The sequence below is a fragment of the Periophthalmus magnuspinnatus genome, chromosome 22 (assembly GCF_009829125.3).
Source record: "Periophthalmus magnuspinnatus isolate fPerMag1 chromosome 22, fPerMag1.2.pri, whole genome shotgun sequence".
In the NCBI taxonomy this organism is placed as follows: domain Eukaryota; kingdom Metazoa; phylum Chordata; class Actinopteri; order Gobiiformes; family Gobiidae; genus Periophthalmus; species Periophthalmus magnuspinnatus.
Genome location: NC_047147.1, coordinates 1667570 through 1955927, shown reverse-complemented (window position 1 = coordinate 1955927; position 288358 = coordinate 1667570). Strand labels below are relative to the sequence as shown.

At 43.2% G+C, this 288358-nt stretch overlaps 3 protein-coding genes across 9 annotated transcripts in view; 1 reads left to right on the top strand and 2 right to left on the bottom strand.

Moving 5' to 3' along the window:
- vgll2b (vestigial-like family member 2b) overlaps window positions 1-10660 on the top strand; it is a 12751-nt gene extending 2091 nt beyond the window's left edge. Inside the window, exons 2-5 of one of the 3 annotated variants that reach the window (XM_055231220.1) lie at window positions 1-174; window positions 273-630; window positions 8382-8804; window positions 10563-10660. The exon at window positions 1-174 is cut by the window's left edge and continues 9 nt beyond it. In XM_055231220.1, coding sequence (XP_055087195.1) covers window positions 312-630; window positions 8382-8804; window positions 10563-10606 — 786 coding nt within the window. In that variant the 5' untranslated portion in view covers window positions 1-174; window positions 273-311 and the 3' untranslated portion in view covers window positions 10607-10660. The remainder of the gene's footprint in view (window positions 175-272; window positions 631-8381; window positions 8805-10562) is intronic. The other 2 variants (XM_055231219.1, XM_033988552.2) reach the window with 2 other exon arrangements.
- Window positions 10661-47843: 37183 nt separating this feature from the next.
- LOC117390830 (SAM and SH3 domain-containing protein 1-like) lies at window positions 47844-208378 on the bottom strand. Its single transcript, XM_055231221.1, has 17 exons — window positions 207866-208378; window positions 93317-93439; window positions 84645-84695; window positions 72917-72966; window positions 71929-71969; window positions 71265-71348; window positions 67252-67364; window positions 67102-67188; window positions 62913-63096; window positions 61916-62262; window positions 60384-60458; window positions 57435-57578; window positions 55181-55313; window positions 54757-54926; window positions 53378-53584; window positions 51217-51367; window positions 47844-48188 (listed from the first exon to the last, which is right to left on the bottom strand). Exons 1-17 carry the CDS (start codon window positions 208376-208378, stop codon window positions 48034-48036), a joined length of 2628 nt encoding a protein of 875 aa, XP_055087196.1. The 3' UTR covers window positions 47844-48033.
- Window positions 208379-210428: 2050 nt separating this feature from the next.
- On the bottom strand, window positions 210429-263885 carry LOC117390650 (syntaxin-binding protein 5). Of its 5 annotated transcripts, XM_055231215.1 has the most exons (29): window positions 263467-263885; window positions 256080-256177; window positions 250158-250239; window positions 249004-249104; window positions 248101-248235; window positions 247966-248029; window positions 247683-247766; window positions 245856-245979; window positions 244782-244860; window positions 243434-243591; window positions 236420-236492; window positions 234901-235048; window positions 230652-230719; window positions 230303-230343; window positions 229975-230195; window positions 229300-229490; window positions 228767-228892; window positions 228028-228173; window positions 225085-225147; window positions 224412-224468; window positions 224280-224327; window positions 222628-222666; window positions 222426-222512; window positions 219748-219984; window positions 219255-219612; window positions 218439-218604; window positions 217939-218050; window positions 217517-217737; window positions 210429-216272 (listed from the first exon to the last, which is right to left on the bottom strand). In XM_055231215.1, exons 1-29 carry the CDS (start codon window positions 263611-263613, stop codon window positions 216231-216233), a joined length of 3516 nt encoding a protein of 1171 aa, XP_055087190.1. In that variant the 5' UTR covers window positions 263614-263885; the 3' UTR covers window positions 210429-216230. The 5 variants fall into 5 exon arrangements, with proteins under 5 accessions (XP_055087190.1, XP_055087188.1, XP_055087189.1 ...); XM_055231213.1 differs by having other exon boundaries at window positions 224280-224468; XM_055231214.1 differs by having other exon boundaries at window positions 222426-222509; window positions 224280-224468.
- Between the last annotated feature and the right edge of the window lie 24473 nt (window positions 263886-288358).

The window sequence follows — 288358 nt, the reverse complement described above, 5'->3', positions numbered from 1 at the left end:
AAGACACCTGGGTTACCGTCCTGAAGAAGTCAGACTGCAGATGGCACTGTTGTCCTGCCTCCATTGGTAGGAAGAAAGCACCAAAACCCGTTTAAATCAGTTCACCGGACACGTCATAGCAACATCACGTGAGCACTCTGAGGAAGACTGCAAGTGAGCAGTCCAAACTGTCAGGTATGAAAACAAACTAAACTTTGGTCTGAAAAAATAATCTATTAACACAGACTAAAGGTCAAACTAAAACATGTTCCCCTTCCACCCATGTCCCATAGGCCCCTACTGCTGTGACACCCTCTCACTGCAGGGACCGCATGGACACTTCTAGGGGCCCCGATGGACTGCCAGGGGGCCCAGGCAATTCCTCTTCCTCCTCCACCTCCTCCTCTTCCACTGCCTCCTCACTGTCCTCTCCGGCCTCCTCCTACATCACCGCGGGGACCAGGTCAGAGGAGGGCCCCAAAGACAAGTCCGCGGGCGCCCCTGAAGCCGAGTACCTGAGCTCCAGATGTGTGCTGTTCACTTACTACCAAGGAGACATCAGCAGTGTGGTGGACCAGCACTTCTCCAGGGCTCTCAGCTCCTACATGGACGGAGAGGGTAAGAGGCGGGCCCCCGAGACCCACGGAACAGGTATGGCAGTCACCACTCTGAAGTAGGGCTGATTGACACAGACCTCGCCCAAATGCTCTGAAATGAAAGTTAAGCAGTTCAAATTTTAGTGTTCTCTCAGATGTTAGTGCTCTTGGCAGAGCTCTCACGATAATATATTTTGAAACACTAGTGTTACAGAGAAATATTGTGATGAACTATAATATTGAAGTTATTTTACTCACTGACACAAAGCAGTGAACCTATTTTTAAATAGTATCATTAAAAGGCCGGAGCTGCAACAAATAAATAGCAAAATTCCATGTTACAAGACATAAGATTGGGTCCATAACAGAATTTATAATGATACAATTCCCAATTCTTGTATTCTGAGAACCACTTCAGTAATGGTGCATGCCCGGAGAGACACGGAACTGCACTGGGTGACAAACAGCCAAGGGAATATGTGTATTTGTGTGTGCTCATTCATTTCATATCAGCGATGAACCAAATAATGGTCCTGCCACCACAGACTCACTTGTGTTGATTCATTGTTTTGGTCTTCTAGATTACAAGAGAAAAAATACACTACCAATGCTTTGACTGATGTGTTTATTTTGGCAGCAGAGAGCAAAATGTCTTTTGACAACGTTTTTAATATCATGTCTAAAAATTAGATGCTCAGACAATGACAATAATTAATGTCTTTGAATAGTAATAATAATAATAATAATACATTTTATTTGTTAGGCGCCTTTCAAGGCTCTCAAGGTTGCCGGTTGAGTGTCTCATTCATGTCTATTGGGTTATTTGAACTAAGACCAGCCTTGCCAGGTCTGCTTCTTTATAGGAAATTTGAACTTCTTTTTTGTAAAGTTATTTGTAAATTTTGAGAATTGCAGTTTCTTTTTTTTTTTTAGATTTGCTTCTGAGATTAACTTTCATGATAATAGACCCAGCAAAGACTGAAATAATAAGCTAATTCAGGTTTTAAAGCTGTTTTTGATGTTAAAGCCCCAATATATAACTTTTTATCCAAAAAATTGACAAAACTAAAACCCTACTTTTTCATTTTGGTTGTTTATTACACTGAAAAACTTTTGCATCCTTATTGTGAGCAAGCTTCTCCATTGACAATTGTTTGGCCTGCATGTTCGTTTGGCTTTAAAGTATTCTATAGAACCAGTGGACAATGTTCAAGTATGGTTTTAACATGCACATGCACATCTCATCAGCTGCAAGTTGCTATTTTGAGTTTTTTTTTTACAGAAGTTTGGTCACTTGTTGCATTCTGAAAACCTAGCAACCCCCAAGCAAGACAAAAACCCAATCAAGAACATCCTCAGATTTACCTGTGAATGTAAACATCAAGGACAGTTGGACTTGTGGACATTTGGACAGTTGATATGTCTTATTTTAAGGCCACACAAGATGACCTGACACTTTAGACAGAGACAGGTGATGGTCAGGTGACAACTGCTGTCCAATCAAAGGTCAGGGCAGAGGTCAGCTGGTAAACAGGTCAGGGCTGTGGGTGCTGGGGGGTGGGGGGGTGATGTCCTGACAGAGGATCAGCCAGCTTTGGACATAAGGCGGGTTATGGGACAACTGTTTGGAATTCAAAGAGAAGAAAGAAGCACTCAAAAATATAAATATATAAATAAATAAATTACACATCTCTGGTAATGGCTAAGTTCACACTTAACTGGGACTAAGCCAGGACTAAACCAGGGCTAGACTAGGACTGAACCAGGACTACACCAGGACTAGACCAGGATTAGACCAGGACTAGACCAGGACTGAACCAGGACTAGACCAGGACTAGACCAGGATTAGACCAGGACTAGACCAGGACTGAACCAGGACTAGACCAGGACTGAACCAGGACTGAACCAGGACTAGACTAGGACTAGACCAGGACTGAACTAAGACTAGACCAGGATTGAACCAGGACTGAACCAGAACTAGACCAGGACCAAGTGTTAACAATAATAGTCTGGATTTCTCTGCATATTTAAGATGAATAGGAAGCTGAAATAAAATTTTCTATAATTTACTTATAAACATGGTGCTGCCAAATTCTATGTGTGTCATTGAAAGAAAATAGTACATAGTAGTACATAGTAGTACATAGTAGTACATAGTAGTACATAGTAGTACATAGTAGTACATAGTAGTACATAGTAGTACATAGTAGTACATAGTAGTACATAGTAGTACATAGTAGTACATAGTAGTACATAGTAGTACATAGTAGTACATAGTAGTACATAGTAGTACATAGTAGTACATAGTAGTACATAGTAGTACATAGTAGTACATAGTAGTAGCGGTGGTGAATACATGTGGCGGCAAAAACGGGGATAGATTGAAGCAATGATGTCTTTAATACTGGTAAATAAACATTACTCAAACATGCATGAATCACTCTAAATACAACTGCGAGAGTTTGACATCTTAAATTGCAATATTCATCTATAATGACTTAATTAAAGAAAGAAGTCCTCTGACTTGCTAGAAAACCACGGTGTCCAATGGGAGCTGGCATTGCTGTAAATGTCATCACAACAAAGCGCTGTGTAGCTGTCGGTGCCCTCTAAGGATAGTTGCAGTTCACGCTAGTGAGTCACGGATTTTTTTTTTTCATTTGTATCAAAATGACTATGTAATGCTGCTGAATCCTACGTGTATCATTCATTTAGAAAATAAAATTGAGGAATGAAGTACAGAGCAGCGGACATATATAGGTGGTGGTGAAAACGAGGATCGATCAGCAATATGGCGTCTTGAAAGTAAACAATTAAAGATTGCTCAAACATGCACACATCACTCCAAATACAAAGGGTAAATGACAGGGGAAACTATAACATGGTTAAAATCTCTGAAAAGTTCATTTTGCAGGATAGGTCTGCTTTAAATAACAAATGAGATTTCACCATTTCATTGCAAACAAAGATAGAGATTGTTTTTTGTTGATTTTGGAGGTATTTACGGCCCAATGACTTTCCTATGACAGTGTCGGCACACGCTAACAATACAGCTGGCTTCCATGCACAGTGCAGTGGTTGTGTGAGCACTGACCCTGCTCTCCTTGTAGGGCCAGGGCAGGGGCCCCCCAAGCATCCTACACCCCCATGCGTCCTGCCCCACAACAGGCTAAGTTTGAACACCAGCGTAAGCACCCAGCCCCGTGCTAGTGTCGCCTTCAACACCCTGTGGGCACTCGAGTCTCGCACCCACAATGGTTCCTCCTCTCTCTCCCTCCCTCAATCCTCCCCTCTCCTCCCTCCTCGTCCTCACACTTACAACATTGTGTGGTATAGGCACATGAGGAATCACTAGCCCGGTTTTCAGAGCTCTATCTAAATATAAAAGTATACGGCCAAAAGAACACAGAATGGCTCAGTGGCATTCTGTCAAGGGTGAGAGGGAGGAGGAGGAGAGGGAGGGGGCAGAGACAATAACAGGTGGGGACAGTAGAGAAGAGGCACATAGAGATTTGGAGTGGGGGGTGCACAGATAGAGGTAGAGATGTACAGAGAGAAAGAGAGATAGACATATATGTTACGGGGTCATTATTATAGGCAAAAGAGAACCCCCAGACCTTTAACACATTTGGATCACATTTTAATGTGAAGAGCAGCAGTGATGGACCTAAAGTTTTCAAACAACAAGAGTCAGATACTAATTGATACTAAGACTAGTATTGAAACTAGATACTAATTTCAGCAGATATCAATACTAAAAAAGTCCAATTCACGGGACAGAAATTAAACTTTCATGAATATGTTTATGATGTTGAGCTGAATCTTTCACAAGTATAAGACACATAGTACACACACACACACACAAGGAACCTACCTGTTCTACTGAGGGATTACACAGAAGACACATGGGGATATAAAACAAAGTACTACCATTTAATGTGAAAAATCACATTTTTATTATCACTGTGATGTCAGAATCGTATTGACTATCGAGTCTATTCCTTAGTGTTAAAATAAAGTTTTAAAGAAATGTTATGCTAACATCACTAGATGGAAGGCTGTGTTGTAATGGCTTCCCAACCAGTAGATTTTAGAACCTCACTCACTCCCTGCGTCCTCAATCCCCGACCTGAGGTTTACTCCATAGAATCAGTTGTGCAGATTGTTGAAAGAGCCATCACTGGGTTACGTAACACCTCACTGCCATTATGCACTGATGGACCATGGCATCAGGTTTAAATGTTTCACTCTTGTTGTGTGGCGTTCTGATGCATTAGATTTAGCTTTAGGTTGGACTTTTGTCAGAATTTAGCCCCCATCCTTTTTTCAGACAATAACCAACAAGATATTGTGCCATAGCTGAGGGACATTTCTTTACGATGTATTTGAAACATCTCGGTGAATCCCAGCTAAAGATCTGCACACATCTAGGGACAGCAGGTCTGTTGGTTGAGCAGTCAGAGCCACTGATCCCAGGTCTCACAGATGAATACTTATCGTTGCATCCTTGGGCAAGATACTTCCCCCCTCAACCACAGTGTCACTGTACACAGGTTTATGAGCTGATATAAAGCACTTTGAGTGCCTTGAAAGTTGAAAAGAGCTCTCTAAAAGTGACCAGGTGAGGTTAGAAATGTGTCCTCTGCATCCTTCACTGCTGCTGGGTTCAACCTGTGTCGTAATGGCTGGTGTAGGGCGGACCAAAGAGTGCAGATCTCGGGGCAGATTTACAGTGTTTATTTACAGTTTGTGCAATAAATAACAAAAGTTCATTAAACCAGCAAGGGACGGGGAGCGGGGTGCGAGTCAGAGTCCGAGGATGCGTTGTGAAGAGCAGAGACGGGAACAGGGAACAACCAGGACCGGAGCGAGGACAGGATCGGGGACGGAGCCAGAGGAGGGAGCCAGAGGAGGGTGATGACAAGGAGTAGACAGTACCGGAGCCGGAGCGGGAGATGTGGAGCAAGCCGGGGTCCAGGACGAGACAAGGAGGTGAAGACAAGTAGTAGACTGTACCGGAGCCGGAGCGCGGGGTCAGGAGCTGAACCAGAGGCCAGGAGCTGGCACGAGCGAGGGAGCAGGGATCTGGGGGGCAGCAAAAATCCAGTCAGCATCCAAAAGTAGGCAACAGAAACAGAGCTGGAACATTCACATTAGACACGCAGACGATCTGGCACCAAATGTCTTGAGCTGGTCCATCTTATACCCAGCAGCAGGTGGAGGTAATTGCGCTGATGGGCTGCAGGTGCGCACGGGAGGAGCCAGGGGCTCAGGTGGGGGAGGGGAAGGCACACAGGGAGACAACACAGGAGGCAGATAATGCGTGCATCATGACAACCTGTGAGGAGTAGAGGGCACCTCAGTGCAGTGTTCAGAGACCCATCTCCAGATCTTGAGCTAGTCCTGGTCAGGAATACCCTAAATTGAAGAGTGGATTGTGCATGTTTTAGGGTGAAACCCAAGTGCCTATTGTAAACCCACCGTGACATGGGCAGAAACAAACTGCACAGAAAGGCCCAGGCCACAGTGTCTTGTGAAGACACTTAAGGGCTTCATTTCTCAGTGCTTCCTTGAGCTCTGTTGGACTGGTGTCATGTGTGAGGATCCTCCAACATTTCTCCTGGATCTTTGACCTCATTTGACCCTCAATGTGTTCTCTGTATGAGGGATCAACTAAAGCCCATATATGTATAAATGAAAGGTCACAAGCTTTGTGGTTGTATAACCACATGGTAAAATGTATCAAATTTAGTGTTGTGTGTTATTCTGCGTCACAATAGTTTTACCTAAAATTATTTGAATAATTTGAAGTTGGTGAAGGAAATCGGAATCCATGGTATAACACTTGCATAAAGCCCCTGTTCTTTTTAAAAAGGTTCTACAATCACCTCTGAACCTGAGCGGACAGTACTGTAACCTGCAGATACAGGATGCATACAAGTTTTTCTCATTCTCAGTATATGCACAGGCTGAGCCTCATGTGAACCTGCACAAATTACTCACTGAGCTGCAGAGGCTGCTCTAGCACTGATTGTCTGCTGGTGTTGAGCTTTAGGTAGTGACCATTTAGATCAGAGAGAGTCCTTCTAGGTTTTAATAGACTGGATTTCAGCACTGGAACAGGCAACCCATGTCCAGTGTTTTTGTATTTGTGAAAGATAAACATGTTCATATCAAATGTTGTATTTGATATGAACATGTTTATCTTGCACAGTGCTGTCTAAAACAGTGTGGTTATTTAAATGGAGCTGAAGTATGAGCCTGGTGATTCCACTGGTGTATTGTGTCCGTGTCTTGGATGTGTCTGGCTGTGTGATGTGATGGAGCAGATATGTGGAACATTCATGTGACTCCGGGACGCCCCTCTCACATGTGTCTCCATAAATCAGGGTGCCCTCCCTCCTTCATCCCACTCTCCCTGCCCTGTCTTCCCCTCCTTCTCTGTGCCCCGGTCCCATCTCTCTTTACTCCTTCTCTTCCTGTCTCTCTGCTCTTTCTTCTTTTCCTTCTTTCTACCCTCTATTCTATCGGCTTCTCCCTCCCTCTTTCCATCTCTCGCCCCTCTCTCTGCCCACTTCTCCTCTCCTTCTCTCTATCTCTCCCTGCCCTCACCTCCTCTCTACCCTCTTCCCCACTCTCTCTTCACCTCCCTCTCATGATGTGGCCTAAAGAGGTTGTTGTATTCCATCACTGTGCATTAGACACACTCTGCATGTGTACCAATGGTTATGTCCAGGATGCTGTTGAAATTCCTCTTAAACTCACCAGCAGCACACAGAGGAAAGTCTGCGCAGACCCAGGCCTGTCACCATAATCATTATATCAAATATATGACTATAGGCCTATATGAAAGCTGTAACAATAGATTTTGGTCTTCAAATAGGGCGCCCACATTTTCAAAATTAAAAACTGGCACACACCTTGTTGGGGTGGTTGGTAATAATTAAACTGAAGAGGCACTTGGTCCATCCTCAGCTCACGCGTGAATGAGTCCCGTATAACACTAGAGACTTCGGTCATTGCATCTTAGTGCATTTTTTGACCTAGCTATTTTCATGCATAGTTTTCTGTATTTGCACAAAAACATCTGTACCCTTTTTACAGTTGGTGGGGATCAAATGTGTTAAAAATAGAGACAAATCAATGGTTTAAGATAAAGGGGACAAAAGGCTCAAAACTGGGACTGTCTGGGACTGTCTTGGGTAAATAGGGACGTCTGGTCACATTATGCTCAATACTTATAGTGTGTAGGCTCTTTGCACGACGGCGCCCAGCCTGTCAGCATCACTACTTCTTGTCCAGTTGTCTCGCTAAAATTAATTTAATTAAAGATCAGACAGTGGACAGTAACTTGAGGGTGCATGTTAAAGACTAAACAAATGAGGTGAGAACATCACTGTTTTCTTTTTTTTCTTTTTTTTTTATTATTTTATATTTTATGCTTTTAATAAAAGTTAGCATAAGCTTTTAAACACAGTGAGATAGCTAGCATGCTACAGCTTTCCAATAGTTCCAATAGATTTTTGCCATTTTTATGTAAAATATGTCAGATTTGAGCTCTGGAGAGTAGATTAAATAACTAGTACATTCTGCTCTTTATGTGTTGCGGCTCCTTTCACGAAATCGCTTTACTGCGATTACCCTGCTTTGTGTCAGTGGCATAAAGTAATTTCAATATTATCTTTTTTTGTCATATTTCTCTGCAGGGATATATCATGCTTCACAATGTATTATTGTCCTACGCAGACGTCCAAACTTGTATTGACCTGTCCTTGAATAAAGTGACATAAGTCTTTGTGTCCTCAGACGCCGCGTCCCCCAGTGGTAGGCGGAGCTTCCCTCCCTCCTTCTGGGACAGTAACTACCCCTCCCCCCAGAGTCGGCCGCACTGCGACCCTACCTCCTCGTACTCTGTGGACCCGTATGCCTCAGGACTGCACCCGGGCCTGTCCCACCCGCACGCCCACCCGCATGCCCACCCGCATCCCCCAGAGAGCTGGGCCTACACTCAGCCTCAGTACGGACCCCCGAGATCCCTGCACGAACTCTACTCTCCATCGGCCCTGGAGCCACATTACGGGCCCCTGCTGATGCCTGCCGTGAGGCCGCCACACCTGCCCGCCATGCCCGGCCACTACGAGGTCAGCAAACTGGAGCCGCCGAGCACCTGGCCCAGCCTCCTGCCCACGGGGGAGGTGGGACAGAGCCTGACCCTCAACATGGACACAGGTCAGAGCACTTGCAGTACAGCTTCCATACTACATACACATACATACATTCTTACATACTTATATATACATACTGATACATATGTATACATAATTATATGTATGTACTTATACATACATACATATATCCATCCATCCATTTTCTTCCGCTTATCCGGGGCCGGGTCACGGGGGCAGCAGTCTAAGCAGGGACTCCCAGACTTCCCTCACCCCAGACACGTCCTCCAGTGGGACCCCAAGGCGTTCCCAGGCCAGCCGAGAGACATAGTCCCTCCAGCGTGTCCTGGGTCTTCCCCGGGGCCTCCTCCTGGTGGGACATGCCCAGAACACCTCCCTAGGGAGGCGTCCAGGAGGCATCCTGAGCAGATGCCCGAGCCACCTCAACTGGTTCCTCTTGACGTGTAGGAGCAGCGGCTCTACTCCAAGCTCCTCCCGTGTGACCGAGCTCCTCACCCTATCCCTAAGGGTGCGCCCGGCCACCCTATGGAGGAAGCCCATTTCAGCGACCATTGTATCTGCGACCTTGTACTTTCGAAGCTCATGACCATAGGTGAGGGTAGGAACGTAGATTGACCGGTAAATCGAGAGCTTTGCCTTTGGACTCAGCTCCTTCTTTACCACAACGGACCGATACAGCGACCGCATCAGTGCAGATGCTGCACCGATCCGCCTGTCAATCTCACGCTCCATCCTTCCCTCACTTGTGAACAAGACCCGAGATACTTGAACTCCTCCACTTGAGGCAGAGACTCACCACCCACCCAGAGAGGGCAAACCACCTTTTTCCGGTCGAGAACCATGGCCTCGGATTTGGAGGAGCTGATTCTCATCCCAGCCGCTTCACACTCGGCTGCAAACTGCCCCAGTGCCTGCTGCAGGTCCTGGCTCAAAGAAGCCATCAGGACAACATCATCTGCAAACAGCAGAGATGAAATCCTGTGGGACATACACATACATATATATGAATTACAAAAAAGAGAGAGAGAGATTTCTTGATGTGAAGCAGGGGCGTCAAACGCATTTTCACAAAGGGCCACATCAACAAAATGGCCGCTCTCAAAGGGCCAGATGTAACTAACTGTAAGATAAATGTCACTAAATACAACTAAATTTAATGTCAAATAAATGCAGCTACTCTTGAATCTTGTTAATTAACCGTTTCTATATTTATTACGTATTCACGTTACAAATACTGCAGATGGATTTGCATAGATATGAGAGAGAGAGAGAGAGAGAGAGAGAGAGAGAGAGAGAGAAAGAATACCAAAAATCTCCTCATGACTGAAAAGAAACTGTACACACCATAATTACTGAGCCCCAAAATATATGGCTCTAGCTTTCATATAGTGAACGATAAGTTGATGTAGTGATTACTGTGGACTAAACATACATGTCTAAATACAAGGTTACCCTCGCTGTGGTGAAGGTGCAGTTCAGGTGTCTGACCCAGGGTAGATATGGCTACATCCAAACTGTTAACTGTTGTATAAATGCAAAGATTTACTAGTACTTTTCATAATACAAATATATGAAGGTATATATATATATATATATATATATATATGCCCTCAAATGCTGTCACACCGCTCATGGACATCAGAAAACTGCTAATTGCCTGGGTTCTTCTTTTCTTCTTCTTCCTCTCCTCTCCTTTCCTCCTCTCCTCCTCTCCTCTTCTTTCTTGTTTTTCAGTGCTAGACCAGGATCTTTGCCCATAGGCTCCATGACAACCTGCCTGACCATTGTTCTCTCTCCTCAGGCCTGCCACAGCACAAGAAAGCTAAGGAGCTCTACTGGTTCTAACGAGCCCCGGACCACCAGCCAATTAGCCCCCGCCCCCCACCACCCTGCCACCACCCTGCCACTACCCCCGCTCCCCCTCCTCCCCATCCAGATGTGTGCGTCATGGAGATAAAGAGCCTGCATTATGCCTGTGTCACCGGAACAGACTTGGCACTGCGCGGTGACCTGGTTGGAATGGACTCATATTGGACAAACGGAAGGGTGGTTCATCTCCTGGTGTCATTTCAAAGAAGATTTTTTTGTTTTGTTTCCCATGTTAATTGTATTGTGTTACATGTTTTTGTTGTTCAAATTATTTATTGCATTTTTATGAAAATTGGTGCCATTTTGCAGTAAGGCTTGGCCGTTTAGTGTCCCCACATGATCCCATATTTATTTATTATCTGTCGAAGATTATTGCTGTTTTACTGTGATTATATTCTTGGAGTAAAGAAGGGCGGCAGATGTCGGAGTGTTCGGCCTCCTAAAGGACTCTGGTTCAACTCTCATCTAAAGCTAAGGTTACAGTACACTTTAATATCCTGAGAAATTGGCCCCCTTCAATCCACTGGGGCAAACAGTCGTGAGCAGTGCAGCGCCTCAGTGCACCATTTTCAGACCTTGAGTCTTGGTCAGGATTACCTTAGCTGGAGGATTTGACCTATTGCAATGATTTGGGTTGACACAGGGAAAACATGAAAACTCCACACAAAAAGACCTGTTGTGTGGCGGGAGTGCTAGCTATCCAGCCAGTGTGCAGTCCTGTCTATATATACTGGGGTCACGCAAGTTGTTCTTCATTGCTCAGTCCATGATATCACGGCTGGTGGTTGGCTCAGCCTTATTTGATTATACTTTTTGAGCCTTCTACCATGTAGTAATCATCAAAACCATGCCCTGGAGAGGTTTTAGATGTCATCCATGCTTGTCTGAGTATTTTAAGGATCTCTCCTGGGCCCTATTCAAAGCCTCCTTACGTTTAGCAGTACAAGGCTTCACTCACAAGCCTACGTTGTTCATGCTCTCGCGCAGAAATTCTCCATAAATATACAAAAGTATGATACAAAACTGTACACAGCAACTTGACAACCCTAATGCAATGTGCAGTAGTTTTAAATAGCAGGATGCACAGTGATATAGAGATAGTGCTCTGAAGGGGAGTTACTTAACACTGGGAGCAAGAGAGGGGAGTTTTAGAGCATCAAAAACAAAAGTGAAACTTATAAAACATGTCTATTCATTGTTTTTGGCAAACCCACACCCCATACAAGTCAAATACTCCCTCTTTAATACCCCATATAAGTCAAATACTTCCTCTTTAAAACCCCATAGAAGTTAAATACCCCCTCTTTAATACCCCATAGAAACCAAATACCCCCTCTTTAATACCCCATAGAAGTAAATACCGCCCTCTTTAAGATACACTTAGCTTAATTATTCATCCAATTGTGAATCAGCATCAGTGAAGCAAAAAATGCACTGAATACATTTGACCAAATATATTTCAGCCAGTGAATGGCTGGATGGATGAATGGATGAGCGGCTGAATGGATAGTTCAGCATCTTGTCAATCCTTCACAAGTAAAATGGATATATATGTATGTATATATATATATATATATATATAAGTCCGATATTGCCAAATATTATCCGGCAATATCGGATTTGCCCATAGTTTGGTAGTGAGTGTGATGTCACATTTGGCTCACGTAACACCCCTAAGTGTCCGTTTCCTGGTTTAGTAGGAAATGGGCACTTAGGAACACTGTCAGTCAAAACCTGTTGCTAATGCTAGTGGGAGCAACCTCGGGGAAAGAAGGTTCCTAATTTGTCTATTATTAATGTTCATATCTTGATTTAGGGACAAAATAGCAAAATAAAAAAATCCAGGATCATATACAGCGGGTTTAATATGAAACATTTTAAGACCAAAATGATGAGTCTGACAGTAGCAGTTACAGAAAGAGGGGACACATAGAAATATTGGAGCCAGAGTCGACGGCAGTCGCAACGTGCGCATCTTATTTACTTCCTATTTGGAACATAAGCCAATGGGTTAGCCATGTCCACTTATATATAAGAAGAACTAGAAGTCTAGAAAATCTAAGACTTTTATGCCAGATGCCCTTCCTTTCACACTATATAGGGACAGGAATTAGGTGTTGTGTCTTAAACCAGAGACAAAAAGACAAAATGTCATAAACCAACAACCTTCTGGTTAATAGGCGGCCACTTAACCACTACACCACCTTTTACTCCAGGTCTAAACTGCCCCAAAGGCTTATTGCAAAATTACAGTAAAATTGTGTCATAAATATTTTTGTTTTGTTTTCATAATGCAACTACTGTGGCTGCAGCCTTTCTGTGAGGTGGCACCAGGGCTAGAGGGCTGCAGCATTTTGGACAAAAAAAAACAAAAAACAAATTGTGATTTTGTGATTGTAATTTGTGATTTATATTTAAATAGAGAGTACTGAAATTTGAAATGATAAACTAATACAAGAATCCCACTGATTTGATAACATGCCTGTAGAGGTCTGCCCTACAGCTATAACAATGTTATTCTATAAAAAATACATGCTATTTTGTTTTTTTGCATTATGGTTGTCATTAGTATTGAAACTCACTAACACTAATTGATACTAAAACTTGATTGAAACTAGATACTCATTTGAACAGGTATCGATTCTAAAGAGAGTGGGTTAAGTGTGTTGCCCAACACAACAACAGCATTCATCTATGGGAGCTGGAATCACACACCCAACTTGTGGATCAGCGGATCTGACCGCTCTACCTATGATGTTTATGTCGAGAGACTTGAACTGCCAATCTTTGGATCAGAGGACAAAGACATTACCAACTATATCATGACTGAGCCACTGTCACCCCATCGTGGTATCGGAATCAGCATTGAGTATACAGTGGTGACAACACTACTTAGCATTTATCTAATTATGATTTCAATTGTATTTGGACAGATTGTGCAGCCCTAACCAGAGTGGCGTTTTTGGCCAGTGTCCTGATTCTTTAGGCACAGTCCTCCTGATGTACCATGAGTCCAGCAGTTCTTCTTTATGTATGTGAGGGACTTAAACACATATCAGGTCTAAGAATGTGTTGGCTCCAAACAGGGCTGTCCTGGTTCTCCCTACCTATCATGGTGGCATCAGATGTCCAGGATTTGGAAAAGGTGTTTGTGTGATATTTTTGATGAGGATTGTCTCGTCAATAAATATTTTTATGGTACATTTTGTAGTATGCTTTAATCATTGCAAATGTTAAAGAGGGAGCTGAAGTAATTTTAAATATCATCCATGCATGTCTAAGTATTTTAGCAATCTCTTACCATTTGAACCATCTTTACAGTAAGTACAATCCTGTCCAATGCTCAGCTCACAAGCCACATCCATGCCCCGGCAGAGAAACTTTCCATAAATATACAAAAAAGTGATACAAAACTGTGCACTACAAATGTGTAGTAGTTTAATTAGAGGGATGCATGCTGATTGCAATAAGGAATAGGGAATAGGAAACGGAGAAGACACTAAAATTTTGCATACTGTGTGTTCTTTAAGGTTAATGATTAACCCAATGCTGGGACATTTAGAAGCAGTGGGCACCCATATGCAGAACTGCAGCTGATATTACTCAGGACTAACCTTCCACAGAAGATGGATTCTCACGATATTTGTTAATATACAAACTCACGACACCTTGAGAACTTCACCCAGTAGGGGGCGGACCAATCATAGATCAGCATTGAGATTTGTGTGGAAGCCCCAAGCGAACCAAAACAGACATACTTCAGCCTATTTTATTGGAAATATTCTATATAATCCTGGTATATTTCATTTGTGAAAATGTACAGAAGGTAGAGTCATTCCAGATAATGATAAATGTGATACATATATGAGTGTGGCATGAGCCAGGTTAAGAAACATGGTCACATGGCTGAATGGTGAGGTTTGCATTATATTATATTTTATAATAATATTATACATTATTTACTATTTAAATTAAGATTATTTAAGATGACTGTATTATTAAGTAAAAAATAATCAATAAAAACTGGTGAAAATACAATTCAAGTGCTATAAGACACACATTTATTTTAAAGCTAACTTTTTCACCAAAAAAAAAGCTTTAACACTTGACCTACTTGGTCTGGAGCATGGCCTCTTTTGGACTGTTTCCATGGAAATGTTGTTCTATAGAGTTTATGCCATACTGTAAACATGGGTTCCATTGTATTGTTTTGACTTTATAAGTCCATGGACTCATGCAGGTGACGTGCCACCTCCAGAAAGATCCACACTGTGTCTTTCGCATTGTCCATACTCATATGATCCCATATGATTGCCATCACATATTCACATATTACTGAAGTATGTACGAGTTAACATACCGGTGCCCAACCCAGCCCCAGATGTGCACATTTGTTACTTTGTCATGAAGCGTCCTCACCGGTTTTGTTGCATTCACTCTTTGGCATCTATAAAGTGGAGGAGCTCTTAATGTGGAGCATGTGTAAGGGGGTTGTCAGCTATGCCCTGCTATGCCCTGAATGTGCCTGCTATTGATCTGATAAGCAGGTTTTTGCCAGTGCAGGCAGGTCAGCGTTCAGCCCCGGGTTTAATATACGGAGTTACTGTTGTCATTATTACTTTGCAGCCTGAAGCCTCTCTGAAGTCTCACTCTCCACCCACCAGACCCATGTGGAGTGTACCTTTACGTAGTGTTGGAAGAAGTACTCAATAATGTTACTTAAGTAAAAGTACAGATACCAAAGCAAAAGTAAAAAAAGAAAAAAAAAAGAAAAACATACTCAGTTAAGATCACATGAAAAAATCTACTTGAGTAAAAGTACCCTTTTAAATAAAGATTTGTGCTGATTTTTGTTCAGTAGAAACAGTTGATTCAATTTTTCCCCATATCTGATTTTATGTCAATCAATGAAACTGAAGTTGGCCCTGTCAGCAGATCTCATACAATAATAAAAATACTTTAAGTTGGAATGGCATTCCAAAAATGGAATGTAGAAAGTACAGATACCTGCTCTCTGTAAAAATGTACTCAAGTAATCTATCTTTACTATTTTTATTTTGGTACATTTCACCACAGTTATTATTGAATGAAAAATGCATGCAAAAATGCATATATATATATATATATATATATATATATATATATATATATATATATATATAGTTTTTTTGTGTTTTTTTTTTTTTTTTTTTTTGGTTGTTTGTTTTTTTTTTCTTCACAAAAACACTGTGTTTTTGTGAAAAAAATGTCCTGTCATATTAAGTTTAAATGCTCCCAAACGTCACATGAAGTGCACCATAAAAAATGCGACAGCCACAGTACATGGACATCAGCGCTGATTAAGCCTATCATAACAGTTCATATTGAGATGAGTGAGGATATTTTCAGTTAAAAATGACTTGTAAATAGAAGACTGTGTTTTGTTCTATTTTATATGTTTACTTCAAATAAAGGAATAAAATCTAATTTATCAGATCGAGATGTTCTTTTATACATTCTCAGAGAAAGTTTGGATATTATTTTTGAACTGTTTACAAATCCGATCAAACCACCAGGATTAGATTATTTTGTCATTAGACAGTGATTTGTTCATTATCCCTGAAAACAGGCCACACATATTGAAATAAATGCTGTCATCTTGTGGTGAAGTTAAAACACTGCACAATAGAGTTACCTTGTACCTGTACTGTAAACAGTTAAACTTAGTAATACATTTTAGGCATTGACGACTCATCAAAATTGTTGATTGAACTCTAAATATTTGGGGCATTTTTGATGTGACAGTGGTCAATCATTTAGGGTTCAATATGTCTTTGTACTCAGACCGAACTTGGTGTGACATCACGTATGTGTCCCAGTCTTTCCACAAGGTTGAAGCTGCCATCTTGATCCACTCAATCAAGGCCTAATCACGGAGATCTACCTTTTCAGCTGTGAAAATTCTTCACATTGATTCTACATATTTGGTAAGTAGTTAGGGGAGTTCAGGCAAAATGGCGGCCTGGGCAGGCAGTATTCTTTAAGCTGTTGTATTTAAATCTCCGCTAAACAGGTCTTTGTTGTCATCTCTACTCTTTTACCAACAAAACTCAATATCAGTATGTTCTAGTTGACATTTTAAGGTTACAAACCTGTTTGGTACTGTGCAAGAACATCTTCAGGTCTACCACACCCTCATTGTACTTGAGGTTCAACGTTCAATAGAACTTTCACACTACTTACTACCCTTTACCTTTACCATACCCGAAAAAATATCATTCTCTCAAACAAATCCTCTGGTGTCGCTTTGCTTTTTTAAAGTTGTTAATTTAAAATGATCACCCACAGAAGTGATGTTATGGCAACTGGCTTATTAGTGTTTTTAAAATGAATGATGGTTTTCTGATTTTGTGTAATGTTTATGGTTACAACATTCCCAGCCAAAACAAATAACTATAAGCTGAAATTTTGAATCATATCAAAAACTTTGACTGAAAATACTGCACAGACAATATAATTTTAGGAGGAGACTTTAACATAGTTCAAGATGAATGGCTGATAGACTGCCATCTAAATTCCATTCCCACCATATAAACACAGCTTTTCAACATTTTTGTTTAGACATTAACATAAACAATCCCTGGAGACTTGCTTATCCACTAACAGTGATTTTCTTGGTTCAAACCAAATGGGTCAGCTAAATCTCCCATTGATTCCTTTTGAACACCTTTGTCCAAAATGAAGAAGATGTTAATATCTCTGCTGCTCCCCTGTCTCATTCAAATCTGACTACTCGTTTTTTGTTTGTTTTTTACTTGAGGAATCAACCTTTAGCAGACACTACTGGAAATTTAACTCCTCACTAATGAATTATTGAACTTTTAGAAACAATAACTTCTGATGAAAATCTTAAGGGTTATATTGATAAGTGAGAATTCAAAGTACACCAAATTTCTATTAAGCATAGCAAATTAATAGCTAAACAATGTAAACAGAAAGAAACTGAAATTACAAAGGAACTAAACTTTGCTCTAAACCTCGTTTTGATGATCATGATGGTGACACACAATGAGAAAGTATTTTTTCATTGTAAAGATGATGATCTTTACACTAAAAAAGCCACTATAGTCATTATTCATTCATTTCCACACTTGGTGATGGTAAGCTACTATTGTAGCCACAGCTGCCCTGGGGCAAACTGACGGAAGCGAGGCTGTCAATCTGCACCATCGGCCCCTCCGACCATCACCTATCATTCAAGCACACACCAATACAATGCAGAATACAAAATACAGCTTATTTCTGTAACTTGGAAAAGAAAAGGCAAGAAAAAACTGCAATTCTGGCAATCAAGGACCGACGGCGTGCATTACTAGCAGGCCTCACAGCTGCCAAAAAATTTTAATATGCCGTTGGAAGCTAATTCAACTGACTGTAAAAGGGTGGCTTCTATCTTAACGAGGGATAATTCAGCTGCTCGAATGCATGGAGAAAAAGCCAAAAACATTTTTTGCTGGTCTAACTTACCAGCCAAAATCGAGATCAGGGTGAAAAAGGAAAAAAAAAATTAAAGCCGCAAGCAGCATCGAACGACCCTCGGGGGCCGTGCTTTGCACTCGGCTGACCCGGCACTTTCTGTGGGTGGCGCTGACGCACCACTTGCCTCTGTTTTATTGCGGCTTTGGGCTGCACTTGTCACCAAACAAAGTAAATAGACATTGAAAGCGCTGATGCACAAAATGGAAAAATATGGGTTTTTCCAGGCGTTGCCATGGCAACACTGCGTAAAATACAAGCTTGGCCCCAGGACTTTTTTGATGGCAACGACCTGAAGAATGACTGTGCCAAATTTCACATTCCTCAATGAAGCGAATAAGTTGTCACACTTTGAAATGTATCAAAATTTGGAAATTTTCCCATTAGGATAACATTGGCACTTTTGCACATCTCCATGGCAACCCAGTGAAAAATATGACATGGGATTGACTTTTTTTGAGTCATTGTGCCAAATTTCACATTATTCCATGAAACTAATATTATTCTAATATTAACTAATATTACTAATATGGGAGGTTTCCCTTTAAGATAACATTGGCAGTTTGGCACATCGCCATGGCAACACGGTGCAAAAAAACACATGGGTCTGATTGACTTTATGGATTGGGATGACCCAATGAGATTTTGTGTAAAATTTCTTAAAATTTGGGAAAACTAAATTTTCAGCCTTCCAAACTAATTTATTTGTTATTCTGTAGGGGGGCTGTCGTGCTAAATTTATTTCAGTAGAAGTAGGCAGGAAATTCTACAACTGATTCGAATTTGAGCCAAATCGGACTTTGTATGTGCAAACGGGATCAAATTTCGAAATTTGAAAATTGCAAAAAATCCAATGGAAATTTTAGGCTTCGCCGCACAGAAACCATGATAGGCATCATCATAAATTGGATAACTTTTGATGCAGAGGAGTTGATTAAAACTCTAAACCTCACACCAATTTCTTTTATCAAACTATTTAAGATATAATGCCCAACATTAAGAATAGTTTCAAACATATCTGTGAAGCAGAAATAACTATAAAAGAATTGGAGAAAGCGTTTGGTTGTTTGTCCAAAGATAAAGCTCCAGGTTGTGACGGCTTGACTAGTCATTTCAATACATTTTTCTGGGATCACATCAAAGACCTTATTTTCAGACTGCTTAAAGATGTTCTAGAAAATGGGTCTCTCACTCATACTATGAAACAGGGAGACTCAAACTAGGTATATTCTGAAACTAAATCTGGTTTTATAGAAGGTCGCTCTATTAATAATAGCATAAAAAAAAAACTTAAAAAAATAATAACATAAAAAGATATTAACATAATAAAATAAAACATAAAAACAATGGCTTTCCTCAACGAACCTTGTAGCTGTGGTGAGAACCTTGAAGGCAAGGCAAGTTTATTTGTATGGCACAATTCGTACACAAGATAATTCAAAGTGCTTTACGGAATAAGAAAGATATTAAAATCACACAAATCAAAACATAAATAATCACAAATAATCATCATAAAATTACCATTAAAACAAACCCATGTGCACAAGCTGTGGTGAAAGCCAGAGTCCTGGGTTCATTGCTTTGTGACACACTGGTAGATTATTGCAAACAAATATGCTGAAACCCAATATATGTTTTGTGGTGATTTATTTGGCGAACGCACACACAGCGCTATCAGCAGAGTAGCAGAGAGAATGGACATGGATGGATACAGCAGACTATGGTAAGATAGATGGAACTGGCAATCAACAAAAATTATGGCTACCCTGCCCTTACTCTAAACACCTGTGCCAGAGGTGAGTGCGCCTTACACACATAGGCCGTGTCCCAATTCGCCAAATGCACCCTTTGAAGGGTCCCTTCGAAGTACTCTTCAAAGTGTAGTTTTAAGGTTCCGGCCGAGAATCTGCCCTCCTCAATGTAGCCGCCATCTTGCTGAAGTGGGACAGGTCTACACCACGGACCGCACTTCCACCGCTGTCTTTGAGTGTACGATACGTACATTACGTACGTTATTTTTAATGATTTATTATTTAATTGAAGAAAAGTCAAGATGTCGTCATCACAGCCGTTTCTTTCTGTTTAGATTGAATATCAATAGGCAAATATAACGTTCGAGGTGATTTTTTTACTCAATTGTAGCTACTTCATAACTTAAACAAAATATACCTTGTGAAAACGTAATAACAGAGACAGAGGTAACAATATCATTTTGACATTCCATCCATCCATTTTCTTCCGCTTATCCGGAGCCGGGTCGCGGGGGCAGCAGTCTAAGCAGGGACTCCCAGACTTCCCTCACCCCGGACACGTCCTCCAGCTCCTCCGGTGGGACCCCAAGGCGTTCCCAGGCCAGCCGAGAGACATAGTCCCTCCAGCGTGTCCTGGGTCTTCCCCGGGCCTCCTCCCGGTGGGACATGCCCAGAACACCTCCCTAGGGAGGCGTCCAGGAGGCATCCTGAGCACAAACCCGAGCCACCTCAACTGGTTCCTCTCAACGTGTAGGAGCAGCGGCTCTACTCCGAGCTCCTCCCGTGTGACCGAGCTCCTCACCCTATCCCTAAGGGTGCGCCCGGCCACTCTGCGGAGGAAACCCATTTCAGCCGCTTGTATCCGCGATCTTGTCCTTTCGGTCATTACCCAAAGCTCATGACCATAGGTGAGGGTAGGAACGTAGATTGACCGGTAAATAGAGAGCTTCGCCTTCCGGCTCAGCTCCTTCTTTACCACAACGGACCGATACAGCGACCGCATCACTGCAGACGCTGCACCGATCCGCCTGTCAATCTCCCGCTCCATCCTTCCCTCACTCGTGAACAAGACCCCGAGAGCAAACCACCTTTTTCCGGTCGAGAACCATGGCCTCGGATTTGGAGGAGCTGATTCTCATCCCAGCCGCTTCACACTCGGCTGCAAACCAGTTTGCATTTTGACATTCATAGTCTATAAACCAGAGAACACTGATTAGTGGTACATTGCAGTTTAATGGTTCAGTATTTTGGCCAGTGGCTACACCACAATACAGTAGAGGGCACTGTTTCCCTTCTATGCCGTGCCAGTTCTTTTCATCTGATTATTATAAGGTATTTTCTAGCAGTGTGGCGTTACATCAAGCTAGTGTCTTGATTTACTAACACGAAAGTGTTATCGCCTGGACGATTTTTCTTGTTTTGTCTGATTTTTCCTGTTGTTTTGTTTTTGTGTGTAGGCAGCACAGTGGCTGAGTGGCAACACTCATGCCTCACAGCAAGAGGGTTTGGTTCGATCCCCGGGTCGCCAGGCCTTTCTGTGTGGAGTTTTTCATGTTTATCCCCGTGTCTGGATGGGTTTCCTCCGGGTACTCCGGTTTCCCCCATCAACCAAAACATGAACGCCCTTCGAGACAACTGTTGTTGTGATTTTGGGCGTTACAAAAATAAATGAATTGAATTGAATTGAAGTAAATGACACGTTCCACCAGATGGGCGCAGACCTATGGAATGTACGGAACTCATGAAGATTTTGTGCACGTCTCAGGACTCTCTTCTGTCCTTTCTGGAGAGTCCGTTGCTTCATTGTTCCCATTACCTGTGTGGAACTCATTAAACCTTCTGACTTTACGTTTCAGTCTCTTGGTCTTTGACGCTTACAATAGAAATGAACATTCTTACATTATTCTTATTGCAATAATAATTTATCATGATAATAATGTCTTCTTATTGTCTAGCAATAACTCCACATTCCTTTATTCCATGTAACTCCCCTCCTTTTTAATCATCAAACACATGGCCTGTACTTATCTTTATTTCATGTTTCATGTCACACTGTTGTAGATGAGGTGAACCAGTACGAACATTTGAATGTGTATTGAGCAGCGGACTCCATTTTCTTCTATTTTTTGCGTAGTTGCGGTGCATGATGGGATATAGAAGTGTGTGAAGTGTACATGGATGCACGCTTCGGTTACGTCCGATCTCCATGGAAACGGTGGAAAGGGAAGGTCAGGTTTGTCGGGCGCATTCAGCAGGGTGCGTTGAAATGGGACAGCCCATGTCACGCCGGAAATTACGTAACTGCCCTTCGATGCACACTTCAAATGGTGATTCTAAGGCCAGTTTGGCGAATTGGGACACGGCCATAGGTGCACCTGCCTATGTAAGCCCCGCCCCCTCGGCTCTTGACCAACCAAATGCACACATGCAGCAAACACACAGTGGACCCTTTTCCTGTCTTCTATGAACATAACATAAAAACATAATAAAAAAAAATTTAAATATAAAAACAAATTAACATAAAACATAATAACATAAAAATATTAACATAAGGACATAAAAAAAATAAAATGTAATAACATAAAAACATAACATAAAAGCATATTAACATAAAAATTAGAAACACATAATAACTTAAAAAAAAACATAATAAGATAAAAACATGTCTGTGTAATCACAAATAATCATCATAAAATTACCATTAAAACAGAAGAGTGTCATCATTCAGTCATATGCACAGCTAAACAGAACTGTTTTGAGCCTGGATTTAAACATTGTCAAAGTAGAGGCCTGTCTCACATCTTCAGGAAGACTGTTCCAGGATTTAGCTGCATAAAACTTAAACGGTGATTCCCCAGCACTCAGATCTAACAGGATCAAAAATCATCAATAAAACTCAGACAGTGCTGGGGAGGTTTGTATATAACTAAGTAGACTATGGAGGGTGATTGTTTTAGCTCAATTTTAAAGGAAACATACTCAAAATATGAAAATGCCCCAAATGAAAAAGTGTGAGTAACTAAATTATCTCTAAAAAATAGACACACACCTCCACCTTTTTTGTTTAGTCATGTTTCAGATTCAAATTTGAAGTTGGGTGGAGTTGATTCCACTAGAATTGCACTACCTGTGTTTTTGTCAAGCCATGTTTCGGTTAAAAACATGAAGTCAAGATTAAAAAAATTAATAAAATTATTAATTAAAAATGACTTGTTACATAATTATCTGACATTGAGCACAGCAAGTTTCAGATTACATGTTTCAGTAGGGCTGGATGTCATCTTCTTACAGGGAATGTGAACCACATTTCTCTGATTGGACAGTCTAACTGTCCTTCTGTTAATCAGTCTATGTGGTGTAACTGTAGATATAGCTCCATCACAGGACCTTAGCATGATATTATCTTTATCATGACTGTATGTCCTGAGACAGCAGAGGCCCTGTGTGTCCTAGCTCTTGTTGATAACAGCTCTGGGGGAGGGCAGGGAAGGGCGAGCATGGGGGAGTTTGGGTGAGGGACCAGGTGAGGGCCGAGGAGATGGAGCAGGGGGGAGTTTGGGTGAGGGACCAGGTGAGAGCCGAAGAGGTGGAGCAGGGGGGAGTTTGGGTGAAAGATGAGGGGGGATAGGTGGGTACGGGAAGTTCAGTATAGTTGATGCCAAAGCTCTTGATCGCACTATATTGGGTGTGAGGGGGGCCATCTTAATTCCTGAACTGATGAGGATTTCTAAATGGTCGGGGAGGGCCATAGGTGAAGGTGGGAAGGAAAAGGAGAGTGAGGAGTCCCTGGAGGGAGTAGATGTAGCAAAGGGGACCCAGGGCTGGTCTATGGCCAGGGGAGGTGATGGGGGGTGCTGCTGAGACTGAAACCTCTGCTGGGGCTGTCACAGACAGGTGCAAGGCCTGTGACGGGGTCCCTGGGGGAAGTAACGTTGGAGATGTATCCTTCACTTTTAAAGGTGGTGGTGCTGCTGATTTGTTCTCTGGGGGAGGTGGTGGTGCTGCTGAATCCTTCGCTGGGGGAGATGGTTGTGCTGCTGGTGACTTTGGGGGAGGTGGTTGTGGTAGTTGTGGTGCTGCTGGTGGTGCTGACACATTGGCTTGGTCTTTGGCTGGCGCAGCAGGATCCATTCTCATTCCTCTTTTCTCTCACTGGCCCAGGACCCTGTCCAGGCCGGTGCCTCAGAGCATGGAGGAGGTTATCCTTCAACACTCTTACTCCATTTCTGCTCAGGTAGGGGCTATTTCCCTTGAACAGGTCCTCTCATTTCCAGAATAGATCAAAATTCTCAATTTAGTGCAGTCCTCTGACCGCACATGTGTTGAACAGCCATGTGTTTAGCTGAAGCAGTCAGGTAAATTTGTTCATCTTCCTTCTGTCTATGCTAGGAAGAGGTCCACTGATGAAAGTCTTAACCTCCACTTTATCAAGCTCATCAAATAATTCAATGAAATCCTTTTTCAAGATTTCAGTCAGTTCCAATCCGGTGTCAACTGCACCCGTGTGCACAAGCTGTGGTGAAAGCCAGAGTCCTGGATTCGTTGCTTTGTGACACGCTGGTAGATTATTGCTGAAACCCAATATATGTTTTGTGGTGATTTATTTGGCGAACGCACACACAGCGCTATCAGCAGCGTAGCAGAGAGAGTGGACATGGATGGATACAGTAGACTATGGTAAGATAGGTGGAACTGGCAATCAACAAAAATTATGGCTACCCTGCCCTGACTCTAAACACCTGTGCCAGAGGTGAGTGCGCCTTACACACATAGGTGCACTTGCCTATGTAAGCCTCGCCCCCTCGGCTCTTGACTAACCAAATGCACACATGCAGCAAACACACAGTGGACCCTTTTCCTGTCTTCTACAAACATAATAACATAAAAACATAAACATAAGGACATAAAAAATAAAAATGTAATAACATAAAAACATAAGATAAAACATATTAACATAAAAACATAAACACATAATAACTTAAAAAAAACATAATAAGATAAAAACATGTCTGTGTAATCCCTCAGTTGTCTAGGTTTTCGCTGACATCACATTTTCGTCAACTCCTCTGAAGGCGCTTCACCTGCAGGGCTGAAATTCACTGCACATCATCTAGACAAGTGGGGCATCAAAAGTTATCCAATTTATGATGATGCCTGTTATGGTTTGCGTGCAGAGAAGCCGCAAATTTCCATCGGAATTTTTGCAATTTTCAAATTTCTAAATTTGCTCCCGTTTGCGCATACAAAGTCCGATTTCGCTCAAATTTGAATCAGTTGTAAAACTTTCATACCTAATTCTACTGTTTGTGAAAGAAATACATTTGGTGCGACAGCGCCCCCTACAGAACAACAAATACATTTTTATGGAAGGCTGAAAATTTTGTTTTTCCAAATGTTACCAAATTTGACACACAATTCCATTCCGTCATCCCAATCAATAAAGTCAATCAGACCCATGTGTTTTTTTGCTCCGTGCTGCCATGGCGATGTGCCAAACTGCCAATGTTATCCTAATGGGAAAACTCCCAATTTTTTCCATTCATGGGAAAAATATTAGTTTCATTGAATGATGTGAAATTTGGCACCATGACTCTTCATGTCATCCTGATCAAAAAAGTCAATGGGACCCATGTCATAGTTTTCACTGGGTTGCCATGGCGATGCGCAAAAGAGCCCTTGTTATCCTAATGGGAAAATTTCCAAATTTTTGTAGATTTCAAAGTCTTATAACGACTTATTACCGTCAACGACGGACATAAAATTTGGCTCAGTGATTCTTCAGGTTGTCCCCGTCAAAAAAGTCTGGGGGGGCCAAGTTTGTATTTTGCACAGTGTTGCCATGGCAATGCCTGGAAAAACCCAAATTTTTCCATTTTGTGCATCAGCGCTTCCGATGTCTTTTCACTTGTTTGGTGCCAAATGGAGTCCAAAGCCCCAATAAAAAAGGGACAAGTGGCGCGTCAGCACCACCCACGGGGGGTGCCGGGTCAGCCGAGTGCGAAGCACGGCCCGTGAGGGCCGTTCGATGCCGCTTGCGGCTTTAATTCTCTTTGTTCTCTTTGTTTTGGGTCAGAGGACGATTTGTCCAGTTGACAGATTTAAATTTCGTCTTTTGTTAAAAATAAAAAAAATAAAAAATAAAAACATGACATAAAAACATAGTAACATAAAAACATACAGTGGGGCAAAAACGCATTTAATCAGCCACCAGTGCAAGTTCTCCCACTTAAAAAGATGAGAGAGGCCTGTAATTTTTATCATAGGAACACTTTAACTATGAGAGACAGAATGAGGAGAAAGAATCCAGGAAATCACATTGTAGAAGTTTTAAAGAATTTATTTGCAAATTATGGTGGAAAATAAGTATTTGGTCAAAAGTTCATCTCAATACTTTGTTATATTTGTTGGCAATGACAGGGGTCAAATGGTTTATGTAAGCCTTCACAAGGTTTTCACACACTGGTAGTGTTGCTGGTAGTTTGGCCCATTCCTCCATGCAGCTCTCCTCTAAAGCAATGATGTTTTGGGGTTGTTGCTGGGCAGCACGGCCTTTCAACTCCCTCCAAAGATTTTCTATGGGGTTGAGATTTGGAGGCTGGTTAGGCCACCCCAGGACCTTGAAATGGTTCTTACGGAGCCACTCCTTGTGCTTGGGATCATTGGCATGCTGAAAGACCCAGCCACGTTTCATCTTCAGTGCCCTTGCTGATGGAAGGCTTTCACTCAAAATCCCAGTAATTCTTTCTTTTATACAGATCCGTCGTCCTGGTCCTTTTGCAGAAAAACAGCCCCAAAGCATGATGTTTCCTTAGTGTGTTACTAATGGTAGCCTTTGTTACTTTGCAGGTCATTCACTAGTTTCCCCCGTGTGGTTTTGGGATTTTTGCTCACTGTTCTTGACAATCTTGTGTGGAGCCCCAGATTGAGGGAGATTATCAGTGCTCTTGTATTTCTTCCATTTTCTAATAATTGCTCTCACAGTTGATTTCTTAACACCAAACTGCTTACCTATTCCAGATTGAGTCTTCCCAGCCTGGTGCAGGTCTACAGTTTTGTCTCTGGTGTCCTTTGACAGCTCTTTCTTGGCCATAGTGGAGTTCAGTGTCTGACTGTTTGAGATTGTGGACAGGTGTCTTTTATACTCTTAACGAGTTCAAACAGGTGCCATTAATACAGCACGTGTGAGGAGTGGAAGACAGAGGAAGAAGTTACAAGTCTGTGGGAGCCAGAAATCTTGCTTGTTTGTAGGTTACCAAATACTTATTTTACAGAAGAATTTACCAATTAATTAATTAAAAATCCTACAATGTGATTTCCCCACTGCATACACATACATACCATACACGCACACACACACCCACGCATGCGCGCGAGTGCACACACACACACACACACACACACACACACAAAGGCAAATAAGTATTTGAACACCCTGTGATTTTTCAAGTTCTCCCACTTAGAAATCCTGGAGGGGTCTGAAATTTTCATCTTAGGTGCATGTCCACTGTGAGAGACATAATCTACAAAAAAAATCTGGAAATCACATTGTATGACTTTTTTAAATAATTTAAATAACATACCAACAATGGTAAGAATAAGAATAAGAATCCAGCAATGGTATTAGATAAAGTAGAACCAATACTGATACAGAGAAAGTGTATCTGGTCTCTCTCTGTATTCAGACCAGACCATGCCTTTATATAAAAACTTAAATTTATGAATGCTTTGGCATTGCTTTTGTTTTAAATCCAGAGCATTCCACAGTTTCACCTCACATACATTCACACAAAAACATTTATGAGTGGTTCAAACATTAGGTAGTATAAAATTTCCATAGCCTCTCAAATTATAAAGTCTCTCTTTTGCATATTACATGGTAATAACTTTCAATGATATAATTATGAAATATAATATTTTAGAAGGTCTAAAAGTATAATATTTTAGAAGATCAGCAAAGTTTAATAATTTGGACTGTATGAAAAGATTGTGAGTATGAGTAGAAAACCAGCCTTGTGAATGATCCACACTGCTAGTTTTTCCCAATAAGAATAATGGATTAGTTGAGCATTGGTAATTGTTTCCCCATATTTCAACACAATACATGAAATAAGGAAGAACTAGTGAGCAGTATAATGTAAGGAGTGCATCATCAATATGAATATTTTTTCTAGAATTTTTGAGAACTGAGGCAAGTGAAATTGGTCTATAATTTGTGAAACTGTGTTAATTTCCATTTTGAATAATGGTATCCCTTTCACAATTTTCATTTTGCTTAGGAAACAGCTGGACTGAAGAGATAAATTACAAACATGGGTTAGAGGTTTTACAATGCTATCCATGACTTTTTTAACCAATGACATGTTGATATAATGACAGTCTGTGGAACATTTATTTTTAGATTTTTGAACAACATATTTGGCTTCTCGTTCATTGGTTGAGAGAAAAAATGAATAAGGGTTCCTCATTATTGTGTCTCTACATTGAATTTTAGCTTGATCTGGGATTTCAGCAGACAGCTCTGGGGCCAATATTTATTTAAAAAAAAAAAAAAGGTAGCACTTTAAAATTCGGTCCGGGACTTACCGGGTAATTACGGTGGTAGTTAGTAGATACTTGACTGGTAATTATGGTGGTACTTACAGTGGTAGTTACTGTGGTAGTTACTATGGTACTTCTGGTGGTACTTTGTCTGGTAATTATACTGATACATAGCGGTACCTTGGCTGGTACTTATACTGATACATAGCGGTACCTTGGCTGGTACTTATACTGATACTTACTGATACATACTGTATAACTAATAGTGGTACTTCGTGGTACTTACAGTGGTACTTATAGTGGTACCAGAAGTGATACTTAGACTAATAACTACTGGTACTAGTACTGGTACTTAGTGCAAAATGTCATATGAAGTGAATGGTATTAAAAAATATGGTGTTATTAGGCATATGAATCTTTGATTTCATTATAAATTCATAGAAAATACACAAGCCCAAACATTGTGAAAACACAAACACTTTATTATGACAAATTTCATATTAATACAACAATCAGATTAAAAAGACTTTTCCAATAATGACAATAACAAATAAATTATACATTTTAAATGAACATGACAGTGATACATACTGGTAACTATCAATGTTTTAACTGGTATTTTAAAGCGAGACATTATGGTACTGGTACTAGTAATTACTGGTACTTACTGTACTTTATACTGGTAATTACTGGTACTTTCTGTGGTACTTACTGCTGTATGTACAGGTAAGTATCGTAGTAGTTAACAGTGACACCGGACTGTATTTTAAAGCGAGACATTATGGTAGTTACATTATTAATTACTAGTACTTTCCGTAGTACTTACTGCTGTATGTACTGATAATTACCATAGTAGTTACCAGTGACACTGGACTGTATTTTAAAGCGAGACATTATGGTAGTTACACTATTAATTACTGGTACTTTCCATAGTACTTACTACTATTTGTACTGGTAAGTACCGTAGTAGTTACCAATGAGACCAGACTGTATTTTAAAGCGAGACATTATGGTAGTTACACTATTAATTACTGGTACTTTCTGTAGTACTTACTACTATTTGTACTGGTAAGTACCGTAGTAGTTACCAGTGACACCGGACTGTATTTTAAAGCGAGACATTATGGTAGTTACACTATTAATCACTGGTACTTTCCATAGTACTTACTACTATTTGTACTGGTAAGTACCGTAGTAGTTACCAGTGAGACCAGACTGTATTTTAAAGCGAGACATTATGGTAGTTACACTATTAATTACTGGTACTTTCTGTAGTACTTACTACTATTTGTACTGGTAAGTACCGTAGTAGTTACCAGTGACACCGGACTGTATTTTAAAGCGAGACATTATGGTAGTTACACTATTAATTACTGGTACTTTCCGTAGTACTTACTACTATTTGTACTGATAAGTACCGTAGTAGTTACCAGTGACACTGGACTATATTTTAAAGCGAGATATTATGGTAGTTACACTGTTAATTTCTGGTATTTTCCATAGTACTTAATGCTGTATGTACTGGTATTTATCATAGTAGTTACCAGTGATACCGGACTGTATTTTAAAGCGACACATTATGGTAGTTACACTATTAATTACTGGTGCTTTCCGTAGTACTTACCACTATTTGTACTGGTAATTACCGTAGTAGTTAGCAGTGAGACCGGACTGTATTTTAAAGTGAGACATTATGGTAGTTGCACTGGTAATTACTGGTAACATCTACAGTACTTACTACTATTTGTACTGGTAATTACTATAGAAGAATAAGCACAGACAAATACTGGTACCACTCCATAGTACTTACTATCACTTGTACTGCTAATTACTTAGGTAGTCAAGAACAATACGAGGCTGTATCGCTGATATTTACAATGGTTTGTAGTACTACTTAAGAGAGGGGTAACTAATAAAAATAGTAGTCCATGTTTTAAAAGACATACATTGTGGCTAGTGACAAGGAGAGTACTCACATAGAAGCTTTAGCCTTACATAGAAGTTTGCGCTACTTAATGCAAGAGTTACACTCAATATTCCCCTCTGAGCTTTAAATACTGGGCCAAAACTTGTGAGGGTCATAGTTAGATATGGCTGTACACAGTCACACTGAATTCATTTTTCTCTGGAGATAGTCTGTTTCTTCATAGCTCCAACTTCTTCCATCTTCAGTCTCTCACCATGGTGTTTACTGACATAATTAAGCGAAGGTCAAATCTGTAAGAAAGGAAGTTAGTATTATGGTCCAATCTGACTCTACACTTAAGAATCAGCATGTGGATAGTGATGCTACTTCCGCATTACTTGCATTTATTCTGTTGTTGATTTTCGTCATGTCAGTGTAAAACTAACGGGACCTGAGGATTAAAGCAAAAAGTAAAATATTGGCATTCATTTCACATAATGGGGGTATTTCCTGGATTTACCATAACAATTGTAACTAATGAGCATTTTGGTAGTTGACTTGTCTAATGACTATTTATATTGTACTTTGACACTTTTTCAATGCATTATATACAAAATAAAAGTAGAAACATGTTCAATGACGGCAAATATTTCCAAATTAAATGTATTATTGGTGAAAATAGTTTTGTTTTGTGTTGGGGTTTTTTTTTGGTACATTGTGATTCAACAATTCCACTGTCTTTGTAAAAACATAAAACAAAAGAAATGGGTTTTAGGTTCCACATAATGACTATTAAAACATACTATTGTTATTATTGTTATCATATTTTTTATTGTCAACTAGTCATGATTAGTTGATTGTTGCAGCCCACATTCATATAGTATGTGACCAGCTCAAAATTTGCTTAAGCTAAATTTAATGAAATATGTGCATTTCTTCACTTTCTTGCAGTATAGATGTTATTGAATGATTTTGATTTGTTTATTATCCTTCTTGCTATTCCCCTGCGATCTTAATCTTTATCAGTTACATCGATGATCACTTCTACAATGTCAGTTTATTTACAGTACACATCCCTACTGCTGTAATTAAAAAGTGACCCTAAATTTTAGGGTGGCAGGATTAGAATATTGCATAGATTATGTTCTCGTATGATTTCACAAAGGCTGCAGACGCAGCTCCAGACTCCCCAAAGTCAACCTTTAGGACCATAACAGGGCCATAACCCCTCTGCACTATGCCAACGTACCTGATTATCTACGTTCCAAACCAATCTTGTCTGTGGTATGTTCTCGGGTAACACCGCACATCCAGACCTCTACTAGTGACTGCAGAGCATCCCAGCTCATCTTCACTGAAGCATACTGGTATCTTTCCTGCGCCAAGAAAAGAAGAAAATCCTGAGATAACAACAACAACAGATAAGTTAATTTAGTATTTTTCTCCCTGTCATTTAAAACAACAGGAACTGCAGCTCTCAAAGTGAATATGTGCGGGGCAGCACGCCTACTGTAACTGCTAGACGGGCGTTTCAATGGCACCTGTAGTACCCACACACATATACCCACATTGGAGGACACTCTAAAAGCTGTCACAGTCACAGCTCAGGACTCTCTTATGTCCTTTCCGGAGAGTCTTTTGCTTCATTGTTCACTTTACCTGTGCGGAACTCATTCGGTCACGGCCGATCTCCGTGGAAACGCACGGACCGCAGGGCACATTTGTCGGGTGCCTTGTCACGCCGGAAGTTACGTGCCTGTCAAAGGGCAGTTACGTAACTTCCGGCGCGACAAGACGCATCTTCCAATGGTGCATCTAAGAGCATTTTTGCAAATTGGGACACGGCCATGGACAGTCGCAGTTTCCTCCTCTACTTCTGTGCGCGTTGTTAAATGTCCGATCTGTAGGACATAAGACTAGTAAAAAAAGCGCCTTTCCTTTTCTATGCAACGCATCCTATGCTGTACAGAAAACGTATTCTCAAACACTACCAAACACTAACGCCCTAGTACTGAAGGGTATGTCAAGTAATAAAGCTTTTAAGTTGCATTACAAACACATATATCAAAAATATGGAATGCATATTGATTGAATAAAGTTTCTTAGGGCCATCACATATACATATATATCTTTTGTTAATATTATTATGTAATCACCATTTTTATACTGAATTTATATAATCTTTGAATGTTGTATCTTTTTGGAGGTTGTCTAACAAGCACCATACTAAAAGTTGAATACCATCTACTAACACTGAAATTAGGTTAAAGGTAAAACGTGAATTATGGGAGACAGTTGGTCCCTTGCAGAAACTCCTTTAACCGAGTTAAGGCAACATAGTAGGAGGTGAATCATGTTGTTTGACAGCTACTAATGTTTATACTAGAGTGGAGCATCTTGTGATAATACTGAAACTATGCTAAAAGCAATATTGTGTGATATGAATTGGGGAAGGCTGTTGGGGTGTGTAGACGCTCCTTTACAGGGTGGTCGGATGAGACTCAAGGCCGGAAAAATAGACTGGTGCAGCCTGGAGAGATGAGTGAGGCCGAAGGGAGGAACCTGGGCGACAACCTACTCAACATAATATTTGCATATTCATGTTTCATGTTATATTTTTATGTTACGGGGCCAGGGAAAAGCAGACAGACCGCCTGCTGCACACACGAGGGATAGATCATATGACCCCGGGTCCTGTATTAGATTGTAACTGTCAGGGGAATAAACTTTTAAGATTTGAACTGATCGAATCCAGTCGTCATTTTGATAGAACACGCCTAACAATTGGTGACCCCGATGTGATCAAAACTGACGCCGTAAACAACTGCGCGAGGGGGAGTAGGACTCCATGCGCCTCCGCTCGGACAGGACTTCTCTCCAAGTGCGGCCGCCAACTCTGAAAGGTGAGCAGAAAGCCTGTTGTGATAAGGAACCGAATTTCTGCTATTGGACATATCAAAATTAAGGAGAGAGGTGCTGCCCAGTGGAGGTGAACATGTATTAAAGGCGCTATTATCGTATAAGAGCGGTCCAGACAAGGTGAGCATATATGTATATATTTTTCTCTCTTTTAAAAGTGTTAATATCATAACAAGAGCAGACCCGGGGTCATATGATGTGGTGAACTTGTGTGATGTGGTGTTGTGTTGTGTTGTGTTGAAGGTTTTTATCTGATAGAGGACATGTTGAGATTTAGATCTTATGTGTTGCTCAACTTGGTGAACTTGGTGTGTTTTAGATTGTTATGCAATTGAGTGTTTTGCCCTGCCTGGTGTAATCTTTGAGACCTAAGTATTTTTGTGCAGCGACCTGAAAGTGTTTGTGTGCTTATGTGCTAATATTGTATATGTTTAAATTAGATACAGTACTGAGCTGAACTCTATAGGTAGGCGGCCACCTCGTGTGGTACGCTGAAAGGAAGGCGACCCGGCGTGTTGAGCTGGATTTTAAAGGTAGGCTACCCGGCGTGGTGAGCTGAATAGATTAGATAGGCGACCCGGCGTGGTGCGCTGAATAGATTAGGTAGGCGACCCGGCGTGGTGCGCTGAAATTAGATAGGCTACCCGGCGTGGTGAGCAAAATAGATTAGGTAGGCGACCCGGCGTGGTGCGCTGAAATTAGATAGGCTACCCGGCGTGGTGAGCTGAATAGATTAGGTAGGCGACCCGGCGTGGTGCGCTGAAATTAGATAGGCTACCCGGCGTGGTGAGCAAAATAGATTAGGTAGGCGACCCGGCGTGGTGCGCTGAAATTAGATAGGCTACCCGGCGTGGTGAGCAAAATAGATTAGGTAGGCGACCCGGCGTGGTGCGCTGAAATTAGATAGGCTACCCGGCGTGGTGAGCTGAATAGATTAGGTAGGCGACCCGGCGTGGTGCGCTGAAATTAGATAGGCTACCCGGCGTGGTGAGCTGAATAGATTAGGTAGGCGACCCGGCGTGGTGCGCTGAACGTGTGTGTGTGTGTGTGTGTGTGTTTATGTGATAAGATAAATTGTGCCCGGAGACGTATAGTCTTTTGAGAAACCAGTAAATTGTGCCGCTCCCCGACAAGGTGAGCTGATTGTGTTTAACATTTTTTGGGTGATAAAGTGAGTTATACCAGGCAGGTGCAATAGTCTAAAGTGGAGTTTTCTTATAATTGTGTAGGTTTAGGGTCACCGAGTTGAAATAATACAGTACAACATGGACGGATAGTGTGCATTCTGACTAGACATTTGGACTGTGGGGGCTTGGGGCCCTGGGCCTGGGACCCACTCAGCTGTGCAATATTTGGATAAACTGGCAGGGACAGAACTTCTTCTTCACTGTGGGTGGCTTGGGTCTCTGACTTCTCCTTTTTAGCCTTTACCGCATGGAGTATTGGCTGGAGCAGAAACCACATGCTGCATTTGGGGGAGGAGAAAATAAAGGTGAAAGCCTGGGGTCTAGAAGTGTCGAGTCTTTAAAACTGAAATCACACATGTCCCGCTGGAACCCCCACCCCGCACAGACGTCTTGGCCTCTGCGTTGGGTGGACAAGGTCAAATCTGGTGGGACCTCTGTGTGGTGAAAGGTTTGGATCCATACATTACATTTATACTAACATTTCCATTCCCAATAGTCCAAATTACAGGTGTGTAAATCAGACTTAGAGACGGACAGAATTGACAATGTACAAACATAATTGTACCGCTACTATGACAAAAGAAACATGGACTGACAAACTTGTATTAGACATAGTAAAGTGACAGGAAGGTCTTATAAAGTAATGGGAAAGTTCTTAAACTGAGCAAGACAGTGTTTAAAGAGTGGGAGAGTTTTTAAAGGGTGCAAACGAGTTGCAGATTGGAGGCATCCTAGGATAAGATATTATTATACTAAAATATTGTTGTACTATTAGATTATATCATAATATAATTCAGTCTAAAATATGAGAGATTTGTGTAATAACTATCAGGGCTGCTTGTGACACCATTAAAGTTGCAGTTCAGCACATTTGTAACTATCTCTATCGAGCTAAAGAACGAAATGTGGACGCATAACAAATAAACAGACATAGTTATAAAATACAATCTGAACCCATGTTCAAAAATGTCAAACAAAATTGTACCGATGATAAATGATGAATAAATACACTTTATCCCATATTGGTGCCTCTGTGAGTGGTTTAAAATGAAAGCAATTTACCAAATAATGATCCCAGCAATATAATTAAACTTGAGTTTAACCGCACCTACATGATACAAGACCAATGGTTAAAGGGCCACACTTGATGATGTTTGTACAATGCAAAGAGAGAGCAGTATGTTTTAAACTCATCTGACAGTGATGATTTATTTTAGCATTCGAGTAAACATTAGAAGAATTTTGTTTAATTAGATCATGCTGAAATTTAAGTAAATAATTCAAACCATGTCTTTATAATTATTGAAAATTCCTCACTTTAACTTTAGGATATTGTAATATAGATACAGATTTCTTATGCAAACTGTTTACACATTTTTTTTGGAGGTGAAAATGAACAACTTGTCCATGCAAGTTGGAATAGACTTTGAATAGATTTTAGTTTTGGCTGAAGTGGATTTGGGATGGGTCTTTGGCCTGTTGTGTCTGGGTGGGCGTGGTCTAAGTGCAGTGGCTCTGGGTGCATCGCTCCAGCTCTGAACTGAAAGGTCACATGACCTGGACTGGCTCTGCTCTGCTGTTGTCTAAAGACTGTCTAAACATGGCTGCTGCGTCACTGAGAAACATGAACTGAACTAAAACCAAAGAAAGTCCTGCTGGCTCTAAAACTCATCTGTGGACTGGGCTCCTGCACTACTGGTCACATGACAAATGAATGAACTGAATCAAAAGCTTCAAGTGCTCTGCTGCTCCTCTAAAGGCACCATAGAACTGTCTCTGCTGCTGCGTTTGGGCTGTGTTTACCTGGGCACTCATGACTGGAGCCTGTTCTCGGATCCACACAGTCAAAGATTTTGTTTTTTAACTTAATTTCAAAATTTAGAAGTGTATTCATTTATTTGAAATAGTTTTCCTCCATTCCTGAAAATAATCATATATCAATATAACATTATTTAGGCTGTTTCTTTTCATTGTACATCAGCGCTGTCAAACTGGGGCTGCTACATAATGCATATGCAACGCATTTGAAATGGCATTTAGAATGGCCACAATTAACAAAATTAGAAACCAAAGTTTTTAGACAGTAGAATTTCCAATGTGGAGAGAAATATGTAGCTTTATTATGTGTGAAATCTGAGACCGCTGGGGTCTGAAAGGCTTTAAATAGTTTGGTGTAAATGTTTAGTTCATATACTATGATACTTTATATTAGATCAAAATGTTAATGCTCCTGAATGTGTTTGAACTTTGTATTTTAAACTGAATTATATTATCAGAACATAAAACAGTGGCTTTTTAATGCTCGTAAAACAATTGAGCTAACAACAACAACTAAATAGGGTAGTCACAATAAAGCCATTTCAATACATCTGACATATGAAAAACAAAATGTTCAGCAGTATGAATGTGTCTAAATTTAAAGATAATTAAACACTAGGAAAAATCTGAAAGAAATAAGTCCCATTTAAATCTTAATCAAAACCTGGTTTTAAATAATGTTAAGTATTTACAAATAGAATAAATTATTGCTGTGAATGAATGTTTGAATTATATGAATGTTGATCAAATAAAATAAAGTTGTTAAAAAGGGGGAGGTTGCAGGTTATATAACTTAAGGCTAAACTGGACGAGGAGGTTGCAGTTGATATAATATACAGCTAAACTGGACAACATTAAACTGGACAACATTAACAAAGGACAGTTATGGTTTAGGCAGTAATTATGGCATCTTATACACACTGATGCCTCTCAATAGGCACAGAAGGGATTTACCACCAGCACTGTACAAACAACTGAACATTCAATATAACTGATAGACACTGGCAGGTTATTGACTCGAGCTCAGTATTTGGACTGGCACAGATATGACAAATATGTACCAAATATGTAACCAACAGGACAAATAAGTGTCACAATAGACCACCTGACAATTGACAGACTGTTACATATGGCTATATTTTATAGAGGGGGGCCTCATCACTTGAGCAAATGGGGAAATAAAACATGAACTTTACCAGAATGACATGGTTGGATGCTTTGCCATTAGCGCTGATGGCAACGTGATCCACAGCCAGCATTCTTGATTTCTCTTTACATGAGATATTAATTAGGAAAAGGATGGACACTCCTCTCCAACCTGAAACAAGTGTCCTTAAAAATCTTCAAATTCATAAGGTCTTGATTACAAAGCACTGACTAACTTAAGTCTATAGTTCTCTCCCAATAGGTCCAGAGTCTCTGAGAACCCCCTGGTGACTGGTAAGGGTAAACTAACCTAAACTGAATAAAAACAGCTTAGAATGTATCTGACCTGAAGCCTATTCTGTGAACTGCGAGGATACTCTTCTGTGATCAAGGTCATGATTAATCATTATATTCCTACTCATGGCTTTCCAGCTCTGATTAGGTCTGATAATGGTACACATTTCCACGACCATGCTCTTCAAAAGGTTGAAAAAATGCTTGGTCTGTGTCATAAATTTGATTCTGTGTATCATCCTGAAAGTCAAGGACGGGCTGAACACTTTAACAGACAAATTGGCTAAGATCTGTTCTACTTCAGGGCTTAATTGGCTCCACGCCCTACCCCTGGCTCTTCTGGCAGTGAGATAGTCTATTAACAAAGTTACTGGTTTCTCTCCTTATGACTTGCTCACTGGACGTTTGATGCCAGGGCCAGGGGCTACATTGGTACCACAGGAAGAGGAGCCCCTTCCAAATCTCCAGTACAAGCCATACTGGAATCAATTGCGGCATCTGTTATCTAGTTTTTTCTTCTCAGGTGTCGGAAGAACGGCTGGAGGTGTCCACCAAGGAGGCTGCTCTGCCTCCACCCTCTGAGGTCTATCTGAAAGTTCTGTCTCATAAGTGGTCTGAATCATGCTGGACTGGCCCATACAGAGTGACTGCTCACACCGACAGGGCTGTCCGGTTGGAAGGCAAAGGCCATAAGTGATTTCATCTAACACAGACCAGACCGGTGGACCCTTGAATTTTTGGTGTTTGTTTGTTTGTTCTCTTTTTACATATTTCCATAGGTGTATTTTGTATGCTCCGGTGACGTTCGACGGTTTTAGTGTGTGGTGTTAGGTGTTAGGCTTTGGTCTCTCCTCCCTGTACATGGTTTGGTCATACGTCCTGGCGGAAGGTTAAGTACACTCACACACACGCACAGCTATTTTAGATTGCATGGAGCTCCCCCTGAGAAAAAGGGGGAAATGGGGAATTGTAGTGATATTGATTGTGGGTGTGCTGGTTGCCTTCGCCATCCTTCTCTGGGAAGCAAATCAAAAACATGTACAAACCAATGTGGAAAAGATTCTCCTAAAACTTGACCCACGGTCAATCTCAGAATGTGATAAGTATGTCAAAATGACCATACAGGACACCAAGGGGCCATCCCTTGCATTCCAATTTGATTTATGTTCCGTTGTTTATTGCAAGACTCCAAATGCCCTGTTAAAAAAGGGGGTGGTTCCCCCAGTGTTAACTATACAAAGTGACCAACTTTACAGATTGTATTGTGTGCTCATCGGCCAGACCGACTCTGAAGACCCACCCTGTGCCAATTCACCTAGACGATCATCATGGGTATGATTGTATGTTGAACCTATTTGACAGTAATAACACTAAAGAGAATGAAATATGTATTGACTTGTCCAAATTATACCCTCTCTAGAAAAAGCCTGTGCAGCCCCCGATGTTCACTCCAGTATGAGCTAATCATATCTGTTTCAATTCTACTAAAGGCGATCATGAATCTTTGCAGTGGGGAGAGCTTCCAGAAGACTGGTGTGAACACGTGGTGCAGCTGCCAAATCCAGTGCCCTACACCAGGATACGGGGAGATCTATATTGGCTGTGCGGAGACATGCAATTGAGGTACAAGTTGAAGGCAAAATTTACGGGCATTGGTGCTATGGTGCGGCTAATTATGCCCATCACCCTCTGGGGACACCTTAATAAGACTCTACCCCACCCTCAGAGGGCTAAACGTTCAGTGATGCCAGAACTTCTGGACCACAACAACCCCACTTATATTGATGCTATTGGCATTCCTAGAGGGGTCCTGGATGAATATAAATTAGCGGACCAAATAGCGGCCGGCTTTGAAAATATACCTCTAATTGCTGCAATTTTCCCAGTCACCCCAAACAAAAATGTGGACGCCATCAATTATATTTACTATAATTTGCTTAGGCTTAGTTTAGTAACGTAACGAGGGACGCAGTAGAAGGTTTGGCCGATCAGCTCCACCCAACATCATTGGTAGCCTTTCAAAACAGAATGGCCCTAGACATGCTCCTCGCAGAGAAAAGCGGGGTTTGTCATATTTTTAATGATCAATGTTGTACCTTTATTCCTAATAACACAGCTCCTGATGGGTCAGTGTCTAAGGCTCTGGAAGGACTGCGCATGTTGTCTAGAGAGATGCACGATGCAGCTGGAGTGGAAAATCCGATGAATACGTGGCTAAATAATGTATTGGGTAAATGGAAAGGTCTGGTTGTCTCATTGGTTACTTCATTGGTCGCCGTGCTTGTTATATTTGCACTGGTGAGATGCTGTTGTGTGCCTTGCATTCGTGCTCTATGTCTTAAGGTCATTAGCACTGCAGTTCGTCCGGACCAGAGGGGACAGTATCCTTTGTTGAGTATGGAGGATGATGGAGGGGACCAGCTGCCACGTGATGTTACCTTGCTCTGGGATGTGACCTCTTAGAAGAGGTCAAAAGGGGGAAATGAAGGGTATGTCAAGTAATAAAGCTTTTAAGTTGCATTACAAACACATATATCAAAAATATGGAATGCATATTGATTGAATAAAGTTTCTTAGGGCCATCACATATACATATATATATTTTGATACTGAAATCATATAAGTTTTGAATATTATTATGTAATCACCATTTTTATACTGAATTTATATAATCTTTGAATGTTGTATCTTTTTGGAGGTTGTCTAACAAGCACCATACTAAAAGTTGAATACCATCTACTAACACTGAAATTAGGTTAAAGGTAAAACGTGAATTATGGGAGACAGTTGGTCCCTTGCAGAAACTCCTTTAACCGAGTTAAGGCAACATAGTAGGAGGTGAATCATGTTGTTTGACAGCTACTAATGTTTATACTAGAGTGGAGCATCTTGTGATAATACTGAAACTATGCTAAAAGCAATATTGTGTGATATGAATTGGGGAAGGCTGTTGGGGTGTGTAGACGCTCCTTTACAGGGTGGTCGGATGAGACTCAAGGCCGGAAAAATAGACTGGTGCAGCCTGGAGAGATGAGTGAGGCCGAAGGGAGGAACCTGGGCGACAACCTACTCAACATAATATTTGCATATTCATGTTTCATGTTATATTTTTATGTTACGGGGCCAGGGAAAAGCAGACAGACCGCCTGCTGCACACACGAGGGATAGATCATATGACCCCGGGTCCTGTATTAGATTGTAACTGTCAGGGGAATAAACTTTTAAGATTTGAACTGATCGAATCCAGTCGTCATTTTGATAGAACACGCCTAACAGTACGCATTGGCACTCATGCTTTTCGGCGACATTAAATTCCAATTTCCCCTGCGCATTACCTCCTTTGCTATGTTAACGCCATCTTATGCCTAGCCTACACACTTAGATGGATTTTCCTTACCTTTACATTCACACGTTAGCATCTTGCGTTTAGTATATCAACCCCGCATTGGCGGTATTAACCAGTATTAGCCGCCAGATGACCACGCCCAACATCCGCTTGCGCCACACTCTGCTACCGGGCTGGCTACAAATAAATACATTATTTAAGTAAATAATTGCTACATAATAGTGTGCACAGGAGTGTTCTGCAGCGATAGGTCATTAAAATATTCTATACGTTGAATGATTGCAAAAACAAAACCTTTTGCTCCACGAACAGATTTGGTAGCTACGACGCCATCTAGTGTGCCTAGAGGAAAACTCTACTACTACTTTCATAATATAGGTTACGGATCCAAATTGTCTATGACATACATTCAACAGATGAAACAATTGATAAATTAAAATAATCAACTGGTGGGATTCGTTGGTGAAATTCCCATTAATTAGAACATTATAATATAGCCTACTTGGGCATTATTAATTTCAATAAATAAATAAATAAATAAATGGATACATATATAAAGATAAACTAGTCAAACTTCTATCCATTTACTGATAGTCTTTGTCAGGAAAGAAGCAATCTACTCTGCATCTGACACTGAACTATTAAAATAAATTATGCTCTACACCAGGGGTCGGGAACCTTTTTAGCCAAGAGAGCCAAAAAAGTCACATATTTTAAAATGTATTTCCATGAGAGCCATACAATATTTTTTAACTCTGAAAACAACTAAATGTGTGAATTTTTAAACAAGACCAACAATTTTAGAGTATAAGTCTCTGAATGTATTGTTAATATTTTTTTAATAACATCTGTGGGAGCCAAGATTTGGTTTATGTTTGGTAATGCATGCAAATTCAGAGTGTTAATATTTTAATGTTAATAAGTGATGTTTTATGTTAATATTTGATTTATATGTATAAGCTACACTTGTTTTATTGCATTAATGTTGATTTTGGAAAATATCTTAGGATTGTCATTATTGAAGTTTTACGTAAATATGTTACCGTCACTTTAAGAGCGATAGCGCGCACGAGGGAACACAGCGCGCGCTGTGAAAACGTGTTAGTTGAGGCAGTGCATAAGGACGGAGCCAAATGGTTTTCTTACCGTAGTATTGTTTATTTTTGAGAATTACTTGATTTGATTACTTCTGTATTTATGTATAATTTATGCATTACTTATTGTGTTAACAAATGTCACCTAAGATTTATCTGAGAGCCAGATGCAGTCATCAAAAGAGCCATATCTGTCTCGCGAGCCATAGGTTCCCGGCCCCGATCTACACCATGGCCCACACTCCAGCACAGTATTTGGCGAGAATGCACCTAAATGTTGGTTGACACCCGCCACAAAAGGAAACGAAGAAGACGTGAATCATAGACAAACCATGTGGAAGACCATTCTGTGCTGAAAAAATCTGCGTGATTGGAGCTAACTTAGCCACATAGAAAGAAAAAAATATACAAAAAAAAAAATACAAACTTGGCCCCCCCCCAGACTTTTTTGACGGGGACAACCTGAAGAATCACTGTGCCAAATTTCGAAATTTTGGAAATTTTCCCATTAGGATAGCAATGGCTGTTTTGCGCATCGCCCTGGCAACCCAGTGAAAACTATGACATGGGTCCCATTGACTTTTTTGATCAGGATGACATGAAGAGTCATGGTGCCAAATTTGACATTGTTCCATGAAACTAATATTTTTCCCATGAATGGGAGGTTTCCCATTAGGATAACATTGGCAGTTTGGTGCATCGCCATGGCAACACGGTGCAACAAAAAGCATGGGTGTCATTGTTCCAAGAAGCACAATTGTTTCTCATTTAGTTTTTACACTCAGGAAAAATAATGTTTCAGACACTTAAACATAGAACAAATGTCCTCATATGTGGACTTCATTTTTCATAAAGGCGTATACTAACCAATGCCCTGCCTGAAGTCATTTAGGCACGTGGATCGTTTCTATGTGCTTTGACTTTGACAGACTCCGGAAAGGACAGAAGAGAGTCCTGAGATGTGACTGTGACAGCTTTTAGAGGGCCCTCCAATGTGGGTATATGTGTGTGGGTACTACAGGTGCCATTGAAACGCCCGTCTAGCAGTTACAGTAGGCATGCTGCCCCGCACATATTCACTTTGAGAGCTGCAGTTCCTGTTGTTTTAAATGACAGGGAGAAAAATACTAAATTAAAGCCGCAAGCGGCATTGAACGGCCCTCACAGGCCGTGCTTCACACTCGGCTGACCCAGCACTCCCTGTGGGTGGTGCTGACGCGCCACTTGTCCCTTTTATATTGCGGCTTTGGGCTGCACTTGTCACCAAACAAGTCAAAACACATTGGAAGTGCTGATGCACAAAATGCAAAAACATGGGTTTTCCAGGCATCGCCATGGCAACACCGTGCAAAATACAAACTTGGCCCCCCCCAGACTTTTTTGACGGGGACAACCTGAAGAATCACTGTGCCAAATTTTATGTTCGTCGTTGGCGGTAATAAGTCGTTATAATACTTTGAAATCTACGAAAATTTGGAAATTTTCCCATTAGGATAGCAATGGCTGTTTTGCGCATCGCCCTGGCAACCCAGTGAAAACTATGACATGGGTCCCATTGACTTTTTTGATCAGGATGACATGAAGAGTCATGGTGCCAAATTTGACATTGTTCCATGAAACTAATATTTTTCCCATGAATGGGAGGTTTCCCATTAGGTAAAAACATTGGCAGTTTGGCGCATCGCCAAACTGCCAATGGTGCAACAAAAAGCATGGGTGTCAACAAAAAGCATGGGTGTCATTAACTTTATTGATTGGGATGACCCAATGGAATTTTGTGTCAAACTTGATAACATTTGGGAAAACTAAATTTTCAGCCTTCCATACAAATTTATTTTTTATTCTATAGGGGGCGCTGTCGCGCCAAATTTATTTGTTTCAGAATCAGGAGAATTAGGCATTAAAGTTTTACAACTGATTCGAATTTGAGCCAAATCGGACTTTGTATGCGCAAACAGGAGCAAATTTAGAAATTTGAAAATTGCAAAAATTCCGATGGAATTTTGCGGCGAAGCCGCACGGAAACCGTAAAAGGGATCATAATGAATTGGATTACTTTTGATGCCCCACAAGTCTAGATGATGTACAGTGAATTTCAGCCCTGCAGGTGAAGCGCCTTCAGAGGAGTTGACGAAAATGCATGTCAGACAATGTATGTCTTTTAAAATATGGACTACTATTTTTATTAGTTACCCCTCTCTTAAGTAGTACTACAAACCATTGTAAATATCAGCGGTACAGCCTTGTATTGTTCTTGACTACTTAAGTAATTAGCAGTACAAGTGATAGTAAGTACTACGGAGTGTTACCAGTATTTGTCTGTGCTGATTCTTCTATAGTAATTACCAGTACAAATAGTAGTAAGTACTATAGATGGTACCAGTAATTACCAGTGCAACTACCATAATGTCTCGCTTTAAAATACAGTCCGGTCTCACTGCTAACTACTACGGTAATTACCAGTACAAATAGTAGTAAGTACTACAGAAAGTACCAGTAATTAATAGTGTAACTACCATAATGTCTCGCTTTAAAATACAGTCCGGTGTCACTGGTAACTACTACGGTACTTACCAGTACAAATAGTAGTAAGTACTACAGAAAGTACCAGTAATTAATAGTGTAACTACCATAATGTCTCGCTTTAAAATACAGTCCGGTGTCACTGGTAACTACTACTTGTACTTACCAGTACAAGTAGTAGTAAGTACTACGGAAAGTACCAGTAATTAATAGTGTAACTACCATAATGTCTCACTTTAAAATACAGTCCGGTGTCACTGGTAACTACTATGGTAATTACCAGTACATACAGCATTAAGTACTATGGAAAGTACCAGTAATTAACAGTGTAACTACCATGATGTCTCACTTTAAAATACAGTCCGGTGTCACTGGTAACTACTACGGTAATTATCAGTACATACAGCAGTAAGTACTATGGAAAGTACCAGTAATTAATAGTGTAACTACCATAATGTCTCGCTTTAAAATACAGTGCGGTGTCACTGGTAACTACTACGATAATTACCAGTACAAATAGTAGTAAGTACTACGGAAAGTACCAGTAATTAATAGTGTAACTACCATAATGTCTCACTTTAAAATACAGTCCGGTGTCACTGGTAACTACTACGGTACTTACCAGTACAAATAGTAGTAATTACTACAGAAGGTACCAGTAATTACTAGGGTAACTACTATAAAGTCTTACTTTAAAATTCAGTCCGATCTCACTTGTAACTACTATGGTAATTACCAGTACATACAGCAGTAAGTACCACGGAAAGTACCAGTAATTGCCAGCATAAATTACAGTAAGTACCAGTAATTACTAGTGCCAGTACCATAATGTCTCGCTTTAAAATAGCAGTTAAAATATTGATAGTTTACAGTATGTATAACTGTCATGTTCATTTAAAACGTATAATTTATTTGTTATTGTAATTATTGGAAATTTCTTTTCAATCTGATTGTTGTATTAATGGGAAAATTGTCATAATAAAGTGTTTTTGTTTTCACAATGTTTTGGCTTGGCTTGGCTTGTTTTGCCCCTCGTAAGGACCCTCGCAGCTCCGCTGGACACCATCTTCCGTCCAGGGACCTCGTTGTATCTCCTCCTCCTTGCCTGGACCCTTATTGCCCCACTGTAACAACCACCTATGACTGACATCGTCATCACTGTGGATCAGCACATGGACAACACGTGGCAGGTGGCTGTTGAAGTTGACCAGACAAGATTTAACCATTAGACCCCCAGGCAGTGGAAACAAGGTTGGCTCAACCATCACAGACTTCTCTCCTTACAAACAGCAGGTAATAGTTGTACCTTTCAAAACAACACTCTGACCTGTGGAGATTATTTGAGGCTCAGCCGTATTCTGATTGACCACACCATGGAACACATCTTGGGCCAGTTTATGTTGTCGCACTAGCACCCTTAAGGCTGTTTCATAACCATGTTGAACAGGTCTGAAACCAGCACCAAGCTCGATGAACTGATGATAGGCTTGAACGAGGGAATAAGTCCCAATGAGAATGGATGGTGTAGAAGTCTTGAAATCTGGTACCACCAGGGCAAGAAGGGAAGGGGACATTGAGTTCTATATAGCCCACACAGTGACTTGCGACCCTATCCAGCAGGCAGTTTACAGCGATTCCATCAATAATAATCTGACCCATACCAACGGTCCTTCTGGCAGGAGATGGCCATGTGACTGTGATTGGATTTTGGGACACTTGATGGCAGCAGTGTCTGGCTGTCCCTCCTCAGAGACTGCCTCTAGTTTGCCTGTGTTCTTATTTTTGCCCCATGTGAACCTTTTCATTCCCACTAACATCTTTTTCTTTTGTTGAACCAGAACCAGAGTTGGGTTGGCTGAGCTGGCACAGTTTGGGGCAATATGCCCATCCTCTCCACATTTAAAGCAGACTCCTGGGCTGTGAGGGTTGACTTTCACTTTACAAAATTGTGGAGCCCAATAAGGTATTAGGAGCCTTAGTGATTTTTATATCATTTATTATCATGGCATGGTTATGTATTATATTCTAAAATCCTGCATAAAATTGTCTGAAATTTGGTGAGAACATGGGGTCATGTGTGTGGAGGAAGAATGTGATGTTTTTACTTTACAATAATGTTTAGTATTTTTATATTAGAATGATTTGCAGCCCAGACGAACCCTGAGCTGTGCTTATTTGGAATGATTCCACGTATAAGGAGGTATAGTATCTGAACACGACCCTTAACCCTAACTCTAACCTCTTAATCCTAACTCTAACCCTAACCTCTAACTCCAGCTCTATAACCCCTTGTCATACTGTTACACTAACCAACTAAACCATTCAAGATTAATGAGGGTGATATTATTGCTTTATCCCTTTAAAAACATGTGTGACAAAAACACTGTGAGCTGGCTCACCTCAGATCTGACCTGTAACCTGAGCCTGGTAGCACTAAAAACTTTTGTCCATTTGACAAAATTTAATTGTTCTTCTTCTATGGATCATATAAGGAATATCAAAGATAAGATATCAAAGTTTAAAGTAAAACGTGAAATATTCCAGGCAAACATTGAGCAGACCCTCCACCAGGAAATTACAGAGTAGAACATTAAAACTGAAAAAATACAGATTGAAAACAGCAAAATATCTAAAAACTAGTAAAAATGTAGATCTGCTAAATAAATGCTCAGGCCCATATGACTATTCTCTGATCTCTGTTCTAATCTTTGCTTATCACAAACAAACCTGTAGTTGTGTTTTGTTTCATTTAAACATTTTTAACACACAAAGCCTGCGTATTTAGGCTGAGTTCTTCTCTCAAACAGAAAACACTTTGTTCCACCTTGTGATGTCATGTGGTAATACAGAAAGTGCTCCACTGTGTTTTTAAACTCCATACACCTTCACTTGAATCATTTGGATCATTTCAGCACTGGAACTGCCAATCGCTACTGAACTAAAGGTAAAAGGAGCTGTTGACTGAGACCTACCACTTGATGACATCACAAGGTAGAACAGAGCATTTTGAGCTTTGGAGATGTAGAGAGACTAATAATAAAGTTTGTTTCATTCACACATTCAAACATGTGTCAATGAAACAAAACACAACTCCATATATGTTTTTGAGGAGGTAACAGCATTAGAACATGGATTAAACCTAACAAGAGTCCATTTTGTGTGATATAGGAGCTTTTTAAACTTAACAAGTCAATCCTACTCAAATTAAGTATTTTCATGTTCTTATTTCTTGTGAATAGGTTGTTTCTTGTCTTCTTTCCAGTCAGTTCTCAAGCAGTGAATCCATAAAAGCAACTGCAAAACTCCACAGTAAAACTAAGCAAAACCAACTCCCAAATCATCTTGGTTCGGGCGTGTATTGTTGGGTTACTGTGCGCTCCCATCTTGGCTCTGGTTCAGGTTCTCGTTGCTTTCATAGCATCCCGAGTCTCTGGGTGAGTCTCCCAAAAGTCCTTGTCTCTGCAGCAGAAGTTTGTCCTGAGATTGGCATGAGGGGCTGCCGCGCTCCAGGTCACTGCTGCCTGCAGAGCACAAGAGCAACAGCAGGGGAAGTCGTTATCACATATAAGCAACAGGCAAGTCCAGAGGTGGTAGAGTAACCAAAATTGTACTTGAGTAATATTATGTTGAAGTAAAATTACTCTTACTTAAGTAGCTGTACAAAGTACTGGTCCAAGAAATTACTCAACTGAAAATTTAAAAGTATATGGAAAAAGTACTACTGTGGTAATTTCAAACAGAGACAAAAAGAGCCAAACTAAATCACATCTGAAGAAGCCAGAAACACAAATGTTCAGATCATTTCCTATTGTTACATAAAGCTACAGTCACTTTAGACTTACTCAAAGAGGAAAGAAAATTAATTCCTTTAAAAAGTTACTCATATAACCCCCCTGGTCAAATCAAAAGAGCTCAACACTGGCTATTTTTACATACACGTCATAGTGCTTAGGACTAAACCAGGACTGAACCAGGACCAAACCAGGACTAAATCAGGACTACACCAGGACTAAACTAGGACTAAAACAGGACTACACCAAAACTGAATCAGGATTACACCAGGACTAAACCAGGACTGAACCAGTACTAAATCAAAACTAAACCAGGACTAAACCAAGACTGTACTAGGATTAAACCAGGATTGGACCAGGACTGAACCAATACTGAACCAGGACCAAACCAGGACTAAATAGGGACTAGACCAGGACGAAACTAGGACTAAACCAGGACTACACCAGGACTAAATCAGGACTACACCAGGACTAAACTAGGACTAAACCAGGGCTACACCGGGACTAAATCAGGACTACACCAGGACTAAACTAGGACTAAACCGGGACTACACCGGGACTACACCGGGACTACACCAGGACTAAACCAGGACTAAAACAGGACTGAACCAGGACTGAACCAGGACTAAACCAGGACTAAACCAGGACTGAAACAGTACTAAATCAAGACTAAATGAGGACTAAACCAGGACTAAACAGGACTAAACCAGGACTAAACAAGGACTAAACCACGACTAAACGAGGACTAAACCACAACTGAAGCAGGGCCAAACCAGGACTACACCAGGACTAAACCAGGTCTTATCCAGGACTAAATCAGGACTACACCAGGACTAAACTAGGACTAAACCAGGACTACACCAAAACTGAATCAGGATTACACCAGGACTAAACCAGGACTGAACCCGTACTAAATCAAAACTAAACCAGGACTAAACCAAGACTGTACTAGGACTAAACCAGGATTAGACCAGGACTGAACCAATACTGAACCAGGACCAAACCAGGATTAAATAGGGACTAGACCAGGACTAAACTAGGACTAAACCAGGACTACACCAGGACTAAACCAGGACTACACTGGGACTACACCAGGACTAAACCAGGACTGAAACAGGACTGAACCAGGACTGAACCAGGACTGAACCAGGACTAAACCAGGACTAAACCAGGACTGAACTAGTACTAAATCAAGACTAAATAAGGACTAAACCAGGACTAAACAGGACTAAACCAAGACTAAACAAGGACTAAACCAGGGCTAAACCACGACTGAAGCAGGGCCAAACCAGGACTACACCAGGACTAAACCAGGTCTTATCCAGGACTAAATCTGGACTACACCAGAACTAAACTAGGACTTAACCAGGACTGAGCCAGGACTACAGCAGGACTAAACTAGGAATAAACCAGGACCAAACCAGGACTAAACAAGGACTAAACCAGGACTAAACCAGGACTAAACCACAACTGAAGCAGGGCCAAACCAGGACTAAACCAGGTCTTATCCAGGACTAAATCAGGACTACACCAGGACTAAACTAGGACTAAACCAGGACTACACCAAAACTGAATCAGGATTACACCAGGACTAAACCAGGACTGAACCCGTACTAAATCAAAACTAAACCAGGACTAAACCAAGAATGTACTAGGACTAAACCAGGATTAGACCAGGACTGAACCAATACTGAACCAGGACCAAACCAGGACTAAATAGGGACTAGACCAGGACTAAATAGGACTAAACCAGGACTAAATCAGGACTACACCAGGACTAAACCAGGACTACACCGGGACTACACCAGGACTACACCAGGACTAAACCAGGACTGAAACAGGACTGAACCAGGACTGAACCAGGACTAAACCAGGACTAAACCAGTACTAAATCAAGACTAAATGAGGACTAAACCAGGACTAAACAGGGCTAAACCAGGACTAAACAAGGACTAAACCAGGACTAAACCACGACTGAAGCAGGGCCAAACCAGGACTACACCAGGACTAAACCAGGTCTTATCCAGGACTAAATCTGGATTACACCAGGACTAAACCAGGACTTAACCAGGACTGAGCCAGGACTACAGCAGGACTAAACTAGGACTAAATCAGGACTACACCAGGACTAAACTAGGACTAAACCAGGACTACACCAAAACTGAATCAGGATTACACCAGGACTAAACCAGGACTGAACCCGTACTAAATCAAAACTAAACCAGGGCTAAACCAAGACTGAACAAGGACTAAACCTGGATTAGACCAGGACTGAACCAATACTGAACCAGGACCAAACCAGGACTAAATAGGGACTAGACCAGGACTAAACTAGGACTAAATCAGGACTACACCAGGACTAAACCAGGACTAAACCAGGACTACACCGGGACTACACCAGGACTACACCAGGACTAAACAGGACTGAAACAGGACTGAACCAGGACTGAACCAGGACTAAACCAGGACTAAACCAGGACTGAACCAGTACTAAATCAAGACTAAATGAGGACTAAACCAGGACTAAACAGGGCTAAACCAGGACTAAACAAGGACTAAACCAGGACTAAACCACGACTGAAGCAGGGCCAAACCAGGACTACACCAGGACTAAACCAGGTCTTATCCAGGACTAAATCTGGACTACACCAGGACTAAACCAGGATTTAACCAGGACTGAGCCAGGACTACAGCAGGACTAAACTAGGAATAAACCAGGACTTAACCAGGACTAAACCAGGACTAAACTAGGACTTACCGTCATACTCCTGCAGCAGCTCCACGGCGGTCAGGAGCACTGCTCTGTGTTGACTGTCCTTGATGTTCAGTTCATCCAAATCTTCTTCCTCCAGAAGTTTAAATGTGTCCAGATCCTCGTACCCATTAAACAGGAAAGTGGGCAAGTGCTCCTAAGAGACACACATACACACATACACACACACAGACACACAAACACATAAACAAACACACAACACATAACACACACATACAAACACAAACATAAACACACACACACACAAAAAGACATATTACGGACAGCAAAAGAAAAATTATATTGTCACTGGTTTGAAGTTGACAGAATTTAGACAAAGACTGAAAGAGGCTCAAGTGTGAACTGTGCCTGAGTTCAAACATGTAGACCTCGCTAACAAACACGACTAAAACAAACAAGAGTGACACAAACACAACTTAAACATTTTATAGTTGTACTACACCAGATTTTTCCTGTCTTTAAAATGAACTAGTTCTGTTTTTTCACATTTTAAACAGTTTGGCCCAAAGTCATTCCTTACTTACCTTATGCATTCAGAACATCCTAATTACTCACCATGATGAGTTTGATATTTTTGTATCATGACAATTTATAGAGAATAGGGATGGGACAATATAAGATAAAGTCGCTAATCGCAATCAAAAAGGTCCAAAAATAATCATTTTGAATAATAGTGATCATCAATTATAATCGCCTTTATGGCACCAAACTGCATGATGTTTCCGGTTACAATACAATGTTTAGATGTTAGTTCTGGTGTTTGCCCACAAGGGGGCAATGAAAATTGTTAGCTTCTGTGCCTATTCTGAAGGGAAAACATTGGGGATGGTTCTTCATTGCTGTCAGTCACCGTCATGGCTCATAGGCGGGCAGAGGATCTGGATCTGGATAACGCCACACATTTATATCCTCCACTCAAGAAGGTGAAGTCTGAGGTGTGGGATTATTATGGCTTTGAAACACCAGACCAACAAGGCGATGAGCCACCAATCTGCAAAGCCTGCCGAAAAACTTGAGACAAATATATCCATCGTAACATACCATGCAAAATAAAGTGTTTAATGTAGTTTGCGTTTGTTTGGATTTGTATGAATAATGGAATGTATTTGTGGCGACTTCGCTATTTCTAGGTTAGCACTAGCTAAATAGCGTTTTGCACAGTTGATGGCTGCAATGCAAGCATATCCTTTATCATATCTTTTTTTCTGGGGCTTTCTCAAGTTGGTTCATGTGGGTTTTTTTTTTTTATAGTCAAGAGTTATATAATGGACATATTTAGTATTCATTCATTGTTAATTTCACTTGCAGCAATAAAAAAACAATAAAGGTGATTGCTCAGACACCTGCAAATTGTATAGTAATTGATGTTTTGATTGACTTAAAAAAAAAAAAAACTGTATACCTTTGTTTAATAATTATTGTGATAATATTGTTAATCGCAATTATTTTGGTCAAAATAATCGTGACTCTAAATGTTAATATCGTGCCATCCCTAACAGAGACAAGAGTGAAGTTGGTAAAGGTAACAACAACCAACATGCTAATGCACACTTCCTGATTTTTGGTGAGTAAAATGCTTAACTGAAAGCACACAACCGGACAGAGTTTTACCTCAAGACAAACTTTGGTCTAATATATTGGAAAGTAAAAAAAAAAAAAAAAAACAGTTTACAGCGTATAATAAACTAAAAACAAAAGTATTATTTTACAATTTGTTCAATGTAAATGACTAAATTTGATCTAAAAGAAATGGGATGTATTCAACAAACCTTTATATATATCTATATAAGGATAACATCAACATATTCTTAATATATACACAGAGATTACATAAACCTGGGCTATTACATATACAGGGCTAATTACATAAAAGGAGCAGTATGTAACTTGTACAGATATATTTAAAGGAGCAGCATGTAACTGCTAATCAGTGTACATTAGCATGCTAGTAGTTTTTTACATGTGACCGCAAAACTCTGGTCTCTGAGTGTTGTGAAAACTATTTATAAAGTCATTATGGTGAGTAATTAGGACGCTCTGAATACACAAGGTCAGTGAGGAATAACTTTGGACCAGTGTTTAAAATGAATTTGTTCTGTTTTTCATGTTTTTAAGACGTAAAAATGGTTGAGAACAGTGGCTATACTTTGAGGTTGATGCGTTCCAGCAGCTCCTCCACAGATGTGGGTTTGGGCTGTGGCGCTCGCCTCCTCCTTCGAATCTTCTTGGGTTTGGGCGGCTCTTCATTGATCACGTCCACATAAATGAATTTAAATGTGCCCACTTTCCCATTCAGCATCCCCATCCACGTGCCCATAGGAGGCTTGCTGATGATGTCTACAACATCTCCACTCTGCAGAACAAAGATGGCATTTAGAATGAGGTCCAAACCAGGTCCAAAACCAGGTCCAAACCAGGCCCAAACCATGACTAAACCAGGACTAGGTCAGGACTAAACCAGAAGTCATTCATGCAGCCACAGGAGACTTACTGATGATGTCCACCACATCTCCATTCTGCAGAACAAAGACAGCAAACCAGGACTAAAATACGACTGAACCAGGGACAAACCAGAGACAAACCAGGGACAAACCACGTCCAAACCAGAAATAAAGCAGGAGTAAACCAGGACTAAACCAGGCCCAAACCAAGTCCAAACCATGCCCAAACCAGGGCCAAACCAGGACTAATCCAGAACTAAACCAGGACTAAACCAAGACTAAACCAGGATTAAATCAGGCCCGAACCAGGTCTAAAACCCGGACTAAATCAGGACTAAACCAGGACTAAACCAGAACTAAACCAGGACTAAATCAGGTCCACAGCGGGAATAAACCAGGACTAAACCAGTTCCACAGTAGGACAAAAACAGACTAAACTAGAACTAAACCAGGTCCAAACCAGGGAGAAACCATGTCAAACCCAGACTAAAGCATGACAAAAGCAGGACTAAACCAGGGTCAAACCAGGTCCAAACCAGGACTGAAGAAGGACTAAACCAGAACTAAATCAGGACTAAACCAGGTCCACAGCAGGACTAAAGCACGGCCAAACCAGGTCCACAGCAAGACTAAAACAGACTAAACCAAGACTAAACCAAGACAGCATTTAGAATAAGGTCCAAACCAGGACTAAACCAGGACTAAACCAGGTCCACAGCACGACTAAAGTAGGATTAAACCAGGTCCATAGCAGAACTAAAGCAGGACTAAAGCAGACCCAAACCAGATCCAAACCAGGACTAAACCAGGACTAAACCAAGACTAAACCAGGACTAAACCAGGCCCAAACCAGGTCTAAAACCAGGACTAAACCAGGCCCAAACCAGGCCTAAAACCAGTACTAAACCAGGCCCAAACCAGGTCTAAACCAGGACTAAACCAGAACTAAATAAGGACTAAACCAGGCCCAAACCAGGACTAAAGCAGGACTAAAGCAGGACTAAAGCAGGACTAAAGCAGGACTTAAGCAGGACTAAAGCAGGACTAAACCAGCATTAAACCAGTATTAAACCAGTCCCTGTACCTTCAGTTTGAGAGAGTCGGAGTCGTAGGGGCTGGGGGTAAAATCAGTATGAACTAGGGCTCGTCCACAGAAGGGCCCTCTATATGGAGGTTCCTCTTCCTCTCCGTCCTCACTCTTCACACTTTCTCTATTACTGTGGGATGAGTCTGTGGTACCCACCGTCTGCCCGCCTAAAAAAACAAGAGAGTAAGGACCCAACAGTACAGTTAGATTTTATCAGGGCCTGGAGAGTCAGGATTTTTTTCATATTAATCAGTCAGTATTGATTTCATGAACGCAAACAGTGCAATTATTTAAACATTTTAGGAACAAAAATCTAATTGAAATGAGATACTGTGGACTGCTCCAAACTGATTCAAATGAGTTGGTTCTGTTTGTCACATTTATAAAACAGTAAAAAGCAGGTACAGGGTCTGATACTCACTCATGGAGCTGTGACCGCTGAGCGAGCTCCGCAGACTCTCCACTGACCCTCCAGGCTTCAGCCGAGGTCTGTTCAAAGGATCAGTATCTGTGTGGGGGGAGTGAGGGGGGGGTGTCGCCCACTTTGGACTACACTGCAGACACAAATGTCTTTAGATCAGTGGTTCTTAACCTTGTTGGAGGTACTGAACCCCACCGGTTCCATATGCACATTCACCGAACCCTTCTTTATTGAAAAATAAAATATAATTTTTTTCAAATTCAAGACATATGTGTGTTTTACTGGTGCACAAAATAAATCGTGCATTAACATCACTGTGTTCAAAGAATAAAACCAATACAATGTATAAACTCACAACAAATTACATACATACCTTTTCACAAAGACATGACCTTTTTTAATACTAACACACTAAAATCATTTTAATTTTGTATTGTATTATGTATTCCAATAATGAACTTATTGTATTTATGCTATTTATTATTTTTAACATTTTAATACACACCCATCACCTAATTTCCATCAGGCTAGAATAATAATGAATATTTACTGCAAATCAGTGTGACTTCTGCTGTTGCCTTTGAGAGACCAGTTCAGAAATGCATGGCTTCACCTTGGCCACTCTCATGTCATTTTCACAGCAAAGTCTGTTCCTTTTCTTTGTTTTTATGTCGTTTTATGTTTTTATGCCGTTCAAAGTGACAGTATTCAATGACCAATACACAGAGAGAAATCTGTATCTGCACACCCAGCTGCTCTATTACTGTACATTTACATATCATATCAAAACACAATATATATAATGTGTATTTGTAAATAAAATATATTCAAAACAACTGGTATGGGTCAAAATAAATATATATTTACAAACCACACACTGCAAACAGTGAACAAACACACACTGGAAACTAATAATACACTGTACATGTGACAGTGTGACAGTCATTCTGTGACAGAGGTTGGAGGATCGAGTCCCGCTCGGACCAACTTCTGTCATTGTGTCCTTAGGTAAGACACTTCCCAATCATTCACGCACACTTTGGTGTGTGCGTGAATGATTGGTGGTGGTCGGGGGCGCAGATTGGCATTAGCCAAATCTAATGATTACACACAATACACATTTGACCCACAATTAAGTCAATAGCAGAATAAACCACGCATCCAGGAACAGCATCCAGTCCATCAGCACATCAGGTCCTCTACTCCTCAGTCCACCATGAGATCTTCACTCGGTTCCACGAACCGCTCCGGGTTCGAGATGCCTCTTGTTTAACTTGTACAAACATCCACAGTGTCCTCTACAAACATCCACAGTGTCCTCTACAAACATCCACAGTGTCCTCGGTCGCGTACTTCCTTTGTTTTGTCCGTTTCGTCATGTTTAAAAGGCAAAACTGCTGCAAAACAGTGCGTAAAGTTACGCAATTACGCGCGCGTAATTTTACGCGCGGATCTTTGCCCGAGGGCGGGCCGTCGGAACGTTAAGGGGTTAAACAGCACTTAGAATCATTAGCGAGTCTTCACTCCACATCGGCTAAAACTCTGGGAGTGGGACATGAGGACGTCTGTCAATGACGTTGATAAGCTGCACAATACGTGTGTGAATCACATAATTGGCTGGAGCAGCTCGTCCCCGGTCACACTCACTGACTCACATTGAAAAAGAGACCGTGTCAGCAGTGCGCAATTGCGCGCGCGCTCAGCTTGGAGTGAGCAGTGTTCGATAGGCACAGCAAAGGTGCATTTGTCGAATTAGGACACGGCCAGCATCTGGAGACGCTCGCAGTCCGCGAATCATATGAGTCTGGTGCGTGTCTTGACCTCCGCCGAACCCCTGGGACTGACTCACCGAACCCCTAGGGTTCGATCGAACCCAGGTTAAGAACCATTGCTTATGGGATTATGTTTGTGATGGACTTTTTAATGTTTTCTGGTTTAATGGAGTCTTTTCTGTGTATAGGACTCTTAGTTTAGTCCTGGTTTAGTTCTGCCTGGATCTCTTGGCCCGGTCATGTGCACAAATGAGAAATAAATAAATAAAATCAAGAAAAAAAACAGGTCCAAACCAGGACTAAACCAGAACTAAACCAGAACTAAACCAGAACTAAACCAGGACTAAACCGGGACTAAACCAGGACTGAGCAAGGACTAAACTAGGATTAAACCAGGATTTAACCAGGGCTGGTTTAAGCAGGACTAAATCAAGACATTATGGCATATCCAGTATAAACTTATTTTAATACTGAAGCCGTACATGTGGAGACAGGGAGGAATTGTATCGTTTGGAGATGTGCTTCCTCATTGTGTCTCGCAATGATTTCACTTTTTTGCCCAAAGAAATTCGAGATGTCTGAGACGACTTCAGACCTTCTCTCAGCAAGTCCTCATCCAGTTTGGGCTGACACAAAACAAAGTTTAAATCCTGTTTAAAGTGCATGTTCTGTAGCCCAGAAAATGGCAAAAATCGACATGCCAGTGACAGGTATCAAGAATTAGAGGGGGCAATGGGAGCCAGACTTGGAAAAAAGTCAAAGTAAAAATCTGAAACTCACATCAAAAAATAATATCATTTTTGTCATGTTCTGACATTTTCTATGGCCCCACCCTAAAACATACAGGAAGTCGTATTGGATCAAGGAATGATAAAAGCACACACCCTCGCATTTAGGACATCTCATCGCACAGTTTTCATCACAAACACTTCAAATTTGACCAAAACCTATGCGCAAATAAAGATTACACTGGTCAACACTAAATTTATTGTCTAAGATTTTTTAGCTGATTTAGGATCATTTTGATGTGCTGAATCCAAAAATCACATTGGTTTTGCTCAATCAGGTCAACGTTCTGAACTAAGCTACAGATTTGTTTTTGGACGATTTTGTTTACATGTATGAGTATTTTCACGTCATATGATGCAAAATTCTGTTATATTTCTCGCTATAAACAAATTCTGAAGATTTTGTATGTGCCAACTTATGACTAATTGTTTTGTTGTTTTTTTTTTTATATATATTACAAGTGAATGAAATGGCTTCGACAAGAAGATCTTGCAAAAATAAGCCTGACATATTCTGCTACATCTGCGGTGAATACACCAATGTTCCTAACAGGAATCAAGTCACAAGTTTCATAAAGCATGCTTACCATGCTTATTTTGGTATTAAACTTGGTGACCAAGATGAAGCTTGGGCGCCACACATGGCATGCAAGTCATGCACCGAGTATCTGCGTCAGTGGACTAAAGGCAAGAAGAGTTGTCTGAAGTTTGGAATTCCCATGGTTTGGAGGGAGCCGACATCAATAGCTACTTCTGGGCTATTGATGTGACTGGGATCAACAGAAAGAACCGAAGCAGCCTCAAGTATCCTGACCATGAATCAGCACGTCATCCTGTAGCTCACTGTGATGAAATTCCAGTACCTGTCTTTGTAGAAGTTCCTGACATCAGTGACAAAGATTCCTCCAGTGTGGTTTTAATGATGATGCTCCACATCCTTTTTCCCAAAAGGAGCTAAATGTTCAGGTTTCCTGAGAATCTGGGATCACTGAGTGATGAGTAGGTGGAGAGGACATTTTTATACTGTATCAGGACATAAAAGAGATGGAGACCAGGTATCAGGGACGCTGGGATGCAGTCATGATGGCTGATTACTGTTGGACTCTGAAGAGAGACATCCCTGCTGCTGAGCATTCAAGGAGTTCATAGAAACAGAAGTTCATGTCCTGAATTTTGCACAATGATAACGTAACCTTCCAATTTACATGTACTTACCTTTATCAATTAACATAACGTAACATTTAATTAATACATTCTGTTAGAAAACTATTTTTTATCTCCTAAAACATTTTTTTGGATGAGAAATATTAAAGAAAATCAACTGATAATGTCACAAAATTGTAATCAATTTAGTCAGAAGATCGGATTTTTCAAAATCAAATTAGCATAAAAACCTGACCTGACTGAGAAAAATTGATATAATTTTTAGATTCAGCGGTGAAAAATAGTCCTAATTCAGTTGAAAACACACAGACAACTTTCAAAAATGTTTTTTTTGTAACCCAGTGTTATCAATTATATTTTGAATATGACTTTGGCTGTGGGGTTTGAATTTTCAAGAAAATCGCAATTTTTGGAATGGCAACTGGACAAATCGTTGTAAAACAGAAGACGTTCCGCTGCTCATCCAAGCCGCTTCTTCAGTTCTGGTCAGATTGTTGGTGGCCACTGCCTTATATCTATCTGAAGGGAGGGGCTAACTACACTGAAACTGTAAGAAGAAGAAACTGTATGAAGAAGAAACTGTCTCACTGGTGTGAGAGTTCCTCTGGACCCCAGTCCGCCGTACATTTCCACCTCAAAGCCACTAACCACTCCTTTGAAGACAGTGAAGTTCAGATCTTAGCCAGAGAAAAGAAATGGTTTGAGAGGGGAGTTAAAGAAACTATTTTTGTTAGGAAAGAGAATCCTTCCTTAAAAAGGAATGGGGGCCTGAGACAACCTCTCCCCCATCTATAACACCATCCTCAGACCCAGAACAATGAGAACAATAGCAGGGTTGTTAAGGGGTAGTTCCAGCTGAAACTGGAGACAATAGATGTTTACAGTTTCAGTGTAGTTAGCCCCTCCCTTCAGATAGATATGAGGCAGTCGCCACCAGCAATCTGACCAGAAGAAGTGGCTTGGATGTGCAGTTAAACGTCTTCACTCTTACAATGATTTGTACAGTTGACAGATTTCAACCTCTTCTTTTGCTATGGATCAGACCTGGATGACAGAAGTTTTTTGGAATATTTCCAAAAAATATTTCACTTTCACACATTTTTTGTTGGGAAAAAGCAAATACAGCGTTTATGTACATTTGCGGGCTGAAAGCAATGATAGGCAAATCAAGGCGCTATCCAACAAATTGACTCTCTAGAACCCTCTTCAAATTTCATTTTCAAAAATTCACAGGGGCCTTATTTGTGATGGGCCACAATGATCGCTTCTTATTTGGAATGCTATCAGGTTAGCTATGTGGATTTATATATACAGTCTGTGGTTAATCATAATGTGCATAAGGCCAAATCTTGTCTCAGCTACTTGCTGTATTTTTGCACTTTTCTTCGCAAACTGCCACTGAACTGATTTTTATTCAGCACAGGGACGATCGGCAAGTCAGAATCAGACAAACATAATACTAAAAATATGATTTCTTACAGTGTTTTCTCCATCAGAGCTGTTCGTGTGCAGTGAGCGGTTCGTCAGATCAAATCCTCCAAAGCTGCAGGCCCTCTGGAATTTGAAAACACGTAAAACATGTAAAAAGTTTAACAAAAAAAGTAAAAAAAAAAAACATTGGATAATCACTAGTAGTCACATGCATGCATTTTCTGATCACTAGCACAACTTTAGGACTGCTTATTTCAGACACAAAAGCCAATCAGCTCTCATCCCAAAGCTTCAGATATTGACTCAGACAGTGTGCAATGTGTAGGTGCAGCAAAATTGTATTTACTCATTTATACAAAAAAAACTTTGGGTAATTTACGTTGTATTTATCATTTAAAAAATGTTTTAAAAAAACTGTACCCACCTGGAGGCCATTTTGGTTCTGTTAATTTGATCTTTAAAATTTGGTGTGAGTGAAAATGACCCCAGAACAAGTCTGATCATTTCTTTGTCAAACCTGAAGTATGAGATCAAAGTTTGAAAGTTTGGTGACAGACTCTGAGGTGAAGTGCTTCTGTTTTGGTTTAAATTTCACAGATTATAGATATTGTTTTTCCCTTTTTGTTTTTAGTCTGCACATTTTGTTTGTAGCTGCTCTGTCGTCTCGATGGCAGTCACCCACAGGCTTGATTCTGATGTTTACAGCCAAGTGTCTCATGTTGTTTAAAGCAGAGGCTCTTAAAAAATGGCTCTTAAAAAATGATGAATAGACATAATCACAGGCTTTGACAAAATTTTACACAGATGAGTGCATCTGGAAGCATGTCCTGTCTCCCTGATTCCACAGGACGTGATTGACAGGGGGATTAACCAATCAGAGAATCAAATGGTTGTCTCTCAGTCCTCAGTGTTATTTTCTTCCCTTTTTTCATGGCTGCCATGTTTGTTTGTTTGTTTGTTTACGGCCGCCATGTTTGCTTGTTTGTTTGTTTTTACGACCACCATCTTTGTTTTTGTTTTGTTTTGGGGTTTTTTTTAACAGCTGTTATGTTTGTTTGTTTGTTGTTTGACACTGATTTCTGCAGAATCAACAACTGAAGCAGCAAACTCATATTTATCTCAGGTAAAAGAAGTGATATATTTTCTTCTAAATGACACCGGAATATTCAAGAGGAAACATTTTCTGAAACATGTGACACAAACGAGCAGCTGTGATTGGCCTGTCCCACACCAGGATGAGGTTTGTCACTCTATGGTCTGATTCCAGACCCTCTGGACTCACACAGATTGTAGAAGGGACTGGCAGATCAGGCAATAGCTAATCGGCTATTTGACTAACCAGCAATTTTTTTCGTGGTTGTCATGACAGGGTGATGTTGGGTCCTGGTTTTACTCATAGTTTTCACTGCACTGTTGGACAGTCGGACAGTCGGATTATACAGTATAAAAATATGGAATTATAAAACATGATGATGTTTTATAATTCCATATTTTTATACTGTATAGAACAAGTAAAAAAAAAAAAAAAAAGGAATTGGACCACTGACCTCCTTGTACTTATGGGACCATATTTCACTCACCCCATGTAAATTCACTGTACTGAGCACTCTCTGTGTCAGTTCTCCATCTGTAAGTGACCGCGCTATCCTTGACTCCTCCCTTTTCTCTGCAGGACATGTCTCCCTCTCTGCCCCGTCCCGCTCCTGCCTCTGGTCTACAATGTCCCCTGGCTGGTGCACAGCGCTGCAGCTTGGCTCTGGATGGTGGCAGGTGTCAAGGCTGCCAGAAGAGGGCGATGTTGTGAAAGAGTCTGTGTCCCTGTCTGAAGAGATCAGATGTTCCACAGGGCACAGGGAGGAGGGGAGCTTCCTCTGGACCCCTGAATATACAAAACTGCCACGGGGGGCGCTGTCCGGCGCCTGGGGGTCTAAACAGAGGGAACATGAAGGAAAGATGTAATTTTAAAGGTTGAGTTAATCTTAAAAGGGACATTCTGTAGAAAATAGACTTTTATGAGGTTTTAACATGTTGTAATAGTATATTTTGACCTTGGAGCTTCCATGCAAGGTTAAAAAATGTCATGAAAATGATAACAATAAAAACATATGAATGAAAATGTGCTGCTTCCTCCAAGAGGAAGAGGAAGGTTTACAATGAATCTGTTGTTTAATACCATAGTAAACAGCTCAGAGCAGTAAAAGCTGCAGTGTGTAACTTTCTGGAGGTGGCACATCGCCTGCATGTTTCCAGGAAAACAGAAAGTTAAAACCATATTTTGAAACATTCTCCATGGAGATAGATGTGCTTTATGCCATACTGTGGAAAATTATAGCCAAAGAAACATGATTTCCATGGAAATAGGCAGAAGGAGGCCCGCCTCCAGGCCAAATCAGGTTTGTGGAGATGCAAGTAACTCAGAGTAAAGACACACGTTTTTCAGAGTAATCCTGTATTGAGTCCCGAACTGAGCACCCTAAAAATTCCTGTTTTCACTTACCCCCTATCCCCACCACATTCTATGTACTTGCGACTTATTAAAATAATTAGACTGTGGGTTTGACTGAAGAGCTGTGAGACCTTCTCCTCGGTGGGTCCTCCTCTCCTCCGTGGGTCCTCTGTGGGTCCCCCTCTCCTCCGTAATTTCTCCGTGGGCCCTGTTCTCTTCGTATCTGATCAGCTTCTTCACTTTCCGAGTGGAGTGTACGAGTTTGTGGAGCCGTCTGAAGGACACTGAGTCCTCCTCCTCAGACAGGTCACAAGGCTGCACCAACAAAGAAGATTAAAACTTACATACATATATACAGGAAGTGTAAACAGAGCGAAAACCACAACCAAATACTGTAAATAAAATACAAAAACACAAAATACCGACACCCAACACTGCAAAAATAAAACCCAATAGAAGTAACTAAATTACTTCAAAGGTTTCCTGGTTGGGAGTCTGCTACCTGCTGTCACCATGGAGATGTTATTACTTTGCCTTGGGAGTTTCACAGTAAGGCATTAAAGCACATATCTAACTAAAATGTCTTGTACATTCTTATGCTAGGAAAAACAATATCTCCATGGAGACAAGCAGGTGGCATAACCCACACCTGAAAGTTACATAGTGCATCTATAACTACTTAAATGTACTGACTTATTGCAAAATGTATCCTTTATTTATTTATATTTTTTAGATGTTTAATTGTTCATTTGACCAGACTGTGATCATGCTGTAACAAAGGAAAGAAAGGATGTATTCTAATTTTTAGTAAACAAAATGGCAATAGGACGGGACAGATACAAAAAGGTCCCAGTGTGAGCAGTGTTATCTCCATCATTAAAATAATATAATTCATATTAACAGTGACCATGGTGATTACATCATATCTGAGCATGGTTAAACTTCCCTGTTTTCTGGTCTCCATGGCAAAGCATTCAAAGCTAACACTTCTGTTCTCTTTATGAGTTCTCTTTTTAAAACCAACTTCCACGTTTGCTGTAACCTCCATCAGTATAATAAAAAAAATAATTGGGATTAAGGTTAAGGTGTTGTGGTGTGCAATGTGTCCTCTGCATTTGACCCATCCTTCAGTATCTCTGGGTTAAACTTGTGAGAAGCAGTGGATCCATCTGCAGATCTTGAGCTAGTCGTGGTCAGGACCTTACCTGGAGGATGTGATCCGTTGTGTTTTGGCTTGAAGGAGGAAACCAGAGAAAACCCACACAGACACAGAGAGAACATGCAAACTCCACACAGGCACAGATACAACATGCAAACTCTACACAGACATAAGTAGAACATGCAAACTCTGCACAGACACAGAGAGAACATGCAAACTCCACACAGACACATTATTATTATTATTATTATTATTATTATTATTATTATTATTACAAATGTATGTATTTATTTTATTTATTTTATTTTTTTGTTATTTTATTTATTTTTGGAGATAAATGAAATAAACTTGACCTTTCCGTGTAACGCCTGTGTACTACTTTAAGAGCAGTTTTCATAACGGTGGAGACCAAAGTCTTCATTCTTTTTATAAACTCCATTGAAAACCACAGTGATGACTTTTAGGCATCTGCTTCTCATTTACTGCACGGCAACAGACCAAAAAGCTCTTCCTTTTTTGCACATGGACAAATAAAAGCTTGTGGTTTGGACCTCATAGTTTTTCAAATGTTTAGGTTAGAATTGCACAATTGACACAAATATGAGCGGTATGTCAGGGTGTGCACAAAAACACAGGAAAGAGAAAGTTTAAAAGTTTAAAGACAAGACAAAAGAAGAGTGTTCCCGACTCCTGACCCTATATATATATATATATATATATATATATATATATATATATATATATATATATATATATATATATATATATATATATATATATATATATATATAAAACCGGCTGTCCGACTGTCCAACAGTGCAGTGAAAACTATGAGTATGTATATATATTTATATATATATATGAGATATATATATATATATATATATATATATATATATATATATATATATAGAGAGAGAGAGAGAGAGAGAGAGAGAGAGAGAGAGAGAGAGAGAGAGAGAGAGAGAGAGAGAGCAGATAAGAGCAGATAGGTGTATTAAGTATGATTCCATCTTAGTATATACTTAAAGGGCCTATACCTGATTTTTTTTTTTTTTTTTTTCCAATGTATTTGAGCAAAATCTATCTCATCCATAGACTGAATATATAAATGGACATAGCTAACCTGCTAGACACCGTGTTCCAAATAGGAAGTGATCATGGGTGCGCTTCTGGCTCCATTGACTTTCTATTGAAAGTGGAGTCCCCTCTCTCTGCAACTGCAGCAGTCAGTTAAAATGTCCATATTAACCTGCTCTACATGATCTTGGGTTTTTTATTTCAGTATTCTGTCTGTAAATCAAGATATGAACATTTATAACAGACAAATGATGCACCTTCTTCACTCCTGCTAGCACAGGTTTGATTGACAGTGTTGCTCAGAGCCCGCTCTCTGCTAAACCAATGGTAATGGGCAGGAAGGGACATTACCTTCATCAGCCTCACTCTGGATTGGCTCTTTGGTTGCTATGACACTCATGATCTGAATTCCAAATATGGAACTCAGCTCTAAATTGGCCCCTATAACTGCTAGCCTCAATGAGCTTCATCTGGAACCAAATGCCGTGAGTGACGTCACAGTCATTTAATACACTTCTACAATCTGTGATATATTGTATACACAGCTCTTGATGTCAAAATAAGTACTGTCTGTACTAAAGCATTTTATTATCCAAGTATCAGGAAATGCATGGTTAGCATGCTAGTTGTTAGCTTCATAGTGACTGCAAAAATCTTCTCTGTTCTCTGAAAGTTGTGAAAAGTGCTTATAAACTCATCATGGTGAATAATTAGGGTGCTCAGACAGTAAAAATCAGATCCAGTGCCTTAAATAACATCACAGTGACACACAGAACAGTGGTGGGTTTTTACATACTGGAGAACACCACCGTCATCATCAAAACTTTAAATAAGAGCTCAATATAAGTTACACAGAGACAAAGAGGATTCAGGATCAAAACTTGAACTGCAATTTGAAACAGAAAGTCAGAATCTATCCAAACAAAAGTTATAAATGCAGCTGTGTTCAGTGAGCTGTTGATCACTGCCTCATGGGGACAATAGCCCACATGTGACCACAGATCAGACCATAGACTGGACCATAGACTGGACCAAGACCGGACCACACAGTGGACTAGGCTTAGAGCAAAGAATAGGCCCTCGCTCACAGGGATTTAGAGAGGCCCTAGGTCTAACACAGGCTGAACACTGTCAACATCACCACAGACTGGAGAGAGCAGTCAGACCTGTTTCACTTTACCATCAAACTCTTTATAAATAACATCTGGATAAATCTGGATTTATATATTTTCTACAAACCAACACAAGATATTAAGCTATATATAAGGTATTTGCCCAAAAAGGAGCTGTACACAACTGTTCCATGTAAGTCTAGAAAAGTAAAATGTGTCCGGCCCCAGTACAGATACAGTTGTCCCTCACTATATTCACCTTTTGCAGTCTCGCTGTTTTGTGGAGTTTTTTTTTTTGTTTTTTGCATGCTTTTTTTTTGCATGCTTTTTATTACAGTGTATGAACTCCCATTGTGTTCTGCATCCTGATTGCACTGTGACTCTGAAGTGCTGTATGTTTGCAAGTTTTCTCCATGACAAAATGCACAATGTAGATGCAACATTGAGAAAAGTTGGACTTCTGGACATGCTGAGGGAAGGCAGAAGTTACGCAGCTGTAGGGCGCCATTACGGAATAAATTAATCTTCGGTTTGTCACATAAAGAAGGAGGAAAAGAACATAAGGACGACAGCAGCAGTAAGTTTTAAAAGGATGCAAAAAGGGTTGTAACAGCAAGACCATCGTAAGGATGGAGTCTGCTTTAGCTTTGTGGATCAATGACTCCAGGAAAAAGAACATTATAAGACACTACAGCGGAGCGGTGCCAGGACGAAGAGACGGGGTCAGAGGAACTGTGAAATATGTCACTATTAATCATGTCTTATGCGTCCAACCTCATACGTTGATCATTAAAATTTTATTTGTTACAGTATTTCTAAAAGCTGTAATTTGTATTTACAGTACAGTATAGTATTTGGTTTCATTCTATAATACTGTGCTTATTTTTTTTTTATTTATGGAGGTTTGAACTTTGAGATGTGATAAATAAACAAAATCTATTATTATTAATGAGGTTTTATGAGACTTACATTGACGGGCTCGTTAGTGACAGGCTCCACCCACTCGCTGCCCTCTGAGCCACAGGTCAGTCGGCTCTGGCTCTCAAACTCCTTTAGCTACAAACACAAACATTAAACCAATGTAAAGTAAAAGGGACCTTTGTTTCCTGGTTTTCATACCCGAGCCAGAGCTTCTTCTATAGAGATCATGTTCTCCTTCACCATCATCATGAGCTGGATCCTTTCCTCATCGCCCATGGTAACCTCGGACGCCACAAAGCCCACATCATCCCCTGAAAACAAAATATAGACACATTGTTATTTTGCGGGTGGCCCAGTTTCCGTGTTTTGCTAATGCTGTTAGAGAGTTCTGTAATATTGTCATTATGGGGGTTGTGACCATAGCTAACCTGCTAGCCGCCATGTTCCAAACAGAAAGTGAGCATGGGCGTGCTTCCAGCTCCATCGACTCTGGCTCCAATTCACTTTACATTGAAAAACTGCCCCCCCTCTCTGTAACTGCTGCTGTCACACTTGTCATTTTGGTCTTAAAATGTTCGTATTAACAAGCTCTACATGATCCTGGGGGTTTTATTTCACTACTGTGTCTGTAACTCAAGATATGAACATTAATAAGTGTGTTCTTTCCCCAAGATCGTTCCCCTTAGCATTAGCAATAGGTTTGTTTGACAATGTTGCCAAGTGTCCACTGCCTGATGAACCAGTGGTGTGGGCCGGAAGGGACGTAACCTTAAATAGTCTTGCTCTGAATTGGTTCTTTGGTTGCTATGATACTCATGGACGGAATTCCAAATATGGAACTGGGCTCCAAATTGGCCCCTATAACTGTTAGCCTCGATGAGCTTCATTTGACTGGAGCTGAACGCTGTGGGTGACGTCACACTCACTTAGTCCACATTTTACACAGTCTGTGACTGTTTTTATTATGGGGGTTGTAGCTGAAAATGGTTGAGAATGACTGCATTAATGAATAAACATGTATGGTGTAAACACACCGGAGCTAAGGCAAACCTCCATCCACAGAGCGATCCCTACCTCAACCACCACAGAAACCAATGAACTGATATACATTTCAGCAGCAGTGATCCTAGAGATGCTTGGCAATAAGAGCAACCATGGGAGCCATTAGAAGTAATATCCACTATGGAAACGATGGTTAGAGGCTAAAATCAAGGCAGTGCGGAGAGAAGTGAGCCAACTGTCAGAGGCCCAGAGAGGTGTGAAGAAAAAACAAGTACCCAAGAGGTACAGCAAGATACAGCCCATACCTGAAGCACTGGAAACTTCCAAACAAAGACTCCAAGCCTTGGACGCCTAAAGAGGTACACACGAGGTAATAAAGTCAGACGAATAAACTGTCTGTTCACAACACAGCTGGCAAAACTGTACATTTGACGTCAGAGTAATAACACCAGAGCAAACTCACCAGAGCTGGAAACCGAACAGTACTGGAATGGTATATGGGAGAAGGAGGCATCACATAACAGAGATGCACAGTGGCTAGTGGCTCTGAGAGAAGACCACAGTAACCTTCCTGAACAGATTCCAGTTACCATCACAGTGGCAGACATCCAGGAAAGAGTCTCAGGTATGAAAAACTGGACCGCATCAGGCCCTGACATGATCCACGCCTACTGGCTAAAGAAGCTCACTGTTCTCCATGAGCGCCTGGCAGCACAAATGAACCAGCTGCTAATGGATGGGACTCAACCTGAATGGCTAACCAACAGGCATACGATCCTGATCTCGAAGGATGGTACAGTACCATCCAACTATCGGTCAATAACAGCATCAACAGGACTCTAAGGGCCTTCACTGCAAACTTGATGAGGTTGTGGAAAACCAATCTTGAAGCCAATGGCAAGCCACTTGCACAAGTGACCATCAAATGTGGCATATACCAAGGAGACTGCACTGTCCCCACTGCTGTTCTGCATAGGACTGAAACCCACGAGCCAAATAATCAACAAAACTGACTATGGATACTGACTCAGGAATGGGGTCACCATCAGTCACCTCTTCTACATGGATGACATCAAGCTGTACGCTAAGAATGACTGAGACATCAACTCACTGATCCACACCACCAGGATATACAACATAGACATTGGAATGTCATTCGGGCTTAAGAAGTGTAGCCAGATGGTGACAAAGAGAGGGAGTGAGACCAGAAGGGGTCTCACTCCCAAAAGGAACATAGCAGACATTGAGGACAGCTACAAGGAAATCAGCTATGGACAAATACCTCAGACGAGTAAGGCAAGTCCAAAGGAGTCAGCTCTATGCAAGAACAAGACCCAAGCAATAAACAGCTACGCCCGACCTGTAATCCGATACCCAGCAGGAATCATAAGCTGGCCAAAGGAGGAGAGCTTTTGATATTAAGACCCAAAAGCTCCTGACCATGCATGGCGGGTTCTACCCAAAATGCAGCACCCTGAGACTGTACACGAGCCATAAGGAAGAAGGCCAAGGACTAGAGAGTGTGAGAGCCACAGTCCAGGATGAAACATCCAAGATCCGTAAGTACATCAAGGACAAGGCCCCAACAGATAACGTGCTCAGCAAATGTCTCAGACAGTGGAGTGCAGAGGAAGAGGTGCTGGAGGAACCATCAGGGAAGGACAAGCCCCTGCATGGGATGTACCACCGGAACATAACTGAATCATTGCATAACATGAAACATGGCTGACATCAAGAAATCCTACCAGTGGCTTGAGAAAGCTGGACTCAAGGACAGCACAGAGCACAGAGGCCTGGCTGCACTGGAGCAAGCCTTGAGCACTAGAGCGATAAAGGCCCAGATCTACCACACCAGACAAGACCCAAAGTGTAGGCGGTGCAAAGAGGCCCCTGAGACAATCCAGCACATAACTACAGGGTGTAAGATGCTGGCAGGGAAAGCATAGTGTAGTGTAGCATAGTGTACAGAAACATCTGTGCTGCGTACGGACTGGAAACCCTGAGGTCAAGCTGAGAAACACCTCCAAAGGTATTGAAGAATGATCAAGCCAAGATCCCGTAGGACTTCCAGATACAGACTGACAGAATGGTGATGATGAACCAACCACACATTGTGGTGGCGGATAAACAACAGAGAAAAGCCTTTGTGGTGGACATCACAGTACCAAGTGATGGGAACATCAGGAAAAAGGAACGTGAGAAACTAGAGAAATACCAGGGACTCAAAGAGCTGGAGAAGGCCTGGAAGCATCAGTGGTGCCCATGGTCATTGGAGCACTCGGGGCAGTGACCCCCAAACTGTAGGAGTGGTCAGATCCCAGGAAAAAGATCAGACTTTTCAGTCCAGAAAAGTGCAGTACTAGGAACAGCAAAGATACTACGCAGAACCCTCAAGCTCCTAGGCCTCTGGTAGAGGTCCCGAGCATGGCAAAGATATATATATATATATATATATATATATATATATATATATATATATATATATATATATATATATATATATATATATATATATATATATATATGGGGGGGGGGGGGGGGGGGGTCTGTGTGTGTCCGTGTGTGTGTATATGTCTGCAATTAATAACAAAATGCAACAGAATGTTTGAGTCATAGATGTTCATTATTGAAGCCCAGGTCTTTTCATAGAAGCAGAAAAAAAAATAGAAAAAGTCACACGATAGTCACACGATAAACATTGACCACACTTGAGTCTTTCATGTCTGAATATATTACTGTAGTGACAGGGGCGGGGATTTGCACTTCTGCAGTTTTGAACAGGAAGTCAATAGATCATTTCCCATGCGCTATTAACCCATTTCAGATCAATATGAATGTGTTTATGATCAACAAAATTAACCACATGTAAAATGCTTATCTACTGAGGGTTTTTTGAAAACCAATAAACAGCAAAAGTTTCATAATTTTAAGAAACAAATATGAACGAATATAATCAAGCACCAGGTATGTTTCCATGAGAGAATTATATACAGGGCTGTTTCAGAACCAGGTTCATTAAAGTCTCTAGATATAAAGTATTGTTTCAGAACCAGGCTCATCAAAAGCTCTTGCTTTAAGATCCTGTTTTAGTACCAGGCTTGTTAAAGGCTCTGGATTTAAAGTTTTGCTTCAGGACGAGGCTTGTTAAAGGCTCTGGATTTAAATTTGTGTTGCAGTACCAGGCTCGTCAAAGGCATTAAAGTTCTTACCTTTTGAAACATGCCGCTGAGTTCCTTTTTGAGATTTTCGGAAGCTTTGCCAGAATGACCTGCTTCTTCTTTTGCCATCTTTCCCTGAACAGGTCCAAACACAAAAAAAAAAAAAAAAAACATTTCATTTACAGTAAATATGAGTAACTCTGCAGCACAGTACATTCACAATTTTGGTTTCACTATCTTGCTCAAGAGCACGTCACAATAATAAAATGCACCAGAGGGGATTGAACCAACAACTCTTAGCTCCTTAATTCGGTTTAAAGTATTCATATGTATTAAAAACGGGGAAAAAACTTTCCTTTGTACCAGATATTCACTGTCCTTCTCTGCACCACTGTCCTTCTCTGTACCATATATTCACTCTCCTCTGCACCACTGTCCTCCTCTGTACTTATGTCCTTCTAAACACAAATTTACAAGAAAAAAAACCCAAAATAAATGTACGAAAACATGGAAAATGGAACTGGAGCGTCTCCGACCCAGGAGCCGTCACCTGCAGCATTGGGATGTGGGATCTGCATTTTCTTGCTGATTTACATGTTTTAACTCAAAATTATATTATGATATTTTTTCCCCTTTGCCTGTAAATGGCCCTAAGACGCTGCTGGAGTTTTGACCTATTTAAATTTTGTATAAAAAAATAGATTTAGTTTCTTACCTCCTGATCCATTGTCAGAGCTGGACTTATGCATCAGAACTCTACAAAACATTAAACAAAATTTCTTTATTTCTATAAAAAATATTTACAAAATCCAACACCAACCAGTGACTGAATCAATCAAATCAACCAAATCTTATTTCACCATCACCTGTTTTCCAGTGTCATTCGCTTCATTTTGCTGTTATTCAAACATCCTCCTCTCACATATCTGAAACTACAAAAATCTAAACTTCATTATAAAAACTTTAAATTTCTCAAAGGTAAAACTCCAAAAAGTGAAAATAAAAACTGAAAAGTGAGACTGAGGTGGAGCTCGATGGAGAGGCTCAGATTGAGGCTCCAACAAAGAGCTCTTTGGGTTTTAAAACAGCAGCAGAGTCTGCAAGTTCCACCACCTCTCCCTCCCTCTCTCTCCCTCTCTCCCTCCGTCCCTCCCTCTCTTCCTCTGTCCCTCTCCCTCTCTCTCTCTCCCCTACCCCTCTCTCTCCCTTCTCCCTCTCATTCCCCCCTCGCTCTCACTCCCCCGCCTCTTTCTCTCCTCCCTCTCTCTCTCCCCTCTCTCTCGCCCCCGCCACCTCTCTCTCTCCTCTCTCATCTTTTAAATATAAATATGAAGTAATATTATTTTTGAAGAGAGTGATTTAAAAACATAAGTATAAAAAAGCAGCACATAAAAATGTTTCATTGCTTCATTATGAATGTGAAATACACAGGGTCGTTTCAGTAGCTGTGGCTGTATTTGTAGGTGTCTTTAAACTGAACAGGTACAAACAGGAAGCTCAAAGTGAAAGTACTTCCTGTCAAAGTGTGTACAGACAAACAGAAATATCTTCTGTCTGTACAAAGCAAAGTCCTGTTCCTTTTGCAGTGGCTCCTGCTGGACAACTGAGGTATTACATAGAGACTGTCCATACAGTTTGTTTGTTTATGTCAGGACCATGAGAATATAAACCATAAGAAAAACAACACAAACATGAAACAGTACCTTCTGTGGAGCTCTGGAGTGGACGTGTTGCTGCTGAGGCCGAGGGAGTCCTCAAATTTAAAAACAAACGCAACAAATAAGCCATAGGGTTTTGAAAAATTCAACAGAACAAACTGAAATATGCCTCTGTGTGTGTGGCGGTATTTAGAACATTGTGAGGACTCACATTATGGGGACCCCCTCCTTTATGGGACAGAAATCAGGTTCCCATGATATAAACCCTTTATTATTAGATCAAGAACTTGGTTTAAAGTTCAGATCTGTTAAATAGTTTACGGTTGGGGGTTTAGATATAATTTAGGCTAATAGTGACTCTGGTTAAGCTTAGAATCAGTTTCCAGGAAATTAACGAAAATCAAGATAATATCCCCAAAAAGCATGGAAACAGAGTGAGGGTGTGTTTTGGTGTGTGTATATGTGAGGGTTTGTGCATGTGTCTGTGTAGGTGTATGCTTCTGTGTTTGTGTGTTTGTGTGTATGTGCGCGCGTATGTGCGTGCGTATGTGCGAGGGTGTGTGTGTGTTTGTGTGTGTGTGTATATGTGTATGTGTGTGTGTATACACTCACCTGAAGGCTTATTAGGAACACCATACTAATATGGTGTTTGACCCCCTTTCGCCTTCAGAACTGCCTTAATTCTACGCAGCATTGATTCAACAAGGTGCTGAAAGCATTCTTTAGAAATGTTGGCCTATATTGATAGGATAGCATCTTGCAGTTGATGGAGATTTGTGGAATGCACATCCAGGGCACGAAGCTCCCGTTCCACCACATCCCAAAGATGCTCTATCAGGTTGAGATCTGGTGGCTGTGGGGACCATTGTAGTACAGTGAACTCATTGTCATGTTTAAGAAACCAATTTGAAATGATTTGAGCTTTATGACATGGTGCATTATCCTGCTGGAAGTAGCCATCAGAGGATGGGTACATGGTGGTCATGAAGGGATGGCCAGAAACAATGTTCAGGTAGCCCGAGACATTTAAACAATGCCCAATTGGCACTAAGGAACCTAAAGTGTGCCAAGAAAATATCCCCCACACCATTACACCACCACCAGCCTGCACAGTGGTAACAAGGCATGATGGATCCATGTTCTCATTCTGTTTACGCCAAATTCTGACTCTACCATTTGAATGTCTCAACAGAAATCGAGACTCATCAGACCAGGCAACATTTTTCCAGTCTTCAACTGTCCAATTTTGGTGAGCTCGTGCAAATTGTAGCCTCTTTTTCCTATTTGTAGTGGAGATGAGTGGTACCAGGTGGGGTCTTCTGCTGTTGTAGCCCATCCGCCTCAAGGTTGTGCGTGTTGTGGCTTCACAAATGCTTTGCTGCATTCCTCAGTTGTAACGAGTGGTTATTTCAGTCAACGTTGCTCTTCTATCAGCTTGAATCACTCAGCCCATTCTCCTCTGACCTCTAGCATCAACAAGGCATTTTCGCCCATAGGACTGGATGTTTTTCCCTTTTCACACCATTCTTTGTAAACCCTAGAAATGGTTATGCGTGAAAATCCCAGTAACTAAGCAGATTGTGAAATACTCAGACCGGCCCGTCTGGCACCAACAACCATGCCATGCAAAAAATTGCTTAAGGAAGGAGGGGGCGATGCATGCTACAGGATAGACGTACTTTTCTTTTCGCCTGCTCACTGGGCTTGTGTAAACTATTTCTGAGACAGCAATTTGCCGTATTATTTGCCATAGGAGAAGTTAATAACTCCAACATGTCCCTGGAAAACTTTTTTGTAAATCCTCCATCGACTAAAAAGAAAGGAGCGAAAACGGGAGGACGCAAGGCTAATGCTAGCGCTAGCATTGCTTACGCTAGCCAAGATGACACCGACACAGCCGCTGAGAATGATACCGATAGGGAGGCTGGACAGGTGGCTACTGGGTGCGAGGTGGAAAGTGTCGAGACTTTAAGAAAAGATGTGATAGTGGAACGAGTGACCAAGAACATTGAAGAAATGCTTGACAAAAAACTCGCAACTATACTCAAGCCAGTTAACGAACTTTCCGCAAATTTGACGCAATTGCCCAAAGACTGGATGATGTGGAAAAGCGCGTGTCCAACCTGGAGGACGCATCCGCGGCCACTGCACCAAGGCTGGATGTCATGGAGAAATCTCTTAAACGAGCACTGGAACGACTTGACAGCTATGAGAATCAAAGTCGTCGTCAAAATATAAGGATTACCGGATTTAAAGAAGGAACTGAGGGCAGGGACCCAGTGACTTTTTTCGAGCAGTGGATTCCTGAAGTTTTGGAAATGCAAGAGAAACGGATCAAAATCGAGAGAGCGCACCGCACAGGACCGCCGGCTGGATGGGGCAGAGACGGACCAAGAGCTGTTCTGGTGAGACTCCACAACTACACTGATAAAGGAAGGATCCTTTACGCTGAGATGAGGAAGGGAAGAGTGGAAGTGGATGAGAGGCAGATCTCCTTTTATCAGGATTTCTCTGCTGAAGTGGTTAAAAAGAGGCAAGAATCAGCACCGGCACGATTACGGCTGCGGGAGGCAGGTATTAAGTACGTGTTTCTCTACCCAGCGGTGATCAAGATCTTTCATCAGAACGGCAAGACTACCACTCTCTCCAACATGGAAGAGCTCAATAACTTCATAAAGACACTTCCCCAGTGACTTATGATTCACCGTTCATATGAGGTAACAGTGTTGACACTGTTTAAAATGGTGTGGTATTTCCAACTGGTTATATTGTTCTAAACAAGTAAGTGTGATGCTCACTGTTATTTTAAGTCACATGTTTAATTTGGCACTTTTATGGCATACTTAAATGCGGTCCAGGGAGCAGTGCGTGAGCCGTTACTGGTTCTCTTTATTTCAGATTCGTTACCCCCGCTATACTCTAGATATAGGGTATGAAGATATTGTATTTTTACTTTTTTGTATTTTATTTTGCAGGCTGTGTCCTCTTGGACATGAGCCTACGCGGGTTAAATCCAAGCCTTGTGTTCTGTTTTTGCTTGGATTATCTTAAGTTTTGCTTGCTAGCACAGAGAGGTTTCTTGAGACATATTTTAGATTCAGCTTTGTTGTTCCAGATGCAGCACAAATATACTAAACAAAATGTAGATGAATATTAGGATACGTACTTGGAATATTAAAGGTTCAAATAATCCAGTGAAAAGGAAAGCCATCCTAAATAGTTTAAAGAAAGATGGAATACAAATAGCCTTACTGCAAGAGGCTCATCTCACAGATGAGGAACACAAAAAATATTTAAGGGAGTGGGTAGGTCAAGTCTAATTTTCATCCTATTCAACAAATAAAAGGGGGGTGATAATATTAATAAACAAAAAGTTGCCATTTACAGTTACAGACACATTTAAGGATACAGAGGGTAGGATAATTTTAATCAAGGGTATTTTATATGGAGAAGTTATTTTATTGGGCAACATCTATAGCCCTAACGTACATGACGAAGACTTCTACGCCCTGCTTCTCAGCCAACTTGCAGAGATGGACTCTTCAAATATACTGATAGGAGGTGACTTTAACAGCTCTTTATGCCCCATAATGGACAGATGCCCCCCACTAAACACCCAATCAAAACAAGCAAGGGCAGTAAGGAATAGTTTAGACGAATTTGAGTTAGTGGATGTCTGGAGGCATTTCAATCCCTCAGTGAAGAGCTTTACATTTCATTCTCTGCCTCATTCGTCAATGACACGCATTGATTACATATTTGTGTCAAGACACTTGACACACCTGGTTCAAGAATCAGATATAGGTATCATTGGACTTTCCGATCATGCCCCTGTAAGCCTTGTGATGCAATCACCAAGGCAGCTAAAACGTACAATCTCCTGGAGGATGAACAATTTACTTTTTTTAGATGATGGCTTTATTAAACTTATGGAAGAGCAGACTGACCTTTATTTAAGTGTTAATGATAATGATGATGCTGACCCAAGGGTTGTATGGGATGCCTACAAAGCTTATATGCGGGGCATAATAATATCATATTCAAGTCATAAGAAGAAGGAACGATTAATAGAACAAACTAAACTTGAAAATAAAATTAGAAAATTGGAGGAGGAATACTTGGCATATAAGTCAATTGACATTTTGGCAGAACTTAAGACACTTAGAGCAATGTTAAGTGATATGATCACAAAGAAAGCTGAGAGAGATATTTTCTATGCAAAACAAAGATTTTTTTGAATTTGGGAACAAACCAAATAAACTATTGGCCAAACTGGCAAGGGGCTCCCCTCGCAGTGTTTTCATATCCGCAGTGTGTGATGATAGTGGTGTTCGACAAGTGGATAATAAACACATCAATGACTGTTTTAAACAGTTTTACGAAAAACCTATATCGCTCTGAGGTTAACTATGAGGAACTATGAGGTAGCTTCCTAGACAAGTTGAATATGCCTCATATATCTGTAGATCAAGCCAAAGGTCTAGAAGGCCCCATACCACTACCAGAAATTGAAAAAGCGATCGAATCACTTAAATCGGGCAAATGTACTGGAGCTGATGGATATCCTGCTGAATTTTATAAAGTTTTAAAAGGGAAAATTTCTAAGTTATTGCAAAGAGTTTTCAACAAATCCTTTGAATATTTGAAATTACCAGAGACAATGTATCTTGCCACTATAAATGTTATACCAAAAAAAGACAGGGACCCAGAATTGTGCTCCTCATACCGGCCAATAAGTTTACTTGGTGTGGACATGAAGATTCTGTCAAAGATACTGGCTAACAGATTGGAAAAGGTTGTGCCAGATATAATTAATATGGACCAAACTGGCTTTATGAAGGACCGTCTGTCCTCAAATAATACAAGACGTTTAATTAATATTATACAATATCTCAACCAGTGTCAAATACCAGGGGCTATTGTCTCGATGGATGCTGAAAAGGCCTTTGATCGCATTGAGTTGAAATATATGCTTAAAGTGCTTAAAAGATTTGGGTTCCAAAATAAATTTATAAATTGGATAAAAGTTTTATAGAAAGAGCCCAAGGCCTCTGTCTTGACAAATGGTCTTCTGTCTGCACCATTTAGATTGGAGAGGGGGACGGCTCAAGGAAGTCCCCTGTCGCCCCTTCTGTTTTCCTTGTTTTCCATAGAGCCTTTGGCAATAGCAATCAGACAGAATGAAAATATAAAAGGAACAATAATTGGTTCAAAAGAGTATAAAATATTGCTATATGCTGACGACCTTCTTCTGACTCTGACAAAACTTGAAACCTCAATTCCTACTCTTATTGACTGCATAAAAGAATTTGGCCAGATATCTGGATATAAGGTAAATTTTGAGAAATCAGAAATAATGCCTTTAGTCAGGTGTGATCACTCTGAACCAGCTTTTGTTAAACCATTTCGATGGGCCCCTACAAGTTTGAAATATTTGGGTATTCATATTACACCCAAAACTAGTCAACTGTATTCAGAGAATATCAATACTTTAATTATCCACATTAAAGAAAAGTTAGCTGGTTGGAAAAAGCTCCCCATCTCATTCCTTGGTAGGGTCAACCTTGTTAAAATGATAATACTCCCAAAGCTAATATATCCAGTGTCAATGCTTTTTATTTTGCTTAATCCAAAAGATGTTAGTGATATAAATAGGGCGATATCCGATTTTATTTGGGCAGGAAGAAAACCTAAGATTAAATTGGAAATTTTACAACTTCCAAAGGAGTTGGGAGGTTGGGGCGTGCCTAAGATTGAAAACTATGTACTTTCTATACATGCAAGAATCATTTCAATGTGGGCCTGTGGAAATTATGAGATGCCATGGCTTGAGATTGAGAGGACACTCTGTAAACCCTTTTGTCCCGTAAATTTGTTAGATAAAAAGGATAAGGAATTACCACTTACGATTAAGGACAACTATTTGATTAACAATGCTTTTAAAACATGGAGCCTTTTAAAGAAAATGTATGGGAATAATCTGAAATTATCTACTCTGACCACACTGGTGGACAACCCAGATTTGGTAGCAAAGGGTGCTGGTCTCGATCTCAGATCATGGCAAGAAGCTGGCATCAGAAGGATACATGATCTATGGGACAATGGAAAGTTCAAGTCATTTGAAGAAATACAAGCCAAATATAAGATCCCTGCTAAAGAGTTTTATAAATATCTCCACCTTAGGCATTTTGTAAAATCAAAATGGAAATCTCTGGAGTTCACACAGTGTCCTGTGTTAATCTTCTTGAACAAACTATTTTGGATTGTCAAAAACGGGGGCATTTTGTCTCAAGATTTTATTCTGAGTTTCAAGGGATGAAGAAGGACAGACTTAAATGTTTATGATTATCATGGAATGTGCTGCTTAAAACAACAATTGACAATGAAACAAAATTCTGATATTGCCGTCTAAAATATCAATATGTAATCGACATAAAGAAATGCAATACAATATCTTACACAATGTTTACATCTCTCCATATATATATATATATATATATATATATATATATATATAGCAAGTACACTCCAGGAATCTCTCCAAACTGTCCCAAATGTAACTTAGTTCCGGGGACCAGATTCCATTGTTTATGGGAGTGTAAGATTATACAGTCATTTTGGGATGTCGTGTGTAGAGAGGTTGGCTCTGTTGTGGGGCGGACCCTGTCTCCCAGTCCGTTGCTTTGTCTTTTGGGGTTTATACCTGTAGACTTGATGGCTCACAAAGATGTCATACAATTCCTCCTGATGCTGGGTAGAAAAACTATAATGTCAAAATGGGTTGGTAATGATGCCCCCTCTGTCCAAATATGGAAAAATTTAATATCTGAGATGGTGTCTTTAGAACGGTTAAGATATTGCCTCAGTGGTAAGTCCAATCTGTTCAAAAAATGGGAAAATCTTCTGGACTGTTTGAAAATTAAAAGGATAGAGGTGGAATACTAACAATATTTGCTGAATGTTGTTTTCATCTCGTCATAAATGCTGCATCTGATATGACTCAATTAATTATTATCTCTTTGCTGAAGTAATGTGCTAAGCTGTGCTGTTGTTCTTTGTGTGTTTGGGTTTTACTTTAATCTGTATAAAGCGAAATTCAATAAAAATAATATCAAAGAAAAAATAAAAATTGCTTAAATCACCTTTCTTTCCCATTCTGACATTCAGTTTGGAGTTCAGGAGATTGTCTTGACCAGGACCACACCCCTAAATGTATTGAAGCAACTGCCATGTGATTGGTTGATTAGATAATTGCATTAAGGAGAAATTGAACAGGTGTTCCTAATAATCCTTTAGGTGAGTGTATATGTATATGTGTGTGTGTTTCTGAGTGTGTCTGAGTGTGTCCGAGTGTGTCTGAGTGTGTAAGTGAACAGTATTTTTCTATCAGAGCTTGAGCCTAAACTGAAATTGTCCTTCAGATGCCCTGGAGTCAGAGTCACTGGTTTAAACAGGTTTAAAAAGAAGATCAAACTGTGATGTTGATATGACGCTGAGTTTGTGAAATGGAAAAAAAACTCTAAAAACATTATATAATGGCATAATTTTCTATATAATTTGTCCTGTGTTGTACTTTGGCCTTTTTGTGCTATTGTAAATTGAAATGTAATTTCATTTGTTTCAGTAAAGATAAATTGTTTATTTTTTTCTGCTGGGTAGGCTTGTCTCCAGGGAGAACTAATCACATTGCCTGGAATGTTTCACAGTGTGGTGCTTGTTCTAATGCCATACAGTGGAGCATTGCAGGCTTATCTATAACATCTTCACAAAGACAAGCAGCTAGCAGACCATCAAGCCATCGATCCATTTTCTTCCTCTTATCCGCGACCAGGTTGTGAGGGTAGCAGTCTAAGCAGGGACTCCCAGACTTCCCTTACCCCAGACACGTCCTCCAGCTCTTCCGGTGGGACTCCAAGGTATTTTCAGGCCAGCCTAGAGACAAAGTCCCTCCAGCATGTCCTGGATCTTCCCCGGAGCCTCCACCCAGTGCAACATGCCCAGAACACCTACGAAGGGAGGCGTCCAGGCATCCAGGAAAGATGCCTGAGCCACCTCAACTGGCTCCTCAAGACGTGGAAGAGCAGAGACTCTACTCCAAGCTCTTCCGGTGTGACTGAGCTCCTCACCCTATCTCTAAGGGTGTGCCTAGCCACCCTGCGGAGGAAAACGATTTTGGCCCCTTGTATCTGTGATCTTGTCGTTTCAGTCATTACCCAAAGCTCATGGCCATAGGTGAGGGTAGGAATGTAGATTGTTCGGTAAATCGAGATCTTTGCCCTTCCGCTCAGCTCCTTCTTTAATAATAATAATAATAATGTAATGCCTTACACTTGTAATGCACTTTACAGGCTTGTCAAAGCCTCTCAAAGCGCTACACTATAGTCATTATTCATTCATTTCCACACTTGGTGATGGTAAGCTACTATTGCAGCCACAGCTGCCCTGGGGAGACTGACGGAAGCGAGGCTGCCAATCTGCGCCATCGGCCCCTCCGACCAACACCTATCATTCACGCACACACCACTTTCATACTAGGCAATTTGGGTGAAGTGTCTTGCCTAAGGACACAACGACAGATCGAGCGGGACTCGATCCTCCGACCTTCGGGTTGGGGGACCAACACTCTAACCACTGAGCCACTGTCTTTACCACAACGGACCAATGCTGCGACCTCATCACTGCAGATGCTGCACCAATCCACCTGTCAATCTCACGCTCCGTCCTTCCCTCACTAGTGAAGAAGAACCCAAAATACTTGAACTCCTCCACTTAAGGCCAGGACTCTCCACCACCAAGCAAGCTTTTTTCTGGTCGAGAACCATAGCTTTGGATTTGAAGGAGCTGATTCTCATCCCAGCCTGCTGCAGGTCCTGGCTTGATGAAGCCATAGTGGACCTTCAACCAGAAAGTTTCTAAGTGCAGCTTTAAGCAAATATTTTATTCTGTCTTGGAGACAGATTTCCAAATGTTTGGAATAAAAATGATTGTTCCATCCATCCATCCATTTTCTTACGCTTATCCGGAAACAGGGGGCAGCAGTCTAAGCAGGAACTCCCAGACGTCTCTCACCCCAGACACGTCCTTCAGCTCCTCCGGTGGGACTCCAAGGCGTTTCCAGGCCAGCTGAGAGACATAGTCCCTCCAGCATGTCCTGGAACATCCCCGGGGCTTCCTCCCGATGGGACATGCCCAGTGGGACATGCCCTCTCTATGGAGAGGTCCAGGAGGCATCCTGAGCAGATGCCCGAGCCATCTCAGCTGGCTCCTCTCGACATGTAGGAGCAGCAGCTCTACTCCAAGCTCCTCCTCTGTGGCTGAGCTCCTCACCCTACCTCTAAGGGAGTGCCCAGCCACCCTGCAGAGAAAGCTCATTTCAGCCGCTTTTAACCGTGATCTTGTTCTTTTGATCATTACACAAAGCTCATGACCATAGCTGAGGGTAGGAACGTAGATTGACCGGTAAATCGAGAGCTTCACCTTTTGACTCAACTCCTTCTTTACCACAACAGTCTGATACAGTGACCGCATCACTGATGAGAAACATTGATGAGATTCTGTGGTTCCCAAATCAGACCCCCTCTGGCCCCTGACATAGAAATTTTGTCCATAAAAACAATGAACAGAACCGGTGACAATGGGCAGCCCTGCGGAGCCCAACATGCACCGGTAACAGCTCTGACTTACTGCCGGCAATGCAAACACAGCTTCTGCAATAATAAAAGGACTGGACAGCCCTTATCAAAGAGCCCCGGACCCCATACTCTCCGAGCACCCCCCAAAGGACCCCATCGGGGACATGCTCGAATGCCTTCTCCAGATCCACAAAGTACATGTGGACTGGTTGGGCAAACTCCCATGAGCCCTCTAGCACCTGATGGAGAGTATAGAGCTCCTCCTCCTGAATCCATGGTTTGACTTTCAGACAGATTTTCCTCTCCAGTACCCTGGAATCAATCCTCAGCCAGGAAGGCTGAGGATTGACTGTAATTGGAACACACTCTCCGGTTCCCATTCTTATACAGAGGGACTACCCTCCCGACCACCACGCGATGTTGCAGAGTGTCAGCCAAGACAGCCCCACAAAATCCTGAGAGTTAAGGTACTCGGGATGGATCTCATCCAACCCTGGGGCCTTTCCACCGAGGATCTTGCCAACCACCTCGTTGACTTCAACCAGGGTGATGGATGACGTCCCCAGTCTCTGCTTCCCCCTCGGAAGACATGATGGTGGGATTGAAGAGATCCTCAAAGTATTCCTTCCACCATCCAGGTTGTGAGGGTCACAGTCTAAGCAGGGACAACATCCCCAATCAAGGTCAGCAGCCCTTCACCCGCACTGTAAACAGTTTTGTAGAAGCACCGCTTCCCCCTACGGAGGCGTCGGACAGTTTGTCAGAATTTCTTTGAGGCCGATAATCCTCCTCCATGGCCTCTCCGAACTCCTCCCAACCCCGAGTTTTTGCCACCACGACAGCACGAGCCGCGACACGTTTGGACCGACGGTACTCGTCAGCTGCCTCAGGAGTCCCAGACATTCCCAGCAGACCCTCATGATATGCTTGGGCCTGCCAGGGCTGTCCGGCTTCCTCCTTCACCAGCGGATACAACTCATCACCAGGTGATCGGTTGACAGATCTGTGCCTCTCTTCACCTGAGTGTCCAAGACAGGTGGCCGGAGGTCAGATGACACGACAACAAAGTCGATCATCGACCTCTGACCTAGGGTGTCCTGGTGCCACGTGCACTGATGGACACCCTTGGGCTCAAACATGGTGTTCATTATGGACAAACTGTGGCTAGCACAGAAGACCAATAACAGAACACCACTCGGGTTCAGATCAGTGAGGCCGTTCTTCCCGATCACTCCTCTCCAAGTGTCACTGTCATTACCCACATGGGCATTGAAGTCCCCGAGGAGAACAATGGAGTCCTTGGTCGGTGTACTGTGTAGCACCCCTCCCTGGCACTCCAAGAAGGCCAGGTACTCTGCATTGCTGTCCCCGGCCCAAAGGTGCAGGGACGCGACCCTCTTGTTCACCGGGGTGAACTCCAATACAAGGTGCCTGAGCTGTGGGGCAATGAGCAAGCCCACACCAGCTCACCGGTTCTCCTTGTGGGCAATGCCAGAGAAATGGAGAGTCCAGCCCCTCGCGAGGAGTTGGGTTCCAGAGCCCAAGCTGTGCATGGAGGTGAGGCCGACTATATCTAACCAGTAACGCTTAACCTCCCACACAAGCTCAGACTCTTTCCCCCCCATCAAGGCAATAGGCCATGTCCCCAGAGCCAGTCTCCATGTCTGGCGATCCAGTCACCGAGGCCCCCCGCCTTTGACTGCTGCCCAGATCTCCTCACACCAGCCTTCCATGGCTCCTCCCACAGGTGCTGGGCAGACGTAAGGACAGCCCCACGTCGCTCCTTTGGGCTGAGCCCAGCCGACCCCATGGGGAAAGGCCCAGCCACCAACCATCATTGGTGAGCACCCACCCGAGGCCTGGTTCCAGGGTGGGGTCCCGGTAACGCCTGGCCTTGATTGTGTACTCATCATGGAAGGCTTCTGAACTGCTCTTGTCTGACCCGTCCCCCTAGACCTGTTCGCAATGGGTCACCATACCAGGGGTATTAAGCTCCCAGGATCATTCAGGTCTCAAACCCTCTACCACGTTAAGTTGGTGGTTCAGGGAGGGGTGATTGTTCTGATTTACAATCATTTAAATGTTTGACCGCATTTGAAAAATCCACTCAAAGCCTTGGTGACTTGGTAGTTGAGCATTACCTGGATCTGGGAGCGCAGCTGTAGAGACATGGACAGAGACTCCACTTTGCCCTGAAACAAATGACAAATATGACCACTTACATCCAAAGTGAAACTAGATCCTCATTAGAACAGGTATCAAAGTACTACAGAATATCACATAAAGACTTTATCTGTGCCAGAACTCAATAACACTAAAGAAACTATTACTTTGTGTGTTTTAAAGTATCTGCCCTGAAAGACCTCAGAAACTCAAGTGCTTTACTCTGAGAATAGAAGCCATATTTAAGTTTGTGTCATAATGGCTGGTGTAAGGTGGACCAAAGTGTGCAGAACTCGGGGCAGATTTACAGCGTTTATTTACAGTTTGTGCAATAAGACAAGAGTTCATTAAACCAACAGGGAGCGGGGAGCGGGGTGCGAGCCTGGGTCCGGGAATGTGTCGCGGTGAGCCGGAACAGGAACAGAGAGCGGCCAGGACCAGGGCGAGGACGGGAACGGAGCCACAGAGAGCCGAGCAGGGGTAGTCCAAGGAGCGGGAGACGAGGAGCAAGCCGGAGCCAAAGATGAGACGAGGAGGTGAAGACAAGGGGTTGACTGTACCGGAGCTGGAGCGCAGAGTCAGGAGCAGGACCAGAGACCCAGAACAGGGACGAGCGAGAGAGCAGGAATCTGGGGAGCAGCAAAAATCCAGTAAGCATCAAAAATAGGGAACCAGAATTGCAAAAACAAAGCTGGAGCATTCACGTGGACACGAGGATGATCTGGCCCAGAGTGTCTGAAGCTCGTCCATCTTATGCTCCGCAGCAGGTGGAGGTGATTGCGCTGATGCGCTCCAGGTCGCTGGTGTGGACGGGCTTGACCTGAGAGACGTGAAAGGTCGGGTGGATACGGAGAGACGGGGGCAGGGATAACTGGATGGCGGACGGATTAATGATCTTGGTAATTTTGAATGGACCAAGAAAACGGAGGGGCAGCTTGTGGGAATCGGTCTTCAAGGGGATGGTTTGGACGACAGCCACACCATCTGGCCGGGCCGGTACTCAGGAGCCGGGACACGGTGACGATCGGCCGCCTTGGTGCGTGCTCCCGCTCGGAGGAGTGCGGTCCTGGTTTTCCTCCAGACCATGCGACAGCCATGGAGGTGATGGAGGGAACCACCAGGTCCCTCTCTTCTGTAGGAAAGAGCAGGGGCTGATACCCGAGGGACGCCTGGAAGGGAGACATGCCTGTAGCCGAGCTTACTAGGGCGTTATGGGCGTATTCGATCCAGAGCATGTAGGAGCTCCAGGCTGCGGGGTTCGCAGAGACTACACACCGCAGGGCTGACTCCAGGTCCTGGTTGGCCCGCTCGGTCTGACCATTTGACTGCGGGTGGAAACCAGACGTAAGGCTGACCGTAGCACCCAGATCCTCGCAGAAGGCGCGCCACACCTGGGACATGAACTGGGTGCCCCGGTCTGACACGATGTCCGCTGGGATGCCATGGAGCCAGAAGACATGGTTGGTGAGTTGATCGGCGGTTTCTTTGGCAGACGGGAGCTTGGGCAGAGCAATGAAGTGGGCGGCCTTGGAGAAGCGATCCACCATGGTCAGGATAATCGTATTCCCCTGGGAGGGAGGAAGGCCAGCGACGAAATCCACCGCCACATGGGACCAAGGCCGCCTTGGAACTGTGAGGAGATGTAGGAGACCGGAGGGTGGTGAGTGGGAGGCCTTAGCCCGGGCACATACCTGGCAGGCCGACACGTAGGCCCGAGTGTCCTTGTCCATAGTGGGCCACCAGAAGTGTTGCTTGAACAAGGAGAGGGAGCGACTGACACCGGGATGGCAGGCGAACTTGGAGCCGTGGACCCACTCAGAAAGGACAGAGTTAGGTACAAAGAGTTTGCCTGGCGGGCCGTTACCTAGGTCAGGTTCGTTGTTCTGGGCCGCCCAGACAGTGTCCTCTATCTCCCAATGGACCGCGGCCACCACACAGGAGGGAGGAATGATGGTTTCGGCAGAGGTGGCACTGGCCTGGTAGTGTGGGTGATCAAACACTAATTTAAAAGCGGAAACAAAGTTGTTAAAGTTCAAATTGTCCACAGGTGTGTTCGAGAGTCGTGCCTCCACCCACTGGAGAGCCCTTCCCCAGAGTAATCCACAGATGTCACGTATCTTTGCGGCCTCAGAACTAAAACGGGTGGGGCACTGCTGGAATACGAATATACATTTGATTGTAATCCAGCAAGGTCCTAATGGATTGGTCATGCTGCCCAATAATCACACCGTGGTGGGAGAACACCTGGCGCAGCAACTGGTCCGGTCCCAAGTCCGCTTGGTCCATTGTGGCCAGATCGTTCTGTCGTAATGGCTGGTGTAAGGCAGACCAAAGAGTGCAGAACTCGGGGCAGATTTATAGTGTTTATTTACAGTTTGTGCAATAAGACAAGAGTTCATTAAACCAACAGGGAGCGGGGAGCGGGGTGCGAGCCTGGGTGAGCAGGAACAGGAACAGAGAGTGGCCAGGACCAGGGCAAGGATGGGAACGGAGCCACAGACAGCCGAGCAGGGGTAGTCCAAGTAGCAGGAGACGAGGAGCAAGCCGGAGCCAAAGATGAGACGAGGAGGTGAAGACAAGGGGTTGACTGTACCGGAGCTGGAGCGCAGAGTCAGGAGCAGGACCAGAGACCAGGAGCAGGGACGAGCGAGAGAGCAGGAATCTGGGGAGCAGCAAAAATCCAGTAAGCATCAAAAATAGAGAACCAGAGTTGCAAAAACAGAGCTGGAGCATTCACGTGGACACGCGGACGATCTGGCCCTGAGTGTCTGAAGCTCGTCCATCTTATGCTTCGCAGCAGGTGGAGGTGATTATGCTGATGTGCTCCAGGTACGCACGGGAGGAGTCAGGAACTCCGTCCAGCTCCAGGCTCAGACAGGTGAGGGAGGGGGAGAGCACACAGGGAGACAACACAGGAGGCAGATAATGCATGAATCATGACAGTTTGAGGCGGAGGAGGAGCATTATGTCATAGTCTGAAACCAAAGAGACTTTTAGTTTAAGAAAACGCATGAATATGACTCAGCACAGCAATAAAAATCTGCAAACTCTGCAGAGTTAATTTTAATTGATCAAAAATATTTGAACTCAAATTGGAATTTTCAGACTCGTCACATTCTGCAAAGCCCTGACACTATTTAAACACGGCTCAGGGTTTTGAATTATTTTCAGGTTAGAAACAGTAAATTTGTGGTCCTTGATTTTTCCATTTCACCATGATCTCTGTTTAAAGCTACAGTAGGTAACTTTCTCAAGGTGGCACCAGTACATTCCATAGAAACACAAAGTTAAAACCATACATTGCAACATTATGAGGAATGTTACAGCCAACGGAACATTTCGATGGAAACAAGCAGGAAGAGGATCTCCTTCAGGCCCCTTAAGAGCCAGGTTTGCGGAGACGTGAGCCCACTCACCGTAAGAACATATGTTTTTATATATTTTTCACTGCCATAAACACAACCACAATGAACAAAAGACATTTATTTTGGGTAAAATGTTACATACTGTGGCTTTACACTTGGCCTCAAAGAGCCATTATGTCATTATAAACTGTGTTTTGCATTGGTGAAGTAAGACGGAAGAATCGGCTTGAAGAGGGTCACCGTCTGTAGATAAAACACGGAGCCTGAAATATTTTGAGAAATCTACAGTTTTCATTTGTGTTTCAGGGACAGGAGTCCCAACGCAAGTCCAGACGCGAGTCCGTGTACACGTCCTGACGTGAGTTCAGATGCGAGTCCCGGTACGAGTCCATGTACGAGTCCCGACACAAGTCCTGAGATGGGTCCAGATACGGGTCCAGATACGGGTCCCAACACGGTCCAGACACGGGTCCATGCACAAGTCTCGGCACCAGTCTCAACACGAGTCTGTAAACAAGTCCGGACACAAGTTCTGATGCAGATGCAAAGCTCCCAAAATAAATTAATTTCAGGGAGTAGAAATATAACAGAGCTTTAAACTGACTCACTTTTGTCACCAGAGTTATGTTTTATTATTACAGTTATGTGTTTTATTATTAGTTACCGTATTTTCCGAACTATAAGTTGCTTCGGAGTATAAGTTGCACCAGCAAAAAAATGCATAATAATTAAGAAAAAAGCATGTCACACAAGTCACACTGAACTATAAGTCGCATTTTTGGGGAAATTTATTTTACAAAATCTGAGACCAAGAACAGACATTTTATCTTTAAAGTTATAATAATAACAATAAAATAGAGAACAACAGGCTGAATAGCAGTACAGTCGCTTCGTTACAGTCAGTCACGTGGTTAGTGTAACAGTAACGAAGATGATCACTGGAAAGAATGAGTTTCCGCATCCACCCTACGTTCTGGAAAGAACGTAGGGTGGATGCTGAAGGAAGGAGGTGGTTGAAGGCGTACTGCGGATGCATTGATGATTTTGGTGATTTTGAAGGGGCCCAAGAAGCAAGGAGAAAGTTTCTGGGAGTCTGTTTTGAGCAGGATATTTTTGATGAAAGCCAAACTGACTGACCTGGCTGATATTGGGGAGTGCGGTGTCTGTCCGCAGCTGCCATCATCCTGGAACAGATTGGAGAAGGGCTACTCTGGTTTTTCTCCAGAACCTGCGGTATTGTTGGAGGTGGTGTTGGATGGAGGGCACCGCCACGTCCTCCTCCGACGGGACAAGGACATGTTGGAACAGGCAGCGGATGGAGCAGACCGGAAGGCATCAAGTGGGAAGTTTTGCCCCTGGCACACACCTGGCACACCAATACATACACCATCCCTGTCAATTGTGGGCCACAAGATTTCATTTTAACAGGGAAAGTGTTCAATTGATTGGCAGGCGAATCGTGAGCAATGAACCCACTCAGGTACTTTGGAACAAACTGGATCTGGATCAAACCTCTGAGAAAGAACGACTCCGACGCCCATGTCTGAGGCATCCACCTCTACAACTGGTTAGAGGGACCGGGGCAGAGGTGAAAAGAGTCTTCAGCTTCCAGCAGAACTGTTTGAAGGGAGAGATGAGTTTAGTGAGACACAGCTAAAGTCTCTCATAAAGCGTTGGTAAGTTAGCAAACCTAATAAATCTTTGTAACTGTTTTCTGTTGTTGGGTGTAGGCCACTCAGCTACCACCTAAATTTTCTCTGGATCACCTTTCACCTGTCACCTTTTCACTCACATTTCTCCACCGTCACGTAGAGTTTGTTCTCTAGTAGTCTCTGGAGGACCTGGCACACATGGTGTTGTTTTTTCTGTGGGGATTTAGAAAAAAATCTGAATATCGTGCAGATACGCAAACACGAAATCTTTAAGAAAATCCCATATCCCATAATCCCACGTCATTGATAAGAGCTTGGAAGATGTCTGGAGCATTGGTTAATCCAAAAGGCATTACTAAGTACACGAAGTGTCCCAGATGAGTTTTGAATGCAGTCTTCCATTCATCCCGTTTCCTCAAGTGCACCAGGTGATAAGCATTTCTAAGGTCGAGTTTAGTATGGTGGCCCCGTGGAGTGGTGTGAAAGCAGAGTCAATGAGCGACAATGGATATGCCAGGAGGTAGATAGGGCAGTCATATGGTCTGTGGGGAGGAAGAGGCAGTTCCTGACTTTTACTAAAAAGATCATATCCAACTTGTCCAGAGCACGACTGGAGTGCAAGTTTTCACCCCTTGCTGGAGACAGAGCAGACTGTAGACAGTTCACATGGCAAAAGGGACTCCACTCAGACACCTAGCCCAGTCAATTATAGGGTTGTGAGTTACCAGCCAGGGGTGACCCAGAATGAGCAGTGTAGTGGGAGCGAAAATTACATAGAACCACCTGGTTTCATAGTGATTACTGGGCAAGACTAAGGTAACAGATTGGTAATATGTGTTACTCTGACCAGTAGCCTCTCATTAAGAGCTTGGGTTGTGGCTGGTTGCTAGGGTGGCTCCGACCCTACCCCAGACTGTTCGGCCACCTGCTAGCCTAGGAAGTTTTCCTCCGCTCCAGAGTCAAGGTGTCAGGTGTGCTTGACCCAGCTGCATTGGATCCCCTGGTGGGGTGATGCCGATGGCCGGGTAATTTGCAGCAGAAGGGCAGGACGGCTCATGGCTAGGGTTGGTCAATGGCATCTCTCCTTTTGATGACACTGCAGATGATAGTCGATATGGTTCGCTAGGGAAATCAAAGATTTAAGGTCATGTGGATCGTCTCAAGAAACCAGTTCATCCTTTAATTTGTCACTTAGTCCCTTCACAAAAAGCCTTTAAAGCACTGTCAGTCCAATCCACCTCCGCTGCCAGTGTCCAAAACTTGATGGTGTAATCAGCCATGGACCTGGGCCCTTGAACAAGACTTAATAATAATCGGAGGAGGCGTCAGTTTGATAGTGTGGGTGATCAAAGACGAGTTTAAACTCTTCCTCAAACCTATCAAGTCATGCGGTCCAACGTGGTGTTAGAAAATTTAGCCTTAGCCCACTGGAGTGCTCTCCCCCACATCTATATATGTACAGTAACTTCGCAGCATCTGATGTAAAACAGGCTGGACATTGTTGAAACACAGAGGAGCACTGAAACCGAAAGCCATGGCAGAGGCTGGGCTGACCTGAATATGGGTCTGGATTGGTGCCTCTCAATTCAGGAGTGCACGGCACCACGGTTGTCCCAGAGATGACGGCAGTGGCTGCGGGAGCTGAAGGCGGGAGTGTGAGCAGAGTGAAAACCTGGTTGGAGAGCTAGGTGACTTGCTGGGTCAGGGAAAGATTGCATTCAATCAGGGCCCGGATAGTCTGTTCATGTTGTCCGATAATGATTTCGTGATGTGAAAACACCCAGTGTAGTGTGGGGTCCGGACCCAAATCTGATTGGTCCATGTTGGCCAGATCGTTCTGCCGTAACAACAGGAGGACCAAAGATTCAGACTCGGGTGGAACATTTGAACAGAGTTTATTTAGAGTCAGAGTAATATGAATGAATGTAAACTGAGCAGACAATTGAAAGCGGGGATGTATGCAGTTGTCATCGAGTGGAGCCGGGTCGAGGTGAGAGAGTCGGAGGATGAGATGGTTGGGGAATGAGATAGTCGTACTGGTCATGGAGACCTGAGTTGGAGGTGGAGGCACTGTGCAGGTTCAGGGAGCGGGATCTGGCGAAGAACAAAAGATATCCAACTACAAAAATCATAAGTGTAAAGATGAAGCCAAGCTGAGCTATACCACTGAGGATATGCGGATGATCTGGCGCTGAGTGTCAGGTCCTCGGTCCCTGTATCTTCCCCAGGTGTGGCTTGATTACGGACAGTTATATGTTTTATTATTAGTTATATGCTTTATTATAACAGATACATGTTTTATTATTACAGTTATGTTTTATTATTACAGTTGTATGTTTCATTATTAGAGTTATACCTTTTATTATCAGTTATATGTTTTATTATTATAGTTACATGTTTTTTTATCTTTAGAATTGTCTCTGTTAAAATATATGGTTCTGTGTAATTCAGACCAGTCAAGACTCCACAGCTTTTCTCTGCTTCACAAATATGCTCTATTGTCTGGAACTGTCTCCTGTCTCCACATGTTAAGCCTAAGTGATGAGCTGGCTGATCAGTAAGGACGCTTATGTCTCTGTGTCTGTGTGTCACTGTGTGTTAGTCGCTGTGTGTGAGTCACTGTGTGTGAGTCGCTGTGTGTGTCTCTGCATGTCTCCTGTCTCCACACTTTAAGATGAGCCTGAGTGATGACCGAGCTGACCAATGAGGACGCCAATGTCTTTGTGTGTGTCTGTGTGTGCGTTTCTGAGTGTGTGTCTCTCTGTATCTCTATGTGTTTCTGTGTGTCTCTGTGTGTGCCTCCTGTCTGTGTGTGTGTCTGTTTCTTTGTGTCTGTCTATATGTGTGTCTGGGTGTGTGTCTCCTGTCTCCACACTTTAAGATGAGCCTGAGTGGCGAGCGAGCTGACCAATAAGGATGCTAATGCAGGTTATGCGGCATTAATTAGAGAATAATAATAACAACAACAACAACAACAACAACAACAACAACAACAACAACAACAATAATAATAATAATAATAATAATAATAATAATTCCCATGTGCTCAAAGTCCCAATTTTGGTGCTTTGTTCACTCTGATGGACACGAGGCTGCCATTAGGCCTGTCATGAAATCAGATTAAGAGGTATGATAAATCGCTTAAATATAGATGATAATCAATAATACTGAAACTCATTTACGCCACTGACACAAAAACGAGCATATAAAAAAAAAAAAAAAAAAAAACTATTGTTAAAAATCATGAGCTGCAAGAAATAAACAGCAGAATGAGACACTTTAGTCATTAGTTTGAGTCTGTAATGATATCGACAACTTATTTATTCAAACGTTTACAGCTTAAATCTGATCAAATAGACAAAAAAATAAACAAAATGTCCCAGTAGAGCAAGGAAAAAGCAACATGATAAATACTGACCCATACACTTATCGCTCCATCTGTCATGTAATGAACCATAAGTCAATCTGTGCCAACGGCTCCCCCAACAGTCACATACATTCACATACATTCACACACCACATACTACCCGATGTGTGTCTTGTCTAAGAACACAAGGACAACTAACTCAGCGACCTCCCGTCCAAGTCCTGCCCAGGCCCTGAGCTCTGGAGCTGTGTCTGCATCGTCCTCACCGTCTCTGTGTCCTGGAGTCGTCTGCGCAGCTCCTCCATCCTCTCACTCACGTCGCTCATACACGTCCCGTAGTACTGCGAATACTGCTGCGCAAGGCTCTGCAGCGAGCCCAACGAGCCATCCTAAAGACAAAATAACACAGCATTATAGAGCTATTCTGAACAACTCTACAAGACAAACAAGAGAATAGGTTAGACTAGAGTCATCATAGACAAAAAAAACAACACAAACAGAATGCGCCAGGGTCTGCAGTGAACCCAACAAGCCATCCTAAAGACAAAAACAACAAAACATCTGTTAGATTTCTCATTACACAGCCATCCTGCAGATAACAAGAAAAACACAAGGCACAGCTAACCCTTTGAATGTTTTTCACAAACTAAATATTCAGATCATCCAAATGTATAACTCAAAAACACGAGCCATCTTCGGGGCTCCTCAGACTCTATTTAAACTGATGTTATTTGTGTTTGAGTTAGAATGGTGCTGCCCCCATGAGACAAAGGCCTTTGTCTCCTCCTCCTTCTCTCTGCCTCTGTCTCTTAATCTTCTCTCAGCGCTGAGCAGCTCCTCCTCACTGTACAAATATTGCAAGAATTCACCTTGCTCACAAAAATGACGAAGAAATGACCAGCATCTTCCCATTAACTCAAGACTCCTGTTCTCTTTATCTCTCCTCATATCACCACCTTCCTTCAGTCATTCCTCCTCCTCTTCAGCAGATAAACTGTAAACAACGTGCCTTGATAACCTTCCATTTTACCATGACAAAGCACAAGAATCACCAGGATGTGATCGAGACAGTGCCTCTGCATGGCAGATCTCGTCCACCCCTGGAGCCTTGCCACCGAGGAGCTTGCCAACCACCACAGTGACTTCAGCCATGGTGATGGGTGTGTCCGCCCCCGGGTGCCCAGTCTCTGCTTCCTCCTCAGAAGATGGGATGGTAGGCCTGAAGAGATCCTCAAAATATTCTTTCCACTGTCCAACAACGTCTCTAATCGAGATCTGCTGCTCTCCGCCCAAGCTGTAAACAGTATTGGTGAAACACTGCTTCCCCCTCCTGAGGTATCGGACGGTTTGCCAGAATTTCTCTGAGCCCAACCAATGCTTGTCCAGCCGGTACTCCTCAGATGCCTCAGGAGTCCCACAGAGCCAACAGTCCTGATAGGACTCCTGAGGCACCTGACGGCATCCCTTACCTCCGGCGTCCACCATTGGGTTCAGGGATTGCCGCTGCGACAGGCACCAGAGACCTTGTGACCACAGCTACGAGGAGCCGCATTGACAATAGAGGCTGGGAACATAGCCCACTCGGAATCCATGTCCCCAGCCTCCCCCGGGGATCTGGAAAAAGCTCTCCCGGAGGCGTAAGTTGAACACCCTGCTGACAAAGGGCTCCACCAAACGTTCCCAACAGACCCAAGCATACTGTAAGGGTCTGTTGGGAATGATTGTCCGGCTTCCTCCTCCGCTAACAGATCCAACTCAGCACCAGGTGGTGATCGGTTGACAGCTCTGCTCCTCTCTTCACCCAAGTATCCAAGATCATCGACCTTCGACCTTGGGTCTCCTCGTGCCACCTGGACTGATGGCCAACCTAGTGCGCAAACATGGTGTTTGTTATGGACAAACTGTGGCTAGCACAGAAGTTCAATAACAAAACACCAAGCGGATTCAGACCATGGAGGCCATTCTTCCTGATCTCTCCTCTCCAGGTGTCACTGTCATTGCACCATACCAGAAAAGTGGAGTGTCCAACCCCTCTCAAGGAGTTGGTTACCAGAGCCCAGGCTGTGTGTGGAGGTGAGCCCAACTATATCTAGCAGTATCTCTCAACCTTCTGCATGAGCTCAGGCTCCTCCCAGCGAGGTGACGTTCCACGTCACCACAGCCAGTTGCTGTGTCTGTGGACTGGATCGTTGAACCACCCGTCCTCAACTGCTGCCCAGTCCTCTGTGCACCCGACCCCTATGAAACCCACAGGAGGGAGGACCCACATCTTTCCAGGCCCGGCTCCAGGGTGGGGCCCAAGCTGCGCCATACTGGGCGATGTCATTGTCCGTGTTGTATGACTATTCATATGAGTGTCGTGATCTGCTGTCTGATCTGTCACCTAGGACCTGTTTGCCATGGGAGACCCTACCAGGGACATAATGCCCCGGGCAATTTAGCTCCTAGGATCATTTTGGTACACCAACTCCCCCCATCATGATAAGGTAAGGGGGAGCATAAACGGAAAATCAATACATGAACTTTAATAACAGACAAATCAACAAACATTAATAACAGACAAATCTGAGGCACATTAGAGCCCTACATCAGGACAGCATGGTAGGTGGTTCAAGCTCTGGTAAGCTATTTTGAGCGAAATACACAATACACATTATACTGTGTCACTGTCAGAGAAAATTAAGCAATTTGTATATATAAAAATATCTCAATATGTCAATATATAGCTTTGTACTTCACATATGAGATAACAAAGTAATTTGAACTGTTTGTAGTTAAGCTGTAATCTTCAAGTAATTATTTAGTCTTTTTCAGGAGAGAAGGCTGATATCACCAAAGCATTAATTTATTTCTATGGTTGTGGAAGACTCTCCCATTCTCCATTGTAGAGGGGAGTGGGTTCCAAAAATTTGTTAAATCATCTTATGTTCTCCCTACACACCAGGTGTGAATTTAAATCAATTACAAGTAGTTGTTCTATTGCTTGTTAATTGTACTTATTGCTCTCATTTTCTTCATTTTTTAGGCCCTGAAAGCTATGGTGGATAAGAAATATAATGAAAACAAGGAGAAGGCAAAACCCACTGTGAGTGCATCATCTGCTGTAAGCTTAACATCTGACATGTGGACCTCCATAAATACTTAAGCATTCCTCGCCGTCACTGCCCATTTTGTTGATGAAAACACCAACTTGAATTCTGTAGTGCTGGGTGTTACACACTTCCCGGCATCACACACTGCATTGAATTTGGCTGCTGTGAAAAAAGACCTTCTTCTACAGTGGGGCATCAGTAACAAGGTCACCTGCTTAGTCACAGACAGAGCTGCCAATATGGCTGCGTTTACAAAAGAGATGAGAGTTAAGCATGCCATCTGTGCGGCACATACTTCGAATTTGATAGTAAAAAAAGCACTTTCTGTGAATGATACGCTAATGATACGCTATCAGAAATAAGACACAAAGGCAGGAAGATCGTTGGGTACTTTAAGAGCAGCACTATAGCAAAGGTAGTTTCTTTTTCATCTTTGTCTCTCCATCACATTCATGTGTATGCATGCATAATATTAGTAATGATAATACTTTTGTTCCACTTGTAGGAGAGACTTTGGCAGGTTCAAAGCCAAATGGGTGGGCCAATTCTAAAACTTATTCAAGAAGTGGAAACACGATGGAATAGTTTTTGCAACATGTTGCAGAGACTTTTTCAGGAAAGGGAGCCAGTTGCTGCTGCCCTGGCTGGCTTGAGTACAGACATTTCTCCTCTCTCCTCCCATCTGCTTAACATAATTTCTGATTCATTAAAGGTTCTGGCACCATTCACTGATGCAACCATTGAGTTGTCAGAGGAAAAGTGTGTGTCGGGGTCTAAAGTCATACCAATGCTGACCATGCTTCATACTGCACTAGAAGAAGAAATTATGAATACGTCCACTCCAGATCGCATTAGTGGGGTGTCTGAAAAAACAATTAAAAGAAAAGCTGTTCTATTTGCAATCTCAATGTATCCTATCACTGAGCACCATGTTGGATCCCAGATTTAAAAAACTCAGTTTCCTTAGTCCACATAAAGCTGCAGAAGCAGAGAGAAGACTTACTTTAGAATGTGCTTCTGTAATAAGACATACTTCTCCATAAGTAGCAGCTTCAACATCATCCGCTCCAGCATCAACTTCAGCTCCAGCATCATCACCATCTGAAGCTTCACAGCCACAAACAGGAGGTATTGTATGTGGTACATGAATGTTACTTCTTTTATATAGTGACTATTTTACTTTCTCAGGGAGCAAACTGTGCCATCGCTTGGACGAATCGGTTCGAAAAGGCAAAATCCCATCTACATCTGTGACAGTGAATACTACAGTTGAAGTTCAGAAATACTTGGAAGAGCCGAACATAGGCAGACGTGAAGATCCACTGCAGTACTGGAAACAGCAGGAAAAGAATTTCCCTACTTTATACAAACTGGCTGTCACTTATCTTTCAACACCAGCATCATCTGTGCCATGTGTGAGGATTTTCTCTAAAGCAGGGGAAATCCTTACAAAAAAAACGGAACCGCCTCAGTCCAGCCACTTTGGAAAAACGTATTTTTTTGAATAAAAAACAATGAAACATATCGATGTTATATTCTCATTTATTTACAAATGCTACTACAAAGTTACACAAGCATTCCCATTCTAAAACTGTGTTTCCTGGTGGTCCTATCACATGGTCCTATTACATTTTTCTATGTGATGGTGCTGTAATGGAAATTAGATAATTGTACATGTTGACCTCCAGATAGGGTCATGGAGTAAATGAATCAATATGAAGCATCGCACAGTTAGCTGAAAGGCTTGTTGCTTCACGGGGCTTCATCTAAACATCACTAATTCTTTATCAGGGCTTCACAGTGGAAGCGAAAATACATTTTGAGTTGGTGCAATAATGAAATGGCAAAGATTGTGATTTTATTTATTTTTTTCCACCAAGAACAAAATATCCCATGTTCTGTCTTTTTGTCTCTTTGTCCTGGAGCTGGGCAGAGATTTGGGCTCCTCCCTTGCACACCTGCATCTAATCAGTAATCAAACTGCACCTAGGGAGGACAAAGGGAGCCAGGACCTGACACTTTGCGCTTGATCGTCCGTGTATCCGTAGTGGTACAACTCTGTTTGGCTCAGTTTCATGTTTTTGCATTTTGTAACTCGTTCTAAGTTGAATATTTTTGCTCCTCGTCAGATCCCGCTCCCTGGACCCAACCCAGCTCTCCACGGTATGAACCTCACATCTTCCGACCCAGCTCACCCCTACCAGTGCTGCTCTGATCCCCTGCTCACGCTCTACTCCTGGACCACAGTAAACTACCCCGCTCTCAACTCTCTGATCTATCTACCATCACTTGCACATTTAAAACCTGTGAATAAACCTTTCCCCGAGTCCTGTCTCCTTGATCTCACTGTCAGTTGTTACGACACATGTTCTGAAATGTCTTTGTGTGTCAGGTGCCCTCCCTGTGTTGTTCTGGGGAAAAGCTGCTAACCCTGTAGTTTAACCTCTACAAACCTGTTCTGAAGCAAGTGATTGTTCATTTGATTCTTCACTTGATTTCATATATAGGACCATTAGTTGATATAGATATTATAGTGACAGGACTAGTGTCTAAGCAACTTATTTTTCCACATTTGTTTGGCCGTGTTACCGTCAGACACTTCAGATCAAATGTACTGTAATGAGAAAATGTACTGGGCATGGCAACAGTTTGAGTAAATATAAAACATTACTGTACAAATATAGAGAAATTAAAACAAGATCCAGATGCATGAGGCTTGGAAGATAGGAACAAATGGGTCTATTATTTGTACTAAATTATAATTATTAAAAGCCTTGTTTATGTTTAGTAAAATTAGGACTGAAAAATATTTTTAAAATGTTCTCAAAAACTGAGACGAAACATAGTGTCCTCTCCTGCCTTCACCATATTTACACAGGCTACAGGGAGATGAAGTGTCTGGCACAACAACGTCAACTGACAAGAGCAGGAATATATATATATATATATATATATATATATATATATATATATATATATATATATATATATATATATATATATATATATATATATATATATATATATATATATAAATATCTCTCCCCAGCTCAACGAAGAGAAGAGCTGGAGAAGCCCTTGAAGGTGAAGGCATTAGTGGTGACTGTAGTCATCGGGGCACTCGGGCAGTGACCCCCAAAATAAAGGAGTGGCTGCAGCAGATCCCAACAAAAACATCAGACATCTCAGTCCAGAAACGTGCAGGACTAGGAACAACAAAGATACTGTAGAACCCTCAAGCTCCCAGGCCTCTGGCAGAGGACCCAAGCGTGGAACAAGGACCACCTGAGGAAGGGGGAGGATTTACATATAACTTTCCATTCACTCAACTCAGCAAAACTTTACTTCAGCCAAACTCATTATTACTTCAATGTAGCTTTAGTTCTTAACACCAGGGACCACCTGTGGCAGAGGGGAGCCGATAGGCACTGATACTAGCAGAGTTGGAGGGGCAGAGCCAGAGGAGCAGAGTGGAGCATATGGGATCAGACTAGAGCAGACAGGAACAGACTTGGGGTCACATTTCTTACTGTTTCAGCTTCAGCGCCAAAACTCTGGCCTCACATTGACACCACTTTACACAGAGTTTAAAGATGTCTGCGTTAGGACTTTTATTTGAAATATTCCCATGGACACAAGCTAACACTAGCAGACAAAGTTACAGGTCAGATGAATGTAGAGGCAAGCTCACTTATTGTAAGAATGCATTTTTTTTTTTTTTTTTTCAGATCATTTAGAGCAATAAAAAACACACAACTGAAACATTTGTGTGTTTTGTTGCTTAAAGCATAAGAATACTTTTTACTATTTGATTTAAATTTTTAACATGGTAATTTACATACACTGTAGGTTAGTAGTTGAACTAGGCAGAAGGATCCCAGATGCAAAGATAAAAGTACTTTATCACTAAGAGTTTAGACCTAATATGTGTATGTATGTAAAAAATATGTTATATATATATATATATATATATATATATATATATATATATATATATATATATATATATATGTGTGACCGGTGGACTTCTGCGTTGTGTTGTAAGGGTGCTATGGAACCACAAGACACCGCAGGAACTTTTGAATCGCCTTTAATCTGTTCAATAAAAAGCATAAAACTTTATGAACACGTGCCGCTACACATCGGTCCAGCCCACACTCTTCCCAATACGGGTTTGCAAAGGGCTAACAACAACATACCTGTTCAATAAAAAGCATAAAACTTTATGAACACGTGCCGCTACACATCGGTCCAGCCCACACTATACAACAAAAGACAATAGAGAAAATCAACATCTTCCCGCACTTGCTCACATGAACAAACAAAAACAACGAAACGACACAGGAGATCAATATTAACTTAAATACAAATAAAATATAACCACAGATGTATACAAAGATAAAGACAATTAAAAGAGGACACTTGGGATTACAATGAATGACTGACCTCTTCCCAATACGGGTTTGCAAAGGGAAGAGGCGGGAGTCAAACCCCGAATTTATACCAGGAGCAAGGCGAGGGACACACGAAGAAGAAAGAAAAACAAAGAAGAAGCGGCTGGAGGACTAAGGCTGCACATAAAATCAAAACACCAGGTATGGACAAAACTGTGACAAACAAAAGCAGCATTTTGTGTAATTATACATTAATTATACATATATATGAACCGGTTACATTCACCCCCCTAGAATTACACAAAATACTAACAGCACATAACACGGGTTGCCAAAAAAAAAGAAGACCAGTCACAGAAATCATAGGCCCAGTAGGCAAGAAAACCATCTATCCAAAGGTCAAGAGACAAAAATTGGTGCCCTTTACACCACATAGAAACAACCATTCACAATGTGCATAAAATAGGAGGAACATAGACATAGGGTAGTAAGTGACCCAATAATCACAATTCGCCCCAGGTAACAGTTAATAGGAAACGGAACCCCATAAGTCAAATAGATATAACAGGAGAAGGAACTTTCTCTGGGCCAAACAGCGATTCTATCTGAGTCATAGATTCAATCAATCTACACACTGGCTTCACAATCCTACCAAATCGTGAAGTAAGGTTGTTACCCAAATTAGTGACTTGAGATTCATCAGGAGGATTGTCAGACACATCACAAGCAACACCAGCAACTGCGGGAGAGGAACTATAAGACATCACATCAGTTTCCGGTCTTTCATTGGGCGACTGATGCTGGACCCAGGATGTGGTGCGGTCAAAACTGGACTCACACAGACTCAGAGGGGCACTGGGAGGGTAGGATTCGGCTTCTCCATTTACCATGGATGCCTCATGCTCCTCTAGGGGAAAAGCGACACCAGCAGCCTCTGTTACATCCAGTGAAACATCCAGTGGAAGGAAATTGACCTGAAGGAGCAAGTTGCGGTGCAGTCTTTTCATTACCCACTTGATCTCTGATCTTGTAGATGTGAAGGTCTGGCTTAGCAGCGACAACATCATAGACTACCGCCTCCCACTTGTCCGACAGCTTCCTCTTTCCTTTGACACCCTTATTTGCCAACAGCACCCGGTCCCCAACTGACAGAGGTAAGCCCTTGACAAGCCCTTGGTATGGTGTGGTATGAGACTTGATGACGCCACCCATTTCCAGCAACTCTGCCACCAATTCACTCTCGAAGCTCGGACCTTGGTCAGAGTGGATGCGCTGGGGAAAGCCATAGATACAAAAGAACCCCTCCCAAAGCTTCTTAGCCACACTCTTTGCGGACTGATCACGGCAAGGAAAAGCATGGGCCAACTTAGTAAAATGGTCCGTGACCACAAGGACATCCACTGACTTGTTGTTACTGTCCTCGGCAGACCAGAAGTCAATGCACACCAGTTCCATTGGTAAGCTGGTCTTTATGTTCTCGAGTGGAGCTCTAGCAGATGGTTCAGGGGTCTTACTGAGGACACATCGTGGGCACTGTTTTACATAGTTGCGTACATCCTTTTCCATGTCATACCAAAAGAAACGCTGACGAGCCAGTGATAGAGTGCGTGGCTGCCCTTGGTGACCAGCATTGTCATGGATGCCAGAGAGCACAGATGACTTGAGGGACTCTGGGACAACAAACTGGATGCGTTTGTGCTTGGTCAGAGGATCTTTAGTGACGCGGTACAGAATCCCATCCAGGACTGTCAGCCTATCCCACTGCTTCAAAATCCTCAGGGTCTGCTGACTTTCATGGGCACGCTCACGCCTAGAAGGCCTTTGTTTCCTTCTCACATAGAAGGCCACTCTGGACACCATAGCATCATTTTCTTGGTGAGACTGGAGCTCAGGTTTGGACAATGCGGAAAACAGACTAGGTTCCGGACCAACAACTGCATTAAGATGGCCAGCCAGAGAAGTGACACGGTGTCTGGATCCAATCTCCCAATCATCAGATGCTGATAAAACAGCAGAGACCTCATCCTCTGACATAGAGACCTCGACTGCAGTGGAGAGTGGGTGGTTCAATGACTGGGGCTGACAGGTCAGATGGAAAGCGCCCTGCACAGACTCTTCCTTTACTTCACAGGCCTGCTTCAACAGATCAACATAAGGCTCAGAAAGGAGGCGCTCAGCCAAAGGTCTGACAAAAGGTTTTCTGCTCAGGGCATCCGCTATAACATTCAACCTGCCAGGAACATATTTGATGTCAAAGTTATACGGAGCCAGTTTGGAGACCCAGCGTTGTTCACAGGCATCCAGCTTCGGCTTGGTCAAGATGTACGTGAGTGGATTATTATCTGTCCAGACTGTAAATTGATGACCTTTGAGCCAATGACTGAACTTATCACAAACTGCCCACTTAAGGGCCAGAAACTCAAGTCTGTGAGCAGGGTATTTAGCCTGGCTGCGGCTCAGGGACTTACTGGCGAAAGCAACTGGTCTCGCCCTCTTCTCACCCGCAGGTACCTGAGAAAGGACGGCTCCAAGACCATCGGTGGAGGCGTCAGTGGAGAGAATAAAAGGTTTCTCAAAATCTGGGTGGGCCAAAACCACACAGTCCAGAAGCGCTGTCTTCAGTTGTTCAAAGGCTGTCTCACACTCAGGGGTCCAATCCTGTGGAGTCAACTGCCTGTACGTTCCAGGTCTTCCTCTACCTTGGTTGGCCTTAAATCTCCGCTTCTGCCCTGCAGTTAAAGCATACAGCGGCTTGGCAATACGGGAGCATGCTGGGATGAAGTGTTGATAAAACAAAACCATTCCAAGGAAAGATCTGACCTTTTGCTGGGACGGAGTGCAGCTATCAGGTTCCATCAGGTCTTCCTTTTTAAACCTAGAGATGGCGCACACCTTCTCCTGGTCTACAGAAACACCGCTGGAGCTTACAACATGTCCAAGGAATTTCACTGATCTCCGGAGGAAATGACACTTTTTCTGTGAGAGCTTCAAGTTACTAGACCTCAACCGGGAGAAGACAACACTGAGGCGACTCAAAGACTCCTCCTCAGAAGGAGCAAACACCAACAAATCATCCAAGTAGCATAGGAGACTGGAGAAGTTCAGGTCACCAAATATGCTCAGCATCATTCGCATAAAGGAGGCAGGACTATTGCAGAGGCCTTGGGGCAAGCGGTTGTACTCATACAGGCCAAGGGGTGTAGTAAAGGCTGTGTAACGTCTGTCAGATACATGGAGAGGGATGTTGTAAAACCCTGAGGTCAGATCCATAGTGCTGAATAAGGCATTCTCTCCAAGGGCAGCAAGGCAGTCCGACTGGTGGGGCAGTGGGTGGGCGTCCTTAACAGTCCTAGCATTAAGCCAGCGAAAGTCCGTACATATCCGCAGGTCTCCAGACTTCTTCCACACCAACACCAGAGGAGAGGCATATTCGCTGATGGACTTATTGATTATGCCTCTCATCTCCATCTCAGACAGAACTTCTCTCAATTTCTGATAGTGAGCAGGTGGCACTCTTCGGAAAGGGAGCCTGAAGGGACGGTCATCGGTAAGATGAATCCGATGGACAAATTCCTTCGCTTCTCCACAATCCAGCCCATTCCTGGAGAACACGTCCTGGAAGCTCAACAGCAGGTCAGCCAGCTTGTTCTTCCACTCACCAGACACTTGACAGCCCTCTATGTCAATGTCACCGAGGCCACAGTCTTTCAACAACTGCACAGGGTCAGGAGGGGTACCTCGAAGGACAGATGAAGCTGTGAACAGACCCTCCTCAACTTTGCAGAGACCCTGGGTGACAGGAAAGTCTTCTAAGGCCATACAGGGGAACACATCAGCCAGCTTGGCATTTCGTCGCAGGGTGACAGCAGTCTGTGTGGGATTGAGGACCTTCATGGGGACCCAGCGATCTCCCCACATTGGTGTAACGACTCGGCCAACCATGATGTTCTTGGGCGTGGAACGTGCAGATGTGGGCTCTACAATGACAGTGCTGCCAGGTGACACAGGAGCAGAGGGCGGCAACCTGCCCCAGACAATGTATTCCATCTGCGGCAGCAACGTAACAGCCTGTTGTAATCTCAGTGTACCAACCTTGTCCGGAATTTCTGAGCCCAACCACCGGGAGGTGCAACACAACAACTGGAGGAACTGCTCACAGTCAGAATCAAAGGTACGAGAGGATATCATTTCCCAATATTTCTCGTCAGATTTCATCTTCTGGACAATGGGACGGATCACATTTGTGCCAATAATAAACTCATCCTTCTGCCCAGGAACCAGAAATGTTGGCACTCTAAACTTGAAGCCATAGATCTCAATGTCCAACTCATAGATACATTGAGGCTGAGTAACGAGACCACCACAACCGATGAAAACCACCCGCTCAGGGACAGGATGCGGATTTAAGACCAGACCGGCATCTCTCAACTTGGCCTCTGCCAACTCACTGAGTGTACATGACATACTGCCAGAGTCCAGCATCCCTCTCAAAGACATCTTATCGCTGACAGACACAGGAGTATAAAACAGCTCACTGGCTCCTTCAATCTTTTGAGAAACCACCCAGAATTATGGTCTTGTCTTCAGGGTAGCTTTTACAACAGTTGACATACACCGAGTGAGCATCAGGCAGATCGGTGAGGGTATTAGTGACATCGCCCGTGTTGCCCCTCTCATCGCACGGGCTGACTAGTTTAAATCAACATTAGGGGGAGGAGTGGTGGGCAGAGGCCTGGCCTTTTGTGTACATTCATTCTTCATATGTCCAGGTCCAAAACAGTTCAGACACAGCCGGTACAATCTACAATGTGAATGTGTTGTGTGCTCACAGGAACCACAAACTTGACAAGCCCGTCGCTGCGGACGCTGGGGGGCTTGATTGTGACCTGCCCACTTCTGGTTGTTCGCCACAGAGGCAGTGCACAGAGAAAGCACCTTGTCAAACATGGCCACCATTTGCTGGGCGACAGGTTCAGATGTGGCGACACTGGAGGCTGCAGACACAGTAGGCAGAGGCGTGGAAATAGTCAAAGGCTGAGGCTGGGTTACAGCTCCAAACAGTGGCTGTTGGGACCCATAGGCAGTATTGGGTGACAGGGAGCCTAGACAAGAAGGTGCTTGCTCTGCAGAGTCTGGTGCGATAGATGGTTCAGGTAAAGCACCAGCCATTATGTGGGTATTAGCAGATACAACTCCCCCCACTCGTCTCACACGACTGTCCAAGCGGCGCTGGACCTCAACAGCTGTCCACTCCTCAGGGGCCTTCATTTGAAAGGACAGAGAAAGAGCAGGGTCAGGACAGTGACTTATGAACATCATCACAACCTCAGAGCTGGGGTCCTCCACGGATTTACCACGTCTCCTGAGGCACTCATCCACAGCATCAATAGATTTATTCAGACGAATCCAATAGTCCATCGCATCCTCACCTGGCCTTGGCACAGTACTGTAAAAGTCTCTCATTGGCATGTTGGAGCATGTGAGTTCACTAAAGTGGCGTTTTAGAATGTCAAATACAGCAGAAATCAAATCGCTCCCACCCAGGTCAGGGCGACAGCGGAGTGACACCTTCACCACATCACGAGCTTTTCCTGCCAGTCTAGACATTATCAGTTCATATTTTTCTTCAGGCGTTTCACAGTTAGCCCTAGACAGGTAGCACTTCATCATCCCCTCCCATTCCTGCACGGAAAATGTGTCACTCCAGTCACCTCTGAAGAACGGTGGGGCTTTGGCTTCAGACTGCACCACAACTTTCAGCTGGGAAGGGTCCAGGTGAGAGGGGGGCACACCGACAGCAGGCAGCTGGGTCTGGTAGGGCTGATACTGGTGCATGGTGTTCAGATTGTTAGCAATACTATCCCCTATTTGTTTTGCCAGATCAGTTATTATACCACTAAGTGCATCATGTGTCACAACACGAGTGGGGTCTGAGTGTACATTACCCAGAGGAGTAGAAGTGGCAACGGGTGGGCTTAACATAGTCTTATTAATGACAGAGTTCATGGTATTACTATCAGCATTTAAAGCCATGCCCCTCCCAATACAAGGCGGATTTGAGTTAAACATGTTGGTCAAAACACAAACAAGAACCCCCTTTTTTTGTTTTAGTTCTCAAAACAAAAGTCACGTTTAGCAGCGTTATGCCCGAATGAAACAGTCAATACGCTCCAAAACCTGGCAGACAGCGCTCAGGGAAGCACTTGGCGGCAAGGTGACGTCACAGGGTCCAGCACGCAGCGCGCCAAAGCTGCGGGGAGGGAGCGGCAGCAGAGCAGAGGAGCCAAGGGACACCGACAGCGGCACGGAGGCCAGGAGACCACTGAATGGCGATGTCACGGGTCGAACGGCACCAAGTGTGACCAGTGGACTTCTGCGTTGTGTTGTAAGGGTGCTATGGAACCACAAGACACCGCGGGAACTTTTGAATCGCCTTTAATCTGTTCAATAAAAAGCATAAAACTTTATGAACACGTGCCGCTACACATCGGTCCAGCCCACACTCTTCCCAATACGGGTTTGCAAAGGGCTAACAACAACATACCTGTTCAATAAAAAGCATAAAACTTTATGAACACGTGCCGCTACACATCGGTCCAGCCCACACTATACAACAAAAGACAATAGAGAAAATCAACATCTTCCCGCACTTGCTCACATGAACAAACAAAAACAACGAAACGACACAGGAGATCAATATTAACTTAAATACAAATAAAATATAACCACAGATGTATACAAAGATAAAGACAATTAAAAGAGGACACTTGGGATTACAATGAATGACTGACCTCTTCCCAATACGGGTTTGCAAAGGGAAGAGGCGGGAGTCAAACCCCGAATTTATACCAGGAGCAAGGCGAGGGACACACGAAGAAGAAAGAAAAACAAAGAAGAAGCGGCTGGAGGACCAAGGCTGCACATAAAATCAAAACACCAGGTATGGACAAAACTGTGACAAACAAAAGCAGCATTTTGTGTAATTATACATTAATTATACATATATATGAACCGGTTATATATATATATATATATATATATATATATATATATATATATATATATATATATATATATATATATATATATATATATATATATATATATATATATATATATATATATATATATATATATATATATATATCCTTTTTATGTATTTTTATTTTTTTTACATTTAAGACCGTTTTGTTTCAAAACTATTTTATTTATTCCACTATTTCTGGTGTTTTTACACTTGGTTACGCAAACATTTGGTTTGAATGAAAAACAGCTCCAAAAACAGTAACGAACTGCAAAGTGGGGACATTGTTTTGATAATTGAAAAAGCACATCTGTTAGCATCTCAAAGCAGCAAGGTAATTCCACACGAATGTACTTCCAGACGAATGTACTTCCACATGAAAGTACTTCTACACAAATATACTTTCAGACGAATGTACTTCCACAAGAAAGTACTTCCATACAAATATACTTCCACACGAATGTACTTCCACACCAATGACCTGTGTATAAAGGCTCTACGTGTAGGCTCTGTATGTAGTCTCTGTGTGAATTTAGGCTTTGTGAATGTTTAAGCTCTGTGTGTTTTTACACTATGTGTATTTAAGCTCTGTATGTATGTAGGCTTTGTGTGTCTTTAGGATCTCTGAGTATGAAGGCTCTGTGTCTTTAGGATCTGTATATTTAAGCTCTGTGAGTTTTTACACTGTGTGTATTTAGGCTCTGTGTCTATGTAGGCTCTGTATGTATGTAGGCTCTGTGTGTACTTAGGCTATCTTTAGGCTCTGTGTGTATGTAGGCTCTGTGCCTATTTAGGCTGTATGTGTATTTAGGCCCTGTGTGTCTTTAGGCTCTGTGGGTATTTAGGCTCTGTGTTTATGTAGGCTGTGTGCCTATTTAGGCTGTATGTGTATTTAGGCTATGCGTGCATGTAGGTTGTGTGTGTTCGTAAGCTCTGTGTGTATGTAGGCTCTGTGTGTCCTTATGCTCTGTGTGTATCTAGGCTCTGTGTGTCTTTAGGCTATGTGTGTATGTAGGATTTGTGGGTATTTATTTATCTATCTTTGGGCTGTGTGTATGTTCTCTCCCTCCTGATCTCCGTACCTTAGACTCTCTTCCATTCTTCAAATCCAGACTCAAAACTCACCTATTCAGACTGTCCTACCTCTTGTAACCAATCACACATCTTTTATCAATCAGTTTTTTGTCATGTTTTATTGTATTTGTATGTTTTTATCAAATTTTTATCTTCTTCAGTGTCCTTGGGTGTTTTGAAAGGCGCTTATAAATAAAATGCATTATTATTAGTCAGTTTATATATTTAGGCTCTGTGTGTATGTAGTCTCTGTGTTTGTAGGCTCTGTGTGTATGTAGGCTCCATGTGTCTTTAGGCTTTGTGTGTATGTAGGTTAAGTGTTTTTTTGTGTTTTTTTTTTTGGCTGTGTGTGTATTCAGGCTCTGTATGTATGTATGTCCTGTGTGTCTGTAGGCTCTGTGTGTATTTAAGCTCTGTGTATTTAGACTCTCTGTGTGTGTAGGCTCTGTGGGTATTTAGGCTCTGTATGTATGTGCGCTCTGTGTGTTGAGGCTTTATGTGTATGTAGGCTCTCTGTGTATTTTGAGTCTGTGTGTGTATGTTGTGTTTGTGTCTGTTTTTGTATAAATACAGAAACAGTTAATTAACAAGTAAAAAAAAATTGTTGGATTTATTTTATATCTGGCCCTTTGAAACCATTTTGCTGATGTGGCCCTCAGTGAAAATGTGTTTGACATCGCTGATGTAGACCACTTTTAGGCTGTGTGTATGTAGGCTCTGTGTATATTTAGGCCCTATGTGTACGTAGGACTTGTGTGTATGTAGGCCCTGTGTGTCTTTAGGCTCTGTGTAGGCTCTATGTTTATTTAGGCTCTGTGTGTATGTTGGTGCTGTGTGTATGTAGGTTCTTTGTGTATGTAGAATATGTGTGTATTTAGGGTATCTTTAGGCTCTGTGTGTATATACGCTCTGTGTATATTTAGGCTCTGTGTGTATATAGATAATGTGTGTATTCAGGCTTTGTGTGTATGTAGGCTCTTTGTGTAAGTAGGATCAGTGTGTGTTTTTACGGTATCTTTAAGCTGTGTGTGTATGTATGCTCTCTGTATATTTAGGCTCTGTGTGTATATAGGTCATGTGTGTCTTTAGGCTCTGTGTGTATTTCGGCTCTGTGTGTATGTAGTCTCTGTGTATATTTAGGCTCTGTGTGTATGTAGGCCCTTTGTGTATTTAGTCTCTATTTTTATTTAGGCTCTGTGTGTAAGTAGGCTCTGTCTGTATTTAGGATATGTGTGTTTATCGGCTCTGTGTGTTTATAGACTGCATGTATATAGGCAATGTGTGTATTCAGGCTCTGTGTGTATGTAGGCTCTGTGTGTATTTAGGCTGTGGTAAATTTAGGCTCTATGTGTGTATGTAGGCTCTCTGACTGATAGTCTCAAAAACATTGTTTTCTAAGTCAAAACACAGCATAACGCACTAATCCTATTTACAACAAAAGAATTATTAGAAAAGAATAATATGTAGAACTCTGTTATCAAACACCAGACCACGTGCCCAATGCGTAAAAACTCACCACAGACCCGCGCGGCGCCAACAGCACGAAATCATATTTATGAATGAATGTCTCCCAGTTTGGCGAAAATGCAGCAAAAAAGTAAAAAAAAAATCCAGTATAATTTCAAATATTAGAAAAAAACACTGTATTAATCATTGAGTAACAGTAAGAGCGCAGATCTAGTGGGTAAAAATGTAATTACAGTTAAATCCAGTATAATTTCAAATATTAGAAGAAGGCATTGCATTAATCATTGAGTAACAGTAAGAGTGCAGATCTAGTGGGTAAAAATGTCATTACAGTTAAATTACTCAGACAAAAGAAACCCACAAACCCCCATTCTCCTAATGCCCCTAATGCCTCTAATCCCTCCTCGGTCCCTTGCCTCCTCAATCCCTTGTCTCCTCAAAGTAAATTGTAACCACTGGTCATAGAGCAGAGGCAGTTCAAAGGTCAAATTGCCTCTCAGAGAATCACAGATGAGGAATCAAGGAAGCAAGGAGGCAAGGGTCAAGGAGGCAAGGAGACATAATTGGGACGCAGCCCATGTTTACACTGGTTTAAAGTCATTACCTCCTCACTTTTGATTCCCTGATCATTTATGAAAAGTCAATTATATTGGACCCACAATTCAAGATTGGCAAAAAAAATGTGTTTTTTGAAATTCATATTCATAACAAAGTTTCTTATAGACAATTGAAATCTGGCACATACATCCTTCTTGAGATACTGATCAAAAAAGGCAGTAAGGACATACCTCTATCTGCAACTATGTTGCCGTGGTAACATAAGAAATATGCCATTGAAATACATGGGGTTCGGACTTTGTTGTACATAAAATCTCTACAGTAATCTAACTACGGTCTAAAATTCAAGTTTCCCAAAAGACAGAGTAATCTAAAGGCACAGTTGAAAATGATGAAAAATGTCTCCGTGTCACCCCCTAAAAAATCTAAATACCTTATGCCAATGGAAGAACAATTTCAACATACAAAGATGAAACTCGGCTTGAAAATAGCTCATGTCATGGCAAGTAAAAAACTCTATTATGACCCCATCCTAAACCTAACAGGAAGTCGGCCATATTGGGCGGAACCCCATTTTTGCAAAATTGCACTTGTCTTACTTTTTATATCTCCACCTTGGAATTTATTTCAAGATGCTTGGAAATTGGTAAAACAAAGACCCATGTGCAATTAAATATTATTGTTTACATTTTTTATAAATTCTAAAATGTGGGTGTGGCTAATCCGTAAATCAGTGGGAATTTTGAAAAATATAAAAACATGCGTATTTCTCACAGGTGACGTCAAAATGAATTGGTCACAATGAAACATGTGCATTGACAACCTGAACACACTGATGTACAAGTTGTATAGCTATGATATACAACTGCTCTACAGCGCCCCCTTGAATTTTTGAATAGGACCCAAAAAATTACTTTCCAAATTTCGCGAAGCCCATTGACTCGATGTTGACGCTGACATGCGTCAACAGGAGTCAATAGGAGGAGTCATCCCCCATCGCCCCCTGCACAGACTCCTGTGTCCTAGCAACCCATGCCGTAGGCATGGGACATGCATATTTGTTCTTGCTAGCATGTCAGCGTCAACATTGAGTCAATGGGCGAAGCCCATTGACTCAATGTTGACGCTGACGCAGCGCGAAGCGCTCATGTCCCCAAACACACTCCTAGCATCGAGCCCTATCCAAGCCCCCATGCCGCAGGCATGGGCCATACTTATTACTGCTAAAATGAATGGAAGTCAATGGGAGGTCAATGGCGGACCCCGATGTCATGGCGAATGACGAGCGCGTTAGCGCTCGTCATTCGCCATTGACCCCACGGTGACGTGGGGAAAGTTGAGAGCTTTCAAAAAACGTATAATATGTCATTGTAATGTTATCGGATATATTGTTTTTGCTAAAATTATTATTATTTTTATTATTTTTTTTTTTTTAGGCCCGAGCCCCTACAGGGCGTAGGGCCTATTGCTTCCGCAACGATGAGTGCGAAGCACTCATCGTTGCAGACTGTCTTCACGAAGTTGCGCGCGAAGTGGCAGCACCGCGACCTTGCACAGACTCCTGTGTCCTAGCAACCCATGCCGTAGGCATGGGACATGCATATTTGTTCTTGCTAGCATGTCAGCGTCAACATTGAGTCAATGGGCTTCGCCCATTGACTCAATGTTGACGCTGACGCAGCGCGAAGCGCTAATGTCCCCAAACACACTCCTGGCATCGAGCCCTATCCAAGCCCCCATGCCGCAGGCATGGGCCATACTTGTTACTGCTAAAATGAATGGAAGTCAATGGGAGGTCAATGGCGGACCCCGACGCCATGGCGAATGACGAGCGCGTTAGCGCTCGTCATTCGCCATTGACCCCACGGTGATGTGGGGAAAGTCGAGAGCTTTCAAAAAACGTATAATATGTCATTCTAATGTTATCGGATATATTGTTTTTGCTAAAAATATTATTATTATTTTTTAGGCCCGAGCCCCTACAGGGCGTAGGGCCTATTGCTTCCGCAACGATGAGTGCGAAGCACTCATCGTTGCAGACTGTCTTCACGAAGTTGCGCGCGAAGCGCGCAACTTCGTGGCAGCACCGCGACCTTGCACAGACTCCTGTGTCCTAGCAACCCATGCCGTAGGCATGGGTTTGCATATTTGTTATTGCTAGCATGTCAGCGTCAACATTGAGTCAATGGGCGAAGCCCATTGACTCGATGTTGACGCTGACATGCGTTAACAGGAGTCAATAGGAGGAGTCGTCCCCCATCGCCCCCTGCACAGACTCCTGTGTCCTAGCAACCCATGCCGTAGGCATGGGACATGCATATTTGTTCTTGCTAGCATGTCAGCGTCAACATTGAGTCAATGGGCGAAGCCCATTGACTCAATGTTGACGCTGACGCAGCGCGAAGCGCTCATGTCCCCAAACACACTCCTGGCATCGAGCTCTATCCAAGGCCCCATGCCGCAGGCATGGGCCATACTTGTTACTGCTAAAATGAATGGAAGTCAATGGGAGGTCAATGGCGGACCCCGACGTCATGGCGAATGACGAGCGCGTTAGCGCTCGTCATTCGCCATTGACCCCACGGTGACGTGGGGAAGGTCCAGAGCTTTCAAAAAATGTATAATATGTGTTTCTAATGTTATCGGATATATTGTTTTTGCTAAAAATATTATTATTTTTAGGCCCGAGCCCCTACAGGGCGTAGGGCCTATTGCTTCCGCAACGATGAGTGCGAAGCACTCATCGTTGCAGACTGTCTTCACGAAGTTGCGCGCGAAGCGCGCAACTTCGTGGCAGCACCGCGACCTTGCACAGACTCCTGTGTCCTAGCAACCCATGCCGTAGGCATGGGTTTGCATATTTGTTGTTGCTAGCATGTCAGCGTCAACATCGAGTCAATGGGCGAAGCCCATTGACTCGATGTTGACGCTGACATGCGTTAACAGTAGTCAATAGGAGTCGTCGTCCCCCATCGCCCCCTGCACAGACTCCTGTGTCCTAGCAACCCATGCCGTAGGCATGGGACATCCATATTTGTTCTTGCTAGCATGTCAGCGTCAACATTGAGTCAATGGGCGAAGCCCATTGACTCAATGTTGACGCTGACGCAGCGCGAAGCGCTAATGTCCCCAAACACACTCCTGGCATCGAGCCCTATCCAAGCCCCCATGCCGCAGGCATGGGCCATACTTATTACTGCTAAAATGAATGGAAGTCAATGGGAGGTCAATGGCGGACCCCGACGTCATGGCGAATGACGAGCGCGTTAGCGCTCGTCATTCGCCATTGACCCCACGGTGACGTGGGGAAGGTCCAGAGCTTTCAAAAAACGTATAATATGTGTTTCTAATGTTATCGGATATATTGTTTTTGCTAAAAATATTATTATTTTTATTTTTATTTTTTTTTTTATTTTTATTTCTTCCTGTTCTGCTCTTTGAGCAGTAATTTGACCCCCTGAACATATTCAAAAACTCACCAAATTTTGCCCATAATTCAGGTCTGGTGAAAAATTTATTTTTTTATGTGGTGCATCATTGGACATAAAAAAATGGCGCGACAGCGCCCCCTGCAAAAGTCAAATTTTTGACGTCAATGGGAGACGTCGACGTCAACTTTTTCATACAGCCACCAAATTCGGTGCATGCATTCTTCAAGTGATGCCAAACAAAAAAGATTATTATGGCCACGCCCTCTGACACACCGGAAGTCGGCCATCTTGGATTGAAAATTCCAAAATGCCGAGTCAGCGTTTTCGCTGACCTCGCATTTTCGTCAACTCCTCTGAAGGCGCTTCACCTGCAGGGCTGAAAATCACTGTACATCATCTAGACAAGTGGGGCATCTAAAGTTATCCAATTTATGATGATCCCTTTTACGGTTTCCGTGCGGCGAAGCCGCAAAATTCCATCAGAATTTTTGAAATTTTCAAAAGTCTAAATTTGCTCCCGTTTGCGCATGCAAAGCCCGATTTTGCTCAAATTCGAATCAGTTGTAAAACATTTCGGCCTAAATCTAATGTTTGTGAAAGAAATAAATTTGGCGCGACAGCGCCCCCTACAGAATAACAAATAAATTTGTATGGAAGGCTGAAAATTTAGTTTTTCTAAATGTTACCAAATTTGACACAAAATTCCATTGGGTCATCCCAATCAATAAAGTCAATCAGACCCATGTGTTTTTTTGCACCGTGTTGCCATGGCAATGCGCCAAAGTGCCAATGTTATCCTAATGGGAAACCTTCCAATTTTTCCCATTCATGGGAAAAATATTAGTTTCATGGAATAATGTGAAATTTGGCACCATGACTCTTCATGTCATCCTGATCAAAAAAGTCAATCAGACCCAAGTCATATTTTTCACTGGGTTGCCATGGCGATGCGCGAAAGCGCCCATGTTATCCTAATGGGGAAATTTCCAAATTTTCGTACATTTCAAAGTCTTATAACGACATATTACCGTCAACGACGGACATAAAATTTGGCACAGTGATTCTTCAGGTTGTCCCCGTCAAAAAAGTCCTGGGGGCCAAGTTTGTATTTTGCACGGTGTTGCCATGGCGATGCCTACAAAACCCATGTTTTTGCATTTTGTGCATCAGCACTTCCCATGTGTTTTGACTTGTTTGGTGACAAGTGCAGCCCAAAGCCGCAATAAAAAAGGGACAAGTGGCGCGTCAGCGCCACCCACAGGGAGTGCCGGGTCGGCCGAGTGCGAAGCACGGCCCGCGAGGGCCGTTCGATGCCGCTTGCGGCTTTAATTATTATTATTTTTATTTCTTCTTCTGCTCTTTGAGCAGTAATTTGACCCCCTGAACATATTCAAAAACTCACCAAATTTTGCCCAAAATGCACTCATCGTTGCGGAAGCAATAGGCCCTACGCCCTGTAGGGGCTCGGGCCTAAAAAAAAAAAAAATAATAATAATATTTTTAGCAAAAACAATATATCCGATAACATTAGAAACACATATTATACGTTTTTTGAAAGCTCTCGACTTTCCCCACGTCACCGTGGGGTCAATGGCGAATGACGAGCGCTAACGCGCTCGTCATTCGCCATGACGTCGGGGTCCGCCATTGACCTCCCATTGACTTCCATTCATTTTAGCAGTAACAAGTATGGCCCATGCCTGCGGCATGGGGGCTTGGATAGGGCTCGATGCCAGGAGTGTGTTTGGGAACATGAGCGCTTCGCGCTGCGTCAGCGTCAACATTGAGTCAATGGGCTTCGCCCATTGACTCAATGTTGACGCTGACATGCTAGCAAGAACAAATATGCATGTCCCATGCCTACGGCATGGGTTGCTAGGACACAGGAGTCTGTGCAAGGTCGCGGTGCTGCCACGAAGTTGCGCGCTTCGCGCGCAACTTCGTGAAGACAGTCTGCAACGATGAGTGCTTCGCACTCATCGTTGCGGAAGCAATAGGCCCTACGCCCTGTAGGGGCTCGGGCCTAATTAAAGCCGCAAGCGGCATCGAACGGCCCTCGCGGGCCGTGCTTCGCACTCGGCCGACCCGGCACTCCCTGTGGGTGGCGCTGACGCGCCACTTGTCCCTTTTTTATTGCGGCTTTGGGCTGCACTTGTCACCAAACAAGTCAAAACACATGGGAAGTGCTGATGCACAAAATGCAAAAACATGGGTTTTGTAGGCATCGCCATGGCAACACCGTGCAAAATACAAACTTGGCCCCCAGGACTTTTTTGACGGGGACAACCTGAAGAATCACTGTGCCAAATTTTATGTCCGTCGTTGACGGTAATATGTCGTTATAAGACTTTGAAATGTACGAAAATTTGGAAATTTCCCCATTAGGATAACATGGGCGCTTTCGCGCATCGCCATGGCAACCCAGTGAAAAATATGACTTGGGTCTGATTGACTTTTTTGATCAGGATGACATGAAGAGTCATGGTGCCAAATTTCACATTATTCCATGAAACTAATATTTTTCCCATGAATGGGAAAAATTGGAAGGTTTCCCATTAGGATAACATTGGCACTTTGGCGCATTGCCATGGCAACACGGTGCAAAAAAACACATGGGTCTGATTGACTTTATTGATTGGGATGACCCAATGGAATTTTGTGTCAAATTTGGTAACATTTAGAAAAACTAAATTTTCAGCCTTCCATACAAATTTATTTGTTATTCTGTAGGGGGCGCTGTCGCGCCAAATTTATTTCTTTCACAAACATTAGATTTAGGCCGAAATGTTTTACAACTGATTCGAATTTGAGCAAAATCGGGCTTTGCATGCGCAAACGGGAGCAAATTTAGACTTTTAAAAATTTCAAAAATTCTGATGGAATTTTGCGGCTTCGCCGCACGGAAACCGTAAAAGGGATCATCATAAATTGGATAACTTTAGATGCCCCACTTGTCTAGATGATGTACAGTGATTTTCAGCCCTGCAGGTGAAGCGCCTTCAGAGGAGTTGACGAAAATGCGAGGTCAGCGAAAACGCTGACTCGGCATTTTGGAATTTTCAATCCAAGATGGCCGACTTCCGGTGTGTCAGAGGGCGTGGCCATAATAATCTTTTTTGTTTGGCATCACTTGAAGAATGCATGCACCGAATTTGGTGGCTGTATGAAAAAGTTGACGTCGACGTCTCCCATTGACGTCAAAAATTTGACTTTTGCAGGGGGCGCTGTCGCGCCATTTTTTTATGTCCAATGATGCACCACATAAAAAAATAAATTTTTCACCAGACCTGAATTATGGGCAAAATTTGGTGAGTTTTTGAATATGTTCAGGGGGTCAAATTACTGGTCAAAGAGCAGAACAGGAAGAAATAAAAATAAAAAAAAAAAATAAAAATAATTAAAGCCGCAAGCGGCATCGAACGGCCCTCGCGGGCCGTGCTTCGCACTCGGCCGACCCGGCACTCCCTGTGGGTGGCGCTAACGCGCCACTTGTCCCTTTTTTATTGCGGCTCATCGTTGCAGACTGTCATCGTTGCAGACTGTCTTCACGAAGTTGCGCGCGAAGCGCGCAACTTCGTGGCAGCACCGCGACCTTGCACAGACTCCTGTGTCCTAGCAACCCATGCCGTAGGCATGGGACATCCATATTTGTTCTTGCTAGCATGTCAGCGTCAACATGGAGTCAATGGGCGAAGCCCATTGACTCGATGTTGACGCTGACATGCGTCAACAGAAGTGAATAGCAGGAGTCGTCCCCCCCTGCACAGACTCCTGTATCCCAGCAACCCATGCCGTAGGCATGGGACATACATATTTGTTCTTGCTAGCATGTCAGCGTCAACATTGAGTCAATGGGCGAAGCCCATTGACTCAATGTTGACGCTGATGCAGCGCGAAGCGCTCATGTCCCCAAAGACACTCCTGGCATCGAGCCCTATCCAAGCCCCCATGCCGCAGGCATGGGCCATACTTATAACTGCTAAAATGAATGGAAGTCAATGGGAGGTCAATGGCGGACCCCGACGTCATGGCGAATGACGAGCGCGTTAGCGCTCGTCATTCGCCATTGACCCCACGGTGACGTGGGGAAAGTCAAGAGCTTTCAAAAAACGTATAATATGTGTTTCTAATGTTATCGGATATATTGTTTTTGCTAAAAATATTATTATTATTTTTTTTTTTTTTTTTATTTCTTTCTTCTGCTCTTTGAGCAGGAATTTGACCCCCTGAACATATTCAAAAACTCACCAAATTTTGCCCAAAATTCAGGTCTGCCGAAAAATTTATTTTTTTATGTGGTGCATCATTGGGCATAAAAAAATGGCGCGACAGCGCCCCCTGAAAAAGTCAAAATACATTGCGTCAATGGGAGACGTCGCGACGTCAAGTTTGGCGTAGAGCCACGAAATTCGGTACACGCATTCTTCAAGTGATGCCAAACAAAAAAGATTATTATGGCCACGCCCCCTGACGCACCGGAAGTCGGCCATCTTGGATTGAAATTTCCAAAATGCCGAGTCAGCGTTTTCGCTGACCTCTCATTTTCGTCAACTCCTCTGAAGGCGCTTCACCTGCAGGGCTGAAATTCACTGTACATCATCTAGACAAGTGGGGCATCTAAAGTTATCCAATTTATGATGATCTCTTTTACGGTTTCCGTGCGGCGAAGCCGCAAAATTCCATCGGAAATTTTGCAATTTTCAAAAGTCAAAATTTGCTCCCGTTTGCGCATGCAAAGTCCGATTTGGCTCAAATTCAAATCAGTTGTAAAACCTTCGGGCCTAAAGCTACTCATTATCACAGAAAGTAAATTGGCGCGATACCGCCCCCTACAGAACATCTAATAAATTTGTATGGAGGACCGAAAATTTAGTTTTCCCAAATGTTACCAAATTTGACACAAAATTCCATTGGGTCATCCCAATCAATAAAGTCAATCAGACCTATGTCGTCTTTTGCACCGTGTTGCCATGGCGATGCGCCAAACTGCCAATGTTATCCTAAAGGGAAACCTCCCAATTTTTCCCATTCATGGGAAAAATATTAGTTTCATGGAATAATGTGAAATTTGGCACAATGACTCTTCATGTCATCCTGATCAAAAAGGTCAATCAGACCCATGTCGTATTTTTCACTGGGTTGCCATGGCGATGCGCGAGAGCGCCCATGTTATCCTAATGGGAAAATTTCCAAATTTTCGTACATTTCAAACTCTTATAACGAGTTATTCGCTTCATTGAGGAATGTGAAATTTGGCACAGTGATTCTTCAGGTCGTCCCCATCAAAAAAGTCCAAGGTGCCAACTTTGTATTTTGCACGGTGTTGCCATGGCGATGCCTGGAAAACCCATGTTTTTGCATTTTGTGCATCAGCACTTCCAATGTGTTTTGACTTGTTTGGTGAAAAGTGCAGCCCAAAGCCACAATAAAAAAGGGACAAGTGGCGCGTCAGTGCCACCCACAGGGAGTGCCGGGTCGGCCGAGTGCGAAGCACGGCCCGCGAGGGCCGTTCGATGCCGCTTGCGGCTTTAATTAGGCCCGAGCCCCTACAGGGCGTAGGGCCTATTGCTTCCGCAACGATGAGTGCGAAGCACTCATCGTTGCAGACTGTCTTCACGAAGTTGCGCGCGAAGCGCGCAACTTCGTGGCAGCACCGCGACCTTGCACAGACTCCTGTGTCCTAGCAACCCATGCCGTAGGCATGGGTTTTCATATTTGTTGTTGCTAGCATGTCAGCGTCAACATCGAGTCAATGGGCGAAGCCCATTGACTCGATGTTGACGCTGACATGCGTCAACAGGAGTGAATAGCAGGAGTCGTCCCCCCCCTGCACAGACTCCTGTATCCCAGCAACCCATGCCGTAGGCATGGGACATGCATATTTGTTCTTGCTAGCATGTCAGCGTCAACATTGAGTCAATGGGCGAAGCCCATTGACTCAATGTTGACGCTGACGCAGCGCGAAGCGCTCATGTCCCCAAACACACTCCTGGCATCGAGCCCTATCCAAGCCTCCATGCCGCAGGCATGGGCCATACTTATAACTGCTAAAATGAATGGAAGTCAATGGGAGGTCAATGGCGGACCCCGACGTCATGGCGAATGACGAGCGCGTTAGCGCTCGTCATTCGCCATTGACCCCACGGTGACGTGGGGAAGGTCCAGAGCTTTCAAAAAACGTATAATATGTGTTTCTAATGTTATCGGATATATTGTTTTTGCTAAAAATATTATTAGGCCCGAGCCCCTACAGGGCGTAGGGCCTATTGCTTCCGCAACGATGAGTGCGAAGCACTCATCGTTGCAAACTGTCTTCACGAAGTTGCGCGCGAAGCGCGCAACTTCGTGGCAGCACCGCGACCTTGCACAGACTCCTGTGTCCTAGCAACCCATGCCGTAGGCATGGGTTTGCATATTTGTTGTTGCTAGCATGTCAGCGTCAACATCGAGTCAATGGGCGAAGCCCATTGACTCGATGTTGACGCTGACATGCGTTAACAGTAGTCAATAGGAGTCGTCGTCCCCCATCGCCCCCTGCACAGACTCCTGTGTCCTAGCAACCCATGCCGTAGGCATGGGACATGCATATTTGTTCTTGCTAGCATGTCAGCGTCAACATTGAGTCAATGGGCGAAGCCCATTGACTCAATGTTGACGCTGACGCAGCGCGAAGCGCTAATGTCCCCAAACACACTCCTGGCATCGAGCCCTATCCAAGGCCCCATGCCGCAGGCATGGGCCATACTTGTAACTGCTAAAATGAATGGAAGTCAATGGGAGGTCAATGGCGGACCCCGACGCCATGGCGAATGACGAGCGCGTTAGCGCTCGTCATTCGCCATTGACCCCACGGTGACGTGGGGAAGGTCGAGAGCTTTCAAAAAACGTATAATATGTGTTTCTAATGTTATCGGATATATTGTTTTTGCTAAAAATATTATTATTTTTATTATTATTATTATTATTAGGCCCGAGCCCCTACAGGGCGTAGGGCCTATTGCTTCCGCAACGATGAGTGCGAAGCACTCATCGTTGCAAACTGTCTTCACAAAGTTGCGCGCGAAGCGCGCAACTTCGTGGCAGCACCGCGACCTTGCACAGACTCCTGTGTCCTAGCAACCCATGCCGTAGGCATGGGTTTGCATATTTGTTGTTGCTAGCATGTCAGCGTCAACATCGAGTCAATGGGCGAAGCCCATTGACTCGATGTTGACGCTGACATGCGTTAACAGTAGTCAATAGGAGTCGTCGTCCCCCATCGCCCCCTGCACAGACTCCTGTGTCCTAGCAACCCATGCCGTAGGCATGGGACATGCATATTTGTTCTTGCTAGCATGTCAGCGTCAACATTGAGTCAATGGGCGAAGCCCATTGACTCAATGTTGACGCTGACGCAGCGCGAAGCGCTAATGTCCCCAAACACACTCCTGACATCGAGCCCTATCCAAGGCCCCATGCCGCAGGCATGGGCCATACTTGTAACTGCTAAAATGAATGGAAGTCAATGGGAGGTCAATGGCGGACCCCGACGTCATGGCGAATGACGAGCGCGTTAGCGCTCGTCATTCGCCATTGACCCCACGGTGACGTGGGGAAGGTCGAGAGCTTTCAAAAAACGTATAATATGTGTTTCTAATGTTATCGGATATATTGTTTTTGCTAAAAATATTATTATTATTTTTATTATTTTTTTATTTCTTCTTTCATCTGCTCTTTGAGCAGGAATTTCACCCCCTGAACATATTCAAAAACTCACCAAATTTTGCCCACAATTCAGGTCTGCTGAAAAATTTATTTTTTTATGTGGTGCATCATTGGGCATAAAAAAATGGCGCGACAGCGCCCCTTGCAAAAGTCAAATTTTCGAGCGTCAATGGGAGACGTCGACGTCAACTTTTTCATACAGCCACGAAATTCGGTACATGCATTCTTCAAGTGATGCCAAACAAAAAAGATTATTATGGCCACGCCCCCTGACGCACCGGAAGTCGGCCATCTTGGATTGAAATTTCCAAAATGCCGAGTCAGCGTTTTCGCTGACCTCGCATTTTCGTCAACTCCTCTGAAGGCGCTTCACCTGCAGGGCTGAAATTCACTGTGCATCATCTAGACAAGTGGGGCATCTAAAGTTATCCAATTTATGATGTTCCCTTTTACGGTTTCCGTGCGGCGAAGCCGCAAATTTCCATCGGAAATTTTGCAATTTTCAAAAGACAAAATTTGCTCCCGTTTGCGCATGCAAAGTCCGATTTGGCTCAAATTCGAATCAGTTGTAAAACTTTCCAGGCCTAATTCTAATGTTTGTGAAAGAAATCAATTTGGCGCGACAGCGCCCCCTACAGAATAACAAAGAAATTTGTATGGAAGGCTGAAAATTTAGTTTCTCCAAATGTTACCAAATTTGACACAAAATTCCATTGGGTCATCCCAATCAATAAAGTCAATCACACCCATGTCGTCTTTTGCACCGTGTTGCCATAGCGATGCGCCAAACTGCCAATGTTATCCTAATGGGAAACCTCCCAATTTTTCCCATTCATGGGAAAAATATTAGTTTCATGGAATACTGTGAAATTTGGCACCATGACTCTTCATGTCATCCTGATGAAAAAAGTCAATCAGACCCATGTCATATTTTTCACTGGGTTGCCATGGCGATGCGCGAAAGCGCCCATGTAATCCTAATGGGAAAATTTACAAATTTTCGTACATTTCAAAGTCTTATAACGACTTATTACCGTCAACGACGGACATAAAATTTGGCACAGTGATTCTTCAGGTCGTCCCCGACAAAAAAGTCCGGGGGGCCAAGTTTGTATTTTGCACGGTGTTGCCATGGCGATGCCTGGAAAAACCATGTTTTTGCATGTTGTGCATCAGCACTTCACATGTTTTTTGACTTGTTTGGTGAGAAGTGCAGCCCAAAGCCACAATAAAAAAGGGACAAGTGGCGCGTTAGCGCCACCCACAGGGAGTGCGGGGCCGGCCTAGTGCGAAGCACGGCCCGCGAGGGCCGTTCGATGCCGCTTGCGGCTTTAATTATTTTTATTTCTTCTTTCATCTGCTCTTTGAGCAGTACTTTGACCCCCTGAACATATTCAAAAACTCACCAAATTTTGCCCATAATTCAGGTCTGCTGAAAAATTTATTTTTTTATGTGGTGCATTATTGCGCATAAAAAAATGGCGCGACAGCGCCCCCTGCAAAAGTCAAATTTTCGGGCGTCAATGGGAGACGTCGACGTCAACTTTCTCATACAGCCACGAAATTTGGTACACGCATTCTTCACGTGATGCCAAACAAAAAAGATTATTATGGCCACGCCCCTTGACATACCGGAAGTCGGCCATCTTGGATTGAAAATTCCAAAATGCTGACTCAGCGTTTTCGCTGACGTCGCATTTTCGTCAACTCCTCTGAAGGCGCTTCACTTGCAGGGCTGAAAATCACTGTACATCATCTAGACAAGTGGGGCATCAAAAGTTATCCAATTTATGATGATCCCTATTACGGTTTCCGTGCGGCGAAGCCGCAAAATTCCATCGGAATTTTTGCAATTTTCAAAAGTCAAAATTTGCTCCCGTTTGCGCATGCAAAGTCCGATTTGGCTCAAATTCGAATCAGTTGTAAAACTTTCGGGCCTAAAGCTACTCATTATGACAGAAACTAAATTGGCGCGATAGCGCCCCCTACAGAACATCTAATACATTTGTATGGAGGACCGAAAATTTAGTTTTCCCAAATGTTACCAAATTTTACACAAAATTCCATTGGGTCATCCCAATCAATAAAGTCAATCAGACCTATGTCGTCTTTTGCACCGTGTTGCCATGGCGATGCGCCAAACTGCCAATGTTATCCTAATGGGAATCCTCTCAATTTTTCCCATTCATGGGAAAAATATTACTTTCATGGAATAATGTGAAATTTGGCACCATGACTCTTCATGTCATCCTGATCAAAAAAGTCAATCAGACCCATGTCATATTTTTCACTGGGTTGCCATGGCGATGCGCGAGAGCGCCCATGTTATCCTAATGGGAAAATTTCCAAATTTTCGTACATTTCAAAGTCTTATAACGACATATTACCGTCAACGACGAACACAAAATTTGGCACGGTGATTCTTCAGGTCGTCCCCGACAAAAAAGTCCAACGGGCCAAGTTTGTATTTTGCACGGTGTTGCCATGGCGATGCCTGGAAAACCCATGTTTTTGCATTTTGTGCATCAGCACTTCCAATGTGTTTTGACTTGTTTGGTGACAAGTGCAGCCCAAAGCCGCAATAAAAAACGGACAAGTGGCGCGTCAGCGTCACCCACAGGGAGTGCCGGGTCGGCCGAGTGCGAAGCACGGCCCGCGAGGGCCGTTCGATGCCGCTTGCGGCTTTAATTTTTTTTTCTTCTTTCTTCTGCTCTTTGAGCTGGAATTTGACCCCCTGAACATATTCAAAAACTCACCAAATTTTGCCCATAATTCAGGTCTGGTGAAAAATTTATTTTTTTATGTGGTGCATCATTGGACATAAAAAAATGGCGCGACAGCGCCCCCTGCAAAAGTCAAATTTTTGACGTCAATGGGAGACGTCGACGTCAACTTTTTCATACAGCCACCAAATTCGGGACATGCATTCTTCACGTGATGCCAAACAAAAAAGATTATTATGGCCACGCCCTCTGACATACCGGAAGTCGGCCATCTTGGATTGAAAATTCCGAAATGGCGAGTCAGCGTTTTCGCTGACCTCGCATTTTTGTCAACTCCTCTGAAGGCGCTTCACCTGCAGGGCTGAAATTCACTGTACATCATCTAGACAAGTGGGGCATCAAAAGTTATCCAATTTATGATGATCCCTTTTACCGTTTCCGTGCGGCGAAGCCGCAAAATTCCATCGGAATTTTTGCAATTTTCAATAGTCAAAATTTGCTCCCGTTTGCGCATGCAAAGTCCGATTTGGCTCAAATTCAAATCAGATGTAAAACTTTCGGGCCTAAAGCTACTCATTATCACAGAAACTAAATTGGCGCGATAGCGCCCCCTACAGAACATCTAATACATTTGTATGGAGGACCGAAAATTTAGTTTTCCCAAATGTTACCAAATTTGACACAAAATTCCATTGGGTCATCCCAATCAATAAAGTCAATCAGACCTATGTCGTCTTTTGCACCGTGTTGCCATGGCGATGCGCCAAACTGCCAATGTTATCCTAATGGGAAACCTCCCAATTTTTCCCATTCATGGGAAAAATATTAGTTTCATGGAATAATGTGAAATTTGGCACTATGACTCCTCATGTCATCCTGATCAAAAAAGTCAATCAGACCCTTGTCATATTTTTCACTGGGTTGCCATGGCGATGCGCGAAAGCGCCCATGTTATCCTAATGGGAAAATTTCCAAATTTTCGTACATTTCAAAGTCTTATAACGACTTATTACCGTCAACGACGGACATAAAATTTTGCACAGTGATTCTTCAGGTCGTCCCCGACAAAAAAGTCCGAGGGGCCAAGTTTGTATTTTGCACGGTGTTGCCATGGCGATGCCTGCAAAACCCATGTTGTTGCATTTTGTGCATCAGCACAAATTGACTTGTTTAGTGACAAGTGCAGCCCAAAGCCGCAATAAAAAAGGGACAAGTGGCGCGTTAGCGCCACCCACAGGGAGTGCGGGGTCGGCCGAGTGCGAAGCACGGCCCGCGAGGGCCGTTCGATGCCGCTTGCGGCTTTAATTTTTTTTATTTCTTCTTTCTTCTGCTCTTTGAGCAGTAATTTGACCCCCTGAACATATTCCAAAACTCACCAAATTTTGCCCATAATTCAGGTCTGGTGAAAAATTTATTTTTTTATGTGGTGCATCATTGGGCATAAAAAAATGGCACGACAGCGCCCCCTGCAAAAGTCAAATTTTTGACGTCAATGGGAGATGTCAACGTCAACTTTTTCATACTGCCACGAAATTCGGTACATGCATTCTTCAAGAGATGCCAAACAAAAAATATTATTGTGGCCACGCCCCCTGACGCACCGGAAGTCGGCCATCTTGGATTGAAAATTCCAAAATGCCGAGTCAGCATTTTCGCTGATGTCGCATTTTCGTCAACTCCTCTGAAGGTGCTTCACCTGCAGGGCTGAAATTCACTGTACATCATCTAGACAAGTGGGGCATCTAAAGTTATCCAATTTATGATGATCCCTTTTACGGTTTCCATGCGGCGAAGCCGCAAAATTCCATCGGAATTTTTGCAATTTTCAAATTTCAAAATTTGCTCCCGTTTGCGCATGCAAAGTCCGATTTTGGTCAAATTCGAATCAGTTGTAAAACCTTCGGGCCTAAAGCTAATCATTATCACAGAAAGTAAATTGGCGCGATAGCGCCCCCTACAGAACATCTAATATATTTGTATGGAGGACCGAAAATTTAGTTTTCCCAAATGTTACCAAATTTGACACAAAATTCCATTGGGTCATCCCAATCAATAAAGTCAATCAGACCTATGTCATCTTTTGCACCGTGTTGCCATGGCGATGCGCCAAACTGCCAATGTTATCCTAATGGGAAACCTCCCAATTTTTCCCATTCATGGGAAAAATATTAGTTTCATGGAATAATGTGAAATTTGGCACCATGACTCTTCATGTCACCCTGATCAAAAAAGTCAATCAGACCCAAGTCATATTTTTCACTGTGTTGCCATGGCGATGCGTGACAGCGCCCTTGTTATCCTAATGGGAAAATTTCCAAATTTTCGTACATTTCAAAGCCTTATAACGACTTATTACCGTCAACGACGTACATAAAATTTGGCACAGTGATTCTTCAGGTCGTCCCCGACAAAAAAGTCCGGGGGGCCAAGTTTGTATTTTGCACGGTGTTGCCATGGCGATGCCTGGAAAACCCATGTTTTTGCATTTTGTGCATCAGCACTTCAAATGTGTTTTGACTTGTTTGGTGACAAGTGCAGCCCAAAGCCGCAATAAAAAAGGGACAAGTGGCGCGTCAGCGCCACCCACAGGGAGTGCCGGGTCGGCCAAGTGCGAAGCCGCTTGCGGCTTTAATTTGTTTTGTAGTTGAATCCGAACACAGGGCTCAGACCAGACACAAGACACTGGATGAGCTATATATATATATATATATATATATATATATATATATATATATATATATATATATATATATATATATATATATATATATATATATATATATATATATATATATATATATATATTATAATATATGAATATTATATATATATATATATATATATATATATATATATATATATATATATATATATATATGAATATTTTTATATATTTATATATATATATATATATATATATATATATATATATATATTTTTTTTTTTTTTTTTTTTTTTTTATGGAGGTGAGATCTGAGGCACTGACTTACAATCAGAGGGTTGCAGGTTCAAATTTCACACAAAGCCTGCTCCTTGACATAATGCTAAGGAAGGGCTTCCAGCTTAAACAAAGAAATTAATGAATGGATTAATAAATGAGATAGAACACAAAAGCCTGCCTCAATGATTAGCCCACAACAATTCTCTGGGTTTCAAGAAAAGTCTGTTAACAATGAGATATGCATGTGACAACCAGCAGGGGGCAGCAGAAACCAACTCTCACAGCAGAACACAACAACTCAGGGTAGAAGAACAAAACACAAGAGCTGACGATTGAACCCCCATTTAAGTTTTAAGTCAAGAAATACAGAAATACAGCTTAACCTTAAAGGGACAGCTGCCAGTCTCCATGGAGATGTTAAAACTTTACCTGGAATATTCCACAGCAATGCATTAAATGAATATAATGTCATTTTCAACACAAAATACCTGTGTGTTTTAGTTTATGTTGCTCATGGAGATCTTATATTGTTCTGATAAAAGACAAAATGACATTAAAACTATTCAGGAAAATTCAGATCTTGTCCTGTGAATGTGACTTTTTCAGTATCGATACCAGCTCGAATGAGTATTGAGTTTCAATAATAGTTTTAGTATTGATTAGTCTCTGATGTTTGATGTTTGACAACCCTAATCTCCATGGAGAAAAGCAGGTGACCGCACCAGGTCAAGTTACAGATCAGATCTGTGGAGAGTAAGGCCATGCTCACAGTAAGAACACATGTTTTTCAACACCTGTAAGTGAATGAACGTTTTTCACAATAAAACCCCTGTAAGTGAATCGTTTTTCACAATAAAACCCCTGCAAGTGAGTGAATGTTTTTCACAATAAAATACCTGCGAGTGAATGAATGTTTTTCACAATAAAACACCTGTGAGTGAGTGAATATTTTTCACAATAAAACACCTGCAAGTGAGTGAATGCAGGGTACCTGTGTTTTAAAGGTCTGCTACCGTGAATGTACGTGAATGTTTTTCACAATAAAACTCCTGTAAGTGAGTGAATGTTTTTCACAATAAAACATCTGTGGGTGAGTGAATAATTTTCACAATACAACAACATCCTGCAAGTTAGTGAATGCAGAATACATGTGTTTTAAAGGTCCGCTCCCTACTGTCTTCATGGAGATGTTATTGCTTTGCCTGGAATGTTCCATGGTATGATATTAAGCATATCCATCTGGCATTGGTTAATCCCGGCGTTTTTATTTTCTCTGTGAACAGGCATGATACTCCACAGATCTGAACTGTAATTTAGCGTTGTGCTATAACCTTCTGGTTTCATTTATACTGTGAAACATTCTAGACAAAGCTGTGATATTTCCATGGAGACCAACAGGTGGTGGACCCTCCACTAGAAATGTTACAGTGCAGCTTTAATGCTGTACTGTGGAATATTCCAGGCAAAGTAATGACATGGAGATAAACAGGTGGTGTATACACTTCATGTTCAAGTTACACAGTGCTGTGGTCAGACCTGTTGTGGTCAGATGTGCTGGGGTCAGATCTGCTGTAGTCAGATCTTCTGCAGTCGAGCTCCAGAGGTTTCCTGGAGCTGTGCAGAGCTGAGCATTTGTCGGCTCTGCATTAAATGTGCATTAAATGTGGGATTGACCATGCTCTGGTGACCCCCATCTGTCCATAATCTGACAAGTGCAAATAGAAGGAAGTATATGACACGGGATTATAAAGGCCATATGTGGCTCGAGTACAGAGGCCTGGGAGAGTCAAAAAGCTGATCTTAAATGCAAAATACAAATATAAATTAATGATGTATCATGTAACTCTTTTCTGGTTTAGAGTTTGCTACCTGCTTGTCTCCATGGTGATGTGATTGTTTTGCCTTGAATGACCTATGCAAATCTGGGGAGAGGCAAGCCAGCTTCCAGTAAAAATGCCTGTTTATTTTCCATAAATCATATCTTGATTTACAAGTTAGCTATACAGTCTATATACAGTCTATGCTCCATCCTTCTCTTTCTCTCTCTCTTCCCCCCTCTTCTTCTTCTTCTCTCTCTCTCTCTCTCTCTCTCTCTCTCTCTCTCTCTCTGTTTGTCTGTCTGTCTGTCTGTCTGTATGGTCCAGGTCTGATCCATAGTAAAGAAAAATTGTGTTGTGTAACTGAACGTTTCAGAGTGAGGAGGTCTGCCGATTAAGTGAATCTAAAAAAACAGGTTTATGTAATATTCTCGGCCTAAACTTTCTGAACAAAGGGTTTGAGGTGGCGTCTGTTTGTAAATGTTTAAAGACTCAAAGCTCTCAGAAAATGGACCGACCCGAGACTGCTTTTAGAACCACTCTGTGCTTCTATTGTTAATGATGGAGGAGACAGTAGCCAACCCACAACCTCCTGATAAGAGGGAGCAGACAAGCTAACCACAGTCACACAGGGAGAACATGCGCACTCCACTCAGATCAGAAGGAGAGAGACAGAAGAGACAGAGAGAGAGGAGGGGACTAGGAAAAATATAAGGATAGATAGAGAAGGGAGAAAGTAGGACTAAAGGATGACAAATGTGTGAATTAAACGAGGGTTTGATGATGAGGCTCCTCAGAGGAGGAGGAGGACAGAGAGGCACAGGACACTGTTACATCTGTTCTAAGAGCGTCACCATCTTGGATTTGGTTCCATCTTTGATTTGTTTCCACGTTGGTGGTGTTATTGTTGGACAATGGAACTTTCATTATGGGAGATCATGTGGTGTCTCAAACTCTGACTTGTCTAAAAAGTTACCTCAGCTCAAACGTCTCGTTCTTGGCTCAATCTGTATGGACATTCTGGGGTGTGGAACTTCTGAAGTGTGAACTCTTTGAGGTGTGGACCCGCAGAGTTGTGGACCTTCTGAGGTGTGGACCTCCATTTTCTTTTGCTTATCCGGGACTGGGTCACTTGTATCAGAGATACAATTTGACCGATAAATCGATAGCTTTGCCTTTGAACTCAGCTCCTTCTTTACCACAACAGACCGATACAGCGAACACATCACTGCAGACCCTGCACCGATCTACCTGTCAATCTCGCGCTCCATCTTTCCCTCACTCGTGAACAAGACCCCGATATACTTGAACTCCTCCACTTGATGCAGGGACTCACCACCCACCCGAGGAGGTAAAGCCACCTTTTTGCGGTCAAAAACCGCCCCAGTGCCTGCTGCAGGTCCTGGCTCGATGAAGCCATCAGGACAACATCATCTGCAAACAGTAGAGATGAGATCCTGTGGTTCCCAAACCAGACTCCCAGGACCCCTGGCTGTGCCTAGAAATTCTGTCCATAAATATAATGAACAGAACCAGTGACAAAGGGCAGCCCTGGCAGAGTCCAACATGCACTGGGAACAGGTCTGACTTAGCTCCTGCTCCAGTCATATAGGGACCGAACAGCCCTTAGCCCTTAAGGGTCCCGGACCCCATACTCCCGGAGCACTCCCCAAAGGACACCACGAGGGACACTGTCGAATGCCTTCTCCAGATCCACAAAACACATGTGGACTGGTTTGGCAAATTCCCATGGACCCTTGAGGACCCGATGGATCTGGTCGAGTGTTTCACGATCCTCAGAAGATGTGACAGTGAGATTGAGGATATCCTCAAAGTATTCCTTCCACCGCCCGACAACATCCCCAGTTGAGGTCAGCAGCTCTTCACCCGCACTGTAAACAGTGTTGATGAAGCACTGCTTCCCCCTCCTGAGGCGTCAGACGGTTTGTCAGAAATTCTTTGAGGCTGTCTGATAGTCCTCCTCCATGGCCTCCCCGAACTCCTCCCAACCCCGAGTTTTTGCCTCTGCGACCGAACGATCCGCGGTGTGCTTGGTCCGCCAGTAGTCACCAGCTGCCTCAGGAGTTCCACAAGCCAACAAGGCTCGATTTTATTTATGTATTTATTTATTTGATAGGGACAATGCACATTAATGAACATCAGTATAAAACAGATGTAAATATGCCGAATTTTAGCTACAAATCTAGTTTTCATCCATAGTCTCTAGGCAGGCAAATACATAAAAATTACAACATGCAATACAAACAGCACAAACAAAAGTCTAGTGGCCACATGAATGGTTTGTTTTCAGCCATAGTTTCAGTTGTGTTTTAAAGCTGATCAGTGTAGTGCTCTCCTTTATATGCAGAGGAAGACTGTTCCAGATGTTAGTGGCACTCACAGAGAGAGTGTTCTGTCCAAAGGCAGTTCTTCTGTGGGGGACCTCACAGTCTCCTCTGGGTGAGGCCCTGGTTTTCGGACCACTTGAAGTCTTGGGTTTGAAAAAGACAGACATGGGGGGTGGGGCTAGTCCATGTAGCTCTTTGTATATGAAGCATACATACTTAAAATTTATAAAATTTTCAAAATTTTACTTGTTTAAAATATTACATACATGAAATGAATCAGGTTTTTGGTCAAAAACTTTAAGAGATTTTTTAAACAGTGATTCAGTGGTGAGAGACCAACTTGTGATGCAATATTCAATATGGGATAAAATCATTGAATGAAGAAACATTCAAGAAGCACCAAGTGTTAAAAAAGACCTGATTTGTTGAAAATTTTTGAAGATTATATTTAACAGTATTGGCAAAGTTTTTTAATATGATTTTTGAAAGACAAAGTGGAATCAAGTATCACACCAAGATACTTGAATTATGTGACCAATTGCAATTCTTCTCCTCTCAAGAATACTCCGGAGCTTTTTATCTCCTTTGATTGGTTTGAGAACATCAAACGGACCATTTTTTTTGGAATTTAGAAGCAAACATGAATTTAAAAGCGAGTAATTTATTTGTGCCATAGCTGAGGTCAGAATGGAATCTGCCTCTTTAACGCTCCTTGCATGAGTATAAATTACAGTGTCGTCGGCATACATTTGAAAATTCACGTTATTACATGTCTTGGGAAGGTCGTTTATGTACTGTGACGATTCCTTCTTCAGCCTGACGGCATCCCTTACTTCACCACCAGGCGGTGATCGGTTGACACCTCTGCCCCTCTCTTCACCCGAGTGTCCAGAGATCAGATGACATGACAACAAAGTTGTCCTCGTGCCATGTGCACTGATGGACACCCTTGTGCTCACACATGGTGTTTGTTATGGACAAACTGTGGCTAGCACAAAAGTCCAATAACAGAACACCGCTTGGGTTCAGATCAGGTAGGCCGTTCTTCCCAATCATGCCCCTCCAGGTGTCACTGTCGTTACCCACATGGGTATTGAAGTCCCCCAGGAGAACAACGGAGTCCCTGGTCAGTCTAGTACCCCTTCCAGGGACTCCTAGAAGGTTAGGTACTCTGCACTGCTGTTTGCCCCGTAGGCCGACACAACAGTGAGAGACCTGTCCCCGACCCGGAGGAGGAGGGACGCAACCCTCTCATTCACCGAGGTGAACTCCAACATGTGGCGGTTGAGCTGTGGGGCAGTGAGCAAGCCCACATCCCACTCACCGGCAAGACCAGAGAAATGGAGAGTCCAGCCCCTCTCAAGGAGTTGGGTTCCAGGGCCCAAGCTGTGCATGGAGGTGAGGCCGACTATATCTAGTCAATAATGCTCAACCTCCCGCACAAGCTCAGCACAGTGAGGTGACATTCCATGTCCAGAGATCCGGTTGTCGAAGCTCTTGCCTTCGACTGCCACCCAGATCTCCATGCGCCAGCCCCTTACAGATCTTCCCGTGGGTGGTGCGTCCATGTGAGGATGGCCCCACGCCGCTCCTTCTGGCTGAGCCCAGCCAGGGGAAAGGCCCAGATCGATACTGTTGATATTCACTTAAGAGGGAGACATGTCAGTCTTTAGGTTATAAATGTAAACAAAGTCAAAAGAGCCAGATGATGTCCTCCCCCTGCAGCCACCTCCCATGGCTCTGGTGCAGGAGGTGAAGAGCTCACACCTCCCATTTCTCTCGAGCAGGAGACGGAGAGCTCACATCTTCCATGGCTCTGGAGCAGGAGGCGGAGAGCTCACACCTTTCATGGCTCTGGACCAGAAGGTAGAGCTCAGTGCTTTTACAGCTGATGCTCCTCATAGTCCAGCCCCTAAATGTTTAACCTTCAGTGACAAGGACACCAGCGCTAAAGATGCTCCTAAAAGCTCCTAAAAGATTCACAGCTCCTCCTCCCGTCTCTGCAGAGTGGAGTCTGGGGTAATAACAGTTTCAATCTGTTCAGAAGTCTAAGACTGAGGAAGAATTATAGTAAAGGGCAGAGTGGTGTAGTGGCTGGCCCTTGGCTCATAGGTTGTAGGTAACAGGTCAAATCCTCCAGTGAAGGTCCTGGCCAACTCAAGACTCAAGATCTGGAGATGGATCCACTACTTCTGAGATGTTTAACCCAGAGACACTGAAGAATGGGTCAAATGCAGGTTTAACCCAGAGGCACTGGGTTAAACCTGGGGACAATTAACCTTAAACTAAAGTGGGATATTCTTAAATTAGATTTAGGTGTCAAGCTACGTAAAATTTAACATCCTTTTGAAGAGTTACAGCGGCTCATTACAAAATTAGCAAAAATGTCCTCCACCAAGAAATAACTCTCATCTTACTCTGTGGAAAAGCTGTGTGTCAGATGCCCTCCCTGCGTGTCAGATGCCCTCTGTATGTGTCAAATGCCCTCTTTGTGTGTCAGATGCCCTCCCCGTGTGTGTCAGATGCCCTCCCTGTGTCTATCAGATGGCCCTCACTGTGTGTCAGATGTTCTCCCTCTGTGTGTCAGATGTCCTCTCTGCATGTCAGATGACCTCTCTGCGTGTGTCAGATGCCCTCCCTGTGTCTCTGGCATCTTATTCTGCGTAAAAGCTGTAGTTTAGATGTTCAAACCCTGGAGTCCTGTTCGTTTCAGATCTTGTGTTTCCTTGGATTACATCAGATGTTTTAAATATTCTGTCTCGTTTCACCTCGTTTCGCTTGTTTTTGAATAGTGATTAAAAATGAACAGTTTCCATAGCAATTAACAATTCAAAACAAACATTTTTATTATCCAAAAGTCCTGAAAATGGAGTCCATAAACCAGGACAGTGAAGTGATAATGACTCTACCATCACTGCTAAAAACGTAACACAAGCAGTTTCAGCGTGAATTTGTTTAACGTCCTTGAACCAGGAAGTGTGTGTTCGCATGCTAGTTTTTGTTAGCTTTACTGAGTAGAAGTCTTTGGCTAGTGCAATGTTGTGATTTTTAAATTGAGTTGAGCATGTGCTGGTTTGAGCTTTGGTAAAGGTCATGGAAAAAAACACACACACACACACACTGGGGGCGAGGGAGGTTGTGTCCTTGGGTAAGACATGTGCCTTACCCAAGGACACAACAACAGCATTCTTCTGTGGGAGAATGCACACAGTCAGTCAGTGGATCTGATCACTCTACCAATAACACTGGTCAACACTAAATTTTTTGTCTAAGATTTTTTAGCTGATTTAGGATCATTTTGATGTGCTGAATCCAAAAATCACATTGGTTTTGCTCATTCAGGTCACCTTTCTGACCTAAGCTACATATTTGTTTTTTCACGATTTTGTTTAGATGTATGAGTATTTTCATGTCATATGATGCAAAATTCTGTTATATTTCTCACTATAAACAAATTCTTCTTTTTTTATATATATATTACAAGTGAATGAAATGGCTTTGACTAGAAGATCTTGCAAAAATAAGCCTGACATATTCTGCTACTTCTGCGGTGAATACACCATTGTTCCTAACAGGAATCAAGTCACAAGTTTCCTAAACTTACCATGCTTATTTTGGCATCAAACTTGGTGACCAAGATAAAGTTTGAGCGCCACACATGGTATGCAAGTCATGCACTGAGTATCTGCGTCAGTGGACTAAAGGCAAGAAGAGTTGTTTGAAGTTTGGAATTCCCATGGTTTGGAGACAGCCGACAAACCATGTCACTGACTGCTATTTCTGTAATATTGATGTGACTGGGATCAACAAAAAGAACCGAAGCAGCCTCAAGTATCCTGGTCTTGAATCAGCACATCGTCCTGTAGCTCACTGTGATGAAATTCCAGTACCTGTCTTTGGAGAAGTTCCTGACATCAGTGATCAAGATTCCTCCAGTGTTCCAGAAGAAGTGCTTTTTAATGATAATGCTCCATATCCTTTTTCCCAAAAGGAGCTAAATGTTCAGGTTTTCTGAGAATCTGGGATCACTGAGTGATGAGCAAGGGGAGAGATTCCATCACGACATAAAAGACATGGAGACCAGCTATCAGGGGTGCAGTCATGATGGCTGATTACTGTTGGACTCTGAAGAGAGACATCCCTGCTGCTGAGCATTCAAGGGGTTCATAGAAACAGAAGTTCATGCCCTGAATTTTGCACAATGATAACGTAACGTTCCAATGTACTTACCTTTACCAATTAACATAACGTAACATTTAATTAATACATTCTGTTAGAAAACAATTTTTTTATCTCCTAAAACATTTTTTGGATGAGAAATATTAAAGAAAATCAACTGATAATGTCACAAAATTGTAATCAATTGGATTTTTCAAAATCAAATTAGCATAAAACCCTGACCTGATTGAGAAAAATTGATATCATTTTTTGATTCAGCGGTGCAAAATGGTCCTAATTCAGTTGAAAAAACACAGACAACTTTCAAAAATGTTTTTTTTGTAACCCAGTGTAATCTTTATGTCGAGAGTGGGATTCAAACTGCCAACTTTCAGATCAGTGGACAAATGCTCTACCAACTTTGCCACTCTGGTCTCTGAGAGTGGTGAATAATTAGGGTGTTCTGAATACATAAGGTCAGTAAGAAGTAACTTTTCTCATCATAAGAACAGTTTATTCCTCTCTGCCGTTTGTCTCATGAACACTAATATAATAATATCTGCACAAAACTGGACACTTTATAATACCGGTCACTTAAATAAGCCACGTTTGCAGTGTTGTTTTGATGCTGCTGTTGAATATATTTTCTACCTCTAAGTATTTTATTTTATTTTTTAAGTATATCTTTTTAACTTTCTGCATGCCCTTATTTGTATTTATTCAGTGTGTTTTATGTTGCACTTTATCACCGAAGTAAGTTCCTAGTTTGTGAACTGTGTTCACAGACGATGGCAATAAAAGTCTTCTGATTCTGATTCTGATTCTTTGGATCAAACTGGTTGTTTTTTTTACATTTTTAACAAGGTAAAAATCAGGTACAGCGCCTTTAACATGACACCTTTTATCTTTTGGATATTTTTGTTTTTATTTTGATGTGTTTTGCTCAGTCTACATCCCTGAATGACTCCACGGAACAGAAATGATACTCTACATACAGTTTTACAGTGTAAAGTTCGAGTGTGTGTTCCAGTCGTTTGCCTGGTCATATCTGATCTGACCAGCAGCTCCTTCAGACTGGCATGACTGTGGCCGTGATGTCACTGTTTGTGGTACATTTGTTGTTTTTTCTCGTCGGTTTATCAAACCGCTGCAGAACCTGAATGCAGATTCATTCCTTTTTAGGCCAGATTCAGAGAAAATTTACTACTGATCTTACCTGGACAACTATGGAACAGACAGGCACTCATCCTAAAAGAACAGAAGCAACTGAGGTCTCCTCTCCTGATCCTTCCATCTCTCCACCCTCCTCCTCTCCTGATCTCTCCATCTTTCCCCCTCTCCTCCTCCTCTCCTGATTTCTCTCCTGCTCCTCTCCTACCCCTCCCCTCTCCTCTCCTCCTCCTCTTCTGCTCTCTCCTCCTCTCCTCCCCTCTCCTGATCCCTCTATCTCTCCCCCTTTCCTCCTCCTCTCCCCCTCTCCTCTTCTCCCCCTCTCCTCTCTCTCCTCAGCTGCTCCTCTTCTGACCTCTCCTCCTTTCCTCTCCTCCTTCTCTTCAGATCTCTCGTCCTCTCCTCCTTTCCTCGCCCTCTCATCTCCCTCTCCTCTCCTCTCCTCCCCTCCTCCTCTTCTGATCTCTTCCTTCTCTCATCTTTTTCAAACCTGTTTCATTATTGACATGTTAACATTTGTGTTTCCCTCTTGTTTGTGCATATGGCCCATTTCCTGTTTCAGGTGTAATCTCTGAGCCTAATCTGACTTGTCTAGGTTCAAAACCATCTCTTCGTTTAAGTGTCGGAAACTGCACCAAATTTGACCTTTTCTGAAGAATTTTATCTTGAGTTTTATCAGAAACATACCCATAGACTGTACATATAAATGGACAAAGCTAACCTGCTAGCATAGACTGTATATATAAATGGACACTGCCAGCCTCGATGAACTTCATTGGAGCCAAATGCCGTGGGTGACATCACACTCACTTAGTCAACTTCTTTCTGTGATCAGTATGTGTTTGTTGTCATTCTGTGGTCAGTTTGTGGTCAGACACTTGGAATAAGAGTTTTTAAAATTCTGGGATCAAAATCAGTATCAAGCATCGAGTCAATTCTTTAGAGTCAAAATCGAGTTTGAAGTTTTTGTATTGTGACGAACAGTTTCATCAACTCACATAGAACAGTTTCGGCAGCACACACAGAACAGTTTCAGCAGCACACACAGGACAGATTCAGCAACACACACAGAACAGTCTGAGCTCTGAGCCACAGTAAAAACAGGTCACATTAATCTGTCTGAGTCTGAGCTCTTCTGTTTGTGCTAATGACCTAAATAATCCTCTATGAGACTATCCCCCTCTGCTCCTGTCTGCTTCTGTCAGTGTTTGCTCCTGTCTGCTCCTGCCCCTTCCAATTCAATTCAATATAGGCCTAGAAGGTGAAGGCATCAGTGGTACCACGGTCATCGGGAGCACTTGGGGCAGTGACCCCCAAACTGGGGGAGTGACTACAGCAGAAAACATGGAAAAACATCAAACATCTCCATAAAGTGTAGCACTGGGAACAGCAAAGATATTGTAGAACCCTCAAGCTCCCAGCCCTCTGGTAGAGGACCTGGGCGTGGAGGATGATGAAGATATGAAGATATTTTTCTTTTCTTTTTTTTATACATTTAACACAATATGGCTATAATGTACTATATCAGGCACAGTATTTAAAGTGGTACTAAACTGTATCTGCTGTTTTAACTGTTCTTTCCCTTTTAGTCCTCCAGATCCCATCCCTCCTCCTCTCGCACTCTCCCCTTTAGTCCTCCAGGCCTGCCCAGTTTAGTCACTCTATTTGAAAAATGTTTGTGGGGGGTGGAGGTCATGCGTTTAGCCCTACTTGAATGTGACTGAAAAGCACATATATTGTGGGTATATTTCTGTCCTCAGTGTGGCACTGTTCCTCCATCAGCTTGTTTAGATCTGAGACATTTTTTTATATTTTTTTTATTTTTTTGTAGCTTGCATGTTACTGAAATGTTTTTTAGAAGAAAAAAAATCATACACTTTATTTGCATTCAAAGACAGCTTAAGATTTATGAGGGAGTTTTGGATTTCATTAAACTCTTGTTTTACGTAGTTTTAAAAGCGCCTGATCGGCAGAGGGAGCACTTGCATACAAAGAGCATCTTCGTCATATAAATGTATGTAGCTTTCTTTTAAATTGTGGCCAATAGAATTAATAAAAATAATAAAAAGTAGGAGGTCCAAAATTGAGCCTTGGGGCAGTCTTTTACTTAAAGATTTAAAACCATCGGCTACTACCGCCTGGGTTCTGTTTGAAACATAATTTTGGAACCAATTACATGTAGCATTGTCAAATCCAATATGCTTCAGACAGTTTAAGAGGACTCCATGATCCAGGGAATCAAAGGCTTTAGTTAAATCAATAAACAGAGCTACACAATCTTGTTTGTTATCAAGGGCTGAGAAAATGTCATTTAAAACTTGTGGTTGCAGTGACAGTACTATGCCCTTTTCTGAAACCTGACTGATAAGACTTCAAAATGGAGCAATTATTTAAATAACCTGTAACTTGATTTGCAACTAACTTCTCTAAAACTTTGCAAGACAAAGTCATTTAGATATTGGCCGGAAATCATTTACATTTTTAGTTGTTGCACCTTTATGTAAAGGGAAAACATATGCTGTTTTTCATAATTCTGGTATCACTGCCATTTGAATTGATGAATAAAAAATATGTTAAAGAGGTTGAATTAAATATGGGGCAGCTAGTAAAAGAAGTTTTGGATCAAGATCATCAGCTCCCGTGGACGTCTTTGAGTCAATGGAGCGGAGAGCATTTAGGACCACCATGTAAGTGAAAGATCTTAAGAAAGAAATGTGATTATCTGCCCGAGGTTCAGACTCAACATAATCAAGATCAGAACGACCATCATTATTATCCAAAACGTCACATACAGAGATAAAATGCCTATTGAAGCATCACATATTTCCTCTTTAGAGTTTACAATAGCAGAATCTAATAAAATATCAGTTGTTAATGTATAATTAGGTTCAGAGAGGGATCTGACTGTCCTCCAGAACTTTGTCGGATTTCTGTGACTCTCTATCAACGCAGACATGAAGTACGATGTTTGACACGCAGACATGAAGTACGATGTTTGACACCTCTGCTCTAGGTCAAAATTCTGCTCAAACTAAAACACAACACGTAAAATTGAGCTGTCGCCTCAAACACCATTACACAACTACTTTTATCAGAGGGAAATCAGTCTGGTCCAGAGCAGGGAGTACTCAGGTACTTTTATTCTATTACATTTGTGTAACTTTTTCAAAGAAGTAGTACTTTTCTAACAGCATATTTTTACTCCTACTTGAGTAATATACTGTATAGTGTAACATTACTCTAACTCAAGTAATATACTGTACAGTGTAACTAGCACTCTTACTTGAGTAAAGTTGTGTTTCCTCTTCCCAGTGTCCAACTATTCATTTTCTTCTGCTTTATATGGGTCTGGCCAGCCGAGAGACATAGTCCTTCCAGCGTGTCCTGGGTCTTCCCCAGGGCCTCTTCCCAGTGGGGCATGCCCGGAACACCTCTCCAGGAAGTCGTCTAGGAGACATCCTGAACAGATGCCTGACTCACCTCAGCTGGCTCCTTTCAACACATAGGAGCAGCGGCTCTACTACGAGCTCCTCCTGTGTGACCAAGCTCCTCACCCTATCCCTAAAGGAGTGCCCAGCCACCCTGCGGAGGAAACTAATTTTGATCGCTTGTATCTGAGATTTTGTCCTTTTGGTCATTACCCAAACCTCATGACCATAGGTGAACGTAGATTGACCGGTAAACCGAGAGCTTAGCCTTTGGACTCAGCTCCTTTACCAAAACAGTCCAATACAGTGACCACATCACTGCAGAAGCTGCACCAATCCAGCTGTCAATCTCACGCTACATCCTTCTTCACTCATGAACAAGACCCCAAGATATGTGTAAACTCCCAACATGTGGCAGTTGAGCTGAGGAGCTATAAGCAAGCCCACACCAGCTTGCCGCCTCTCCCTGCGGACAACGCCAGAGAAGTGGAGGGTCCAGCCCCTCTCAATGCAACCCTCTGGTATTTTCAAACTTTTGTCCAATTAGATGAATTTCATTACAAATCAGGTGTTACGCTCTGGTAGTTACTTATTAAGTTATTCTTACTTGAATAGTACTAAATACTTTTTACTTGAAGCATACTTATGTCTATGTATTAAATATGGGACAGTGCACATTAATCATTGTGTTCTGATTACAGATCTAAATGTGTCAAAGTTAGCATGCATGCAAACATTCACCAACAGTCCCATTGGCAAGTCGATGACAGACAGAAAACTGGACAAAGACACAAAACATAAAATTTTTGCCACATTTTAAAGAGCCCTGTGTTTTTGATGAGCAGCGACGCTCACAGTACAGGGAGATACAACTACTTTTCCACTTGACCTTTCACCCCCAGAACACATGAGTTAAGCTGCAGCGACCCCAGTAACTCCATCACCCCTGCTTCAGTTTAAGTCAGACTGTGGAACATTCCAAGCACCTGCTTCATCTCAGCAAGCCTCATCACCAGTGTTGGGCAGTAACTAGTTACAAAGTAAGAGATTACTGTAATCAGATAACTTTTTAGTAATGTAACTAGTTACAGCTGAAGTTAACTGAGTTACTTGCTCTAGTAGCTATTAGTTACATTCCCTCCCAGAAATGAGTAAAAGAGATAAACCAACACAAACGTGTTTCCGGACTGATTCTAGAACAGTCTCTAAAGGACTCCATCACTATCTCTTCACCATCTCTGAAGGATTCTGAGCTGTTTCCCTTATTCAAAGTAACTTCAGAAATCAAATTACTTAGGAAATAAAGTAATCAGAGTAGTAATCACATTACTTTTAGAAGGAGTAATCAGTATTCAGTAATGAGATTACTTTTGTAAGTGTGACCAACACTGCTCATCACTATAGGAGCATTATATGACATAACCTGAAACCCAGCTGCAGTTTACGGGGCTTCGCAAAATGCTCTCACGTGATTGGACAGGAGTTTTTTCTCAAAGGAGGTTGCAGCCACAATGTCCCGATGTTTATTATGTAACTCCACATCTGACACAGCTCCATCTGCATATACGGCAATAATACATATATGACAATTAAACACATGTCCTCATTTAAACAAATATGCTTTACATACTTTAAATATTTACGTTCATTTAAACATATACTGTACACCATTTATACACACATGCTCCTTTAAACATACATGTGCATTTAAACACACATCCTCATGTATACACACATGCTCCTTTAAAAAACACATGTTATGCAGGGCTAACAGCTTATCACAGTGTATTCTTTGTCTTGCAGGTGAACTTTGACTCATTCATATTTGAGTAGTCCTGTATTGTCCTGCATTAAAGGCTCCAAAACTTAACTTAACATCTCCACAAAGACAAGCAGGTGGTGCACCCTTCACCTGAAAACATGGTCCCATAAGGTTCTGGAAAAAAACAGGTAACCCTTTTAATCATTCAAAATCTTTTACAGGTGAGCTTTTTTGTGCTTAGTCGCTCTCAAATAACACCTGGTGAAACACGTTTGGAGAAGTGACCCCATTAAAAAGTTCTGTCACATGTCACCATGACACTCTAGCCCACCATAGACCACAGGCTTCAGTCTGCAGAAGAACCACACAACGTGGAATCATTCCAAATAGGTAGAGCTCAGGGCTCGCCTGGGCTGCAAATCATTCTAAAAAATGCTAAACCTTATTGTAAAAAAAAAAAAAAAAAAAAGCATCACATTCTCCTTCCACACACATGGCTCCATGTTCTCACCAAGTTTCAAACAATTTTATGCAGGATTTTAGAATATAATACATAACTCAATGATAATAAATTTATATATATATATATATATATATATATATATATATATATATATATATATATATATATATATATATATATATATATATATATATATATATATATATATATATATATATATATATATATATAAACAAAAAAATACTAAGGCTCCTAATACCTTACTGGACTCTAAAGTAGAAGTCAGAAGACTTGTTTCTTTTATGTTTGTTATGTTTTAAGTAATTTTAGATGAATATTGTCATTAACAATGTCCAAAATATAACACAATGTTCATGATGAAGGCCACAGAGGAGCTGTGGGATGAGTTTGGGAGCCCACGTGCACTGAAGAAACCAACCATGCAAACCCAAAACCTCGCCTTTACTGAAGCCCTGGCCAGAAATCTGTGGAAATGGTACGACTCGGTCTGATTTAAATGAGTCCATTGACCAGGACAGTTCTTTTAGACCTCCCTCACTGCTGCAGAGGCTCAGAATCTGGAACACAAAGAAAACAAGACTCCAGATGGGAGAGAAGAGTAACAAGGTCAAAGACCTAGAATCAAGCATAGGTCTGTCCAGGTTTAGTCCTGGGTTAGCTCTTGTTTAATCCTGGGTTAGACCTGGTTTAATCCCGGTTATTCCTGGGCTGGACCTTAGTTACTTCTTCTTTCAAGATTAATGCATAAAAAAGAAAACACAAAAATAGTATGCTGGTGTGCTAAAAATGTTCAAAATAAATGTAATTAAACAAGTAACAAGCATATCTGTTCACAGTGAAGAGTGAAAATTTTTCTAAAAATAATGTTTGCTTTTGGAGTTGTATGCGTTTGTCTTGAGGAGCAGCAGACGCAGAACTGCAGCTGACCTGAGAGAGGCATTATGAGAGATTTAATCACACACAGTTCTACACTGAGTCTGGGGAGGAAAGAAAACACAGAATTAGACTATAGTAGATTAAAGGTGCACTATGGAACTTTTCTAGTGGAGCATCTGTAACATGCTCGTCTTCATGAAGATATCTCTATGGAACCAACTAGGTGATGTATCATCTCCAGAAAGTTACACACTGTACTATACTTTTCTTTTAGCAAATAACTCCTTTGTATCTGTTTAATCTTATCTTTGTCTTCTTATTTTTTTGGTTGAACAATTTCACCAAAACTGTTGAAACGTGCCCCTTCATTCTGCACAGGTGAAGTGATAACAAGCGAATGCTGCTCCTCAAGGATCTGTCTGAAAAAATCTAAAATAAATATATAAACAAAACAAAAATAACATCTGTCATTATGGCCCAATGAAATTGGGGAAAAAAACTACTGCAATATTTCCTCCTAAACAAATCTCCTTGGATAGTTCCAACCTGCTCCGAGCTTAGGCCCAAAGCTGAAACCACGTTAAAGAGAAAGATGAGAGGAGATGAGAGGAGACAAGAGGAGAGAGGAGAGGAGACAGGAAGCATCTGAGAAGCCAGAGTCTTGTATGTTTTTTTTGTGCCCCGGGGCAAAGATGAGCTTGATTTTTGATAGATAAAAAGAACAAAGGCAGATCAAACATAGAGCTTCATGGAGCAGCAGAACATCTCAGAGGAGAGAGAGATGGAAGATATTGATTGGATTTTTATGAGGTGCTGTATGACCTGATAAAACAGCAAAAGAAGAAGACATCTATATGACCAGATAAAACAGCAGAAGACATCTATATGATCTGATAAAACAGCAGGAGATGTCTATATGACCTTATAAAACAGCTAAAGATGAAGACGTCTATATGACCTGATAAAACAGCAGAAGAAGAAGACATCTTCAGAGATGTCTACAATGTCTTGTTAGGGCAGCACTGTGTAACTTTCTTCAGGTTATATATCAAAAGAACATTCCCCATGGAGATAGAGGTTTTTCTTTGGTCTATTTTTTTGGTTAAAAAGTGTAATCTTAAAGGTGCACTATGTAACATCTCTATGGAGACAAGCAGGTGGCAAACCATCCACTAGAAAAGTTATTGCTTTGTATGGAATGTTCCACAGTATGGGATTAAAGCTCTCCATCTTATTTCGCATGTATTAAATTCCATGTGTTTGTACTGCTCAAAAACACATTGAAAAACATACATTCTTATAGTGAGCAGGATCGCCTCTCCACAGATCTGACCATTAACTTGGCCTGGTCACATTACCTGGAAGATTCCAGGTAAAGCAGCAACATCTCCATGGAAACAAGTGTGGCATGTCAGGTCTGTGGAGAGGCCAGCCCTGCTCACATTGAGAATACATGTCTTACAGATATTATTTCAGGAATAAAAACAATTGTAATATTAAAATTGTTTATTTTTGTTTATTGGCTGAAATGTTACACAGTGAAGCTTTAAATACATGCATTATTTAGCCCAATGCACATGTTCAAAATAAAGGCACTTTCTTTCACATAATGGACCGTACAACAGATCATACACCATTAGTGTTCATATGAATATTTCAGAGCGTAAAGGAAACAACAGGAAACATCTATGAAGAGAATCTGAGTGAAACAAACGGACACACTGTGCAGACACACACATACACACTGTACACACACACTACACACTGTACACATACAGACTGCATACACACACTGTACACACACTACACACACTGTATGCGCACGCACACTCTACTGTACACATACACACTGTACACACACTGTACACACACTACACAAACTGTACACACAGTACACACACTGTACACACATTGTCCATACACACACACCGATGGTACAGACACACACACTACACAAACACTGTATAAACACACTGTGTACACACACACACTGTACACACACTGTGTACACACACACTGTACACACACAAACACACACACACACAAACTGGAGCCTTGTGTTGTTCTTGTGTTATGGTTCAGTTATGCAAAAAGAGAAGCACACGTCATGTGCCTGATATAATGAGACCACATGAACACACAGGCACGCTCCCATGATACAATGACTGAATCAGGCTGAAGTGAAAAATGAATAGGGCTGTATGAGGTTCTGATCAGAGGGAATGTACTTTATATCATGTAAGCAATGCATAACATAGTAAATGTTTAACAAGAGCATGACAGCTACCGCTGCGTTTCAAACATAACTGTATATATAAATGCTAACCGCTGCGTTCCAAACAGGAAGTGAACATGGGTGCAGTTCTGGATCCATTGACTTAGTTTTTACACAGAAAGATAAATTATGTCTCCTCTCTCTGTAACTGCTCCTGTCAAACTTGTCATTTTGGTCTTAAATGTTCGTATTAACATAACAGGCTGAGTTACAGGTCAGATCTGAGGAGAGGTGACCCTGTTCACAGCAAGACCAAATCATTTGCATGGTATTTTCTTTACATTAAAACCTTTGTAATTGTGTAATTTAACCATTAAATTGTGTTTTCATAGAATTGTGAGGCAGCTGTAGAGTCCAGTTTTCATTTCTACCATTGTGGCATTCAAAATGTGCCTCAGAACAGTGAAGATGCCACTGGCTCAAAATAACCATATTTAACCTGAAGTGCAGAGACCTGGACACGTGCAGCTGGTGTGAGATGGAACAGCTGCTTGTGTTTTATTATTATTATTATTATTATTATTATTGTTTTACAGTAAAATGAATCTCTTATTTTTGGTTAATATTTGATTAATATTTGAACAGTTTATATGCATGTGAGCCCTGTGTGGATATCAGAGCTCCATCTGCTGCAGACATTAGCCCACTTCTGACCCACAAAATCAAACCAAATCTGATCCGTCCACTCTGGAGTTTAAACAGTTCAGGGCGGGCATACACTTGAAACCAGAAGTTTACATACACTACATAAAAAGACACATGCTTTTTTTTTCTCACTGTTTGTCATGAAATCAGACTAAACTTTTTCCTGTTTTAGGTCAATTAGGATTAACAACATTATTTCAATTCCAAAATAATGAGAAAAAGATTTTTAGATAATTTTTCATGACTCTTTCATGACTTCTTCGAGCTTAGAAGTTTACATACACTGCCTGGCCAAAAGAAAAAAAAAGTCGCCACCTGGATTTACCTAATTTACCTAAGGAAATAGGTATGAGCCTCCTCCAGTTGGTCAGGTCTAGGTTCAGCAACGATATGTGCTCAAAGAATGAAAACTACCTGAAAATACTGAATGACCAGGTTATTCCATCAATGGATGGGCAGGCAGTGTAGATTTCATTAGTATTTAGTACCATTGCCTTTAAACTGTATGATTTGGGTCAAATGTTTTGGATATCCTTCCACAAGCTTCTCGTCATAGTTAGCATGCATTTTGGCCCATTCCTCCTGACAGAACTGGTGCAACTGAGGCAAGTTTGTAAGCCGTCTTGCTCGCACATGCCTTTTAAGTTCTGCCCATAAACTTTTAATAGGACTGAGATCAGGGCTTTGTGGTGGCCACTCCAGAACATTGACTTTGTTATCCTTAAGCTACTTTGTAACCAGCTTGGCAGTCCTTCAGGTCATTGTCCATTTGGAAGACCCATGTGTGCCCAAGCTTTAACTTCCGAGCTGATGTCTTGAGATGTCGCTTCAGTATTTCCACATCATGTCCTTTCCTCATGATGCCATCTATTTTGTGAAGTGCACCAGTCCCTCCTGCAGCAAAACACAACATGATGCTGCCACCCCAGAATTTCACACTTGGGACTGTGTCCTCAGGCTTGCACCCTTCCCCCTTTTTCATTCCCATGGTGTTTATACTTGTGTATAATTGTTTGAACAAATAAATGTGGCACCTTCAGGGATCTGAAAATTGCACTAAGGATGAACCAGACTTGTGCAAGTCCACAGTTCTCTTCCTGATATCTTTGCTGATTTTCCACCACTGCCCATTTTATAGTTTAAGTCTTTTTACAAAAGCACATCAGATTGTCACAGACTCTTCCTTTCCTTGGAGACGATATTTATGTAACTTTTTCAAATCTTCCCTGACCTTAAAACTCAAATGCTTGCCATAGTTCAAATCTAGTCTGACATCTGAGCTTTTTCACTCTCAGACCAAACCTGTCTGCTCCTGTGAGCATCCAGAGCGGACTCAGATGGTTTTTAAATGTGCTGGTTTCAAATGCATTATAGTGTAAGCTAAAGGCAGAGCACACTAAACCACAACCCAAATAGACCCCACCAGACTCACGGGGTCAAAGGTCATGTGCTGCAGCTATGATGGCCTCCTTTTGCCAACAGGAAACCCATTTAAAAGATATAATAGAGGTAGAAGAAGTAAGTGAACTGAAAACAAAGTTGAAATCTCTGTCAACTAGAAAAATCGTTGTTCAGAACTGAATTTTACTTCCTGGTAGGTCTTTCAAAAGCCAAGCTACCAGGAAGTAAAATTATAAACTAAACTAGAAAAAATGGGAAAGATATTTAGTAAAACTCTTCAATATAATTGTATGAAGTAAGTGAAATGAGTATTCTGGGCTGTCACTTTAAATACCAGTTCTGTTATATAAGCCTATAGTTGACCTGTGTCACTGGGTCAAAGCCGTCACATTTTGGCTCACTCCCAAAACAGCATATTCACATTTAAAAGAAAGATTATTCCCCCACTCACTGAGCTACAGAATCTGTACTAGCACTGAGTCATGATTGGCTGCAGGTGCTGGGCTTTAGGTAGAGACGAATCAGACTAGAGAGAGGCATTTTAGGTTTAAAACAACTGGATTTAAGCATTGAACCTGGCAACTGAAATGAGAGTCATGTGATGCTCATTTTGCTTTCTGATTGGAACATCTTGAACCAAAACATCAAATTATAACAAACAGCTTGTCTATCAGTGTTTTTGTGATTAAATCAGCATTATAGTTGTTCTGGAGGTACTTAGGTGCACATTTTTTAAACACTGTAGGGGCGTGATTGGGAGGAACGGCCTCCCTGATCTGAACCCGAGCGGTGTTTTGTTATTGGACTTCTGTGCTAGTCACAGCTTGTCCATAACAAACACCATGTTCGAGCACAAGGGTGTCCATCGGTGCACATGGCACCAGGACACTCTAGGTCGGAGGTCGATGATCGACTTTGTTGTCGTGTCATCTGACCTCCGACCACGTGTCTTGGACACTCGGGTGAAGAGAGGGGCTGAGCTGTCAACTGATCACCACCTGGTGGTGAGTTGGATCCGCTGGCGGAGGAGGAAGCCGGACAGACCTGGCAGGCCCAAGCGCATTGTGAGGGTCTGCTGGGAACGTCTGGCGGAGCCCTCTGTCAGGGGGGTCTTCAACTCCCACCTCCGGCAGAGCTTCTCCCTGATCCTGGGGGAGGTTGGAGACATGGACTCCGAGTGGGCCATGTTCTCCACCTCCATTGTCGATGCGGCTGCTCGTAGCTGTGGTCGTAAGGTCTGTGGTGCTTGTCGCGGCGGCAATCCCCGAACCCGGTGGTGGACACCGGAAGTAAGGGATGCCGTCAAGCTGAAGAAGGAGTCCTATCGAGCCTTGTTGGCTCGTGGGACTCCTGAGGCAGCTGATGAGTACCGGCGGGCCAAGCGTGCCGCGGCTCTGGCAGTCACAGAGGCAAAAACTCGGGGTTGGGAGGAGTTCGGGGAGGCCATGGAGGAGGACTATCGGACGTCCTCAAAGAGATTCTGGCAAACCGTCCGACGCCTCAGGAGGGGAAAGCAGTGCTTCACCAACACTGTTTACAGTGCGGGTGGAGAGCTGCTGACTTCGACTGGGGATGTTGTCGGGCGGTGGAAGGAATACTTTGAGGATCTCCTCAATCCCACTGTCACGTCTTCCGAGGAGGAAGCAGAAACTGGGGACCCAGAGGCGGACTCGTCCATCACCCTGGCTGAAGTCACTGAGGTGGTTGGCAAGCTCCTCGGTGGCAAGGCTCCGGGGGTGGACGAGATCCGTCCTGAGTACCTCAAGTCTCTGGATGTTGTGGGACTGTCTTGGCTGACACGTCTCTGCAACATCGCGTGGCGGTCGGGGACGGTACCTGTGGAATGGCAGACCGGGGTGGTGGTCCCTCTGTTTAAGAAGGGGGACCGGAGGGTGTGTTCCAATTACAGGGGAATCACACTCCTCAGCCTTCCCGGTAAGGTCTATTCCAGGGTACTGGAGAGGAGAATCCGACCGATAGTCGAACCTCGGATTCAGGAGGAGCAGTGTGGTTTTCGTCCTGGTCGTGGAACACTGGACCAGCTCTATACTCTCCATCGGGTCCTCGGGGGCTCATGGGAGTATGCCCAACCAGTCCACATGTGTTTTGTGGATCTGGAGAAGGCATTCGACCGTGTCCCTTGTGGTGTCCTTTGGGGGGTGCTCTGGGAGTATGGGGTCCGGGGCTCTTTGCTAAGGGCTGTCCGGTCCCTGTATGACCGGAGCAGGAGCTGTGTTCGCATTGCCGGCAGTAAGTCAGACCTGTTCCCAGTGCATGTTGGACTCCGCCAGGGCTGCCCTTTGTCACCGGTTCTGTTCATTATATGTATGGACAGAATTTCTAGGCGCAGCCAGGGGCCGGAGGGGGCCTGGTTTGGGAACCACAGGATTTCATCTCTGCTGTTTGCAGATGATGTTGTCCTGATGGCTTCTTCGAGCCAGGACCTGCAGCAGGCACTGGGGCGGTTTGCAGCCGAGTGTGAAGCAGCTGGGATGAGAATCAGCTCCTCCAAATCTGAGGCCATGGTTCTCGACCGGAAAAAGGTGGTTTGCTCTCTCCGGGTGGGTGGTGAGTCTCTGCCCCAAGTGGAGGAGTTCAAGTATCTCGGGGTCTTGTTCACGAGTGAGGGAAGGATGGAGCGTGAGATTGACAGGCGGATCGGTGCAGCGTCTGCAGTGATGCGGTCGCTGTATCGGTCCGTTGTGGTAAAGAAGGAGCTGAGCCGGAAGGCGAAACTCTCGATTTACCGGTCAGTCTACGTTCCTACCCTCACCTATGGTCATGAGCTTTGGGTAATGACCGAAAGGACAAGATCGCGGATACAAGCGGCTGAAATGGGCTTCCTCCGCAGAGTGGCCGGGCGCACCCTTAGGGATAGGGTGAGGAGCTCGGTCACACGGGAGGAGCTCGGAGTAGAGCCGCTGCTCCTACACGTTGAGAGGAACCAGCTGAGGTGGCTCGGGCATCTGCTCAGGATGCCTCCTGGACGCCTCCCTAGGGAGGTGTTCTGGGCATGTCCCACCGGGAGGAGGCCCCGGGGAAGACCCAGGAAACGCTGGAGGGACTATGTCTCTCGGCTGGCCTGGGAACGCCTTGGGGTCCCACCGGAGGAGCTGGAGGACGTGTCCGGGGTGAGGGAAGTCTGGGAGTCCCTGCTTAGACTGCTGCCCCCGCGACCCGGCCCCGGATAAGCGGAAGAAAATGGATGGATGGATGTATACAGAGCAGTGGTTATCTTGTCTCCCCCTCTCACCAGGAGGTTGTGAGTTCAACTCCTGATCTACCTGAGTGGAGTGTGCATGTGCTCTCTGTGTTACTGTGGCAGAGTGATTATTCTGTCTCCTCTCAGTGAGGAGGTTGTGGGCTGGACTCCACATACCTTTACTTGCATATTAAAACCATTAAAGTGCATTAAATTAAGGTAAACACAGTCATGTCCCACATTTCCATAACATTAACTCAGATAAAATAATCCAAACATCTCCTGGTTTCTCCTGGTCAAGTGAGATAGTTTAGTCCGTTGCTCCGGCGACGTGCACGAGGGCGCCGGGGCTGTACATTTGCGCCAAAGAGACAGAAAATTGGCGAAAATGTTTAGCTAATGCCAATAAAGCCTTATTGTACCATTCAGAAATTCTTTTTTTTTAAAACTCTGCTTCATTACTTTGTGTAAAACATCACGTGTCACAGTAATGTCCAAACATGGAGAAAAGGCGAGTGGCGATTAGGTCATAGTCCATCAAACACAGATTAAATGACTATTCACAGTTTGCCAAATATAATGTTAAAGACTTTGAAGAGCGAATATCCATCCATCCATCCATCCATCCATCCATTTTCTTCTGCTTATCCTGGGCCGGGTCGCGGGGGCAGCAGTCTAAGCAGGGACTCCCAGACTTCCCTCACCCCGGACACGTCCTCCAGCTCCTCTGGTGGGACCCCAAGGCATTCCCAGGCCAGCCGAGAGACATAGTCCCTCCAGCGTGTCCTGGGTCTTCCCCGGGGCCTCCTCCCGGTGGGACATGCCCAGAACACCTCCTAGAGAGGCGTCCAGGAGGCATCCTGAGCAGATGCCCGAGCCACCTCAACTGGTTCCTCTCAACGTGTAGGAGCAGCGGCTCTACTCCGAGCTCCTCCCGTGTGACCGAGCTCCTCACCCTATCCCTAAGGGTGCGCCCGGCCACCCTGCGGAGGAAACCCATTTCAGCTGCTTGTATCCGCGATCTTGTCCTTTCGGTCATTACCCAGAGCTCATGACCATAGGTGAGGGTAGGAACGTAGACTGACCGGTAAATCGAGAGCTTTGCCTTTGGGCTCAGCTCCTTCTTTACCACAACGGACCGATACAGCGACCGCATCACTGCAGACGCTGCACCGATCCGCCTGTCAATCTCACGCTCCATCCTTCCCTCACTCGTGAACAAGACCCCGAGATACTTGAACTCCTCCATTTGGGGCAGAGACTCTCCAAACACCCGGAGAGGGCAAACAACCTTTTTCCGGTCGAGCACCATGGCCTCGGATTTGGAGGAGCTGATTCTCATCCCAGCCGCTTCACACTCGGCTGCAAACCGCCCCAGTGCCTGCTGCAGGTCCTGGCTCAAAGAAGCCATCAGGACAACATCATCTGCAAACAGCAGAGATGAAATCCTGTGGTTCCCAAACCAGACCCCCTCCAGCCCCTGGCTGCGCCTAGAAATTCTGTCCATAAATATAATGAACAGAACCGGTGACAAAGGGCAGCCCTGGCGAAGTCCAACATGCACCGGGAACAGGTCTGACTTACTGCCGGCAATGCGAACACAGCTCCTGCTCCGGTCATACAGGGACCGGACAGCCCTTAGCAAAGGGCCCCGGACCCCATACTCCCAGAGCACCCCCCAAAGGATACCACGAGGGACACGGTCGAATGCCTTCTCCAGATCCACAAAACACATGTGGACTGGTTGAGCAAACTCCCACGAACCCTCAAGGACCCGATGGAGAGTATAGAGCTGGTCCAGTGTTCCGCGACCAGGATGAAAACTACACTGCTCCTCCTGAATCCGAGGTTCGACTATCGGTAGGATTCTCCTCTCCAGTACCCTGGAATAGACCTTACCGGGAAGGCTGAGGAGTGTGATTCCCCTGTAATTGGAACACACCCTCCGGTCCCCCTTCTTATACAGAGGGACCACCACCCCGATTTGCCATTCCACAGGTACTGTCCCCGACCGCCACGCGATGTTGCAGAGATGTGTCAGCCAAGACAGCCCCACAACATCCAGAGATTTGAGGTACTCAGGACGGATCTTGTCCACCCCCGGAGCCTTGCCACCGAGGAGCTTGCCAACCACCTCAGTGACTTCAGCCAGGGTGATGGTCGAGTCCGCCTCCAGGTCCCCATTTTCTGCTTCCTCCTCGGAAGACGTGACAGTGGGATTGAGGAGATCCTCAAAGTATTCCTTCCACCGCCCGACAACATCCCCAGTCGAGGTCAGCAGCTCTCCACCCGCACTGTAAACAGTGCTGGTGAAGCACTGCTTCCCACTCCTGAGGCGTCGGACGGTTTGCCAGAATCTCTTTGAAGCCATCCGATAGTCCTCCTCCATGCCCTCCCCGAACTACTCCCAACCCCGAGTTTTTGCTTCTGTGACTGCCTGAGCCGCGGCACGCTTGGCCCGCCGGTACTCATCAGCTGCCTCAGGAGTTCCACGAGCCAACAAGGCTCAATAGGACTCCTTCTTCAGCCTGATGGCATCCCTTACTTCCGGTGTCCACCACCGGGTTCGGGGATTGCCGCCGCGACAAGCACCGCAGATCTTACCACCACAGCTACGAGCAGCCGCATTGACAATAGAGGTGAAGAATATAGCCCACTCAGAGTCCATGTCCCCAGCCTCCCCCGGGATTAGGAAGAAGCTCTCCCGGAGGTGGGAGTTGAAGACCCCTCTGACAGAGGCGATGCGCTTGGGTTTGCCAGGTCAGTCCGGCTTCCTCCTCCGCCAGCGGATCCAACTCACCACCAGGTGGTGATCAGTTGACAGCTCAGCCCCTCTCTTCACCTGAGTGTCCAAGACACGCGGCCGGAGGTCAGATGACACGACAACAAAGTCGATCATCGACCTCTGACCTAGAGTTTCCTGGTGCCATGTGCACCGATAGACACCCTTGTGCTCGAACATGGTGTTTGTTATGGACAAACTGTGACTAGCACAGAAGTCCAATAACAAAACACCACTCGGGTTAAGATCAGGGAGGCCAGTCCTCCCAATCACGCCCCCCCAAGTGTCACTGTCATTACCAACATGGGCATTGAAGTCCCCCAGGAGAACAATGGAGTCCCCGGTTGGTGCACAGTCTAGTACCCCTCCCAGGGACTCCAAGAAGGCCGGGTACTCCACACTGCTGTTTGGCTCGTAGGCCGACAACAGTGAGAGACCTGTCCCTGACCCGAAGGCGCAGGGACGCGACCCTCTCGTTCACCGGGGTGAACTCCAACACGTGGCGGCTAAGCTGTGGGGCAATGAGCAAGCCCACACCAGCTCGCCGCCGCTCCCCGCGGGCAACGCCAGAGAAATGGAGAGTCCAGCCCCTCTCAAGAAGTTGGGTTCCAGAGCCCAAGCTGTGCGTGGAGGTGAGGCCGACTATATCTAGCCAGTAACGCTCAACCTCCCACACAAGCTCAGGCTCCTTCCCCCCCAGCGAGGTGACATTCCATGTCCCCAGAGCTAGTCTCCATGTCCAGAGATCCGGTCGTCGAGGTCCCCGCCTTCGACTGCCGCCCAGATCCCTCTGCACCGGCCCTTATGGCTCCTCTCACAGGTGGTGAGTCCACGGGAGGACGGCCCCACGTCATTCCTTCGGGCTGGGCCCGGCCGGGCCGCGTGGGGAAAGGCCCGGCCACCAGGCACTCGCTGCTGAGCACCCACCCCAGGCCTGGCTCCAGGGTGGGGCCCCGGTAACGCCAGTCCGGGCGACGTAAACGTATTTTTCTTCATGAAGGGCTTCTGAAGGGCGAATATATATAGCTTAATGTCGTAGGCACGGAATCCTGAAAAGGAAGGAGCAAACTGTTACAAAACTTTAACCACGCTCCATCTCACGTAAGTTTCTAAGTTTTGGTTTAGAAATTTAGGACACAAAACCAGAGGATAACGATAAGTTTACGCTTGATGCGTACAATATCTGAACTGATGCTTCCTATGCAGTCAGTGTGACTGTTCTGAGATAAAACAACTGCTGCCAATTGAATGAACAGCAGCTTAGGTCACAACACAAGACACAACTGTCCCTGCGCCAACAAACGCACCACTCACGTTTTAGCCACTGGATTTTAACATCTGTGCCAAGCGCAGTGTATTTTCTTACCGATAACAGAAGAAACTGCGGCCTCCGCACGTAAAGTTGAAACCAAACACATAATATCAACCAAACTCCGCCAAAAAACCTCCTCCTCGGTCTTGGTAAAAGTGTAATTCACAGTTGAATGTGATGTATATCCATGTGGAGCGCGTGCGCCAAATGAGTGCGCGTAAAGCTCCATAATCATCCTTCTTCACTCAGGAAACCGCACAGTAAAATCTAAATCTAGTAAATTAACAAAACAAAAAGCACGTGCTCCGCAGTGCTGCATTTGTTATTAATCCCCAGAAGGAGAAAACAAAAGTGAAACTTAAGCGCGTTCACCTGAGCTTCAGCTGTGGTGCACTCATTCATTTCCGCATTAGTTGTTATGACTAAAAGACTTCACATAGTCTACGTATTTTTAGTAAAGAAATTATATTCATAAAGTGATTAAAGCTTGAATAATATTTTTGTTTAATATTGTCCCTTCATTTACACTTAAAAAAAAAATTGTTGGGACAAAAATGAGATGTAGCGTTTCTATTTAATTTTTAAATGTTTTGTTTTGTTTTTGGTTTTGTTTTTTTTAGCAATATTTACTTTTTATGTTATTGTGAATGTTAATTTATATATATATATATATATATATATATATATATATATATATATATAAAATAGAAAGTCTTACATGGAGTTGTTGGAGTGTGTTGAATTTGTTTCTATATTTTCACATTGTTCAACAGTATTTTGTACAGTTGCACACATAGCGTATTTGTAAATAAATTTAACTGTTTACTGAATACCTTTTCATTGTTCAAATGGCAAATATTCACTAGTAGGTTAATAATAGCCTCATCATAATAACATAGTTATTGAATTTATGATTAAGTATCGTTACAATGACCTCGAAAGATAGTTTGAATTTCCATCAATTTATTCTCCCCCCTAGACCAAACTGAGAGTTTCGCCCCTGCGCACACTCACACATCATTGCTTTTTCCAGCTCATTTCTTTTCATAACAGTGACTATTTAAACCCTCTGGGGCCTGAATAAGCCAATGACACAAAACACAGCTTCAGGACACGAAGGGTTAAAGCTAGAAGACGGTGCTAGGACCAGATACTGCACATTGAGTATTTACAAGAAAATGTAGAGGAAGCTAGATGACTTCTTTCACTTATTTGAATAAAATAAGAAGATGAAGGGAATTATGAAAAGAGTGATGCATGAGGATTTAATGTTCCAAAAAAAAAGGAAATAAGCATGAGCGCACTTCTGGTTCCATCGACTTAAAATGTTTGTATTAACCTGCTCTACATGATCCTAGGCTTTTTATTTCACTATTTTGTCTGTAAATCAAGATATAAACATTAATAACAAACAAATCAGATGCCTTCTTTCCCTGAGGTCACACCTGCTAACATTAGCAACAGGTTTAATTGACAGTGTTGCTAAGCGTTTGCTCCCTGCTAAATCAGCAGTGTGGGCAGGAAGGTGTATTACGGCCTTGCGCTGGATTGGCTCTGTGGTTGCTATGATACTTGTGGTCAGAATTCCAAATATGGAACTGGGCTCCAAATTGGCCCGTATAACTGCTAGCCTTGATGAGCTTCATTTGAGTGGAGACGAACGCTGTGGGTGACGTCATACTCACTTAGTCCACTTCTTTATACAGTCTGTGGAACCAACAGATTTTACAGTTTAATAACGTTAGTTATTATTATTGTTATTGTTGTTGTTAACAACTTCATGATAAACGATAAGCTCTCTTGCTCCTGTGCTTAATGGCCTTAGTCCACAGTGAATGATGCAACAGAAGCAGCTCCTTTATGCGTTAATCATAGAGAAACATGCCCTCTGCTGCTCTGGAGGAACCATGCTGCAAAAGTGGGTCAAGATCCTGAGAAGAAAGGGAGCTACAGGACAGGACCAAACATGACGCCTGTGGAGCCTTAAAGGTCAGAGAGATGATTTGGAGCCTTTGCTTTGTATATAGGTGCATACTGTTCATTCTGGCGGTTTAAACTCTCTGTCACGATAAACACTCTATCGACTTAAGGGTCGCTATGAGACAATAGAACTGTTTAATGATGGGGTCAATATTTATCATGTTAAAATGTGAGCCATAAGTTTGAATAAATAACTTGTTTGACTCATTACAGCAGGGGTGTCAAACTCATTTTGGTCTGAGGGCCAAATACGACTTAATTTGATCTCAAGGGGGCCGGACATATGAGCGGCGGCTGCAGCAGCGGTGCAGCAGAGCAGTGCGCCTAAGCACTGCGCATGCATTGCGTGGCGTCGGGAAGAAACGCAAATTTTTATTTATTTATTTTTTTTATTCTATAATTAGCAAAAATAAAAATGGGTGCAACTAAATGGTATATTTATCTACATTTTTATGATCCTTAAGAATTACAACTTATTAAAAAAAATTAACAAAAACATTTTTTATTTTTGCTGAGTGTATTTTTATTACAAATCAGTTGAGGGCCGGATCAAGTCTGTAGGCGGGCCGGATCCGGCACCCGGGCCACATGATTGACACCCCTGCCTTAAACACAGCCCTGCGTTAGAACAGTGCTTACAATCACTTCTCACAGATGCAAATCAAAAACACACGTTTCCTGAAGAAAAACAGGAGCTGAAGCGGCGCAGGTACAGCTGGTCTAGATGATTTTATATTTAATTATTCTTTTGACACACAGTGATTTTAGATTTCACTGGACAAGCACTGCTTGCCTGACTGCACACCACTGGAATGTAGATTAGGTTAAAGGTCCTATATTACGCAAAACTGACTCTTGAGAGCTGTAAGACATGTCATAATTTTGTTACCTCCTCAAAAACATACCTGCAATTGTGTTTTGTTTCATTCACATGTCTACATCTCCAAACCTCAAAATGCTCTGTTCCACCTTCTGAAGTTTACAGCTACCTTTTACCTTTTGTTCAGCAGAGATTGGCAATTCCAGTGTATGGAGTTTAAAAACACCATGGAGCACTTCCTGTATTACTACATGACACCACAAGGTGGAGCAGAGTGTTTTCTGTTTGAGATCAACTCAGCCTAAATATGAGGAAAACAACATTATAACATAGATCAGAATATAGTGTAATATGGGCATTTTGATGATGCATTTTTAGTGATTGATGTTAAATTTATATTGGTATCCAGCTCTATTCAATAAAATAACATTATATTCAGTAAAATATTATTAATACTGTATGTAGTTTTGATCAGCTGACTGCACCATGGAGACGGAGTGGTGCCACTATTACATTACTACTTCACCATGGAGACGGAGTGGTGCCTCGATGACATCACTACGTCACCATGGAGAGAATTAGAGTATATATATCACGTGACCCACAGATTTGGTTCACAACTTCTCAACACACCGATCGATACGCACGCAAACACGGATAGCTCTACTACTTTCAGTATGAAGCCCTGGTATCTATACTCACCCGAGGATGACATCCACCTCTACGATGAGGACTTTAAGCTGGAGGCTCTGCTCTGCCCCACACCATCAGGGGACGAGCAAGAGACCAAGGAGACCCAGCTGGTGTCTCCCAACATCCAGGACTCCTCAAACCCTGAGGAAGGAGGTCCAGTCCAGGTCCTAACACCCCTGGAGGAGAGAGACGCTCTGATCAGGGCGCTCCACGAACAGTTGGAGCGAATGAGGGCTGAGCTTGACAATCAGGTCCAAGTCAACTACTCATTGGACCTGAAGCTCAAAACTCAGGAGAGGATCAATCAAGATCAACACTTGGAGATCAAAAACCTGACTGATGCCCTCCAAAAGTCGGAGAAGGAGATGGGTGCCCACATCAGCGCACATAAACAGATCTGAAACCTTCTCATCAGCACAGGTCAGGAGAATGTGCAGCTGAAAGAGGAGCTTCACAACTCCAACGAAGTGACAGCAAAACTGAACGCAACAGAGCTGGAGTTGCTCAAAGTCAGAGACAAGCTCCAAAAGGCGGAGAAGGAGGTGGAGGCTCACATCAGCGCACATAAACAGATCCGAAACCTGTTCATCAGCACAGATCAGGAGAATGTGCAGCTGAAAGAGGAGCATTGCAACTCCAACGAAGTTACAGCAAAGCTGAACGAAACAGAGAAGGAGTTGCTCAAAGTCAAGGAGAAGCTCCAAAGGGCAGAGAAGGAGGTGGATGCTCACGTCAGTGCACAGAAACAGATGACAAACCTATGCATCAACGTAGTACAGGAGAATGTGCACATGAAAAGCGAGCTTCACCTCGCCAAAGAAGCCACAGCGAAAATGAACCAAACAGAGTTGGACTTACAAAAAAAGTTGGATGACTTCACCAGAGTACACAACAACATCAGATACCATTTCCACAAAGCTCTGAGAGAGAAAACAGAGCTTAAACAAGAACTGGCCTTCACAAAAAGAGACTTGGAAATGATGAACAACACACTTAAAAGGCAGTACAGTGTAATCGCTGCACTGAAAGACCAGGGCCACTGAGCAGAGGTGGAACAACAAAACACCACCAATGATCACCGTGAACTTTATCCTTGTATTAAGACAAAATAAACAAAAAAATAAATAAAAAATGTTATCTGTGTTTTATTTTTTTACAAGTAAAATCTCATTTACATGCTAGCCATAAAACTGGTCACTATTACACAGGATATTGGTGAAATCAATCAGGTTTCTTAGTAGTAGAAGTAGTAGTACTGGCAAAGTAGTCAAACATTTACCATGAAGAAAAACAAACCATGTTATATTTCCTGATAACAAAAATATTTTGTATATTGAGACATCACTTGATAGACACATGGTTTCCCTCTGCAACCACACCCTGATACTACACCTCTGTCCTGTAGCTTGGCTCTATCCATAACTTATTTGACATCTTTATTTATCAAAACATAAACCTGAGATATGCAACCCACCAACCAAGATTATGAATGTAGCAGTGCACTAAAGTGGCACTAAACACCTAAACTTCTCCTACAAACGGGAGGCGGGAGGAAGGCGGGGTTTGAGGGTACATGGAACAGTGTGATTGTTCCAACAGGTTTCCACACTTTAAAATATGCCCCTGCAGCCAGGTGTATGTAAACATTAACACCTGGCTCTAATCAGTCTTTCATGATGTCACCAACTACTTGAAATTTCAGAGGCCACTGAAGACAGCATAAATGTATTGATTTAGGTGGGAAGTAAATTTTCCATTCATTTTTCCCACCGACTCACACAGGAAATCAAATATAAAGGGGCACGACAGAGGCGGGTGCAGAGAGATCTGGGCGGCAGTCGAAGGCGGGGACCTCGACGGCCAGATCTCCAGACATGGAGACTAGCTCTGGGGATATGGAATGTCACCTCGCTGAGGGAGAAGGAGCCTGAGCTTGTGCGGGAGGTTGAGCGTTACCGGCTAGATATAGTCGGCCTCACCTCCACGCACAGCTTGGGTTCTGGAACCCAACTCCTTGAGAGGGGTTGGACTCCATTTCTCTGGCGTTGCCCGCGGGGAGAGGCGGCGAGCTGGTGTGGGCTTGCTCATTGCCCCACAGCTCAGCCACCACGTGTTGGAGTTCACCCCGGTGAACGAGAGGGTCGCGTCCCTGCGCCTTCGGGTCGGGGACAGGTCTCCCACTGTTGAGTCTACCTACGGACCAAACAGCAGTGCAGAGTACCCGGCCTTCTTGGAGTCCCTGGGAGAGGTACTATGGTATAATCTGTAAAAATAGTGTGTGCAGTTTATGGGTGTGTTGCAGTTGATTTACTATTGGGAAATACACTTATTATTTCTGCCTCAAAACTGATATAAATGAGAGTATTCAGTGAGTCCAGAAGCTTCTACTCCTAAGGTCTATTGAACTGTGTTGTTGCAAAATAACTTTTCCCCCATTTTGGAACATTTTCGCATTTTATTTGGCTCAGGAAGTGTCTGATAGGGAGTTGTGAAAACTTTGAACAGCAGGTTAACCAGCATTATCCTTTTTGCTTTCGACTTCAACGCGCAATGACGAATCGCGATAATACGTGCACAAAAACACGCGTGATGCAAGGACAAGTCTCTGCTATAGGACATGGGACAGTCTTTAGGACATGGGACAGTCTTTAGGACATGGGACAGACATGTGGGAGTCTGATGGACAGCTGCTGTGGAACGCTCCGGTGCAGTGGAAGACTTGTCAGGGCAAAAGTGCCGTAGGTAAAAAGTTTATATTTTATTACTGCTGCTTTGAAAATAACATATTGTCTTATCTGTTGTTGTTGGTCCTTTTAAAGCATTTAAAAGCACTATCAAATGCCCTACTGGTGCAACACTTGCAGCATCTATCCTGTGTAAAAAGTTTGCATCTGTCTCTCCTGTACTTTACCATCACACAGTTTTAGCTCTCATAATTGTAATAAATCTGGCAGCACTCGCTTAACAACTTAATTTGCATTTCTTCCACCTCTTTAGCACATGCTTTTCATATTCATTCGCTTAAAGGAGTAAAACAGCGCTGCATCTTCTTTAGCGTCTCTGAGAGAAACTGTGTTGGGTTTTTGCTTCACTTTTAGCGTGGTTTTCTGTTTTATACAGGAGCAAACACTTGATAAATGAGGCCGTCAGTTCATAATGAACTATGCTAAGCTAACTTGCTAACTAAACCAGGGTATTACTAATATTATGGTTACTCAATTCATACAAATGCAACTTCAGTGGGCCTTTATTGTTATATCTTGTGCGCTTGTGAAAATATATGTATAGAAATGATTATGTTCCCTCAAGATAATATCTCTTTTTCCTTAAGATAATTATGTTGTGCCCTCAAGATATTTTTTTTTCTTTTTTGTAAATATTATTCTTCTCTTTTCCGTCATCTGCGGGGCTCCATATACAATGAATTTTCCTCATGATTAGTTTTTTCAGTTTATTCATGTATGGTTGAGTAATCCTGTATTGTCTTATACACCAATCCAAAACATGCAGAATAGGTCCAATCCTCCAGTTAACCAGGCCACTCAAGGTCTGGAGATGTGTCTCTGAAGTGCCCGTTTCTACTGACAGGTTGTGGGTTTCATTTGTTTTGCTAAGAGCCAACATTTTGCAGATGACAATATCACACAGACAAGCTGCTGCTGCTGCTGCCGCCGCCGCCAGGTATATGGGGTAAAGACCCGAGTAATAGTGCTTGGGCTAGGATCAGAAGACTAGGGATTCGACTTAATTTGATCTCAAGGGGGCCGGACCTATGAGCAGCGGCTGCAGCAGTGGTGCAGCAGAGCAGTGCGCCTAAGCACTGCGCATGCATTGCGTGGCGTCAGGAAGAAACGCAAATTTTTATTTATTTATTTATTTTTATTCTATAATTAGCAAAAATAAAAATGGGTGCAACTAAATGGTATATTTATCTACATTTGTATGAGCCTTAAGAATTACAACTTATTAAAAAAATTAACAAAAACATTTTTTATTTTTGCTGAGTGTATTTTTATTACAAATCAGCTGAGGGCCAGATCAAATCTGTAGGCGGGCCGGATCCGGCCCCCGGGCCGCATGATTGACACCCCTGCATTACAGACTCAAACTAACTTTCATACTGATGTTTATTTATTGTTTTTGTGGTTTAAATCTGCTCTTGGGTTTTTGTATCAGTGGCAAAATTGAACTTCAAAATGGACTACAAAACAGGACAACAGGGACAATCTGAACCTAGAAGGAAAGGCATAACTATTCCTTACATAGCAGGTGTGTCTGAAAAGCTTGAGAGAATTTTCAAACAGTGTGAAATTCCGGTCTATTTCAAACCTCTAAGTACTTTAAGACAGAAACTGGTTCACCCAAAGGACAAAACTCCAAGCCATAAACAAAGTAAGGTCATCTACTCCATTCAGTGTAGTAAAGAGTGCCTGTGAGTGGTACACTAGAGAAACTAAACAGACACCCCATAGGAGAATGTACCAACACCTTGTTGGTTTGAGAGGGGAATTAAAGAAGTTATTTTTGGTAGGAAAAGCAATCCTTCCTTAGACATCATCTATCCCCCATCTATAACTTCATCTTCAGACCCAAAGCAAATAAAGAATAAAGAATAAAGGAAACAATAAGGCTACTCAGTATGCTAATAGCTGGCTATTAGCATACTGAGTAGCTAATAGGTGTGAGCACCCATTTGGGGTCATCATCTGGACACTGTTTTTGCAAGTTTGGTGATAATGGCTCGAGGCACTAGAACTTGTCCTACTCTAAATTAAGTCCAGCCCTAAAGGGGGAGCTTCAGAGTGAAACTGTCCTGCCCTTGTTTACTACCTTATCAACAACATTATGGGTTAGTCTGTGTTTACATTGCACCATCCCTGGACATATGTGGAATTACACCGGCACATCTATATCACATTTTCTACTTTAAAACAATGTCTGTGTTTGGGAAATACACTTTATAAAGTAAACCTTTGTTTCCAATGAGGCATTTAGGTGCGGGAGCTCCCTTTGCTGTCGGCACCAGGACTGAACAATCAGAAAATAAATTAACCCCTTATCCCCTCATCGATGCTATGCTGACAAAGCTCTGTGTTTGTTTAACTGATCTGGGGATGGTTTATGGACTTAAAACAGCTTTGGAGAAGCACAGATTTTATCTGTGACAACAATACAGACAAAATACAAACAGAGCAGAAGAGAATGTTTTTGAGCGACAAATTATGTTAACTGACAATGGTTTCCTGAAGTGTTCTTGAGCCCATGTAGTTATATCCTTTACACATTCATGTCTGTTTTTAATACAGTACCACCAGAGGGATCGAAGGTGACGGGCATTCAATGCTGGTTTTTGGCCTTGCCGCTTATGTGCAGCGATTTCTCCAGATTCTCTGAATCTTTTGATGATATTATGGACTGTAGATGATGAAATCCTTAAATTCCTTGCAATGTACATTGAGAAACATTGTTCTTAGACTGTTGGACTACTTGCTCATTCAGTTGTTCACAAGGTGGTGAACTTCGCCCCATCCTTGCTTGTGAATGACTGAGCTGCTCCTTTTATACCCAATCATGACACTCATCTGTTTCCAATTAACCTGTTCACCTGTGGAATGTTCAAAACAGGTATATTTTAAGCATTCCTCAACTTTCCCATTCTTTTGTTGCCCCTGTCCCAGCTTCATTGGAACATGTTGCAGGCATCAAATTGAAAATTTATTCAATTCAATTTCAATTCATTTATTTTTGTAACGCCCAAAATCACAACAACAGTTGTCTCGAAGGGCGTTCATGTTTTGGTTGATGGGGGAAACTAGAGTACCCGGAGGAAACCCATCCAGACACAGGGAGAAACATGAAAAACTCCACACAGAAAGGCCTGGACGACCCGGGGATTGAACCAAACCCTCTTGCTGTGAGGCATGAGTGTTGCCACTCAGCCACCGTGCTGCCTACACACAAAAACAAAACAACAGGAAAAATCAGACAAAACAAGAAAAATCGTCCAGGAGGAGGAAGGAGGAAGACCAGACGAGGAGGAGGAGAGCCGGGCGAGGAGGATGAGAGCCATGCGAGGAGGAGGGCCAGGCGGGGAGGAGGAGAGGGTCCAGCTGTCATCGGGCATCTGAAAGAGTTACACTCCACAGGGGGAGTGGGACAGGGGACAACATGTGAATAGCATTGCTGATGAGAAAATAGGACAAAGCAGAGGATAGTGCTCAGGTTGCCATACTTCCCCCAGCTAGTTATCTCCTACTGCAGCCTTATCCCAGGTTTTAATGTCCCTAACTCCCTCACTATGTAACCTGGTCATAAGCTATACCGAAGAGGAAGGTTTTAAGCCTGGTCTTAAATACAGAGACTGTGGGGGCCTGTTTAACATCAGCAGGGAGTTGATTCCATAGCACAGGAGCTTGGTAACTGAATGCTCTCCCTCCCACTGTACTTTTGGACACTCTAGGAACCACTAATAGTCCTGCATTCTGAGAGCGGAGTGCTCTGTTTGGCTGGTATGGGACAATAACATCTTGCAGATAGGATGGGGCCATACCGTTTAGGGTTTTGTATGTCAGGAGGAGGACTTTGAATTTGATTCTAAGCTCGACAGGAAGCCAGTGCAGATATTTTAGTAAAGGACTGATGTGGTCTCTTCTTTTAGTTCCTGTTAGGACTCTGGCCGCTGCATTTTGGACCAACTGGAGGCTCCTTATAGTACTTTTGGGGCAGGCGGCAAGCAGAGAATTACAGTAATCAAGTCTGGAAGTAACAAATGCATGGATGAGTTTTTCAGCATCATTTTTAGGTAAAATATTTCTAATTTTAGTTATATTTCGCAGGTGAAAGTATGCGGTTTTACAAGCTATGTTTATATGGGCTGTGAATGAGAGATTTTGATCAAAATTAGTAAATATTTGCATAAAAACAATAAAGTTTACCAGTTTGATCATGTCTTTGTAGTTCAATATAGGTTGAAAAGGATTTGAAAATCATTGTATTCTGTTTTTGTTTTTTGTTTTGTTTTACACAGCGTCCCAAAAGTTTCATTTGAACCAGACACGCCCTGAAACATGAGGGCTTCAGGTTTGTCTGATTCTGACTCTGCTAAATATTTATCAGAGCTTTACATCAGGTCAGGGGTAGTTTCTGAAGAAAAGTAAGAAAAAAGTAAGAGAAGTATTTGTGAGTTGTAAAACAGAATCCCTCTGTCTCTGTCACCAAAACAAAATCCACACAGTTTAGCCTCAAGGAACAAACTGATTCAGAAACTGACACTTGAAACATAAAACAAAAATGAGTTTATTTGTATGACTCTAGTCGTGACTATTTAGATTATTTTAGGGTTTTGGCCCCTGTTAACATTATGGTTGCTAGGTAAGTGTTAACTCTATTGGTGGTTTTCAGATAGTAGAATGATGATGTCATAGTCCAGATGGGGTCAGGGGTCACACACAGTTCTATTGATTACACTGGACTTTACCATAAAATATTTAAAAGGTAAATTCACAAGTGTTGAACCTGATCATTTCTATTAGAGACTAGATCCAAGAACTCACTGTGTTACAACACAAACATTCACTTTATCTGCTCTACCTGTGTTAAATGTGATTGGCCGATAGAATGTGGTGATGTCAACTGTGTTAAATATGGTTGGTCTGTAGAATGTGGTGATGTCATCTGTATTAAATGTGATTGGCCGATAGAATGCGGTGATGTCATCTGTATTAAATATGATTCACTGATAAAATGTGGTGATGTCATCCGTGTTAAATCTGACTGGCCAATAGAATGTGTTGATGTCATATCTGCTGCCTGTGTCCAACCAGGAAGTAAACTTATGAACATAATTTTTTTTTAAGCAGAAAAAAACTAGGCAAGATTTGTAATAAAATATGAAATAGTATTACCTTTATATCCGGTGAAATGAGTCGTCTAGGTGTCACTTAAGGCAAAGATGATGGAGGCTGGAATGGTTCTCTGCAGGTCGTACTGGGTGGAGGTTATGTGGGTCAAACGAACAAGAGGACGTTAGGAGAACTGTCACAATCCTTCAGAATACAGGGACTTTAGAGCTTTAAAGGGGATAATGGAGTCAGAACAAAAGCACACAGCAGATTGGCCTCTACTATAACACAAGCCTCCCACAGAGGCCTGACCTGCCAAACCTTTAGATTATCAATGTATGAAATCCAAACATCATATACACATATACTGCAGAACAGGCTAGGATTATAACATAATCCAGGACCAAACATGATCCAGGACCAAACATGATCCAAACCAGAACAACAAAACACACATCTACACAGCCCAGCAAATCTGTGACTGAATGTGGACTAAACCATGAGCAAACCAGGATTAAACCAGAATTAAAGCAGGAAGAAACCAGGACTAAAGCAGACTAAACAAGGACTAAAGCAGTATTAAAGCAGGACTAAAGAATGACTAAAGCAGGACTAAAGCAGGATGAAAGTGGGACAAAACCAGGACTAAACCAGGACTATACCTTTCCTCTGCATGTCTTGTAAAGTGCTGGTCTCCATGTGGCCCGGCTCAGTGCAGAGGTCAGAGGTCAGCAGTAAACATATGTAGGTCAAGGATTAGGCTGTTCATCCGTGAGGCTGTGTTCAGTGAATAACACATCTCATTTATGCAACAACAACATGCTCCAGGAAAGAACACATCTGTACAAGGCACTGAACCAGGACTAAGCCAGGTCTAAACAAGGACTGAACCAGGACTAAACCAGGACTAAGCCAAGCCTAAGCCAGGACTAAAACAAGGGGGACCAAACACAAGGTTATCCAGGACAACATCAAAAGGAAACCAGGATCAAGACCAGGACTATATAAAGCCATTACAAACCAGGTCTAAACCAGGTCTAAACCAGGTCTAAACCAGGTTGACCTGGTTTCCACCTAGTTTAAAACCAGGACTAAACCAAGTCTAAACCAGGTCTAAACCATAGCCAATGAGTCATGTTTTGAAAGTCCAGGAAACTCAAACTCCATTTAAACTTGTGATGTCATGTGACCTACATTTGTTATAATTCATGAAAGTGAACAGGCTGGAGGTTTCATGTGGATTCAGCCAGTGCTGTAGTGAGACAGAATGTGTGTGTTTTATATGTGTGTATATGTACATACTTATACACACACACATATACACACCCAGCAGGAATCATAAGCTGGCCAAAGGGAGATACAGACCACATATGGGTTCCATCCCAAATCCAGCACCCTGAGACTGTACGCGAGCCAAAAGGAAGGAGGCTGAGGACTAGTGAGCATGAGAGCCACAGTCCAGGATGAAACATCCAAGATCCATAAGTACATGTCGTAATGGCTGGTGTAAGGCAGACCAAAGAGTGCAGAACTCGGGGCAGATTTACAGTGTTTATTTACAGTTTGTGCAATAAGACAAGAGTTCATTAAACCAAAAGGGAGCGGGGAGCGGGGTGCGAGCCGGGGTCTGGGAATGCATCGCGGCGAGCAGGAGCAGAGAGCGGCCAGGACCAGGGTGAGGACGGGACTGGGAACAAAGCCAGAGAGAGCCGAGCAGGGGTAGTCCAAGGAGCGGGAGACGAGGAGCAAGCCGGAGCCAAAGATGAGACGAGGAGGTGAAGACAAGGGGTTGACTGTACTGGAGCTGGAGCACAGAGTCAGGAGCAGGACCAGAGACCAGGAGCAGGGACGAGCGAGTGAGCAGGAATGTGGACACGCGGATGATCTGGCCCCAAGTGTCTGGTCCTAGACGATCCTGGTAGCAGGGGGAAGACAAACAGGACCAGCTCAAGACAATCTAGCCCCGAATGTCTTGAGCTGGTCCATCTTATACCCAGCAGCAGGTGGGGGTAATTGCGCTAATGGGCTGCAGGTGCGCACGGGAGGAGCCAGGGGCTCCGCCCAGCTCCAGGCTCAGACAGGTGGGGGAGGGGAAAGCACACAGGGAGACAACACAGGAGACAGATAATGCGTGCATCATGACAGTACATCAAATTACTGAAAGGGTGTAGCTGTTTATTGCCTGGGTGTTGTTCTAGCCATTGAGCTGACTCCTTAGGACTTGCCTTATTCATCTGAGGTATTTGGCTGTGGCTGCTCTCCTTGTTTCCTCTTTAAGGTTGCCATTTGCTTGCGGGATACCATGGTACTTGTTGCTGTCCTCAATGTCTGCTATTGCTTTTGGGAGTGAGACTGCTTCTGTGCTGACTACCTTCCCTCTCTTTGTCACCATCCAGCTAAACTTCTCAAGCCCAAATGACATTCCAATGTCTGTACTGTAGATCCTGGTGGTGTGGATCACGGAGTCGATGTCTCGCTCATTCTTAGTGTACAGCTTGATGTCATACATGTCAGGGCCTCTAACTGTTGTTTCCATGGTGGGTATTGTATCTCATGGCTCCCATGGTTGCTCTTATAAGCAATCAACACTGCTCTTATAACCAATCATCACTGTTATTTGCTATTCAGCTCATTGGTTTCTGTGATGGTTGAGGTAGGGATCTCACAATGCTGCATTCACATCGGGTGCCCCCATGTGAAAGTCAGATGACTTACGGGTTGAGCTAAGCATTGAGATTATATATATATATATGGTGTGAAACACCTTTGAAATCAAATAAAAAACTTGAATATACATTTTTGATTCTGAGTACATTTTTGAATAAATGGAAGATATATCAGTTATTTTAGAACATTTCAAAGAGAAACAGCCATTCCTTTAAATGTGTCTGAGGGTCAAGCTTTTTCCTCCACAGAAAAGGCTTGACTTTGACAGTGGACGTCACAACTGTTCACATCAGGACTTTGATCCTGAGCACCAATTTTGAAATGACTCTGGTTGTGGGAGCCTTGGAAGTCATTATAAGTACTTTCATGTATTTGTAAGTACAGTGGTCCCTTGCTATATCACGGTTCACCTTTCGCGGTCTCGCTGTTTCATGGATTTTTTTTTTGTGTGCAATTTTGCATGCTTTTTTTTACAGCATATGAACATGCATTGTGCTCTGCATCCTGATTGGCTAAGAGATGTGCCGTGTCTCCTGTACAGTACAGAACGGTTTCAGCCAAATTTATGTAACCTTTGATATATGCATTATTTACTTTCTTCATAATAATATTGGCTCCTACTTATTGATGCAGTACAGCACATTTGAGGAGCGCACCAACAAAAATGTAACAAGAGTGGCACAAGATGAGATGAGTTAAGTTGTTAAATAAAGACGAGCTGTGCTCTGTCCTGCCGTGATGGTCTATCTAAGCCAGTGGTTCTTAACCTGGGTTCGATCGAACCCTAGGGGTTCGGTGAGTCAGTCTCAGGGGTTCGGTGGAGGTCAAGACACACACCAGACTCATACGATTAGCGGACTGCGAGCGTCTTCAGATGTTGCCCATTTCAACAAATGCACCCTTAGATGTGTCTGTCGAAGTACCTGCCCAACTTAAATGAGCCGTTTGAACGGCATAAAAACAAAATGACATAAAAACAAAGAAAAGAAACAGACTTTGCTGTGAAAATGACATGAGAGTGGCACTTGCCAAGGTGAAGCCATGCATTTCTGAACTGGTCTCTCAAAGGCAACAGCAGAAGTCACACTGATTTGCAGTAAATATTCATGATTATTCTAGTGTGATGGAAATTAGGTGATGGGTGTGTGTTAAAATGTAACAAATAATAAATAGCATAAATACAATAAGTTCATTATTGAAATACATAAGGTTAAAAATTAAAATAATTTCAGTGTGGTAGTATTAAAAAAGGTCATATATTTGTAAAAAGGTATGTATGTAATTTGTTGGGAGTTCACGCATTGTATTGGTTTTATTCTTTGAACACAGTGATGTTTGTGCACCAGTAAAACATACATATGTCTTGAATTTGAAAAAAAAATAATAATAATAAAAAAAAATATATATATATATATATATATATATATATATATATATATATATATATATATATATACACATATATTTCAATAAACAAGGGTTCGGTGAATGTGCATATGAAACTGGTGGGGTTCAGTACCTCCAACAAGGTTAAGAACCACTGATCTAAGCTATTCTATTTAAGACAGCAAGAAAATACATTATATTAAATCTAACTGTAACCCGCCCACCCTGAGAAAAATATATTAGGATCACATTTACATAAATGTTCAATCGCAGTGTGACTCTGAAGTGCTGTATGTTTTCTCCCCAAGAAAACCCACAATGTCGATTCTGCACCGATAAATTTCAGAAATGCTTTGTACTTACGTGTTTCTCTGTAAGGAGAGGCACCTCTGTGGATACTGCTGGAGCAGAGGCATGTGTACAACAAATTTAAATCGATCATCGAGGAAGGGTTGTATAATACATGAAAGTTTGAACTCTGAGACTGTTTAAACAAGAGAGAAATGTAAGAAAATGTCAATGGCTGTCTGAGTAAAGTGTATAAAGTGTGTGTTGAGGCATTTTACAGCCCATATATAACAATTGTAAAAAATAAAGCTGACTACTTCGTAGATTTCGCCTATAGCGGGTTATTTTTAGAATATAACCCTCGCAATAAATGAGGGAACATTGTACTGTATCTATTGTAACATTTAACTTGTATAAATGTTGTTTCGGGTATTGGGTACGGTTATTTGTTCCTTTGTTTGAGGCGATCACAGGAACCTTCAAGAACTGACAATAAATAACTTCAAAAACTTCAAGAACAGACAATGAAGAACTTCAAGAACTGAAAAAGTTTTTGACAACAGGTTTTTCCCATAACAAAAAAATAAATAAAAAAAACACAAGGAAGAATAAGCATGAGATAGTGTGGTATCCTCAGTGACTGTGATTTGTCTAGTCCTAATGGAAACTCAACTAATGATAGTATTTCAAATTAAAAAGATTTGTAAAATATCCATGTGACATATTACTTGTGAGAAAATAAAGAACATCATCCTGATGCTTTTGTTGTGTCTCATCTGTAGGTCATATAAAGTTAATTTCTGCTTTCACTCTTGGCACAGCTGATGGTAAATACAAGCACTCTCCAAGGCCAAGGCAGGAAAATAATTATTGTCATGTTACAAAAATCATACAGGTGCATATCTGTGTAATCCCTCAGTTGTCCAGGTATTATCCATAGTAAAAGAAAAATGTTCTTATTCTATACCAATGTATATATACGTGTCCAAACTATAGTCTAAGGGCCTCAATTTATGTTGGCCCTGTTGAATTGGCCCAAAGGGCAGTACTTTTTACTGCAATTTTAAATAATTCTACCACTAACCTAAATAACATTGCATTGTATTGTGATACAGACCTGAAATGCATGTTCCAAGCTTTATTATACGTATGGTTTCTAAGATAAGATAAGATAAGATAAACTTTATTGTCCCAAAGGGAAATTTGTCTTGGGCTCACTGCCCGCAGCTTAAAATCACAGTTACACTCACACATACACAACAGTCTCAAGATACATGTGCCATTATTAATGTCCATAGTCCATTTGTGCACTGCACAACCATAAAGTGTCCAAGTTATTTCTCAAGCCCCATTTCACAAATAATTATTTCACCAGCCCATAATTGCACAATTTTTGCACAGGCAGTTTTTGTACCACTGAAAATAAAGTGACTAAGTGCACCTTTGTTGTTCAGATTTGTTCAATAGTGTAACAGACATGGGCACAAATGAGAATTTGTATCTGTTACTCTTAAAGTTATGCGCCCAATAGCGCCTGCCCGATGGAAGCATTTCATATTCCCCATGCAACAGGTGAGAGGGGTTCCCCACAATCCGTCTGGCCTGAGCGAGCACAGAGTTTTGAAAAATGTCCTGCAGAGAAGGGAACTCTTTCCTGCCAATCACCTTCATGGCCTTATTTATCAGTTTTCCAAGTTTAGTTTTACATTGGACAGTTAGAGAGCCGAACCAGGCGACCATACTGTAGCGGATCAGACTCTCCAACACAGCATTATAAAAACAGGTCATGATTTTTGTGCTCACACCAAACAGCTTCAGCCTCCTTAAAAAGTGGAGCCTCTGGGACAGCTTGGAACAAAGAAAATCAACATGTGCATTCCATTTGAGCAGGTTGTCAATGTACACACCAAAATACTTAAAAGATGCAACCTGTTCTATTTTCAATAACAACAGGATGATGGATCTGCAGAGCTCGAGGGTCAAACACCATCTCCTTAGTTTTATTCACATTTAATGTTAAGTGATGCTCACTGCACCAAGACAGAAAAGAGCTAATCTCCTGATGGTAGGTGGAAATACAGTCGCCATTTTGAAGAAGACTCACAATAATTGTGTCGTCTGAAAATGTAATGATTTTGTTTCCTGGCTGACTGTTACGACATCCATTTGTATACAGGGTGAACAAAATGGGTGAACTTGCTGCACCTTGTGGCACACCTGTACTACAATTTTTTGCTCTAGATAATGTGCTGTTAACCCTCACTTGTTGTGATCTATTTGTTAAAAGAGAGTAAAACCATTTCACAAGTGCTGGGCTTACATCCAAGTCAAACAGTTTTTGAACAAGAAGATTCGACCGTACAGTGTCAAATGCACAACTAAAATCTGCAAATAAGACCCTTGCATAAGCACCAGGAGATTCCAAATGTTTACAGATCAAGTGCGACAGACTGATGACTGCGTCAGCTGTGCTAAGGCCCTGTCTGTATGCAAACTGCAATGGGTCAAGGTCAGAAGAAACTTCAGATTTTAGTCTGTTGACCATTATCTTTTCAAAACATTTCATGACAATGCTCGTTAGGGCTACAGGTCTGTAGTCCTTATTTGAGCTTGGACAAGATGTTTTTGGAATTGGTACTATTGTTGACTTTTTCCACAGATCAGGAACAGTACCATTTTCAACAGAAGACTGAAAGATTGGACACCAGGCCTCAGACAGTTCCTGTGCACAGCTCCTGATTAAAAAAGCAGACAACCCATCCGGACCGGCAGATTTTTTGGGACACACTTTGCTAAAAGCAGACTGTATGCATTTCAAATCAATGTTAAAACTATCACAGTGCTCAAAACCATCGTGATCAAATTTTAAAACAGTGTCACAATCATTTTGTTCATTAAATCTTAAAAAGAAGTTATTAAGATCATTAGTGCATTCCTCGTCATTGACAGTCTCTAACTGAGTCTTGCTTACTGTCATGTGGGTCATTTTTTTCATTAGGTTCCACACCTTTTTATTGTCGTGGGACTTAAAAGCGCCCTCTAAAGTGACTTTGTGCTTTTCTCGTGCATGTTCATTACATTTACTTCTTTCTGGGCTGTGGCCGTGCGCACCATGTCCCTGTCTCTATATGCAGCCCTCTTCTCCCTGATACAGGTTTTAACCTCCTTTGTAATGTAGGGCTTGTTATTTGGAAAGTGCTGTATAGTCTTCTTAGGGACAACTGTGTCAACACAGAAGTTTATATAGTCTGTCATTGTCTCTGTGGCTTCATTTAAGTCCAGACTGTAAAAAATACTCCGGTCTGTACAAGAGAAGCAGCCCCTCAAAGCTTCCACACTATCCTCAGACCATTGCGGCACTGTCTTCTTCTGTGGCTTTGATGCCTTAAGCATCGTTCTATAAGTGGGCATAAGGTGGACAGTAGCATGGTCAGAATTTCCGAGGGGTGGGAGGGATCGGGCCCTGTAAGCATTTTTTATGTTGCCATAGCATTTATCCAGAACTTTGTCCTTGCGAGTGCTGCACTTAATGTATTGATAAAAACCATTAAGCGCAAGCTCCGGATGGCAATGGTTAAAGTCTCCAAGGATAAATACAGGTGCCTCCGGTGTGCGCTGGAGTTGTTTGTGGATACATTCTGAAAGATTACTAGCAGCTTTTGCGGCATTTCCACTGGGGGGTATATACGCGGCGCAGATGACAACATTACCAAATTCCCTTGGTAGATAGAAGAGGCGCATAGACAAGCACAATAGTTCCAAATCGGGAGTGCACGACATCTCCCAGACAGTCATTTTTAACATAAACGCAAATTCCCCCGCCTTTAGATTTCCCCGAAGATGCAGTCCTGTGTTCTCTGTCTTTCTCTGTCAAAGCTGTGTGAAGTGCAACCACTGTCATGTAGACAGTTTGAACCAAGGGCTTTTCACTTTTTCAGCAGTGTTATGAAAATCATCAAAAGCCTTTTTACCTGCAAAATGCATTAGAAAAATATGGTGCTAGTACAATTAAACTCCAGTTAAAACTGGTTGCAGAGAATAACAAAAATATGTTTTGTAAACTTTTTTTTTTTTTTTTTTTAGAATTTCCCAAGCTTTTAGTGGAAACCACATTTCTATTCATATAATTCTATGACCTCACTTTTGGTCTATCACATCTCAATTTAACTGTAGACACATGGCTTTTGGTAGGCTTATGAGTGAACAAACACTTAATGGTGATTCATGCTTAATAACTACTTAATTACGACCTTAATTAACACTTAATTAGCAATTAATTGGCGTGTGTTGTATATAGTTACTCATACTTATTTCACACTTAGTTACTCCTTAAATATGCATTTACAAATACACACACGGGTTAGTTAAGTATCAACTCAAACACTTGTTAATGATTAGTAAGCTATGAGAGAATGATTTACTAATCATGTAATGCAATGATAATTCAGGCAGCTATTACCTGTTGAGTAAGTCTTTTTTAGAGCTTTTCTAAAGTGAAGACTAATTATGCTTTACTAAGTCTTTGTTAAGGTTGGCCAAACTCTAGAGAAACAATAATTAAATTTTCACATTATTTAGGCATGTAATAATGATTAAGAAATGTCTGGTAAACAAACACATCTAAAGTGAAGACTATTTAGACTTAATTAAGTATTTGTTAAGGTACTATAGTAGCCATTATTTAAGCTTAGAGTGTCATGACCCATTTTCTCCAGAATTGAATTTTAATTTCAACAGAGGTGGGAATCAACTCTACATAAAAAAGAAAGCCAAGAAACATGGATACAAAACATCTGTATGTGTATTAAAGTTTTCAGAACATTTACAAACTCAATCAAAATCTATTTTGTCTACAAAACATCTTATTAACGTCTTATTGTCTTATTACAATTTTGCATCCTTTTTAAATGGAACCTTAAAAGGCACATTTGATCATGGGAAGATGGCAGCAGAGTGAGTGAGTAGGTCACGTCATGCAGGTCACGTGTTTCTCCATTCACCAACTATACCCACTACTCTGATTGCACTGACTGCACTTCAGTACTTGGATTAAAAGCCGAAGATGCCAAAACTAAAACAAGCACGAAGTGATTATGAAGTAATAGAAGGCAGCACGAACTCCATACCAGCTAGCATGGTCATGCTACAAATGCTGACTGTGATGCTAACGCTAGTTCCCCTGCTAAATTAAACACTGTAAATGTTTCAGTGGACACTCTGTTAAAGAGTATTTCTACGGCTATGGTGGAGGAAGGGAAGCGCATTCAAAAGGCCATGAAAGAGTCTTTTGATGAATTTGAGTCTAAGGTGAACAATAAGCTGGACGGCCTCAGAAAGTGCATTGATGAAGTTGTCGCATCAATGAGTCACTCACGGCTCGCCAAATCGAGTTCGAGACATGTATCTCTGGGCTAGAAGATGACATCGCACTGATAAAAATGGATGGAAAAATGGAAAAATCTGGATGAACCAGAGAAATTTAACAAGGAGCTAATGGATAAGGTACTGGACCTGGAGGGGCAATCAAGACGTGACAGCATCAGACTATTAAATCTAACAGAGGGAACAGAAGGAACGGATCCTATCATGTTTTTTGAAGGATTTATATCCAAACTGCTGAACTTACTGGTCACCTCTGTAGCAACTGACTGCGCCCACCGGGTCTTTTGGGAGCATAGAGACGGACGCCCTGTTATCATCAAATTCCAATGCTCCAGAGACGTCACGATGGTACTGACTGCTGCCAAACAACATGGGACTATACAATACCAGGGCTGTAACTTAAGGATTATTCCTGATATTCCACCTACTGTTCGGAAGGCCAGGAGAGCATTTAATTCTGTGTGCACGGACCTTATTAAAAGCATATGCTTCCGAATGGCCTACCCCGCAATTCTGTCCTTCACCATTAACGGCACCAGGAAGACTTTCAGAGACTCGAAAGAGGCTGAAGCATTCCTCAGAATGACCTCCTGAATTGGTATTTGACACTCATTCTCTTAAATATTAGAGATTGGACTGTGGGAACAATGTGCAGCATGTAAATACTGTTTACTAACAGACAAGAACTGAGGATTTATGGGTATGGGATTCTATTGCACCAGGATTTAAATGAGAGACAGTTTTCTTTTCTTTTCTTGACAAAATTCACAAAGTTAATAAGAGTTAGAGTCAAATTATTATTATTATTATTATTATTATTATTATTATTATTATTATTATTATTATTATTATTATTATTATTATTATTAATTTATGTATTTATTTTGTTATTTTATGTTTTTCTTTTCTTTTTTCTTTCGTTATGGGGTTCAGGGAAAGATGGCAATACTGGTAAGGGCCAACGTGCATCTACAATTACAAGAATAATGTCCCATCTTAAATTAATGATAACATATGGGTATGATAAACATAAATTGTAGTAGAGAGTATGAAAAAAATTGAACAGCACCATTCTGGTACTTTAGGGAGCATAAACTGTGAATATTATAACGCAGAAGATTTAATAAATGTTAAGAGTGACTTTACCTTCTCACTGATGCATCTAAACATCAGAAGTATCAAAAAGCATCACGACAACCTGGTTTCACTACTTGCCACTATAGGCCATGACATTGACATAATAGGTTGTAGTGAAACTTGGATAAATGAACATACATATCTCGACTATTTTAATCTGGATGGATATTCACTATATCACAAAAATAGAATTGGTAAAATTGGTGGAGGAGTATGTCTATATATAAGCTCCCAATTCTCAGTAAAGGAATGAACAGATATTAAGTTAGACAATGGTTATTCTGATTTATTATTCGTAGAATTAAAAAACAAAAATTAAAAAACTATTATCATAAGAGTTATATATCGTCCACCTGATTCAGACCGCGATACTTTTAGAGACCAACTTGAGAATGTTTTACTTCACATAAACCAAACTAATACAAACTGTCTTATCATGAGAGACTTTAACATAGACATATCTAAGGATGAAACAGACTTTCTCAATACTCTCTTCTCCTCATCATTTTTCCCAACTATCAGTAAACCTACTTGTGTTACAGAGACAAGTAAGTCAACCTTGGACAACATAATAACTAACATAGAAGATATTGAATGTAAATCAGGGATTGTATACTCAGATATCACAGATCATTATCCCATTATATATTATTTGAATTTGAATAACAAAATACCTGACCTATGCGCAGAGAGAAAAGTGAAGGTTCTAAACAACAAAACCTTTGCAAAACTGATTCTGCATCTTCAAACTAAAAGGTGCGACTCAGTATTTAATACCTTAGACCCCAACTGTGCATATAATTCATTAATTTCTGAAATAACAGATTCTGTTACTAAAACTATTCTGGAAAAGATAATTAAACAGCATAGTACACATGCTAAACCATGGATAACAAACGGAATTCTAAAGTCTATAAAAAAGAAAGTTAAATTATATAAGCAGTATGTCAAAATCCTAACACCTGAAACAAAATGTTATGTACTAAATACAAAAATAAATTGACAAAAATAATAACAAGCAAACAAATGTATTTTACTGTCAAATTCAATAATGTTCTTGGGAATCAAAAGGAATCTTGGAAGGTGTTGAATGAGAAACTCAGCCACACACAAAAACCTTCAGTCCTTCCTGACACTGTGATGCAAAATGAAGTAAATGAAAATACTAACTTGTCTTTAATAATTTGTTCACCTCTGTTGGTAAACAACTTTCTAAAAATATGTGTCTACTAGGGGGCGCCTACTATGAGCATTATCTTCAGGGCTACTATTCAAACTCACTCTTTCTCAAACAAGCTAAAGTCTTCTCATACCACCGGTGCTGATAACATCTGTAGCATAATCATTAAAGCAGTGGTTCTTAACCTTGTTGGAGGTACTGAACCCCACCAGTTTCATATGCACATTCACCGAACCCTTGTTTATTGAAAAATAAAATATGATTTTTTTTAAATTCAAGACATATGTATATTTTACTGGTGCACAAAGTGAACCATGCATTAACATCACTGTGTTCAAAGAATAAATACAATGCATCTTTTGTATTCCAATAATGAACATATTGTATTTATGGTATTTATTATTTGTAACATTTTAACACACACCGTAACTCCGCAACCAATTGTGCTTCATGTAAATTCATGTCAAAGCAGAGGCATGGGGCTCTTTAAATATGTCACTGGTTTTACAGCGATTATTTAAAAGTAATTAATTTTTTTAATTTATTTTTTTATCCTTATTTGAACTATACATATTTTTGGAATAACTGATTGAACCATTTGATACTCAAAAAATAAAATTAAATATCATGAAATTTAATTAAATATCAAATAAAAAAAAAATTAAAAAAAATAAATAAACATCAAATGAATAAATTTAAATTAAATAAATATCAAAATAATACATTAAAATTAAATAAATATAAAATTAAAACAAGTAATTTAGCAATTCGGTACACCACCTTATATGATGCTCAGTGCTCGCTGGTTTAAGTGACATTCACAAAGCGGATGATTGTTGTTAATATTCGGCACGTTTACGCTGAAAAAACTCCAGCGTCTTATCAGCGTGACTGAGGTGTAATGAGGTGGGGTCTTAACTTATTTGGCTTCATACTGTCCGCTGCCACAGCAGACACCGGTCTGTCCTCGTGTCCCACCGGAGTCACGGTGAAGCCAAGTGCTAAATACGCTTCATCAGACTTCCTAGTCTTATTTTTCGTGTGACTTTCGTGCGTCTCATTACCTCCGTCTATCTCCGCCTTTCTTTTTATCCCTGTTAAAATGTTTTCCATAGTGTCTCTTTAGCAAAAGTGTCTCTTGTTCACTGTCCTGTGTCACGATCTGTTCGCTCTCTCCTACTCAATGCTGCGTGTGCACTGCGTACGCGATACCTACAGTACTAGTGTCATACGTGGAGTCATACGCGCGTCCCCGGCATCTCGAACCACTGCCTTAAACGCTTGCTGCGTGCGAACGGCGCATTTAAGTTAGGCGGATACTTCGATAAGCACACCGAAGGGTGCATTTGTCAAATTGGGACACGGCCGGCTTCTGGAGACGCTCGCAGTCCGCAAATCATGAGTCGGGTGCGTGTCTTGACCTCCGCCGAACCCCTGAGACTGACCCACCGAACCCCTAGGGTTCGATCGAACCCAGGTTAAGAACCACTGCATTAAAGCCATAGTAAATGAAATTGCTGAGCCTCTTGCCTACACTATCAATCTTTCATTAGCACAAGGAATTAGCCAAAATTAACCAAGATGGCAAAAATAATACCCATATACAAGTCTGGGGATAAAAATTACAGACCTATATCCATCCTGCCAACGCTCTCTAAAGTAATATAATGAGTAGTATACTCCAGACTTGTAGAAAATTTGGATAAGTATAAAATATTAGTACCCTCACAATATGGCTTTTGGAAAAACAGCACCACATGTATGGGTATTTTAGATCTTGTTGACAAAATGAACAATGCTTTTGAAAAAGGAGAGTATGGTATTGGGGTGTTTCTAGATCTTTCAAAGGCAATTGATACTATAGATCAGTGCTTCTCAGTTATTTTCTATCATGCCCCCCTATAAAGAAGAAAAAATAAATGCTATAATGAAATGAAATGATATAATGAAATTTAATTAAATATCAAATTTAAAAAAATTTAATAAACATCAAATGAATAAATTAAAATTAAATAAATATCAAAATAATACAATAAAATTAAATAAATATCAAATTAAAACAAGTAATTTAGCAATTTGGTATGCCACTGTAAGGTATTTTTTTTAACAATGCAATGCTACCCTCAGATGCCTGTAGCCCTACTCACCAAAGACCCCCACCCTGAGAGGGTCGTAAAGCAATCTACAGCACTGGGGCCAAGAAGATAACACCTAGGACCAGGGCCACTTCTTATCTGTGGCCCTGTTCACCAAGGTCTGGGTGCCCCCATCCTGTGAGGGTCATAAAACAATAAGATTGAGTGACTTAAAAACGCACATTCAGGGATTTTGCCAAAAAGGTTTTTAATGTGTAATCACATGCTGCCGAGAGGAAGACCCGCCTCACACACTGGGAGGCCTATAAAAGCTGGAAACACAAACATCTCAGGACTCTCTTCCTATCCTTTCCTGAGAGTCCGGTGCTCCATTGTTAACTTTACCTGTGATGAACTCATTAAACCCTTCTGACTTATATTTCAGTCTCTTTCTCCTCTTTGACGCTTGCATCAGAAACGAACATTTCTATCACCACCTTATATGATGCTAATATTTGGCACGTTTACGCTGAAAAATGTCCAGTGTCTTATCAGCGTGAGTGAGGTGTAATGAGGTGGCACCTTAACTTATTTGGCTTCATACTGTCCGCTGCCAACATTTTCAGACACAGCAGACACCGGTCTGTCCTCGTGTCCCACCGGAGTCACGGTGAACCCAAATGCTAAATACGCTTCATCAGATTTCCTCGTCTTATTTTTCGGGTGACTTTACCTCCGTCTATATCCGCCTTTCTTTTCATCCCTGTTAAAATGTTTTCCATAGTGTCTCTTTAGCAAAAGTGTTTCTTGTTCACTGCCCTGTGTCACGATCTGTTTGCTCTCTCCTGCTCTTTGCTGTGTGCGCGCTGCGTACGCGCTGTGTACAGTACTACAGTGTCATACGCGGAGTCATACGCGCAGTCATACGCGCGTATGACTCCCCCACACCCCGCGCGCCCCACTATTTGAGAACCACTGCTATAGATCATGAAACTCTTCTTGGTAAATTGATGCACTATGGTGTCAGAGGAGTAGCACTCCAGTGGTTTAGAAGTTATATCTGTGGAAGAGAGTAACATGTGCATGTTGAGGAACAAAATTCTGACACAAAAATCATTGAGAAAGTAGTCCCACAAGGATCCATTATGGGGCTACCCTTATTTATTATTTATATAAATGATTTTGTCTTTTGTTCCAACAACATTCACAAAGTACTATTTGCTGATGACACGAATCTGTTTATATCACATAAAAACCTGGATCAGTTAGGGGAACTTCTAAATTAACATCTCATAAAGGTAAATACCTGGTTCAAATGCAATAAACTGTCTTTAAATATTAAACAAAACCTTCTTTATTGTCTTCCTGCCAATCAGAAATAAATCCTGTGATGTAGACATATGCATAAACATAGACGGCCAAGTTATCCAACAAGTTGATTCTACTAAATTCTTAGGAATGTATATTGATAAATCTTTAAATAAAAAAACACATTGATGAGCTGGTTAAAAAAAATTCCAAAATTGTTAGCCTACTGTTTAAAATAAGACATGTACTTCCATTGGAAGCACTGCTGACACTACATAGATCCTTGTTTGAGACACACCTGAATTATTTCAATGTGATATGACGTAACACCTATCCCACTTACACTGCAAAGATATTAGGGGAAAAAAGCCATAGGGGCGATCACCTGGTCCTTGTCAAACTCTCCAACAAATCCACTCTTCCACAGATATGGCTGTGATGGAAATTTAAGTATATTCATGTTGTGTCTTTAAATGCATTTGATCACATGAGTGAGATCACATCAGTCTGTTAGACCAAGAATAGACATTAACATGTGTTAAGGCTCTGTCTCCATCCCACAGGAAACTCGTTGTAATACCTGTCTAAGTCCATTATCTCATGGGTGTGAAACAAAAGTCACTCTGCTTTGAAATGTATGTAGCATTGTCATTCTGGTATAAAATAGTCAGAACTCGGATGCTTGGGGTTGGGTTGTTGAGAGAGGGGAACTGGGGAAGAGGCCGGGAGGCTGCCAGTCTGTGGCCAGAGCAGGCCTGGGCCCTGTCCTGTCTATATCTGCTGTAATAAACATCCATCCATCCATCCATTTTCTTCCACTTATCCGGAGCCGGGTCGCAGGGGCAGCAGTCTAAGCAGGGACTCCCAGACTTCCCTCACCCCAGACACGTCCTCCAGGTCCTCCGGTGGGATCCCAAGGCATTCCTAGGCCAGCCGAGAGACATAGTCCCTCCAGCGTGTCCTGGGTCTTCCCCGGGGCCTCCTCCCAGTGGGACATGCCCAGAATACCTCCCTAGGTAGGTGTCCAGGAGGCATCCTGAGCAGATGCCCGAGCCACCTCAGCTGGCTCCTCTCAATGTGTAGGAGCAGCGGCTCTACTCCAAGCTCCTCCCGTGTGACTGAGCTCCTCACCCTATCCCTAAGGGTGCCCCAGCCACTCTGCGGAGGAAACCCATTTCGGCCGCTTGTATCCGCGATCTTGTCCTTTCGGTCATTACCCAGAGCTCATGACCATAGGTGAGGGTAGGAACGTAGATTGACCGGTAAATCGAGAGCTTCGCCTTTGGGCTCAGCTCCTTCTTCACCACAACGGACCGATACAGCGACCGCATCACTGCAGACGCTGCACCGATCCGCCTGTCAATCTCACGCTCCATCCTTCCCTCACTCGTGAACAAGACCCCACGATACTTGAACTCCTCTACTTGGGGCAGAGACTCACCACCCACCCGGAGAGGGCAAACCACCTTTTTCCGGTCGAGAACCATGGCCTCGGATTTGGAGGAGCTGATTCTCATCCCAGCCACTTCACACTCGACTGCAAACCGCCCCAGTGCCTGCTGCAGGTCCTGGCTCGATGAAGCCATCAGGACAACATCAACCGCAAACAGCAGAGATGAAATCCTGTGGTTCCCGAAATAGACCCCCTCCAGGAGCGAACACAGCTCCTGCTCCGGTCATACAGGGACCAGACAGCCCTTAGCAAAGGGCCCCGGACCCCATACTAACGGAGCACCCCCCAAAGGACACCACAAGGGACACGGTCGAATGCCTTCTCCAAATCCACAAAACACATGTGGACTGGTTGGGCATACTCCCATGAACCCTCGAGGACCCGATGGAGAGTATAAAGCTGGTCCGGTGTTCCACGACCGGGACGAAAACCACACTGCTCCTCCTGAAACCGAGGTTCGACTATCGGTCGGATTCTCCTCTCCAGTATCCTGGAGTAGACCTTACCGGGAAGGCTGAGGAGTGTGATTCCCCTGTAATTGGAGCACACCCTCTGGTCCCCCTTCTTATACAGAGGGACCACCACCCCGGTCTGCCACTCCAGTGGCACTGTCCCCGACCACCACACGATGTTCCAGAGACATGTCAGCCAAGACAGCCCCACAACATCCAGAGACTTGAGGTACTCGGGACGGATCTTGTCCACCCCCGGAACCTTGCCACCGAGGAGCTTGCTAACCACCTCGGTGACTTCAGCCAGGGTGATGGATGAGTCCGCCTCTGGTCCCCAGTCTCTGCTTCCTCCTCGGAAGACATGACGGGGGGATTGAGGAGATCCTCCAAGTATTCCTTCCACCGCCCGACAACATCCCCAGTCGAGGTCAGCAGCTCTCCACCCTCTCCAACAGTGTTGGTGAAGCACTGCTTCCCCCTCCTGAGGCGTCGGACGGTTTGCCAGAATTTCTTTGAGGCCGTCCGATAGTCCTCCTCCATGGCCTCCCCGAACTCCTCCCAACCCCGAGTTTTTGCCTCTGCAACCGCACGAGCCGTGGCACGCTTGGCCCGCCTGTACTCATCGGCTGCCTCAGGAGTCCCACGAGCCAACAAGGCTCGATAGGACTCCTTCTTCAGCTTGACGGAATCCCTTACTTCCGGTGTCCACCACCGGGTTCGGGGATTGCCGCAGCAACAAGCACCACAAACCTTACGACCACAGCTACGAGCGGCCGCATCGACAATAGAGGTGGAGAACATGGCCCTCTCGGAGTCCATGTCTCCAGCCTCCCCCGGGATCAGGGAGAAGTTCTCCTGGAGGTGTGAGTTGACAGAAGGCTGACAGAAGGCTCTGCCAGGCGTTCCCAACAGACCTTTACAATACGCTTGGGTCTGCCAGGTCTGTCCGGCTTCCTCCTCCGCCAGCGGATCCAACTCACCACGAGGTGGTGATCTGTTGACAGCTCAGCCCCTCTCTTCACCCGAGTGTCCAAGACACGTGGTCGGAGGTCAGATGACAAGACAACAAAGTCGATCATCGACCTCCGACCTAGAGTGTCCTGGTGCCACGTGCACCGATGGACACCCTTATGCTCGAACATGGTGTTTGTTATGGACAAACTTTGACTAGCACAGAAGTCCAATAACAAAACACAGCTCGGGTTCAGATCAAGGAGGCCGTTCTTCCCAATCACGCCCCTCCAGGTGTCACTGTCGTTACCCACATGGTCATTGAAGTCCCCCAGGAGAACAACGGAGTCCCCGGTTGGTGCACTGTCTAGTACCCCTCCCAGGGACTCCAAGAAGGCCGGGTACTCCGCCTGTAATAAACAATAAACCTTTTTTTCTGTATTTCAAAACTCACCGAGCTTCGCAAATGGATTACTTTTCATCTAGAACTGTAATTTTTCCACAACAATGGCCTTCTAAATCTATGTGAAAGTCACATATATCACAATTCTTGTATAATGTACAGTGTGGTTCACAAACTAAACAGTCGATTGTGTGTCACTGCAATCATTCTCACATCAACACAATACAAGGAAAAAGCCTTATTTTATTTAGAAATGTATTAGGATGATAAATGCATAACATTTCAAGGACAGGCAGAGCATCTAGAGTGTCAGTAACCATGCTTGCAGGGGTGAATTTGCCATCACCATCAGAACTTTGTACAGCGGCTCAAGAGACATAGTGACCAGCAGCACTGCCTTGAGTGCAGAATAAAATCCTTTCAATATGCACAGCTAAACAGAACCATTTTGAGCATATTCTCTGAGCCACAGGAGCCAGTGCAGCGACCTGAGCACAGGTCGCATGTATGAAGTACTTCCTGTTTCCAGTCAGAACCCAAGCAGGATGTACAGCAGCTGGCTTAAGGTTCGTTTGGAGAGGGCAGTGAGCAGGCAGTAATCTAACCTACTGGAGACAAATGTATGGGCAAATGCAGTCTCTCCAAGTCTGGTTTGGACAGTATATCTTCAGTATATCTATATATAGCTGCAGGTGTTATTGATTTGATGTGGCTGTTAAAGTTCAAGTGTGAGTCCATTATTACCCCAGGATTTCCAGTCTGATTTGATAGTTTGTTTTTGTTTTGTTTTTTTATTTATTTGTTTATTTGATTGGGACAGTGCATGTTAATGAACATACATGACAAAAGCACAAATGTAAACATGCCGGATTGTAGCCATACGGCTAATTTCCATCCTTAGTCCCACGGGTCAGGGTCACAAGGATCAAAAATACAACAACAATAAAAATTTACATTAAAAAATGATCAGGCCTTTTAGAGAGAGAGACTGGAGGTGACAGCTGATACTTTCTCTATGTTTCTGTGGGACAAAGACTATGACTTCAGTCTTGTGAGTTTAGCTGGAGAAAGCACGAATGTAAACATGCCGGATTGTAGCCATACGGCTAATTTCCATCCTTAGTCCCACGGGTCAGGGTCACAAGGATCAAAAATACAACAACAATAAAAATTTACATAAAAAAATGATCAGGCCTTTTAGAGAGAGAGAGACTGGAGGTGACAGCTGATACTTTCTCTATGTTTCTGTGGGACAAAGACTATGACTTCAGTCTTGTGAGTTTAGCTGGAGAAAGTTGTTTTATATCCACACACTGACATTGTTGGATGCAGTGGCAAAGTGAATCCACTGGTCCATATTCACCTGCTGCCAGTGAGAAATAGATCTGAGTATCATCTGCACCTCATAATTCAGGGACATTTTATCTGAGACATATTTTCCAATTTCAACAAAGTACTCCCTGTTTTCTAGATAGGACTTGCACCAGTTTAGCGCCATACCAGGGATGCCCTCTCAGTCCTCTAGTGTCTATAAGCGGATCCCATGATCGACAGTGTCAAAGGCAGCACTCAGATCTAACAGGATCAAGCCTGAGACTTTGCCTGCATTAGTGTTCAGGTGGAGGTAATTTGTCTCTTTGATAAGAGCAGACTCAGTGCTTTGGTGGGGTCTAAAACATGACTGGAAAACATTCAAGTTAATAAGAAAAAGTAAACGACTTTTTCAAGGACTTTGCCTTAAAACGGCAGATTTGAAATGGGTCAGTAATTGTAGTATTGTATCAGTATTGTGCCATCAAAACTGTTTTTCTTTAGGAGAGGCTTGATAAGCACAGTTTTTAAAGCTCTTTTAAAGCTTTAAAGTTTGAGTACCCGAATGATCCTGGGAGCTATGTTGTCGGGGGCTTCATGCCCCTGGTAGGGTCACCCATGGCAAACAGGTCCTGGGAGACGGGTCAGACTAAGAGCAGTTCAGAAGCCCCACATGTACAAAGAACAAGGCCAGTTACGTCACCCCCAGGACTGGCGTTGCCGGGGCTCCACCCTGGAGCCAGGCCTGGGTGGGTGCTCAGCAGCAAGCAACTGGTGGCACCAGTGCACCAACTGGGGACTCCGTTTGTTCCCCTTGGGGACATCAATGCCCATGTGGGTAATGACAGTGGCACTTGGAGAGGAGTGATCTAGAGGAATGGCCACCCCAATCTGAACCTGAGCAGTGTTTTTTTATTGGACTTCTGTGCTAGTCACAGGTTGTCCATTATAGACACCATGTTCGAGCACAAGGGTGTCCATCAGTGCACGTGGCACCAGGACATCCTAGGTCTAGGTCTCCTCCAGGAGAGCATCTCTCTGATCCCAAGGGATGCTGGGGACATAAACTCTGAGTGGGCTATGTTCTCCACCTCTATTGTCGATGCGGCTGCTCGTAGCTGTGGTCGTAAGGTCTGCAGTGCTTGTCACAGAGGCAATCCCCAAACCTGGTGGTGGACACCAGATGTAAGGGATGGCGTCAGGCTGAAGAAGGAGTCCTATCGAGCCTTGTTGGCTCGTGGGATTCCTGAGGCAGCTGGTGAGTACCAGCAGGCCAAGTGTGCTACAGCTCGTGCGGTCGCAGAGGCAAAAACTTGGGGTTGGGAGGAGTTTGGGGAGACCATGGTGGTGGACTATCGGACGGCCTCAAAAAGATTCTGGCAAACCATCCGACGCCTCAGGAGGGGGAAGCAAAGCTTCACCAACACTGTTTACAGTGCGTGTGGAAAGCTGCTGACCTCGACTGGGGATGTTGTTGGGCGGTGGAAGGAATACTTTGAAGATCTACACAATCCCATCGCCATGTCTTCCGAGGAGGAAGCAAAGACTGGGGACCCAGAGGCGGACTCATCCATCATCCTGGCTGAAGTCAACAAGGTGGTTGGCAAGCTCCTCGGGGCAAGGCTCCAAGGGTGGATGAGATCCATCCTGAGTACCTCAAGTCTCTGAAAGTTGTGGGGTTGTCTTGGTGGACAGGTCACTGCAACATCACATGGCGGTCGGGGACAGTGCCACTGGATTGGCAGACCGGGGTGGTGGTCCCTCTGTACAAGAATGGGGACTGGAGGGTTTTTTCCAATTATAGGCGAATCACGGTCCTCAGCCTTCCCGGTAAGGTCTATTCCAGGGTACTCGAGAGGAGAATCCGACCGATAGTTGAACCTCGGATTCAGGAGGAGAAGTGTGGTTTCCGTCCCGGTTGCGGAACACTGGACCAGCTCTATACTCTCCATCTGGTCCTCAAGGGTTCATGGGACTTTGCCCAACCAGTCCACATGTGTTTTGTGGATCTGGAGAAGGCATTCAACTGTCCCTCGTGGTGTCCTTTGGGGGGTGCTCCAGTAGTATTGTGTCCAGGGCCCTTTGCTAAGGGCTGTTCAGTTCCTGTATGACCGGAGCAGTAGCATTGCCAGATGTAAGTCAGCCCTGTTCCCTGTGCATGTCGGACTCTGCCAGGGCTGCCCTTTGTCACCGGTTCTGTTCATTATATTTATGGACAGAATTTCTAGGCAGAGCCAGGGGTCGGTGGGGTCTGGAATGGGAACCACAGGATTTCATCTCTGCTGTTTGCGGATGATGTTGTCCTGATGGCTTCATCGAGCCAGGACCTGCAGCAGGCACTGGGGCAGTTTGCAGCCGAGTGTGAAGTGGCTGGGATGAGAATCAGCTCCTCCAAATCCGAGGCCATGGTTCTCAAGTGGAAAAAGGTAGCTTGGTCTTGTTTACGAGTGAGGGAAAGATGGAGCGTGAGATTGACAGGTGGAACGTCACAGCGTCTGCAGTGATGCGGTCGCTGTATCGGTCCGTTGTGGTAAAGAAGGAGCTGAGTCGGAAGGTAAAGCTCTCGATTTACCGGTCAATCTACGTTCCTACCCTCACCTATGGTCATGAACACTGGGTAATGACCGAAAGGACAAGATCGTGGATACAAGCGGCCAAAATAGGTTTCCTCTGTAGGGTGGCCGGGTGCACCCTTAGGGATAGGGTGTGGAGCGCGGTCACATGGGAGGAGCTCGGAGTAGAGCCACTGCTCCTACACGGCGAGAGGAACCAGTTGAGGTGGCTCAGGCATCTGCTCAGGATGCCTCCTGGACGCCTCCCTAGGGCACGTCTCAGTGGGAAGAGGCCCGGGGAAGACCCACGACACGCTGGAGGGACTATGTCTCTTGGCTGGTCCCAACGGACGAGCTGGACAACATATCCGAGGTGAGGGAAGCCTGGGAGTCCCTGCTTAGACTGCTGCCCCCGCAACCTGGCCCCAGATAAGCGGAAGAAAATGGATGGATGGTGCAAAGTGAGTCAGCTCTAACTGTCTAGGTGGCTGTACGGTTGTTATTTGAATTGTGGAATTGATGGCATCTTTAATGCCCTGAACCTTGTCATTAAAGAATACTCATTGCACTTAGATGTGAGCTTTGTTCTAATGGCAGTGTTAGGACCTAAACAGATCTAAACCAGGATTAAACCAGGATTAAAGCAGGACCAAGCCAGGACTAAGACAGGACTAAAGAAGGGCTAAACCAGGACTAAACGAGGGCTAAACCAGGACTAAACAAGAGCTAAACCAGAACTAAACTAGGACTAAACCAGGACTAAACCAGAACTAAACAAAGATCAGGGCTAAACCAGCAACTATGCGATAAAACTTTTAGTCTTTATGGCACAAGTGCAGTTCCAAAACTCTGTAGCCATTAGGGGGCCACAACCAAAATCTTGTTTAGGGATACCAAATGCCTAGATCCAGCCCTGATGATTGGAGCATGCAGGCAGAGAGCAGGTTAATGCTAGTGATGCGAGTTACAGCTGCTCAGTTATAATTCATGAAGCTGAACACTGAACAAAGGACTTATTACTGCTGCAGGAGGTTTCATTTTATCTCACGTAATCTTGTCCCATCCCTAAAACCAGTTTTACTTCCTTTCAGCTACGACTTTGCTTATTTTTTATGTACTGAAAATAAAGGCTACCCATTTTATACTATGGCTATTTTAGGCAAAATTTCTCATATTTGGATTCCTTTTTGTTTTTATGCTTATAAAATAATCTTTTAAGTAATGGGAATTCAATACACAGTAATAAAATTTGTTTTAAAATATATATATTATTTAACCACTTGGCGTTCCGACGGTCGCCTTTACATTACAAATTTACAGCAATGTACATATATTTCTGCGTCACCCACACAAACAATCTACACATCAAATGAAAGCTACGGCATTCACATGTAAACCGTTTACACCTGTAATCACCACAGTGCTGACAGGAAAGACGTTTTTACCGAGACGTCAGAAATGTGGATTTGGACTTCACTTATCTTTGAGCGCTCTGGTTCTGTCAAACATCAACATATTCACATAAAGTTGGTCTCATTCGTTCCATAAAGATCCAGAGAATATAATCCAGTCAAGAAATTATGTCCACAAAGGAAGTTAGATCCTCCATGTCCAATCTGCTGCAGGAAAGTGAAATCTGTTCCGTCACTTATTTGCATTTCTTTTGTCGATTTCAAGCATAATAAACTTCTGACAGCGCCAACGTTGTTCTTCAATGCAAAACAAACTTGTTATCTTGTGTTTAACACCAAAGTTAGCCAATAAGGTGGGGGTTGTGGGTTACTGGAGAGCTACAGATGATTGAAAGAGTATGCCCCACTCTCCCCCTTGTAGAATCAAGTTGTTACATTACACACATTTAGTGATGGTTTCCCCTTAAAGCCCATGAACTGCGGAACACGCTGATGCATGACATGCAGTGGTTTACTGTAAACAGACAGAGTTTGCTGTGCGCGTAAAAGGAGGAGACTGGATGCAAAGATCTGCGTGTAAAATTACGCGCACGTAATTGCGTAATTTTACGCAGAAGTTTTGCGTTTTAAACATGACGGAACAGACAAAACAAAGGAAGTATGCGACCAAGGACACTGTGGATGTTTGTACAAGTTAAACTAGAGGCATCTCGGACCCGGAGCGGTTCGTGGAACCGAGTGACGATCTCATGGTGGACTGAGGAGTATAGGACCATATGATTTGATGGACTGGATGCTGTTCCTGATCGGTAAGCGTGGTTTATTCTGCTATTGATTTAATTGTGGGTCAAATGTGTATCATGTGTAATCATTAGCATTAGCTAATGCCAATCTGCGCCCACCGACCACCACCAATCATCACACACACACCACTTTGGCAAAGTGTTTTGCCTAAGGACACAATGACAGAACTAAGGACATGACAGAAGTTGGTCCAAGCGGGACTCGATCTTCTAACCTTCGTGTTGGGAAACCAAAGCTCTAACCACTGAGCCACTGTTGCAGAATGAGTGTCACACTGTACAATCATGTACAGTGTGTTCTTACTTTCCATTGTGTGTTTGTTTACATTTTGAAGTTTGTGTGTGTTTGTTCACTGTTTGCAGTGTGTGCTTTGTAAATATATATTTATTTTGACCCATACCACTTGTTTTGACTATATTTTATATACAAATATACATTTTATATTGTGTTTTGATATGATATATAAATGTACAGTAATAGAGCAGCTGGGTGTGCAAATACAGATTCCTCTCAGTGTGAGCTTTCAGTAGAGCCCTTGTTGATGTCTGTGGGTTGAAACATTTAAAAGTTATTGCAGTTTTTCTTGTCTCCAAATGTCTTCATTTGGATAGGTTTGGAGAGGCCTGGACTTACTCATGATAAAATGATTGTAAAACTCTCATTTTGTAAGTGGTCAACAATCTTGTCAGTTGAGATATAGTGTATTTTTGGCCCCAGCTCCCTATTGCAGCTTTCTACACAAAACACACACTACAAAAAATTTAGGCGAGGATGAGATTTTTTTTTATTTATTTATTTTTTGATGTGTGTTCCAAAGTGTATAAATGCTCAGCAGATATACTTACAGTGATTCTGACACCTGTGGGTAAAACTATAGGGTGTTACCTTTACAAAGACCCCAAACTTGTGTATTTACTACTGAGGGTTCAATAATGGTGATTATTTTAATTTGGATAGGTCAGAACAAAGGCAATTACACCAAAATGACCCGGAATACTAAGGGGTAAATGCAATGGGGTAATGTTACTGATGCACGATAATGGAATTTTCAACTGATACCGATAATCTGAAGCTGTGTGATGACAACCAATAAAGTAAAATCGATAATACATTTTTTATGGCCCTAAATGTGACTAAAGCAGAACATATAACACATATAGAGCCTTAATAATATGACATTTACAAATCAGTTTTGGATTGTAGCTGCTCATAAGTTTTATATAAACGTCCTCTGGCCTGCTGACGTTTCATACATTAATTCTTCTTCCCACATTTTAAATGGTGTTTTATTTTGTTATTTTCATTATTAACCCCTTACTACCTAAGCCTATTTTGAAGACAAATGTTCGAAAAATGTATATCCATATATAAATATATATATGTAAAGGGATCATTGGGCAGAATAATTTGATATGTCATTTATCCATGTATGTGTTACTGATAAAGAGAAAATTAGGATGAAACACAGCAAAAATTTAGATTTTTTTAGCCTCGCCTAAAAAAAAAACATGTTTTATGATGAATAACTCTTTGGAATGTTGCTAACATAGCCTTTTTATTTCATAAAATAGAAACCAAACATGTGAACATTATCTCTGCAAAGGTTGAAACTGATTAGATGAAGCAGATCAAAAAGAGAGAGATTTTAGTACAGGAATGTCAGGCGAGGTGTCCATTTTGGCACCATTTGGCACACATAGTACCATTTGCATTTCTGTCATGTAAAAGTTATATATTTCATTTTTATATCACTAATGGCGTTCAGTAGACCTAAAGAAAACATTTTTTGGCATTTTTAATTTTTTTTGTATTAAATTAATAATTATTAATTAATAATTATAATAAATATATGTGTATATGAATGTTTCCCCTACAAATAAAATGACTGCATAAAGCATTTGAATGATTTTTTAGAGATTAATTTAGTGAAAAAAGCAAATCTAAGTTTGTCCGGTGCGCTCTGTGTCCTGTGCGTCAAGGCGCTGTTACGCACACAAGCGTGCTTACTGTACGCGTGGACTTTACTCCCCAGCGGATTGGTCAATATACATGAGTGACCAATAGAATAAGGCTATGACTTGCAATATAAGATTGACAACACAGCCAGCCAACCAGAAGGGGAAAAAGAAAGCCATATGAAAGTGCCATGCTCCTCCATTGGTTTACTGTAAGCGCTCGGTACTTACTATATATCACTATTGTACCACTCGGACTGTTTTAAATGATGGACAACAGCTGGGGCTAACAGGAAATAGCTTGTCTTTACAAATGGAATAAACTTTTCACAGCAAGACGACAAAGGTAAGACAATTTCTACTAATGTGGTTTTGAAAAGCAATATTTTGTGATCTGATGCGCTGGCTTATATCTCCACGATGCTTTGGTGTACAGTGCTGGGGCTTATATCTTTGGAACCAGTAGAGTCTCTGCTTTCTTTTGAGCAGTTCTTTGTGTGGCTAGCGTGAAGTACAGCTGTTATGGAGCCGTAAATGCGGCAAGTGGTTTGGCCTAACTGAGGTTGGAGGATTTGGTTTTGAGTTTTTCTCTTGGGTGTCATCTGAGTTATGTTTGTGGACGGTGAAAATAGTTTACATAGCCTTGTAGCGCTAGCGGTGCTGTTTAATTTGATGTGCCACATTAATGTATTTTCCGTGATTAATGTGTTGGCTCATGGCGAAACAAAAATGCGCTTCCCAGAGTCCCCAAAATTGGGGACCTTCGGTAGTAACGGGTTAACAATATGCTTCAGATAGGCCATATTCTGTCTGTGGGTTTCATGCTTTGTGCAACACATGGGGAAAAAGGCAGGGCCCAAGTGAAACAAGCTCAAGGCAGCCACTGTATAATGTGAATATAAGCAGTGAATAAAAAGTTAGTGGAGTGAGGCAGGCGCAGATAGACCTGTACGGTCCATCTGCTATTGAAATGTGTCTGCATGACACACGCATTCATTTGTCCGCATTCATTTGTCTGCACCAGACTGTATACGGTCTGCACATGGTCACACGGCAGCGGCTCAAACAGACTCCTCTCTGATTGAGAACTAAAATACAACTATATCCTCAAATTGTCCGAGCCTGTCAGCTCCAGAGCCTCAGCGTCCAACTCCAGAGCCTCAGCGTCCAGCTCCAGGGCCTCAGCGTCCAGCTCCAGAGCTTCTGAGTCCACCTCCAGAGCCTCTGTGTCCAGCTCTGAAGCCTATGCGTCTAGCTACAGAGCCCCTGTGTCCAGCTCCAGAGCTTCTGAGTCCACCTCCAGAGCCTCTGCTTCCAGGTCCAGAGCCTCAAAATTATTGGTGAGACATCATAATTGCCATTAAACCAGTAATTATGCAATCATCATCACAAAGCAAACCAACCTTTGTATTAAACTTCTGTTTTGCTGTTAAAATAGTTTCATTTCATTTGAACAAATAGCTAATCCACAAAAGCTGAAAACATTTAAACTCAGCTAGAGCATGCCTGAATTCATCATCACGTCTGTAGAGCACGGCTGCTTCTGCCTCAAAACAACTCAGGGCTCAAACAGCCTGGCTTCAAGAAAAAAGAATATAACTTTTAACACAAGAAATGTGGAGCTGGACACATGGAGGGACTCAGAACTGGACTCGGGACGCGTGGCACGATGTCGGCTAGAGTCACAGGCCCGCGTCTAATGAGCATGCGTATATTTGTGTATATCCACTATCATTAGAGGCTGAACATTGAAGTACAAATCTGGGTTCCATTTAAATCCAAGTGTGGTTCACGCTTTGGTTAGTGTTCGGGTGAGGGTTAGGATGAGGGTTATGGTGAGGGTTATGATGAGGGTTAGGGTGAGGATGACGGTTAGGGTGACGGTTATGGTGAGGGTTAGGGTGAGGGTTAGGGTGAGGGTTAGGGAGAGGGTTAGGGAGAGGGTTAGGGAGAGGGTTAGGGTGAGGTTGTCGCAGTAGATGTGTAATTTCTTTTGTGATACAAGCACAAAATGAAGCAGGGTCATATGATCAAACAGTGTATTTGATATGTTCATGAAAACAAACACCCCATTAAAATCAGTCTGAGGTTGCCCTCACTCCAGACCAGTGACCCGGGACCCCAATCACAAAGTGAACCAGACCCGCTGTCCGAGACCCCGATCACAGAGTGAACCAGACCGGCCACCCGGGGCCCGACTCAGACCAGAGTGAACCAGACTGGCCAGGGACCCCAATCACAGAGTGAACCAGACCGGCCATCCGGGACCCCGATCACAGAGTGAACCAGACTGGCTGGGGACCCCGATCAAAGAGTGAACCAGACTGGCCGCCCGGGATGCCGATCACAGAGTGAACCAGACTGGCTGGGGACCCCGATCACAGAGTGAACCAGACCAGCTGCCCAGGACGCCGATCACAGAGTGAATCAGACTGGCTGGGGACCCGATCACAGACTGAACCAGACCGGCCGGCCGCCGATCACAGAGTGAACCAGACCAGCCTCCTGGGACGCCGCTGACAAAGTGAATCAGACTGGCCAGGGACCCCAATCACAGAATGAACCAGACCGGCCACCGATCACAGAGTGAACCAAACCGGCAACCCCGGGACCCCATCACAGAGTGAACCAGATCGGCCACCTGGGGCTCGAAACAGACCGGTTGGGGACACCGATCACAGAGTGAACCAAACCGGCTGCCCGAGACCCCGATCACAGTGTAATTCAGACAGGCTGCCAGGGGCCAGATTCTGACCAACATGAACCAGACCGGCTGCCTGGGACCCCGATCACAGAGTAAACCAGACCGGCAATTTAGAATCTGCTGCAGCGGCACAATGAAAATGTGAGGACATAAGCACAGTTTTGTGCCACATTAAAAACATCCTTCTGAAAAGAAGTAGAAAAACAGGAGTAAACTGGGATTACAACAGGTCTAAACCAGGACTGAACCAGGACTTAACCAGGACTGAACCATCTCTACACCAGCTCTAAACCAGGACTAAAGCAGGACTAAAGCAGGACTAAACCAGGACTAAACCAGGACTAAACCAGGACTAAACCAGGACTAAACCAGGACTAAACCAGCTATAACCAAGGACTAAACCAGGACTGAACCAGGACAAAACCAGGACTAAACCATAACTAAACCAGCTCTAAATCAGGACTAAACCAGGTCTAAACCAAAACTAAACCAGGACAAAACCAGGGGTAAACCAAGGGTAAACCAGGTCTAAACCAGGACTGAACCAGGACTGAACCAGGATTAAACCAGGTCTAAACCACGTCTAAACCAGGTCTAAACCAGGTCTAAGCCAGGTCTAAACCAGGATTAAACCAGGACCAGAGCAGGACTAAATCAGCTCTAAATCAGGACTAAACCAGGCCTAAACCAGGTCTAAACCAGGTCTAAACCAGGTCTAAACCAGGTCTAAACCAGAACTAAACCAGGACCTGAGCAGGACTAAACCAGCTCTAAACCAGGACTAAACCAGGTCCAAACCAGGACTAAACCAAGAGTAAACCAGGACTAAACCAGGTGTAAACTAGGACTGAACTAGGACTAAACCTGGACTTAACCAGGTCTAAACCAGGTCTAAACCAGAACTAAACTAGGAGTAAACCAGGACTAAACCAGCTCTAAACCAGGACTAAACCAAGAATGAACCAGGATTAAACCAGGAATGAACCAGGACAAAACCAGGACTAAACCAGGACTATCCCAGGACTAAGAGAGATCTAAACCAGAACTAAACCAGAACTAAATCCGTCTGAGTTGACGAATCATGTTCTTTAGACGATGAGGATTTCTGTGGGACAACAGCGGCAGAAAGAAGTGAGCGAGGGAGCTGAAGACTTAAGATTTTTTCGTATTTCTCTGTAAAAAGTCAGATTAAACTCATGATTCACAAGTTGTATATGTTTTATATAAACGCATTATTTCCTAGTACCGTTTTCTGCATGAATAGTAGTTTTTGAATGAATTCCCCTGCAGGTGTAGTCTTGTGAGTGCAGTTTTTAACAGATACACAGAGATATGTGTTTTAAGAAATTTGCCATGCCCCGTTTATTCAACCAGTCGATCGCCAGTTATATTATGAGGCTTTTGGAGGAGCTCTGTTCACACTCACATATAAAGAGTGATGAATGAGTATGAAGCAGACCTGACAACCAGATACACCTGATCTAGATACACCTGACCCTCTGAACAGCACCATTCCACTTCTTAAGTCAGCCATTTCTGCTTAGATGCCAAAGGAGTAATCCCAACATTATGTCCTGGAATAGATAAGCATAACATATTTCAATCTTTATAAAACAGACAAAAACGTTTTTGTTTTTTTGGTCTCTATTTTAGGCCTGTCATGATAATTATCATATCAACTTAAATCTTCAATCAGTTTTTCATTTCTGTTTCTTCTTTTTTTTCCATGATTATTTACAGATTCTCACTGAAGCATCAGAATTGTGAATGACACATGTGAATATAGTAAACAAAAAACTTAAAATAACTCAAACCTTGTTTTAGATTATAGATTTTTTAAAATATCCTTTACTCTTTGCTTTGAACATTGCTTTGCATGTTTGGCTTTTCTTGCCCCTGACAACGTGTCACTAATGTAAAGTAATTTCAAGATTAGCTACCATTTATCGTGACACTTTTCATTAGCGATTTATTGTACTTTAAAAAATGTTATTGCGCCAGGCTCTGGATACAACTCTACATGAAGTTCTGAGCATTACAAGGTGACAATTTTACTCCAAAAATCATGTTCACTTTATTTTTTTCTTTTATTCCTATGGAAAGGAGCAACTCTAACAGTTGGATCTGCTGCTATTAAACTAGGGGCCCTTACCATGAGCACAGCTACGGCAAAAAATTTGGCTCCAGCCATTGGTGTGAGCAGTTGTGCAGTAGCAGTTGTTGCTGTTGTAAGTACTCTTCATTGTTTACAGTGTGTAAATGTCTTAAATAATTGTATAAAACATATATATTTTTACTCATAATAAGGGATCTGAGGGTTTCTTATGACGCAACATCTGAAAGAAAAAGCACATTAGAGGACTCATGAAAATCCAGATGTAAACAGAGATCTGTGGGTTTCTGCTTGATGCCCTCCCTCACAAGAAGCAAAGCCAAGAACAGTAATTGTGCAATCATCATCACAAGGCACAACATTTGATCAACATATGGCCCCAATCACAAACTTGAACCTTTGTAACTTATTGTCTTTAACCTTAAATACTGAATACAAGTTATAATAAAGATATATGTTTTATTTTTGAGTTTTGCTTTTGTTTTTCACATCTCATGAGTCTATATTTGATGGACATTTCAAAGGACCACTGTTGAATCTAGATATTTTTACATAATGGAATTAAGGAACTAAAGAACCACATGAACAGGTGGAGTTACATAAACATCATTAAACAGGTCTGCTGTGTTCAATGGGCGGCTGCACAGAGGGATTGTGGGTTGATGGGAATAGAAGAAGTGTGGTAGAGTTGCATGATATGGTGATAATATCATATACTGTAGTTTTTAAAAAAAAAGAACGTGACAGTGTCACCTTCAACATAATCTCCTAAAAAATAAATATAAATTATCTGATATATTTAACACTGCAGCCAATTTACTCCAGTAAATATATGAAATATACATAGAGACAATTTGTCATTTGACACTTTAAGTATCAAATATATACCCGACATTACCCTTTACCAGGGATGGAAACCGGCAGTTATTTCCTTAAAACACAGTTGACTGATTACACAAGAGATCCAACAGTCTCTGTGCACAGTAGCACAGTAGCTACCTCACTGTGTCTCCAAGCTAACAGTCACTCTTATTAAAATCAGAAAACATAAAATAAACAACCTATTTAAATTCAAATGAATTAAAATAAAAACTATCCAATTATTTTGATATGTTGAACACTTCAGTTTGTGGTGTTGTTGTAATATTTATTATGCCTCAAAATTAGCATTAGCGTTAGCATTGAAACACAAACATGTCTCTTTCTAAACACAGAAGCGTCTCTGGTGAAGTATTCATTTTATTTGTGTAGTGTTTAACATATTGTCAGTGACACCCACTGTCTAAAAGATAAAACTGGACAAGAAGTGACAGTGGGGTTGGGGACGTTGTTGTGCACAGACTCTATTGTGTTATGCAACTGTTATTTATCCTTCAAATGACAGAATAGCTTTGTATGAATAAAAGTTCAAATATTATGAGACATTCTAGGCCAAAATCAGCCTGTAAACAATCTTATTGCATCCAATTAAAGGCCCAACCAGGATATCGACTGAACCGATATGATGGGACAGTATCAGTATCGGTATATCCCTATGTCCCTAACAGACTAGTCTGTGTGGTCTTATACTTGTTCTGATGTGGAACAGCACAATATATTTGTAACGTAGGCTGGCCGTTAGCGATAGGATGTGCGACAGAAGACAGCAGCACAGGTGTGGTCCACAATTTTTATTTCTTTTTCCCATCAATTATCAAAGGAAAATGGAGGTTAGAGGAGCAGCATCTCCTCTAGCAGCAGAACATGGTTTGATGGTTGCAGGCGCCTTTTATCCTGTTCCTCTAACTGGTTTAAACTACTATTAATTAATAGGGGTGTTTAAAAAATAGCCTTAGCTCTTTAAAACTCAAACCTCCATAAAACCAAATAAACCCATAACCCAAATCAACTTTACATATTAGACACATAAACCCTAAAACCAAACACCAAATACACCTAAAACCCATAAACCATTTTAAAATGCCCAACATGTCTCCCCTACACTTCCCCCGCCTTGGTCCTGCCCCGGAACCTTTTTAAGGGAGCTCGTTTCCCCAGGGACCTCTTTGACACCTGGACACAAGGACAAGGAGGTGGTAAAAAAAAACTTTCACTAAAAACACTACAAATTACAGAACACACACAAACACTTAAAACATTCTCAAACACTGCACTAATATTGCACATATCCAATGTATTAATTAGTTGTTAATTTTGTCCTCTTTCCCCTCCAGGACACGCGGCTTCAATTAAAGTGCCACTGTGCCACCAGATCTAAAACTGGGTAAAAGCAGACAAGTTAAATAAACATTTTTAAATCCTTTTGTGCAATTATCTTTTTTTAAAGTGCTGCGTGCTATTAAAGTGTACGTGCACTTTAAAGTGCATATAGTGAAAGGTGCTGTTAATCTGGTAACAAACTTGGCTGTTTGTTACAACATTGTCTAAAGAGTGTTTTTATATTATCAACATGGTATCAGAATATCGAGTATGAAGTCTATTCCTTAGTATCATGACATCACAAACCACTTCAGCCCTAAAAGATAAAACTGTCAGCTAGCCGGTGTGCCCAGCATAATTAAGTTTGTAGCTGATGTCTTTCTACTTTTTCCACATAATGGCATCGTTACATGACTGGAGCGTAGTCTCGGATTGGTTGACGCTGCTCATCAAACACAAGTTCAGCTTTTTCAAATCTGGCGTCTGACGCTTTAAACATGATGGCTTAAGACATGCCGCGTCAACGCCAGATTCGAGCCATTTTTGAGGCCTAGATGCGTCCACCATAGACTTTGTGTGTAAATACCACTGATGCCCTGGTGTGAACGCACCGTTAGAACCGAGATAGATGGGTTAGACCAGATACAACACACAGGCCACAAGTCTATCTATCTCTATCTAAGGCTCCAGCAAAGGGGAGGGGGGCATCCCGTCCCCACGCGTTGAGCCGACCAGGTGAACCAGTTTTTTCCAACGCTGGCGGTCTAGGGCCAGCTGCTCTGCGTCCTCTATGGTGACTCCAAGTTGTTGGAGGTCGCCCGCAATGACGTCAAGCCATCGGGTGCGGGGCTTGCCTCGTGGTCGTTTCCAGCCTGCCGCCTTTGGGTCAAACTGGAGGATGGCTCTCGTGGGATGGTCAGCAGGAAGGCGGAGAACATGGCCAAACCAGCGGGTGCGGTGTTGCGCAGCCAGGCTGGATGCTCTGGGCTGGAGCGTGTGAGCTCTGAGCCCCTGGTTGGAAACTCACTGGGGCCACCTGATATTTTCGATGGTGCGGAGAGCTCTGCTATCAAAGCCATCTACTTTGGCAGCCAGAGTCTTGTTCAGGGGCCATGTCTCCGAACCATACAGCAGGATGGAAAGTACGGCGGAATTATATATCCGGAGCTTTGTCGTGCGTGAGATGGTGGAGTGTCGCCAGAGTGGTTTCCAGAGGGACTGCAGGGCTGATGCTGCCAGGGCTCTTCTGTGGTTAATCTCTGGATTTAGGTCCCCGTTGTCCGTCACTATGGACCCCAGGTACACAAAGCGCTTCACAGGCTCTACAATGTCATTGCCAAGGGTGGATCTGGCCCATCACCGACATGTATAAATTTGGTCTTAGCCCAGCTCACTTGGAGGCCAAGGTTCCCTGCCTCTTCACTGTATATGCCCAGAGCATCTCTCAGCTGGCTGTAGGATGTGCTGAGTAGAATGGTGTCGTCGGCGTACTCCAGGTCGGTCAGATGGTAGTCGCCAAAGGACACTCCGGGGACCCGCTCACAGACCTTGAGCATCAGGTGGTCAATGATGCAGTTGAAGAGGTCGGGAGCAGCCACGCAGCCCTGACGGACCCCACTGGAGATGGAAAACCAGTCAGAGTCTCTGCCGTTAATGCGGACACAGCTCTGTGCATTGCTATAAAGCAACTTGAGTAGGGCGACGATCTTGGGTGGTGCTCCAAGGGCCTGTAGAATACTCCACAGTGAAGCATGGCAGACGGTGTCGAAGGCAGCCTTCAGATCTATGAACCCAATGTAGAGGTGTCGGTCTTTACGGAATTCATAGGTCTTCTCTATCAGCAAACGAACGGCGGAGATGTGGTCGGTTGTGGAGCGATTAGGCATGAAGCCAGCCTGCTGGGGACGGCGACTGCTTCTGATGGCTGGGAGAGCACGGGTGAGCAAGATCCTGGTAAAGAGCTTGCCGGGGATGGACAGAAGGGTAATGCCTCTGTGGTTGTAGCAGTCTAGCCTGTCACCCTTGCGCTTCCAGAAGGGTAGGATAACCCCTCTGGTCCAGTCACTGGGAAGTCTCTCTGTCTCCCACACCTGATTGAATATGTGGGTGAGCCACTCGACAACGCCATCACCACCAGATTTTAGCATCTCAGCAGTTATGGAGCAGATGCCGGGGGCCTTCCTGTTGTTGATTTTATTCAGAGCAGCTCTGACTTCTTCTGGGGTGAGAGGGTCTGTGCTGCAAGCGTTGCTGGTGGATACGGCATTTGCAGTGGCTGGGATGATGGAATCAGCCGGAATGGAGCTGTGCTGCAGGAGAAGGGTGAAGTGCTCTTTCCAGCATTCGAGGCAGGTTGCTTCAGTTGTTAAGAGGTGGCCATCCGAATCTTTCACCAGGGCTGTCTTGATGCGTGGATCATTACGGGCTTGGCGCAGCAGACTAAAGACCCGGCACATGTTGTTGTTGTTGGCCGCAGACTCTAGGTGTTCAGCTTCTGCCTTCCAGAACCTCTCACGGTCCTCAGCTATAGCCACATTGCGCAGGTAGTTCAGCCGCCGATATTCCGGGAGGTCGCCCCGGAGTCGGGCCTCGCGCCGGCGGTCGATGATGTTAAGAGTCTTCTCCGATATCCAGGGCTTTTTCGGGGAAGGTCGTGAGCATCCAAGGGCATTGTGAGCTGACTGAATGACGCTCTCCTTAAAGGTTGTCCAGTCGGTCACTTTGTCCGGGGCCAGGGCATCGAAGGTACGGCGGACAGAGCGGCTGAAGTCTGTAGCAATGTTTGGATCAGTGAGTAGGGAGGAGTCCAGGCGAGGTGGGGTCTTGGTGTGCTGGTTGGCTCGCAGCTTTAGCTTAAGCTGGCCCACCAGCAGACGGTGGTCGGTATTGCCAAGCTCTGCTCCTCTATAGACACGTCAGTTGGTGACAAATGACTTCCAGCGTCGAGAAAAAAGGATGTGGTCCAGCGCTTTCCTAGTTCTGCCATCTGGGCTGTACCAAGTCCAGTGATGGATGAGTTTCCGAGGAAACCAGGTATCAGCAACACAGAGGTGGTTCTGGTGGCAGAGAAGGAGAAGGCGGTTGCCGTTGTCATTTGTGGTCTTGTCAGCAAAAATTCTGCCAACAGGTGAGCCTGCGGGCCGGTCGCAGCTAGATAGAGTGACGTTGGCCTCCGTGAGAATGATGGTGATGTCATGCGGTGGGGCTTGGTTGGCAGCCTGTTGGAGTTGGTCAAAAAAGGCATCCTTCGCATCCTCATCAGAGACATCGGTGGGTGCATAGGCAACAATTACTGTCATCTTGCCATGTTGGTGGAGAAAGCGGGCGGACAGCAGTCTGTCGTTCAGAGGTGTCCAGCTGATGAGGCACTTGCGGAGGGCCTTTGGGATGGCGAGAGCCATGCCATAAAGGCCTGTCCGTCTCTTGGGGCCACTCCAGATGTAGCAGTGGTTGCCTGCTGTTGTTTTGCCACTGCCTTGCCATCGGACTTCGCAGAGTCCTGCAAGGGTGATGTTGTAGCGGCAAAGCTCTCGGGACAGCAGGGTGGCGGCTCCGGGGCGAAGGAGTGTCTGGACATTCCATGTTGCGACACGGGTCCTACGACGAAGGTTGATCTGTACTCGTTGGTCGGGGGCGGGCTGGGGTCCGTTACCATTTTGGGCAGTCCGGCTTCTTTCTCTGGTCGGTTTCCTAACAAAAGGATTTCTCCTGGGTGGGTTGTTGGCCTTCCGCAGGATAGTCGGTTTGTGGGGCTGCCACCTTACAGCGTACCGACACGCTGGGGTCTATGTTCGTCTGGAACCTACCCTGGAGACCGGCCCGCCTAGGGTGACCCTACCAGGAGCAAGCTCCCGACGGTATCGCTCTCCAAGGTCCCGGGAACACACAAGCCCCCTCGCCACGTCAAGGCCAGACCCAAGAGGGGGCAGGCCACAAGTACCAAGTCTGAAATCACTGTTAGAACTGAGACTTGACCAGGACTAAACCAGGATCAGGCTAGAAATGAACTAGGACTAAATCAGGACTTTCACACTGTTATACAGAAATATTTTCTTAGAAAAAGGACCAAAACCAAGTCTACATAAACCAGGTCTAAACTGGGTGTCCAGCAGGATTTGGATCTAAAAGAGATCTAAACCAGGATTAGAGACTAGATTTAGGACTAAGACTAAACCAGGACAAGAAAAGGACTAAACTACACCAGGATCAAACCAGCAATAACCAGGTCAGTTTAAACTGCACCAGGACTTAACTATCCAAGAACTTAACCACATGAGGCCTACAGCAGGACTTTGAGGTCTGAAACAGATCTCAACCAGGATTTCACAGGGTGCAAATGAGGTGACATCAAGGACAAAACCTGGTCTAAAACTGAACCGAACCAAGACTACCCAGGACAAACCAGGTCTAAACCAGGACTAAACCAGGTCTAAACCAGGTCTAAACCAGAACGCTGTGGGCGACGTCACACTCACCTAGTCCACTTTATACAGGCTATGGTCCAAACCAGATCTAGGTCTTTTACACACAGTTAGAGGTTGCACCATAGTCGTATGTTTTATTTAGCGTGAGCAGAAAGCGTTCATGAATTGACCACAGAAAACAAACAGCTGTATATAGGACAGAGATCACTCTAAATGTGTGTAAGCCATGTTATAATGTTCCTTCCTCAAAAACATACCTGGAGTTTTGTTTTGTTTTATTCAGACGTTTGAGTAGCCCTTTATTATTAGTAAAGCTCGAAATGCTCTGTTCCACCTTGTGAGGTCATGTAGTGGTGGTTTTCAAGTTAACAGCTCCTTTTACCTTTAGTTCAGTAGAGATTGGCCAAAATGAATTTAGTGAATGAAACAAGACACAACTCCAGGTATGTCTGTGATGAGAAAACTGCATTAGAGCAGAGATCAGAAAATGGTGTAATATGGGCTCTTAAAAATGAGAAAAACAGCTATGAGATACTTTTAATGAATAATCAATTGATGAGACAGAAACACAAAGCAGAGCGAGTATGAGACGCACAGCTACAGAAAACTTGTTAGAAACAGAAATAGACATAAAGATATAAAGAGCTTATACAGAAGTGACTGTTCCACTGCTGTCAGTCACAGAGTCACTACAAACACTACAAACACTACACACAAACACTGGAGTTGTTTTCATCATGAGACAAGTTACTACCATTAAATAGGTCAATATTTTAGTGTTTAATGTTAATCAAGCACTAAATAAACAAGGGTTAAACCAGGATTAAATTAAGAAAACTAAACCAAGACTAAGCCAGGACCTTTCCTTGCATATGTTTTGAAGTGCCTGGTTGTGTGACTATTTGGGGAAGGACTCAGAGGGATATCTGTCAAACAGGTCGAATCTGCACCTGCCCCACTCACCCATTCTACATGACTCTGGGCCTGCCTCAAAACCTCTGGGAAACTGCCTTAAAAGCTCTGGGAAATGGCCTCAAAACCTCCAGGTAACAAACTCAAATCCTCCAGGAAAAGGCCTCAAAACCTTCAGCAAACTGCCTCAAAACATCCGGCAAACTGCCTCAAAACCTACGGCAAAAGGCCTCAAAACCTCCAGGAAATGGTCTCAAAACTTTCAGCAAACTGCCTCAAAATCTCCGGGTAATGGCTTCAAAAACTACAGGAAATGGCCTCAAAATCTCCGGAAAATGGACTCAAAAACTCTGGGAAGCCTTCAGGAAATGGCACCAAAACCTTCAGAAAACTGCCTTAAAACTGCCAGGAAAAGGCCTCAAAACCTCCAGGAAACTGCCTCAAAATCTCCAGGAAACAGCATCAAAACCTCCAGGTACTGGCGTCAAAATCTCCAGGTAACAGTGTCAAAACCTTCAGGAAATGGCATCAAAACTTCCGGGAAACTGGCTCAAAACCTCCGGGAAACTGACTCAAAACCTCTGGGAAACTAGCTTAAAACCTATGGGAAACTGGCTCAAAACCTCCGGGAAACTGGCTCAAAACTGCCGAGAATCTGGCTCAAAACCTCTGGGAAACTGGCTCAAAATCTCCAGGTAACGGTCTCAAAACTTCCAGGAAACGGCCTCAAAACCTCCGGGTAATGGCGTCAAAACCTTCAGCAAACTGCCTCAAAACCTCCGGGAAACAGCCTCAAAACCTCTGGGAAACTGCCTCAATATGTCTGCCAAACTGCCTCAAAACCTCCGGGAAATGGCCTTAGAACATCTGCAAAACCTCCAGGAAACTGCCTCAAAACCTATTGTTCTCTTTCTTGGGGGGCCTGAGACATAATCTTTCACAGATTTATGATTCCATCCCTTAAACAATTAAAACAATATCTTGATCACAATGCACTCCGTACATTATACTGCTCACTGGCCCTCCTTTATTTCACGTATTGTGCTGAAATATGAGGAAACAATTACCAATGCTCAACTAACCCATTATTCTTATTGCAAAAACCAGCAGTGCAGATCATTCACAAGGTTGGTTTTCTAGAACATACTCGCAATCTTTTCATCCAGTCCAAAATAAAAAAATTCCCTGACCTTGTAAAATATTATACTGTAATTATATTATTCATAGCCTTCAATAAGTTATCACCATATAACGTGCAAAAGTGTCTTTTAAAGAGAGAACAATTTGAGAGGCTATACAAATTGTATACTAACTAATGTTCAAACCACTCATAAATGTGTTTGTGTGACTGTATGTGGGGTGAAACTCTGGAATGCTCTGGATTTCCCAAAGTATTCACAAATTAAATTTTTTATATAAAGGCATGGTATGGTCTGAATACAGAGATAGGCCAGTTTAAGCTTTCCCCTTTAAACTTAAGATCGTTTTCGCCATTATATTCTGTGCTTCTGTAAACAGTGGTTTGATGGAAAATGGCTGAAGAACACAAACAAAAAAAAAAGCTCATGTTATGTTAGAAGATGGGGGTGGGATTAAATAAATTATCTTCTTCCCACTCCTTTTTGGGCTAAAGTAAAGACTTGCATGCTTTTTTGTTGTTGTTCTGGTTTCTGTGATTACATTGATATCAACATAGATGTTTTTATGTTCTATTGTAAATGGATTGGATGCAGTGGCAGAGTGAGATGGAAAAAAAAGTGAAGAGTGGAAAAAAAACCAAAAAACAAAACAAAACAAAGCAAACAAAAAGAAACAAAAAATAACAATGGGGGGCACTAAAGGTTGAATGGACGTTAAGGCTGAAACTGGAGACAATAGCTGTTTACAGTTTCAGTGTAGTTAGCCGCTCCCCTCAGATAAATATAAGGCAGTGTCCACCAGCAATCTGCCAGAACTGAAGAAGCGGCTTGGATGAGCAGCCAAATGTCTTCACTCCTAAGTTTTGTCCAGTTGACAAATTTAAACTTTGTCTTTTGCTACATACTTAGCATATTCATTCAACTCTTAATGAGTGTTTTTCCACACCTATTAGCATCCTGGCTTGCCGTATTGTTCTCTTTATTCCTTTTGTTTGCTTTGCTCTACATAGTGCACCTTTAAATCATGGACACTAGCACAAAGTAGTCAAAACTACTGATTCTTAACCCAAAGAAACCTTCAAATCAGTCAAATCCAATAATAAAAAAAAAACAAAAAACAAAAAAAAACAAAAAACGCTTAAGACACAAACGAGCACAAAGTTAGCATTATCTGAACCCAGCATAAACACATAAACCGATCCTTACCTCCTGTGTGTAGGGCGCTTCCTGCAGGTTAATTCCATCTTTTGCCAGTTTGTTCCGAATCAAAACTTTCAGTCTGAGCTTGGGATACATCACAAAGTCATTACAATCCATGAGCTTCAGGTTATGATTCTTGGGACAAGACTCCAGATGCTTCGCCACAGCCAAAGTTTGTGATCTGAGATGCTCTTTGTCCATGTGCGCGCGCTGTGGACAAGTCTCATCTTTGTTCATGTGCGCATGCGCATGCTTTGGACGCATCTCACCGTTTGCAGGCTCCAAGGTGAAATAAAATGGCGGGGATTTGCGTTTTCCATCCTGGTTCAGTCTCCGTACCGCCGTCAGGAGCTGGTGCCTGTGATACTGAATCCTTACTCCGATAGCATCCAGGTCCAACTCGCCGATCAGTTTACAAACCTCCAGATCGTCGTAGCCATTGTCAATAAAGGACTCAACGTATTGGGATAAGTAGAGTTTGGAAAGCCAGTCCAGTACCAGACTCGGCCCTTGGCTCATTTTGAGACTTAAGAAAAACAAATCGGAATTCTTTAAGGCCTTATGCAAGATTTGACAGTTACTCTAGCCATTGCCAGCAGGGGGAGTACAGAGCAGAGTTCATTTGCAGTGGTACAATAGCATTGGTTATTTTAGTGAGATCTTTTATGGGGTTTTTAATGTTAGTTTCTTGAAGGACTCAGTTTGTATAGTTATGTTGAATTTTTATTGATGAACAGAGGCTTATCTGCTTCTAATCACTAATACTACATTGTTGTTAAGTTATATGGAAGATTTTGAGGACCTTTTCCATTTCAAAAGATTTTGTTGTAAACTGTTAATCAATATGGCAACGGCCCTAATTTCCTTCCATTCTGACACTCATGGATGTACATTTTCCCTTCCCTTTACATTGATTTTAGTTTGAGTCTGACCAGTTTGAAATCCAGACATTCTTGGTTACAGTGGCCTGTTTTAGTGCCAGCCCCAGGCAATGATAAACTAAAATGATTATCAGAGCTGAGCATATGATCCGGTATCAGTGCCTAAAATACAAAATAAGAACATTAAAATTATGTTTGTCTTGTTTGTTTAAATAGCTCAAATGGGCCCCATTTCATTTGTTCACTCACTACTGGGATTAGAGGCTACCAACAGACTGTATAATCCTCTTTATTTCTATTTCTTGAATTATTTGATTATGAGCTGCTCCTGTTTGAATGTGCACCTCTTAGGTTAAGCATTTCATTCCAATAGAGCAAGTTTAAACTTTTAAAAATCTCTAAATAATAAAAACTTGACTGACACGCCTTAAGTCTGCAGACTTCACTGAAGAAGAGTCAGGGGCAAAACCAGTGCACCTGAAATGACACTTGCGGAAGGCGCGAAATTGTTCCAAAAAGTGCGATCAGTTATACTCCAAAAGTCCCACAGCCCAGGGCATCAGACCCGTCACACGGCCACGTGCAGCGCGTGAACGGACCAGGGCCGCGCAGGACTCGGAAAAAAGTTAACGCGGAATCGCAAAAAGGAACGCAAAAGTTGCTGAATTAGTGAATCCCAGGCGCAAAATGAGCCAGCGCCGCGTCGCAGCGGTGACAGTCCGCTTCCTCCAGCTTCATCCGGCCTTTGTTTCATTCATTGTATCGAGAAAAAGCCAAACGTAGAATCTGAAACGTGCCCGCGCGTAAAAATGAAAACTGATAAACGCGCGCGCCGCGTGTCCGTGGAGTGTGCCCGTGGCGCGTGTGTTCATCCCACAGAAGCTGCGCGTGCCTGGGATTCATCTGGCTTCGGGCGACGGGGAACAACTTCCCCGGGATCCTGCTGTATTCACCGGCTGCAAATTGAGAGGAGAGAGAGCAGAGAGGAGAAGGATGTGGGGCTGTCAAAGGAGGGAAAGTGTTCACAAGCTGCTGGCGCCACCTGTGGGAGCCGGGAGGTAATGCAGGATGATAAAACAAATGCCTGGACAGAGTGAACAAAGTGACACATAAATGAACCAGGTCAGATTCTTATTTACGTGGATCCTACCTATATTTACATTGATTTAACGCATATTTACGTTTAATGCGCCCTGGTTTGGAATGAAATGATTAAAACTATGATTTGACCATTTTAACTATCTTTTTATTCCTTTGTGCATCTAAAATTGAGACTTATGTTTGTTTCCCTTTAAAACACAAAGGCTCCTCAGCTTGGTCCTGGGTGTGGTGAGTGTTGGTCAAAGGGGCCACAGGTGCAGATTGCCAGCCTCACTTCCATCAGTCTGCCCCAGGGCAGCTGTGGCTACAGTAGTGTCTTACCAGAGGGTGGAGTGAAGGGAGAATGTTCTGGGCCTCAAAGCCCTGTTTAAATCCATGGTTCATTCATTTAACTGAAAGTGTTTTTTAGGACGACAGGGTTTGGTTTGGTGTAAGAAATACACAGGGCATTTTATTATTTTACTGTCACTGATGAAGTGTCTTATACATCATTTTAATGAAATGTGTATCTTTAATGTGTGACTGCAACTGCCCAGCGGCTGCTCCTGCCCCAGTGAAATTAATGAAACAATGCTGAGACTGAAGCTGATAATGATAGATTTTACATTTATTTCCATTGCACAATAATATGTATATTTATATATACTGTTATCTACAGTCAAACTGGCAGAGTCAGACGTAAAAGTTTCAGAAAACTGTACAAAAATCGGCAAATATGACAAAATACTCCACAGAAACTCATCCAGACAATGGAAACAGCCCCACCAACCCCAGGCCATGTGCACCGGCCCTGCCCTCCTCACGCCGTGTGCACCGTGATGTTTAAACAGTATCGGTCTGTTGTCAGGAGCAGATGACAGACTGAGGGAGAAATGTCACTATGTTGTATTAAAGTGGAACTAAAAATCAGATCCACTTTTTGTTCCTAAACTGTCCCTGGTGTTGTCTATGGGTGTCGACTGGTCCTATGGTCATTTCCTGCCCATTTTAGTGAAAACTAGGTACATTTACAGCTTTGTGCTGCCTCCAGTGACCACTGTTATTTCAAGTACTACATGTCATCACACAAGACTGTCCTGTTTATAATGAGAAACACCTGGGTGCAGGGGACACATTTCCCGACCTAACCTTAAAATATATCAATTATTCATGATAAAATGTCTTTCTATAGAGGTTACTCTTCAAACCCATTTACAACAAGGACAAAGGGTCACATGAAGCAAACCATAACAAAAATACTCCAAGAATAACCCCTAACCCTTAACGCTAACCTAACCCTAAACCCTTACCCTAACCAAACTCGTAACCCTTGACCCCTGACCCCTCTTTCAGACAGGTGGATGGACGGGGGGAGGGGTAATACTACACCAGAGATTCAAGTTTGTAAACACTTGGGTTCATGCACCATTCAGTGTGCAGGAAGAGGAGGCGTTTGGGCTGAAACCAAAGAACTTGATAGGCCAAAGGTCACTGCAGGAGGGAGACAGGAGTGACCCGGGTCGCTGGAATACAGGCCTATGAAGTGCACACGGCAGGTTCCAGTGGAGGTTTAGATCAGGGCAGTGGCAGTTTGTGGGGAAAAGGCTGAAAAGTAAAGTACAAAAATACAGGAAGTATCCGAGTTCTAAAACAGAATCCCCCAAAATATACAGATAAATGAAAACACATTTATTTAGTTGAGTCTAATCAGAACTGTTGTCAGTGAGATGCGTTTTAGCCTTTGTTTACATTATGGTTGCTAGGTAACAGTTATGAACTACATCGATGTACGTCATATCTGCTGCCACTGTTCAACCAGGAAGTAAAATAGTTGTTTTAAAAATATAAAAAACTAGAAGAGTAAAACGGTGACCATGCCATGTGCATGGACAGGAAGTGACATCACACTTGCCCTTATATCTTACCTTCACCTCCAGGTGTGACATGAAGACATGTAAACCAACGTAAAGTCATTATATAGGATCGGCCCACAATATCAGACATGTTAAACACTGGCCCAAACGGTTTGTTTCTGGACATCCTTCAATAACATTAAAGGTTTTTTGAAATCAGGCGTATATTATACAGATATGTTCTTCAGATATATAAATATTAGACATTAAACGTGTAGCATTAGTTATGACACAGATATGAGCATAGATCTGTCAAGTTTTGGTCCTTCCAAAAAACAAAGGAAAACTGGATAAACAATGAATTTATCAAAAAAAAAATTGTACAAAAATAGTGCAAACCCACAAACTGTTGTTTACAGCAGGACACAGACACATTGTCCAGATGTGACCACAGCAGGACACAGACGGAATGTCCAGATGTGACCACAGCAGAACACAGACGGAATGTCCAGATGTAACCCCAGCAGGGCACAGACCAAAGGGTCAGATGGGACCGCAGCAGGACACAGACAGAATGTCCAGATGTGACAACAGCCAGACACAGACCAAAAGGTCAGATATGACCAAAGCAGGACAGACGGAATGTCCAAATGTGGCCACAAAAAGATGAGCAGGGCCAGTTCTGTTGAAAATAAAACAATTTCCACCGCTTTTTGTCTTAAAACTCTTTCTTCTTGGAGCATAAAGCGGTCAGTAAAGGTCAGGACAGGTCAGGACAGGTCAGTACAGGTGAAGACAGGTCAGGTTGGGACAGGACGGGACAGGTAAGTGGCCCATTACATAAGAACAAACAGTCCTGTTCAAGACGCCTCTTTACTGACTGCGGCAGAACTCGGCAGATTTGAAATGCCGTTTTAAAGGCAAATTCAAACTTGATTGTTGTAGAAATTAATCTAAGATGACGCTGTGAAATGAAGATCTTTGGTTCAGAAAAAAAACTGTGTTTTTACAGTGCAACTTCAAAATAAAAGAACAAGAGATTTACATGGCAGCGTATTCACAATAAAACCCCTGACAATAAAAGAAAAGTGAATTTAGTACATTTAAAAGAACGAGTTTGGGACAAAACAGGACAATAACGTCTAGTTTAACTTAATTATATTAAAATTTTAAAATTCACATCCGTCATTGGATCAAATAAAACTAAACTTGAGAACATTTAATTTGGGAAAAATGACCTAATATTGTCCAACCCTCAAAATAAATGTGCAGGTTTGTATATACACAGAACAGCCAAAAATTATGATTAGGCCAGGACTGAGCCAGGACTGAGCCAGGACTGAGCCAGGACTGAGCCAGGACTGAGCCAGGACTGAGCCAGGACTGAGCCAGGACTGAGCCAGGACTGAGCCAGGACTGAGCCAGGACTGAGCCAGGACTGAGCCAGGACTGAGCCAGGACTGAGCCAGGACTGAGCCAGGACTGAGCCAGGACTGAGCCAGGACTGAGCCAGGACTGAGCCAGGACTGAGCCAGGACTGAGCCAGGACTAAACCCTGTAACAGGAGCCATTGTTGTAATGTTATGGCTGTTCTACGCATTAGACAGAAAACACATTTCAATACAAAATCTTTACTACATTTACCACATGTGCTGAATGAGACCCATGCTTTTACCCCATCAACACAACAGCTGCTAAACAAGATAAAAACTCCAATATGGCAATCCAAATCTACGACTGGGTCACAGCCCTGTTTCAATTCACATACCCAGACCTACATATATTCCAGTGTTTCTTCTGTGTAAACTTCATTTTAGGGGTAAACATTTTGCGCACCTTTTTGTGCCTTCAAAACCTTAAATTAAAAATAATAATGCCCAAAAATATTTAATTTACGCCATATATTATTTCCAATAAATACTGTAATTTTAAAACTCACAGTTCAGTTTGGTGATAATCTACCAGCCCTTGGTCTTGAGGCGATGCAGAAATGCCCTTAATGTAAAAAACAATACAAACATAAAATACTGTGCAAAAGTCGAAGAGGAATCGGCACACTCACTGAAAGGATTCACTGGAAGAATTCACTGAAAGAAAGCCTGCACTCCTCTATAGTTCACATCTCGTGGACCATTCTGTTATAATTTACATAATTTATTTTAAATCACAATATTCATCTAAAACCACTTCATAAAAGAAACAACTCCGCTGACTTCCACGTTAGAAAACTGCGGTGCCCAATGGGAACTGACGTCGCCATAAACGTCATCACAACAAAGCACCGCATGCTGTCAGCTCCCCCTATGGATAGCTGCACATCACATTAGCGAGCAGCCCATTTTTTTTCATTTGTACCAAAACGAGTACATGACGCTTCCGAATCCTACGAGTATATCCGATTAAGAAAATAAAATTGGAGAAGGAAGTGCATCCAGAGCAGTGAGTGTGGAGGGGAAAACGTCTAATGTGAATAATCAAAACTGTGTTTGAAGACAGTTTATGTGTTTAGTCCCACTGTAAAAACCTAACACTTTTGCACAGTGTTTTATATTGCAACTCCAAAAATAAATAAAACGCTCGCGACAAGCTTCTTTGACTCAGGAGTTACAAAACAGAACTTGTTCAAGGAATTCAGATCAGACTTATCTCCTCCAGTTTGGCAGAAATGTTTAAAAATGTTTAAAGGACTGAAAGAATGTATCCAGGCCACCACCAGCGACTTAGCATCAACTTTTGCCAGACTCAGTGGTAACACTTTAAATAACCACATTTTACTGCAGTCAGCTTTAGTCATGTTAGAACACTGTTACCTCATTCACTCATGTTTGAGTAACCCTGGCTACATCTCCAATGCTCAAAATGCTCTTTTCCACCTTGTCATGTCATGAAGTGGTGGTTTTAAAGTTAACAGCTCCTTTTACCTTTAGTTCAGAAGAGCTTGGAAATACCAGGGCTGAAATCACCCAAATGATTCTAGTGAGGGTGTATAGAGTTTAAAAACACAATGGAGCACTTCCTGTATTACCACATGATGACATCACAAGGTGGAACAGAATGGTTTCAGTCTGAGAGAAGAACTCAGCCTAAATATGCAGGGTTTGTGGGTTAACCCTTTAAGGACTGAGCACACTATGGGCCAGTATAGCTCACCTAGACTTTTATTCTTTTTTTAGCCATAAAAATCATGTTAAAGGAAGTATCAGAATGTACTGCATTTTTTCACACAACTACTTCTATTTTACACATCCATCTGTATTTTTTTCTTTTACGCATCGAATAAATGACTTAGAAAATCTCCGCAGCACCCGCGCTCTCATTCGTCACCTTCGAGGGACAACAGAGGCAGATTACCGTAATGATGGTAAAATATTTAGATAGCCCCGTGCCTCCGCTTTGAGACGCCGTTTGAATTTGCATGAGAGCACGACTGGTTGCGGAGTTACGCTGCTGGAAAGTCCGCAACCGTGTTCTATCGGCGACGATAGGATCCGATGCTATAGGGTTAAAACATGTGTGAATGAAACAAACACAACTCCAGGTCTGTTTGTGATGAGGAAACATTAGAACAGATCAGAGAATAGAGTGATATGGGTTCTTTAATTCTAGAGGGCCAGTGTAATATGGGCCCCTTAATGCTAGTGGGCCAGTGTAATATGGGCCCTTTAATTAGTCTTTATAAAGCATGAGCAAATAGCTTATTAAGAATTATACAGGCTTAGTATCTACTTAATACACCAGTTACTTAAAAAGTGCATTCTGTAACTTCTCTTGGGGAGTCCGCTACCTGCTCCATGGAGATGTTTTTGCTAGGCCTGGAATAGTACGATGAGACTTGTAGCTTAGAACGGATAAACCAGCATCACATGCTTGTCCCCAAGAAGATAGATGAGTTTAATGCCATACTGTGGAACATTCTAGGCAAAAAGCAATAACAAGGAGACAAGGATGTGGTTGACCCTACACCAGAATCGTTAGTTTGAGTATAGCATTAATTTAGAAGTTACTAGCCCTGATTCATTCTTACTAAAGTATTTGTTTGTTATGAATTAAGTCTTTGTTCATGTTTTATTAAGGTTAATTAAGGTGTAGTTATGGAGTGGAACTAGTTAAACATAAAACAGATGCATGAGGGGCTGTGGTACTTCTCTTGTAGTACTCCATCATGAAACTTTGAACTGCAGGTGTTTCGCCCCCTGGTGGTGTTGGCCAGTGTGACCTCCGCTGTGGCCCCCTGGTGGTGTTGGCCAGCGTGAGCTCTGCTATCGCCCCCGGTGGTGTTGGCCAGTGTGAGCTCTGCTGTTGCCCCCTGGTGGCGTTGGACAGTGAGCTATGCTGTTGCCCCCTGGTGGTTTTGGCCAGTGTGAGCTCCGCTGTCGCCCCCTGGTGGTTTTGGCCAGTGTGAGCTCTGCTGTCGCCCTCTAGAGACTTGAGGTAAAGCAGAGTCTAAATAATCATAAAAATTATAAAAATAAAAAGTTGGTTTTGTGCTGAAAAAAGTGTCCGGTGATGGTGGAGTGTGCGTGATTTCCCAGAGTGCTTTGCTCCACAAGCATTGGATCAGAGCTGGTACCATTTTTTATCTTTGTATTTCAGCATCATCTAAAAACACAAGAGGACAATACAGGCAGAAGAAAGATGGAGAGGTTAACTAGGTCTAATATATATATATATATATAGATATATATAGATATATATATATATATATATATATATATATATATACACACACACACACACACACACCCCTACATACACATATATATACACATACACACACATATTATACCCTCTCCTTGAACCGGAGGAGGGGTTTGAGCACCTATATGATCCTGCTGGGACCTATGTTGTTGGGGGCTTAATGCCCCTGGTAGGGCAAACAGGTCCTGAACAAGTCAGACCAAGAGCAGTTCAGATGAAGACTGACTCTCGGGACATGGAACCTCATCTTGCTGGGGAAGGAGCCTGAGCTTGTGCGGGAGGTTGAGCGTAACCGGCTAGATATTGTCGGCCTCACCTCCACGCACAGCTTGGGCTTTGAAACCCCGAGACCCTGGTTCTGCACTGAAAAAAGGTGGCTCCCTCTGCAGGTGGGTGGTGAGTCCTTGCCTAAAGTGGAGGAGTTTAAATATCTTGGAATCTTGTTCATGAGTGAGGGAAGGATGGAACGTGAGACTGACAGTTAGATTATTGGTCTGTTGTGGTGATGAAGGAGCTGAGTCGAAAGACAAAGCTCTCGATTTACCAGTCACCTTGAGACTGTATGCGAGCCGTAAGGAAGGAGGCCGAGGACTAATGAGTGTGAGCGCCACAGTCCAGGATGAAACATCCAGGATCCATAAGTACATCAAGGACAAGCCCCCAACAGATGACGTGCTCAGTGTCTCAGTGGAGTGCAAAGGAAAAGGTGCTGGAGGAATCATCATGGGAGAACAAGCAAAAGTACTAAAAGTACTACTCAAGGACAAAACACCAGATTTATAATTTTGGTGAATGTAATTTGGTATTACAAATTGGTATTCTCGTGTTTTCAAGCAGACCCAAAACTGATCCAGACTAAATGATATCTGAAGGAGCTGCAAGAAACACAAATGTTCAAATCATTTAGTTTGTTACATAAAACTCAGGTCACTTTGAGAAGTGAGAAGTGACCTGTGAGAGTGAGAAGAGGAAGCACAACTTTAACTGAAGTAAGTATATTACTCAAGAGTGCTGTTACTTAAATGAAAATATTACTGAGGAGTAACAGTATGCAGCTAGAAAAGGTACAATTTCTTTTAAAAAGTTACTCAAGTGAATGTACCTGACTACTTCCACCTCTGAACATGTTTTAATGCTGTACTTACATCGTGGGCATGTTTGGAGAAGGAGTCGGCGCTCGCCATCATGGCGGCAGTCCTCTCCTCGAGCTCGGACAGTTTTTGGCCCCTCTCATCCAGCGCGACTCGGGCACGAGCCAGGTCCCCCACCACCCCTGAGGCCGTGCCCTTCATGCCCTCCATGCTGCCTGGGCCAGGGATGTGCTGAGCCAGCGTGCGGGACGCTTTGCCTGCCGCCGTCTCTCCAACTGCAGAGGAACAGCATCAGAGCCTGTTAAACATTCAAACTACGTAAGATAGAAGTTTATTTTTCTGTTCCGAAGTGATGACAGACATGTGTCTTTAAAGCTAAAATCTTACACAAACCTGACTCTTGAGCTTTAATCCATGTTATTTACACAATGATCAGGTTTGTAGGAGAGAAGGTTGTTAGTTGTCGTTTTACTCACAAAGATCTTCACGGTCCAGGGACTGAGCTCCTCCCCCAAACAGCCCTTTGAAGAAACCTCTGTTTGGAGCCTCTGGAGTCTCCACTGGAGTGAACAGCTCACTCAGCATCTCCTGCAGATACAGCATTTAAAGGTGTAACCTAGGGATGTCCAAACTATGGTCTAAAGGCCAAATGTGGCCCTCAGATCAATTTTTATTGTCCCTCATGCCTTCAGTTGAACTGGCCCAATTGATCATAATCAGTACTTTTCATGGGAAGTTTGAGTAATCCTACCAGTATAACCTAAATAACATCACATTGCATTGTCATACAGACCTACTAATAATATTTCAAGCCTTATTTAAAGTATGTTAAATGCACCATCTGAATTATCCACTGTATTGACCACTGATCCGTGTCGAATATTTTTCAAGATAAAAGAGTGAAAAGAGTTCGGGCACCCCTCGTGTAACCTCATTAAACACTCATAACACTGCCCCCTCCTGGCATGCTGTGTACCTGCAGGTTGTCACAGGTCTCTTGGCTGTAGGTCAATCTCTGGACCTCAGTGGGAGACGTCAGGTACAGAGCCTGGCCCAGGTTTGAGAAGCAGAAGGTCCGAGCGATCCTCATGTCTGTGAGAGGAAGGTAGTTCACGTCCAGCAGGGGGCGCAGGCTCGGCAGACTACAGAGGAGCACAGCAGAGACAGGAAATTATGTTTTTGTCTTAGTCATTCTGGAAGCTGCCGTGAGCACCACCATCATCACTAGGGTCGTATTATTTTGAATGGGTTCAACAGTAAATCAGTTCTATAGGGACAGTCTTAAAGCCTCCAGAGAGACGGTGTAGTGTTTACATGTATTCTGAACATTTTACACAAACGAACCCAATCCATATCAGATTTTAGAGGCCAAATTTTTCCCAAATTCTCCATTGAAATGAACGAGATTCCCGCCACAAAGAGAGTGCGACTTAGAAGCATTTAGAGGCAAAAGCGGGCAGGGCCGAATAAGGTAAATACAAACATGTTATTACCAAGACTAACTAGCGATACACAACGAGGCTCCCCCAGTTAATGTTTCGGCTTGGCTGGAAGTTTAAATTTAAAGTCTGTAATGCTGATGAAATGAATATTGAAGAAATTTCACCAAAAGAAATTGGTTTAATATTTCTGTCATATTGTTGTCATAGCTCTGTAGGAACGCTGACATGGTACCGCAGTATGATGTTAGCTACTGCACATACATGTTACTTTGTTATAAAAAAAAAAATAAAAAAAAATAAAAAAGTGCTTTTGTCTTGGTTGGCATCATCCTTGTGTTCAGAGCTATTACCTGAGGGCCATGATGTGACCGTTGGCGCAGAAGCACATGAGGCAGTTGGCTCCACCCATATTGACCACGTCAGCACAGAGCACAAAGGACGCCTCTGTGATGCTGTGTTTGTAGAGCTGTGTCTGTGAAGGCAGAGCCAGGACTTTGGCCTGTTTCTCTGAACACAGCACCAAGAACTGACTATCCTGCCCCTCCAGAGAGCCAGGGGGCGAGGGCGGGCGCCGTTTCTTTATCCTCTCCTTCTCCTCGTCTGAGGCATTTGGGTCGCTCCACGGCTCATAGGCAGGGAGCAGCAGAGTACCGCTGGCATCCAGCAGGGCCATGGTGAGGATGCCTCCTTTGAGCTGGGAGATGGTGCCTGAGAAAGAAACAATGTAATTACATCACTCCTCGTTTTTTACTGGTTTAAACGTATAAAACAGTGAACAAGGTTAAGGTACATTCTATGGTCACGCAAGGAGAACATGCAAACTCCACTTTAGACATTTCTCACCGCAGGAGGCGATGGTCAGATGCTGCTGATGTCTTTGCTCTGGTGAATGTGGCAGCCCCAGGGCCAACATCAGGACAGCTCCTTGTGTGGTGCCTACGAGCAAACACGCGCCCAGAGCGATCTCTCTACGAGCAAAACTCTCACAAAACACAAAGGCACACACGGCCTCCCTGGACTCACGGTCGATACTCGCCACGCTGGAACTGCGAGAACGACTGAACGAGGCTTCCTTCACATCTGGACAGAGAGAGAGGGAGAGAGCAATGGAGAAAGAGACAGAAAGAGGGAGAGAGAGAGAGAGAAAGAAAGTGAGAGAGAGGGAGGGAGAGCGAGCGATGGAGAGAGAGAGGGAGGGAGAAAGAAAGGGAGAGAGAAAGAGAGAGGGGAAGAGAGCGAAAGGGAGAGAAAGCGATGGAGAGAGGGAGAGAGAAAGAGCACGATGGAGAAAGACAGAGAGGGAGAGAGAAAGAAAGTGAGAGAGACAGAGAGAAAGAGAAGGAACCAGAGAGAGAAAGAAAGAGAAGGAACAAAAGAGATAGAGAGAAAAAGACAAGGAACAAGAGTGAGAGAAAGACAAGGAACGAGAGAGGGAAAGACAAGGAACGAGACAGAGAGAGAGGGAAAGACAGGGAGAGAGCCAGAGAGAGGGAAAGACAAGGAGAGAGACAGAGAGAAAGACAAGGAGAGAAAGAGAGAGAGAAAGAAAGTGAGAGAGACAGAGAGAGAAAGAGAAGGAACCAGAGAGAGAAAGAAAGAGAAGGAACAAGAGAGAGAGAGAAAGACAAGGAACAAGAGAGAGAGAAAGACAAGGAATGAGAGAGAGGGAAAGACAAGGAACAAGACAGAGAGAGAGGGAAAGACAGGGAGAGAGCCAGAGAGAGGGAAAGACAAGGAGAGAGCCAGAGAGAGAGGAGAGGAAAAGACAAGGAGAGAGCCAGAGAGAGAGGGAAAGACAAGGAGAGAGTCAGAGCGAGAGGGAAAGACAAGGAAAGAGCCAGAGAGAGAGGGAAAGACAAGGAGAGAGTCAGAGCGAGAGGGAAAGACAAGGAAAGAGCCAGAGAGAGAGGGAAAGACAAGGAGAGAGAGAGGGAAAGACAAGGAGAGAGAGACAGAGAGAGAAAGACAAGGAGAGAGAGAGAGAGAGAGAAAGATTTTAAGTCCAGACTCCCCCATCGGACTCCCCCATCGGACCCCCCCCCCCCCCCCTTGCAGCAGCAGCAATGGACAAAAACAGGTTACATCTCATGTGTCAAACTCAAGGCCTGCAGGCCAAATGTGGCACATGACAAGATTAAAAAGGTATGACTGTCTTAAAATGCCAGTTTATCAGGGGATACACAGTTACACAGCCATAATTTTTACATATATGCAAATTCATACACCATATTTGTAACTTAATAGGTAATAAATACAGAAACAGTTAATTACCTAATTTAAAAAGTAGTTACATTTGCATTATATTTGGTTACATTAAGTTACATTTGGCCCTTTCAGGGCAACCATTTTGCTGATGTGGCCCTTGGTGAAAACGAGTTTGACACCACTGGGTTATATAATAATAATTATGTCATCACTTCAGCAGCAGCTGAAAAACAAGATTAGTCCCAGTTAAAGCTTCCTGTTAAGACACATACACAAGGTCAGAGGTCAAACATTTAAAAACATAGAAAGCTGAACTGATGTTAATATAAACATGAGATTAGAGGCATTTTAGCTGATTTAGACCAAGAGCCAGCAGAATGTGGAGTTAGTACTGAGTCCAAGACCAGATCAAAGACCAGACCAGGACCAGACCAAGTACAAACCAGGACCAAACCAAGTCCAAACCAAGTCCAGACCAGGACCAGACCATGATCAGACCAGGACCAGACCAAGACCAAACCAAGACCAGGACCAGAGCAGGACCAGACCCAGTGCAGACCAGGACCTGACCAAGGCCAGACCAGGACCAGACCAAGTCCAGGCTAAGTCCAGGCCAAGTCCAGGCCAGAACAGAACCAGACCAGGACCAAACCAACTTCAGACCTGGACCAGACCTGGACCAGACCTGGACCAGACCTGAACCAAACCTGGACCAGACCAAATTCAGATCTGGTCTACAGCTGAATTTTGGTATTAGACCAATGTGGGTTTATCATCTTCTTTGCTCTAATCACATCCCAACCAAGACTATAGACCAGAGTCCAGACCAGAGTCCAGACCAGAGTCCAGACCAGAGTCCAGACCAAGATCAGAGCAAGAAAAAATAAGCCAGTGTTAAGTCCAGACCAAAATTTGGTCCAGAGCCCCAACTGGGTTTTGGTCTAGACTAGCGTCTGGACCAAAGGCCCCCGTATTATACTGAGTCTGATTTGTTCTAATGTTACATCATCACAAACAGACCTGGAGTTGTGTTTTGTTTCATTCACACATGTTTAATACACAAACCCTACATATTTAGGTCGAGTTCTTCTCTCAAACTGAAAACACTCTGTTCCACCTTGTGATATAATGTAGTAATACAAGAAGTGCTCCACTGTGTTTTAAACTCCCTACACCTTCACCAGAACCATTTGGATGATTTCAAACCTTAAGATCAAGGTACTGACTAAATCCAGACCAAAACCCAGAAGAATTTGGGGTTAGTACCAAGTCTAAACCAAATCCAGACCAAGACCAAATCCAGCTGGTCCACTCACAGTTGGGAGCAGACACAGTCGTAGAGTGCCCCCTGCTCAACGGGGTCTTAATGCTCCCCCTAGTGGTGACTCTGTGGCTCTTATCTGCTGGTAACGAATGAAAGGTTTATCAAATCAAATTAAATGAATTTAAAACTCTGCATAAACCTGTAAAAACGCAGTAGGTTTATCAAAACAAAACACGAAACTCGCAGTGTCTTACCATGGTCACTAGGGGAGCTAATTTTCCGAGACATCTTTGCTGAAACAGAAACAAACATCCCCGTTTTACAAATGATAAACAAATAGAATGATCAGTCACTGATTCAACTGTTGTTGTTTGTTTCATAATAAAAAGAACTAAAACTGTAAAGTGCTGAATAGTGGCCACAGAAGCATGAAGGCGGATTTCAGAAAATGTATATCAGAGTCTAAGTAAAGTTTGACCATTTTAAAGCATCTAGTTATATTTTTAATAGATTATTTTAACTGCTCAGGGCAGAAGTGAAGGGAGTAAACATTTTAGGTAAACATCATGAACATGCAAAGTCAAGAAAGCCCCTTTGCATTCTGTTAAAAACATTTGTTATTATCCAAAAAGGCACAACATTAAAGTTACAATCTGGAAGTACTTTTTCACCAGTAGATGGCAGATGCGAAACCTGTTCTACCTCCCCCTCACCTGGCTCCTCCTGACTCCCCCTCATCTGGCCACTCTCCTCTCCCCTCACTTAGCTCCTCTGGACTATCCTTCGCCTAGCTCCTCCCGACTCCCCCCCCACCTGGCTCCCTGCCCCTCCCCTCCTAGCTCCTCCAGACTCCCCCTTACCTGGCCACTCTCCCCTCACCCTCACCTGGCTCCTCCCAACTCCCCCTCACCTGGCTCCTTGACCCTCCCCTCACCTGACCACTCTAGTGGTGATATGCGGAAATGCAAAGGTGGGTCGGCCTGTCTTATTACAGACTATTTAAACTAGTGTAGCTCCATTACTGCACTGTACTAAAGTAATGAGTCCTGCTGAAGAGCACTGAAAATATAACTGAGGACTTCCACAGACCAAAGTGATTTGAGTGAGAAAATAGCACCTGGGGGAGAAAACAGCAAGAACCCAGATCCTGTGATGGAGCAAAGGGTCAAAGGTTCATCTAAAGTTTGAACTCTGTTGGTTAGACCTGAGATGGAGGAGGCAGAGTTTCTACACAAGTTTAGCTTTAAATTACTTCAAAACTGCTTTTTAGGCACAATCCAGGTTTGAGAAGCAGCCAAAGGAGGACAAATAGGTGAGAACCTTCACCCTCAGACCTAGGAATGTGGATGAAGGCAGTAAAGGCAGTAGAGGCAGTAGACTGGCAGTAGACAGGCAGTAGAGCTGGCCAATTAATCACATTTTAAACAAGCTTGAGATTCAGTAATTTCTAATTACAACAATATGCCTGTGTTTTTATAATGGAGAGGTCCATAGCCAATCCTCCACAGGTCTATTATTGTCCTGGCCGTTTGTCACCCCATGCAGTTGAACACCTCTTCTAGTCTGCGACTGTGCAGTTACATGTAGCTGGTATCAGCTTCTCCAGATGTGTCATCTTAGGGATTCATAACATCATCAGTCAGTCAATTCGGTCATAGTTCCTGGGTTTAAATTCTGAAAAACGGTTTAAGTTGGACTTTACCCAAAATAAAACCAAAAGACTGAAGCGGTACCATTTTTGTGTAGAAAATCTGCTCCTGAATTTAAAAGAAATATTCACATGCAGATCATTTGAGTGGATCATTTCCACACCCCAAACCAGGTGATTAGTTACTCCAAAAGATTCAATTAATTTGGACAGGAGCAGACACACTTAAGAGAATTTAAACAAAGCCTTGTACAATACCAAAGTCATTGGCAACGCTCCGGGAAAACCTCCTGCTTTTGAACTTCACTGGAAATAAAACAAAAATGAACAATGGCTGCAGGGAAAGTCTGAATTTTGGAAATAAAAAAATGTTTTTGAACATAAATGTACCCTTCTCAATGAAATTCTGTTTTCGTTCCTCGTCTGAGTTACAAGGAGAGGTGGAGCCTACAGGAAAGAGTGAGTTTCATATGTAAACAAAAATATGAGGGGAAAAAGGACAGCAGTTAAAATAACATTAAATTTAAAGCTAAAAATATCTTTAAAATAATCTTTACTGTGAGCAGGCTCACATCTCCATAGACCTCACTCTTATTTGTCCTCCTGCTTGTTTCCATTGAAATGTTGTTCCTTTGACCTCTCTCTCTCTCTCTCTCTCTCTCTCTCTCTCTCTCTTGTATGTATTTTACATAATTCAGAGATAAGTTACATTTACATTTTTTATTGCATACATTTTGTAATATTTTAAAATGCATTTTGTTGGATGCAAACCATATGGAAGCTGTGAGACAGACAATGTTCAATCCAATCAGACACATTGTTAGATGAGAACCACGAGGAAACAACTGCCCGTGTCTCTCTCATGGCTCTACATCAAAGTGACAGAAGAGACGACATCATTCAGTACGAGTCCTTTAAACCATGACTTTAATTTCAAAACAGATATTTATGAAATGTACTGTGAAAATACTATGTACATTGCATACTACAGCTTAGACTTTCATTAAGAACACTTGTGACTATACTTTGTCTTACAGTTAAATAAGAACACACAGACTTGTACCTGAAGTGGGAGACTTGCCGCGCTCCTCTGATGCATTTGCGCCATCGTTGGAATCGCACAGAGCTGCAAGAAAAATGCAAGCTAGAAAATTAAATCTGCCAATAGATTTGGACAAATTAAAGCAGGGATCACGTTAAAGGGAACTGAACGAAAAGAGGGTAAAAAGGAGTTACTCGGGATCATTGACTGTATATTTAAATGGACAGAGCTAGCCTGCTAACATAGACTGTAAATTTAAATGGACAGAGCGAAAAATCCTGACCCTGATCTTGATCCTGATCTAGTCCCTTTCATAATGTTGTTCTGAGGATTTTCAAACCTGGATGAGGAAAAATAACCCCCGATAAATACACTCACCTAAAGGATTATTAGGAACACCTGTTCAATTTCTCCTTAATGCAATTATCTAATCAACCAATCACATGGCAGTTGCTTCAGTGCATTTAGGGGTGTGGTCCTGGTCAAGACAATCTCCTGAACTCCAAACTGAATGTCAGAATGGGAAAGAAAGATGATTTAAGCAATTTTGAGCGTGGCATGGTTGTTGGTGCCAGACGGGCCGGTTTGAGTATTTCACAATCTGCTCAGTTACTGGGATTTTCACGCACAACCATTTCTAGGGTTTACAACGAATGGTGTGAAAAGGGAAAAACATCCAGTATGCGGCAGTCCTGTGGGCGAAAATGCCTTGTTGATGCTAGAGGTCAGAGGAGAATGGGTCGAGTGATTCAAGCTGATAGGAGAGCAACGTTGACTTAAATAACCACTCGTTACAACCGAGGAATGCAGCAAAGCATTTCTGAAGCCACAACACGCACAACCTTGAGGCGGATGGGCTACAACAGCAGAAGACCCCACCGGGTACCACTCATCTCCACTACAAATAGGAAAAAGAGGCTACAATTTGCACGAGCTCACCAAAATTGGACAGTTGAAGACTGGAAAAATGTTGCCAGGTCTGATGAGTCTCGATTTCTGTTGAGACATTCAAATGGTAGAGTCAGAATTTGACGTAAACAGAATGAGAACATGGATCCATCATGCCTTGTTACCACTGTGCAGGCTGGTGGTGGTGGTGTAATGGTGTGGGGGATATTTTCTTGGCACACTTTAGGTCCCTTAGTGCCAATTGGGCATCGTTTAAATGCCACAGGATACCGGAACATTGTTTCTGACCATGTCCATCCCTTCATGACCACCATGTACCCATCCTCTGATGGCTACTTCCAGCAGGATAATGCACCATGTCATAAAGCTCGAACCATTTCAAATTGGTTTCTTGAACATGACAATGACTTCACTGTACTACAATCGCCCACGCAGTCACCAGATCTCAACCCGATAGAGCATCTTTGGGATGTGGTGGAACGGGAGCTTCGTGCCCTAGATGTGCATCCCACAAATGTCCATCAACTGCAAGATGCTATCCTATCAATATGCGCCAACATTTCTAAAGAATGCTTTCAGCACCTTGTTCAATCAATGCCACCTAGAATTAAGGCAGTTCTGAAGGCGAAAGGGGCTCAAACACCGTATTAGTATGGTGTTCCTGATAATCCTTCAGCTGAGTGTATATATATATATTTATACTCCCACATTTGTCAAAAGGTAATCGATGGAGATGAGAAGGGGGCTCGGGGATCAGACCAAACATGAAGAGGAGCAAAGACTACACTCTGATGTAAACAGACTTACGGAAATGAGATGAGCGCAGTTTTTTCACAGACTCAGAATACAAGTTAGAAATGCTGGACATGCAAGACGTGGCAGGAATGTCTTTAACCACATGGAGGCAGCACAGAAACAAAAAAGGGGATGCAAAATAAGTGAAAAAGAACAAGATAAACCCAGAACCAGCTGCCATGGATATGGACCCATCCCATCACTGTGTGTTAAAGATGCACTATGGAACCTTTTCGGTAGAGGGTCCACCTCCTGCTTGACTACACAGAGATGTGACATATGAAGTAGATATGTTTAAAGCTATACTATGGACCACCACATCCATGTTGGCTGGTGGGCACTCAACAAGAAAAAGTTGCATAATGCATCTTTAGTAATAGGTTTAGATACCTCTAATCACAGATGCTCTGGGGCAGACTGACATAAATGTGGCTTTTTTTTCCTTTTTTTCCACGCTCAGGACCTCTACCGGGCCTTTTAATGAACTCTTTTATGTTTCTTGAAACATTTTGAAAGTCTCCTAAAGGAGCTTCATACTGTAGGTGTGACTGATAGGTCAACAGATCACTTTGAACAGTAAGCTCACAAACTGTAGATGTTTGTATGTAATCTAATTGAAAATAACAAGAAACAGTCCTTTTAAAACGTGAACTTTCCTCCATGGGTAGGACTCTATATTTATACTACTATATTTATTCCATGGGAAAGAAGTTATTCAGAACATAATATTATGTTTTGAATTGTTCAAGGCAACAATACTAATTTTTCACCAGTCCATGGACAGGACCCTGTTACAGTCTGAAAAACCACAACACACAAACTGTAAGAAGCCCAGTTACTATTCACCTTATTCTGAAAGTTTCCGTGGGTGCCGCCATTGTCATTGGAGTTGTATTATTTTGCAGGGGGCCAATCTCCACAGTGGACAAGTTCTCTCTGGACACAGAGGCGTTTTAAAGCCTCCAGGATCAGTGCAGTGTTTTCTTGTTGGTCACATGATCACTGAACATTTTACACAAATAAACTGACTTTATATCAGATTTTAGAGGCAAAAATGTACTCAAATTCACCATTGAAATGAATGAGATTCTGCTTAACCCAAGTTCCCCCACAAAGAGTATTCTGAGGCAGAAATGAGCGGGGGCTGAAGTCCATGTTCTGGAGTTGCCACTTGGACAGGACCCAGTCAGTTTATTGTCAATGGGTTTTTCCTGGTTGATTACATAAAAAAATGGAGGTAGCTGCAGTACTGTGCCTCACCTGCAGAGGGCTGCCTGGTCTTCCTGGGGGAGCGGGGCTGTCGGGGCTCACAAGGGCTGTACAGGTCAGCCGTACTCAGGTTCAAGAGCAGTGTCTTCTGCACAAAGTCCACCACAGCCAGGCCACAGCTATTCCCAAATACCACACTGGAACACACAGTAATCACTCTGTTCTTAAACCAGAGATCACCTTGATGGTGGGCATTGAGGAAACACTGTGACTTAGCTATTGATATGCTGCAGTGGCTTCACACAGGGGATGTTCTACATGCATCTCTATGGAACTGTTCAGCAAGTACCATGAGACACATGCATACATTAGCCAACACTGAAAAAAAAATTTAAGATCCAAGTCTGAGAACTCAAGACAAAAACTCAAAAGTGATTTAAAGTGCTCATTTTCAGGACCCGGTGATCAATCCGAGCGTGCTGAGCATTCATGGTCCTGTTAAGGAGTTTTAGTTTACACAAAAAGGTGAAAGTGACTCACGGAAAAACTGTTGGCTAATGTTAGCCATCTTGTGATTGTAACGTTATTTGAGAGAGTGTTGTTTAACAGCACAAATCAGCTCATCTGGTGCAGTTCAGATAAGTGAGCTCTTTATGGTCAAATTGTGGTAAAAAAAAAAAAAAAAAACAAAGCTCAAAGACAGAGCAGTGCTTGCAGTTAGCATCATCAGTACACTACCAAGACTCACTTATGATCTCAAGTGCCATGTGACTTTATGGAGCAGACTTACAGGCCGTAGGAGGAGTTGATGGCCAGACTGGAGATGGGCTGAGGAGGCTCCCCGCTCACCCACACCAACTGCACCACCAGCTCCACCTGGAACCCCGGGGACTGCTTCAGAGGAGCCGTCCGCAGCCTGAAAACAGGAACACAGACATGAGCAGGTCGGAAAACACAGGAACACAGACATGAACAGGTCAGAACTCAGTTTCAAATTGTATCAAAAAGGCCAACCATAATGCAATAAACTGATACTCTATTATAAAGAAGCAATATATCAATTTTGGCTTAAGTCATGTTTAATCCAGTTTAGTCCTGGCTCAGTCCTGGCTCAGTCCTGGCTCAGGCCTGGCTCAGACCTGGCTCAGACCTGGCTCAGACCTGGCTCAGTCTCAGTTTAGTCCTGGTTTAGCCTCGGTCTAGTCCTGGTTTAGTCTCAGTTCAGTCCTGGTTCAGTCTCGGTTCAGTCTCGGTTTAGTCTCGGTTTAGTCTCCATTTAGTTCTGGTTCAGTCCTGTTTATTGAGCATAGTAAACGTTCATACTGTAGACAGGCTGTGTTGTCCCTGGGCCCGGTGTCAGTGGAGTTGGTTCCAGGAGGTAGGGGGGGGTCCTGGCTGTCCTGTTGGGGGCTCGAGGGTGCAGTGTTTTGGGGCAGAGGAGATTGGTCCCCCCCTGGGTCTGGAGAGTCCACAGCAGAGTCTGGAAAGTTGTTCTGCATACGAACTTCCAACAGCTGAAAACAACAGAACATAAGGACATACAGGCCTGTGATGTCTTGTTAGCTTCAGCGTTAGCTTAAGGCTCAACTAATCATGTTGTAGATGGAGGGTTGGTCCAGGCATCATGTAAATGGCCTAAATAAACTTTTTTTTTTTCATATGAAATGTGTAATGTGTTTGATTACACATTTAAATGTGTAATTCAACACATTTAATAGAGGTCAAACTGATCTATTCCACTCAGTGATGTCATGAGGTGGTGCTCGTCTTCGCTTTACATTTATCTTCCTTTACCTTTTTATTTTATTTTATTTTTTATAAAATTAATGAATCAGAAAAGGGACTTTGATCTAGTCTCATTTCTCTTTTCATTCCCAGAGCACAGACCACAGTCTGTACGTCCCAGTCATATATAAAGTAGTATGACATCTTTGTTGTAAATCTAAACAGACTTATAACTAAATCTAGTATAAAGTTTAAATGATTTGAGCCCCTCACCTGTACTTCCTCTGTGGTCACTTCCTGTTTGCTGAACCTGTAAATGATCACATGAGCAGAGACCCCACCCACGCAGAGCAGCCGGCTGTCTGGACACCAGCTCAGAGTCTGGACAGCAAAAGGGTCATCGTCCACTGCGTCCACACTGCCCTTCTCCTCTTTCACACGAGCACGCTCAAACACTTTGGCAGTTTTCAGCTTGTACAAAACCTGCAGCATCACTACAACAAATAAATATTAGATAAGAACACATGGGAGCATGTCCGTGTGCCATGTGCATGTGTCCATGTGCCCGGGTACCTGTGTGCACATGTCCATATGTACTTACATGAGGAAGCATCCCAAAACTTTATGCTCCCGTCAGCGTGTCTGGTTTGAGAAATAAGATTAACAAATCTGTCAGAATCACCAAATAAATATATCTCCAACAAGAACGCGGTTTCATCAACGTCAGATTTTATGTTTATATTTTATATGCATCATATTTTACAAATATGATACACAAATGCAAACTAGAGAAGTTGAGGCAAGTTTTTTTTTTTTTGTATAGCACAATTGGTACACAGTTTAATTCAAAGTGCTCTAAAGAAAGATTAAAATCACAATTCAACAAATCAAAACAAATAATCATCATAACATTAAAAACATGTATGAACTTAACAGGAGTGGTGCCTCACCCTGTGATAATGATCTCTGGGTAGCTCTGACCCCCTTGTCCCCAGTTGCCTCCACTGATGGGCCACTCCTGCAAAAGAACAGCATAAAATACACACAACAGATTCATATGAGACAGATGCAGATGCCCCCAACAGACACTAAGGGGCCCCAAAATGTTAAAGTCAAATTAGGCCACGTGGACAGGAACGTGGACTTAGTTCCTTTTTAGCTTAAACTGGTCTCGCAAAATAGAAGTTGATCTTGTAGGTAACACAGAGCTCACCTCTATTTAAAAAACATTTTTATTTTTAATTTTTGTATTACCGTACTTGTTTTACCCTTGTGCATTTGAAGAGTTCATCTGTAAAAACAGATAAGTTTCCTGTGAGTTTCATCAGAGGCTTGTAGTTTCCTCTTGGTGTAGTCATGTTTTTAAAAGTCAGATGTAAGGCAAGGCAAGGCAAGTTGATTTGTATAGCATAATTCTTATACAAGTAATTCAAAGTGCTTTAAAGAATAAGAAAGACATTAAAATCACACAAATCAAAACATAAATAATCACAAATAATCATCATAAAATTAACATTAAAACAGAGGAGTGCAGAATAAAAACCTTTCAGTCATATGCACAGCTAAACAGAACTGTTTTGAGCCTGGATTTAAAAATTGCCAAAGTAGAGGCCTGTCTCACATCTTCAGGAAGATTGTTCCAGGATTTAGTTAACTAAAACTGGAACGCTGATGCTCCATGTTTAGTCCTGACTTTGGGCACCAGCAGGAGGTTGGTCCCTGAAGTCCTCAGAGTGTGAGATGGTTCATATGGTACTAACATGTCATAGATGTTCTTTGGTGGTAGGCCGTGGAGAGACTTGTACACAAGCAGAGCTGCTTTAAAGTTTGTTCTCTGAGCCACAGAAAGCCAGTGCGGAGACCTGAGCACAGGACTTACATGCTTGTACTTCCTGGTTCTAGTCATGACCCGAGCAGCAGTGTTCTGGATGTACTGCAGCTGTCTTAATGCTCGTTTGGAGAGGCCAGTGAGCAGGCCGTTACAGTAGTCTAACCTACTGGAGACAATGTCTGTGTAGACCCTCAGTCGTCCAGGTCTGATCCATAGCAAACAACGAAGTTAAATCTGTCAACTGGACAAATCTTGTAGGAGTGAAGATGTTTCGCTGCTCATCCAAGCTGCTTCTTCAGTTCTGGTCAGAATGCTGGTGGCCATGCACGGAGGACTGGGGTCCAGAGAAACTCTCCCGCCGGTGTTGGTACATCCTCTTATGGAGCAGCTGTTTAGTTTCTCCAATGTAACGCTCACTGCACTCTTCACTACACTGAATGGAGTAGACTACATTACTTTGTTTATGGCTCAGGGTTTTGTCCTTAGGGTGAACCAATTTTTGCCGTAAAGTGTTTGTAGGTTTGAAAAAGACAGGAATCTCATACTGTCTGAAGATTCTCTGAAGTTTTTCAGAAACACCCGCAGTGTAAGGGATGGTAATACCTCTCCTTCTAGGTTCAGATTCCCTGTTGTCCTGTTTTTTTAGCTCTCTTAGATCTATTGAAGGCCCATTTTGGATATCCACAAGCAGAGAGGGCTTTCTCCAACATGTGGAGCAACATGTGGACAAAGACAAAACCCCGAGCCATAAAGTAATGTAGTCTACTACATTCAGTGTAGTGAAGAGTGCAGTGAGCTTTACATTGGAGAAACTAAACAGCTGCTCCATAAGAGGATGTACCAACACCAGCGGGAGAGTTCCTCTGGACCCCAGTCCGCCGTTCATCTCCATCTTAAAGCCATTAACCACTCCTTTGAAGATAGTGAAGTTCAGATCTTAGCCAGAGAAAAGAAGTGGTTTGAGAGAGGAGTTTTTTTTTGTTAGGAAAGAGAATCCTTCCTTAAACAGAAATGGGGGCCTGAGACATAATCTCTCCCCCATCTACAACTCCATCCTCAGACCCAGAACAATGAGAACAATAGCAGGGTCACTAAGGGCTGAATAGGGTAGTTTCAGCCGGAACTGGAGACAATAGCGGTTTACAGTTTCAGGGTAGTTAGCCCCTCCCCTCAGATAGATTTAAAGGCAGTGGCCACCAGCATTCTGACCAGAAGCAGCTTGGATGAGCAGCTAAATGTCTTCACTCCTAAAAGATTTGTCCAGTTGACAGATTTAACTTCGTTCTTTGCTACTGGAGACAAATGCATGGATAAGACTCTTCAAGTTTGGTTTTACCTTGTAACCTTGTCACCTTGTTTTGCATACACACACTGATCTGTTGAATGCAGTGACAGAGTGAATCCACTGGTCAATATTCAGCTGCTGCAAGTGAGACATAGATCTGAGTATCATCTGCATAGTTGTTCAATGTCTATATGCTGCCATTAGGCCAGTTAATACCCAGCAATGTGTCCTATCACAACAGGGGCCCCAGGATTGACCCCTGGGGCACCCCAGAGGTGAGGGACATTTTATCTGAGACACATTTTCCAATTTCAACAAAGTACTCTCGGTTTTCTAGATAGGACTTCAACCTGTTAAATGCCATACCAGAGATGCCCACCCAGTCCTCTAGTCTCTGTAAGAGGATCCCATGATTGACAGTGTCAAAGGCAACACTCAGATCTAACAAGATCAAGACTGAAACTTTGCCTGCATCAGTGTTCAGGTGGATGTCATTTGTCACCTTGATAAGAGCAGTCTCAGTCCTGTGGTGGGGTCTTAAACCTGACTGGAAAACAACAAGGAGTTGTTCATTTGGAGAAAGTTAATAAGCTGTTGGTAAACAACTTTGAGGAATGGCAGATTTGAGATTGGTCGGTAATTGTTCAATAATGCGGCATCAAGACTGCTCTTCTTTAGAAGAGGCTTGATAATTACAGTTTTCAAATATCTTGGGAATGTGCCAGATTGAAATAACATTGACACTATGTGAGTGAGTGGTGATAAACTGCTGAGCACAGACTTTGGAAATTTAGTGTGTAACACATTGAGGCAGCGTGTAGATTAACTCAATTACAGGTGCAAAAGTGAGTCAGCTCCAAGTGTCTAGGTGGCTGTTGGGTTGTTATTTGCGTCGTGGAATTGATTGTGTTTTTAATGCCCTGAACCTTGTCATTAAAAGAATACTGCAAACTTATTGCACTTAGATGCGGAAATTAATTTTAACGGCAGCAGAGCTCGAGGGTTTGTTAATCTGTTTGCTGTTGCAAACAAGACATGAGAGTTGTTAATGCAACTTCCAGTAAGGTCAGAAAAATACCTCTCCTTTGTTCTACATAAAGTGTGGTTGTACATCTTTTCTGTGTATATCTCATAATGAACATGAGCTCTGACTTGCCCCATTCCAGCTTGGCCTTCCAACACCCTTTTCTGTTCCCTGACCGAGTCATCGTTTCTCCATGACGCTTTCTGCTTATCTTTAACCATTTTAACCTTCATCTGGGCAATGGTGTCCAGAACATTCAAAACACTCGAAGTCACAGAGTTGAACAAATTAGAACATGAGGCATTTTCAAAGAGCATCATTTCCATGAACACTGCACCTGTGTTATCATTTATGTGTATCAGTCGAACAACTGCAGGACCAGCCGCTGGTTTGGGAATAACAGACAGGTCAAAGAAGACACAGAAATAATCAAACCGAGCAACATCCAACACATTGACATTTGAAATATTTACTCCCTTTGTAATGAGCAGGTCCAGAATGTGCCCTCTGCTGTGGGTGGGCTCGCTGACATACTGAGTCAGACCAACGGTTTTAAGGACAGAACTGAGCTCTTTATCTTTTGTGTCAAACACATCATCCACATGTACATTAAAATCACCTGTAATGGCTAAACCATCAAAGTCAGTGTATACGACTCAAAGCATCTCAGTAAAATCATCAATAAAACTCAGACAGTGCTGGGGAGGTTTGTATATGACTAAGTAGAGTACCCCAAATGACAACATATGACTGACCAGATGCACACACACCTCCACCTCCTTTTTGTTTAATAATGTCAGAATAATCCCTGTATAATTCTTGATAAAATCCACTTTACCTTTCTAGTCATGATCATCTTTGTAGAAGATCTGACATGTGTTTTTGCTTTGGAATTATTTATTCTTAATGGTTTTCAGAACACAGAAAAAACAAACAGCTTAATAAAAGTTGATCTTGAAATATATAAGATTAAATGATTTGATTCTATTTGAACTGGACTGAAACTGCACTCCCCTGATGATAACATGAGCTTAAACACGATGCGTTCAGGGACCTCACCCTCTTGCTGTAGCCCTGCCTCTTCTGTCTGGTGCCCACAGAGTAAAGTGCTGGGATGAGTTCGGCCGGACAGTCAACGAAGTACTCACAGCAGGTGACCGGAGACTCGTGAACACTGAATGGGTACGGGCTCTCGAAGGACGGGTACCTGAACAAGGGAGATGTGAGGAAGAACTATAATATGTTTAAAGAAATAACACAGCACACACAGAAAGGAGGTGTAGCCAATTGACCTTATTCTGGTTAGTGTATATGGTTAGTTGCATATACTTTTTACGTATATGCAACTAACCACAATTTCTTTGTAGTAGCACTTCTGGTTAAGTGGAAATCCCGTTCCTTTCAATGGAGAATTTGGGAAAAGTTTCAGCACTAAAATATTATATGAAATTGGTTGATTTGTGTCAAATGTTCAATGTTTATGTGCAACAACAAATCAATACTGCACCGATTCTCTGGGAAGCTTTAAAACTGCTCTGCCCCTATAGAACCTATTTACTGTCAAGATCGGCAGCTCCATACAAAATAATACAACCCAAATGACGATGGCAGCACCCACGGCAACTTCCGCAATAAGGTGAATAGAAAACACTGCATTACTTTAAATTAGATAGACTAGCATTAGCATTAGCATTAGCATTATGGGTTAGAACCTGTCTGAATCCAGTCTGAAGTTACAGAAGCATGTTTAGCTCTTGTCATAGTGTTCTCTTTATGAAGCATGACTTTAAACACATTTGAATTGCTAATTGCCCTTGGATCGATGCATCCGAGTCACATACACAGACCTACACAACGTAATGAGACCACATCTACATTGACCAGCTACAGGGACTCCATCAGGGTTTATTCAGATTTTTACACTGTTTGATTTAAGATTTTGAGTTTATATTTCATAAACATGATGTATCTGTGTCCCCAGATATGAGGTAAACATAGTGAAGGTACTTTGTTAAAATAACTTTATAAAACTAAACTCTCTGTAGAGACCACTGACTGTGTAATGAAGGCAGTGTGACGTCACCCACACCAATCAGCTCCAAATGAAGCTCACTGAAGTTAGCAGTTATAGGGGACAATCTGGAGCAGAGTCTCAACTGTGTAACCAAAAAGCCAATTCAGAGCAAGGCTGTTGAAGGTAATGCCCCTTCAACGAACACTGCCGGTTTAGCAGAGTGTGGATGCTTAGCAACACTGTCAATAAAACCTGTTGCTAACGCTAGCAGGACAGACCTTGGGGAAAAAAGGTGCCAGATTTGTCTGTTATTAATGTTCATATCTTGATTTACAGACACAATAGTGAAATAAAAACCCTAGGATCATGTAGAGCGGGTTAATATGAACATTTAAGACCAAAATGAGCAGTCTGACAGCAGCAGTTACAGAGAGGTTTTTCAATAGAAAGTGAATTGGAGTCGATGGAGCCGGATGCGCGCCCATGATCACTTCCTGTCTGGAACGTGGTAGCTAGCAGGTTTGCCATGTCCATTTATATATACAGTCAATGGTAGAGACTTACCCAATCTGTCCCAGGTCTATAACGACGAGATCCTTCTCCAACAGGACGACCACAGCGTACGGCTCCTGGAAATCTGAATTATAAAATAAATTAAAACTGCAAGCAGTGATAAAGGCCCTCGCCACCCCTTGCGACTGCGGGGTACACGCTACCGTTAACATCCTGCGTTTCGTTCCCGCTTACATCGCTCCTCCCCCCAAAATCAGCGACTGAGTGATACTACCCCATTCATTCCAATGAGACCATTTATGACATTGTCACACCTGAACGGTTGGAAATAGAGGTATGTCTTCAAATAGAGGTATGTGTACCAAATTTCAATGGTCTATGACACAGTAATTATTTTTCATCCTTGTTGACCAAAACCCATGTATTTCTATGAGAAATGTCAGACGATGCCATGGCAACACCTTTAAAAATAGAGGTATGGTGTCTTTGACTTTTTTGTTCAGTATTGGAATAGGGATGTTCATGCCAAATTTCAAATGTTTGTGACAAAGTAATTTTTTTACGTGCCATTTAAAAATTTCAAGGGGGCGATGTGGAGCAATGTAATATTTGATATGTGTAAATTGCATATCTATTCACTCAGATCAAGATTTTGAACAAAATGTATATTAATGCCGGTAAATAGGAAACTGCATGTTTGAGCTACGGGACATTTAAAACTTCAAAAAATTTATTTTCTTTGCAGGCTGGCCACACCCACCTTTTATAACTTAGAAAATTTCAAAAGAGTTCCCTATAATCCCACATGGGTCTAGTAAATTGTGACCATTTTGCAAGTTTCTTCAATGAAAATCCACAGCATGAAAAATCCAAATGTTAGTTAAAATTTGGAAAAAATGGGGTTCCGCCCACAATGGCCGACTTCCTGTAGGGTTTAGGGTGGGGTCATAATATAATTTTTTACTTGTCTTGACATGTTCTATGTTTGTACCAAATTTCATTTGCCTACGATGAAAAAGGTCTCTCATTGACGTAATGCATTTCAAATTTTGTGGTGGCGCTATTGAGTCATTTTGATACATTAATTTTTTTGAATATCAAAATAATACATTTTTCACCAACCTTGAATTTTGGGTCCAATAAAATTGACTTTTCGTTAACGTTCAGGGGGTCAAAAATGACTTCAATTTGAAGAGGGCGCTAGAGAGCCATTTTGTGAGAGAGTGCCTTGATTTGCATATCATTGTGTTCAGCTCACAAATGTGCATAAATGCTGTATTAGCGTTTTCCCAACAAAAAATGTGTGAAAGAGAAATATTTTATTGAAATTTTCCAAAATTTGCGATTTTGTTGAAAATTCACCATGACCACACCCAAAGTCATAATCAAAATGTAACTGATAATCTTTAATCACACATGGGTTTAAAGGGATTTGGCCAAATTTGAAGTGTTTGTGATGAAAACTGTGCGAGAAAATGTCCTGAATGCGAGGGTATGCACTTTTGTCATTCACGGGTTTGATCCAATATGGCCGACTTCCTGTACATTTTAGGGCGGGGCCATAATATCATTTTTGTCATGTCTCGACATGTACTATTTTTTTATGTGAGTTTCAGATTTTTACGTTGACGTTTTTCCGAGTCGGGCTCCCATTGGCCCCATGAAAATCAAAGTTTGAGGGGGCGCTACTGAGTTGTCTTTCGTTATTTTTTCTTGGGGTCTTTTGTGACAATTAGAGCTCGTCGAGTTCTAATTTTTTTTTTGTCGGGGCGTGTTTACTACTTCATTACTGTCACACTGACAACAGCGCTCTAGGCTTGTGTACCAGTATGATAGCCACAGGGAAGTGAAAGTGATTGCTTCATCTACTTCCAGAGTCGACGGAGTTCAGAAGTGACAGAGAATGAAGAATTCAATGGATTTAGTGATTTGGAGGAAGATCGAGAGTAAACTTGTTTGCTTGATTTTTATGCTTTAGTTATCTGATTAACTGTTAATATCTTACATTAACATACCAGACATGTATTCAGTACTGTCTATGCTTCATGTAGCTGAATAAATATAAATGTGTTACGTTAGCGTGCTGTACTGCCATTCAGCCTGTTGTTCTCACTATAGCTTGCATTTAAAGATAAAATACCTGTTCTTGGTCTCAAATTTTGTAAAATAAGATTCCCTAAAAAAAGCAACTTACAGACTTATAGTTCATTACTATGCATTTTTTGCCTGCTGCGATTTATACTCCGGAGCAACTTATAGTCCGGAAAATACGTGTATGTATGCAGTTAACTATACATCAGTCTATACACTCAGCTGAAGGATTATTAGGAACACCATACTAATACGGTGTTTGACCCCATTTCGCCTTCAGAACTGCCTTTATTCTACGTAGCATTGATTCAACAGGGTGCTGAAAGCATTCTTTAGAAATGTTGGCCCATATTGATAGGATAGCATCTTGCAGTTGGAGATTTGTGGGATGCACATCCAGGGAACGAAGCTCCTGTTCCACCACATCCCAAAGATGCTCTATCGGGTTGAGATCTGGTGACTGTGGGGGCCATTGTAGTACAGTGAACTCATTGTTATGTTCAAGAAACCAATTTGAAATTATTCGAGCTTTATGACATGGTGCATTATCCTGCTGGAAGTAGCAAACAGAGGATGGGTACATGGTGGTTATGAAGGGATGGACATGGTCAGAAACAATGTTCCGGTAGCCCGTGGCGTTTAAATGATGCCCAATTGGCACTAAGGGACCTAAAGTATGCCAAGAAAACATCCCCCACAGCATTACACCACCACCACCAGCCCGCACAGTGGTAACAAGGCATGATGGATCCATGTTCTCATTCTGTTTACACCAAATTCTGACTCTACTATTTGAATGTCTCAACAGAAATCGAGACTCATCAGACCAGGCAACATTTTTCCAGTCTTCAACTGTCCAATTTTTTTGAGCTCGTGCAAATTGTAGCCTCTTTTTCTTATTTGTAGTGGAGATGAGTGGTACCCGGTGGGGTCTTCTGCTGTTGTAGCCCTCAAGGTTGTGCATGTTGTGGCTTCACAAATGCTTTACTGCATTCCTCGATTGTTTCAGTCAACGTTTCTCTTCTATCAGCTTGAATCACTCGGCCCATTCTCCTCTGACCTCTAGTATCGACAAGGCATTTTCGCCCACAGGACTGCCGCATACTGGATGTTTTTCCCTTTTCACACCATTCTTTGTAAACCCTAGAAATGGTTGTGCATGAAAATCCCAGTAACTGAGCAGATTGTGAAATACTCAGACCTTTCTTTCCCATTCTGACATTCAGTTTGGAGTTCAGGAGATTGTCTTGACCAGGACCACACCCCTAAATGCATTGAAGCAACTGCCATGTGATTGATTGATTAGATAATTGCATTAAGGAGAAATTGAATTCTTTAGGTGAGTGTATATCTACAATGGATATAAAAAGTCTATACATCCCTATTCAAATGCCAGGTTTTTGTCATGTAAAAAAAATACATCAAGATAAAATAATTTCACAACTTTTTCCACTTTTCATGTGACCTGTACAATGCAATTGAAAAACAAACAGAAATCTTTAAAAGGGAAAAATATCAAATAAAAAAAACTTAAAATAACCTGGTTGCATAAATATGCACACCCTTAAACTAATACTTTGTTGCAGCACCTTTGGCTTTTATTACACCAATCAGTCTTTTTGGGTAGGAGCCTATCAGCGTGGCACATCCTGATGTGGGAATATTTGCCTACTCTTCTTTGCTCCAAATCTGACAGATTGCGAGGGCATCTCCTGTGCACAGTCCGCTTCAGATCACCCCACAGGTATTCGATGGGATTCATGGCGGGACTCTGGCTGGGCCATTCCAAAATCTCAATCTTATTCCGGTGAAGCCATTCTTTTGTTGATTTAGATGTGTGGCTTTGGGTCATTGTGTTGAAAGATGAAGTTCCTCTTCATCTTCAGCTTTCTAACAGAAGGTCGAAGGTTTTGGAACTGTTCATAATTCCCTCCACCCTGACTAAGGCTCCACTTCCAGTTGCAGAAAAACAGCCCCAAAGCATGATGCTGCCACCATCATGCTTCACTGTAGGTATGGTGTTATTTTGGTGATGAGCAGTGTTGTTTTTACGCCAAATATACCTTTTGGAATTATGTCCAAATATTTCAAACTTGGTTTCATCAGACCATAACACATTTTCCCACATGCGTTTCAGATGTCTTTTTGTAAAATTAAGCTGGGCTTGGATGTTTTTCTTTGTAAGATAAGTTTTGCCACCTTACCCCATAGCCCAGACATATGAAGAAGATGGGAGATTTTGTCACATGTACTACACAGCCAGTGCTTGCCAGAAATTTCTGCAGCTCCTTCAGTGATACCGTCAGCCTCTTGGCAGCCTCCCCTGACTAGTTTTCTTCTCGTCTTATCATCAACTTTGGACGGACATCCTGTTCTTGGTAATGTCACTGTTGTGCCATATTTTCTCCACTTGATGATGACTGTCTTCGCTGTGTTCCATGGTATATTTAATTCCTTGGAAATTCTTTTGTAGCCTTCACCTGACTGATATCTTTGAATAATGAGATCCCTCTGATGCTTTGGAAGCTCTCTGCGGACCATGGCTTGTGCTGGAAGACGTGGCTACAAAAATGTCAGGAAAAGCCTACTAGAACAGCTGACCTTTATTTGGTGTTGATCAGAGGCACTTTAATTGGTGACAGGTGTGTGCTGACTAGGGATGGGACGATATTAAATTTTAGACTCACAATTATCGTGGCCAAAATAATCGTGATTAACGATATTATCGCGATAATTATTAACTTGTTAACGTTCCGACGGCCCGGGCCAACTTTACAACTTTACAGCAATGTACATACAATTACACATACACTGCGTCACCCACACAAACAATCTGCACATCAAATGAAAGCTGCGGCGCTCGTCTTTCTGGATATGCAAACCATTTTCAACTGCAATCACCACAGTGCTGAGTGCTGACAGGAAAGACGTTTTTACAGAAAAGTCACAAAGTGTGAATCTGGACTTCACTTACCATTGAGTGCTCTGGTTCTGTCAAACATCAACATATTCACACAAAGTTGGTCTCATTTGTTCCGTAAAGGTCCGGAGAATATAATCCAGTCAAGAAATTATGTCCACAAAATAAGATCCTCCATGTCCAATCTGCTGCAGGAAAGTTCTCCAAATATGAAATCTGCTCCGTCACTTCTTTGCCTTTCTTTTGTCGATTTCAGGCATAATAAACGTCTGACAGCACCAACTTTGTTCCCCAGTGCTAAACACATGTGTCAGCTTGTGATTGACACCAGTGTTGGCCAATAAGGTGGGGGTTGTGGGTTACTGAGGCCGCAGACAGCGAATCAGAGCTACAGATGACTGAAAGTCATCTGTAGCTGAACAGTGGACTCAGGAGTAAAGGACCTTATTTTTTGATGGATTGGATGCTGTTCTCGATCGGTAAGCGTGGTTTATTCTGCTATTGACTTAATTGTCGTTTGCTTTGCTTCTGTGCACATAGTGCGCATTCGGACCATGCACTCTGGCACACTTGTGTTCAGCTGTATGAATTAGATTTGATTTGTCTATTGTTTAAAAGGTGTTGTTTTATTCTGCAGTTTGCATTATTGTAGGTAAAAATATAAGATGTGCACACATTAGTGTCTCATCTGTGCGCACGGGTGAGAGGTGCACTGGTACGTTCCTGTGGAGAGTTACGGATCAGACTTTGTTTATTGTTGATATCTGACAGAATATAGTTCAGACAGAGATAAGCACAGAAGCTACAAGTGTCATTGCTATGTCAGAGTGGGCAAACACAACAAACTAACATCTAAACGTTGTATTGGAACTGGAAACATGAGGCAGTGTGGTGCCATAAAGGCGATTATAATTGTGCGCGATGATCGCGATTATTAAAAAATGCCACGAACGATTAATTGCAGACCTTATTTATCGCGATTAACGATATTATCGTATATCGTCCCATCCCTAGTGCTGACTCCAGTTTAACATGAGTTTGAATGTAATCGGTTAAATCTGACCACAGCCCCAGTTATAAAAGGGTGTGCACACTTACGCAACATTATCTCAGTTTTTTATTTTTACTTCACCTCCCTGAAAGGTTTCTGTTTGTTTTTCAATTGCATTGTACAGGTTATAGGTCATATGAAAAGTGGAAAACGTTGTGAAATTATTTATCTTGATGATAAAAACCTGGCATTTGAATAGGGGTGTGTAGACTTTTTATATCCACTGTATATATGTATTTATGTGAGCTTTTTCTCAATAGTACATATGTATTATATATGTTTCAATTTAATTAAGCTTAAAGGTCCATATGACTTTATTTTCTGATCTCTGTTCTAATGTTGTTTCCTCACCACCAACAGACCTGGAGTTGTTTCATTCACACATGTTTAACACACAAACCCTGCATATTTAGGCTGAGTTCTTCTTTCAAACTGAAAACACTCTGTTCCATCTTGTGATTTCATGTGGTAATACAGGAAGTGCTCCACTGTCTTTTTAACGTCCATACACCTTCACTAGAATAATTTGGAGCATTTCAGTCCTGGAATTGCCAGTCTCTACTGAACTAAAAGTAAAAGGAAGCGTTAACATAACTACCACTTCATGACATCACAAGGTGGAGCAGAGCATTTTGAGCTTTGGAGATGTCCACTGACTAATAATAAAGGGTTACTCAAAGATGTGTGAATGAAAGAAAACATAACTCCAGGTATGTTTTTGAGGAGGTAACAACATTATAAATATGGCTTAAAGCTCAGAAGTCAGTTTTGTGTGTTACAAGACGTTTAAAACCACTGTCCTACTTGCATATTAGTGTCTTAAGTGAGTTTTAAGTGCATTTTAAGTGTTTCCAGTGTGTTTTAAGTATGTATTTAGTATGTCTTAAGCATGTTTTTAAGTATGTTTTTAAGTGTCATTAGTGTGTTTATAAGTGTGCTTTAAGTGTTTTTAGTTCATTTTTAAGTGTGCTTATAACTGTGTTTTAAGTGTACTGAGTCTCACCATTGGGATAAGGAGTTTCGCAGAGTGTGAGGAAGTCCACTATGGCAGTGTCCATCTCCAGGACTGCGGTGCTTTTGCCATGCATCACTGTCAGACAATCTCGTCTCCTGCCCACAGTCTCAAAGGACAGACCCCCCGAGAGGATCATGAAGGGGTCACTGAGGGAGGTCAAACAACAAAACATAAGCAACAGCAAACAAAACATGAACAGCAAACGACACGCAAACGTGAACAACAAACGACATACAAACATGAACAAATGACACACAAACATGAACAACAAATGACATATGAACAAACAACCAGTCTCAGGATCCGTCTCTAACTCAGTGACTTTAACGTCTCGGTGACTTTACCGTCTTGGTAACTTTAACGTTTCTGTAACTCTTTGATTCGTCTCAAACACAAACTCACTGTTGTTTATTTATAGAGCTCAGTTTCCCTCTAAAACAAGAGCTTTGAGGTCACAGGGTAAATACACAGGAAACACAGGAAGCTCCAAGAGGAGAGGAGGATGGGAGGGGAGAAGGGGAGGGGAGGAGGAGGATGAGAGGGGAGAAGGAGAGGGAAGGGGAGGAGCGGAGAGGAGGGGAGAGGTGGAGGTGGATGGAAGGGGAGAGGAGGAGGAAGGAGGAGGATGAGAGGGGAAAAGAGGGGATAGGAAAGGGAAAGGAGGGGAGGTGGATGGGAGGAGGATGGGAGGGGAAAGAAGAGGAGGAGGATAGAAGGGGCACATCAGAGCTGGACAATATTGGAAAATTCTATATATAGAAATTTGCTGGAATATTGAGGTCAGACTGTCACTGAACATCATTTATAATGTGAACTATTTTATTAAAGTGGAACTAAACAAACACATTTCAAAAAGAGCTGCTAAACTGGGTGAAGCCAGGAGGACTAAAGGGAAGAGGAGGGGCGGAACCTGGAGGACTAAAGGGGGGAGTGAAATGAGAGGAGGGGCGGAGTATGGAGGACTAAAGGGGATAGTTAGGGGGGAGGAGAGGCAGAGTCTGGAGAACTAAAGGGGAGAGTGAGGGGGTCGGAGTCTGGAGGACTAAAGGGGCGAGTGAGGGGGGAGGAGGGATGGGGTCTGGAGGACTAAAGGGGGGAGGAGGGTAGGGGCCATTGTGATTGGTCTAAAAGGCACACACACTTCAAACTGCAGTGGTCACTGGGGGCAGCACACTACGTTTAGCAAATTCACACGTGTAACAATAAAACTAGGGATGTATCTACCCACCTTTCTAATGGAGACACAGGGAGGGCATCTGACACACACATAATAAACCTGATAAACTGCAGCCTTTGTCCTGATTACTGTTTTTACATCTCACATCACTGTACTCACCCGGCTCTCGTGGTCTTGTATTCCACTTTGAGGATGGGTCGGCATGGCTCTGGCTTCTTTCCATCTTTGGGCTGTTTTCCTACAGCACAAACACACTCATCATTAGAGTCTCTATTAACTCTGCAAATATTCAACCAATACCAGACTTTATTTAAAGCAGATATACTATGCAAAATTGACTTCTTTTGAGCTTTAAACCATGTTATAATGTAGTTCCCTCATCAAAATCAGACCTGGAGTTGTGTTTGTTATCTGGGGTCAAATGAAAGAAGCATCAAACAAATGCCAAGGTGCCAAAAGCAGGTCTAAAAGGCAAAATAAAGTACCAGATGTCCACAAATAAAAACTAAATATAAACTAAACTAAATACAAATCAATGCACAAAGAACTAAGACTGAAAACAGCATTTATTTAGTTAACACAAACATAAAAAAAGACAAAACTGATCCAGATGTTTATGGAGCTGTTACTTATCTCTCAGGTAACAACAAAACGACTTTGTGTAAATAAAAGTTCAAACATTCTGAGATTTTCTGGGCCAAATATGACAAGTCTCTTATTACATCAGTTTATATGTTCAACAGGATACTGACTGGACAGATATTTGGAAGTCAATATCGATACTAGAATCAGATCAGTGTGCCCCTCATTATGATAATTTCTAGTTCATGTTTTGAGGTTCATGTTTTAAGATTCATGTTTTAAAAGTGTAGATTTGAACTGTTCTTCAATTACAAGACAAAAGTAAAGCAAATTTCATTCATGAGGAAAATAAATTAGATTTTTCCTTTGACAGATACAGAGCCACTAGAATGTCAGAAAAAGTAACTCATGAGAGTTTAGATCTAGAGAAACATTATGTCACTTTTAGACAAATATTACATCACATTTAGACTTTTAACTGCTGCAAACTTTAAGTTCTTTAGAAGTCACAGCTATACAGCCAGAGTTCTACAGTCACAGCAAAAATATGAAATAAAGTAAATTAAAAATGCAGAGATCAAAACTGAACTGGACCAAACGATTTCCTTAATGAAATGTCACAGTCTCAGTGTGATGTAACATCTGTCTCACCGTGTGGGGTGATGACCTGCGCGGGTTTGGCCGGCGCTCGGATGTTCCATGTGGTCAGAGTCCCATCAGAATGACTGCACATGAATTGCTTCCCCTCATGATGCCACGCCACAGAGTGGATGGCCTAAAACACAACACACAGAATGAATAAACACACACACAGACAATGGATGGTCTAAACACAAAACACACAACATAGAGAGTGGATAAACACACAACACAGAGTGAATAAACACACACACACACACACAGAGTGGATGGTCTAAAACACAACACACAGAGAGTGGATGGTCTACACAACACACAGAGAGTGGATGGTCTACACACAACACACACACAATGGATGGACTAAACACAACACACACAACCAAAGAGTGAATAAACACACACACACACACACAGAGTGGATGGCCTAAACACAACACACACAATGCACAGTGGATGGACTAAAGACAACATACACAGAGTGAATAAACACACACACAGAGTGGATGGACTAAACACAACACAGAGAGTGAATAAACACACAACAGAGTGGATGGACTAAACACACCACACACAATGCAAAGAGTGAATAAACACACACACACACACACACACAGTGGATGGACTAAACACAACACACACACAACACAGAGAGTGAATAAACACACACACACACACAGAGTGGATGTACTAAGCATAAGAGAGAGAGAGCACACAGAGTGAATGACCTAAAAACAGCACACATAGAAGATAAAAAGAAATAATGGCATTTAAGAGAATTACATGAATATTTAGAGAAAACATGTAGAATATTACTTGCATCCATTGAGTGGAGATTTGTTTCATTTAAAATTTAAATTTAAAATATAGTTTTGTTGAGGTTTGTGTACTGGTGCATGTCTAAAAGTTTAACACCTGCAAAAGCAACAGGACGTTACAATTACATATGTTTGTATACTCTTAACAGAACATTACAATTACATGTTTGTATACTCTCAACTGGACATTACAATTACATATGTTTGTATACTCTCAACTGGACATTACAATTACATATGTTTATTATACTCTCAACAGGACATTACAATTACAAATATTTGTACATAATGTCCTGTTGAGAGTATACAAACATCTGTTAAAGATGTTGGCTGAAATTACCAAATGCTGCTTATGTCCGAATGCTGCTCTTCAAATGTTTCTGTTTATAGGCTTCATTTTGAGAACTTCTCACCATACAAAAGATAGAATATTTAGTTTGGATTTTTTATTTGCTAGGTAAACAGTGTGCTTATTATGGGCAAACTGATCCAGATTTTTCCTGTAACTAATGTCGATACTTTGGCTTTAAGTCTCTGCCGATCCACGAGATCAACTCAGAGACTCAAAAATGATTTAAACAGCGTTTTGTCAAAATTATCCAAATGTGTTTTGTCTTATTTATTATCTTATTACTTATATTAAGTAAAGTTAGAACAGATTTGAAAACTATTACGAAGTGTTTTGTGCCAACATTATTCACTAAAGTGTTCAGCGACCAGCGTCAACTGGGCCAATAGCTGATACCAGTTTCGTATCGGTGCAGTCCTCCTTTTTATTTTTTCATTACTGTGAAACCCAAGGAGAATAAAACACATTTAAAACTAGGGCCATGGAGGAACAGAGAAGTTCAGATGTTCCCCTGATGTTTACCTTGTTGTTTACCTCGTCATACTTGCTTACATGGTCATACTTGTTTACCTCATTTACTTCGTCATTCTTGTTTTCCTCATTGTTTACTTCATCATACTTGGTTACCTCATTGTTTATGTCGTCATAGTTGTTTACGTCATCATAGTTGTTTACCTCGTCGTAGTTGTAGCGATAGTCGGCTTTTTTAGACTTCAGATCCCACAGCACAACGACCCCACATTCAAATCCAATCAGCAACTGGACCAAAGACAGATTACAAGAGAGGATTTAAGACACATTAAAGTGTCTTTATGATTATTATAATGTGTCTTTATGATTATTATAATATAGAGCCAGATCTGATGTGTTATTAGAATTATAATGTGTAAAGTCAAATCTAATGTGTTATTGCAATTATGACAATGTGTAGAGCCATATCTGTTCCAGAGACGTTTACCTTTCCTTCATCCATGGGGTTGTCACTGATGTGGACGACAGGCCCTGGATGCGTCTTGGTGGATCTAGAAAAGTACAGAAAGAGAAAAAATAAAAATGAAAATGAATGATTTTTTCCATTAAAATTCTCCCTCACAGTTCGATGGCTTTGTTCCACATGATGACGTAGCCTGAGAGTGTGAAGGACTCCACATTCACAATGTGAATGTTTCCTCTCTCTGTCCCGATGTATAGCCACTTACTCTGGAACGGCAGGTGGCAGTATGTGATTCTACAGGAGGAGAGAAGGGACAATTTTAGCATAAATAAAACACATTTTTAAATATCTTCAATAAGGTTCAGTTCAAAGTATACTTTATTGTCAATTCACTATGCAACAGACATTACACATACGACTGAAATTGCACCGGACCCCAAATGTGCAATTTAACTAAAAACTCTCTCACACACATACGCCCGCACACTTGCACACACTCATGACATAAAGTGTACAAATGCATCAACAGTAAATAGACGTGAACAAACAGGCAAACATATACAAGTGGACAAACAGGCAAGCATATACAAGAAGGAAGCGTAAGGTAGATAATGTAAAGATGTCATCCATGTACAGCAAAAGAAAATGATGAAAGAAGATGGAGCTCTGGCCCTTTAAGTCAAACATGTTACAGCTGTAGTTGGTAGTAAAGGAAAGCTAATGCTAATGTGCTAACAACAACAATGCCGCAAAGCTAACCACAGAGCTAAAGTGACTCAAATCTTCTGATGTGTGTTTCTAAAAAGATGTAACACAAAGGCTTATCCCTGCTTCACTGAGGAAGACAAACACTGTAAACTAGACAGAGGCAGGTGAATTTAAAGGGACAGAAACACTGTTAAAAGGGCATTATACTCTGGGGAAAACATGGTTATTAAGGCCATTTAAAATCGATTGTTGAGAATTTGGAATCGATCCAGAGTCATTAAGAGAAAGAGAGAGAGGGAGGGGTAACGTTGTATAACTAATACACACAATATTCCATGTCATTTAATTGTGAACCTTTCTCTGTTGAACTTGAGCGAGTGCAGCACAGCCGGGATCTTCTGCCTGAGGTTCCACAGATGAAGACTGTCATCAGCTAAGGCACTCACCAGCGCCCCCTATGGACCACACGAATAAGAGCATGGAGCAAACATTAGTCTAATGGTAATTTCAGTCTAACACTTCCCAAAAGCCAGAGATTAAAACGGCACCAGGACTGAAAGAGACTGGAGAGAAACACTTTGTGCAAAAGGCAACAAAATACATCTGAGGTATTTGTGACAACAGCTTGCGCTGCAGACACATAAAGCTCAGTTTGGTTTCATTGAATCTTAAAATGCTTTGTGTATTCCTGGTTTGAATAATTAAATATAAACTGTTTTAGCGTGTGCTACTCGGATGACCTACATTTAAAGGTGCTGTACCTGATTTTTACTGCAAACATAAAAAAACAGAACTGGTTCATTTTAAACAGTTTGGTCCAAAGTTACTCCTCACTGACCTTATACATTCAGAACATTCTAATTATTCACCACAATGAGTTTATAAGCACTTTCCAAAACTTTGAGAGGCCTGGGTGGCCCTTTGCTGTCACAACTAGCATACTAACACGTAACTTCCTGATTCTCGAACAATAAAACGCTTTACATTTAGATGCAAACAGCACACAGCAGACTTATGTAGATATCAAGAGCTGCTCTTACAATAGATCGGAGCTGGGGGACCTGTCCTGTACCTGTACGTCCTGCACCTGTACGCCCTGCGCCTGTACGCCCTGCGCCTGTACGCCCTGCGCCTGTACGCCCTGCGCCTGTACGTCCTGCGCCTGTACGTCCTGCGCCTGTACGTCCTGCGCCTGTACGTCCTGCGCCTGTACGTCCTGCGCCTGTACGTCCTGCGCCTGTACGTCCTGCGCCTGTACGTCCTGCGCCTGTACGTCCTGCGCCTCTAAGCCCTGCTCAGCAAGAACCATGGAGAAGAGATTGGTTTTCAGTCTGGTCTTACACCGTGTTAAAGACTGTAAGGGTCTGACAGGCAGAGGGCGCTGTTCTGTAGTTTGGGCTCTGTCACTTCTGGCTGTTCCGTGGCTCTTTTGATTTGTTTTGACTTTAATTGATTTGGCTAATGCATCTCTATTTAAAACATAGATAAATAAATGCTAAAAGAAGAACCTCGTTGATGAGGAACTGTAGCTGGATGACAGCAGCTCCGCTCTCGTGCTGACAGTAACACTCCACTCCAGCTCGACCAAAGCTGCAGGCAAACGTTAAGAAAAAACACAGGCCCAGCCACAGAAATGTGGGGGCTCGGGGCAAAAGCCCCACATGGGCTCCTCCAATATAAATGCATAGGAGGAAATCCTGAGCCACACACACTACCACAGCTCCCTGTAAATACCATACAGAAGTGGACTGAGGCTGTAACAAGTGAAGCTCATCAGAGCCTTTCAAATGTCCTCTATTCAAGCCCGCACATGTCAAATGTCCTCTATACCAGTCCTGACATGTCAAATTTCCTCTGTACCAGCCCATCAATTCATCCATTTTCTTCCGCTTATCCGGAACCGGGTCGTGGGGGCAGCAGTCTAAAGCAGGGACTCCCAGATATCCCTGACCCCAGACACGTCCTCCAGCTCCTCTGGTGGGACCCCAAGGCGTTCCCAGGCCAGCCCCCTCCAGGGTGTCCTGGGTCTTCCCCCGGGCCTCCTCCAGGTGGGCATCCTGAGCAGATGGCGGCTCTACTCAGAGTTCCTCCCATGTGACCATGTCACCCTATCTCGAGCGCCCAGCCACCCTACGGAGGAAGTCCATTTCAGCCGCTTGTAACCACAATCTTGTCCTTTCGGTCATTACCCAGAACTCATGACCATAGGTGAGGGTAGAAATGTAGATTGACCGGTAAATCAAGAGCTTTGCCTTTCGGCTCAGCTCCTTCTTTACCAACGGTCCGATACAGCGACTGCATCACTGCGCTGCACCGATCCGCCTGTCAATCTCACGCTCCATCCGTCCCTCACTCGTGAACAAGACCCCGAACTCCTCCACTTGAGACAGACTCCCCACCCACCCAAAGTGGGTAAGCCACCTTTTTCCGGTCAAGAACCATGGCCTCGGATTTGGAGGAGCTGATTCTGATCCCAGCTACTTCACACTCGGCTGCAAACCGCCCCAGTGCCTGCTGCAGGTCCTGGCTTGAAGTAGCCACCAGGACAACATCATCCGCAAACAGCAGCAATGAGATTCTGTGGTTCCCGAACCAGACCCCCTCCAGCCCTTGACTGCACCTAAAAATTCTGTCCTTAAATATAATGAACAGAACCGGTGAAAAGGGGCAGCCGTGGTGGAGTCCAACATGCACCGGGAACAGCTCTGACTTACTGCCGACAATGCGAACACAGCTCCTGCTCTGGTCATACAGGGACCGGACAGCCCTTAGCAAAGAGCCCCGGACCCCATACTCTCGGCACACCCCCCAAAGGACACCACGAGGTACACGGTGACACTATACCTGCCTGTACATGTCAAATATCCTCTATACCAGCCTGTACATGTCAAATGTCCTCTATGCCAGCCCTGAATATTTAAATAGATAATAATTACATAAAAAAGGAAAATATTGTGTTCCTTATATTACACATAAAATAAAAAACAGGTTTAAAACATTTGAGTATGCAAAAAAATATAATCCAAATCTAATCCAAATGTTTCAGCCCTAGGTAGTGTTCTTCCACAACAGAAGCCTCTGGAGCTCCAGAGGACGCCCCTCCCATGGGACTGAACTCAGACTCACCCTTGACCTCTGGAGGGCAGTGTGGAGGAGTGGAACATTTATCATGGTTATTAATGTGAATAAAACTGAACTTGAGCAGAGGGAGGCTGTGCTCTGGGCAAAAGGGAGACATTAGAGTATATATAAATACACAAAAAATGTGACAAAATTGTTGGTACCCGTCAATTAATGAAAGAAAAACTGGTTACAGATTTAACTTGAATCTGACAAAAGTAATAATAAATAAAAAATTCTATGAAATTCAACCAATGAAAGTTAGACATTGCTTTTCATCCATGGTTCAACAGAATTATTTAAAAAAAAAATAAACTCATGAAACAGGCCTGGACCTTTTGAGGCAATCACTGCAATCAAACGATACCTTTAACTGTCAATGAGACTTCTGCACCTCTCAGCAGGTATTTTGGCCCACTCTTCATAAGCAAAGTGCTCCACTTGTCTCAGGTTTGAAGGGTGCCTTTTCCAGACTGCATGTTTCAGCTCCTTCCAAAGATGCTCAATAGGATTTAGGTCAGGGCTCATAGCAAGCCACTTTAGAATAGTCTAATGTTTTCCTCTTAGCCATTCTTGGGTGTTTTAAGTTGTGTGTTTTGGGGCATTGTCCTTTTTTAAGACCCATGACCTGAAACAAAGCTTTCTGACACTGGCCAGCACATTTCTCTCTAGAATCCCTTGACAGTCTTGAGATTTCATTGCACAGATTCAAGACACCCTGTGCCAGATGCAGCAAAGCAGCCCCAGAACATAACAGAGCCTCCTCCATGTTTTACAGTAGGCACAGTGTTCTTTTCTTGATATGCTTCATTTTCCCTCTATGAACATTGAGTTGATGTGCCTTTGGCAAAAAGTTCAATTTTTGTCTCATCTGTCCATAGGACATTCTCCCAGAAGCTTTGTGGCTTGTCAACATGTAGTTTGGCAAATTCCAATCTGTTTTTTTTTATTATTTGTTTTCAACAATGGTGTCCTCCTTGGTTGTCTCTCATTATGTCCACTCAAACAAATGGTGTGGATGGTGCGATCTGACACTGAGCTTGTTCCTTGAGCTTGACGTTCACCTTTAATCTCTTTAGAAGTTTTTCTGGGCTCTTTTGTTACTATTCGTATTATCCGTCTGTTTGATTTGTCATCAATTTTCCTCCTATGGCCACGTCCAGGGAGGTTGGTTACAGTCCCATGGATCTTAACTTTCTGAAGAATATGTGCAACTGTAGTCACAGGAACATCAAGCTGTTTGGAGATGGTCTTATAGCCTTTACTTTTAACATGCTTGTCTATAATTTTCTTTTTAATGTCCTGAGACAACTCTTTTCTTTGCTTCCTCTGGTCCATGTTGAGTGTGGTACACACCATGTCACCACAGTGACGACCTGTAGCCCTATATATAGGCCCAATGATTACAAGATTATAGACACCTGTGATGCTGATTAGTGGACACATCTTTGAGTTAATTTTTTTTAAGTAATTCTGTTGACGCATGGTTGAAAATCCAATAATTTTTTTATTTATTATTACTTTTGTCAGATTCAAGTCATTTCTGAGTTTTTCTTTCATTAACTGAAGGGTACCAACAATTTTGTCCCCGTATATATGTATGTATATGTGTATATATTATATATATATATATATATATACACACACATATATAGTCTAAATCTCTTCCTCTCCTTCTGCAGGTGGTCTCATCCTTGTTCAACGCTCAGGTCTTCTACCTGAGGCCTGACAGCTTGAGGGTTCTACATTATCTTTGCTGTTCCTAGTCCTGCACTTTTCTGGACTGAGACAGTTTGGGGGTCACTGCCGCGAGTGCCCCAATGACCACAGGCACCTTCACCTTCCAGACCTTCTCCAGCTCTTCTTTGGCCCCTGGTATTTCTCTAGTTTCTCATGTTCCTTTTTCCTGATGTTCCCATCACTTGGTACTGCAATGTCCACAACAATGGCTTTGCTGTTTATCCACCACCATAATGTCCAGTTGGTCCATCTACATCCAGTAAACAGCCCCATTCACACATATAAGCAACCCCAATCACACATATAAACAGCTTCATTCACATATAAACAGCTTCATTCACATATAAACAGCTTCATTCACACATAATTAGCCTTCACCTCCTTCAGTCTACACCCACAGCACCTTAAAAACTACCACTTCATGACATCACATGGTGGCACAGAGGGTTTTGAGCTTTGAAGATGTAGACAGATTATAATAAGGGTTACTCAAACGTGTGAGATTGAAACAGCACACATCTCCAGGTCTAGTTTTGAAAAGGGAACAGCATTAGAACATTGCATACAGCTCACAGGGGTCAGTTTGTGTGATACAGGACCGTTAAAGTACAAATTCAAGGTCCTCCAGCTCAATTTTAAAGTCAACCTATGCAACTTTGCTGGTAGAAGGTCTACCACCGCCTTGTCTCCATGGAGATGTTATTGCTTTGCCTAGAATGTTCTTCAGTATCTTCATGGAGACAAGGAGGCCACATTACAGGTCAGATCATTGGAGAGGCAATTGATCTGATAGTAAGAATGCATGTTTTTCAAGGCAAATAAAACACCTGCAAGTGGATAAGCATGAATATCTCCATGGAGACACGTAGGGGGCAAAGCCATATCAGAAAAGTTACACAGTGCACCTTTAAACTATGGGCAGTTTAAAATGTGATAAACCAAACCTATTCAATGTACCTACAACAGCTACTTCAAATGCTACAAGCACTACTACTACAAGCACTCCTATTACAAGCACTATTACAAGCACTACTACAAGCACTACTACAAGCACTCCTATTACAAGCACTCCTATTACAAGCACTCCTATTACAAGCACTCCTATTACAAGCACTACTACAAGCACTATTACTCAGAGCAAAACAAAAATTACAGAAACAACCGGGTCCAGTCTCGGGTCCAGTCTCGGGTCCAGTCTCGGGTCCAGTCTCGGGTCCAGTCTCGGGTCCAGTCTCGGGTCCAGTCTCGGGTCCAGTCTCGGGTCCAGTCTCGGGTCCAGTCTCGGGTCCAGTCAAGTGTATGTTTTTGTTGTCAGATGCCCTCCCTGTGTGTCAGGTGCTCCAGCTGTGTGTCAGGTGCTCCAGCTGTGTGTCAGGTGCTCCAGCTGTGTGTCAGGTGCTCCAGCTGTGTGTCAGGTGCTCCACCTGTGTGTCAGGTGCTCCACCTGTGTGTCAGGTGCTCCACCTGTGTGTCAGGTGCTCCACCTGTGTGTCAGGTGCCCTCCCTGTGTGTCAGGTGCCCTCCCTGTGTGTCAGATGCCCTCCCTGTGTGTCAGATGCCCTCCCTGTGTGTCAGATGCCCTCCCTGTGTTAACTTTATAGTTTAGGCTTCAAAACATGTTCTGAAATGCCTTCTTGGATTAGTGCATTAGTTCAGACTCAGATCTTTCTTCTCCTGGCTGTGTTTAAACTGTTAAATATGAACTGACAGTGACCCTCATATGATGACATCACTTCCTGTTTTGGTTCACCATGGCGCTGCATTCACCGCAGCGTTTGAGAATCAGCTTCTTTTTGAACAGTTAACATTCATCTGAAGAGTCACTTTACAAAAGAGGAACAAAACTGAAATGGAAATGTGTCAGCAGTCAGCCAACAGCAACAGGACTCGAACAATAACTCAAACTAAAACTGAAACTATTTCAGCAGTGACTGATGCCAACTTTAGATAAGAACGAAATCTGACTATACTTTCCTCTAACACACAAGGAAGAAGGAAACGAGCTTCACATTTAAACCTGAGGAATTCTTTCAGAAGATGTTAAAGACACAGTATGGAACTTTTGAACCAAAAATACACTAAATAAAAGCACATTAAAACGCATTCTTACCCTGAGCGGGCTTGCATCTCCACAAACCTGACTCTTACATGGCCTGAAGGATGTTGTTCCTATGGCTATAATATTCTACAGTATGGAATAAAATGGATCTATCTCCATGGAGAATGTTCCAAAGTATGGCTTTAACTTTCTGATTCTATGGAAACATGCAGGTGACACCTCCAGCAAGTTACACACTGTGGCTTTAAACATTATGCAAAATTAAACTGTAAATAATTTGCATCCAAAAACTCAAATATAGTATATGTCATGTATGTCTGCACGGCAAACAAGAAATGTCCCCGTCCCTCTGGCCCCGTCCCTCTGGCCCCGTCCCTCTGGCCCCGTCCCTCTGGCCCCGTCCCTCTGGCCCCGTCCCTCTGGCCCCGTCCCTCTGGCCCCGTCCCTCTGGCCCCGTCCCTCTGGCCTGCCTTTTACCCCTGGTGATACTCTTCTCTGTTTAAAAGGATACAGTCGTAGCGCTCCAGTCTGGGTCCCCACGGCCAGAATCTTCTGCACCGGGTCAAATGCCATGGAGGCCGGCTGGTTTGGGAACCCCTGACGAACCGTCTGCAGGAGAAGAAGAGACAAGGATTATAATTTGAACAGGTCAGAAAGAAGGACATCAGATTATTAAAGCCTCACTGTGGAACTTTTAGATATAGTGTTCCCTTTTGGCCCTCTCAAACCTTTGACCCTCGCAACCCTCGCTCACACAGCTGCAGAGGCTGTGGTCTATATAAGCTCTGTTACACTTTCATGTAGATGTTTGTGTGTTTCTGATTGTTCACAGTGGAACATTGAGAGCCAGACTTCAAACTGAATGATTCTTACTTTGGACTGAAAGATTCTTCACCAGCTCCACAAAGGAACATTATGGGAAATTTTCCAGTATCGAGTATCAAGTCTGTTCTTCAAAATTGAGATCTCAAGCCTAGTTACAAGTGAGATCTGTGGAGAGGTAAGCCCACTCACAGTCACAGTGATAGATCAACCACACTGAGTAACATTCCACATCTCCATGGAGATGAGCAGGCGATGTAGCCTTCTCTAGGTAAGTTACACAGTGTGTCTTTAAGTTTGAGGTTTATCATGATGAGTAAACGTGGTCTGTTCACACTCGTTCTCTCACTTCTCTGCTGCAGCTCACACTGACACTTTGGCAACTCAAAACAACTCCTAAACGGGCATTGAGATATTCAAAATATAAACGAAAATGATTGATGTAAATGATAGATAAATAGATAAACAGATAATGTTTGAATCTGTAAATGAAACATGATCGAAGTGAGTTCATTTCTTCCATTGAGGCTTTTGAATTTATCCTTTGAGGCACTGATCAGTACAGTCTAGTGTTTAACAGACTGTAAAGAATGAGTGGTTGCTATGATACTCACGGGCAACATCATAAAGAGCCAATCAGGAGTGAGGCTGGTGAAGGTAATGCCCCTTTCCACCAACAACAATGGTTTAGCAGGGAGCGGGCTCTTAGCAACGCTGTCAATCAAACCTATTGCGGGACCTCCGGAAAAGAAGGTGCCTGATTTGTCTGTTATTATATGTTCATATTTTGATTTACAGACAATAGTGAAATAAGAGAGAGGGGCCACAGTTTCTCAATAGAAAGTGAATTGGAGCCAGAGTCGATGGAGCTGGAAGCACATGATCACTTCCTGTTTGGAACGCGGCGGCTAGCAGGTTAGTTATGCCATCCATCCATTTTCTTATGCTTTATCTGGGGCCGGGTCATGGAGGCAGCAGCTTCTAGGGAGGCGTCCAGGAGGCATCCAGAATAGATGCCCGAACCACCTCAGCTGGCTCCTCTCGATGTGGAGGAGCAGTGGCTCTACTCTGAGCTCCTCACCCTATCTCTAAGCTTGTTTCCATGTCCTTTCGGTCATTACCCAAAGCTCATGAGCATAGGTGAGGGTAGGAACGTAGACTGACCGGTAAATCGAGAGCTTTGCCTTTTGACTCATCTTCTTCTTTACCACAACAGACTGATACAACGACCACATCACTGCTGCACCGATCCGCCTGTCAATCTCACGCTCCATCCATCCCTCACTCGTTAACAAGACCCCAAGATACTTGAATTCCTCTACCACCCATTTGGAGAGGGCAAAACCACCTTTTTCCAGGTAAGAACCATGGCCTCGAATTTGGAGGTGCTGATTTTCATCCCAGCCCCTTCATAGTCGGCTGCAAACCACCCCACGCTCGGCTGCAAACCGCCCCAGTGTCTGCTGCAGGTCCTGGCTCAAAGAAGCCATCAGGACAACATCATCTACATACAGCAGACATGAGATCCTGTGGTCCCCGAAATGGACCCCCTACGGACCCTGGCTGCACCTAGAAATTCTGTCCATAAATACAATGAACAGAATGGTGACAAAGGGCAACCCTGCCAAGTCCAACATGCACCAGGAACAGGTCTGACTTACTGCTGGCAATGTGAACACAGCTCCTGCTCTGGGGAATCAGCGTTTACGTTTTATGCAGCTAAAACTTGGAACAGTCTTCCTGAAGATGTGAGACAGGCCCCGACTTTGACAATGTTTAAATCCAGGCTCAAAACGGTTCTGTTTAGCTGTGCATACGATTGAAAGATTTTTATTCTGCACTCTTCTCTTTTAATGTTAATTTTATGATGATTATTTGTGATTATTTATGTTTTGATTTGTGTGATTTTAATATCTTTCTTATTCTGTAAAGCACTTTGAATTACCTTGTGTACGAATTGTGCTATACAAATAAACTTGCCTTGCCTTGCCTTGCCTTGCTCTGGTCATACAGGGACCGCCTGTACAACCCTTAGCAAAGGGCCCCAGACCCCATACTCCCAGAGCACCCCCCCAAAGGACACCACAGGGGACACGGCAGAATGCATTTTCCAGGTCCACAAAGCACATATGGTCTGGTTGGGCAAACTCCCATGAACACTCGAGAATCCGATCGAGAGTATAGAACTGGTCCTGCTTAACTCTCCTGAGGCGTCGGAAGGTTTGCTAGAATTTTTTTGAGGTCGACCGATAGTCTTCCTCCATAGCCTCCCCGAACTCCCCCCAGCCTCGAGTTTTTGCCTCTGCGACTGCACGGGTTGCAGCACGCTTGGCCTGACAGTACCTGTCAGCTGCTTCAGGAGTCCCACAAGCCAGCAGGGCCTGATAGGAGCATCTTTTACTTCTGGCGTCCACCACCGGGTTCGGGGTTTGCCACCACGACAAGTACTAGAGACCTTGCAACCACAGTTATGTGCAGCCGCATCAACAATGGAGCCGGAGAACATGGCCCACTCGGACTCCATGCCCCCAACCTCCCCCAGGATATGGGAGAAACTCTCCTAGAGGCATGAGTTGAAGACCCTGCTAACAGAGGGTTCCACCAGGCGTTCCCAACAGACCCTCACAATACGCTTGGGTTTACCAGGTCTGTCCGGTTTCCTCCTCTGCCAGCGGATCCAACTCACAACCAGGTGGTGATAGGTTGACAGCTCTGCCCCTCTCTTCACCCGAGTGTCCAAGACAAGCGGCCAAAGGTCAGATGACACGATGACAAAGTCGATCATCGACCTCTGGCCTAGGGTGTCCTGGTGTCATGTGAACTGATGGACACCCTTGCTAGAACATGGTGTTTATTATGGACACACTGTGGCTAGTACAGAAGTCCCAATAACAAAACACCGCTCGGGTTAAGATCAGATAGCCGTTCTTCCTGATCACTCCTCTCCAGGTGTCACTGGCATTGCCCACTTGGGTGTTGAAGTCCCCCAGTAGAACAATGGAGTCTCTAGTAAGTACACTGTCTAGTACCCCGTCTAGTACCCCAGGGACTCCAAGAAGGCTGGGAACTCTGCACTGCTGTTCAGCCTGTAGGCCAGCACAACAACGAGAGACCTGTCTCCAGCCCGAAGGGGCAGGGACGCGACCCTCTCGTTCACCAGGGTGAACTCCAACACATCTGTGTTGAGCTGTGGGGCAATGAGCAAGCCCACATCAGCTTGCTGCCCCTCCCTATGGGCAACGCCAGAGAAGTGGAGTTGGGTACCAGAGCCCAAGCTGTGCATGGAGGTTAGCCCGACTATATCTAGCCAGTACCTCTCAACCTCCTGCACGAGCTCAGGCTTGTGCTCTCCCAGCGAGGTGACATTCCACATCGTTACAGCCAGGTGCCCTGCTGGGGTCCGTGGGTAAAGGCCCAGCCACCAGGCGCTCACATTCGAGCCCCAACCCCATTGTTGTTTTCCATCATAGCAGTATTGGGAACTGCTCTGAGTCTGACCCGTCACCTAGGACCTGTTTGCCATGTGAGACAACATACCTACTAGGATAGGTTAGCCATAAATGGACATGGCCATAAATGAATAAATGGCTATGTCCATTTACAAACCCAATTCCAATGTAGTTGGGTCGCTGTGTGAAACTTAAAAAAAAATACAGAATACAATGATTTGCAAATCCTTTTCAACCTATATTGAACTGAATAAACTACAAAAACATATTTAATGTTCAAACTGATAAACTTCATTGTTTTCATGCAAATATTCACTTGTTTTCAATTTGATGTTTGCAACTTGTTCCAATAAAACTGGGACAGGGGCATGTTTACCACTGTGTTACATCACCTTTCCTTTTAACAACAATCAATAAGCGTTTGAGGTCCAGGGTCTCTGTTGTCATATTTTGCACTTCATAATGTGACACACATTTTCAATGGGAGACAGGTCCAGATTGCAAGCAGGCCAGTCTAGCTTTTACTACAAAGCCATGCTGTTGTAACACATGCAGAATGTGGTTTGGCATTGTCTTGCTGAAATAAGCAGGAATGTCCCTGAAAAAAGCATTGCTTGGGTGGCAACATATGTTTCTCCAAAACCTGTATGTACCTTTCAGCATTAATAGTGCCTTCACAGATGTGCAAGTTACCCATGCCATGGTCACTACCATCACACCATCATACCATCACAGATGCAGGCTTTTGAACTTTTCACTGATAACAATCCGGACGGTCCTTTTCCTCTGCCCGCAAGGCACGACCTCCAAATTTCCAAAAATATTTTGAAATGTGGACTCATCAGACCATAGCACACTTTTCCACTTTGTGTCAGTCCATCTCAGGTGAGCTTGTGCCCTGAAAAACCAGTGGCGTTTCTGGGTGTTGTTGATATATGACTTTCGCTTTGCATGGTACAGTTTTAACTTGCACTTGGAGATGTAGCGACAAACTGTTAACTGACAATGGTTTCCTGAAGTGTTCCTGAGCCCATGCGGTAATATCCTTTATACATTCATGTCTGTTTTTAATAAAATACTGCCTGAGGGATCGAAGGTCGCGGGCATTCAGTTTTGGTTTTCGGCCTTGAGATTCACGCGCAGAGACTTCTCCAGATTCTCTGAATCTTTTGATGATATTATGGACAGTAGATGATGAAATCCCTGAATTCCTTGCAATTATACATTGAGAAATGTTCTTAGACTGTTGGACTATTTGCTCACGCAGTTGTTCACAAGGTGGTGAACCTCACCTCATCCTTGCTTGTGAATGAGCCCTTCGGTGATGCTCCTTTTATACCCAATCATGACACTCACCTGTTTCCCATTAACCTGTTCACCTGTGGAATGTTCCAAACAGGTGTATTTTAAGCATTCCTCAACTTCCCCATTCTTTTGTTTCCCGTGCCCCACCTTTACTAGAACGTGTTGCAGGTACCAAATTAAAAATTAGTGAATATTTGCATAAAACAAAAGAGTTTATCAGTCTGAACATTAAATGTCATATCTTTGTAATTTATTCAGTTCAATATAGGTTGGAAAGGATTTGCAAATCATTGTATTCTGTATATATATTTTTAAGTTTTACAGCATCCCAAGTTCATTGGAATTGGGGTTGTATATATATATTAACAGAGGGGACCATGGAGTAGGGACGATGGATGGAACGATATTAAAATTTGGACACAAGATTATTGTGATTAACGATTATTACAATAATTATTAACCTGTTAATGTTACCCTATTTTACAACTCTACAGCAAGGTACATGTACTTCTGCGTCACCCACACAAACAATCTACACATCAAATGAAAGCTACGGCGTTCATCTTTCTGAATCACCATAGGGCTGATAGGAAAGACGTTTTTTACAGAAAAGCCAAGAATTTGGATTTGGACTTCACTTACCTTTGAGGGATCTGGTTCTGTCAAACATCAACATATTCCCAGAAAGTTGGTCTCATTTGTCCCGTATAGGTCCAGACAATATAATTCAGTCAAAACTTTATGTCCACAAAATAAGGTAGATCCTCCATGTCCAATCTGCTGCAGGAAAGTATTCCAAACATGAAATCTGCTCACTTTTTTGCATTTCATTTGTCAATTTCAGGCATTATAAACTTCTGGCAGTGCCAACTTTCTTCCCCAGTGGTAAACAAACATGTTAGCTTGTGATTGACATCAATGTTGGCCAATAAGGTGGGGGTTGTGGATTACAGGAGCCCCAGACAGCGAATCAGTGCTATAGATGACTGAAAGTTTACACCCCACTCTCCCCCTTGTAAAATCAACTACATTACACACGTTTAGTGACGTTTTCCCCTTACAGAGATAACTGTGCTGCTCAATAGGCACATAAGCTAATAAGTGTCATTGCTATGACAGAGCCCCCTCCCCTCCCTTGTGGGCAAACACCACAACATCTAAACATTGTATTGAAACTGCAAACACGAGGCAGTCTGGTGCCGTAGAGACGATTATAATCATGTGAGATGATCACAATTATTAAAAAATACGATTAATTGCGGACCTTTTTTAGCACGATTAGCGATATTATCATATATCATCCAATCCCTACCATGGAGTTGTCTAAAAACAAGCAGAAAAAACTTTTGGAACTTTAAGATTAAATAGGATATTTTTTGTAAAAATAAATGTTTTCAAATAAATGTGACCTTTGACCCCACAGTCTCAGCAGAATCTGGACCACACTATATACACACACACACACTATATATACACACACTATATACAGACACACTGTAACAGAAGCTAATAAAAACATTTTAGAGTAAACAACCTGAAAACACAAAATTTGACAAATCACATTTTATTAAAAAAAAATAAAAAAAAACTCTCAGGTGAAATAAGAAAGATCTGTGAATGGTTTAGACAGGGTTTAGTCCTGGTTTAGTCCTAGTACTGGACCAGGACCATATCCCTGGGCTATAACAGAACTACAGCAGGAGAGATATTATACCAACACAAATAATTATAAACCAGGTCTGAACGAGGACTACCACCTCTATGAAGAACTAAACCAGGACTAAACCGGGACTAAACAAGGGTTAAACCAGGACTAAACTAAAGACAAAGACAGGACTAAACCAGGACTAAAAAAGGCTAAACAGAAGGCTAAACCATTAATTATTTAAGGAGGAGTAAAACTGAATCATCACACACAAGTCAAACCAGGTCTAAACCAGGCCTAAACCAGGTTTAAACCAGGACTCAAGCCAGTACAAAAATAAACAGGACTAAACCATTAACCAATGCAAACTAGATAGGTAGATCAAATAATAAACCAGGATTGGCTCAATTCTATAATGGGACAAAAAAGGATCTGAACTAAGCACACCAGGGACACACCAGGTCCGAAAATGTTTTAACACACAGTATCTGAGAGCTCCAGAGCAGGGCCGAGCCTAAAGTCTAATCCCGTTGATGGGGTGAGGAGGGCGGCAGGCAGTGCTGGGTCACGCCGCTGTCACCTGACCGCCGCACCTCACACAGCTTAAAGTGTTCGGACTTTACGGTGTTCGGACTGACCGTACCTTACACAGCTCAAAGTGTTCGGACTGACCGTACCTTACACAGCTGAAAGTGTTCGGACTGGAGCGTCTCTTGGACCGGGTCGGCGTCTCTGGGAGTCCCGGGCTGAGCGGAGGAGGAGACGGAGGAGGAGGACGCGGCTGTCAGCCCATCCAGCACCTTCCTGATGTTAAACTTTTTCATTGTCCTCGCTCTTTCGAAGCTTTAGATCGGAGAGAACGATCGGGCAGGACAGTAACATAAACCGGGGCTGCTAGCGCTTTAGCCGAAATTACGCACGGTCAAAATATTTTTTTTGACCGCGCACATGATCCGGAGCAGGGACCCAGCTGTTCCTCCCACAGCCGAGTCTGACGCGCCTAGAACGGCCTCCTCCGGGACGGTTTCAGCGGGAACTCTCCATGTATGTGCCCAGGTTTGGCGTAATTCGGTCGGGATCAATGATTTGTGCGAGAGCTGCACCAAGAACCAGCAGCAGTGGCTACGGAAACGGCGTGTACGCATGCGCAGTGGGGGAGAACACCCGGATGTACGGACAGCGTTGCAGCGGATTTATCATGCAAATAATGTCGTTTATTTAAGATTGAAGGGCTATTTTTAAGTCCTAGTATTAAAGATATATTAATTGTAGTCTCACAATATACATCCTAACTGTTGAACAGATTAAATAAATAAATAAATAAATAAATAAATAAATAAATAAATAATATTTCCAAAGCATGGCATTAAACTTATCTATCTTCACAGAGACAATCAGGTCTTGCCACCAGGCCAAGTTACAGGTCAGATCAGTGGAGAAGCGACATGCTCACATTTAAAATACATAATATACTGGAGCAATTAAAACTGTAATTGAAGTGCAAGACTCATCAGTTTAATGCTACACTACAGGACATTGTAATTGAAACTGTGAGCTGTATTCACACTTCGCACTCAAAACCAAAATTAAATCAATCCAATCCAATCCACTTTATTTATATAGCACATTTCATAAACAAATTGTTTCCAAAGTGCTGCACAGAGACAAAGTGACATAAAAAATAAAATCAATAAAACACATAAAAATAAATTTAAAAAACACAGAGGACCACACAACTCACGCGGTGTTAAAAGCCAGAGAATAAAAGTGGGTCTTAAGACGAGACTTAAAACACTCTACAGTGGGAGCTGTTTGAACGTGGGGGGGCAGGACGTTCCACAGTTTAGGTCCAACCACAGAAAAGGCCCTGTCCCCTCTGGTTTTAAGTCTGGTCTTAGGGACCACGAGCTGGAGCTGGCCCTCAGACCTCAGAGCGCGCACCGGGGTGTAAATTTTGATGAGGTCCGAGATGTAATCTGGGGCCAGACCATTCAAAGCTTTAAAAACAAACAATAAAATCTTAAAATCAACTCTAAAATTAACAGGAAGCCAGTGCAAAGACGCAAGAATTGGTGTGATATGATCGTGTTTTTTGGTTCCTGTTAAAAGTCGTGCAGCAGAGTTTTGGACTAACTGCAGTCGGTAAAGCGAGTTTTGTGAAATGCCAGAATAAAGTGCATTGCAGTAGTCCAGGCACGAAGAAATAAAAGCATGCACGACTTGTTCAAAAAGTTTAAAAGATAAAAATGGCAAATCAGCACTAAATCAGCACTAAACCGGGAGTAAACTGGGAATAAACCAGGTCTAACCCAGGTCTAAATCAGATCTAAACCAGCACTAGACCGGGACTAACATGTATGAACTCAGACAAACTGTTTGTGTTTGTCTCTTTAAATTTCCTAGAGAAACTTGATCTGTTCTTTTTGAGTCAGAATCTTTTGTGTGAGTTTGAGATTTAGGTCACTCCTCTGACACTTCTGGCTCCACTAACTCCTCTGACTCCTCTGGCTCTTCTGACTTCTCTGGCTCCTCTGACTCCTCTGTTCACTCCTGGTTTAGTCCTGCTCTAGTCCTGGCTCAAACCTGGTTTAGTCCTGGTCCAGTTCTGGTTTAGTCATAGTTTAGTCCTGGTTTAGTCCTGGTTTAGTCCTGGTTCAGTCCCGGTCCAGTCTTGGTGTAGTCCTGGTTTAGTCCTAGTTAAGTCCTGGTTTAGTCCTGGTTTATTCCTGCTCTAGTCCTGCTCTAGTCCTGGCTCAGACCTGTTTAGTCCTGGTCCAGTCCTGGTCCAGTCCTGGTCCAGTCCTGGTCCAGTCCTGGTCCAGTCCTGGTTTAGTCCTGGTTTAGTCTTGGTCCAGTCTTGGTCCAGTCTTGGTTCAGACTTAGTTTAGTCTTGGTTAAGTCCTGGTTTAGTCCTGGTTTATTCCTGCTTTAGTTATGCTCTAGTCCTGGCTCAGACCTGTTTAGTCCTGGTGTGACCGGTGGACTTCTGCGTTGTGTTGTAAGGGTGCTAAGGAGCCACAAGACACCGTGGGAACTTTTGGAGTCACTTTTAATCTGTTTCATAAAAAGTATAAAATTTTATGAACATGTGCTGTTGGTCCTGCCCACACTCTTCCCAATACCAGTTTGCGAAGGGCTAACAACAACATACCTGTTTCATAAAAAGTATAAAACTTTATGAACATGTGCCGTCGGTCCAGCCCACACTATACAAAAGAAGACAATGGACAAATTCAACATCTTCCCGCACTTGCTCACATGAACAAACAAAAACAACGAAACAACACAGGCGCTCAATGTTAACCTAAATACAAATAAAATATAACCACAGATGTAAACAAAGGTAAAGACAATTAAAAGAGGACACTTAGGATCACAATAGATGACTGACCTCTTCCCAATACCGGTTTGCAAAGGGAAGAGGCAGGAGTCAAACCCCAAATTTATACCAGGAGCAAGGCGAGGGACACATGAAGAAGAAAGCAAAACAAAGAAGAAGCGGCTGGAGGACCAAGGCTGCACACAAAATCAAAACACCAGGTATGGACAAAACTGTGACAAACAAAAGCAGCATTTTGTGTAATTATACATTAATTATACATATATATATGAACCGGTTACACTGGTCCAGGCCTGATTCAGTCCTGGTTTAGTCCTAGTTCAGTCATGTTCTTTTTCCATTTTATTTTTTTTTTCCTGGTTCAGTTCTGGTTAAGTCCTGCTCTAGTCCTGGTTCAAACCTGATTTAGTCCTGGTCTAGTCCTGGTTCAGTCCTGGTTCAGTCCTGGTTCAGTCCTGGTTCAGTCCTGGTTCAGTGCTGGTTCAGTCCTGGTTTATACTTGATCCATTCCTGGTTTAGTCCTGCTTTAATTCTGCTCTAGTACTGGTTCAGTCCTGATTTAGTCCTGGTTCAGACTTGGTTTAGTCCTGCTTTAGTCCTGCTTTGGTCCTGGTCCAGTCCTGGTTCAGTCCTGATTTAATCCTGGTTTAGTCCTGGTTCAGTCCTGGTTCAGACCTGATTTAGTCCTGGTCCAGTCCTGGTTTAGCCCTGGTACAGTCCTGGTTCAATCTAGGTCCAGTCCAGGTTTAGGCCTGGTTCAGACTTGGTTTAGTCCTGGTTTAGTCCTGGTTCAGTCCTGTTTTTTTCCTGTTTTTTTTTTTCTTGGTTCAGTTCTGGTTTAGTCCTGGTTTAGTCCTGGTTCAGTCCTGGTTTAGTCCTGGTTTAGAATGAATGAAAGGAATGAACGCAAACGTAATGTGAACTTCACCCACTTAGGTAAACCACACTGAGAAGAACCTCCTTTACAGCGGCTATGCCGTTGAACACTTTCCTCTAGTGCAGGGGTGTCAAACACAATTTCACGGAGGGCCACATCAGCAAAATGGTTGCTGTCAAAGGGCCACATGTAAAATAAATGTAACAACTTTTTAAAATTGTTACTTAACTGTTTCTATATTCATTACTTATTCAAGTTACAAATATTACATATGCCTTTGCAAAGATGTAAAAAATATGGCTGTGTAACTGCGTGTCTCCTGATAAAATTAAATTTTAAGATCATCATACCTTTTAATTTACCATATCGAGGGCCACATAAAATGATGTGGAGGGCCACATTTAGCCCGCGGGCCTTGAGTCTGACACATGATTCCGTAACATCAAGGACATTAACACTGACACTTTCTCATCTGACATTAACAATTTTCCCAGTACAATCACTATTACATCTGCAGAAGACCTAGTTTCCCACTACAACAATAACCTTCATACTTTCCCATGCTCCTCTGAAAACCAGATCCGTTTCTTTCTCCCCGCTCTGCACCCTGGTTCACCCCCACACACAGACAATTTAAAGCAACAGGACGACAACTAGAATGACTATACAATAAAACTGGACTCACTGTTCACAAAGAAATGTATAATAACCATACCATATTATACAAGAACACTCTTTCTTCTGCCAAGTCTAACTACTACTCTGGTCTAATTCAGTCAAACCAACATAACTCCAGGACTCTTTTCTCCCTTCTCAACAGGACCACTAAACCCTAAACCCTGACTCACTCCTCTACCACCTGCAATCCACCGACTTCTGTAATTCACTTATGCCATTCTTCACATCTAAGATCATCAACATCCACCAACACCTTACATCATGTGGAGCTGCAGTTTCTGGAGTAGATATCCGTGCCCCTCCATCATACCCCGGCACCACATTTTCCAGCTTTACCCTCCCCTCTGTCATGGACATTACAGAACTCATCAAAAAATCCAAACCCTCCACTTGTCCACTTAACCCTCTCCCTACAGCCCTTGTCAAAAACCTGCCTCCCTGTATTAGATCCCCTCATCAGCAATATTATTCATTCCTCTCTCACCTCTGGAAATGTTCCCTCATCACTCAAAACTTCCACAGTCACTCTAATTCTGAAAAAACCTGGTTTAGACCCCAATTATTTCAACAACCTCCCTCCCATTTCAAACTTACCTCTCATCTCCAAAATCCTTCAGAAAAACGCTGTCTCTCAACTACATGCCCACCTCAATAATAACAATCTCTATGAATAGTTTCAATAAGGCTTCCAGTCCGGCTTCCGTCCCAAACACAGCACCGAAACAGTTCTGCTCAAAGTCACGAATGACCTCCTCCTCTCCTCCAACTCCGGTCACCTCTCCATCCTCATCCTCTTGGACCTCACTGCAGCCTTCGACACTATCAGCCACTCCATCCTCCTGTCCCGCCTCAAAAACTCACTCAGCATCACCGGCTCTGCTCTCCTCTGGCTCCAGTTCTACCTCACAAACCGGCAACAGTTCATCCACTTCAACCATTGCTCCTCTTCCATAGCCCCCCTGCAGCAGGGAGTCCCCCAAGGTTTGGTACATGGTCCTCTCCTCTTCATTCTCTACATCCTCCCCCTCGGCAACATCATTCGTCGTCACGGTCTCCGTTTTCACTGCTACGCAGATGACATCCAACTTTACATCTCCACAACATCCATCAACCCCACAATCCACTCCACTCTCACCCACTGTCTAACAGACATCAAAAACTGGATGAATCACAACTTCCTCAAACTAAACAGCGACAAAACAGACTTCATCATCATTGGTCCACACAACATCACCAAATCCTCACAACACTTCACCCTGCACTTTGACAACACCACACTCTCTCCATCCTCCCTCATCCGCAACCTCGGTGTGCTCCTCGACCCCACTCTTCATTTGAACCCCACATCAAGCACATAACTCGGACTGCATTCTTTCAACTCAAAAACATAGCCCGTCTCCGCCCATCACTCACCTTCTCTGCCGCTGAAACTCTCATCCATGCATTCATCACATCCAGAATCGACTACTGCAATAGCATCCTCTACGGTACACCATCCAAAACCCTCAACAGACTACAGTACATTCAGAACTCCGCTGCCCGGCTCTTCACCCACACCCGCTCACGTGAACACATCACTCCTGTCCTTCACAAGCTCCACTGGCTCCCCGTCCCTCAGCGCATCCACTTCAAAATCCTCCTCATCACATTCAAAGCTCTCCACAACCTGGCCCCTCCTTACCTCACAGACCTGCTCCACCTCCACACTCCATCTCGCTCCCTCCGCTCCTCCAGCTCCAACCACCTGTCCCTGCCCTGTAGGACCAAGCTCCAAACTTGGGGGGATAGAGCCTTCTCCATCGCTGCCCCCACCCTCTGGAACTCACTGCCCAAACCCCTGACCTCCCCACCTTCAAAAAAGAACTCAAAACTCACCTGTTCAAAATTGCTTTTAATGTTTGATTTTATGTTGTAAATTTTGTGATATTTTATTCTTGTATGTATTGTGAAGCGACTTTGAGTATCTTGAAAAGCGCTATATAAATAAAATGTATTATTATTATTATTATTATTATTATTATTATTATGACCCCTCCACAGCATAGAAACCGCACTCATAAAAATCACAAACAACCTCCTCATGGCAGCTGATAACAGTTTACGCTCCATCCTCATCTTCCTTGATCTAACTGCAGCCTTCGACACCATCTCCCACAGCCTTCTCCTCCATAGACTGTCCTCCATCGGTATCACTGACATCCCACTCACTTGGTTCATCTCATACTTCACCAACCGCACACAGTAGATTCATTTAAAATCACACACATGCAACACCTTCCCTCGATCCGCTGGGTCCCCCAGGGATCTGTCCTGGGGCCCCTCCTTTTTATCATCTATATCCTTCCTCTTGGTTTCCTCTTCCGTAAGCACAACATTCACTTTCACTGTTCATCCTCCCTTATCCTCTGCCTACAGGAAATCAACACATGGTTCTCCACTAACTTTCTCATGCTAAACAGTTCCAAAACAGAAGTCCTCCTAGTAGGCACCCCATCCACTCTCTCCAAATCTAACAGCTTCTCAATCAACATCAACAACTCAATTGTCCATCCTTCCCCTCAGGTCAAGAGTCTGGGTGTCATCCTCACCAGTACACTTTCCTTTCACTTGCACATCAATAATGTGCAATTACACCCGGTGTAAAAAAGGCCCCCTTGTGGCCCCTGCGAGCCACAGACTTTGACTCGTACTCTCTCTCATCATTTGCTATGCACCGCACTCTACCTGGACTCTTATCCAATCAGAGGATGTCTTGGACTTTCCTTTGTGCAGAAGTTGGCAGTCACTTGGAGAGTTCGCTACAAGCAGCAGTGTCTGTGTAGTTCCCTTTGTTGAACTGCTTTAATAGTTGTACCTTTGCTGTCTGCTGATTCTGTGTATTGTGTGCGTCTAGTGCAAGTAAGTGTGTGATTAGTGTGAGTTAATAGTGCATTATTTAATTGTATTTTTTATGCCTTTGCTTTGCTTAGTTAGCTTTACCCAACTGCCCTTCGACGCCTTGTGCCTCCCATTTCATTTATATTGTAAAGTTTATATTTGGCTATGTCAAACGGGTTCACTATTTCATTCCTTTGTACTGTGCATTGTGCATCTTCATACTAGCGTTAGTTCTGGCGGTTACAAGTTATGCACTGCGTGCACCTTAATTGGTTGTAGGCCCCGCAGCACATCACGTGGCCGAAGGGCTCCAGCGGCCTTTGTTATTTCTGTTCGTGGCCGATAGAGGGGTTATTTGTACATTTACATTCATTCATTGTTGTTTGTATTTCTTCTTGTTTCAGAACCACACACACATCCATATTCACCATTCATAATAAACATCACTAAATCAAGAGAAGCATCATCATGATTCTGACCGATCACCTGCTGTGGGTTCTACTGTAACGATCCAGAAAATTAATATATCGAGGAAACCCATCCTTCCTCACAAAGTGGTCCTTCGAGCTGGATAAAGAGCTTGCAGCAGAAAATGTCTTCACCACAGGATAAAGAGTCCAGTGCGCATATCCGGAGGCCCAGAGTCCCCCCCACATACCTGCAGGACTACGACCTGTCAGATCTCCTGACTAGAACAGTCTCTCCACCCCCTGCTGAGCGTCGTTCTTCAAAGCTCCAGCAGCTACCAGAGGAAGAGGACTACAGAATCCAGGGTTCACGCTCTGCCTCCCCAGTGAGTCAGCAGTCCTTTAGCCCCGTGCCATGGACAGTCACTGACGCATGGGAATTGATGAGCTCGGGAGCAAAGTAGAGCAGACCCAGGCCAGTCTTGAGCCTGCCAATGCCCATGCCCGAGAGTCATCGAAGAGAGAAGTGCTGGATTATGGAGATGTTCTATCAAGGCATAGATCTTCTGTTCACTTCCAGGATAGGGAGACTACACCAAGGAAAGAGTCGCTGCACCAACAGTCCTTTGTCAGGGGTCCTGACCACAGCAGAGAGTCAATGATCTACAGGAGGTCATACCGCTATGACTCTCACTCACCTGATCACTCCCCTGAGCCAGCAAGCACCAAGCACCTAGCCCCACCCCACGACTGCGAGTCCAGAGAGGGGCACCACTATAGCCCTCGCAGCTATGAGAGAGCACTCCAGCGTATTGCCGAACTGATGGATGGCCCCAACATTCAAAGTGGTGATATCAAATCCTTCAGATTGTTTGCTTTGAATGTCAGGTCCCTGGTGAGCATGTTGGAACAGCTGGGCTTAAAAGGACAAGTTGAGCTAGACTGTGGCTCTCATGTCACTCGTCTGCTGGGCAAGCTGCCACACGACCTGAGATCCAGTTTCAGGCGCTACATCCACCCACTGCCTGGACCTAGCGGAGTGGTTGGAGTACGAGCTTCAGACCCAGGAGGACATTGCACAGTACCACACCAGGAAAGACCCTAGTGTCAAACCCAGGGACCTGTCAGTTTCTCCTGGAGGCGAACTGGAAGCAGGAGTCGAGAAGGCCGGGCAGTTTCACAATTCGGTCTCTTTATTCAGCAGATGCAGACATCAATCAAATGAAACACCAACTGTCTCCTGTTTTTACATCTCTACCATGGCTTCTTATATACTAGTTAACACACGTCATAATTTCCTTAATAATTAGCTAGAAATGTACAGCACGCAGAATGTTATCTGGGTTCAATGAAGACAAAGTGTACAAAAACAAGTATTTTTAGCTGATCTTTCAAAGTATCATCATGTGTGGAGGTTCAGGGTACATATGCAATCTCATGCCACGTTGGAGCACACGTAAACAGGAGTTCAAAGTATGATTTGTCATGTTACATGGAATAATAATCTCACAGACCCTAGGAGTGCTGTCAAGCCTACTCCCAAAGCGTCAGTTCTCATGCTGTGGACTGACACCAGACCAGTGGGCTAGTCTACCAAAACACCTCCTCCCAGCCAAGTTGTGAAGAAGTTTTGCCCATTCTGTGACAATAATAAGCACTCACTGAATAGCTGTGCAAACTTCAAGTTCCTCAGCACTGGCCAGAAACGCTCCTGGATTGAGTACAACAACCGATGCTGGCGGTGTGGTAGAGAACACAGATCTTTAGAGTGTGATCTGAAGATGCGCTGCAAAACATGCAACAGCAGGCATCTCCTCGCCCTGCACGAGGTCAGTGAGAGAGGTCCAGTCAAATACGACAAAGCAGCGAAAGGGCCGGACCCAGTCAAAGTCAGCGACAGTAAAGCTGTGTCCAAGCCAGCAGCAGAGGAGGTGCTCTACATTGGTAAGCCACTTCAAGGCAGCCGTGTCCTTCTCAAGATCAGCAAAGTGATCCTGCATAATGGTGACCAAGCCCTGGAAACATACGCTGTGTTGGATGACGGTTCCGAACGCACTTTGCTGTTTCACCCAGCAGCACAGCAATTGGGACTTCAAGGCCGGGCCAAGGACCTGCCCCTGCGCACAGTCAGACAGGAGCGGCAGGTGCTTCACGGGGCGGCTGTTTCATTCACCATCTCACCAGCCAGCTCCCCCACGCAGGTGTACAACATCCAGGGAGCCTTCACTGCACCCAAGCTTGGGTTAGGACAGCACTCCTATCCCACTAAAACTCTGCAGGCCAAGTACAGCCACTTAAAGAGACTGCCTATCCCATCATTCAAGAACATTGTTCCCCTGCTGCTCATCAGCTCAGACCATCCCCACCTGGTGACCCCGGTTGAACCTGTTATCCTTGGGTCACCTGGGACACCAGCCGCTGTCCGAACCCATCTCTGCTGGGCACTGCAGTGTCCAACTCCTAACCTGAAACAGCATCTCACTGCACAGCACTGCCTCTTACTTCACTTCCTTCAGTGCCCCACCAGCTGACATCTATCAGCATGTTGAGAGACTGTGGCAGCTGGATGTCCTTCCATGGCGCAGTGAAAAGGCAAGCATGAGATCACGCCAGGACCAGGAGGCTCTTGTGTGCTTGGAGACAAAGACTGTTCGGGTAGAGGTTGATGGTGTCCACCGCTATGCCACTCCTCTGCTCCGGGTTAAAAACTTTCCAAATCTGTCTTCCTCAAAGCACTCTGTACTCCCCCAGCTCAGGAGCACAGAGAGGTGGTTGACAAAGGTTCCAGACATAGCTCAAGTCTACAATGCCAAGATCCAGAGACTGGAACAATCAGGCTATGTCGCTAGGCTACCACTGGGCTCAACTCGCCAAGCAGCTGGTATATTCCCCATCATCTTGTCGAGCACAACGGCAAGCACAGAGTGGTTTTCAACTGCTCTTTTCAGTTTCAAGACATGGACCTGAACAAACTCCTGCTCCCTGGTCCAACCCTCAGTCCATCCCTGCTCGCTGTCCTCTTGCAATTCAGAGAGCACTGTGTGGCTTTCAGCAGCGACATTAAGGGTATATTTCACCAGGTCAGACTCCTTCCAGAAGATCAGCCCCTCCTCCGCTTTCTCTGGAGGGAACTCAAGTGTGACATAGAGCCCACAGTCTATCAGTGGAATGTACTCCCCTTCGGCACCACTTGTAGCCCCTGCTGTGCTACATACGCCCTTCAGAGACATGTCACAGACCATACTCAACCTGATGCTGCAGTGAGGGACTCGGTGCTAAAACACTTCTATGTGGACAACTGCCTTCAGTGTGTGGCCTCAGTCAAAGAAGCCAAAGTCATTATCTCACAGCTGCAGGAACTCCTAGCTGAGGGCGGCTTTGAGTTATGCCAGTGGGCCAGCACACATCCAGAGACAATATGCCACCTTCCAGCTCAGATGCGGTCTGCCAGTGCCGAAAAGTGGATTGCCCAAGGTAACCCAGGTCAAGAGGAATCCGCCCTTCGCCTTCAGTGGGACTGTCAAGGTGACACCGTGTCCTTTAAATGCCGGACTGCTGTTGCCACCGGAGAAGTGGCCACAATGCGTTCCATCTATAAAGTGTTGGCGAGCCAGTATGACCCCCTTGGATTTTTAGTACCTTACACCACCAGAGCCAAAGTTATCATCCAACATCTGTGGGACAAAAAGCGTGATTGGGATGACCCTGCTCTACCAGATCATCTACTTAAGGCATGGCAGGAATGGGACGACGAGCAACTACTGCTGAGAAACATCATGCTGCCAAGGTGCTACACCACCCCAGAGTTGGACTCTCCTACTAGCCTTCATGAGATCCATGCGAGATCCATGAGATCCTGCGATGCCTCAGAGCAAGCCTACGGCTTTGTAGCATATCTCAGGATGGAGAGTCCCCAGGGTGTCATAGGAGTGGCCTTCATCACTGCGAGATCCAGAGTTGCCCCTAAAAAGCAGCAGTCAATCCCACACCTGGAGCTGTGCGCTGCTCTTAACGGAGCACAGGTGGCCAATCTCCTCAAAACTGAGCTCACACTCCCCATACACCATGTTGTGCTTTGGACTGACTCTACCACTGTGCTTACATGGCTCCAGTCTGAGTCATGCAAATTCAAAGTGTTTGTCGGCACCTGTGTGCCTGAGATTCAGGACCTTAAGGCAGGTGACACATGGCGTTATGTAGGATCCGCTTTGAACTCAGCCGACGACGTAACACGGGGTAAACCTCTTGTTACCCTGCACTCAGACAGCCCCTGGTGCAGAGGGTCGGAAGTTCCTGTAGTGCAGCCCAGACACATGGCCACAAACTTCCCAGTTGCAGCCTGCTACGTCTCAGACTGAGGAGCTCAAGAAACCTCCCTCCTGCGGTCTCACCACTACTCTGAGTCATCTACCCGATGCAAACCAGTTCTCCAGCTTCAAAGACCTCCTCGCTGCTACTGTCCAGGGTCAGCACGGGGCGGCCTCAGGCAGTGTTACCGCCAATGACTATCGCGAAGGCCAGCTGTCTCTTCTCCGTCAGGTGCAACCTGACTGTTTTCCTGTTGAGTATGCCCAGCTGCAATCAGGGAAATCAGTAGCCAGGAGCAGCCGCCTTCTCATGCTGCCACCAGAGTTCGACAACAGCGACCAGGTCATCCGTGTCGGCAGTAGCCAGCTGGAACCAGACACTGTTCACCCTGTAGTGCTGGATGCCAAACACCCTGTCACTCTTCTGCTCATTCAAGACTACGATGAAGAGCTACACCATGCAGGCCCTGAGAGGGTCTTCTCAGAGATGCGCCGCAAATATTGGATTCCGGGAGGACGGGAGGCCATTCACCGATTCCAACGCAAGTGCCAGGCATGTCAGAAGTGGTGTGGGAAGCCTCGAATTCCCAAGATGGCAGATCTGCCCCCTTCCAGGCTATGCATTCTTAAACCAGCATTCTACTCAACTGGTGTAGATTGCTTTGGCCCATATTCCGTGAAGCAAAGAAGTGATAAACGCTGGGGAATAATCTTCAAGTGCTTGACCACTCGGGCAGTACATCTTGATCTCCTATCCAGCTTGGATGCAGATTCCTATCTCATGTCCTTGAGAAGGTTTATCGCTCGAAGAGGTAAACCATTTGAGCTGATTTCAGACCAGTGGACTAATTTCAGAGGTGGTGAACAAGAGCTCCATGAGGCGTTTGCTGACCTTGCACCGGACCTTCAAGCTCAGCTTGCCTCTCAGCAGATCCACTGGAGGTTCAATCCACCAAACGCACCCTCTTCGGAGGCTGCTGGGAGCGTGAGATTCGCTCCGTGAAACAAGCTCTACAAGTGGCACTTGGAGCTCAGCTGGTGTCAGAAGAGGTTCTACAGAGTTTGTTAGTTGAGATTGAGAGGATTCTCAACTCCAAGCCGCTAGGATACACTTCAGCAGACATAGCTGACCCGGATCCAGTTACCCCCAACTCCTTGCTCATTGGTCATGCCTCCCTGCCACAGGTGGTGTACCCTGCTTCTGAGCTTCCGGGCAGGAAACATTGGCGCCATAGCCAATTGCTGGCTGACTACTTCTGGAGGCATTTCATCCAGGTCTATCTTCTGAGCCTACAGGCCCGTCAGAAGTGGAATGTGGAGAACCCAGACCTGCACATCAGTAAGACAGTCCTCATCATCGATCCCCAGCTGCCACGTTCACTGTGGCCAGTGGGTAAAGTGACCAGCATCTCCTCCGGGCTCGATGGTAAAGTACGGTCAGCTGAGGTGAAGGTGGGTGACAGGACATACACCTGGCCTGTGGCGCGCCTCATCCATCTGCCGGAGCTGCCAGCCTAGCTGTTACATTAGGACATCTACAGGTGCCTTTTCTTAAGTACAGATTTCCTGCAGAAATCTGGGGGCAGCTGTAAAAAAGGCCCCCTTGTGGCCCCTGCGAGCCACAGACTTTGACTCGTACTCTCTCTCCTCATTTGCTATGCACCGCACTCTACCTGGACTCTCATCCAATCAGAGGATGCCTTGGACTTTCCTTTGTGCAGAAGTTGGCAGTCACTATGTGGCAGTTCACTACAAGCAGCAGTGTCTGTGTAGTTCCCTTTGTTGAACTGCTTTAATAGTTGTACCTTTGCTGTCCGCTGATTCTGTGTATTGTGTGCATCTAGTGCAAGTGTGTGATCAGTGCGAGTTAATAGCGCATTACTTAATTGTATTTTTTATGCCTTTGCTTTGCTTAGTTAGCTTTAGCCAACTGCCCTTCGACGCCTTGTGCCTCCCATTTCATTTATATTGTAAAGTTTATATTTGGCAATGTCAAACAGGTTCACTATTTCATTCCTTTGTACTGTGCATTGTGCATCTTCATACTAGCGTTAGTTCTGGCAGTTACAAGTTACACACTGCGTGCACCTTAATTGGTTGTAGGCCCTGCAGCACATCACGTGGCCGAAGAGCCCCAGCGGCCTTTGTTATTTCTGTTCGTGGCCGATAGAGGGAGCCATTCGTGTAATTATTTTCTTAACCACTAGATAGAGCTATTTCTCTGAATGGCTTGTCATTAGGCAAAAGCTGACATTATTAATATTGAGGCTTTTTGTTTCATTTGATTTATGTCAGTTTTACTAGTTTGTAACTGTTTTACCATTGTTCATCATTGTGTGTTATTTGTACATTTACATTCATTCATTGTTGTTTGTATTTCTTCTTGTTTCTGAACCACACACACATACACATCCAGATTCACCATTCATAATAAACATCACTAAATCAAGAGAAGCATCATCGTGATTCTGACCGATCACCTGCTGTGGGTTCTACTGTAATGATCCAGAAAATTAATATATTGAGGAAACCCATCCTTCCTCACACCCGGTCTACATATTTCCACTTATGCAATATCTCTCGTCTTCGCCCCTCCCTCACTCCTCACACCACTGCCATTCTAGTCCACAGCCTTGTAACTTCCCGCATTGATAACTGTAACTCTCTTCTCTTTGGTCTCCCCAATAAATCCCTCCAGAAACAGTAGCTCCTTCAGAACTCTGCATCCTGGGTCATAACACGGACCCCCACTATCCACCACATCACCCCCGTCCTACAACAACTCCACTGGCTCCCCATTAAACAGAGAATTAACTTTAAAATACTAATTACCACCTTCAAAGCAATACACAACCTAGCCCCTTCTTACATATCTGTCGTGATCCCTGTTTGCTGTCCTCCCGTGCTGTGTTCCCCCCTCACTAACCTGCCTGTCTCCAGAGCTGGGCGGAGTCCTGCTCCTCCTGCGTGCACCTGCAGCCCATCTACGCAATCAACACTACCTGCTGCAGATAAGAGGAGTGAGGACCAGACACTCGGCGCCGGAACGTCCGCGGGTTTCACGTGAATATTGCTGCCTGGCTTATTACCTTGATATTTTTGTAAACTTCTTGTCTCATTGGAATTTTGACTCTTCCCCAGACCTCCACCCGACAACCAGCTCCGGACCCTCTGCACCTGCACTTCTACCCCGGTATGGTCTCGTGTTATCCCTGTCCTGCACTCGTGTATCTCCCCGCTGGATCTGCTCCGCTGCCCTGTCCTCCAGAATCTAGGAGCACCGATCCGGACCCATATGCAGGTCAGCCAGGCCTCTGCCGGGGCTTCCTCTTCCAGTGCCTGTCCGTGTTCCAGTAGCGTCCAGCCCGCTTCCCATCCGACGCGGCTAGGATTCGCTACGTCTGTGGGCTACTCCAGGGAAGGGTGCTCCAGTGGGTGGAGGCTACGTTTTCTAATTCTGCTTTGGAGAATACAGACTTTGACACTTTTTTGAATGAATTTAAGTTGGTTTTCAGCCATCCCCACAACTGAGCCGACGCTGCCTCCCGCCTGCTAAGTATAACCCAGGGATCCAGGCCAGTGGCGGATTTTACTATTGAATTTTGGACACTAGCTGCAGAAGTGGATTGGTCAGATAGCACGCTTAAGGCTGTGCTCTCTAGGGGACTAAATTACATTTTAAAAGATGAGTTAGCCTCACGGGACGAGCCCTCCTCCCTTAGGGCTTTGATCACGCTGACCAACCCCATAGACAATCGGCTACAGGAGCGTCGGCGGGAGACCTGTCATTCCCCTGTTCGGACCGCGGTCCGCCCCCCGTCACTGGCTGTGGAGGAGCCCATGCAAATCGGGAGGGCGCAGCGTATGCGACGTCGCGTGCCAGGGGAGTGTTTCTACTGTGGAGTGAGAGGGCATTTTGCCGCCTCCTGTCCAGCCCGGCCAAAAGGGAAGGGCCCACCAGTAGCCCTGGGAGTACTGGTGGGTCAGTCGCATATCCCAGCTCAATACAATAGACTTCAGCTCCCGGCCACTCTCTGCCTCCGTTCGAACACTTTACTGGTCCAGGCCCTTGTTGATTCCGGGGCTGAAGAAGATTTTATTGACCGGCAGAGGGGAATCTGCCTGGAGCCCCTGGACCGCCCCCTCACTGCTCGTGCCCTATGCTTTTATCTGGAAATCACCGTGAGATCCGTAGGTTCTATGTTGTCGCCCACCCCTTCCTCGCCATTGGTTCTGGGCTATCCCTGGCTTAGGGCCCACAACCCGGTCATTGACTGGGTCCGGGGAGAGATAGCGGGGTGGAGTTCCGCCTGTCATGCGGGGTGCTTGCGGTCAGCCCTATCTCCTGCGGGGGGAGCTTCCCCGTCTAGTGACTCTGTCCCGAAGGCACCTGACCTATCCCTGGTTCCGGGGGAGTACCACGACCTTTGGGACGTTTTCAGCAAGGATTGGGCCCTCTCCCTGCCTCCTCATTGTCCTTATGATTGTGCCATTGACCTCCTGCCCGGGGCTCCCTTACCCAAGGGCCGCCTCAACAACCTGTCTCAGCCCGAGAGAGAGAGACTATGGAGCGGTACATTCGGGACTTATTGGCCGCAGGTATTATCCGTCCTTCCTCCTCCCCGGTGGGGGCGGGGGTTTTCTTTGTGGCTAAAACAGACAAGACTCTGCGCCCATGCATAGACTATAGAGGCATTAATGACATTACTGTTAAGAACAAGTACCCTCTTCCTCTTATTGACTCTGCTTTTACCCCTCTCCATGGCACCACCATATTTTCTAAGTTGGACTTGCGCAATGCTTATCACTTGGTGCGGGTGAGAGAGGGGGATGAGTGGAAAACGGCCTTTAAGACTCCCATTGGTCATTTTGAATACCTAGTCATGCCCTTTGGACTCAGTAATGCCCCTGCAGTGTTCCAAGCCCTCATTAACGATGTCCTTCGTGATTTTTTGAATCAATTTATTTTCGTGTATCTAGACGACATATTAATCTTTTCCAGATCCTTACAGGAACACAGACAGCATGTTCGCCAGGTTTTGCAGCGACTATTGGAAAATAAACTGTTTGTAAACTGTTTTATAGGAGATTTATTAGAGACTTTAGTCAAGTTATTTCCCCTCTCACAAGACTCACATCTCCTGCCCAACCGCTCACCTGGTCCCCTGAGGCTCAATTGGCTTTTGAAAGATTAAAAGACTTGTTTACCTCTGCCCCTATCCTGCACCAGCCTGACCCCTCTCGGCAGTTCATCGTGGAAGTCGATGCCTCCGACACCAGCGTGGGGGCGGTGCTCTCCCAGAGGTTTGACCCGTTTAATCGTTTGTTCCCTTGTGCCTTCTTCTCTCGACGTCTGTCTCCAGCTGAGGCCAACTATGACGTGGGGGAATGCGAGCTGCTCGCTGTCAAACTGGCCCTGGAAGAGTGGCGTCACTGGCTGGAGGGGGCGGATCTACCTTTTCTGGTATGGACTGATCATAAGAACCTTTTGTACATTCAATCTGCTAAACGTCTTAACTCTCGCCAAGCCCGTTGGTCCCTATTTTTTAGCCGCTTTAACTTTACCCTTACTTACCGCCCAGGGTCCCGCAATGTGAAGCCAGATGCCCTCTCCCGCCAGTTCGCTCAAGAAGAAGCAAACTCCGCTCCGGAAACCATCATTCCCTCATCCTGTGTAGTTGCTGCCCTCCACTGGGAGATTGAGGACCTGGTGCGGGAGGCCCAGCGTGATAACCCCGACCCAGGTAACGCTCCTCCCGGCACATTATTTGTCCCCGACTCTGTTCTATCACAGGTACTGCAATGGACTCATGGTTCCCATTTTGCCTGCCATCCCGGAGCCTCCCGCACTCTCTCCCTGCTGAGGCGACATTTTTGGTGGCCCACTATGGACAAAGAGACCAGGGCTTACGTCTCCGCCTGTCAGGTGTGTGCCCGGGGAAAGTCCTCCCACTCGCCCCCTTCTGGTCTGCTGCACCCGCTTCCCGTCCCGAGTCGACCTTGGTCCCATGTGGCGGTGGACTTTGTCACCGGTCTCCCCTCATCTCTGGGTAACCCCGTAATTTTAACCATAGTGGATCGTTTTTCTAAAGCAGCTCATTTCATTGCCTTGCCCAAACTCCCAACTGCTAAGGAGACGGCTGATCACCTCAATAATCACGTTTTCCGTTTACATGGTATTCTCATGGACATTGTGTCTGACAGGGGGACCCAATTCACCTCCCAGATATGGCGCTCCTTTTGTGAAGGACTGGGGGCTTCAGTTAGCCTTACCTCTGGGTTTCACCCCGAATCCAATGGACAGACCGAGCGCACGAACCAGGACCTGGAGAGGGCTCTACGCTGCGTGGTCTCTGCCAATCCGTCTGCCTGGAGCACCTTCCTTCCATGGATTGAATATTCTCATAACTCACTGGTGAGTTCCGCCACGAGAATTTCTCCTTTTCAGGCCTCTCTGGGTTATCAACCACCACTCTTCCCGTCCGAGGAGAGAGACCTGGCGGTGCCATCAGTTCAGCACCACCTCCAGCACTGTCGTCGGGTCTGGAGGAAGACTCGGGCCGCTCTCCTCCAGTTTGGGGCCCGCACCAAGAGGGTGGCCGACCATCGTCGCGTCCCAGCCCCTAAGTATGAGACTGGCCAGTCGGTGTGGCTGTCCGCCAAGAATATTCCACTGAAAACTGATTCACGTAAACTCTCTCCACGTTTCCTCGGCCCGTTCAAGATTAATAAAAGTATTAATGACTCCGCAGTGCAACTCCAGCTTCCGCCATCCCTTCGTATTCATCCCACGTTTCATGTGTCCCAGATCAAGCCTGTCCAAACCAGTGACGTATGCCCTCCTTCCGATCCCCCTCCTCCCACCCGACTCATTGATGGCCACCCAGCCTTCTCCGTCCGGCGGCTCATTGATGTCCGCCAGAGGGCGCGTATTCTGGAACCCGGGGGGGGGGGGGGGGTGCTGTGTTCCCCCTCTCCCTCACCTGCCTGTCTCCAGAGCTGGGCGGAGTCCTGCTCCTCCTGCGTGTACCTGCAGCCCATTTACGCAATCAACACCACCTGCTGTGGATAAGAGAAGTGAGGACCAGACACTCGGCGCCGGAACGTCCACGTGTTTCATGTGAATATTGCTGCCTGGCTTAGTACCTTGATATTTTTGTAAACTTCTTGTCTCATTGAAATTTTGACTCTTCCACAGACCTCCGCCCGAGAACCAGCTCCGGACCCCCTGCACCTGCACTTCTAACCCGGTATGGTCTCGTGTTATCCTCGTCCTGCACTCGTGTATCTCCCCGCTCACGGACCCGCACCCACGCTCCCCAGCACCTCTGGATTCCTGAACTGCGTTTGTCTTTTGAACTACTCTATGCAGCACCATCGTTCCCCGGGCTTGTGGATCTATGAATTTTGATTGCTATGTACACACTCCTGTGAATAAAGACACTGTTAAAACTTTCGTGAGTCGCGCAGTTTTGGTCCCTCCGTCTTGCTGGTTACGACAATATCTGACCTTCTCCACATTGCTGCTCCTGCTCTCTTCAGCTCACTCTACCCTCTGCCCAAGTTGTGACCATGGGGAACAGGGCTTACAGCTGCTCTGCCCCCCAGCTTTGGAACTCCCTCCCTCCTGATCTCCGCAACTTGGACTCTCTTCCACTCTTCAAATCCAGACTCAAAACTCACCTGTTCAGACTGTCCTACCTCTGGTAACCAATCACACATCTTTTATCAACCATTTTTTGTCATGTTTTGTTGTATTTGTATGTTTTTTATCTAATTTTATCTTGTTCAGTGTCCTTGGGTGTTTCGAAAGGCACTTATAAATAAAATGCATTATTATTATTATTATTATTATGTGCTCTAGTGGATAACTAGCAGCTCTCTCTATTACATACTGGACATACAGCGTTTGTATACGTCTTTTGTGGGACAGGATTAACTGGACACATTGGGATAGTAACTTTTTTGGGGGGGGATAGTAATTATTTCTCAAACCCAGTTCAATGTGTGACGTAGAGCGAGATAGAGCTGTAGTGATCTATGCAGACACTGTATCCACTAGAGGGCAGTGTTTAACAGCATATTCGCTGTAAAGGAGGGTCTCCTCAGTGTGAAGTTCACATTACGTTTGCTTTCATTCATTTCATTCATTTTAAACCAGGACTAAACCAGGACTAAACCAGGACTAAGCCAGGTCTGAACCAGACCTAAACCAGGACTGAACCAAGACTAAACCTAGGCTGAACCAGGACTAAACCAGGACTGGATCAGGTTTAAACCAGGACTGAACCAGGTCTCTGTTAGTCCATCTTCATCACAGGTGTTGTTTTCTTTCTGTGCTCTCTCTCCATATTTGAACATAATTCCTGTTTATCTCTATGGAGATAGAAGAGTCTAATGCCACACCGAGGTACCTCTCCAAACATGTGGATCCTCCAGCAGCATTGTTTCATGTGCAGTGTTAACTTTGACTTCACTTTTTGGCCCTGCCCCTGTCACTGGCAGTCTGTCCCTGTCACTTGGCATCTGTCCCTGTCACTGGCCCTGTCTCGGTCACTGGTCCTGTCCCTGTCATTGGCAGTCTGTCCCTGTCACTTGCTATCTGTCCCTGTCAATGGCTGTCTGTCCCTGTCACTGCCAGTCTATCCCTGCCACTGACAGTCTGTCCCTGTCACTGGCTGTCTGTCCCTGTCACTGGCAGCCTGTCCCTGTCACTGTCACTGGCAGTCTGTCCCTGTCACTGGCTGTTCGTCCATGTCACTGGCCGTTTATCCCTGTCACTGGCCCTGTCCATGTCACTGGCTGTCTGGCCCTGTCACTGGCTCTGTCCATGTCACTGGCTGTCTGGCCCTGTCACTGGCCCTGTCCCTGGCTGTCTGGCCCTGTCACTGGCCCTGTCCCTGTTACTGGCTGTCCGGCCCCATCACTGGCTGTCTGGCCCTGTCACTAGCTGTCTCTCCCTGTCACTGCCAGTCTGTCCCTGTCCCTCTGTCCATGTCACTGGCCATTTGTCCCTGTCACTGGCCGTTTGTCCCTGTCATTGGCCATTTGTCCCTGTCATTGGTCATTTGTCCCTGTCACTGGCCCTGTACCTGTCCCTGGCCGTTTGTTCCTGTCACTGGCCCTGTCCGTGTCAGACTGTCTGGCCTTGTCACTGGCCCTGTCTTTGTCACTGGCTGTCTGGCCCTGTCAGTGGCCCTGTCCCTGGCTGTCTGGCTTTGTCACTGGCCTTGTCCCTGCTACTGCCTGTTTGGCCCTGTCACTGGCCCTGTCACTGGCCCTGTCACTGGCTGTCTGGTGCCATCATTGGCTCTGTTGCTCTTAAAGACAGAACAAACACTGAATGTAAAAATGCATGTTTCCCTCTGCTTGTGCTTTTATAGAGGGTACATTTGTGCATTGTATCCACTAGAGGGTGCTGTCTTTTAACGTATTCAGCCATGTATTTAGTTCAGCACCACAGACAGCACCACATGAGTCTGTCCTGTTACACATACCAGAGTTCTGCCCTGTTTATCCACATGAGCAGAACTCTAGTCTGTGTAAAAGAGTGACATGTGAATCCTGAGATCAGCTCCACAAACTCAGATTCATCTTATGTTTAAATCAGCTGACATCTTTGGACTTGAAAATGCCTATACTTTCTGAAGAGATTGTGAAAAAATCATGTGACTTTTGCCAGTTTTTGTTTTATGGGGATCACAGCCTGATCTCTTTTGCTTTTGCTGGTACCTGGTAAGTGTGGCACCTGGTATTCCCAATGGACTCCCACGTGCCACAGGAGGCAACAGTGGAAAAACTCCTGCCTTATCCTTAGGCAAGACACTTCACCTGCATTGTCTAGTGTACAGTATGAAAGTGTGTGTATGAGTGAGTTTTGGTGCAGTTTCACTTTCACCCAGGACAGCTGTGGTTACAATAGTAGTGTAACACCACTGAAAAAGGAGTGAATGAAGATGCACACAATTGTAAAGTGGCATTAAGCATCTGGAAAAGTGCTGTATAAAATGAATGCAAAATAAATAATAATAATAATAATAATAATAATAATAATACATTAATAATAATAATACATTAATGTATTGATAATACATTAATGTATTAATAATACACTATTATTATTATTATTATTATTATTATTATTATTATTATTATCTGAGATATTAACCATAAACCAGGTCATTTGTGTGTGTGTTTTTTTAAACAAGTATCTAGTTGTGACAGGGTTCTTGTTTAAGTGCCTGTTCTGATGTAAACATATGTACATAATGTATACACAACACAAATAAAAGAAGAGGAGGATTATGGGTAAGAGAGGAAACGGTGTCAGCCAAAGTCTCAGTGTGTGTCTCTTACATGAAGTTTAATCACAGTCAGATGAGAAAGAGTCAGAGGGGAAAGAGTCAGAGCAAAAAAGTCAGAGGAGGAAGAGTCAGAGGAGAAAGAGTCAGAGGAATGTAATGTCAAGGAAACATGATGCACTTGAATCGTTTTTCAATTGTATTGCAGATATCAAGTTGTGGTTAGGACAAAATTTTCTTCACTTAAATGAAGAAAAAACAAGGCTCAGACCAACTGCTAAAAATCTCGTGGTCATTCTTGACAACACTTTTAAATTTGACAAACAAATTGACAGCGTGGTCTTTTTTCAACTACGTCTTTTAACAAAAGTCAAGCCATTTTTAAATCGCAATGATCTTGAGAAAACAATTCATGCTTTTATTAGCTCTAGAATAGATTACTGCAATTCACTTTATGTTTGTGTCTCCCAGTCGTCCCTGGGCCACCTCCAACTTGTGCAGAATGCTGCAGCACGATTTTTAACCAACACATCCAGATGTCAACACATCACCCCAGTCCTTTATTCGCTCCATTGGCTTCCTGTTTCTTTTAAAGTTGATTTTAAAATTTTACTTTTTGTTTTTAAAGTTCTTAATGGCCTCGCCCCGCCCCACCCTGGCTGAACTGTTGGTGGTCCAAAATCCAAACCGGGCCTTGAGGTCATCTAATCAACTCCTTTTGGAAGTTCCGAAAACTAAACACTGGGGTGATCAGGCCTTCTCTGTGGCTGGGCCCAAACTCTGGAACAAACTGTCTCCTGATATGTGCATCATTACTGATTTTGGTCTTTTTAAATCCAGGCTTAAAACATATTTATTCAGACTGGCTTTCAACACTTAGTAATGTTGTGACACATTATCATTATTTATATTTTGTTGTATTAATGTATTTTATTCTCCTATTTTACTGTTTTAGTATGACTTTAACTTGTTTTTAATTAGATTTGACTGGAAAGCGCTTTGGTCACCTTGAGTGTTGTAAAGTGCTCTGTAAAGTGCCCTCCTCCTCCCTCTCTCTTCTCTTCCCTTCTCTTTCCCTCTCTTCCCCTCTCTCTCCCACTCTCCCCCCTCCTCCCTCTCTCCTCCTTTCTCCCTCCCGCCCCTCTCTCTCCCTCTCTCCCCCTCTCCCCCTCTCTTTCCCCCCTCTCTCCGCATCTCTTCCCCCTCTCTCCCCCTCTCCCACTCCCCCCCCCCCCCCCTCCCCCTCTGTCTCTCTTATGGGACACCTCATGTCGGAGCACTCAAACTAAAGCTGAACTCCACATTCAAACACAGATCAGTGTCACAGAGAGGACTCCCTAAAATAACTTAAAGAACTAACATTAAAAGAGAAGTTCCTCAGGTCAGAAAAGAGCTTCAGTCTGGAGCCTGTTTCATTCTGTAAGACCCTTGAATGAGAAAGCTGTGTGGGCAAAGGCAGAGCTACGTACATCTGGGGAGTCTGCTATCAGTGATGTTTGGACCTGGATGTTCTGATAAACTTGGATGTTCTGCTCGTCTGGATGTTCTGATGGACCTGGATGCCCAAGGTACATGAGGGTCAGGTGTACATGAGGGTCAGATGTACATGGGGTCAAATGTACATGGTGCTCAGAGGTATATGGGGGTCAGATGTACGTGGGGGTCAGAGGTATATGAAGGTCAGATGTACATGGAGGTCAGAGGTACATGGGGCCAGAGGTCCATGGGGTCAGAGGTACATGAGGGTAAGAGGTATATGGGGTCAGATATAAATGGGAGTCAGAGGTACATGGAGTTCAGATGTACGTGAGGGTCAGAAACAGATGAGTGTCAGATGTACATGGGGATCAGAGGTACATGGGGGGGGTCAGATGTACATGGGGGTTAGAGGTACATGAGGGTCAGAGGTACATGGGTCAGAGGTACATGAGGGTTACAGGTGAGTCATGACTGTTGAAGAATAAAGATAAAAGTCTCAAAGTATCTGTTAAATATCTAGTTTGGACCTGAATCTGAAACAAGACAGAAATGAAACAAAAATCAAAGTAACACATTTCTCTGTTCTGCTCATAGTTCTGTCTCAGAGCCTCAGTCTGATCTGGAGGAGCCTTTTTAAATAAAACAACATGACTACATAACCTCAGTGACATCTCCATGGAGACGAGTGGTGCTGAGTGAAAAGTCAAACCCTGGCGTTTGTGGTGAGGTAAACAGATAAAGTGGGTTAAGTGCTTTGGTCAGGTGAATGTAGGAAACATAAACTCAGAATTTAGAATTTTTAAATCTCCTTGACCCTTTGCTTTGGCCCTGTTTATACTTTTGTCGTGTCTTGAGGCACTCCTCGTCTCCTCTCTCTCCCCTTGTCTCCTCTGTTTCTCCTCTCTGCTCTCCTCTATCCTGTCCTTGTTTCCTTTCCTCTCTCCTCTCCTCGTCTCTCCTCGTCTCTTCTCTCCTCGTCACCTCCTCTCTCTCCATGTCTCCTCTCTCTTCTTTCCTCTCCTCTATCCTCTCCTTGTCTCCTCTCCTCTCCTCTCTCCTCGTCTCTTCTCCTCTCTCCTTGTCGCCTCCCCTCTCTCCTCATCTCCTCTCTCCTCTCCGCATCTCTTCTCCTCTCTCCTCTCCTTGTTCCCTCTCCTCTCTCCTCTAGTCATCCCTTGTCTCCCCCCTCCTTGTCTCCTCTCCTCTGTCCTCTCCTCTCTCCTCATCCCTTGTCTCCTCTCTTCTCTCCTTGTCTCCTCTCCTCTCTCTTCTCGTCTCCTCTCTCCTTCAGGCCTGGCATCAC

Excerpts from the sequence above, each read along its gene's own strand:
- LOC117390830 (XM_055231221.1), bottom strand. The coding sequence starts at position 208,378 with ATGAGCCAAGGGCCGAGTCTGGTACTGGACTGGCTTTCCAAACTCTAC. Across the intron at positions 72,967-84,644 it reads AGCTGCGCTCCCAGATCCAG|GACTCCCTCGGCCTCAGCAG; the intron begins GTAATGCTCAAC and ends TTTAAATTTGAG. Across the intron at positions 51,368-53,377 it reads TGGAACGCATCAACCTCAAA|GAGCACTTGCCCACTTTCCT; the intron begins GTATAGCCACTG and ends TGTGTCTCTTAG.
- LOC117390650 (XM_055231213.1), bottom strand. The coding sequence starts at position 263,613 with ATGAAAAAGTTTAACATCAGGAAGGTGCTGGATGGGCTGACAGCCGCG. Across the intron at positions 249,105-250,157 it reads TACAGTTCCTCATCAACGAG|GGGGCGCTGGTGAGTGCCTT; the intron begins GTTCTTCTTTTA and ends TGTGGTCCATAG. Across the intron at positions 248,236-249,003 it reads CTCAAGTTCAACAGAGAAAG|AATCACATACTGCCACCTGC; the intron begins GTTCACAATTAA and ends CTCCTCCTGTAG.